Here is a 227,719-nt window from a genome sequence, read left to right as displayed (position 1 = left end):
TTTTTAATAGCTGAGTAGTATTCCATTAGTGTAAATGTACCACAGTTTCTTTATCCATTCTTTGACTGAAGGACATCTAGGTTGTTTCCAGATTCTGGCTATTTGAATAAGGCAGCTATGAACATGGTCCTATCTTTCTAATAGGCCCATGATGTTTGTTCAATCCTATGGACTGGTGGAGAGCTCCAACACATCTGCAGGTCAGTAGTCACAGTAGATGACTCAATACAGCCAGAGCATGCATTGGAGGTCTCCGCTCAGCTTGGTAGCTATAGTCCGCTTACAATTTGGTTATGTTAATGGGGGTCCACAATCAATTTCCGGAGTCTGGTTTCTGTACTGTCTAGATTTGGTGGAGAGACAACAGAAGTAAACTGACTTCTGCCCTCTAAATTTGTGTTTGATGGTGTTCCCTCTGAGATGTGGCAATGCTTCTGATTTGCCCTCTTGGCTTGCTGTTGGCTGTGGAGCAGGCCAGGTTTCCACTTGACCTTTTCCATAATAAAGCTATAACTTCTCAGGTCAGGGAGCCAGAGTGAAGGTTCTGATTCTGCTAAATGCATACCCACCAATTCTTCTCTCAGGAACTGGAGGCCTAGCTGTAGGGTGCGTCCTGAATGCTTTCTTCCTCTCAGTCAACTCAGTCTTGAGCTTCAGGATCTCCTGCCTCCACTTCCCAAGTGTTGGGCTTTAAGGCATGTATCACCCTGCCCACTTTATTCAGTGCCAGGGGTTGAACCCAGGGCTTCCAGAATGTTAGGTAGGCATGCTGCCAACTGAGCTAAATCCCCAACATTTTGTTTTGGTTCTTCGAGACAGTGTTTCTCTGTGTAGCCTTGGCTGTCCTGGACTCACTTTGTAGACCAGGCTGGCCTAGAGCTCACAGTGGTCCACCTGCCTCTACCTCCCGAGTACTGGGATTAAAGGCGTGCGCCACCACCACCCAGCTCCCAACATTTTTAAAATTAGACTTTTGCTCTGTTTTCCAATATAAAGTATGTTATTTTATTACCATGTTGTTAATAGATCTCCACATGTATTCTTGACAGCAGTGCCCTTTGAGCAGTGTCTCTCAGTTCCTGTTCCTTTGCCAGCCCAGAACCTCTTTTCTACTCTCTACTTCCATTGTTGATTGCCTTCAGATTCCATATGTGAGTCAGATTGTGCAGTATTCATGCTGCCTTGTTCCCCTTCCTGTAAAGCCTACCATGTTCATCTGTATCACAAACAACAGAGCTCCTTATGTTTAAAAGGCCAGCCAGTATTCCTTTAACGTATGTATACTGTGAACTACATTTCTGTTACCCATGATTGAGGACAATTTCATTTACATAAAGTCAACTGAATGTCGATGTTAAACACATCCACAGAATACACCAAAGGGCTTGGAGGCCCGTGTAGCATGTGTGAAGTCTGAAGTCGATCCCTGGCACTGCAAAATCAAAGTTCAAACAAACAAACTAACTAACTAACAAACACCCCGCATACCTTCCCAACACCACTTTAGTATTTCATTACAGCCCTGGCTGCTGGGGCTTAGTCTCCCTTAATACTTCACAGTTTACATTCCTCAGTTATCAGGCCGAGATACTGATCCCTACAGGGCTCATGTAAGAAAATGTGGGGGGGAAGCTGACAGGGTGCTTTCCACATGGTAGGCAGCGCAGCTTCAGCGATCTGCGCAAAGGCCTTTGCACCAGTCTAGGGAGGCAGCATTTGATTTGCAAACATTTTTTCTACTAACTTTCACAGATTTTAAATTAAAGTTTATATATATATATATATATATATATATATATATATATATATATATATATATATGCTATATATATATATAACTTCCAGTGCTTGGCAATGAATTAGGCTTTGAGTTGTAGGCCCATATAGGCCAGGCTTGAACTCATGATTCTCTGGTTTGTGCTTCTGAAGTTATGACTATAGATGCTACCTGCGTTTGCCATGGACAGTTTATGTTAACTTGATACAAACTACAGTCATTTGGGAAGAGAGACTCTCACTTGAAAAAAATAATTATGTAAGATTTTCCTGTAGGCAAGTCTGCAATACATTACCTTAATTAGTGGGCAGTGCCATCCCTGGGCATGAGGCTCTGGGGTTTATAAGAGAGCAGGCTGAGCAAGCCATGGACAGCAAGCCAGTAAGAAGTGTTGGCCTTCCTGATTGGGTGGGAAGGTGTCCAGGAAAGGGAGGGGTATCCTGAAGCACGGGAGCCCAAAAACCACACAGCTCTGAGCTGGGACAGGTCCCAAGGGTATCCTGACACAAAGGAGCCCAAGAACCACACAGCTCTGGGAGGTGGCCTCCTCAGCAGAGGCCTTGCAGCTCCCAGGGGAGGGTTGTCCCAACCCCTGGTGAGCGCAGGAGCTATGGAGCTTCAGCTCTGCTCCTTCTTCTCTTCTTCTCCCCTTGAGGGAGTCGCCCCAGGCAGTAAGTCTCTTAGAGATTTACCGGAGGGACAGGCCCAGGAGAGAAGGGACTAATCCAGGAGTGGCTGCCCCTGCACCAAGGAGGAGACAGCAGAGAACTGGGCAGACACAGCCTTTATATAGGGTTTATAGGGGGGTGGGGTGGGGTGGGGGTGGGGGTGGAGGGTGGGTGGGAGGGTTGGGCGGAGTTTTCTAGGGCAGAGATTTCCTGAGTGAGGATTGGTAGGATTTCAAGTCCTGAGCTTGGGGGAAGCTTAGGAATTGGTGGGTTTTTGTTCAGCCTTTTCATCTAAAATTAGCACAAAGATGGGAGGGGTCCTACTGCCGGGCTTTGTGACTGTTAGAGGCCTGAACTGCCAGTTTGACAGAGAGATATGGGGAACAGACATGTCAGCTCATGCCCTAAGGGTTTACATAGATTTGAACTCTAAACTAAACAAAACAACTTTCCTTAACTAAATTATGAATTTATACTATGTGGTCAGATTTCTTGTTCCGGTCCTTGGCTGGCAGTGACCAGTGACTACGTTATGTTCCCTACCTTGGAGGAATTGCTAGTTTATATATTGTTGCCACAAAGATGGTGCTGCTGGAGCTCACAGACTAGCTCCAGTTAAACACGCCTCCCTCCCCTAGAGTTCCCTGTCAGAAGCAGCTGTAACTGAAGCTTCAAGTGCTGCTGCTTTCTCTGTGACTTAAGCTCAGCATTTCTCCAGGCATCTGGTCTCAGGTCCCAGGGCTGTGGAGATTCAACTGTATTCACGCTGGAGTCCTGAGGTGTTGCTGTCCAGAGGTGTAGAGAGGTCAGCTGCACAGCCTGAAGATCCCAGCATCTTTTTCAGGGACCATAGAGTGTGGCACCCAGGGGAGCTGAAGAGCCTAAAAGGAGTATCCAGGGAAAGGTGTGATAGAGCCCAGAGGCAAAACTTGAAGGGGCCCAGCCTAGCAGCTAGAGCTCCTCAGCAGGGGTCCCGACATTTTCCTGCAAAGTATACAAAGGTTACAAAGTATGCAAAGTAAACAAAGGGAGTCTGGCAGGGAAGGCTTTCCCAGCGGTGAATAGCCAACAAGCAGCACTTTCTGTGGCCTGGGCATCAGCTCCCGCCTCCAGGTTCCTGCCCTGAGTTGCTACCCAGTCTTCCCCATGATGTACTACAAACCTTAGGGCAACTCTTTCCCAAAACAAATGGTGCTTTATCTCAGCAATAGAAACTCTACCTTAGACAGTATTCTAAAATAAATAAATAAACTGTGTGTGTATGTATGTGTTATGTGTGTGCGAACACACATGCTCCAGCACCCCTGTGAAGATTGGAGGATAATTTTATGTAGTTATCTGCACTTTTATGTGTATTTCAAAGGATTTGAGTCATCAGGCGTACAGCAAGCGTGCTTACTCACTGAGCCATCTCACTGGTCCTGTATTTTTAATATGATTCATTATAACAATGACTATTGTGTGTGTGTACATGATATGTGTATGTGTACATGTGTGCCACAGTGTGTATATAGAGCTCAGATGACAACTTTGTGGAATTACTTTTCTTCTTCCACATTTATATAGGTTCTATGGGTTGAATTTAGGTCATCAGGTTTTTGTATCAAATGCCTTTATCCTCTGAGCCATTTGTTGGCCCTTATATATTTTAAAAAATATATTTATGCTGGGAGTGGTGGCACACACCTTTAACCTCAGCACTCGGAGGCAGAGGCAGACAGATCGATGTGAGTTCGAGGCCAACCTAGTCCAGAAAGGATAGCCAGGGTTACACAGAGAAACACTGGGAAAACAAAAACAAACAAACAAATATATGTATATGTATGTATACACATATTTATATGTTTATTTATTTGTGTGTGTGTGTGTTCAAAGGAACCACTTCAGGAGTCAATCTTTGCTTTCTTTTCATGGGACTGCTAGGATCACAGTGGTATATTACTGTGTCTGGCTTTTTTTCACGTGAGCTCAGGTTGTCAGGCTTATGCAGCAAACCCTTCTACCTGCTAAGCCATTTCCCTGCACCACCCCACCCCTGTTGTTATAAAGAAAGAAAATCTCAGTCTTTGGTTTTACTAATAAAAATGTAGGAGTCAGATATTGGGGTGAAAATCTACTAGCTCAGAGAGGCAGAGAGAGCACCCAAGCTGATCATCCTACTCAGCTGATCCCAGAGGAAAAAGCCTTTCTTACTTAGCTCACATCCCAGATGGAAAAAGCCAAAAGCTAAAAAACCCAAAGGCCCTTTCTTCTTCACTATACTGTCTTAAATATACTTCTCTCAAAGTCTCACCTTTCTGTTTAGTCCCTGTCAGCTGTTGGCTCTGTTTCTTAATAATTAAACTTTATTATACAACCCAACTAGCTTACACAAGAAGGAAAAAAGGTTAAAGGACAAAAGAGTGAACCTTCTGGTATCCGTTCCACGGGATGGGTCCTTAGGTGTCTCTCTGGCCCGCATGCTGGTCCAGCCTGTCTGCTGCTCCACACACGCTCAAGCCCTGGCTGAACCTGTTGTTCTCTCCTCCCCACCTGCCTGAGTCACGTGGGAAGGGTGGTCCCCTTCTCCCGTTGAGGGTTCATTAGAAAAACAATAGCCCAAGTGGGGTTCCCAGGTCTGCTTCCTGAATTCCAGGCCCAGGATGGCTCCACTCAGTCTGTCACAAGGTATTCATGGGGTGCCCCAAGGGTAAAGCCCACCGAGAGTGCTTCCACCTGTGACAAAGCTTAATCTTTCCCACACATCCCCCTTCTCTTTAAAAAAAATTAAGAACTATATACACACATATATACATAATCATCAGGTATCAAGTACATAACCAAGTCCTCTTATACTTGTTAACCTGAGAGAAAGTATTTCACTATCCTACCAAAGAGAGTACTTTTTTTTTCATGAGAAATTGCAATTATCAATCTATAAATGTGTTTTTAATTTTTAAACTAAATCTTCTAGTAACACTGTGGCTATCTAGTCTTCAATCCCATCAGAGACTCAAGAAGGAAAATCTATCTAATAAAGGAAGTGCTGGCAGGCAACTTCCAAGTTGCATAGGACAGAGAGAGCAGACCGCTTGGACAGTCACCGGATTCTCTCCTTTATTGGGGCAATCAGTCTTCTGTCTAATCGGCCCAAAACATCTAACAAACTGCTTTTTGAAGCAGGAAATCCGACGGTCTGGTCCATCTAGTGTCTTCAAAGCTGGACAGTCAACTTTTTAGCATCACTGTTGATCATTGTAGACAGTCGGCCTGTCATCAGTAGTAGAGATAAGAGCAGTTTCTCAGTCTAGTGACCATTCTGTCACCCGCCTCTCTTGAAGTCCCCATCTTCAATGATGCAAATGGAGATGCGGCCAGGAGCAGATGTCTCTCTCTGTCAGGAAAGCCCTCATCATTAAATGCCATATTCTGTGGATCTCTGAAGAGTTTGAAGACCAACTCTATCTATTCTTACAGTTATCAATCTATTCTTTTGAAGACATATACAAGAAATTAAACAAACCTGCTCCATGACAAAGTAAGTTAGTATCTAGTAGGGTTTCTACATAACTAAATACCAACTTTTATCCTCGATCTTCCTGAACAGATTATTAATAGTTTTTCATAAGACATTAGTGGTACATGAATAATACATTAAATAAACATTGAACAAAATGAACTTAAGTTTCTAACATACAATATATAATATTTTGTCAACACACAACATATAATACATAAGGCAAAAATGAATGACAATATACAATTTAAGTTCTTATCAATGTGAAGCAAAAGCTGAAGTCTTAAATTTCCATCAATCAAAAGTCTTAAATTTTCATCAATCTACAATACCAATGTAGGATTTTTGGAGTTAGTAGATTCAATAATCTACCTTTTATTCTAAAAACCTGTATCCTCCCTGGAGCAGCGGACAGGCTGGACCAGCACGCAGGCCAGAGAGACACCTAAGGACCCGTCCCGTGGAACGGATACCAGAAGGTTCACTCTTTTGTCCCTTTAACCTTTTTTCCTTCTTGTGTAAGCTAGTTGAGTTGTATAATAAAGTTTAATTATTAAGAAACAGAGCCAACAGTCAGCTAATTACTTGCTCTGCCACTTGACCTAGGATTAACTTTATTTAGCTCTTGGGTTAAAGCTGTGTGTTAAGGCTGAGCCACTCCACAACTAGAAACAGGTTTTTTGTTTGTTTTTGTTTTTCAAGACAGGGTTTCTCTATGTAGCCTTGGCTGTCCTGGACACCTTTGCAGACCAGGCTGGCCTCAAATTCACAGAGATCCACCTGCCTCTGCCTCCCTGTGCTGGGATTAAAGGCGTGCGCCACCAAGCCCAGTTTAGAAACAGGTTTTTACAGTTCACAGTCTCAGGGTTGGGGTTCACAATGGGATCAAAGATCTTGCAACACATCCCCTAACCTGGGATGAGCTGGGGCTATTCCAAGGCACTAAAATAAATTAAATTTTAAGATAAAATTAATTCTTTTATCTATCTGTCTATCTATCTGCCTATCTGCCCATCTATCTGTGTGCATGCACAGGCATGCCAAATTGCACATAGATTCTGAGAATCGGGTATCAAGTTTGTTGGTAAATTCCCTTAGTGGCTAAACCATTTCACCACCACCAAAGAAAATTAAACAGATAAATAGTAAGTTAAAAAAAAAAAGATAAATGTGAAGAAGCCACTGAGGAAGACTCCCAGCATTGACTTCTGGCCTCCACACATGCATGCACACACAAATAGTAAGACTAATAGAGCAAACATATTTGTTCATACATCAATAATGAGAACATCTGTAAGATGAATTCTTACTAAGTGCAAGCGCTAAGGGTCTGCGCATCTGGAAAGTCAATAAACACTATGGTTCATCTTTCCAAGAGATGGCGTTGGTTTGCTGTCTGCTCATAGTGACAGTGTATGAGCGCTCACTTCACCCCCATCTCACTGCTGCTATGGCTTCAGACCTACTCATTTTCCTTCCAACTACCAAAAGAACACGTGAAACCCCCCCATCACAACATTCTTTTTTTCCCTGGGTAAGAATTACAGATTTGTTTGGGTTTTATCTTTCTGACAGTGAGGTTGAATCTTCTGTCCTATCCTTGGGTTGTACTCTGAGGGCTTGAGGCAGGTGACCTGACCACAGGACTCAACCAGAATAGCTTCAGGTCACCTGGGTAATTGAGACCCAGGCTGGTGCTCTGCCTCATAATGCAAACGCAAACAAGCCAGGTTCTATAATAGAGTACAGAGCTATTGCTGGGAAACCACAAATTGCTGACTTGCTCTGGCAAAGAATACTAAGAAGCCAAGTCCAGGAATTCTAAAGACGCCTAAAGATCTGGGCTGGGGGAGGGGGGCTTGGTTTTAGAAAGGAAGCCAGCAGCAAAGGCCTTGGGATACTTCCTAGAGAGCCCGTGAGAAGCCATGGCCCTTTGCCACTCCTGATGGTCTCAGGATACTAAAGCTAGAGTGGCTCGTACACCCAGAGAGCCTCCAGGAAGGAGCATCGGAGTGTCAAGACTCACGAGCTCAGTTCCCATGGATAGTGCAAGGGCTACACACAGGCTCAGATCCTGATTCAGTCACCCACCAGTTCCCTGACTTTGGCATATGATATATTTTAATGAATCAGTCAACGTCTCAAATCTCCCCTCTTTTTGCTTCAACTTTTTCAGCTGTGGATTGCTTCTTATAACACCTGTCTCAGAAGGTCACTGTAAGAGTCAATTGAATGCTTATGTTCATATAGAATATCGTGCTGCCTGGATCTTTACAATGGCCCAGTGAATTATTATTAGTATTAATAATAACAATAGGGCCCCAGGAAGGGACAGACAATCTGAGCTAGATCTTGAAGAAGCAGGATGATTTGACACAATGGGATGAGTGAAGTCAATGTGCAAAGGTCTTCTACTTTCCTTGGCCCGGAGGAAGCAGATAGTGCTGGGGCCTTAGGAGCAGGCCAGTGTAGAGTCAGGTGTAAAGGCAGGCACTGTCCCACTGTGAACCGTGACCAGCTAGTCCTGCCTTACGTGGCAATGACAGTGGCACTGGCCATTTATGATTACATTGAAGTGTTGGATTCTGCACAGCAACAATTTCTGTGCAATAGAAACATTTTCCTCAATATGAGTCTTCAGTACATTCTAAGGAGGAGCCATGTATTGTACTTGGTTCTAGATTTCATACTTTCTGAAGCCAGAGGAGCAAGCTCTGGCCATCTCCCATTGAGCTTGGTGATATATATATTTATTTCTTCTCCTTCTAAGTTGTCATTTTCTCACCACCATCATCATTGTCATCATTGTCATCATCATTGTTAGTGACAGGATCTCATTTTGTAGCTCGGGAGTCTCTATTGAAGAGCAGTATGGCCTCCTCCTGCCTCAGACTTTGAATGCTGGAATTTTAATGAAACTATTTTGTTGTTGTTGTTGTTTTGTTTTGTTTTGTTTTAAAGACAGGGTTTCTCTTGTAGTCCAGGCTGTCCTGGACTCAATTCATAGACCAGGCTGGCCTTGAACTCACAGAGATCCTGCCTCTGCCTCCTGAGTGCTGGGATTAAAGGCATGTGCCACCACTCCCGGAAAAGTGTCTATGTCTCCAATATACCCTATCCAGACTTCTACTGTAACCTGACACACTTTCAGGGTCCACCCCTAGCTCTTTGTTACCATGAAGCTATAGACTGAAAGTTTGTATCCTAGACCCAAATTCATGGTAAGACCTTAAGCTGCACGGTTATGGTATTTGGACATGAAGCCTTTGGGAGGTAGGTAGGTCATGAGATTGGAACCTGCATGATGAAATTAGTGGGATGGTGGTGTTTGAAAACTCAGAAGTGGGCCTCCCACATCTGTCAGCACCTGGATCTTAGACTTCTTAATCTCCAGGACTATGAGAAATATGCATGTTTTGCTTAAGTTACCCAATCCATGCTCTTTTATTATATAGCAGCCCAAATTTCTTTGTAGAAGAAAGTGTAAATGTAGACCATGGTCCAACATGCCATAATGTCACAAATACAGGTTCCTCTTCTGTTGTAGCTCATCCTCCTGAGTATGCAGTGTTCATGGTGTGGTCTCTGATGACTACTCTGCCACACACCTGACATTTCAGGTAGCAGAAGAAAGGGAGGGATAAAGAGAGTCATATTCCTTCACAGTAGGGACTTTTCCTAGAAAAGTTTGACGTCTATCTATCTATCTATCTATCTATCTATCTATCTATCTATCTATCTATCATCGTGTGTGTGTGTGTGTGTGTGTGTGTGTGTGTGTATGCTATGGCAAATGTGTGGAGATCAGAGGACAATTTGCTGGAGACAGGTCTTCTTTTCTACCCAGGTGGGTACCGGGAATAGAATTAAGGTCATCAGGCTTGGCAGCAAATTCCTTTACCTGTTGAAAGCTCCACACAAGTCTTCGGTCATATGGCCATAGTTTGCTGTAAGGAAGCAGAGAATATGATAAATATAAATACACATATGTATGTTTTTGGGAAAGTGCAGTCAACTATCTGGTTAAAACTGCTAATATTGAAAGAAATTAGGTGGGGGTAGGCTGTCATTTTCCTCAGTTGCCTCTGATAAGTTGCCCACATTCCAGTAAGTAAGCCCCATTTGTGCTCCTGGAGGCAACCATCATTAAGCTTAGTGGGTCCAAAACTACAAAAGGTATCAAAGTAGGAGGGGCTTGTTGAGAAAAAGAAGGGTTTCAGCGGAGAGGTGGGGAATGAGAGAGGGCCAACGGGGGGGGGGGGTGGGTGGGGGTGGGGATTGAAAATGCTCCTACTCAGTAGATACATGTATGCAATTGTCAAAGAATAAAAGTTTAAAAGGCAGAGAAAATGGGTTGTGGCAGTATAGCATGTATTAGCCAAAAGGACTGCATATATGAGGGTAGAAGGTAAGGCCTCTTCCTTGTGGGCAGATGAGCCTTCAATTCTGTGTGATGGTTTTGAGAGTGCAAGAGGGAACGTCATTACTGGGAAACACATGCCGGAGGCCTCTTTTTTGGGTTGAACTCTGAGTTGGGAGTTTTGATTGACAGTGGATGATGCTTCTGACACACACAAACACAGCACAGGGTATTTCAGGCCTTCCTCTGCAAATATGGTCTAGCTTGTGGCGTTCTTTCTGGTTGGTTTGACCCTCGCCCCATTTTGGAGGACGGTTCTCACTGTGTAGAGAGTCTGGTCTTGAACTTTCTATATAGTCCAGAACAGCCTTGGACTTGTCATCCTCTGGCTTCTGCCTCCCCAGGGATGGGATCACAGGCACATGTCACCATACCGGACTTCATGTGATTCTTTGTTTCCTTCCACTTGGCCATCCCTGCTCCCTAGGGGACATAGTGTGTGGATGATTGAAGTCTGGTGCCAGCTCTGTCATGTTGCATTATGAGGTGTAGAGGGCCCACCTGCTCACATTTGAGTGTGGGCTCCCTCAGGGCAGGCCTTCTTTATATTATGTGACAGCTGCATGATGAGGAAGGACAGAAGGCTGAATTCCATTACGTCTCACCTTTGCTGTCTTTCCTCACTCAGGCACGGCTTAGCAGCCTACGCAGAGGCGATTACTTAGACACAGCTTTGGTTCCAGTTTAGCAATGTGTGCCTGGTGATTGAAGTGAATTAACGTAGCATGCAAAGCTCTCCCAAATCTAGTTCTCACTGCAGTGTGCTGTGCGCATGCTCGTGTATGTGCTTGTGCGTGTACTTGTGTGTGTGTTGGGGGTTATTGAACTAGAGCCTCTCATGTGCTAAGTACACACTCTACCACTCAGCTGGTGAAGAAGAAATCAGTCACAGAGGGGAAATAACTTGCAAATCCTAGAGCCAGGAGGTCTGGAAGCAGCGGGCTGCCCAGATCCTTATCTGCCTTTGGCACTGTTTCCCCCTAACTGCTGTAAACTTGGCTTTGCTTTCAAGAGCTTTTCTCTATTTGAGTGTCTTCCCTTGATTTCTGGCTCTAGCAAACTCCATTTTCCCCTTAAAGTTCAAGTCAGGTATTTCCCCCCAGACCCCACCTAGCTCTCCAGCCAGGGAAGTGGGGGCTGATCTTCTCTCCTTTACTAGTTGCTCCCAACCTTGGTCTAAGAGTTTTCTGAAACTGACCGTATATTAGGCCCACGCCCCAGGCTCCCTAGCATTTGGCACAGTGTTTGAATGGGGAAGGTCTTGTTTATATTTCTGGATGAGTAACTGACCTCATTGCTTCCCACACACACAGAAACAAGTCCAGAGAGGCAAAGCAACCGATGCACGTTATACAGCCAGGCAGAGAAAGAGCCAAGGCCAGGCTCCGGGACCCCTGACTCCCGCCCCTACTGCCTTTCATATTAGATCACAGACACGGGGCATTTGGAGAAGCCTATAAGCATCTCTGAGCCTTTTAAATTAATCTTGGCGTTTTATCCCAAAGAGGACTTCTTGGAGCATGCTGGCGGGAGAATGAATTTTGGCCATCTTGTCTGAAGTCATGAGGCAAGAGGGAAAAACAGACAGACAATCCTGAGATGTATTTTGCTGACCCAGTCCTCAAAAATATGAGAATAAACCACTTCAAACTCAAGTTTGGGACCAGCCAGTAGGGCACTGAGTCAGCTTGGCTGGAGCTCACCACACAGGTTCTTCTTCCTCTTTCCTTTGGAGAGGAAGTCCTCCCCCCCCCCCCCCCCCCCCCGGTTTGTCTGGATTTAAAGACTATATCTAATTTTTTTCTTTTTGAGACAGAGTCTCCCTATGTAACCCTGGCCATCCTGGAGCTCACTATGTAGAACAGGCTGGCCTCACACTCAGAGGGATCCCCCTGCCTCTGCCTCCCAAGCCCAGCTAGAAAGTCCTTAAAGCAAAGCAAAAAGCACGACAGATTTCAAGGCTCTATGGTACTAACGGGAGCTCCAGGCACGCCTTCTCTTGCTCTGCCTCACTGTGTCCTAGGACCTGGGCCTGGTTTATAGCAGAGACAACTGGGGGACAAGATTTTCCCTCCCCCAGCCTCTTCCCAGCTCAGCTCTCAGCTCAAGGGGTTTCTGTGACAAAGCAATTAAGGCAGGGTTGCTTAAACAATGGCAGACATGCCAGACTCAGTGGCACACACCTGTAATCCCAGCCCTCGGGAGGCAGAGGCAGGTCTCTGTGAATTGGAGGCCAGCCTGGTCTACAAAGTGAGTCCAGGACAGCCAGGAATAAACAGAGAAAACATGTCTAGAAAAACTAAAAACAAACAAGCAGCCAAACCAAACCAAAAAACAACAGCAGAGAATTCTCTTGCTTCTCTGGAGTCTTAGAGCAGGGTTGTTTTTTTCCTGAAGGCCACTCTGCTTGGCTTCAGGTGGCCATCTTCATGGCCCAGGTGGGAGAGTGAGTGGTGACAAGGCATAGGGAGTTCAGAAGGACGTGAGCCTGAACAGCCCGGGGAAACAGTGCCCAGACTTGTAGTGACAGGGTTCGTGCTGGATTCTACTTCATCTGTGACAACTTCAAGACCCGAGTTCACAGTCCACTGGAGGAGAATGGAAGCCGACACGTAGACTAGTCATTGTTAACTTTTACCCTGATTTTACTGATTCTGGAATTGAACTATAAATGCGTATTGGATCGACGAGGGATAGTATTTCCAGCTTCCTGGCTCTAGGCAGCAAGATGTACTGAAGAAGGGTGAGGCTGGGGTATTTGGGTGGGGCCCACGATTCTGGCTAGTATTTAATATCAGGTTTCCACAAAGGAGCGGAACGGTAAAGGGCCAGGCGCACTGAGGGCAGTCACTGTGGGACTATGCAAATCCATGACTGGTAACGAAGTCCGAACACTGCGCATGCTCCACTTGAGTTTTGGTGAGTCCTGTGAAATGAACCTATGGCTTGGGGGTTTGTTTTTCTTTAATTGAAAAAAAAAAAAAGGTTTATTTATTTATTTATTTAATGTATATGAGAGCTTCATCTGCATGTACACCTGCAGGCCAGAAGAGGGCACCAGATCACACTATAGCCACCATGTGGTTGCTGGGAATTGAACTCAGGACCTGTGGTAGAGCTATCTCTCCAGCTTGGCTTTGAGTTCTTGTTTCAGAGCTACCACTCACTGACCAAGGCGTTGAAGAGAGAAAGGCTTCCAAGCAAGAAGAGGAGGTTGCATGCACAGCGTAGTGTATGCGAGAGAGGAGAGCGGGCATCAGGGGGCCCGGAGCCTGGCCTTAGCTCCTCCCTCCCTGGCTGTGGGCTGGGCAAGGGCTCATGGATTAGGCAGTGGAATTTACTCATTCAACAAATGTGAGCTGAGGGCCTCCCATAGCTGAGGGCAAGGCGCTGAGGTACAGAGATAGAGAGCTCTGTCCACTGCGGAGAGAAGAACAAGAGAGCGGTCGTGAGGCTGCCTCCCTCTCGGTGGCAGCGCAGCCTGGCCTGGGACTCATGCTCTCCCTGTTTCCGCCTCCAATGCAGGCGTTTTCATTTCCATTCTCCACACACTGTCATTGAGCCTGAGCAAGATAGCGCTGCTGGTTCAAGGTGCGTGCCAGAGCCAGGTCTAGACTTTCTCTGTTTGACTTAAAGCAGCTCTCTTTCCTGTCTATCTTAAGTGGCCTGTCACAAGTTTGGTTCTGTGCCAGAAAAACAAAAAAAACAAAAAAAACAAAAAAAAAACAAAAAAACAAAAAAACCAACCTACAAACGTCACATTCTGTTAATTCTGTCATTAGTCAAATAAGAAGGGACCCACCCTGCTCAGGAAAGAAGGGTCAAGGAGGGAGCTTTGCTTGTCTACTCTGGCTTCCTGTTAGGGTGGAAGGGGCACCATGTTCCACTAGAGCAAACCGCCCCTCACAAAAGCTTCACATAGTCCCAGGAGGATTCGTGGTGTGGCCTACCACCTGAGGGGCTCCACTTTGCCCGGCCACTTATCCCTAGCAGCCCTCAGTGCAGTCCAGTGTTTTCACTCTGGGAGAACCGGCGTAGAATGCAGTCGGTCCTAGGATGGCTCCGGCAGCATAGCATCTTGGTTACAGGTTCATGCCACAAGATGAAAAGCTGCCTGTAAACCCAGGTCAGTGAGTGGTAGCTCTGAAACAAGAACTCAAAGCCAAGCTGGAGAGATGGCTCTTCCACAGGCAGCCTTCTGCCTGAGAGCTCTGTGAAACCCAACATGGATATTTCTGGGCTCCGCTGGAATGTTTCTATGGGTAAGAAGGTGATCTTTCCATCCAGTCCTGGCTAGAAAAGACTTTCAGCTGGTGGATCAAATATCTGCTATGTTGCATTTTGCTGAGGAAGTTTTCAGGCCCTGAACAGTCAAGAGATTCAACCAAAGTCATTTGGAACTAAAGGAACAGCCTGGATCCGGGTCCTGGCACTTGGAATTCTGTTCTGTCCTTGGCCTCACAGTTGAATGGACATGACCTTGAAGGAAGAGTCAGTGTATCAGATCAATTCCCAGGAAGTTTTTTTTTTTTTTGCCCCAACTTGGCCACTTAAATTAAATGTTACTTAATTAAATTTAATCTTAGCTAAAAGCATATTATGTGCAGGGCGCTGTACTCACAATGTGACCACGGGAAGTCATTTCACCTTGCTGTACCTCAGTTTCCTCATCAATGAAATAAAGCACTTCTGGTGCAGCTTCTCTTTGGAGGTTAAATGAGGGGGAAAAGTACAGTGCTTTGTAAGCAGTGAGGTGCTATGTCCACTGAGGAGCATTGCTAGGCTGCCCATCCTATCTTTGAGGTCCATGCTGCCTGGAGACACCATAGCACTGGCCGCCAAGTTTGCTTACCTGCCTCTCTTTCCCACCAGCCCTTTCAAGAGTAGACACGTGGACTTTATCTAATGATCTCACAGAGCACTTCTCTGGGGTTGGGATGCTGTTTAAAAGAGCTTGCAAATGTTTAGATGGGGGAATATAAGAAAACCTTTTTTTTGGTCCTGAGGATAAAATCTAGGGCTTTGTGTATACTTGGTGAGTATCCTGCCTCTGAGACAGTCCCTAAAGGGTGAAAATTTATTTATCATAGTTCTGGAGGCCAATAAGTCCAAGTTAATATACATTAAGTACCCATTGAGAAACTATGCATTAAATCACCTTCCCATGACTATTAAAAGTGTCTGTTATAGGTTCTTATGAAGTAAAGAGAGATTTGATTGTGTAGTCAGGAATGTAGCTTCGTGGTAGAGTGTTTACCTAGCATGTGCAAAGCCCTGGGCTCAATCCCCAGCAATAATCAATTTCTTTAAACTGGATATGGTGGTGCAAGTGTGTTGTTCCAGTACTTAGGACACTGAGGCAGGAGGACTGTCATTTAGATGTTAGTCTAGGCTTATGTTGAATTAGAGGCCAACCTGGCTTACATAGCAAGTTCTTGTCTCAAAAAAAAAAGTTTCCAAGCTGAGCATGGTGGCACATGCCTTTAATCCCAGCACTTGTTGGGCAGAGGCAGGTGGATATTTGTGAGTTTGAGGCCAGACAGCCTTGTCTACAAAGTGAGTCCAGGACAGCCAGTTGAACAGAGAAACCCTGTCTCGAAACAACAAACAAACAAACAAATAAACAAAAAGCCACACAACAACAACAAAACCAAACAACCCCCCATAAATCCCCAAAATAAGGAAACAAGCAAACAACAACAAAGTTTCCTTTTCAGTGGGGCTTGTGGTGAGGGTATGCTATCATGGGAGGAGTGCATGTTAGAGCAAGGAGTTACATCTCAGGTCAATAAGAAAGAGAAGACAGACAGACAGACAGACAAGAGGCACAGATCCACCATTCTTTTCAGTGAACTAAGGACCTCCCACCACTCATTTCTCAAATGCTCCATCCTGGGAAGCAAGCCTTTAATTTATGGATCTTTGGGGGAACACTTATCATCCAAGGTATAACTGCTTACTGCCTGGCTCACACATGGCCATCTTTTCACTGTGCTCTCATGAGGTAGAAAAGGCAAAGGAATCCTCTACAGTCTCCTTTATTATGTAGGAGGTCAGGACAGGAACTCAAACTGCAGAAACCTGCAGGCAGGAACTGATGCAGAGGCCATGGAGGAGAGTTGCTTCCTGGCTTGCTTCACATAGCTTGCTCAACCTGCTTTTTTTTCTTTTTTTTAAGATTTATTTATTATGTATACAGTGTTCTGCCTGCATATACATCTGCAGACCAGAAGAGGGCACCAGGTCACATTATAGATGGTTGTCAAGCCACCATGTGGTTGCTGAGAATTGAATTCAGGACCTTTGGAAGAGCAGCCAGTGCTCTTAACCTCTGAGCCATCTCTCCAGCCCCTCAAGCTGCTTTCTTATAGAACCCAGGACCACCAGGCCAGGAATGGCACCACCCACCACATTCTGGGCCCTCCCTAATCAATCACTAATTAAGAAATGCCTTACAGCCTAGGTGGCAAGGGGTGGTGGCGCACACCTTTAATCCCAGCACTTGGGAGGCAGAGAGGCAGAGGCAGTGGCCATTTGCAGTGGCAGGCAGATCTCTGAGTTTGAGGCCAGCTTAGTCTACAGAGCTACACAGCTAGTTCCAGGACAGTCAAGGCTACACAAGGAAACCCTACGTCACTCCCACCCTACCCGCACAAAAAAAGAAAAGAAAAGAAAATGCCCTATAGCCTGATCTTCTGGAAGCATTTTCTCAGTTGAGGCTCCCTTCTCTCCGATAACCAGCTGTGTCAAGTTGCTGTAAGACAGTCAGCACGGGGCTAGTGACTTTGGTTTGTTTTTTTCTGTGCTACAGGGAAAAGTTTGAGCAGACTTTTATTCTAAAGAGCAAGGCAGAACATCACTTATAGGAAGAGTGACAGCAATGGGGGCATGTCACTCCAGGCTCCAGAACTTGTGTGCCTCCCTTCCCAGTGATACCACATTGGTGGCTTGAATGAACCACTTGAGCGCACTTGTGCCATGGAACCTGAAGGCTACAAACCAGAGCCCTCCCCAGCGATGTGGCTGTTGATGATTGACCACCACCACACCGTGAGTGAACAGCTGCAGATACACAGCCCCTAAGGTCCAGGGAAGCTCAAGGGGGTTGGGGCTCATCTGTCTGGTGGAGTCAAGAAAGTGGAGTGTTAGGGATGAGCAGATGTGACAACAAAGAGGGAAAGGGTTAGGTAGCCTAGACAGAAGTGTGAGATAGCACAACACGTCCCATGTTTCCGGAGGAAACTGGATTTGAAGGAGGTTGGAATTATCAAAGGGTGTTTATTACATAATTCAATACAACACGGGTTGGGGGGAGAGAGCACCATTTGTTCTTTGGCTGGATTGGTCCCCAGAGAATTTCAAATGTGGCTTTACTGGGCCTTTACCCAACTCCCAGTAAAAGGGAACCTAGACTTTGGCAGGATGGGGGGCCTGGCACAGGGAAGAGAATGGCTTGGAATACTCTAGGCTGCCAGCTAACTGGGAGATGGTAACAGAGGCTTAGAAATGCTCTGGGAATCGGGAGCAGGGACGAGGGTCAGATCCTCATGGTTCAGATTCACCACCCCTAAGATTGGTTGGCTGCATCACCCTCGAAGCCCATCTGGTTATCCTTTGGGTCAGGTGGGACCTGAGTCATGTGTGCTCAGTGATCTTTGGCTTCCACTGCCAACCTTTCTCTTCAGGCTGCGTGGGTATGTCACCAGACTAACTCTACTCCTCCGCCTGTGCTGCACTGTCCCAAAGGCTCTGAAGAAGACTGAGGGCACCTCAGCTGTCTGGGCAGATGGAGTGGTTAAAGCCAGGATCTTTAGGACCTGGAAACCGGCCTGGTCCCTCCCTTTGATAGGCCTGTTATCAAGCATGTTTTTCTCTGGGAAGTGATCACAGGGCGTCATTTTCTTGCCAACCACTGCCAACGGCCCTGTGCACCTGGGGACCTAGGCAGACACAGATGGTCATTGTGAAAGGCTGGCCACAAGCTGACCTTGGCTAATTCACCACTCACATGGCCTGTTGGGAATAATTCATAAAGGAAGCTGGAATTGGATGAATTCTAATAAATGCTATTATCCAGTCCACTTAGTGGCTAATAAAACATGGTGGGGGTGGCTGCACTGTGGAGGTGGAACACTGCTGTAAGCAAGAAAGACCCATGGGCCACTCCTGCACAGGGAGCATGGGCCCAATGGCAGAGCAGGGCCATGAAGCTTGGCCTTCTTAGAAATGGGAGGATCGGGCTCAGGGGTCCCACTCAAACTATGGCACCAGCCAAGGACAATACAGGCCGTAAACTACAAACCCCTACCCAGATCTAGCCAATGGACAGGGCATTCTCCACAGTTGAGTGGAGAGTGGGATATGATTTTCACACGTACTCTGGTGCCTCATATTTTGACCATGTCCCCTGGAGGGGACTGGGTGGCACTCAGAGGAAGGACAGCAGGCTACCAAGAAGAGACTTGATACCCTATGAGCACATACAGGGGGAGGTAATCCCCCTCAGGCACAGTCATAGGGGAGGGGAATAAGGGGAAAATGGAAGGGAGGGAAGAATGGGAGGATACAAGGGATGGGATAACCATTGAGATGTAACAAGAATAAATTAAAAAAAAAAAAAAAAAGAAATGGGAGGATCATTTGGTGGTCCTGAGGGTCGGGTGAGAATGGTTCAAGCATGCAGGGATCCAGCTGGGGCAGACCTCATGCAGTGGTCATGAGGTGCTTTGGCGTTCCCACTGGCACCCTTTCTGATGATATCCTGCATGTGTGGGAACAACCTAGGTCAGGAGCTGACAGGAATGAAGATTCAGCAGTGGTAATGCTAAATTGAGTATGGGTGAGCTCCCCCTGGAGTGAGGGGTGCAGAACGGCCCTGCCCTGCTCCCCTCTCTCATCCACTGAATGGCACCACCCACTCTGCTCTGAGCTCCTCCTTCTCACATTTTTGTTAGGCAGGTGGCTGAAGTCACCTGTCTGTGTGAGCCTGGAGTTGTTGAGTGCAGCACCTGTCGCGTCACTCCCCCTTGCAGCAGGTGTGTGGGAGGACCACCGTGCTCTCATGCCTTTTCTGCCTACCTTCAGTGTATCCTTGCATGATCTGTCAGTGGCTCACCCACTCTCCACCACCCAGGCTTTGTGGGAAGCTCATTTCCAGGCTGCCACACCCTATAGGCTTCTTATCTATACTCTGCTTGCACAGTGGTCCACTATACCTATCTGAAAGAGCATTGGCTGAGCTGTGTTCCAGGACCAGCTGGGATTCCTACCAACTCTTTTAAGGTCCCTAGGGCAGGGGTGTTAACCCAACGAGGAAACAAATCAGAGAAGCTCAGTGACATGGCCAAGGATCCAACAGTAAGCCAATGAGGTCAGCTCAAACCTGGGTCCACATGATGTAAGACTGGAGACTTCCCCATTGGAAGCAGACACAGAGTAATCGTCATTTATCATTTATTCTCACATACATTATTTTGTTTGATCCTCACAACGGTCCTGTGAGGTAGGTAGGGTTATGTATTACTATCTGCCCATTTCACAGACGAGGAAATGGAAGCGGCTCAGAGAGGCGAGTGGCTTGCAGAGCCCCATAGTGTGTTAGTGCCTTGACACGTTCTGTACTTGCTCTAAGGCCAAGCTACTGAATTAGGAAGCACCAAAAAGATGGAGAAAGCAAGGTTTTATGGGGAGGAAAAAAGGGCAGTGTCGATTTCTGAGGTTTCTTCCTTGACTTATTTGAATATGGTCACAGCTTCTGCTTGTCCTATTGGGTTCTCTGAAGAACTTTCCAGAGAGCCCCTGGTGCAGTGGCTCAAGTCAGCCACACAGACTCCCGAGTCCCACTGTAGGGAGAGAAAGGCCTTTATGGCATCAGGACCAGGTTTTGCCTAGGATGTTGAAAACTCCCCATCTACACGGTGTTAACTATGGAAGCCCTTTGCTCTGTCCACCCACGGATGCCTGCACCAGAACTCCCTGGCTGTGTCTGGAGTGCTTCTCCAGTGGGTTAGATTCTGGGACTCTCATAGCTATGGTCACTCCCGAGGTCAGTCACAATGTGCAGGTGAGAGGTCCATAAGCCTCCTCACTGGCTGGGGAGTAGTAGTCTGGAGTTTCTTGTCCTTAATGTATCCTAGGAGGCCCATAGGGACTTAGGATGGGATAGTACGACAGGGGAGGCTGCTGTCCTAGCAGAAGGGTTGGGAGCTGGACATTTGCTCAGGGCACTGTGATGGTACAGAGCAGTCCCATACTGCCCGCTGAACACTGTTTTCCAACACCCTAGATCTCCTCAGTCAGTGATTTTCCAGCCAGAAATAATCAGGTGCATGCTGAGCAGTGGCTGGTGGAGAGGGTGATGGACTGGGAGTCATGAGCAAGACAGAGCCATGTGAGAGAGGGTTGACTCAGAAGGATGGAAAGGAGCTAATTCTGCTAAAGACAAATGGCAAACGGGAATCAGCTCTGAGTAATGTGTCTTCAAAGTGTCCAGTCTAAGCAGGGACACACCTGTGTGTGTAAAGGGAGGTCTAACAAGAAGACCTAGCACAGGACAGATTTTGGGTCAATACTGAAAGAACTTTCTAACAGCCAGCACTGCTCAACCACAGCAGAAACTGCCTTGGGAATATTGAGCACCCTGTCACCACGGGGCATGCGAGCTGGCATTAAGTGTTCCCTTGGAGGAACTCAAGGGGAGGCACTCACCCCCAAGGTGCTGGGGCATCCTGGAGGAAGGGGAATAACTAAGGAGCTACTGGATTATTTTCCAACCCTGAGAGTCCATCATATACCGGTTTAAACTGACTGGTTCCAGTGATGCTTGCAGTCACGGGGAAAGGGCTGTGAGGATCGGGCAACCGCAGGGTCATGAGGTGTCCATCTTCTTCACTTCAATAGTCACATCTTTGCAGGGAAAACAATATCTGAAGCCAAGAATCCTTCAATTCAGCCTCCTCAGGAGGGGCATCCCCTCCCACTGAAGCCTGGACACTTGCTCCTCTAGGCCAAGACACAGCTCGACTCTCTCCCTGAGTGGAGCCACAAAAGGTCCTGGGGACTTATTGCATTCTAAAACACCCAAACACGGTTGCCTTTGGGCAAAGGAGTCCTGGTACCCGGGCACATCCTCCAGAGCAAAGAGCAGGTGCGATGGGATTTGATGTACATGTCATGTCCTAGGAAACTGAGAGGAGCCTCCTGTTCCAACCCTGCCTCTCAGCAGCCAGGGCTCTCTCTGGAGGTGGGTTCACGAGGCATAGACTAGTGCTGTGGTGAGAGCCAGTGAGAAAAGTGCTGCTCCTTTGTCCCAACCAGAGTCCTCCTGTGGGCTCTTCTTGCATGTTTTGGCTGACTTTTAACTTGTCATCATAAACTACTCATCACCAGCTCAAAAAGGCGATGGTCAGAGGACATGCGATTCCAGAAGGTGTACTTTATCATTGGGAATCGGGTCCAGCTACGCAGTTAATACAGATTAGTATAGTGCTCTGCCTTGTGCCACAGGCGAGACCCTCTCCTCAAAGCCTCGGCGGACACGAGCTTCCTGGGAGCTCCTTCCCCAGGGTGACTGGGGTCTTTTTACCTGTACCGTATCAACCGGATGATCTTATTGCTCATAAAGTCCAGAGCGTGTGGGTGGGAGGAGTCGATGCAGAACCCATCACTCAGTGCGATCTTCAGCACCTCCTCCACGAAGACCTGGAAGCTGTTGATCTGCTTGTTGGCAGGCACCACCCACAGCCGTTTGAGGTTCTGCTTGGTGTACTCTTCCTCGGGAAGGCCTTCCACATTGGCCACCCAGTCAAGAGTCAGGTGGTTGGGGTCCTGCAAGTGGCTGGTGATGGAGGAGAGGTTGCCGTTAGAGCAGTAGAAGAGCTTGGAGCCAAGGAGTTTGAGGAAGAGGCAGGACGTGCTAAAGATGTTGGCGTTGAACACCTCCATGCTGGAAGATGACAGGCTGTAGATCTGCGGCGCCTCCCGCACGGTGAAGTGGACTGTCTGCACGCGCTGCTTCAGCGTGATGTTGAGCATGGCGTTCTTCTCGGCCTTGGAGAGTTCCACCTCCTTCTCCTGCAAGGCCTCAATCAGGGGCTGGACCTGGTAGAAGTCAGCTTCCCTGCGGAGCAGGCCCATCTCCTGGAAGTCCTCCGGCAGGTCCAGGTGGGAGGTCCGCAGGAAGTTGAGGATATAGCGGAACACTTTGCCATCGCGGTCAATGAAGCAGTTGCCCTGGCTGTCCCTCTTGGTGGGCATCTTCCCACTGAACATGGCGCCCAGCATGGAGTCAGGGAAGCTGGTCAGTGTTGCCAGTGAGGTTGTGTAGAGCTTCCCCCCAACATTCAGTGTGATGGGGTCGGACATGGTAGGAGCCTGGGTGCCTGGAAACAGTTCTAGATGGGGAAGATGAGAAATGGCTATTAGCCAACCATCTCTGCACAGTCCCAGGCCCTAACTCCTGATTGCAGAGCATGCCTACATTGAGTGTGAAATGTACTCATGTGTAATGAATGGCTGGTAACTGCCACACTATGCAAAGCTTATTAGACTCACAAGGGAACACAGACAGACAACACACACACACACACACACACACACACACACACACACACACACGGATGTTTGAAAAGCATCTTTGGTGATTTCAAATGTTCACTGACGCTAGAGAACCATTGCTCTGTGGAAGAAAGGCAAATGCCTGGGTCAGAACTCCCTGAATTCTTTCATGAATATTAATTTCCACACATAACAGTCCTGTCATCTTTGACATAGGCAGCGTCATTATCCATCCCTGCTGCAGACGAGGACAGCTGAGGCAGGACTTATTCCTGGTTTAGAGAAGAAGTGTAAGAGAATTCAAACTCAAGTTTCTTTTTTTGTTTAAGAAAAATGTGTAAATGCTTACTATTCTTTGAAGTACTTAGCAGATGCTTTCTGATTGGGCTCAGTACTCTCACTGCATCAGTGGTGATCAAAAGTGAATTACTTTTCTCGTTCAATTTACAAATGGTTGTAACTAGTGCCATTTCCATCTGTCTACTGGAATGTACCATGGATCACTTAGTTTTTGGCCTCCAAATGACAATCTTTTTCAGACCCGCTCCCTCATCATATCACCTGGCACAGGAAGGAACATTCTGCTCTGCATGAAGATGCTCATCTCATTCCTCAGCCATCTGAAACTGCCTGCAGAGCACTGTTGCTTCCTGAAGGTACTTGTCCCCCGGCTGGAGATGGCTCAGCAGTCACAGCACTGTAGAGGACGTGTGTGTGTGTGTGTGTGTGTGTGTGTGTGTGTGTGTGTGTTTTCAATTCTCAGCTCTTATATGGTCGCTCAAAACTGCCTGTAACTCCAGTTCCGGAGGATCTAATGCCCTCTTCTGGCTTCTGAGGGCACTGCATGCATGCGGTGCACAGACATACACGCAGGCAGAATATAGAATACACACACACACACACACACACACACACACACACACACACAATAGCAATCAGCAAAATATTTTTGGAAGATAGTAAAAATGCCCCCCCCACTGCCCCCAGACTCCAGCATCTAGGGCACTGGCCTCCTTTAGCTGGATCTAGCATCTTTGTAAGGTTCTACCGAGCTACGGGACACCTGTAGAAGGGCTCAGCAGTGCTACCCTGACCGTGGAGGGAGGTAAACCAAGAGAAAGGAGCCTCAGTTCTGCCCTGCAGAAGAAGTCATGCTGTGGGGAGTGTGGGGAGGGTAGAGACAGTGGAGGTGTGCTGGCGAGACAGATGCGTGAGGCGCTGGGGCAATGAATGCTGGGACAGGAAGAAACAGCCACTCATCCACACCTACTGCCAAGGCAGGGAAACAGGTCCATGGAGGTGGGGTAGGATAGCAGAGGCAGCACACACATCTCTGTACATCTCTATGTGAAGAGGATATCTATGAGACCCTCGTTCTCTCCCGAGCTGGGCCAGGATGGATAAAGATGCTTGCAAAGGGAGTGTCCCTTTCCAGTCCCTCTCAGTCTAATGGGGAGTTTTGATATTGCAGAAAGGCATTAACCATCTGGAGTGTCTGAAGAGGAACCGACCCACGATGAAGTTACAAAACTCTTGGCAGAAACATGGAGCAGATGGGCTGTGAGACACTGGGGAGGTCTGACAGAGCTGGATGGGCAAGCAGCCGTGGAAAGGGCAGAGGCCAGCACTTGCAAACAGCAGCTGGGACGGGTGACAGGGCTCACAGCTGAGTCAGGCACAGGCAGGGCCAGGGAGTGGGTCGCCTTTACTCTGGATTCAATGAACTAATCCAGAATGTTCTTTTTCTTTCTTCTTTCCCACCCCCAAACTCTGGTCTCCTCTTCCTTTTCTTTTTAAACAACAATCTGCGTGTTTTAGTTTTTCTATCCTTGAGAAATGTCACCTGCTCCCCATTCCTGCCTTTCTAAGACACTGGACTTCAAGTGGAAGCTTTGTGAAGTGGTTCAGCTCCACAAGCTCAAGCATCACAGGGGCCGGACTGTGTTTCCAGACAGTTCTGGGTCCAAAGACTCTGCATCTCTTCAGGTGTTAGTGTGGAAGTGTCAGGTGGGGAGGGCGGTAGCCACGGAGCTTTCCTGGAGATCTATGGGTGGGGCTGAAACACCGTTTCTCAGCTTGCACAAAGTAGCAGAGTATGGTCTTAGGATTCACTAAAAGGCAGGATGTTAAAACTGAGGTGAACAAAAAGATGTTCTAGGGGAGGTGAAACATTCAATCCCACAGGGAAATAAACTATGAGGCTGGTAGAGAGAGATATCCTTTCAAACAAGCCAAGCTGCCTGGAGAAGGCTCAGACCACATGGGCCAGCTGAGATAGTTTCCAACCTATTGAACTGCCTATCAGCTGTGTGGTGTGCTCCAGCTGTTTGTTAGCACGCTTCTGGTGACTCGCACAGCTCCTGGTGACGCGCACAGCTTCTGGTGATATGTGCACAGCAATGCAGATGTCTGAGCCATTTTTCCTCCTCTAAGCAGCCCAATAAAACTCACTGGTTCACTATGTTGGATGGACTTTGGTGGTGTGCTCTCATATGGGAGCTGCTAGAAGATTCTAGTCCAGTTTGGGCTTTATAAGACTCTTGTTTCAAAACCTCCCAAATCAAAGCCCAAACCAAAGAAAAAGGCAGTAACACAAAGAAATATTAAGCACTTCTATCTGTTAGAGGCATGGAATTAAAATCACGAATAACATGGCATGTCTATGAAAATAAAAGTGCCCAGCTGGAGAGATGGCTCAGAGGTTAAGAATGTTGGCTGCTCTTCCTAAAGGTCCCGAGTTCAATTCCCAGCAACCATATGGTGGCTTACAACCATCTATAATGAGAGCTGGTGCCCTCTTTTGGTATGCAGGTGTACATGCAGGCAGAAAACTGTATAAATGAATCTTTTAAAAAGTGTTGATGAAAAAACCCAGCAATTCCAAATGCTGGTGAACACACAGTGGTGGAGAGTGGGACACTACTGATAAGAAAGCAAGAATGTGGGCTAGAGAGATGGCTTAGCAGTTAAGAGCACTGTCTGCTCTTCCAGAGGTCCTGAGTTCAGTTCCCGGCAACCATATGGTGGCTCACAACCATCTGTAATGCGATCTAATGTCCTATTCTAGCATGTAGATGTACATGTAAATAGAATAGTCATACATAAAGTAAATAAATAATCTAAAAAAAAAAAAAAAAGAAAGCAAGATTGGTTCTGCTGCCGCTGTATGATCAAGTGACTCCGCTCCTGCAGAGAGGAACCGTGTGCCCATGGAACCCTGCGTGTGACTCCTGCAGAGAGGAACCGTGTGCCCATGGAACCCTGCGTGTGACTCCTGCAGAGAGGAACCGTGTGCCCATGGAACCCTGCGTGTGACTCCTGCAGAGAGGAACCGTGTGCCCATGGAACCCTGTGTGTGAATACCTAACACAGCTATATTCATGATGGGTGAAACCCAGAAACTACTAAAAGATAAACAAATTGTGCTACAGTTATATAATGGAATAGAAATGACTCAGAAATATATATTATATATAAGCTTTACACATACACACACAGGATACACCACATAGATGAAAATCATTACCACAAGTGAAGGAAGCCAGTCTCAGAAATGTACACGAGCCTATTTGTATTATGATTTGACAAGGAAAACTAGAGAGAGATCTGCTAGTGGCCATGCTGGGGAGAAGACACGGGCTCTGAAGAGGCATAGGGGAATATTTTGGAGTGACAGAAATTCTGAACATCTTGATGTCATGGGGGCCAAAACTTATAATTTAAGAAGAATGAGTTTCATTAGCTATACATTATCTCTATAAGCTAGAACCAAGAATGGTGTGGCATATTAGTGAGTCATGAAATCAACATAGTAAGTGGGCTGTGACCAGTGACACCTACTGCAGTTAGATTTTTGCTCCAGTTATATGTATGTATACGTGATCATTAAATGTTACCCCAAAGTGAGACACTGGCATGCTGAGTGCTTTAAAGTAAAATCAAAATTACCGAATGGGTTGTGACGATAGGAAAGAGAAAGAGAAAAAGTTCCATCCTTTCAAAGTGAGACCTGAATCTGTGACATAAACTGACAGCAGATAGCTTCACAGGTGAAAAAAACAAAAACAAAAACAAAAACAAAAAAACATGGACATGCACAGTAGCTTTGCAAATAGATCGCAGAGAAGGGTCAGATTACTGAGGTCTTATATAGTGAACATGGGGGCGGGGTGCTTGCCACACAGCTGTGTGTAGGAGAAGATATCTACATGGTGATACTGGTTCTCTTGGGTAATAAGAACTGTCCTCAGAGGAAAGGGTGACAGCCTGGCCCTGGGTGTGCAGCTCCTCAGTCTGTGATTCAGTGTGTCTTCCAGGTTGAGAGCTAGGGGAGCTATTAAGACAGTTCTTAGTCTTTGGTCGGGTAAGGAATCTTCAGAGAAAGCCTTTCCTTCTCTTGGGGGAGGGTTAGGAGCTAGAAATGTAGGAGGTCAGAGATGCGCTCAGCACACTAAGTCACACTTTCACACTTTGGGGAATCATTTTCTGAGCCCCTAGTCCTTTGAGAACAATGGCAGGACTTACGTCTGCATGGTGACTGTCTAGCACACAGTAGGTCCAGGTGGATTCATGTAATAAGAACTATGCATCCCAGTTCTGTCTCCAGGCCTAGGCCAGGGTTCTAAAACACTGGTTATTTCCATGTGAAAAGGCCCTGGAAGCTCCTTTTGGTATAACTATTGATCTTGGCCCCAATTCCTGAAATACATGAGAAAGGAGCATCTTCTTACATTCCTAACAAGCACCTGCCAATAACAGTGGAGTTTATGTCAGCAGCTGCTTCTGGACAGCCCTTAAGGGCAGTGACTGGTGCCAGAAAAATCAGCCATTAGAAGGTTGAACCCTCACCTTCCAGCAGGGACCAGAGAGTGGTAAGCACTATGGCTAAATAATTTACTCAGCGATGCTCACATATTGAAGCCCCCCACAAACACCCAAAAAACAGAATTGGGAGTTGGTGAGCCCAAAGAGATACTAGGAGGATGGGGCACCTGGAGAGAATGAGGCTGCTGGCCTTTTCTCCGTACCTGGCCATATACACCTTTTCCTCTGGCCTTTTCTGACTTAGCCTTCTGCAATAAGCTACACGTCTACTAAACAGACTGTCTTCATGCATTCTCCAGAACATTCTCATAAATCATCTGGCCTGGGGAGGAGGTCATGGGGACCTCTGATACAGTCAGCTGGTCAGAAGCACACATGAGAATTTACAGTTGCAACTGGCATCGGAGGAAGGAAGTGCAGTCCTCTCTGTGCTTGTAGGGTCTCTACTAACTCTAGGAGGACAATGTCAGGGAATTATTATGTTTGCTGTTGGTGTAAGAGTAAAGGGTTCCCCCTGGGGAGGTGCTGCCTGAGAGTGACAGGACAGGCTCATCTATTTGAATGTTTAGTCACCAGGGAGTAGAGCTGTTTGGGAGGATTAGGATTAGGATTAGGAAGGAAATGTGGCCTTGCTGGAAGAAATTTGTCAGTGGGGTTAGGCTTTGAGGTTGGAAGCCTAAGCCAGGCCCAGTGTCTTTCCCTCGTGTTGTCTGTGGATCAGGAAGTAAAGGTCTCCAGTTCCAGGGCCATGCCTGCCTGTGTGCTGCCACACTCCCTGTTATCTGATGATAATGGACTAACCTTCTGAAATCGCAAGCAAGCCCCCGATTAAATGCTTTTTGATATAAATGTTATAGCTGGGTGGTCGCAGAACATGCCTTTAATCTCAGTACTCAGAAAGCAGAGGCAAGGGAATCTCTGAGTTCAAGGCCAGCCTGGTCTATGGAGCAAGTTGCTGGATGACAACTAGGGCTTTACCCTGTCTCAAAAAACCAAAATGAGTAAGTAAGTAAGTGTTGCCTTGGTCATGGTGTCGCTTCGTAACAACAGAAGAGGCACTGAGATGGGGGGTAGGAGTGTAACTCAGTGGTAGAGTACTTGCCTGACATTGAGGCCCTGGGCTCAGAAAGTAATTTGTAAGGGTTAAGTTATACAGCTCAGGAGGATCTGGTTTCCATGCCCAGCACTATAGACAGACAGACAGACAGACAGACAGACAGACAGACAGACAAAACTGACAATGAAAGCTAAAAGCAACAGAAGGTGTAACAGCCTTCGAGAGCTCTTGAAGCACCTTGTTTGAATACCACTCTTCAACTTGCTTGGCAAAGCAGTGGCTGCTACCTGTTGTTGGGCCTCACTTAACACTTGGTAACTCTTTGCTCATTTTAATTAATTCTTTTCATTTTTGGTGGTGGGGATCAGTCTAGAATCTCCTGCATTTTAGGCATGCATTCTATCACTGAGCTATATCTCTACCATTCAAACATACATACATACACACATACATCTGTGCATGTAGTGTGGGGTATAAACTCCGCGACCTTGGGGATGCTAGACAGTCTATCTACTACTGTGGAACATCCTTAGCCCTACTTTTCATAGTGATACATAGAAAAGTACAAAGAATGACTCTGTTGTGCTAAGTGCTTTGCTCCATGTCTTTATAAGCATATCTTGCAGTGGTCTAGGATACAGCACTCTCAAGTATGACCAAACGAAGCCAGAATACACCACGTCCCGTTGGCTTATTGATTATTTAGTTATTTTGAGAAAGTGCAGACACAGGAGCAGCTCTGGAAAAATGCATTCCATAGGAAGGGAACTTGCAAGTACAAAGGGCACTCATTAGGGCTGAGAAGAGAGCTACTTGGAGATGGCATTGCTCAACCTGAGAAACCGACCTACACAGTTCCTCCCCCAGCTCTCCCATAAATCCCCACCCCTGCCAGAAGCCCCAAGCTTATCTTCCTTCCTCTAGCCCAGGGTGCTATATGAACTTCAGTGACAAATCCTTTGGGCTCTTATCTGTGGAATTCTCAGATTTGCACAAACTAACCAAAACAGGCTTTCTCCTGTTCGTCTGCTTTGTGTCAGTCAAGTTAAAGTCCATCCTAGACCCATTTTTTCTTTCCTACAATACTACCCTCTCCAGTTTGCAGATGAGGAAAATTGAGGCTCGCAGTCACATATCTAGTTAGTGGAGGAGCTGAGATCTGAATCCGATATTGAATCTCATACCTCTGTTCATTTCCCTCCTGTCACAGAACCTCAGTGTGCAATGAAGGCAAGAGATGCCCACCAGCTTGGAGCTCTGCCAGGGGCCAAATGCCAAGATGACAACAGCTCCTGCACAGAACAGGTCTGTGCAGTCAAAACCGTACTACTTCAGAGGAAACCCAAGATGTCCACTGAAAAAGCAAGGCCCCCAAACCCAGGTCTTTAAAGGTCAGATTCAAAAGACGAAGGACGATGCAAACCTAGTCGGGACATAGAAGTTGTTCCAGGCAGCATCCCCGCGTGTGAATGAACGGTACTCTTAGGAAGGTTTTCCAAGAGGCAAAGCTAAAGTTCCACTTGCCTGCCCACTTAAAACGCAAGAAGAAAACCACTCTCTGCCTCTGAGGAAACCATATGCATCAAACCAGGAGATGGTAGTGCCTTGCTCCCTAAGAGCCTTTGACAGGGCAGTGGGGGCCAGAATGTCCCACCTAGCTCTGTGGGAAGGAGCAGTTGCAGTCTAGGGACTGAAAAACATCCTTTGCAATGTTTAATTATGATCTCCAAAGTAGAAATCTTTGAGAGGTTCCGTCAGATCTGTGCCCTGCAATCCTCAGCCCTTCCAGACTTGAGGAGGGTATTTGTGTGTGGCCAACCTGGCTGTAGGTGTGTTAAATATAGTGGCCCTTTAAGCTCTACAACACTATTACCTCAGGGGAAACTGAGGCTCAGGAGAGTAGATTAACTTGCCCAAAGCAGTGGCAGGCTGTGTGTCCACACTACTCTGCCAGCAGGGTGGACATGTGTTCTGCAGCCTTTGGAAGTGAGGGTCTTTGTCCTTGTTTTCATACCTGCCAACCTCAACTTGATCCGATCCATATGGCAGGGGCCAGACAGTGAATATTTCCTTTGACATGCTCAGAGCCGTGTGAGGCATCTCCCAGAAGATTATGTCATTAAAATGCCACAGCAGCAGTGTGAGGTGCTGTGATTACCATCTTGGTTCCAGAATTATAAAACCAAGGTCCAGAGTAGCAAACACAGCTACTTGAGACCACATTCTGAGAGGAGGCTGGGCTAGACTTCCAAATGAGGACTTGAGCCTGTGCCCTGGCCTGTACCACACGCAGCCGGACTTTATTAAGGTCCATAAGCAGAATTTGAATAAAGGCTTGTGAATGTTGGAGATGAAACCAGGACTCTGTTGATGCTATGCAGGTGGTGTACCACTGAGTTACTGAGCCCAAACCAAAAGATATTACGGTTGCCTAAAATAATGCTAAGGACTAGAGAGGTAGGACCTTTTATGTGCACTCAGTGAAGACCAGCTATTGTAACAATCATAAACCTACAAGCAATAGCCCCTCTGTTTCGTTCACTCTGAGGGCCCAGAAATGATCTGTAAGCTATGAGCATACCCGTGTGGGTCTTTCTAGGCATCTCCCACAGGAGAGAGCTCCTATAAAAGGAACTAGGACTTCCTGGAAAATGGATTGTTCCTGGGTTTTATTTAAAGGAAACGTTCCAGGTGGGCCCCGAACTTCTTTTGTCAGATCATAAAGAACAAAGATTACTAAGATCATGTCAGAAACACTTAGGAGCTCACCTCAAGGTCAGATTTAGCAAAATTTGAGCACTAATAATAATAACAATAATAGATTTTATCACACTGAAAATTTTAATGGGTCTATAATATTACTGCAAACAGAGAAAAGGCGGTGAGGAGGGAAGAGGGAGTGAGAAAGAAGAAAATGTTATTCTATAAATGGGACACCAGGCGGGTGGGCGGGCCTGGTGCTTGTCTTAGTTTCCTTTCCTGTTGCTGTGATAAAATATCCTGATTGAAAAATCTCAAGAGTGGAGCTTATTCTAGATCACTGTTCAAGGCACACTCCATCACAGGCAGGGAGTCACCAGTGGCGGGGGCTACGGCACAGCACATGGTAACACTGCATCCGCAATCAAGAAGCAGAGGGCAATGAGCACGCTGTTCCCTCTCCCCGTTTGTACAGTCAAGGACCGGTCCCACCCACCACTAAAATGGGCCTTGTGTCTGGATGTGGTGGCACATGCTTTTAATCCCAGCACTCAGGAGGCAGAGGTAGGCAGATCTCTGTGAGTTCGAGGCCAGCCTGCTCTACATAGTGAGTTCCAGGACTTGAAAAACAAAAACAAACAAACTAGAGAGATGGGTCTTGTGGTGGTGGGAGTGAGAATGTCCTCCACATGCTCAGGTGTTTGAATATTTGGCCTCTAGTTGGTGGTACTGTTTGGGTAGGTTTAGGAGGCGTGGCCTCGCTGGCGGAAGTATGTCACTGGGGGCGGGCTTTGAGGTTTTAAAAGTTATACACCATTCTCAGTCTGCTCTCTCTACTTCCTAGCAGTTCAAGGTGTGAGCTCTCAGCTGTTTCTACTGTCAAGGTGGACTCTTATCCTTATGGATGAGCTGAGACAAACTCTTCTACAGAAAAGTTGCCTTGGTCAAGGTGTTCTGTCACAGCAAGAGAAAAGTAACTAACACAAATCTTCCCACATCAACTAAGATAATCAAGACAATCTCCCAGGGCATGCTCAGATGCCTTTCTCCTAGGTGACCCTAGGTTCTGGCTGTGGACAACTAGCACTAACCAGCATGATGCTGTAGGCCTGTTTTCCCAGTACCTGGGAGGTAGAGGTAGGAAGACTGGGATTTCATGGCTAGCCTGGGCCAAAGGAGACCCTGCCTCAACATAACCCTTCACCCAAAACGAATACCAACTAATACATAAGGAACGTTCAACTAGAAAAACACCATTCTGCAGCCAGAATTACAGAATGGATGTGGCATGTAAGGACACTTAGTCTAGAGTGGTGGCTCTCAACTTTCTTCATGCTGTGACTCTATACTACAGTTCCTTATGTTGTGGTGACCCCAACCATAAATTTTCACTGCTACTTCCTAGCTGCGATTTTGCTACTTCTGTGAATTGTAATATAAATAATTGTTTTCCAGTGGTGTTAGGTGACCCCAAATGGGCCACGACCTACAGGTTGAGAACCACTGGCCTAGAGAATGTGCCACAACTGGGCGTGGTGGCGCATGCCTGTAATCCCAGCACTCGGGAGGCAGAGGCAGGCGTGAGTTCAAGGCCAGCCTGGTCTACAAAGTGAGTCCAGGATAGCCAAGGCTATACAGAGAAACCCTGTCTCGAAAAACAAAAACAAAAACAAAAACAAAAACAAAAACAAAAGCAGAGAGAGAGAGAGAGAGAGAGAGGAGAGAGAGAGACCGTGCTATACTTTCCCTGTTACCATGGAGATGTGTGCCATGACATTAACCACTAACCAAACGGCTTCATGAAGCCCCTGGTATCTGCCTTCTAAAGTGATGGAATGAGAAGTACACATTTCCAAAACGCTAGAGACAAAAATAGCTAGGACCCAATCATTAGTGAGCCAATCAGCTACCAACAGATCAGATGACTCTGCAGACAAATGACTTGCTCAAAGAGAGGTTAACAAATGCAGTGTGTGGCTCTAGACTGGATCTGATCATTAAAGGCAACAACTAAAGGTTTTTGGAGAAAGGCAGTCTGGAAAAAGTATAATGCCAAGAGCTTGTTTGGTAATACCAAAGGTAGGATTATAATTATGTTGGAAAACGCCACGTTTATGAAATGGACATATATTGGAGAAGTTAGGAAAAAGTTTCTTTTTTTTTTCCTAGACAAGGTTTCACTCTGTACCCAAGGCTGGCCTAGAAGCAATCATCCTGCTTAGTGTCACAAGTGCTGGGATGAGGCACGTGCCACCATCCCTGGCCAAGACACTCTCAGTCACTTCCCTTCTCAACTCACTTTTTCCGTTTCTCTCCTTTCTTTTATGTAACAGGTTTTCATAATACTGCCCTGCCCTAGCTGGTTTAGAGCTCTCAGGCCCAAGTGACCCTCTTGTCTCAGTCTCCTGAGTAGCTTGGACTGTAGGGACAAGCTAACAAGCCTGGCTTATAAGTTAAAATAGCCGGGAGATGTGTGTGTGTGCTTGTCCTGGTAAAAGCAAATGTGGTTAAGCATGAATAGGTGAATGCAGGCTGTACTTGGAATTCATTACAGGACTGGCATTTGGAGAGACTAAGATAGTCATCTAGGTCCAAAGGTTGAAGACGTTTTTGAGTGGGAGGTCCCTCCAGCTGGACTTGTGGGAGATGTCCCACAGGAACAGCCTGCCCATTCTCCACGCTGGGATCTAGGCTTTGAGATATGGCTGTCTGGGCCTTGTTTCTGCTGCTTCCTCCTGAGCCTAGAATCTGCTGCTGTTAGGCAACAGTTAGGAGATTCCTGCTGTGCATATTGAGAGCTACTTCTGCAGCCCATGTGTGTTGAACCCATGGGGCTTTGGGGTAGAGGACAGCGTATGGTCTTTGCGGTGAGTCAGTGTTTGCGGTAGGCTCTCCCAGGGAAGCCGGTGGTGATGAACCCTGCACCAGGAATTAGAAGGGTTACAGCTGACTCAGCAGTTCAAACTGGGCTAGCTACTCAGCATGCTAATTTGTACTAATCCCACAGGCCAACGGGATGTTTTCTCTCTCTCTCTTGGCTTTTGAAGACTGGGTTTCTCTGTGTAGCCCTGGCTATCCTGGAACTCACTCTGTAATCCAGGCTGGCCTCAAACTCAGCGATCGGCTTGCTTCTGCCTCCCTAGTGCTGGGAGTAAAGGAGTGCGGCGTCACTGCCTGGTGAAGCAGACACTTCACAGACCAGCGTGACAAACCCTTTCCTCTGCAACTTGGTTTCCATCATCCCGTATGCCAGGAATTCGAAGGAAAAATCTCACTGGGCTGCCAGGCCTCCATATGGAATTCACATCGCCCTCTCCTTAGATTCACACCACTTTACACTCCTTAGCACAACTACCCTACATAGGCAGGTGCCTGGCCTCCCTGCTGGGACAAGGAAGCCCCTCTGCATCCCTCCCCAGAAACAGGCTGGACAGGGAGTAGGGAAGACATATTTTGATTTTATTTAGTTAGAACTGTTTTCACCTTCCCTAACTGACTTGTTTACCAACAGGAATATTTATGTCCCCGTCTTGGAGATAAATACTTTTAAAAATGTTTCTTCATTTTGAAGTATTCTCTTGGATTTTCAATTTGGACTCAAAGGCGTTAAGACAAGGCCTAAGTGGCTGAGACACAATGAAGGCTTCCACTGTGTAGGGGACCCTGCGAATCTCTAAGATGACAATGTCTGAAGTGAGTAACATCTTTCAATCAGCCAACAGCTTCCCCGCCTTACCTAGGTAGACCACCAGGACCAAGACTTTGGCCCAGAGCCCTGCACACTTCTCTCTCTTCCCTACACACCCGATGGCTGTTATCTTTAGTTATCTTGCCCTGTCCTAGCTCAAAGAGGCCTACGGGCTGCTCCATGGGACCAACTTAGCAGTTCACATGAGGAGGCCTGGAATTTGTGGGCCTCGGTGGGAAAGGTGGGGGGGGAGAAAGAACCCACCCAGCTAGGTGCAGTCTCCCTGCTTGCAAAGTCCCAAGCCCTCACCTGCACGCAGAGCTCTCCTTAGCCTCCTTGCCTCGCTCTCCTGCTCTCCTGCTTTATCACGTGGCACCCACACCATCTTTGAAGCATTCTCTTCCTGTGGTCTTCCCACTCCTCCCAGCAGTGATCATTATAAACAAGGAGCTTTCAAACCACCCCAGCCTGAAGATCCCGTAGGAGCGTTGGTTGCCTTATAGCTTGGCACTTGGAGGAGCTGAAGCCAACTTTGGAATGGTGGGGCATCAGAGAGCTGATTTCACTGCTACACTATCCCCCCCCCCACCCCCACCAAACATGTTTCCCCTGAGGGCAGAAAAAGGTAGGGTCTTTGAAGGCATTTGGGGCAAGGCAAGTCACTCATCAACCTGTGTGCTTCAACTGGAAACTAGTAACGGTGCGGCCCTCGTAGGACGTGAGAGGAGACTGAGGTATGTGTGTGACCCGCTGAGCTCCAGGAATGGGTTCTTTATTACTAGTCGCATGGAAAGAATGGTGCTATGTACATCCACAGGCCCTGGTCCACACACAGCTCAGCTACACGCCCTGGGTTCGCCAGAGGTCCCCGTCATTCCTATGGTCCTGCCTTGCACCCCTCCACCTAACCTAGCGTCCATTCCTCAGCTCTGAAACCAGCCCCCTCTGATCAGACAAGAAGCCCCCTTCTCACCTAGAGACCCGCCCCTCTCCCCACCCACCAAAGACTCCTCCCACATCGCATCCCTTTTTCCCAGCTCCACCCCTCTGATAGCTCGGCCCACCTCCTCACCCCCCCACAAACGCGCCCCCTACAACTCCCTCCCCTGCCCCCCACCCCGCGGCCACGGGCGGGGCTAACCCCATTTCACAGATGAGAACAGCAAGGCTGAGACAGATGACGAGGACAGGTGCCCTGAGGGGCCCGTTATGTTTCCGCTGGGTCCCGAGCCTCGCCCCCCTCCCCCAGGCGCACCGCACCCACCTCCTGCCCTCGTTCGGTAGCCTCCCCTCCAGCCAGCGCAGCTTCTCTAGGGGGTGGGCCTGGCAGGGGCAGGGGCGGGCTGTCCTGGGCCGCGCGCTAGCCTCCGGGACGTGTAGTCCCTTCTGTGCGGCTCCCTGTGTTGCGCGTCCCATCCGGACTCCACTTCCCAGGAGGCAACGCGGAGAGCCAGCCCACTCCTACCCCGCCCCGCCGGCACTCGAGCCAGCTGGCCTTAAAGGGAACGCAGCCCGCCTAGCAGCTCGCGGGGTAGCCCCCGCTCTGGCTCCGCCCCGTTTCCCGCACCTCGCCCCTCCCCCTCCCCGCTCCGTCCCGCAGCCCCGCGACCGCGCAGCAGAGTTGCACTGACCCGGTCCATCTAGGGTTGTGCGGTGCGGGGTGGGTGGAGTTGGACATCACAGTGGCTGCAGCATCCCTGCGGTCTGGGACCCCTCCATAGGGGAGCGGAGGACCCGCCCTGACCTGGCCTGGCCCAGCCTTGCCCAGCCTGGCCCAAGCGCCCCGCCCTGGAGGGGGCTCTGAGGTAAGGCCCACCGAAGTCTAGAAGGTAAGGGGGCCCTGGGTGTGAGTGCTGGTGGCAGCGAGAGGGAAGCAGAGTGTCTGCACCCTGACATTTCGAGGGCCCCATACTTACCTTCAGGGCTCTGAAAGCACGAGATTGGGAGGTGGGAGGACTAAGTACTTCTGGGCCTTGCTGTGTGACCTTGGGCTACTCACTGCTCCTCTCTGAGCCTTAACCATCATCGTCATCAACTGAGTATAGAGGTGGTCCAGACCCTGTCCACCTCAGTGCTGAGAGCACACACGCCTAGTTCCAAGAAGCCTGGCAGTCTTTTTGAGGAGAAACCGCAGTCCTGGTTTGAGACACTGAGGATCCAGAGACTGTCTGGTCACCGTAGCATCTGGGGTCCTTAACAATACTTGCAGGTTGGAGAACTAAAGCTTTAGCTGGAGTCCTCCCTCCCAGAAACTCTCGGTTGGGAGTGGGGGCTGGGTCAGCAGAGGGTAGTAAGGGGCAATCCTGGAGACAGGGAAGGGGGGGGGGAGGAGTGTGGCCAATCCCTGAGGGGGAACAGTGTTCCCATCACCTTCCCTTCCTGTCTCTCTCATTCCTCTTCAGTAACAGTCATCAACAAAACCCTCAGGCCTTTCTTTTCAGGACCCAGCTTGTGGGCAGACAGGCCTCCTAGAGGGAAGGGTGCCATCCCAGGCCTTTCTTGGTTATGACACTAAGTTAAAAGAGACCTGAGGGACAAAAAGTGCTGCCAGGAAGCCCTGTTGTCCATGAGAGTCAAGGTGTGGGGGTGTGAATGTGAGGGCCCGAGAAGGGAGCAGATGAACCCCCGCCCCAATCCCTAGTGCCGGGCAGGTACAGACCCTGCCTCCTTCCCTTTGAGGAGATCTGGGAACAGCCGACCCGGGGCTAACCAGGAACAGGGTTTTCATTCAGCCTTTTCTGCCTCGCTTTGTGTGGACTGTTTCTGGAGTGGCTGAGGGCTCCTTCAGTCTACTCTAGTGGCCTCTGTGGGGTGTCTCACAGATGACCAGGCCCAGGCAGAGGAGGGGCAGAGATGGTACTCAAGGTTAAGCCTGTCTCTCGTAGCTACTTTTCCGGTCACATCCTTGATTTTTTGTCTCACATTGCTGCCACATGTCTCTCATCAGTAGCTGGGCTCACCTTCATGGCCACCTCTGTATTTGGGCACACTCCCACCATGGGCATTGTGTACAGAGCAGGATTGGATCTACTTTCTACAGAGTCAGACCCTAGCCAGGTGGGAGAGAGAGAAAAAGAGAGAGAGAGAGAGAGAGAGAGAGAGAGAGAGAGAGAGAGAGAGAGAGAGAGGGAACACGAGAGCACTGAAGCCCGGGAGACTGCAGAGGATGAAGGAGCCAGGAAGGCCTTGGAGCCAAAGCTCAGAGACTCTCTTTTTGGAGGGAGAAGGAGTGGCCCGCAGGCTGGGCATTGCAGGATGAGTCAGAATTAGCCAGGAGAGAAAAGGCAAACTCTTCCCATAGAGAGGACAACAGGAAAATAAACCAAACCAAACCCAAACCCTTCTCAGATTCCCAGCTACGCCCCGTTATCAGTGTCGTGACGCACAGACAGCCCCAGCGCCAGGCTTTGTCCGAGGGGGTTAGTGGCCTTGAGGCTCTGAGTAGCCAGGCAAGAGGGAAGTTTTCAGAAGTGAGGTTAATCTGATGGCAGTGCTGAGAGAGTTGGGGAAGGGAGGCCAAGAGGTGATGAAGGCTGAGCTCAGTCCCTGACCCCAGGGGGTGATAGGCAGGCCCCCCCCCCCCGCGCCCAAAGCAGAAGCAGGGGGCTGTCAGCACACGGCCGAAATCCCTAGGGTTATCCGTGAGGGTCAGATGAAGAAGGCTCAGGGCCCGGACACCTTGGAGCATATATACAGAATGTGCCTGGACAACCTAGGCTGGCAGGGAGGGCGAGGTCTTGGGCAGGGGTACCAGCCATGATGGGGAAAGGCCAAGAGGTAAGTGGCCAGTCATCTTCCATTTGGGCCCTAGCCCTAGTCCAGCCAGGAAGTAAAGAGGAGCTGATGTTGGGTGAGGCTGGAGCTGGGGAGGAGAGTAGGAACCGTTGAACGGAGGGAATTTCTAGAAGCAGTTGTGCAACCTCCTTCCCCTCACCGCACCTGTGTGTTCTCTCCACGACAGATGGCCAGTAAGGGACCCACAACTGCCCAGGCCTCCATCATTTTTCTTACATTGGTCCAACCTTAGGAGTGTCCTGCCCAGAACAGCTCCCATTTTCTGATGAGAAAGCCGAGATGCTAGGAGGAGCTTGCCCCAGGCAGGCTGGTGACTTCTGTGTGGAAGCCCCGGCCCCATCTCTGGGAAGGGAGGAGGACTGCTGCACTTGGTACAGAGCCGCTGGCTGGACTCATAGCTTGTGTGGACAAGCCATGCCTGCTGGGCTTCGCCTAGTGTCTTCCAGGAGGGAGAGAATACCCCGATTCTGCTGTGCCTTGGAGATGTGCCTCCCCCTACTCCCTACTCCTGCCCTCTTTCTCTGGCTGGGGCCATTGGAGTCAGGTGAAATAGAAACCTCCGAAGCTCTTTTGCATGAATGCATCCAGGATGTCGCAGACTGGGTTTACTGGTAACCATGGCGACAACTGACCTGAGTGCTTGCGTAGGCGGTGGGGCAGGTAGCAAGGCTTGTGCTTTGTGGAGAGGCCAAAGACTGAGGAAGGCTGGTTTGGAACATCAGGTGGTAATGATGGACTGGGTTTCCAGCTGCCAGGTGCAGGCCACCTGACGTAGTGTCAGGCAAAATGGCAGGTGTTTGCAGGTGTTTGATCACTGGGTTTCTATTGTTTAATCTAATGCCATTTGTCCCCCATTCTTTAAATGGGAAAAGCAGCCCGTGCATATGTTGTACTCAAGGTCACACAGTGCAGGTCTCCATTTCTACTTTGATTTTTTTTTTAATAGTCTTCTAGAACCTTCCCTGGCTCCGGACTTCCATTTGTGCCTGCCCTATGCCCTGGCTCTCTATACATGATGCCAAAATCTCATTGATTAAGTCTTCTTCTTAGCGGCATGCGTGCTGGACTTTCTTGGCAGCCTGGGTTAAAAAGCATGACCCACCCACTAGTCTACAGTGCAGGAGTTGGGGACAGCGACTGCCTAAGAAAGAAGGCCCAGTCTGACATGGGGGAGGTGTTGCTATTTTATTTCTCTCTAATTCTTTAAGTGTTGCTGGGGATCCAACCCATTACCACATAGTAGGTTCTATTAACGAGCCACACCCCCAACCTGGAGACTAGTCTTTAAAGGTCTATGTGTAGTTGGTTCCAGAACAACTCAGGTCCTGAGTCAAGTTTTCTGCCCCGTTGTCCAGGAAATGTCCACCTTCCTTCACCCAGCTGCAAGTGTTGATGTGAGCTCAGTAAATAGAGCGCCTACTATGTGTTGGGTTTTGCCTAGAGTGGGATTGTGCAGAGAAGCAAAGAAATGGCCTTGCGCTCTCTTATCCAGTCAAGAGAGAGAGAAGAAGTGAGTCAGTCAGCTATGAAAATCAGCCTAAGACTCGGGAGTCAGAATGAGGTCTCTGTGGAGGTCCTCAGAGGACAGTCCAGGTGGAGAGCTCCTATACCACAGGGCAGTAAGGACCTCATTCACCCAACACATGCCTACTGTGTGCCGGGGCCACTGCTAGGTCCTGGGGAGGCGGAGGCTGGTGCCAGCCAAGCAGCTGTAAGTAAATGCGGTAGAGGAGCCGGCAGCATGTTCAGGGTGTGTGACTCGTCTGAAGCAGGCAGGAAGGGCAGGCGGGGGGTGTTCTTGAAGTGCCATTCAAGTGTCTTAGTTACTTTTCTATTGCTGTGCTAGAATGCCACGGACTAGGCAAACTCGGAAAAGGAAGCAGCTAATTTGGGCTTGGGTGAGCCGAGGCAGGATGGTGGGAAGAGGTGAGGGCTCACATCTTGTTCAGCAAGCAGGAGGCAGAGAAAGCTAACTTTTGAAGCCTCAAAGCCCAACCCCCCGCCCAGTGACACGCCACCCCCTCTTACTTCTTCCTAAACAGGTCTTTTTAGGGGGACTGAGATTCAAATGTGAGCCTGTGGGGGCCAGTCTCATCCAGACCATCACAGCAAACAAGGAGAGGGGGGCGGGGAGCAAGGGCTGAGGCTGCAGAAGCAGGCAGGGCCCTGGGGATGAAGGGCTGTGGAACCAGGCTGCCTGCCCCCCCCCCCCGGGTCAGTAAAGGGCACTGGGACAACCCTAGCATTAAGTGGTGGCAGCTGTGAGCGGGGACCAGGTATAGCCTAGTATTTTCCAGTTGCTGTGGTAAAACATGAAAGCAGCCCAAGGGAGAAAGGGTTTCTTGTGGGCTCCCAGTCTGAGGTATAACCCCTCAGGGTGGGGCAGCCGAGGTGGCAGAACCACCTGGCGGCTGCACACAAAGGAAGATGGGCGCAGTGGATACCTGAGCTCAGATCACTTGCTCCTTAGACGGTTGATGAGCCCAACGCAGAGAAGGGTGGGTGGATGTCTCATCTCAAACCAATGAAGACAATCCCCCACAGGCGCCCAGAGACAGACATCCCTCACTGGTGTGCTCAGCGTTATGTCTCGAAGGTGATTCTAGAGCCTATCAATTGATAATACACACATCACAAGGATGTGTGTGCGTGGGTGCGTGCGTTTACAGGGCCAGGAGTGAACTTGCCTAGGACAGGTGTTTTAGGCGTTTGGGAAAAGAAGTTTGTCCAGTGACTGGTAGTAGCAGGGCCTTAGAGAAAGGATGAATCGAGCAAATGGCACAGCGCTCACCAAGAAGAGGAGTTTGCAAACAAGTTGGTGATCTGAGAAAAGGGTCTTGGGTGGGGCCCCGCCCCAGGGTGTGGCTTACCCAGGACTACTTACTGCAGCTCTTAGAGCCAACACTCAGCGATCTCAGGAGTGTTTGTGGTTAACAGTGTTTGAGAGAAACAGAACCGAGAAGGCGTCCAGCAGCCAGATCTGGGACTCCTAGGGGCTGGGCAGGTGCCACTCTGTTCTACTTGTGATAAAGATATCCGTGTTCCATTTTACAGGTAAGAAAACAGGCCCCTCGCCAGTGTCAGCACCCAGGGATCTGGGCCCGGCAGTGGGTTAGAGCGTGCCTCTACTCCCTATCCCCAGCAGCGTGCGGCCATCATGGACAAGATCCTGGAGGCCGTGGTGACTTCGTCTTACCCTGCGAGTGTGAAGCAAGGGCTGGTGCGGCGCGTGCTGGAGGCTGCGCGGCAGCCCTTGGAGAGAGAGCAGTGCCTGGCGCTGCTGGCCCTTGGCGCGCGCCTCTACGTGGGTGGCGCGGACGAGTTGCCGCGCCGCGTGGGCTGCCAGCTGCTGCACGTGGCGGGTCGCCACCATCCCGAAGTCTTCGCTGAGTTCTTCAGTGCGCGCCGAGTGCTGCGCCTGCTGCAGGGCGGAGCGGGTCCCCCGGGGGCGCGCGCGCTGGCCTGCGTTCAGCTTGGGCTGCAGCTGCTGCCCGACGGGCCGGCGGCGGACGAGGTGTTCGCGCTGCTGCGGCGCGAGGTGCTGCGAACCGTGTGCGAGCGCCCGGGGCCCGCCGCCTGCGCGCAGGTCGCCCGGTTGCTGGCGCGCCACCCGCGCTGCGTACCAGACGGCACGCACCGCTTGCTCTTCTGCCAGCAGCTGGTGCGTTGCCTCGGCCGCTTTCGCTGCCCAGCTGAGGGCGAGGAGGGCGCCGTGGAGTTCCTGGAGCAGGCCCAGCAGGTGAGCGGGCTCCTGGCGCAGCTGTGGCGGGCGCAGCCAGCTGCCATCCTGCCCTGCCTCAAGGAGCTGTTTGCTGTCATCTCCTGCACAGGTGCGTGGGCAGCCCAGGCTGGGGCGGGAATTCGGGCTGGCCTTGGGGCGGGTGGCACACTCGGCAGGCTGCGATGCTCATTTTAAGTGAGAAAATCTACCTTGGGCGTTTACTATGGGTGTCATCCTGTGGTGATGCGAGAAGTGCAGGGAGCACATCATGTAGAGCAGAGGATGCAATCAGTCTGGGAGGGTAGAGTAGTGGGTCCTGTGGTCCTTGGGTCAGATAGGATCCGTCTTTTGCCACTGGCACCTGGCAGCAGGGGAACGTGCAGGCGATGCCTGAACTTGGAATCTATCTTAAAAAATATATATTTATTTTCATTTCACATGTACAGATAGTCTGCCTGTGTGTATGTTTGTGTACTACCTGTGTGCCTGCTGCCAGGCAAAGTCAGAATAGTGCATGGATCCCTGGAACTGGAGTTAAGGATGATTGTGAGCCACCATAATGGATGCTGGGCACAGAACTCTGTCCTTTGCAAGAACAGCAACAAATGTTCTGAACCACCGACCCATCTCTCCAGCCCCCTTGAGTCTGAGTCTTGACATCTAGTTACCAGAGGTGGACCTTAGAGTCTAGTGTGGATGGCTGAGCTGAGGTCTGTGCCTTCCCTCATGGTAGGACTGTACAGGGGAAAGCAGGGGAGAGCCGAGGCCAGCCTGTGCACCAGGGCCTGCCTCCTGCACAGTGGCACAAGAGTTTGGTGTTAATTGTACCCTCTCACATCTGGAGTGGCCTTTCCTCCCGAGGCTAGCTCCAGCTTGGGCTGCTTTGAAGGGCTTCTCTTTACATGTATGTTTGGGGCTTAGTGCTTCCTCTTGTTGTCAGAGTTTATGCCGCGGGAGGGGTGTTAAATGGATGTGTTTACAATGGACTTTGATGCCGTTGCGGGGGAGAAGATGTGGCCCCACATGCTCTCTGCAGAGGCCTAGCCTAAGCAGCAGTAGCATGAGAGCTCAATCTAGCCCCATTCCAGAAGAGGAGCCACCGTCCAGCGCCTTGGCTAGTGTGGTCCAGCACCTCCCATTAGAGCTCATGGATGGTGTGGTCCGGAACCTCAGCAATGATGACAGTGTGACAGACTCCCAGATGCTGACGGCCATTAGCAGGTGGGTGCTGAGGGTCAGGGGGTGGGGGTGGGGCAAGCTCTTCCCTCCTCCCTTCTCTCTGAAGCTCTTGACTCTGGATAAGGATACAGGCTTTGAGGTTTGAAGTCAGGCTGTCGTACCTGCTTACTGTGAGTTCTACAGTCCTACCCTGCTTGGCCTTGAGTTGGATGTAAGTAACACAGAATCCTGTCCCAGTGATACTGGCAGGCTAGGTAGTAGCTGCGCGACCCTGGAAATGCTAGTGAACTCTCAGCCTCGGTTTCCCCTTCTATAAAAAGTAGAAGTGGATGGTAGTATGAGAAAGTAAAAATAGGCACTGAGGAGATGGTTCAGTGGTTGTCCCTGAGTGCTTTTCCCCGTGAACCTGGGTTCACCCGGTAGAGCCATGCATATGGGTGATTTTAGTGTTCAGGAGGCAGAGATGGGCAAATCCTTGGAGCTCACTGGCCAATCAGCTTCCAGCTCAGTACAGACCCTTTCACAGAGAATCAAGCTGCAGAGGAGTGATAGAGTAGACCACCACCTGTCCAATGGATCCTACATGTGTGTGAACACACTCACACATACACACACACACACATACACACATGCATGCGTGTGCACACACACACACAGTGCAGGTAGTTGTTGGTATGATTTATGAGTCTGGAGAAGATCATTAACAGAGTTGGGGTGTTTTTCAACTCCCCGAGTCTGTGTACACCCCCCTCATTTGAATGTTGTCACCCTGTGAACTAGCTTAACCTGCCTGCCTTGTGACCCCTGACTATGCCACCTGCACTCTTTCCTCGAAGGCCTTTGCCTGTGCAGACCCCATCTGTCTGGCATGCCCCCTCTGCTGTTGTTTCTGTACCCATGCACAGAGCACCATCTACATAGGGTCTGCCTGGATTCCCTGTCTTTAGTGGGTGAGAGTGTAGGCAGGAGGCGGCGTCCCCAAGACCCAGTCTGGCCTAATGCTACTCATCTGCATGACTTTATTTCCATTTCCTCAGTCTAAAGAGGTCATCATTGGGCCCATCAAAGAAGGTGTGGACGATTAGGTAAAAGCAAGCCACCATGTGAAGCGTAGGACAGTGCCATGGGAACCCTCATAAGTACCATTGCTCTTCCTCATTATGGCACAGTCAGTTCAGTTTTCCAGTGGTGCTGTTTTCCTGAGCACTCACACATCCCAGCCCCATGCTCAGTCCAGCACACAGGCCTGGTGCAGGTGGATAGTGCGGGGTTTAGGTGCCGTCCTCTGGTAATGTGATAGTTCTCAGGAGCCGGGCACTGCCTCAATACCAGATGACGTCCAGGCTCAGAGAGGAGAAGTGGGTTGCCCTGGTCCTTAGCAGGGCCTTGGTGGAGCCAGAGTTCTCAGACCCAGGGTGCAGCTTCTTACCTGGAAGTTCTCTGTAATGGGCTGCAGTGGGTGAGAGGGGGTCTGGAGCAATGTGAGCTGTGGCTGCTGGGTGTCTGCTGAGCTCCTCTCTGTTTTCCAGGAGTGTTTTGTTTGTCTTGTGGACCCAGATCCCCTGTGCAGGTCTGAGTCAGGACTTTATGGCCAGTCCCTGAGCTGCCCTTACTCCAGCTTTTGGGCCTCCCTTGTCCCCGTGTCACTGTCACTCCCCTCACCAGGATGATTGACTGGGTGTCCTGGCCCCTGGGGAAAAACATTGACAAGTGGATCATCGCCCTGCTGAAGGGCCTGGCTGCCGTTAAGAAGTTCAGCATCCTCATCGAGGTTTCGCTCGCCAAAATTGAGAAGGTTGGTGGCCCCTGTTTGAGCCTGGGCTTGTAGCCTTTCCCACTGGTGTCTTCTGGGAGCAGTGCAGGTGTGAGATACAAGGTACTGGGGTCCCAGTCAAGCTCACTGTGTGAGCTAATTCACTGCCCATCTCTGGGCCTCAGATTCCAGCCCCATTACTCTGATCACTCATTCCAGTGTGTGTGTCTGCCCAGCAGCCCTCGCCTAACTCACCATCCGTTGCTCCGTCCAGTTCTGAGGAGGCACCTCTGTGTTCTTGCTCCCATTGTCAGCTTGCTGTTTCCACTCTTCCGTGTCTCAGGTTCCCTTTCAGAGTCCACTGTGCTCACACTTGGCCTTGGGTCGCTCAGGTCTGACACAAACTCTTTTTCAGGTCTTCTCCAAACTCCTGTACCCCATCGTGCGGGGGGCTGCCCTGTCTGTCCTCAGATACATGCTCTTGACTTTCCAGCACTCCCATGAGGCCTTCCACCTGGTAAGGGCCCCGCCCCCACCTGCTCTGGCTGTGTGACCTAATGTAGTTTTTCTCCTGGGAGTCAGGGAGTTGGGGGCTATTGATGCAAAGCTTTGGATTTTAGCACAGGAGGCCCGAGGCCTCGACCACCCCGTCATATAGGTGGGAAACAGAAGCCAGAGGATGTGTGGCTCCCGAATGCACACTGCAGAGTGATAGAACCTGGGTTGGTGACAGACACAGTTCTAAAGTATATTTATTTATTTTTGGGTTTTCTTTCTTTTGTTTTTGTTTTTTGAGACAGGATTTCTCTGTAGCCCTGGCTGTCCTGGACTCACTTTGCAGATCAGGCTGGCCTCGAACTCACAGTGATCTGCCTGCCTCTGCCTCCCAAGTGCTGGGATTAAAGGCGTGCACCACCATGCCTGGCTTCATACACAGTTCTAAAGGGACTAGTGACTAGTGACTAGTGCCAAGAACAGTGCAAACACTCACTCACCTACTTCCCAGTCAGTCCTCCCTTCTTCAGATAAGGACACGCAGTGGGGAGAGGGGCCCAGATGGCAGTAGGTGGGCAGGGAAGGGTCCAGCCTAGTTGATGTGATTCCCAAGCCACTGTCCCTCCTTCACTTGGTTGCCACCAGGACACATTGGTCTGGCCTGCAGCTCAGGTTCCTCACTTGTGCTCAAGGCTGAACCTCAAATTTTGGAGCTTTCATTTTCATGGCCCCTAGACAGGGCAGTAATGTCACACTTTCCAGTGTCTTGTGAAAATATCAGAATCAGGCATGGGGACCAAATGTCACTGTGGGACCTTAATCTGGAGCCGGGGGGAGGGGATGGATGAAGGGAGAGCCTGCCATATATAGACAGTGGTTTGCTTCTCCCTGTCTCGTGTTCTTGGAGCCCAACTACCCATTATGACAGTGTGATGCAATACCCTAAGGCAGTGGTTCTCAAGCCGTGGGTCTCCGCCCCTTGGTGGGGGTGGGGTGTTGTACAACCCATTTTACAGGGGTCACCTAAGACCACTGGGGAAACATATTTACATTACAGTTCATAACAGTAGCAAAATAAAAGTGGTGGATGTAGCAACAAAAATAATTTTATAGTTGGGGTCACCACGTCATAGGGAACCGTGTTAAAGGGTCACAGCATTAGGACGGTTGAGACCCACTGATCTAAGGGGTTTGAAAATAACTGGGACACCCTAACATGGGGGGCTGAGTGGGCTTTGGACTCAGACAGCCCCGGTTCAGACTCTACCTTTTGTACCTCATCATGAAATCCTGACAGGTTACACAACCTAGCTGGGCCAGGGGGTGTGGCTCAGGGGCAGCACACTGGCCCTGCGTGTACAAGGCCCTATGTTCCGTCTCTAGCGCCATCAGCCCCTCCCCCAAGTTCTATCACACAGAATGGATGCTCATGCTGCTGGCCTCACCCAGAAGCGGGTAAGGCCTGAGCATCTGCTGTTCCATAGAGAAGCCCGTGGCTGCTCGGGCCTTTGGCTCAGGTGGGGAGGCTGAACAGCTGGCCTCTCCTCAGCCGTGAGGTAGGAATTATCTTGCTTTGCAGATAAAGAAACTGAGGTAAGCCGGGCGTGGTGGCGCACACCTTTAATCCCAGCACTCGGGAGGCAGAGGCAGGCGGATCGCTGTGAGTTCGAGGCCAGCCTGGTCTACAAAGTGAGTCCAGGATGGCCAAGGCTACACAGAGAAACCCTGTCTCGAAAAACCAAAAAAAAATTAAAAAAAGAAAAAAATAAACTGAGGCAGAGAGTCTTAGATCATAGGTGTTTTTAGGAAAACTGCTTTCTATAGAGCTCAGTTCCACCTGGCGGAGGGGACACTGGTCAAAAGGGTGGCCTTCAGTCCCCAGAGGTGCCCTTCAGTGCCCAGAAGTGGCCTTCGGTCCCCAGAGGCCCCCACTTTCAGCCCCAAGCTGCAGATGGGTTGCCTGGCGCTTCAACTAACCTGCTTTTTCTTTTGCAGCTTCTCCCTCACATTCCCCCCATGGTGGCCTCTCTGGTCAAGGAGGACTCGAACTCTGGGACCAGCTGCCTGGAGCAGCTGGCAGAGCTGGTGCACTGCATGGTGTTTCGGTTCCCAGGCTTCCCAGACCTGTACGAGCCTGTCATGGAAGCTATCAAGGTGAGTGGGCAGCCTCTTTGGCACAGGTGCAAGTGTGGGCCTTCTTTGAGGCTGTACTCTAGCTTGGTAGCAGCCTCCATCATCTGGACCTGTGCTGTTTCCTGTCACCTCTCTGGGCCTTTGTGTGTGTGTCAAGTACACGGAGGTCTCCACTGCTCCCACTGGGGACATCTTTTCTCATGTGTGCTCTGGGCCTCTGTGTGTGCTGGCCGCTCTGTAAACCCCTTCCTCCACATGACCCACAGCACCTGCTCTATTTTATTTGAATTTTCTTGTATTTTAGTAAGCATATGGGGTAATGAATGGGTCACAGCACCTACTTATTGTTTAGTAAGGCCCCAGGGTCTTATTAACGGATTGCCGTTAGTGAGCCGTCCGTGGCCTGTCTTCCTTCTCCAGGCTTCAGCAGGGCCTCTTGGTGCCTCCTGCGGCACCAGCACATGCTGTAACTGTGTGTTGAGACCAGGAACGACTGACTGGTAGGGCTCAGCTGGTATTCTGCTCTCAGCTGAGCTGAGGTTGGGGTCTGGGGACCTAGGCACAAAGCAAACCAAGCCGCCTTCCTGGAGAAGCTTTTGAAGCCCCTTGGGGTGACAGATGTGCTTATAGGAAGTCTGGCCTAAAACAGAAGAGGACTCATGTGGGGGTGAGGGCCCCCTTCAGAGCCTCTGATGTTCACTCCCGCAGCACAGCAGACCCCCTGCACATCTACAAAACATCTGGGCGTGTGTGGAGATATACCAGACATCGCTTAAAGGGGTTTACTTTTCTTTTCTTTTATTTATTTATTTATTTATTTATTTGTGTGTGTGTGTGTGTGCGTGTGTCTGCGTGTCAGCATACATACATGAAGAGAACAGATCCCTGGAGCTGCAGTGACAGGGGCTTGCAAACCACCTGTTGTGCGAGCAGGAACTGCCCTTCCAAGAGCAGCTAGTGCTCTTAACCAGTGAGTCGTCCCTGAGTTTGAAGTTCAGAGCTGATTTTGCAAGAGAATGAAGGGGGATCTCCAGGGACCCCAAAGGAGGAGGAAACCGACTTTCCAAATGGTGAGGGAGGCAGGGTGGGTGCCGTGGGTGCCAGTTAGGAGGGTCAGTAACTTGGCCAACCTCACACACAGAGGGGCTAGTACTGGTGTCGACAAGCCTGGATTAATCGTCTCTGTGGAGTGCCACTGTGAAGCTCCGGAGAGCCAACAAAAAAGCTCTGTTGATAAAAAGTATGGTGTAGAAAAAAACCAAGCCACATGTGGTCCAAAGTAGATATTGGAATTTTTTTTTTCCTGGCTTGATATAGACCTTGGACTAGGAAAAAGAAAAAGAAATGTGTCACCACCAGCAGGCTTAGCGGTTGAGATTCAGACGGTGGTGGTGGTGGTGGAGGTGGTGGCGGTGATGGTGGCGGTGGTGGTGGCGGCGGTGGTGGTGGTGATGGCGGCGGTGATGGTGGTGGTGATGGTGGAGGTGGTGATGGTGGTGGTGTACTGCTTTCAAGGCAAGGCATTAGTTTTGAAAGTATGGATAAACTTGTAATGCCCAAGGGCTGTCTGGTAGACACAAAACAAGCCACAAATACAGGCTTGTACCACAGATGAGTTGATCTAGAAATTGCTCCTGTAAAAATTCTTTCCCAGGAGAGTTGAAAGCTATGTCTACCCCATTTCCAAAGGTCCTGGTGGCAAACCCAGAGTCAATTCTGTGGCCGTCACTCTGGGGAGCCACTGAGTTTATAGGCTTCCTTACAGAGCATAGGGGAGCTGCTTTCAGGATATGGGTGCCCCCTTCCCCGGAAGGCCTCGCCTGGAAAGCCCTTACCCAGCAGGGATGAGGCCTTCCTTGGCAGCTACATGGGTAGAGCCCCTCCTTAACCTGTGTACTCCACCCTCCTGAAGGCCATGTGAGAGGCATGTCCAGCAGGTGGTGGCTGGAAGGGAACTTTCTGGAAAGGCTGGTAGAGTGGAGAATAGGAGTTTGCCATTGACCATTAGGGTTTGGCAGGAGGGGGGACATTTCAGATGACTCAAGGGAAGGGCACATGGGTGGGGAAGGTGAGTCCGGTTTGGTGGTGTGCAGGGGACATCAGAAAGGCCTTGACTCCAGGCAGTCACTCAGCTTTGTCCAGGAGATCTGAGTTGCCCAGGTTGGTCGGTTTTAAACTTGCAAGTATTCCTTCGGTAACTACCTAAGCGACTGGTATGACAGGTGGATCCTTTTTCTTCATCTGTGAGAAATGACTGACATATCTGATAAACAGTCCTGGGGAAGGAGGCAGCAGGAGCACCTGTGCACCTCTGCGGTAGCCTGTGTGTGTGTGTGTGTGTGTGTGTGTGTGTGTGTGTGTGTGTGTGTGTCGGGGGGTGGGGGCTCAAGGCACTAAGCTGGTATGAAGCTTGGATGCCTTTGACTAATCTAGGCCATTGTACTCAGGAACTGGAGGGATGCTGTGTGGGCTAGGTTTATGTCAGCTTGACACAAGCTATAGTCATCAGGCAGGAGGGAGCCTCAATTGAGAAAATGTTTTCAGAAGATTGGACTGTCAGCAAGCCTGTAGGGCATTTTCCTAATTAATGATTGATGGGGGAGGGCTCAGCCTACTGTGGGTAGGGTCATCCCTGGCTTGGTTCTACAAGAAAGCAGGCTGAGCAAACCATTAGGAACAAGCCAGGAAGCAGCACCCCTCCATGGCCTCTGCATCAGCTCCAGCCACACCCCCTCCCCACACCCCCGGTTCCTGCCCTGTTTGAGTTCCTGTCCTGACTTCCTTCAGTGATGGACAATAATGTGGAAATGTAAGCCAGGTAAACCCTCTCCTCCCCAACTTGCTATGGTCTTGGTGTTTCATCACAGCAATAGTGACCCTAACTAAGACAGGACTTGGTACCAGGATTGTGGAGTATTGCTGTGACAGACCTGACCATTTTGTTTGGGGGGGAGGACTTTTGGAACTTTGGGCAAGGAAAGCCATTGAGTGTTGAGGGCACAATGAGCTCTTCCGAGGGGATTTGCCAGAAGAGAGCGTTGAGAGACGTGCAGATAGTGAAGTTTAAGGACTATCAGGACCTTTGCATATTTACTATTTTGAATTAAGATTCTGTGAAATGGCCGGGTGTGGTGGCGCACTCCTTTAATCCCAGCACTCGGGAGGCTGAGGCAGGCGGATCACTGGGAGTTCAAGGCCAGCCTGGTCTACAAAGTGAGTCCAGGACAGCCAAGGCTACACAGAGAAACCCTATCTTGAAAAACAAAGAAAGAAAGAAACAAACAAACAAACAGATTCTGTGCAATGATCAGTGATTAAGAAGAGACCAGCATTGTTGAGGTGAAAATCTCCTGGGAAATGTTTCCTCAGTCAGCAAACAGATGGGTGGTGTAAGAGTCACCCAGGTGGTACTGGGTTTGAAGGCACGAAGGGGTCATGGAGAGCAGCTGATGCCTGGCAGTGTGAGGCAAGGAGAGGCCATTGGTGAAGGTGCAGCCTCAGGGGCAGCTGAAAGCCCAGGACTGAAGGGGTCGAGGTTTGGCACTATCAAGAGAGCCCAAGAGATGTTATTGATGAAAGCACAGTTCAGTTGAACAGAGACCCCAGCATTTTGGAGATGTCAGTATCTTGGGACGACCACCACCACCATCAGCAGTGGCAGAGTGGAGCCAGCTGGAGCCTGGCTGTTTGTGTTGCAGAGGGCGGAAGCAGACCTTGCCCCGAGCCCCTTGGAGAGGAGCCCTGAGGGTCATGAGTGATCCCAGATAGTGGACATTGAGTTATTTACACAGTTGGGAATTTGGTTTTGATTTGATTTGATTGTGTGACTGGTTCTTCCCTTTTGAAATAAAAAAGTATTTAGCTTATTTAAATTTTATAGGAACTCAGAGTAGATTGACTTTGGATTTTAATGGATGCTGAGTTTAAAAAGAGACTTCGGAATTTTTAAAAGAAACTTCTTTTTTTTTTTGGAAACAGGTTTTCTGTGTGTAGCCTTGGCTGTCCTGAACTTGCTTTGTAGACCAGGCTGGCCTCGAATTCAGAGCAATCCATCTGCCTCTGCCTCCCAAGTGCTGGGATTAAAGGCATGCGCCACAACACCCAGCTGAAACTGATTTTTGTTTTGTTTCGTTTTGTTTGTTTTTTGAGACAGGGTTTCTCTGTGTAGCCTTGGCTGTCCTGGATTCGCTTTGTAGACCAGGCTGGCCTTGAACTCGCAGCAATCCACCTGCCTCTGCCTCCCAAGTGCTGGGATTAAAGGCATGCTCCACCACACCCAGCATGAAACTGAATTTTAAAAGTGTTCGAATTTGTAAGACTGTGGGACTTTTAAATTTGAAAACATTTTATGCCGTGATGTCAATATTAATGTGTAATCCTGGGGGGGCGGGTCAAAAGAAAGGAAAGGTTGTGGCTTTAACAGCAATGTGTTTGTGTGTCAAGTTGGCCAGGGTCAGTTGTGCTGGCTAGTTTATGTCAGCTTCACACAAGCTAGGGCCATCAGAGAGAAGGGCCCTGAACTGAGGGCGATCTGCTTGTAGGCATGACTGTGGGGCATTTTCTTGTCCTTTTCTTTTCTCTCCTTTTTTGGCTTTTTCAAGACAAGGTTTCTCTGTGTAGAGCTGGCTGCCCTGGAACTCAGTCTGTAGACCAGGCTGGCCTCAGACTCACAGAGATCCACCTGCCTAGGCCTCTCAGTGCTGGGATTAAAGGTGTGTGTCACCACCTCATGGCAGGGCATTTCCTTAATTAGTGATTAATGTGGGAGGGCCCATCCATTGTAGGTGCAGACAGTCTTGGGCTGGAGGTCCTGGGTTCTGTAAGAATGCAGATGCCGGGTGTGGTGGCGCACGGCTTTAATCCCAGCACTCGGGAGGCAGAGGCAGGTGGATCGCTGTGAGTTTGAGGCCAGCCTGGTATACAAAGTGAGTCCAGGACAGCCAAGTCTACACAGAGAAACCCTGTCTCCAAAAAAAAAAAAAAAAAAAAAAAAAAAAGAAAGAAAGAAAAAGAAAGCAGGCCATAGGCCATGAGGAGTAAGTCAGTAAGCAGCAGCCCTCCATGGCCTCTGCGCCAGCTCCTGCCTCCAGGTTGCCACCCTGGATTGCCACGCCAGTGATGGACTCCAATGTGGAAGTGTAAGTGGAATAAATCCTTTCCTGCCCCAAGCTGCTTTTGGGCATGGTGTTTCCTTACAGCAATGGGAACCCTAACTAGGGCAGAGGACTTCACTTTGACAGCCACTCTGTAGCTTAGGTGGTTGTCTCTGATGCCGTTAGCCGAGCCAAGCAACCTCCTGATGCAACTACTCAGTGTGACAAAGGATAGCATGCTAAGCCCCGAGCCAGTGACAAAGGACTATACCTTAGACCCTCCTACCACTGTTGTAGGACCAGTGCTGGGGGTGACTAATTATTAGCTTGAAAGCTGGCTCTGTAGTCTCACACTGGGAGGCAGAGGGGGCAGGGGTTACTACTGACAGCACAGAGTGTCAGACCAGGAAGCAAGGGTGTCTTCTCTTGGCAGCTGAAGAAACTGAGGCCCAGGGAGGTCATGTGACTGAGACAGGCAGGCTTACTGAGAACCTACACGTGGTGGTGAGGCAGGAGTTAGGGCTGGTGGCCAGGAGTCACCCCTGGGCTCTGCCTAGGACAAATGTGTTTGTCACTCACTGTTCATGTGACTACACAGTTCTTTGCTCTGTCTGAATCCTAGTTCTTCCATCTCTGAGATGGGGATTGTGCTACTTCAGACATGGCACCTGAGAGACCGCATAGAAGGCCCGCATGTGAGAATGAGACCCTGGAGTGAGTTGTAAGCAGTGGCTGTGCAAACGCCCTTTTCAGACTTTTCTGAGTGTATGCTTGGGAGGGAGTGGAGGAGTGGGTTCTAGTCCAGGAGGGCTTCCTGGAGGAGGCGGTGGCTTCAGAGCTGACACTGTTATCTGCTGTCCCCTCAGGACCTCCACATTCCCAATGAGGACCGAATCAAGCAGCTGCTGGGGCAGGATGCCTGGACCTCACAGAAGAGTGAACTGGCTGGCTTCTATCCCCGGCTCATGGCCAAGTCAGATACGGGCAAGATTGGCTTAATCAACTTGGGCAACACATGCTACGTGAACAGTGTCCTTCAGGCCTTATTCATGGCGTCTGAGTAGGTGCTGTTCTGTATCGCCTCCTTAGCTTTTGAGTCAGGCTTTTACCTTGTAGCCTAGGCAAGCTTTGAACCTAGTGCTGTATTGAGGTATAGCCACCACAGGGGAAAGGAACTTTATTTGCCTATTTCAGTTGTTGTCTCAGAGGCTCACTGCCTCTGCCTGCTAACCTACGCCTAGTCCTGGCAGCTTCTAGCCTCCGTACAATCTAACCTAGGCCTAGAATGTTCTCAGCCTCTGAGACTTACTGCTGAATAAGCTCACCCTTTCTTTCTTTTTCTTTTTTCTTTTTTTTAAGATTTATTATTTATTTATTATCATGTATACGGTGCTCTGCCTGCATGTACACCTGTATGCCAGAAGAGGGCATTAGATGGTTGTGAGCTACCAGGTGGTTGCTGAGAATTGAACTCAGGACCTCTGGAGGAGCAGTCAGTGCCCTTCACCTCTGAGCCGTCTCTCCAGCCCCAGCTCACCCTTTGTTGTCTTTCTGAGCCCTGGGCTGGCTGGTTCAACTCAGCTGTTCTGGCTCAAACTCCTCTCCCAGCTGATTTCTCCAACCGGACTTCTCTCTCGGCCCCTGATTTTCTCCTCGGCCTCAAGCTAACTCCAGCAATCTGCTCTAACTTCCTGGCTCCTTCTCCTTCTCTTGCTTGTTTGGTCTTCACCTGAGTTCTCTCTTTCTCTCTGCAACCTACCTCTTTATTCCTGTCCAGGTAAAACTGTCTCCTCTCTTCTCGGAATTGCCCCTTAAGTAGCTTCCCTTTCCTCTCTCTCCTCATGTGAGTTGGGCATATCCTGTTCTGTCAAATCTTTCTGTGACTTGACACTTTTTCTGCCGCTCAATTAGACATCACTTTCAAACATGAGTGCTGTCCTTCTATAAACTATCTTTACCTTCCCTGTTTGTGATTAAAGGTGTGTACCACCACTCCGGGACCTGATACTTGCTCTATACCAGGCTGGCCTTGAACTCAGAACTGTTTACCTCTGTCTCCTGGACTAAAGGCGTATTTGTATTCCAGCTGGATCACACAGACCTGAAGGTCTTGAATGTGATCTCTTGCCAGAGCAGCCATGTTCTGAATTCATTCCTCTACAGCCCCACCTCCTTCAGCTAAGCAAACACAGTTGTCTCCTGTGGTTCCTGGTGTGCCTTGTGGCTTGTTTGAAAATCCCTCAGGGCTCTGTAAGGCAGCACTAGTTCTGGCATGCCTCTGGCTGTAAGTTGGTTTTCTCTGAGCTGCAGAAGTGCCTGCTGAGGGGTAAGCCTTGTGTCGTTCTGACTTCTGGAATGCCCAGACTGTTATAACTTCTATAGAATACAACAGAAGGATTTGCCATAAAAATCCCTTGTGCTTGTGTGGTCATGTGAAACTGAGATGCTACGGGTCCTTTGTGCAGCTCATCCTCTGCATGTAAGCTTGTCTGGGACCTGCCGTGGGGGCGGCTGGGAGCTGCCATTCTGTGCAATGGCTCTGGATGGAGCCCTGTGGGGCTGAACTGCTGCTGTGAAGGACAGTGGGGCACACTTATCCCTGAGGGCCAGTCTCCCTGCTGTGTCCTCTTGTGCCAGGGAATTCCTCAGATACAACCTGCCTGGTTTGAGGTAGGGGCTTAGCTCCAGGTGGCTTGGGGCCAGGGCCCAGAGCAGGGGCCACAGGAATGGGTTGGAGGGCCAAGGTTGGGAGCGAATGACAATCCTTGGATGTTACTGTGAAGTGCGTGTCATGCCTCTGGTGGTGACAGCAGAGATTGGCACACCAGTAGCTCCACCTTAGAAGATTGACATGTTTGAGACCTCAGAGTCATGGGGTGTCAAAGCTAGAAGAGATGGCAAGGGTCACCTTGTAGTCCCATTTGTTGTCATACCAAGGCCACCACAGAACTCATGACCCCAGCCATAGCAGTCCAAGTTGTTTGCCATCGGCTCTCTAGGCTCTGGCCTCATCCGGAGCAAATGCCAGAGGCTCTGGGTGGCCTGGTATAGAGGAATGGTGGCTCCCTTGGGTCTCAGCTTACCATGGGCTCCTGTTTCATTTGAAGCTTTCGACACTGTGTGCTCCGCCTGACTGAGAACAACTCCCAGCCCTTGATGACCAAGCTGCAGTGGCTCTTTGCCTTCCTGGAGCACAGTCAGGTACGTGCTGGGGGCCCTGGGTGGGGCAGGGAGAGCAGGAAGGCCAGGCCCTGCTCTGGTACCTTTCATGTCTCCAGGACCTGCCTACACCTAGCTCGAAGCTCCCACTGTGGCATGAGCTCCTGCCAACACCAGGCGACAGTCAAAAGCCTCTGGGGCCCTTTCTCTGTCCTAACAGCAAGGGTGCACCTCGAGCCTCTCTGTAGGTTATGCTGCCCTGGCCTCCCTTCCCGTGCACTAATGCACCCTCATCTTCTGATTGTGAGCACCTCAGTTTCTTGGGCCTCTAATCTGAATGAACAAAACGAGCATTGCCTCTGTCCTTGCAGAACCCCAAGCCTCCCAACAGGGATGTTGGGAGGTCCTGTGTGCAGCCTGTGATGGAAAGGCCTCCATCTGGTGCTTGAAAAGGGGACATAGAACAGGCTGGAGTTAGACAGCATACACAGGAAGGGACAGTTAGTGATGGAAGAGGAGGCAAGGCTTTGGGAAGGTGTCATGGAAGAGGCCTTTACCCTGGGGACTCATTTTGGCAAGAGTGAAGGGTGTCCTAGGCAGAGAGAAAATGACACACAAAGGGCTGGAGAGACTGTGGTCTGTGAGGGCAGAATCAGTTTTCAGAGAGTTATCACCAAGACGATGAAGCCCTGCTCATGGCCCGTGTGGACTTGTGGGTGGGTGTGCCTCAGGGCCATCCTGGAAGGGGAAGGTTATTGGTTAGGAGGCTGGCATGTTTGGAACATAGTCTTAGACTCTCAGGCATGCTGCCTGCTGCTGGGCACACCTGTGGCTTGATGGACTGACCCCACCCATCACCTGCCTTGTCCTAGAGGCCTGCCATCTCTCCTGAGAACTTCCTTTCTGCGTCCTGGACACCCTGGTTCAGCCCTGGCACCCAGCAGGACTGTTCAGAGTATCTGAAGTACCTGCTGGATCGGTAAGAACGGGCTGGTGGGTTAGGAAGGTGTGTGGGTCCCGAGGACATTCTGGGGGTGGTAGCTTATTCCTCTGAGCTGGATTGGGTCTTTCTGGAAATAGAAGCATCTCCTTGCTCTTCTGAGAGGCAGAGGAAGGTGTGTGCCACTGGTCTCCAAAGATGTGAACACATGTGGAGCCTGGGAGGGGCTGTCAAGGCGTGCATGCGTCCTGTGCTGCGTGAGCATGTCGATCTTCACACAGCCATAGGTCCGCCTTTGTGGAGGTGTGTGCTGGGTGAATGTGTGAACATAGAGGTGTGTTAGTATGCCGCTCTGTACGGGGGTGGGAACTGTCTTGCCAGGCTCTTATATGTAAGTACGGTGGGCAGCTTGCTGGGGGTGAGCCTGCTGGTAGGTGTGCACACCTGCTCTCCCTGCTTGTTCTAGGCTTCATGAAGAGGAGAAAACTGGGACAAGGATCTGCGAGAAGCTCAAGTGGTCCAGCGGTCGGTCCAGCTTGCTGCCCCCATCATCCCCACCATCAGAGCTTCCGAGCTCCAGTGCAACATCCGTGGAGAAAATGTTCGGAGGCAAGATTGTGACTCGGATATGCTGTCTCCAATGCCTCAATGTTTCCTCTCGGGAGGAAGCCTTCATAGACCTCTCGCTGGCCTTCCCTCCTCCCGAGAGAAGTCGCCATCGCCGCGTGGGCTCGGTGATGCTCCCCGCGGAGGACGCGCGAGCCCAGGAGCTGGCACTGGCTCCCAGAGCCCCAGGGGCACAGAGGCAGAGGAAGCACTGCATCACGGGGGACGCTCCCCGCACGGGGCTGGACATAGAAGGTGTGGGCGCCATAAGCCGTGGCGAACAGAGTGGGCAGGAAGAGATGGTGGAGAGGGGCCACGCCGCGAAGGAGGAGGAGGAGGTGGCACAGGAGGAGGAAGGAACAAGGGAAGAGGAGAGTGAAGATGGGGAACGGAAAGAGAAAGAGAAGGAAGATGAAAAGGAAAAGGAAGCTGAGAGCAGCAAGGAGAAGGAAGGGGACAACTTGGGACTAGGGACCCACAGGGATGCTGCAACCCCACCCAGGGAGCAAGCATGTGGCCCCGAGGGTTCCCGTTCTGTACTGGACTTGGTCAATTACTTCTTGTCCCCTGAGAGGCTGACAGCTGAGAACCGCTACTACTGTGAGTCCTGCGCCTCCTTGCAGGATGCAGAAAAGGTGGTGGAGCTGAGCCAGGGTCCACGCTACCTCATCCTCACGCTACTGCGCTTCTCCTTTGACCTGCGTACCATGCGGCGGCGCAAGATCCTGGACGATGTCACCATCCCCCTCCTGCTGCGCCTGCCACTGGCTGGGGGTCAGGGCCAGGCCTATGACCTCTGTAGTGTGGTGGTGCACTCTGGAGTGTCCTCAGAGAGTGGTCACTATTACTGCTATGCTCGTGAGGGTGCTGCCCGGCCGGCCCCTGTCCTGGGATCCACAGACAGGCCTGAGCCCGAGAACCAGTGGTACCTGTTTAATGACACCCGGGTGTCTTTCTCATCCTTCGAGTCTGTCAGCAACGTCACATCCTTTTTCCCTAAGGACACTGCCTATGTGCTCTTCTACCGCCAGCGGCCCAGGGAGGGGCCTGAGGCCGAGTCTGGCTCTCCCCGAGTCCGAGCAGAGCCTACCCTCCACAAGGACCTGATGGAGGCCATTTCCAAAGACAATGTTCTCTACCTGCAGGTGAGTTCTCTGCTGAGGGTCACCCTCTCGCACCTGATGCCACTCTTGGGTGAGGACCTGGCCCAGCACAGCCACCTACGTAGGACAGTGATCTGTTCTCCTCTTGAGTCTGCCTTAGTTTTAAATCTGTCTACTCACTCATCACTTAGTAAGGGGTATGTTGATGCCTGGAAAAAGCATAACCCTTGACCTCAGAGCAAGGGACACTGAATAATAACACAAGACTGATGCTGCTGAAAGAGAGTGGTGGGGTTACTGGGCACAGAATGCTCCTGGGGCTCCCAGAGCGGCCACTTGCTCAGTGGCCTTGTCCCAATGCCCTCCTTTGTCATAGCCTCAGGCTCCTCTATCAGAGTCTAGTAGTATCAAAATACTCAGCCATGAGGTGGCCACACTAGGGCCACAACTGCATCTAGAGTTGGCATTTCATGTGAGGAACGTGAGGGCATGGGGACACCAGGTGTGCCTCTACATTTCTCAGGCCACCCAGCCAAGATGTGGCTTGGTGAAGTCTGAGAGGGGCTGATCAGGGAAGAACTTGCTCATGAGCAGAAGATGGGACCTATGCCTCAAGAGAGGCAGTGAGTGAGCTGCACAGTGGAGGCCAGGAAGCCGGGGGGGGGGGGTTTCTTGAGACCCCAGCACTTGTCAGCCAGTCACTATTTAGTATGATCAAGTCATCCAAGGCACTTGATTTATCTTTGGGAGGAATGGGTAGACTTTGAATCTGAGACCTGAAGCCCTCCAGCTTTCTTCTCAGCGGGGCCAGGTCCTTGGGGGATCCAGAGATGTTGGTGGTGTTGTGCGGGGTGAGTAGGAGACCCGAATGCTAAGCCTACTTCCTGTCTGCTTCCATTCCAGGAGCAGGAGAAGGAGGCCCGGAGCAGGGCAGCTTATATCTCCACACTTCCTGCCCCTCCACACTGGGGCAGGGGCTTTGATGAAGACAAAGATGAGGATGAAGGCTCTCCAGGGGGCTGCAACCCTGCAGGTGGCAATGGTGACTTCCACAGACTGGTCTTCTAATGGGAATTCCCACTTGTGGGGGTGTCACAGCTAATCTCAAGAGTGGGTCAGGTGGGGCCCAGGGCCCAGGGCCCAGGGCCCAGGTGAAGTACTCTGTCATCTGGGATCTTCGGAGGCAAGCCCAAGGTGAAGCAGGTCTTTCTGAGGGCAAGGAGGATGGAGAGGAACCTTCTGGGATGTCAGTCTGTAGCTTGAAGGGCACAGAGAAGGTGACCCCAAGGCTCCTTAGGCATCCATCCTATTGAGACGTTACAGTCAAGTGTCCTGACTAACTGGGAGCATTGTGGATGAGCCCACTCTGGGCTTTGCCTCCCTATGGGCCCAATCCTGGAAGGGTCAGCCAGCTCAGCAGCCAGGGCGGTGTCAGCTTGGGGTCCTGCCTCCAGTAGCACTTCTATCTAGTTCCTTCACCCAGCTCTTCCTCCATAGGAGAAAAAGCACAGCTGAAGTCAAGGCCTTGCACCAAGAAGGGTGCTGTGTCCCCTCTGCCTGCCCTCATGTTTCTTGAGGGGGGTTCCTAAGACAAGGTATATGGGTGCCAGCACCTGCTGTGTGTTTTTGAGGCATGTGAGCAGAAGACAGAGTAGCACAGGATCAGCGATAAGAGCCTCCCCTCCTGCCGTCCCCCACCCTCCTAGCCTGCCTCAGTGCCTGAGATGCTGCGTTGCATCCCTGTCCAGTTAAGGTCCAGAGTCCTTATTTTATCGACGACATTAGTCAGTCTGTAAGAAAGCCATTGTTGTTTGAGGAAGCTAGCTGGCTTGGCTCCTCTGGTGGGATGTGAGGGCTCGGTAGGTACAAAGTGTGTAATGAACCTGACCTCATCGTGCCCTGAGCCTACTGTAGCCCCTTCTCAGTGGAGAGAAGACACCTGAATAGGAATAAACTCGCTTCTCCGAAGGCTGTGCAGGAGGCTGTTCTTCCAGCTGAGCTGTGGCGCCTGCTGCTCTCTGGGATGCTCACTTGTGTCTAAGCAGTCTTGGCAGTGACTTGGGCTCCTGGTGGGTAAGGAGGGGATGTTCCCCTGTCCTGGGGACCTTAGGCATAGCAAGGAGGTGCTTGGTGATAGGCCTTGGAGGCCCAGGGCTGGCAGCCTCCTGGGGCAGGGCAAAGAGGGAGGGGGATCGTGGAGGTGTGGAGGGGGAGAAAGGGAGGCAGATGGCTGGGGATGCTTCTTGGGATACATTGGGGCAGAGTGGTTTGCCAAGTAAATACAGAAACCCAACAGTGAGCTGCCTTGAAACATCTGCCATCACTGCCCTCCACTTTCCCTCCTCTGAGAAGGGGCCATAGCCTTTTCCTGGCTAGACAAGGCGTATGCTGGGACAGGCTGGGAGGCAGTTCTCCAGCACTCCGGAGTCAACATGTAGCTCTGTAACAAACATTTATTTTTATTGTATGAATGTGTATCTTTGAGTTTCTGTGTACCATGCATGTGTGCAGGCCAGTAGAGGGCATCAGATCCCCTGGAACTGAAGTTACAGGCTGTTGCGAGCCGCCTAATATGGGTGCTGGGAAGCAAGCAGCTGAGCCATCTCTTCAGCTCCAACATTCAACTCTTCCCTTAGGTCACAGTCCCAATCTTGAAGCAGAAGTGGGACACGGGCAGCTGGGTATGAGGGGAGGTCTGGGACTGGCCTGCACCCAAGATGATCCTCTTAAGAACAAAGCAGCTGGAAGGCCAAAACGGTGCTGTGACAGGGGTAGAGGTTTTGGTCCAAGTGCCAGACACTGGAGCTGTCAGGGACTCAGCTTCCAGAGTGCTGGGATTCCAGGTCTGCACACTGCACATGCCGACTGCTGGTCTGAGTAAAGAGGTCTCCCTCCTGCTCCGGCCCAGTAAGAAGAGCAGAACTGGGCACACCAGCTCCTGGGCTTATTCATGAAATGACCCTGAACCGAGTTTGTCAGAGAAGGTGTGTATGTGTGACAGCATCAGTCCCAGGGCTGCCCAGCATGGGACAAGAGTAAGTTTCCACACCTCTAAAGACAGTCTCCAGCAGCCCACTCTGGGTTGCAGTTCTAAAGGACTTTATTGTCCTGCTTCTACATAATAAAAAGGGACCTGCAAGCTCCAGGCCTGTACCATTTGTCACCAGTGTGAAAGAAAACACGACTCACTTGAACACATTTCCCGTCCCACCCCTAGACCTCACAAGATAAATACATGTTACAGTTTTTTTTGAAAACAGAATAAATTAATAACTTAAGTGATTAGGCACCAACAATGACTTGAAAAATTAAAGGTCAATCTTAAATGGTAACAAGACATGATGATGTAAGACTAGGCTGCTTCTACTTCATTTTCTTTTCACAACAAATAGTGACAGTCCTGTGTGAAAGGATTCTAAGTTTCAAGACACACAGATTACAGAAGAACTCACACCACCAGGTACCATGACAGTACAAATCACCAGCAGGGGTGCCCTTGGCGAATCTGGATGATCCTGCTGGTCCCAGGCCCCAGATATGGCAAGTCCCAGAAAGATGGCTGCTCTAAGGTCAGCCTGCTTCCCCACAACTTTCAGCCAAAGGGTCAAAAGGAAAGAAGAGCTACTTCTGCTCACAGCTTGCAAACCTCTGCTGCCGGGAGAGGAGGGGAGGGGCTGAACCTGAGCCCATGCCCCAGGGACTTCAGAACAGCTGTGCTCTTGTTCTGGGAATGTGGCTTGGTTTCATTGAGTCAAAGGTAGTATCGCAAAACCCACAGAGGGAGGGAGGGAGGCAATTAACAAGCTACTGTTTGTGTGCTGCCCCTCCCCAGTGACCCAGACCTTCGAAGGATCACCCAGGCTCTTACAGCAACAGTATCGGCTGTGACCATCCCATGTCAGACTGGCAAGTCTCATGGAGATGCCGTCTCCTTTCTTCACTGTTCCTACTAAACAGGTGGAGCAGGAGTCGCCCCTGCAGGACAGGTACTTGTGGGAGCTATGGTAGCTGAGAGACAATGAGTACTCACGGGTCTCAGTCCTTGGCAGTCTAGGGGAGGTGAACTTTCACCTATGGGTAAGCCAAAAGATTTTTTAAAAAATGGAATTGGCTTTTTCTATTGGCTAGCAATCTGGGAATTGTGAGCCAGAGGTCAACTTTCCACAGGCTGGAACCAGAGCAAGGCAGAGGCCTTGAGACTAACTAGACCCGATATGTGGCATGCTCGCCTCAGAGCATGCATCCTGGGGTCTGTGGGGTGGCTGCTGAGGCCAGTGATATCTGGACCTGCTATAAGCTCCAGCAGTACCAGGGCAAAGCTTAGCCATATAGGAGTCTACTGAAAGTTGAAGGGCACCATGAAGATGGGCAGAGCCAGACAAGTACCCTGTAACCCTACTCAGTGTAACCGACCACAGCCCTGCGTGTGACAGTGCACGCTTCTGAGGCTGCTGGCTTCATACCTTTAAGGACCTTCTGTTCCCAACACTGAGGCATCCCTGTCCCTCATCTCTCCTGTCCCTCATCTCTCCTGTCTCCCCCATGGACCCAGTCCTGCCTACCCCTTCTGCATACAGCTCACTCTGCTCTCCCTTTGGCCCAGGCTCCCTTAGTGCCTTCCCTTTCTATGTACTTGCTGGCCATCTTTATCTTTTACTTTTCTTACTGTGACCTCCAGTTAGGGACAAGGTATGGCTCATCTGTAATGCAGAGTGTGGCAAACATTACTAAATGGTGTGTCCTGATGTGAGAACAGGGGCTCCTGCGAGGAACTCCTAGACAGGGCTCTCTAGCGGGGAGAGGCGAGGTGTACCCCAAGTTGCCGGAAAGTCCTAGTCTTTAGGTGACAATAGCCTCTTCATCTAGGACAAAATGAGAAATGCTGGTTTGCCCTGTAGTTTTTGCTTTCTGAAATGTTTGAAAATTTGGTCAACAACTTTCAACACAAACACATTGAGATCTCCCTGTCCTATCTTAGGAGCCTAAGGTGATGTCTGCTGCTCATCTCTTCCCTGGTGACCTCTGAAGCCATGGGAAGAGACGGTTAGTTTCTGCCATCCCTGCGGCTGAGGACAACAGATGCGAAGAGCTTGAGCAAAATACCTGGCACTAGATCAGAGGTGCTTCTCCCTGGCATAAGCCACCACCCAGCCCCTCATGTGGTGCCTAGATTTCCTTGGTCAAAGTGTGGTTCACCATTCTGCCCCCTGCTGCACTCCTGCACGTGGCCTTGGGCTCTCCGTCAGGCCTGTGGACACACCTCTCCACATGCTCTATGTCCTGCTTGGCTCCAGCCCCTAAGTCATCTTCTGCACCCCACTCCTACTAGAGACTTCCTGTGCCATCCCCGTTGCTGCAATGTCCCTGCACTGCTCTGTACCTACTGCCTCCCATCCCCTGCGTCACCCCTTACTGTCTTCCCCATTCTGCCTTCTCTCTCAATCAGGGTCCAGGGAAGAGGACTGCCTGTCACGGAGTGGCAGTTCTTTAGTTCCAGGCTTTGTCACCCCAAACCCAGTTCCTTGTTCCTCGTGGTTGCTTGTCGTGATTAATTCTCCTTCCTTTGCTTTTCCCAGTCTACAGCATCATGACTTGATATTGGGTACCACCCTGCAGATTATCAGCTACCCTCCTGTGCCTGGGGACTTATTTCTTCATCACTCAAGGCAACTCTGACTTCCATTATTAACCATTTCTTCTTGTGGCACCTTGCCTTAGCAGGGATATGAAAGCCCATGTGTACTTTGGTCTGCTGGTCCTTGACTCCCTGGGATATCATCCTCCTATGGGGATGGAGAAGCAGCCCTGAGGTAGAGAGTAGAGAGCGGTGAGCAGGCATGAGCCTTGCTCAGCGCCTCAGCCCTCCCTCCAAGCATCCAAGCAGCAGACAGATGGGTCCAAAGCAGTAGGCCTTTTTTTGTTTTGTTTTGTTTTTTGGCAACAGCCCCTAACTAAGGTGGTGGAGGCACAGCTAGTATTGACAGAAGTCATAGGTGGACCCCAGGTGGCAGAGAGAGTGTCTCCATCAGGCTCTTGCCTCTAATGGGTCAGGGTCCCTGATGTTGAGTGCTTTAAAGGCTGAAAGTGGTACAGAGGAGAGGAGGTGTGGAAAAGTAGGTGTGGAAAAGTAGGGATGGAGAAGGAGGTGACAAAGAAGAGCCAGCTCTGAGCAGCTGCCTTATGGCCCTTAAGCTCAGCGGCCCCCTTATCACAGCTTGGCACCCTTGGAAGGTTCTGAGGACTGCCGCACATCTGTCCACTCCTGCATGGTGTTCTGCAGGGCCTGGGTCTTCTCTTTATCCACTTGGACATAGTCTACCTTCTCATCCGATGTGACAGATGATGTGGATGGCTGAGGGGACAGAAGGAATGACTGTGAGTTACATAGAAGGCTATTCTTTGAAAGGCCTCAAGGTCCTGTCTGTGTTAAGTGAACTAGTCATCTGCTGGTGCCACCAAGCCTGCTGACACCTGCTTTTCAGCTCTCAAGGTAACCCACCATTCCTGGACCCTGCTACTGGGCCCGGGCTTCACTAATGCTGCCACCCATCTTTCTTTGTCCACACTTCCACGGAGAGCTGTGTTGGATGACAATAAGCAGCAGGCCTTACAGAGCCCTTACAACATGCTAAGGGGAAGTTGAAGTGGACTTCCTTCTTGGTGCCTGGGCTGAGAGTGGTTCTTGGTGAAGCTTTCCCAGGCCCTGACGTCCCTTCCAAGGGATACTGTGTCTCCATCAGGGCTCTGGGCCTTATCCAGACAGTCACAGTGTCTGTCTGTGTCTCTCTCAAAAAGGGTAGGGAGACAGGATCTCTGTGTCTTAGATAGTTCACTGAACCCATTTGTAATTGTGAGTAATCCCTGGGGGTGTGTTCCATGGCAAGGAGATGGGGTTAGATTGATGGTATAGACAGAGGGGACTGGTGCTCTGCAACCCAATTAAAGAGCAATAAGTCACATATAAAATATCTCTGGAAAGGGGCTGCTGGGACGAGTTCTCTAGTCCCCAACCTCCAGGTACCTTGCGGTGAGGGCTTGGGGAGCCCGGCTGGAAGTCCAGGGCTAGGTAATCCACACTGCCAGTGCTCTTCTTTGGAGCTGGGCTGTTAGTGCCGCTGGGAACAGGTGATGCAGATACTGGGTTTTGCTATGACAGAGAGTAAAATTAAGTAAGCTTAACAGCCCAAACCATCACTTGGAAAACCTCTGAGAGCAAGAGCTTGTCTACTATGTCCCGCACTGAGCCAATAAACAGTGACTTTTCATATTCTCATTTAAGTTTTCACAGAAGTCCTGAAAGGTCGTTATTACTACTGTTGACATTGCTGAAGGCTAAGAAACTAGGATCAGGAAGTAGAGTGAGTCACCTGTCCTTGCACTGCTGGTGTGTGATAGGATCCTGGGATATGTTCTGACTACCAAACCTGGGCTAATCATCCATGTACCTGGCTGTCCCCTGCTTTAGAGAGGCTCAGGGCAAGTCTTAGGTACTGTCTCTCCTTCATACTCAGCCTCAGTTCAAAGGTCTCTGATAAACAACATTGTCCCACGCTTAGAGATTTAGAGCTTCCTGTCACACCTGGCCACAAGCAGCTGGTCCCCTTTGCCCTTCTCCATAGTGACTGGAACAGTCAGTCAGCTTGTTTCTGGGTGACAAGCCTTCATTTCTTCAGCCATTCTTGGTGTGAGAGGCTCTAAGGCCCTGTCTTCAGGGGTTTCTTGGTTTTTTTTTGAGACAGTTTCTCCATGTAGCCCTGGCTGTCCTAGACTCTGTAGACTAGGCTGGTTTCGAACTCACAGCGATCTGCCTGCGCCTCCTGAGTGCAGAGATCAAAGGCATGTGCCACCACACTCAGCCCTGTCAAAAACATGGCCAAGGTCTGACTGTCGTAAGAGGTGATACCATTTGAATGATTGATCTGTTCTCTGAATCTCTGCAACCTTAGCAGCTGTGCCCCTTTCAGTGACCTCAGAGAGGAACTGTAGCATGCATGCTCTGTGTGTATTTCTACTACTGCTGTCACCACCAGAGGGAGTTAAGTATCTGTGTGTGTCTCCAGGGACTCCCATCATGATGTCACCTGAATTACAGTAGTGAGAATGACAGACCCCCCCCCCCAGGGGGGGGGGCGGCAAGGCTGTGTGTCTCTAACAGCTGACAAGCGCTGTGGTTTGACATTCGTGTGTCCGGGAAGGGTGGGCAGCAGGATGATGACTCCCATACAGTACAAGGCAGCCATGATCTGAAATGGAGGCAGTCCAGTGAATGCTTGAGAGCTCACCATAGGGACGTAGTTCTCCTCACTGTCTCCTGAGTCTGTGCTGGTGATGCTTTGTGTGGAGATGGGACGGCAGTACTGGGAGGAGCTGGAGTTAAAGGTGTGGCTGTTGGACAGAGAAAAGAGTGAACCGTGAGGAGACACAGGCCACCAGAGCTTCACACTTCCATTATCAGACTGACATCTAATATAGGGACCTTTTAATTATTTTCCCCTCACAGATGAGGAAGACAGTTCCCAAGAGTAAGAGACAGAGTAATAAAACACGGAAGATGGCTGGCATGTGGTACAGCAACAGATGTGTTGCTGCATGTGTGCAGTAGTAGGCAGGGGCTGGAACAAGAGGCAGCAGGACAGGCCTGTTCTCGCCACCTCAAACCATGAGCCAAGTGACCACAGCCTGAAACCATGAACCAAAGCGTTTATGCCATATATTTTGTAACAAAGACTGGAAACTGAAAAAACATTCTGATAGCATTAGCATCAAGGCAGCTATCGCTCCACTCAATTCTGATGCCAAGTTCCTGATTATAGACACTCACTTGACCCTGGACCAAGACTTGGTGACAGGTGACTTGAAGGGGAGCTCATCGATGACAGTGTTGTTTCTCAGGTCAAGGGGTGTTGGCTTTGCTACAGCAAGAACAGAGTTCAGGAATCAGTCACTACACTAGGTAGACACATATGCAGCACACAAGCAACATGCATTTACAAAGGCCATCAGTTTTACACAGAGGCTGAGTGAGGCCACACAGATAACTTGGTTTCAGGACTCCCACAGGTATCAAACTCTGTGTGATAATCAAGACTTCCAGCATCCAAAATGGGACTCAGGGTCTGACAATAGAGATTGTCCCCAGGTCTGTGACTTCTAATAAAAACAGGTTGTAGTCAGAATAAAGATGGATGGTGATTGTGACTACTGCTATTGACAGTGTTATACAAATCACAGTGAAGGAAAGTAAATGGTACATGACCCTGTTAGCCTCAATTTCACATGTTCAGAGTCCCTGTTGGTAAGACCCACAGTACCATCTCTGTCCAACTTGCCTATTCTTCCTTTGAATCTCAGCCAAGGCCAGCAGAAACCTAGTTTGGACTCTAGCACTTTTCCCTGATCTTCACGCAGGTCATAGATGTACTACTGCACACCTGCGGCGGACTACGTGAAGCATCTCAGGTGCTTTCCTTATAAACAAATCTGAAGTCTGAATTTACATTATCTGCACCCCCCCCCCCCAATCTCTAAGCAAATGCTTTCCAGAGACGAGACTGGGGAAAGAGGGGACTTACCTTTTCGGTCAGGCTTGAGGTTGCGGTTGACCGGGGGTGGCTGGATCTCACTTCCTCGGCTAGGGCCTCTATGAATAGGAAGGGCTGTGGATGGGTAGCCAAGTGGGTCAAAGTGATGGGGCCCTGGGCTCATTGGGATGTAGACACTCTGGGAATTGTCCCCTGCTCGTTCCATCGCCAGAAGGGTAGAAGAACCTGGGTTCATGGGCACGTAGTTGTCATCAGAGCTGGCACTGTCTGATCGACCCACAACAGACTTTCCTGGCTGAAAAAATAAAGTACAAAAACCCTGTAACTAGTGAAGAGAAATAGTGAGACTGTACACGTTGTCCCAGTTGGCTAGCTACACTTAGAAGCTACGAGGGAAACCTTGAGAAGACCAAATAAGGAAGTAGGGTAGGGAAATGAGCTCTGCAAGTTACTTCTTGTTTACATGATCTCTTGGGAGCTGCGTATAATCTGTGATAAGACTTAAGTACAAAACTCTGGATATTCTAGTCAATGGCTTGTGGCTAGGAATATTCATGTTCCAGATGCCTGGCTAAGGCAGAAGGCAGGCCAGGCCAGGCACAGCTGAGGATTCACCACTGGTAAGTCAGTCTAGACCCTGACCAGGGCTCTGAAAGGTGAGTTTGCCAGCTGCACTTCCCTGTCCAGCAGCCAGTGGACCTGGGCTCATCCCAGGCACAAAGGTCTCATGGCAAGTTGATGGTAGAGCAGTCACAGACCCGCATAGTGGTGCAGCGGCCCTAACCACGGCCATTCAACTTTCACTTATTGCACAGCACATCTGTCTGCCTATGCTGCTGCTTCACTGTCTTTGCAGTGGGCTTGTACTGAAGCCTGATCAGCTTGCCTTCAACTTGGACAACTGTGGTCAACCAATTCTAGAGGCAGCCTCAGATCCTCATGTAAGCTGTCATCTGCCACCATTTTTGCTATGTTCCAACTCCATATGATACCTGGTGAGCAGGCCTATTGCCCCAGAGGAACCTTTACTGGAGTGTGTCTGCTTCATTTTATTGTAGTTTGTCACAGGACCCGATGAGGGTATCATTTTTACTTTCCAAAAATACCACCCTAGGACTTTGGGCTGGGACGAGTAGGCAGGTCCTGAGGGAAATGCCATCATTCTTTGGATGATGCACTTTTAGTTACATGGGGTGTGGCTTCTTCCCTACCCTGTCTGACCCAAGGGGCCCTGATTAAACCCCACTTCCCAGGAAAGGACTAACGTTCTCACTCACAGATTCAGCACACCAGCTGGCACTCTCTCCACCACCTCGTGTTGGGTACTCATAGGTCTCACAAGAAGAAGCTGTGATGAAGGAAGGAAGATGATTTAAACTCATGCTTTCCTGTCCCTGCCATTCTCCTGATATTCCCAAAGGTACTGGCGTGCCCTTGAAGAACAGGGTATTGCTTGCTGTTCACACCCCTGATCATGAGCTCTACATGGGTTTCATGTCTGTTCTGCGTAGGCGGCATCTGCGAGGGGCCTCCTGACCTCAGCCTGGGCTCTTCTAACACCTCCCACTTGGCCCACTTTCACCTCTGGGAACACTTTGGGAATGGCGTTTACACTAGTTACGTATGTTGGCTTTCTTTTTCCAGTATGAGGTGAGCTTTGAAGGACAGGGACATGTCGTGTATGTGTTACATGGTTCCAAAGCACCGGTGACTGCTCAGAGAGCTGACTGGCTGTAGAGCTCTAAGCTGGGTGCCTGGCCTCGTAGGCCTTCGACTCATCTCTGCTGCTGTCATAGCAGGAAGGAGAAGGCTTTGTGAGCTCTAGAGCTCACTGAACAGAGAATATGTGCAGCATTGGAATTCATCTGTGATAAGTGAGGGTAGAACTCAGGGGTTCAAGTCCAAGGTCAGACTTTAACCAGAGATTTTGCTGACATGAAAATATCCTGAAGATCCCATTTTATATTTTAAGTTTGCTGATCTTCTAAATTTGTTTTTTACATTTTTGGTTTTAGTTTTTAAATAAATAAGACACTATGATTTAAACCTCCAACTCCAACTCCAAAATATCAACATCTCCAAGACAGAGTCTACTACACTTCTGCCAGGGAGGGTGTCACATTGACAGCTGGGCGGAGGACTAACTGTTATGGAAACTGCACAGAAGATGCCTCAGCTTGCATCACAGAACTGAGCAATCCTTAGCTTACCTTGGCCTGGGGTGACCAAGGGCTAGCAATACACTGAGAATACCTGGGCCACTTCCTGGCCCCCTAGTCTCAGCTAGAGATTACACTGACCTCGGTGGAGTCGGCTGTTGTCCATTGCAGGGAGGGTATTGCGCCTGGGGATAGTGGCAGCTACAGATCTGCTGTTTTCACTAATTGGAGGTCTTTGCTGAGGGCTGCCCCATCGAGGTGTTTCTGCCTGAACTGGCTTGGGGGGGCGAGGTGGGGGAGCTATGGCTGAGTCTCCAGGAGTGGCCATTGTCATGGCATTGTGGTTCTTGTCCAGTGTGAATGTTCTGGGGATCTGGTAGGCTGAGAGAGGGGTGGTTGGAACATCCATATTGTCCATTAGGAGGTCTCCAAACTCCCGACACAGGGTGTTGCTGGGTGTCTTGAATGTATAGACATCCTCATTATCAGTCTCAGACCCTGTGAGGCTGCCCTTGGTGTGGCCATGTGAAGCCAGGCTCCGGGGGAGGTCATAAGTACTGTCTTTGAATTCTGTATTGTGTCGGCTTGGCTTGGGAAGGCTATAGAAACCATGGACTTGACCGCTGACTCCGTTGATACAGTGTCCATTGCCCTGGGCAAGTTTCTGCACTGCTGTATCACTCTTCTGCCGGGTGCCCTGAGAGAAGCTGGCACTCCTAAAAGAGAGAAGAGAAGGGGAGGCAGTGAGAAGAGGACAGAAGATGTTTAAAGCATTATGCAGGTAGTTGGTGTGGGAACACTGAGGTGCCAGGCAGACCTCAGGTCTACCTAGCTCCTGCCACATATTAACTGTGATCTTGGGACATCTACTTTAGGTATTTCCAGAACAATTATTAAAACCATACTTTGAAGATTCTTTAGGAAGTCAACTCTGGTGTGTCTAGCTTATACATGTCCAGTAATGTTAACCTTTGTTAACTCTTGACACCTATGGATGTCCTTATCAGAGAACAAGATTATTTCTGGGCCCCAGAGATATAAATAAACTAGTCACATTGATGACCTACTCACTGTTTGAACTACCACAGGACACACACGTGTGTAAAAGCTATGAGACAGTCACAAGTTGTGGGAGAAAATAAGTCATTTTCTCTCTGAGTTAGTTTTTCTCTTTAAAGTAAAGGCAGCTTATGGGCATTGATGCTTGCACTTTTAAAGAACTGGTTTAAACTTAAGCTATAGGCGTATCTTCTACCAGGGATCATGGCTTGAGAGGATCTGGTTCTTTCCAGAAATCTAAAAATAAGTAGGTAAAATGACTTCCATTTGGGAACTATATTCAGGATAGAAAGTGGTATTATCTTTATGATTCTAAATGGCAGTTGTGGGAAGTAAGGCAGGCATTAAAGAGGGCAGCTTATGTCTGGCCCTAGCACTGTGACTGACACACTTGTGAGCAGCATCACGCTGTTCTCCCAGATGTGACCTAGTAAGTCTCAATAACATCCAGGGGTCCACCTGGATCATAGGCTCTATAAACTGCTCGTTTCACAAGTCTGGGTACTTGGGTAAACTGGAGTGTGAGGTTAGAGCAGCAGGGAGCCAGGTTTGCTCTTCTCTCTCTATGATGACCCTTTAGAGGATTTCATCTGAGGGGGCAGAACAGGGAATCGACCCTTTCAGCAGTAATGCTCTCTTTTGTAGACCAGAGTATCCTCAAAAACAAAGAAACAAGCTCTTGGATCTCTTACCAGAATAAGGTGCAGGTTCACACTCAGGCTTGTGTGTTCTGCTGGGTGGTGTTTGAACTGAGGGTCCCTTAGCACCCTCACTGTGAACTTGTTATTTATAGATGTGGCCACCAGGTGGTGGTAGAAAACAGCGCCCAGAAGTTTAGACAGATGTAGGGAACCATGTATGCTGGCCAGGTTCCCCTTAATTTGGGCCATTGATGGCTAAAGGTACTGTTTTAGTCCCCAAATATTTATCAGACCTGGTCCCTAGGTTTTTGTGCTCTCTCTCTCTCTCCATTTCCAATCAATTCCATACACGTAACCATGCCCACAGCTATGGCCCAGGATACATGAACAACAGAGCTGAGGCAGGAGAATCAATGGCAGGTACAGAATATTCATATTTGTCTTTGGTACTTTTTATTTATTATTGCTTTTGAATTTTCAACCCTCTGCCAGATGCCCTTATCTGATTCGTTCATTTGACAAACACTTGCTGATGTCCTCTTTTCCATCTAGGCCAGACACAATGGACACAGAGGTACTGCCTGCTTTGTGCTTGGGAATCACAGGAGGTGCCATCCCTGCAAATCCCTACAGTCAAGTATGAGTCTGTCAGTGGCCACATATTAGCCCTGCCTGATGGGGTGGAGTCCACAGACATCACATCTGAGTGAGTCTGGAAAGAAGGGCAGCAAGACAAAATAAAGGCATTCCAGTTTGTGGCCAAAGACGTCTAATACAACTTGGCAAGCTTACGTTGCCAAGGCTCAGGCTGGAGGCAGCATGCTAGAAGGGAAGGTGCACAGAATGGCAGACACTGCATAATCTCCCTCCTGTGGAATCCAAATCACTTATCTCATAGAAGCAGGGTGCAACTGTGGTTACCAGAAGCTGGTATTGTAGTAACAATCACACAATGGTATCTGTCCATTTAAAAAGTTAAGTTAGCTTGGGGCTTAGCTGTATAAAAAAGCTGGCAGTCAGGGAGACTCTGGAGCAGTGGCAGAACATCGCAGGTGTCCTGCAGTAACAATGAACGCAGTCCAGAATGGACTCGGTGCCTTCCTTCTTCCGTCCATGTCTATCTTGTCTGCAGTCTCGGGGAACCACAAGGAATGAGTTACCCAGACTCATTTCTCAGGACTTGTTTGGGTCTTCCAGAATCCACTCCAACTCACTTCCTGCTGGCTTTTCTTATGGATCAATGAGAGGACTAATGACTCATCTCCAATCTATTGTCTGCCTCCTGCTGATACTTACTTTCCCAGACTTCCCATCCAGATGTTATCAGTATAGTCTCAATGCCTTAGGACTGTACCCAAACCTCTAGGTTTATTTCAGTGGTTCTCTCTGATACACCAGAATTCACTCATCAAATTTACTATGTACACTAGACCTCTGCCTGCCTCTGCCTCCCAAGTGCTGGGGTTATAGGCGTGTGCCACCATGCCTTGCTGACCTTTTCTTCTTAGGAGACAGGGTCTTACTGTGTAGTCTGTGATAGCCTCTAATTCATGATATTCTTGCTTCAGCTTTCTGGGTAATGTGATTACATACATATCACCACACCAGACTGGAAGCTTCTAACTTAAACCTGGCAAGGTAAAGATTCCCCACAATTGGCACAGATGGTTTACTCCTTAAAGTAATTTCCACACCTCTGAGCATAACCATTACTTGCTTAGTTCTGTTCTGGGAGCAAATATCAATTGTTATTGGTACTATGCCTTTTGTTGCTTGTCTGTACCAGACTTTGACTTCCTTGAGAAAAGAAACTATGTCATAATCACCCCCTTTGTACCCAGATTAGTATTTGTCACACAGTAACTAATGAATGTAGGTGGGATGAAGAGCAGGTGCATGATTACATCAATCTGTGAGTAAAGAAACTGTGATGTTGCCATCCTTTCCCCTGAACTTGGCCCAAACACTTTGGTCTAGTATATTGAAGTCTTGGCGCCTTAGTTTTGTTTTTGGTGTTGAAGATTAAACCAGGGCTTGTACATGTTAGGCCAATGTTCTATCTTGAGGCATATTCCTGGTCAAAACCCTTCTCTTTAGAATACATTAAGTTGTGCTCCAGATCTCCTCTGCCCCAGAATCCCCCGCTGTAGAGCGACATGCGCATTCACAAACATAGCCTTCTTGTCTATGCTCCAGCACCTGTATCACTCACTTTTCTTGGGAATGGGATCTAATGTCACAAAAGCTTTCTCTTTACAAAGGTGCAGCTGGTTCCTGCTCCCACTTTCACTAGGATCCCATCTCCATCTGCTTCCACAGTGCTCTGGGATTCTGTTATAACACTTAACTTACACTGTCATGTGCCCATTATCTGTTCCTCTGTTTTCCACTTCTGACAAACCATGCACTATTGAAGGCATTGGCCTGGAAGACTGCAGATCACACTGAAGCAGAGTGGGGCGGGGAATTGATCATTGCTTCACCAGGCAAAGTAGTGGAATAAAGTAATCACCTTGTTCTATATATTTCTACTCAAATGGCGAGTGCTCTTTTTGGGTAAGAATCAACAGAATGAAATATAAGTACTCATAACCCCTATAGCTTTACCTAATTTCATGTAACTCTTAACTGAGGACTGCTACCATGACATCTTGAGATGCTTCTGTGGATGGATGCCTGGAACTGATAGGCTGGTGAGAGCCTCTCTTGCCATTCCTGGCTGCTGACTGCTGCAGGGGCTACATGGCAGATGGGGCTACCACACTCTTTGTGCTTCCGTATTAATATCTCTTTGACTTTTAGAAACAGTTTATTTTTTTCTAGCCACATAATTTCACTTTTCTTTTTTTATACATTTTCATATACTCTTATGACTCACACTGTACTATGATTTTGATTTTTCCCCTGCTAGACTCTAAATATGATAGAAGGACCAGTTTGATTTTTAAATGAGTCTCCTCTGTCCTGGAACTTGCTATGTATCCCAGGCCAGATCCTCCTACCTTTACCTCCTGAGTGCTGGGATTAAAGGCATGCAAGATTTATTTATTTTTATGTATACAAATAGTTGCCTGCATGTACACCTGCACACCAGAAGAAGAGGGCATCATATTATATTATTGATGGTTGTAAGCCACCATGTGGCTGCTGGGAATTGAACTCAGGACCTCCGGAAGAGCAGTCAGTGCTCTTAACACCTGAGCCATCTCTCTAGCCCATGATATTGGAATCTTATTACTTGAAATTTGCCCTGTCAGCTTTCAACAGAATTATGGCTTCTTTGGGCATGTGACCTGCCTCAGTGTATCACCTCTAACAGGTTTAATAGCATCTTTGAAACAGAAGACAGACACAATCTAGGATCTATAGTGTTGCCCCAAAGACTAGTGGGCAAAAATAAATCCAGTGAAACTAATCTGTCTACAAAGACAAAAGAGTTCTGTCTTAACACAACAGTTCAAAACTATTTTCTTGGCAGTAGATGCTGTTCTGAACAGTTACTTATTTTAGCTGAGTGGAAGACTTGGATTTTGAAAACTTGTTATTTCAACAGAAATATGTATTACCTCGTAATTGAAGGAAGAATAGAAGCTATTACTATAGTAAATAGTGATAAATAGTACATATGTTTATTTCCAGGAGATGCCAAATTTACTTTTGCTTTATGCTAGGGTACCTTACAAATAAAAAGGAGGGGCATAGATATAAAGCTACTAATCTTAGTAATTTATTTATTATTCTCTCTCTGTCTCTCTCTTTGTCTCTCTCTCAGTTCTTTTGGAGACAGGGTTTCTCTGTTTAGCCATGGCTGCCCTGGAACTGGTTCTGTAGACCAGGCTGGGCTTGAACTCATAGAGATCTGCCTGCCTCTGCCTCCCAAGTGCTGGGATTATCTTTTCATAGCCCTGACTCAAAAATAACTTTAAGGATAAGAATTTGGTGATCATGTGAACCAAGTAATGTGAAAGTGCATTTAAAATGGCAAATGCCCCTTTTTCTGGAGCAGGTACTATGTCATACCATACTGGTATAGTAGTATGGCAAGATGAAAGCCTGTCCACATTCTGACCACACTACACAATTAGACATCTGGAGATCATGCAGAACTGATTTCCCCCCTTGGAGACAGAGTTTTGTTATGTAGCTTAAGCTGGCCATGAATTTTTTATCTTCATGCCTCAGGTGAATGCAAATATATAGACAATCAGTAGCAAGCATCACTGAGAGACTCAACCACGCAGAAGAGAGAAGTCAGAGATGGAGAACATGATCAAAGAAATACAACACTCATAATTAATATAGGGTAAATAAATACATAAATGAGTAATGCAAGAACTCTGAGATGTGATCAACAGACCAAATCTAAGACCCCACAGGGGAAAAACTAAGGTACAGAAAATCTATTCAGTGAAATTATAGCTTAAAATTTGCAAATTTGTGGAAAGAAATGGACATCTAAGCCTTAAGAGCCATCCAGAGTTCTTGGTCTTCCCAGAGAAGACACCCCCTCACTGCATCATAGCCATGATACGAAATATTCAAAACAAAGAGCACCATTAAAAGGTGAGTGAGACCAACTCAGAAAAGCAAACACATTAGAAATAACATACTTTATGACAGAAACGCTATAACAGCCAGGAAAACATGTAATGGTGTATTTCAAGCCTTGAAAGTGAATAACTATCAACCAAAATTGCTGTATTTTAATTTTAAAATCCACAGAGAAATTAAGACATTCACGACAGCCAGAGACTAAAGCAATTCATGATCACTGAGCCAGTACTGCAGAAGATAACTGAAAGGGCCTTACACAAAAGAGGGAGGAGGACAGCCTCACTTATGAGACCATATGAAGCAGCAAGGTTCATGAGAAGGATAGAGGAACAAAGGCAAGCTAGGGAAGAGCCACGTCCCACCCAGTCAACCAGTCAAACCCTAACACATGTGGGAGAAAGAAAAGAACAAGCGCCAGCCTCCAACCAATTAGAAAAACAAGGAACAAAACTGTAGAGCCCCTCTAAATAAGAATGTAAATGACCTTCACTCCACAGTCAGAAGCACATTCTAGCCGGCTAGGTTAACACAACATCCAGGGCTAGGGAGATGGCTCAGTGGGGGGAAGTTCTTGCTGCACAAATATAAGAACTTGAGTTTGGATCCCCAGTAACATGAATCTCTAACCCCAACTCTCCTACAGTGTGATGGGAGGTGAAGGCCAGAGAACGCCCAGGAGCTTCTGGGCCAACACAAGTAGTATATAGAGTAGTAAGCAATGACAGACCAACAGGGTGGAAGGAGAAATCTGTATCTGAAGTTGTCCTGTGATCCCTGCCCCCAACTCACACACAAGATAAAGAGTGAAGAACAAGATACAACTTTGTATTGTCTCCAGGAAACACAACTTACTGTCAAAGACAGAACTGAGTGAAAGAATTCTGTTAAAGCAAACAGAAGCTGAAAACAAGCCAGTTGGCTCTTCTGATACATGAGTGGAGTTCAAGCCAAAATTAATCAGAAGACATAAAGAAGGTAATCATGTATTAACAAAGGGAATAATCTTTCACAAAGATGTCACAACTGTAGATACATAGGCAATGCCTCATTGTAGTGCTCAGCATCATAAACAAATAAAACTGGACCTAAAAGGACACACAGGTCATGACATGTTAATAGAGGACAGATTCAATTCCCAATTCTAATCAATGGATAGGTTATTCAGACGAAATGTCAACAAAAAAAATTTCAGAAGTAGTTTGTATCATATATTAAATGGCTTTAATGGATACTTACTGAGTATTCCACTTAAGGGCTACGGAATACACATTCTTCTTAGCAGCCATAGAGCTTTATAATAGACCACTTTTAGGCTACAAAGCAAGTATTAACAACACAAAAGAATTCAAGCAATTTCTGTGACTTTTCATATAATGGTAGAATAAAACTAGAAATTAACATCAAAAGAAACTACAAAAACTATGAAAACATATAAAGATTCAATAATATACTTGTAAATGATAGTGAGCTGGTAAAAAAAAAAAAAAAAAAACCAGGGAGGAAATTTAAAAGTTACTAGAATCAAATAGAAATAAAACATAACTTATCAGAGCCCAAGGTCACAGCAAAATCAGTTCTAAGAAGAAAGCCTAGCTATGAGTGTTTTGTGAGAGAATTTAAAAGGTCTCAAATAAATAATCTAGCATTGCACTTCATGGTCCTAAACATGTAAGAACAATAGAAACTCAAAAGCAGTAGACATGAAGAGATAATAAAAATCAGGGCAGGACTTATCAAAAGAGCAACACAAAGAATTAATGAAACAAAAGTTAGTTCTTTGAAAACAAAACAAAATATTGACACACTTTTAGCTATACCAACCAAAAGAAATAGAAAGGCTCCAATTTAATAAAATCAGAGGCAAGAAAGGAGACATTTAAACAAGATACTAACAAAATTCAGAGGTTCATCAGGGACAGTTTGAAAATCTATACTCTAGGAAGCAGAGGCAGAGGTGGGCAGATTTCTAAGAGTTTAAGACCAGTTGGTCTACGTAGTGAGCGCCATGCCAGCCCAGGCTATCTAGTGAGGTCCTGTCTCTAAACAAAAAACAAAGACAGTAAAAGAATGTGTGTGTATATATATATATATATATATATCTCAGAGGCAGAGGCAGGAGGTTTGGAGTTTAAGGTCTGTTTTGGCTACATAGAAAGGTTGAGGTCTGCCTGGCCTACATGAGACACTGATTTCTGAAAATAAATAAATAAATAAATAAATAAAATCTATATCCCTAACTGGGAAAATCTTCAAGAGATGGACAGGAGTTTAGTGACTTACCAACATAAAACAAAGAGGATATAGATACTTTAAACCAATCTGTAACAAGCAATCAGAGTGGAGCAGCGATAGTCTCCCAAACAAAGCAATGCCAATTCTACCAGCTCTTTAAAGAAGAGCTAACACAGTGTTCCTTGAGGTATTTTATGGAACAGAAGGGGAAAGGGCACAACCAAGCTCATTCTGTGAAGCCTGTATCAACCTGATACTAAAGCCAGAAAAGAACACAACAAAAACCGACTGGTTGTTTTCTCTGATGAACATAGATGCAAACATTCACAATAAAGTACTCGCACATCAAAGTCATCACTGTATTAAAATGATTATGACCAAGTTGGTTTCATTTCAGAGATGCAAGGATGGCTCAACATATCCAAATCAATAAATTTCATACAGCACATATAAATCACAAGATAATCTCAATAGATGCAGGAATGTCCTTAGACAAAGCTCAGCATCCCTTCATGATAAAGCCCTGAAGACACTAAGAATAAAATGAACATACCAACATAATAAAGATGGTGGTGTTGTTTTGGAAGAGCATGGTTCCTAACTGGAGGAAGTAGATTAGTGGGGAGGGAGCAGGCCTTGAGTGTTGTAAAATCTGCGTCTGGTTCCATCAACTTGCTTCCTGATCCACTGAGATGTAAACAAGTTTTGCCATACACACTCACAGCTAAGGCAGAGCTGCCCACTGCCGTGCCTTCCCTGCCATCATGGGTTATATCCTTAGAACTTTTCAGAGATTTGGGGTTTTATATTTTATATTGGCGACTTTGTTAGACGTACTCATAGAGACATAGTTCAACAAAGTTTGTGCTCTCAGTGGAACTGGAAATCCCAAAATGCCTTTTAAAGTTTCTACATTGCTTTTAAAACTCACCATTACTTCCTCTAGTATACATTGAAAAAAAAAATGACGAAAACATTTAAAGCCTTTTTAGGCTGGTTCCCAAATCTACATTTATTTTGGTCTATTCCTATATACTGAATTTTCTTAGCTATGGGCCAACACTTTTATAACTTCTTCCCAAGTTTACATGGTGAACATCTTAGATCACATGGTCTAAGAACTCCATAGGTAGAGTCAGAGACATTGAATCTCTTTTTTTCAGTTTAATATTCTTTAAAATTTCTTCTTATTGCTATTAATATTAGATGATCTGCAACAGGGTTTTGCTATGTAGTGCAGACTGACCTTGAATTTGCAACAAAACACACTGGCCTTGATCATCCTGTCTCAGCCTCCTAAATGTTGGTATTACAGGCAGTGTTACCATGAATAGCTTGTTCAAGTGTTTATTTTCCATATATGATTTGCTCTATAACCTCAAAGAGCACTAACATGTTAATTAAAAAATGCATAGTCCAAGACAAAAAATTCCAAATTCTATTAGAGAGAAATTAAAAAAAAAAAAAAAAAAAAAAAGACCCCGGTAATAACCATGAAAGAAATGAATCTGGCCAGGAAGACCAACAGGCTTCCAGAGAGCCAGTGGGTGGGACAGGCGTACTGTAACTGCTAATTCCAGCAGAGTTATTTGTGCATTTGTTCTCGAATGCTTTAGCAGTTCATGGGCATGGAAGTCTGGGGAAGTGTTAATATTTTATAAAGTCTTCTACTTAAAGTGTGATCTGCAGACAAGCTGCACTGGGCAGTATCTAGTGTTTATTAAAAAGGTAGGCTCTCAGGACCGAGCATAGGCATGCTGAACCAGAACGATCATTTCAAGAAGATCTACAGGTATTTAAAGATGCTACTAGTAGGTACTTACGTCTCCACTGGAATTATCAATTTGTGATCTCTCATTCTGGGCTCCCAAATAATCATAACATGCCCTAGAAGAGGACACATTCTACAGACAACTGAGTATCTAAGTACTAGATAATATGCATTTTATGACTATTAGTGAGCTCTGCATTAGCTATTCTCATCCTCCAGATAAGGGAGTTAAATAGGTGGCCTTAGATCACAAAGGAGGCAGCAGAATCTGAATTTAAGCTGCATATGGCTGATTCGGAAGCCCTACAGTTATGCTTTTCAGTTTATCGCCCTGTCTGTCTCTCACCTGTGAGTCAGGAGAAGCAAGTGCTACTTATAGGTCCATTGCTCAGTTCAGTGGTCTGGGCTACTTAACTCTATCTTTTTAGAATTCAGCCTTCATCTTTAGGTTGGTAAAGGACAAATTTACAAATCTGTAAAGTTCATAAATGGTGGTGACTTAGGAAAACAACAGCTGAGTGTTATGGTATAGAGAAGATTACAGAACTGAGTCAATCAGAGTCTAGCCCTAACCTGCTATATATTAATTGCATGCCTCTGTTTTTATCACATTAAGACAGAGGTAAGTCATCCACATTTGCTGTCTCTCAGTGTGTTCTACTGGTTCAAGTGACATCATTAAAACATTTCCACACATAAGAAGTGGTATATTAATACTTTTGTTTGGATGCATGTGTTTTCTTGCTGTTCTTTTGCTGTGAAGAGATACCATGACCAAGGCAACTCTTATAAAAAAAAAGAATTAACTGGGGGCTTGCTTATAGTTTTAGAGGGTTGGTCCATGATCACCATGGCAGGAAACAAATAAGCATGGTGCTGGAACAGTAGCTGAGAAGAGCTTTATATCCTAATCTACAGGCAGAGGGCGGAAGGAGAGAGAGACCACCTGGCATGAGCTTTTAAAAACTGCCTACCCACAGTGACATACCTACTCCAGCAAGGCCACACCCAATAATCCTTCCCAAACAGCTCCACTAACTGGAAACCAAACATTCAAACATATGAGCATATCGTAGTCATTTTCATTCAAACCACCACAGTGTGTGTGTGTGTGTGTGTGTGTGTGTGTGTGTGTGTGTGTGTGTAAACATGCGCCATAGCACATATATAAAGTAGAGAACAACTCTTGGAAGTTGGTTCTCCCCTGCCACCTTGTGGAATCTGGGGATTGAAATCAGGCCGTTAAACCTGTCTGTAAGTGACTCTATCCACTGAACCATCTTCCTGGTCCTTTGCCTAAGTTTTTAAAATAGGAAATACATATTACTAAATTAATTTAGAAACATGATTTGTAATCTGGCTATGGTATTAGTTGAAAATTTATTCTGGCAAAGCTCTGTTCTTCTTTCTTCTAACAATGAGAATAAAGCTAATAAATACAAGTGTAGCTTCTGTACCTAGAATGTCCTAAGATAATAGATACAGTTTCTATCTCTGCTGTCTAGTCTTAGCCACAGGCCACACCGGAGTGGTGGGCTCTTGAAGCATGCTGGCTGTGATGGGTAATCTTGATTGCCAACTTGACTACATCTAGAATCACCATGCACTTCTTATAGTGCCTTTGAGGGGGTTTCTAGAAAGGTTACACTAGAGAAGACCTGGTCTGTGTGTAAGGGGAATGATCCTATAGGATGGGGTCCTGAAGTGAATCAAAAGGAGAAAACAGGCATCATTATTTATCTCTGCATCGTGATATGGATACAATAAAGCCAGCTGCCACAGGCTCCTGTCACTGTGTCTTTTTTGCTGTGATACTGTATCCCTTTTTAAACTAGGAGCCAGAATAGACCCTTCCTCCCATAAGTTGCTTCTTCTCAGGTAGGAGAAACGTAATTCATACACTGACATAACAGAGGAATTGAATTTAAAAATGTTTCTCATCTAATTTAAGGTTACATGGATACATTTAAGGTTACATTCACACATACATACACATATGAATGGTAGCTGTTATGAGGAACAGAACAGCCCTAGAGATGAGAGACAAGGAGTCGCTAGCTAGTGCTAAGGGTTTTTAGCTGAACTCTCAAAGCCAGAAAGAAATAGACTGTTCTGCTGTAGTTCTGAAACTTTATCCTCCAATGCTTCTCGTCCCCAAGCCAAACAAAAATTTTATAACATGATTGCTGATAATGAGACAATAATTTCCCTGGAATTCAATGATGATTTTGTAGCAACACAGATTGAAACAAAAATTATGTTATCTTTTGTGTTTCTTTCCCTAAAAAAGGTAAGCCTTTTTACTCCCTTGTCTTTAAAGCTGAAATTCAGGGACTGAATAGCAATAGGCCCTGAGTAATCACTTTCTCACGTGGTGGCCATGTGGTCTCTTACCTTGCATTTTCTGTCCTTCGGCTTATGCACTGGTGTAAGTAAAGATACTCCTGAGGTGCACTGGTAGACAAGGCCGGCTGTATGTGGCTTGACACAGGGGGCTCAAATGTGAATAAAGTGGGCTGGCTAGAGTGTGAGGGGGCTGAGGACTTCCGCTCTCGGAGCAGGTGATGACTAGAGCTGCTGAACTCAGCTGGAGAAGAGCGGGGACCATGACTGGCTGCAGAAAGGTTTCTCAGGGAGTCTGTGGGAAGAAGAAAGAGGTCTGTGAGTGAACATAAGGAAGGGAAGGCATTCTTATCCTAAAGACAGTTGTCAGAAGAAAGTATTTTGATGAGCGATAGTAATGTGGTTGCTGCATTCTCTCCTTTATACACTCATTCTCTCTGTCTTCCCAGCGAGGCAGGTTGGGCCTCATGACCATCTTGGTTGAATGGGGGATGAGCTGAACCTCTGAAAAGCTCAGGAGTAGCCTGAAGGCCAGACTATCATGACCCAGACCTGCTCTGCCCCACCCCAGGGGGTTTGCCTATCCACCTCCAGGAGAGCGACCCTGCCGTAGACAAGACTAGACTCTGGATGGGTGAGTGCCACGCTTCCTTCCTGTTGGTGGCTTCTGTGGGGAGCAGATGAAGTCCGGAGTGAATGTGTACTGTAGACATGGCTTTGGTGAGACTTCCTGTGTGAGGCTCAGAGGCATGGCAAAGCCTCCTCTGGTCTAGGTAACCGTGTTTATGAATAAGGGACCAGTGTGTGAGAAACTGGCCAGGGTGTGGAAACAAACTGGCAACCTCAGCCTCTTCCTCCTGAACGACTGCAACCTAAGGCTGTTTGCCTTACAGAGACCTCCTACCCAGACTAGCTAACTTCTGCTCCTGCACTGTACACGACACACAGGGCTGACCTTCTGGTTTGCAGGTGTCTATTAGGATGAGCACAGCCCATCAGATCCTGGCTTTTCTGTATGACCACATGCTGCTTCTCGTTGGCCTGGACCTCATATGTAGACAGGTTAGTCTCTAACTTCTAGATATCATAGGCCTGCCTCTGTCTCCGGAACGCTGGGGTTAAAGTTGTGTACCACCATGCCTGGCTGGCTGTCCTCTCTTCATTCTCCTGTCACTCTAGTCAAGGCTTCCAGGACCAAGCCTTGTAGTGCATGTCAGGTTCATGCTATTATTACCTCCATCAAAGCTTCTGGCTTTGCTGAATGAGACATTGCTTATTGAAGACTCACTAGCTAAGGCTAAGGACCACCTTTCTGCGATGGTGATAAAAGCACAAATGAATGCAGAGCTGTCTCTTCAGCCCAGACCCTTGCTCGTGCTGGTGTTCTTACATGTCTTCCAAGGACAGCTTTTTCTTCTGTTCCCCACTTTTCTCTTTCCACTGGTCCTTCTTTGTTTTTTCTTATCCCAAACTCCCCTCTGTTGTGTTAGAAAGGAAGTGGGGGATTTAAGGGCAGATAAAGGCGAGAGTACTACAGCCCAAGCCCAGAGCATTATTCATTTGGCTGGCTCTCTAAGCCTAGTCCACATTTCTTTAGTCTGACCTACTTCCTGCTTTCTCTCCACACATAAGCAAAGCAGATGGAAGCATCATCAGCCCCTGAGCACAGCAGCCTTTCTGTGATTCTTTGTTTTCCTGTATGTTGTTCCTTCATCCTGGGTTTCATCTCTATTCTTCTAGCAAGCTCATATGAAAACTTCAAGATCCAGTGCAGATATTACATTCCCACAAAAGCCTTCCTGAGTGCTTTTTTTTTTTTCCTTTCCGGGCACGGACAGGTTTTGGCTTACTCTTTGTTTGGATCTATGGTCACTCTGCTCTCTCATTCTTGGTCTCTGAGAACCGTGTCAGGGAGGTTATTGCATACACACTCCCAGCATTGCCTAATAAAGTTCTACAGAGAAAGTTCTTAGACCATGACTATATAAGAAAAACATATGGTACCTAAAAAATTAAAACAGTGAACAAGAAGTAAAGGTTTAAAGCTATAAGTTCAGGTAGTGTGCTAGGCAGGAGGGAGGTTTGGGGATGATGGCTTTCTAGGGTCATTCAGATCTCATCAGAAGAGACAAAGCTCTTTAGCTTCTCTGTTTTCTGACCTATTTCAGGCTGCACCATCCACATGGCCTAAGGCAGGATCACCAGCTCATTAATGCTCTACAGCACTAATTACTCTCTAGTCACTCCTAATACTGGAAAGGGCATTCTGTCAGGGCAGAAGAGAGAAAACCAATGAGCCTCTGGGGAAAAGCTGATCCATGATAGCTGTATTGATCTCCAAAATGAATTCCTATAACAGGGTCTCCTAGTGACCTGGATGTTTGTTAACGGGACCAATGCATTTATTATTCGATTAGGCTTGCAAAATGAACTCTCTAATGGTGGATAAGAGAGGGTTTATACTAGGGACAGAGAAGCCATGGCACCAAGGGAAGAACACACGATGTTTTGCCTGAGAAGACGCCTTTGATAAGGTTCTATACTCCCAGTTGACTTTTTGGCTTTATCTTGCTTTGTGTACCTCTTCATTCTCAGAATATAGTTCTAGACCTTCCTCTAACTTCCCCCAATCTTTAAGCCTTTCTCTGGAGGAATATTGCCTACTACCAAGCTTTAAATGCCACCCAAGTGATGACAACTCTCAAACTTCAATCTCTAGTTCAGTTCTTCCAGGGTTTACTAGTATACATCAGTCATCCCTTACCTGCTGGGCTCTTCCTTTAGATGTCCTATCAGCTGGCTAAGCTCAGCAACCAGAGCCAAATTCCTTAGTCCATCACTTTCTGTGTCAGGACCTTTTCCTAACAGTTGTCCAAGCCAGAAACCTAGTCACTACCTGTGACTCTGCCCTGCTTCTCAACATCTATGTCATTCTGCCACTGCCCCACTTAGCAATGCTTCCTGTTCTCCTTAAGGTGACTTACAGAGCTCTGTCACTTTTGAAAACTATCATCCTCGACAGTATTTCTTACCAATTCCCCTTGCACTTCAGAGGATTTCCAGGAACATACCAGTCTGTCCCTCATCACTCAGCTCCTTAGGCATTAGATTGCAAATGCAGTGAAGGCAGAGATTCTAACACTTTCATAATAGCCATGGCCTTGTGTCATGCCTACCTCATCATACAACTTAATATTTGTTGACCATACAAATAAAACACGCAAGACAATGAAGTACTACTTCTTCAGTAACAGCCACTGATTTCTCATTGCCTTCAGAATAAAGGTTCCTCAGGTTGACAATGGAAGGCATTTTATCATAACCTGTATATTTTGTCTTGTCACTTGATGCTTCCCTCATTTCTTACAGTGAATTATTAAGCTGTGTATACAGTAAAAGGGATGATTATCTTTTCCTTCGCAGTCCTCCCCTTAGGTATAGACTGGAGTCAGTTCTGTGACCCAGTATATTTACTTGCAGAGTCTCTCTGCCTCTCAGAATCTCAGTTTCCTTACTTATAACTCCACACTGGGACTTGGAAGACACCGGCAGTCTCTATTATTTGTTTACTTATGTTTATATTGGGGGCTGGATATGTATACCACAGTACACACGAGGAGGTTAGAGGCACCTATCTACATATAGAGGATCTCTACAGAGTGACACTCTACATAGTGAGATAAAAACAAAACAGAACACCAATAATATGCTCTGTCTGAATTTCTGTGATTATCTTCTGCTGCCTGACTTTGGGAGTTGTCTCTTTTTCCACCATGTGGGTCTGGGGTCGGGTAGGGGTGTGTGTGGAATCAGGCTGTCAAGCTTAGCATCAAGTACCTTTGCCTGCTGAGCCTTCTCACAGCCCTCAGAGAGACAATCTTGACAAGCAGGGTATACATGATCTTACATGTTATAGGATGACACACGTTCCAATCGTCTGTATTCCTAGGACTTGTAATTAGCACATTTAATACATATTTGTTGAGTGAGCATACTGAATAAATAAAAGATTTCCCCTAGCACAAAAATCCAAATGTGTAGACTCCTGTGGCCAAGATCTGTATTTTATGTATTCCTAAGATGAGGCAGAGAACTGGGATGAGTTGGCCCCTCTACTGTGCCCGTGCCCAGGAAACAAGCTAATTCCATGTAAGGGTCTGTAGCTCTAGGAAAGCTCTGTCAAAGCTGGCTTACACCAACCCTTGCTGAAATCACATTTCTGTTTGCAACTTCAAAAAAGCTCTGCTTTGCCTGATAAGGTAGCTCATACCTATAACAGCACTTCGGAGCCTGAGGCAGGAGAACTACTCCAAGTTTGAGGCCAGCCTAGACTACAATGTAGCGTTCCCACGCTTGCCTGCTTTACAAAGTAAGATTGTATCAAAACCAAAACAAAACATCAGTAAGAGATCTCTACCTTGGGGGTAGAGAGATGGCTCAGGGGTTAAGAGCACTTGCTGTTCTTGCAGAGGACTGGGATTTGGTTCTCAGTATCACACAGTATCTCACAACTGTCTTTATCTCTAGTTCCAAGGAATCTGATATCTTTTTATGATCTCCTTGGGCATCAGGCACCCACATAGTGCACATATGTATGTTCTTAACTACATTATATTTTTCCTTACACTCATGGATAAGTGTAGTCAGTCCTCATCCCTCATCAAGGAAAACTCTCTTTGCAACAGATGGTGACTATTATTAAAAAAAACCCACAACCAATCATAATGCAGAGTTGTGGGGTCCAGTCCCCAGTGCTCTATCTATAATACAACTTCGGCACCTAAAGCTGAGGGATCATTGCAGAAGAGAGGGCAGAAAGACTATAAGAGCCAAAGGAACAGGGAGTTTGTTGTGAAATCCTGTCTCCTACGAAAGTCTGAAGCTATATTCATGAAGTCTCACCAACAAGACTGTCTAAACAGGAGATGAACAAGAAAAACAATAGTTATGCAAACACGGATGGGGGTGGGAAGAGCCCAGAAGGTCTCAAACCTACACAAAGAACTACAGGCAACTAAGGAATGCTGAGAGCTGAGGAAATAGTCTTCCCCAGGGAAGAGCACACAAATTGGTTATCCAGCACTAAACGGGCAGCTCTGAAAACATACATAAATGTGTCATTCAGACTGAGGAGATTGTATTTAGGAATCAATATAAACACATGAGTATATATGTATGCAACAACAATTAATGAAAAAAGAGGCCATGAATTTGAAAGACAGCAAGAAGGGTGGTATGGAAGGATTTGGAGGAAGGAAAGAGAAGGGAGAAATGATATAACTATATTAAGATCTCAGAAAATAAAAGACGTTTAACAACAAAATCTGCACACAATAACAACACCCCCCTCAAAAAACTCTAGAACAATCAATGAAATAAATCCTATGATTCATACAAGGTCTTCTTGCTTATTTTAGGAATATTAACGATAATGATATGATGATGATGATGATGATAATAATTCAATTTACTAGAATAAGGTCTTCTTACTCTGGACACAGAAGGCACAGTATCCCTATAGGCCTTTTGCCTTACTGGGAACAGCCTGTGTATCATACTAAGGAGATCTGGGGAGGTGCTGCATTCCCAGCCAGCTTGGGTTTAGCGCTGTTCTGTTTTGTTCACTATGTAGAGCTATTTCTTTCAGCTAGCAATTGCCTTTGGTAAGTATGTTTTACAAGTATGTTCTGGATAGGGGCTGATTCCTTGGCTTAGTTGTGCTATGTCTTAAGAGTTCACTAGACTATAATAAAAAACTCAAAATTATATCTAAATATTTTACAGAACAAAATATCTAAGGTATGATACATATAATAAGAAAGAATGTATATGTATCAAGCGAACAGCTAAGAGATGGGATTCCTTTTGTAACTCATCTTCTAGCTTGTTACAGAACTCTGAGTAAGTTAAGGCCTTTGGTGGATCTTATCCACCTCAACTGTGAAGATCACTAGTACCACACACCCTACTGTTAATTATAGAGTTCCGCTGAAAGGATAAAGCTAAAAACACATACAGCAAAAACCTCACACATGAAGGTTTCTAATAACACTATTTATGAAAGCCAAAAAGATGAAATGGACCCAATTGGAGCTGGAGTGACTTAAGTGGTTAAGAGCACTTGTTACTCCAGTCCCAGGGGATCTAGCTACCTTCTGGTCCACATAGGCACCAGGTACACATATGGTGCAAATAAATAAATAAATAAATAAATAAATAAATAAATAAATAAATACTCCCAAATTTTCCACTAACTAATGAGTGGCTAAATAAAATATGACAGCTCACAAAGTGGAATATTAGACATACAAATGAATGAAATACTGATATACTATTTTGATGAACCTTCAAAACAATATACTATGTAAAGGACGCCAATTATAAAAGATGGGGACTATACAGTATAATCTATGTGAAGTGTTTGGAGCAGACAAATACACAGAGAAAGCAGATGCAATGAATGTCTAAGACTGAGCATGGTGTGTGTGTGTGTGGGGTGCAGGCAACAGGGAGAGTGACTGCTAATGACTGTGAGGCTGCTTTTCGGAACAGAGAAACAGTTTTAAAATGAAGACTGTGGAGGTGGCTACATGACTGTATAAATCTACCAAACCCACTGAACTGTATACTTAGGTGAATTTGATAGTATGTGAAATATATCTCCTTAAAGCTTTAAACATACAGGTTGATAATTTCTCAACAAGCTAAATATACCCATCCCTTCCAAAAAAGTTAAATCCAAATGACCCAGCAGTCTCACGTAAAGGTGTCTGTCCTAGAGAAATGTAAAATTATGTCTATAAGATAAGCATGTACAGAAACGTTCAGGGCCAGTGAGATAGCTCAGCGTGTAAAGTGCCTGTTGCCAAGGCTGACCACAACCTGAGTTTCATCCCCAGGATCAAACTTTACCTACTGTTATCAAACTAGGCCAAAATATCAGATATTAGATTGTCCTAACAATTGCATAACCAATATACTTCAAATGGAACCACAGGAGTGCAAGGTCATGCTTAGCTAAACCATAAGCTTGAGGCCAGTCTGGGATATATAATGAGATTGTGTCTCAAACATCAGAACATAATAATAGAAAACAAAACAAGACCACACACACATACAAATCCCTACCAAACTATTAAGTGTGGACACGAGATTAATAGCAGTCTAATAACATACCTGCCAGGCACAGTAGCTCATATCTATAATCCCAGCTCTTGGGAGGCTGAGGCAGGAAATAACTGTGAGCCCAAGGCTAGCCTTGTATGTATGTATGTAGTGGGTTCTAGGTCAGCCATGGATATATAATGAGACCCTGTTGCAAAATGAATGAGGAGGAGGAAGCGGAGAAGGAAGAAGAGGAAGAAAAGGTGGCGGCCAGTCATGGTGGCACACCCTTTTAACTCAGGCTTAACTAAGCAGAAAGACCACTGTGCTGATGCCAATCTGGTCTGCACAGCAAGTTCCAGGCCAGCTAGGACTGCATAGTGAGAACTTGCATCAAAATAACATACAAAGCTCACCTGACCTGAACACTTAGTAAACACTTAGGCCTCACTAATGTGTATTTCTTTTGCCCCATAATCACAATATGACTTATTGATCCAAGTGGGTGAAAATCCTTTCCAGACAAAGACCTTCATGTCTAAACAGGAGTCAGTTCACCCAGACCCCAAGTTTGGTTCTGCCATCATCTGACTGAGATCACGTTCAGTCTAGAGTTTTAGGTAATGCCTTTGGAGTTCAGAGGTTAATACCTAGCCTATATTCAGATCTTATGTGGCTGGGATATTTTTGGTATGAGATGGACATGCTGTTGCAATGATGTGTCTTGGGTCATTAGGAAGGTCAGTAACACAGCAAGAAGTAAAGGGAGGTTTCCAGACTCCTGGCCTGGCTTCTATCTCTAAGTCTAGACTAAAGATAACAGCCACAAATGTCTGAGTCAATTTGTTTTCTTTTCATCAGGGTTGTATTTTTTCCTTTTCTTCCTGGCTTCTTTTTAGGGCTCTACAAAGTCACCCCTTTTCCTTTCCACAACTGCCCCTGGGAAGCCTGCCCAGTGCAAGTACTCCTCCCACCTCCTTGCAAAACTGCAGTGTAGAAAAGCTCAGGGTGTTTTGGTAGAGGAGCCCTGCCCAGGCCAGGCCAGCCATCAACAAGCTAGTGATAACAAGGGAAGGAAAGGAGAGTTGGCAGGGGTTTTTGGAAAAGATGATTGCCCAAATAATGACTAGTTCCCTCATCTGAATGCCCTTTTTAATCTTTATCTGTCCTCTCCAAATTATCCTCATCCCAAAAAGTCTCAGTGGGTCTAAGAACCCAGACACAGGGAGACCAAGAATCTAGAGCCTAGGCTGGACCCAGAGTCTGCTTCTTCTAACTCTGAGCTCCGTGGCTTGGACAAGGAAGGATTAGAGATTGTTCTGTAGCTAGCATTTAGCACAGTACTCAGCCACTCTTACTGTGACACTTTGAGAAGACGACTGAGTTGGATGCATGGACAGCAAGACAGTAACTAGCACTGTTCTAGTCATCTACTCTAGATGCTACACAGGGGACGAATAAGAATAGAAAGGACAACAGCGACCATACATTACAGCTATTACTTATTAGGCACTCACTAAGTCTTTCTATCTATCCTGTGAAGAAGAGCTCTTACTGCTTCTGCAGAGGACATGAGTTTGGTTCCCAGTACGACACTGAGCAGCTTACAACCACATATAATTTCATTTCCAGAGTGATTGACACCTTTGGCCTAAATAAGCACCTGTAGTCATGCCTACACACACATATCCACAGAGTTCAGAGTAGAGACAGGTTTTTGGGTCCAGCCTAGGCTTCAGCTTCTTGGTCTCCCACAGAGACTTTTCAGGGTGAGGATTATTTGGAGGAAAGGGATGAAAATAAAAAAGGGTGTCGGGCACAGTGGCACACACCTGTAATCCCAGCACTCAGGAGGCAGAGGCAGGCGGATTTCTGTGAGTTCAAGACAGCCTGGTCTACAAAGTGAGTTAACCCAGAAGCAGAAAGAGTCAAATGATATATACTCACTTATATCTGGACACTAGCCCAAGGGGCATGTCCTATGGAAGTCTTCACTTACCAGGAAAGTGGGACAGAGGGGAGGACATCATATTGGGACTTTAGGTGAGAGAAGAATGGGAGAATGGGGAAATAGAAGAATCCAGAGGGTCCTAGAAACCTACAAGAAGAACATTATGATGGGCAGATCTGGGCCCAGGGGTCCTGCTCAAACTATGGCACCAGCTAAGGACTATACATGCAGTAAACTTCGAACCTCTACCCAGATCTAGCCAATGGACAGGACATCCTCCACAGATGAGTAGAGAGTGGAGACTGACTTTCATACGAACTCTGGTGCCCCATATTTGACCACGTCCCCTGGATGGGGAGGCCTGGTGGCACTCAGAGGAAGGATAGCAGCCTACCAAGAAGAGGCTTTATCCCTTATGAGCAGGTATATAGGGGGAGGAGGTCCCACTCAATCACAGTCATAGGGGAGGGGAGTAGGGGGAAAGCAGGAGGGAGAGAGGAATGGGAGGATACAAGGGATAGAATAACAATTGAGATGTAATATGAATAAATTAATAAAAAATATATTTTAAGAAGGAAAAAACCAAAACCAAAAAAATATAAATAAATAAATAAATGGTATTCAGATAAGGGAAATAGTCATTATTTGGCCAATATTTACACAATCTATATATATCCATGAATGTGTACATATGTATATATATTATTAAAAATAAATCATAACAAAAAATAAGATTAAAAAATTATTTTAATAAAAAATTAGATTCCTACAGCTAGAAAAGCCATAGACTAGACCTGCAAAAGCTCTATTTTCAAATCTCATTCTTACTTGCGTGGGTGAATGAGTTCCATGAGATCACAGTAGATAAATAGCATTAGCCTGGTGGGAAGCAGAGTCAAGGAACAGAGTGAGAGTCTGTTCATCTACCTGAGGCACATCTTCCTATATTAAAGGAAGGGTTGGATTAGATCAAGGGTTCACACTGAGGACAGAAAACTGATCCTACTGCAGACCCAATGAACCACCTCCCCCAGAAATGCAGGTTATTACCCTCTTATTTGGTTTTTGCAACTAATGGCTAGGACCCTCTGGAAACTCAAGGGTAAAGCAGCCTCTGAAAGTTAATTGAAGGAACAAATACTTCCAAACCTTTTCTTTGTATCACCAAAATTAGAAACTGAAAGCCATCCACGTCCCGACTGTCACTCACAGCTAACTCCCAAGCAACAGTGTGTGACAGAAAGAACACGTAGACAGGCCCTCTACAAACATGGATCCTAGTTCTAAAACCACTTCACCATTGCTCTGCCCAGAACTTCTAATGACATCATATGCCTCATTTCCCACGCTGTCACACCCAGTGCCAAGGAGAACAGTGGCTCTCCAGAGTTCTTTGAAGGATTCAGTGGGAGGAAATATAGGCAAACAAGCATTTTGTTTTGTTTTGCATTGCTTTATTTTGCAGGGCTGAGGCTCAAACCCAGGGCCTCATGAGTGTTAGGTGAGTGCTCTACCACTCAGCTATACACCCAGTCAATAAAAAGCAATTGTTTACTCTTCAATACATTGTTTGGCTTTTATTCTAAGAAGTGAGAATGGTAGAGGGGAACTTAAAAGTCTAACTAGAGAAAGTGGTTGATGGAAGAACACTGAAAACAGAATGGTATGGAATCATAAGTGGTGAGTAGCCCTATTATAAAGGGAGCTAGAAGCCCAGATGGATAGAGAACAAAAAAGACGCAGAACGACCGACGAGTGTGAAGGGCAAGACTGGGCGACAGTTCAAGTCATTTGAACTCATGATCACAAGTTTGAACTGATTTACAAAGGCATAATTCTCACAGTTTTAAAAAGGCATATGATGCTTAGAGAAGTAATTCCTAACAATAAGGACAAACAAATGTAAGGACCCCACTGAATATATACCCTTATCAAGTGGCAAACAGAATCATCTCTGGATTCCAACTCCACACTCACCACTGCTAGTCCTTCCCAAATCTTCCACCTACAATTCAGGGAAAAGTCCAGAGAAGGGAGACTATTTTTCTAAGGCTGTACACTGAGTCAGAAATGCACTGTGGAATCAGAATTCAAATCTCTTGGTCCCAAAGAATGTTGTGTCGCCATGAATGAAGAGGTATTCTCTACAGTGTGTCTGTCTGTAGCAAGTCGTAAGATCTGGTCACCAGAACACTGGCTCCTGGAGCGCTGCTCTATGTTATGACATTCCTCATAGTTGTACAGTAAGTAAGCATCTGTTAGATCAAACTTAAACACTACTATAAATAATTTCCCAAGTTCAAAAATATGTTTTCTAGTGTTTATAATCACCATAAAGCAGAGGAAGTTGAAAGAGGTGGTGGAGACAGGAAGCAACATGAGATCCCAGGAGACCTGTCTGTGACTACAATTCTCCAACCCCCTCCATGAGAGAATCTGAGAAAGAAGATCTCAGTGCTTAGGACAGCCAACTCTGACCATCCTGACCTTGCTGCATATGATCCTGACCTATGCATTAGCTTCGGATTGATTCTTAAAATGCACGGGAGAAACACAGGGTACAGGAGTGAGTGGCTGGAGCTTGGTGCTGTGGCTCTTGGTTATATATCCTTAGAGGACTCCCTTTGCTCCAGAGCACCCCATCTAGAGACACAAATGCTTTGCATCAGGCCTCTGGTCGGAATTACTCATGCTGTTCTTTCCATCTTTCACAGTACTTAGTTTCACCACATATTTCAGTTGGGAATTCACAAATACGTCATATAAAACAAGACTACAAGCTTTAGAAGTCAGGATATAGATTCTGGTTCTCTGAAGCATCTCTGAAGATGCTTACTTACCACAGTGCTCCAGACCCAACAAAAACCTGGATTTGGATAAGAAGTCAGTTAAATCAGAATTTTTTTTTCTCCTTGCATCAGTACAATGAATGGCCATCTAGGCTCCAAATTCTCTTTGGCTGGAAGAAACTGTTCTCACTTTGTGAAGTTTTCTGGGTTGTGTATGTTTCTGGCTTTGGAGTAAGTTTATATTTAACCAGTCACTGACCTGCTCATTTGAGAGGGATCAGGTTAACAAGCTTTGTTCTCAGCTTATTGGCACACCCACCTTTCTCCTGTTCCTTTGCATGGGGCTTGGGTTGGTTAGGGGTCCCTGTTGAAAGCACATTCATACTTGAAATAAACCTTTTTTTGAGGGAAAGGGCAGGAAGATAGTGCTGGGCATGGAACACAAATCCACATATGTTTGCAGCCACTAGAATGAAACACTCTTGTCACTTTCTGAGAGTCATGAGCATTTACTGTAGGCACTCTGCTGGAAATCTCAGGCCATTGTGAAAGGGTGGATCTTGTCCTTGATGTATGAGCTCATACCACAGAAGCAAAGAGCTAATTTATATTCACAGGAGTACTTCTATCTACCCCCTAAGGAACTCTGGGAACCCATTAGTATTCCCGAGGGAATCAATCCATCTAGTGGGTACCACAAGTTCAGATTTTAGCAATGCTTTTAGAACCTGAAAAACTCTCTATAAAAATATTTTAAAACATTAACAATATTTAAAGCTAATCAGCTTTCTAAGAGGGCATTTTTGTTCCTTTCACAGTGTCTCTCACTGAGACAGTTGGCAACTGGTATAAACTCCAGTGTCAGACATAATTGTGGGAGCTTACTGAGAATCATTAGCAGTGGGGTAATTGAACAATAGCTTTAAACTGACCAGCTTGGATGTGAGTCTGGGAGTCTAAGAGCTCTAGCTTCCCCTAGGGAACTAGGAGGCATGCAAACGTATCTAAAGGGAGACACTGGCTTCAGGAAAGTCAGTGTGATGGTGGGGAAGGAACCTGAGATTTGGAGCCTGAATCTTGGTGTACTTGCTATGAAACTGAGTGAGTCCAAAAGCCCTTAATTTGTAAAGTTTGTAAAGACTACTAAAGGTTTCTAGGAAGAAACATCTGTGGTCCCTGCACACAAGTGCTCTGAAACTTCCCTTAATACCTCATTATAGGAGCAGATCTTGAATTCCTTGTTCCCAAACTTTCAGGAGCTGTTACCGGGTGTGAATGTAGTCAACTGGCCTTTGTGGGGGAAGTCAAGGACTCTAGGCACAAGGGTTTGGTAGGACCCAGCTCGCAGCTGGAAGCTCTTCCTCAGCCACTACCTCTGTTCTACATCCATACTAATCTTCTGTTGTTACTGCTGTAGCTTCCCACACACCCTTCACCTCTGCTCTTGATGGTCTAGCATATCTAGTTCTTTGTACTAGTGCCCCAAAGAGGAGAGCTATTCTTTTAATATGACTGAGAGGGCAAACATTCATATCATATGTATTACAAAGGCCTGCCATGACTTGTGGAGAGCTAACTCCATTACATAGCTAGACATGAGACAGGGAGGAGAGCTGAGAAGAATGTGCTGTATAAATCACCAAGGATTGTAGATACCCAGTAGAATAAAAAACACAACTATTCTCATCTGACTAATCAAGTCACGGCAAAGAGGCCTTTCCTCCCCACTAGACCCAACCAGCTTTCAACTCTCTCCTTATCACATTAACAGGTCTCATTCACCAAAGTATTTATTGCTATCATTTACTTGCTTTGTTTTTATTTGCTTTTCTACTTGAGTATAAGCTATTTTAGAGGTTTGAACCTTACATGTCCTGTTTACTTCTGATGCCCTTGATAGTCATAAAAACACACCTCTAAGTTGGCACATGCCTTTAATTCCAGAAGACACAGGCAGGTCTCTTGAGTTGGAAGGTAGCCTGGTCTATCTATATATTGAGTTCCAGACTAGCTAGGGATATACAATGAAACCCTGTCTTTAAGACACAAAACAAGGAAAACAAACAACCCCAACAAACCCAAGCACAAATCATGCCTCTGAGATCTCCTAATGCGGGCAGAGTAACTGATGGACAATCTGGGCAGCTAGCCTTCTGCATCCTTTCCTCCCCATGTTCACATGGAGCCTGCACTTGTGAGCTGTCCTCACCAGTCCCAGAGTACTAGCATAGGCCTATTAATATGAGACATGAAACTTCAGTAACAGATGCCTTTGGCTGGAGAGCCTTCACTGACTGGCTTAGCCTGTCTTAGTCCTGTGTTGTGGGCTAGTCCTTTTTCTTGCTTTCTTTTCGTTACATGTGTTAGGACAGCATTGTACTCTTGGATGTTACTTCTTCCTCTTGCTCTCTTCCTAAGCCCCTCACATGAATTCAGCCAATAATCCTTCAGGCTATCTAAGCTTTTCTAAACACTGGGTAAACAAAACAGTGCTTGCTTGATGAACAAATGATTGTCTCTCGATGAACAAATGATTGCTTCTTATCTACCCATGGCCAAATTTCCCAGCTAGACGCTAAACTATGTTGATAACAATATGAACTCTTGGAGGAACAAAGACATCTGTCCTGAGCCTGAAGAAGCTGGAGGTACTGTTTAGGTCAAAGGCAAAAGCTAGCTCAGGTTGAAATCATAGGTAACAAGAATTCTTTGGGATGTCTTGAAGGGATAAAGGAAAATTAGCTCTCACTAAAGGATGGAGATAGTAATAACTCTCTGTTTGCTGAAGCCTCCAGATAGGCACTGTGACACATGAGTCAAGGACCTGAATCTAGAATTTAGAAGTATGGCTTAAGAGTTAAGATGACAGGTTCTAGGGTCAAATAGTTTGGTGTGAATTTCAGCTCCCTTGTTCTCTAGTTATGTGAACTAGAGAAAATAATTTAACATTTCTGTGCTGGTTTCCTTATTTATAAAACAGGAGTGACAGCAATAAAAAGTATCTATTTTAACTATTGTAAAAATTACAATCTGGAAGATGCTGAGAACATTGACTTTTATATAGTAAACTCTAGCAATTGGTTGTTCACTATTAGTAGTAATTCATTTAAAAAGACACTTGCCTAGGATGGGGAAAGCCCTGGGTTTGATCCCAAGGACTGGTAAAACATAACAGACACCTTGGTTTTTGAGCACTCCAGTAACTCAAAAGTATAATGCACTTCAAATCAAGAATGTCAGTAGTCTTTATTTAGTAAACAAACTAATCATGGGCAGCAAAAATTATTTCAAGTTTGAACAAAAGAGAGACAAGGGTTATTTAGGTTACTACAGATTTTAAAAGCAGCATGGTACTCAAAGGGCTGCTGTTGAGCCAGGCAGTTGGTGGGCACCTGTAGACCTAGCTCCTTGGAATATGCTGAGGCTGTAGGATTGCTTACAACCAGGAGTTTGGAGACCAGCCTGGGCAACATAGTGAGACCCTGTCTCAAAAACAAATAGACAAAACAACTACAAGAACAACAAAGAAACCAGAATAAAATCAAATGGATGACAATAGCAATGAAACCCATGAAGGCTGTATGACGATCATAGAGAAGGCAGCAGCAATTTACTAGCCATACATACACCAGATATTTAACATAGATGCTTATTGTGTGTTAGTACTATCTCTACTATAGTTTTAAGGCATTCTTGGTCTTCATAATAATCTTGCAAAGAATTATTTTTTAAGTTTTACCAATTAAGATCAAAAGTGAGGGAAAGAAGTAAGCCAACTTAACTGACAGTTAAATTAGTAGATAGGTCGTAGTAACATGATTCTACAATACTGTGCTTTCTGAGTGTTGGAGATGTAGCTCAGAGATAGAGTACTTGCCTAGCGCATAACAGTACCTTATGCTTGACGGCCAGAACCATATGTATACATGCGTATGTATAGCAGTGCCCTTTGTTTTTGAGACAGGGCTAGCCTATGTAGCCCAGGTTGCCTAAGACTAGGATCCTCTTGTGCCACTATGTCTATGTTACATGTGAGTATTTTTAAAAATGGAAGATGCTGTTACCATCAGCATTATTTGAAATGCTGGCTGAAAGTAAGACCCCTGTATTTTCATTCTAGCTTTGCTAGCCAGCAGTATGATCTTGAACAAACTCACTCCCCTGTCTTGACCTCTGGATGCAGTGGCATTTAAGATTCGGAACTAAGGACTCTCCAAGGACCTTTCAGGATCTCATATTCCAAAATCTCCTACCCCATTCTTTTCATTCCCTTTTGTCTTGGCTGATTGTTCTGAGTAATGATATTTACCAGCCATGAAGAACTATGCCCATTTTCTGCATTCAGAAAAGAGGCGAGGGGGTGGTAAATAAGAGAGAAAGAAATGGTACATACATTAAATAAAATAAAGGAGTTTCTGTTTTTATACTTTATATTTATTTTTATATATTGTTGTTATATTTGTTTTAATATTTAGAATTTATGATATTTTGGTCTAATTCCTATGAATAAAGTTAGAATTTCTTTTTAAAAAATGCATACATGAGTGTTTTGCCTGCATGTTTCTACATGCACTGCACACATGCCTTATACCTGTGGAGGCCAGAAGAGGGAGTCAGATGCCCTGCAACTGGAGTTACAGATAGCTGTGAGCTGTGATGTAGATTCTGGGGATTGAACCCAGGTCCTCTGGAAAAACAGCCAGGGCTCTTGACTGCTGAGCCATCTTTCCAGCCCTAAAGTTGGAATTTTTTTTCCTATCCCAACAGTGCATTTCTCTAAACAGTTGGAAATGAGTTAGAAGTTTAAAACAAAATAGTTATACAATAATTTTCAAAGTAATTGCCAAACACTGCAACTAAACAGTTTAAGTGAACTGTATCACAATCCCTATTTCTATTAGAGGCCATACATGGGGCTTGATGGTGAAGCTAAATTCAGAAACATTAACTTAAAAATTTTAAATTTCAATTTGATATTAACCTAGTTAAAAGAAAAAGCAACTGGTAGATATGATTTGGCATAGAGTGTGCCATCATTCAATTAATAGTATGTATCTTGCTAACAAGGAGGCAGAGCCACCAAGAGTCGTACAAGCCAAGGGCAGACTACAGTCCCAGCACTTGAAAGGCTGAGGCAATCAATCTAAATTCAAGACCAGTCTCAGGCACATGTCTGAAACCCAAACAAAGACAAGGTTACAAAGGAAGTTTGGCTGAAAGAACAAAAAAGGAGGTACTTCATGGCATAGACTGCACAGCACATAAACAGCACAGATACTGAGGCATCACTTAAAACTGTGGGCTGTGGAGTCCAAGAGGAAGAGGAAACATGTTTAGGCGAAGCAGAAGCAGACTTTCTTCGGAAATTCAGGTGGACAGACCACTGGAAACCCAGACATGTTCCAGTGGGCAGTGAGGCCTTGGGCAATGACTTAATGTCTGGAAAGACTCTGATACGTCAGAATAACTAAATTAAAAACAGGACAGGTCAGCCAGGCAGTGGTGATGCACGCCTGTAATCCCAGCACTCTGGGAGGCAGAGGCAGATGGATTGCTGTGACTTCGAGGACAGCCTGGTCTACAAAGGGAGTCCAGGACAGCCAAGGCTACACAGAGAAACTCTGTCTTGAAAAAACAAAACAAACAAAAACCAGAATAGGTCCATCCTAGATGAGATTGAAGAGGCAAAATCTCCGGGTTGATCCTAACTAGAAAAGTCAAGAGGATGGAGGCTCCTCTAGAGCATGGACACCATGCTGGAGTGGTGTGTGCAGAGGCTGAATTCGACGGTGGATTTCAGAGGTCTGGGGCATGATTGTAAAAGCAGAGTTGGGAACCAGGTGATTTTGACAGTTGGCAGCACCTCTGAACCACTGTTTCCAAATGCTTCAGTTCTACTGATGGGTTAAAAGCATAACCTCTGTCATCTATGTATCTTTTGAAATGGCTATTTAAAAATGGGGTTGCCAGTTTTTTAAATGGTGTCAACTATAGGAAAAGTATCACTTAATAGGACTGTCATTTTATACACACTAAAGAACATGTTATACACATGTACATACACAGAGAGTCTCTGAACAAAGTGAAGTTCTAAAATTTAGTCACAGTTTTACAAAATTAACTATATTTTCCTCCTCATGTTTTTCATTTTGTTGTTGACTGGTAAAATTTTTTCTTAACTTAATACTAGCCCAGAGGTCCATGTTTTGAGGTATTTACCTTAGCCAGTATATTCACCTTGTGTTCCAGCCTTTATAGGAAAGCATGGGAGAGGAGCATTTAGATTTTGCTCAACTTGTAGACTTTGACCCTCTCCCCTGTAATACTCAAACTGATTCCTACTCTCCCCTTTCAGGTACTGTATTGTGGTTTAAAACAATGCTTAAAATAATATTTAAATTTATTCCTAATTCATTGTTGAATGTGAAATCTACACATTGAACCAGTAGCAAAGTTGAAATCTAAAATTGAGACTTTAACTCCCAGCTTAGATGTTGGGGAATTGACCATTATCTATGGTGTTGTAGCATTTAGAATCCTAAGAGTAACTTCTTTAACTGGATATTTAATCAGACTCAAGATTTTCAGGGATCCAAGATGACCATGTAATACAAATGCCACTTACTATGTAATACAAAAATCTAGTTCTACCTCTAGTGCAAAACAAAGTTAGAATTTTGGAATCTACTCTGGTAATTCATTATTGGCTTCCTTGACTATGGACAATTAGAAGTCGTCCATGAAAAAAAAAAAAAAAAAAAAAAGAGGGGGCAGGGCAGGGAGTCTCAAATCACAGCTGGGAGCTATCCAAAGCTGAGAACTTGGGACCAGACTGCTCCTACTTTCAGCCTGCGGGTTTTGGCAGGTAACATTAGACTTAATCTATGCTGGCTGGCTCAGGAGGCGAGGAGGAGTGAGTGTCTTGTATAAATAGAGCAGGAAGAATGGAGAAAGGTGTCATGTTTTTCCCAGTCACCTTTTCCTCCTCCAGAGTCTGGACTTCCCTGAAGGTCAAGGCTGGGGCCTGTTCCAGAACAATGCAGAAAGTTCTGTGAAGATTTATGGAGCTTGTGTTCCATTCAAGACCTGTTCTTTGGGTGACCAGACCAAGTTGTAAACAAAACAAAAAAGCAAAAGACTCACGAAGGAGATCTGATACTTTAGAACTACTTAGAATAACACTTTTTAAAAAGGCACAGGGATTTCAGATCTGGCTGGAAACTGGTCTGGATGTTTATTTTCCCCATTGTCTCAGTGGAAAAAAGGGTGTGTGATGCCAACAGTAGCCTCCGCCTCTGGGCTGGGGCTTGGGTCAGCCTTCACCCTGTGCTGTGCTTCTCCACAGCTGGGTTGCAGTCTGGGGAGATGCTGCTTCTCACCTCCCACACTGGCTCTCTGCTTCCAAGGAGGGTCCCAGGAGAAGCTGGGCGTCTAAGCTCTGAGAAACAACACCAAAAGGGTGGGGGAGGGAACGGGGAAGAAAAGGCCTCCCAGGGGTAAGAGAAGAGAAATACTTCTTTCCTCCTGACCATATTCTATTCCCAGCTCTCCACTCTCCCATCCACTTTCAGCATAAGGCAGCAGGGGAGGACAAGGTTGTCAAAAGACATCTGTGTGGACAGTAGCTCTCCCATAGATCTCTCTGCTGTCCCACAGAAATAGGGGCTCTAGAGAGGAATGAGCTCTTTGAGGACCCTTCAGTGACATTCTTCCACAGGATCTAAATATTTTCCTAAAGCATTCCTGTGAGTGTTGTCTGACCCCAGATGGAACCCAAGACTTGAAATATTCTGCCGAGGAGTTAGCTGGGAAACTCAAGGATTACTAGAAGTTTAAATATTTATAAAACATTTGGGGGGCAGCTTTATCAGCTTTTTTAGTAGAGAAAAGGTGGGGGAAGAGAGTATCTAGAACTCTGGGAATTTCATTCCACAGAATTAGGCTAACTGCTGCCACGAAACTCTTGCTAAGGAGTAAAGGAGAAGGGGAAACCTAATTCCATGGAGAGGATATGGAAGAGACTTTGGCCTTATTTCAAAATCTTTACCAGTTATAAAATGGGGCTTTGGTGAGCTAAACTCCCAGAGCTCAAATTCATTCATAGTGGCTTGCCGGTTACTCTGAGGCAGACCATGTTAGTCTGCTAATTGAGTTGTCAGAGGCCACTGTTAATGTATAATAGCACTGCACTTGCAAAATAATCAGCTCTCAGTGATTTAGGAACGCCCTGCTGCTCTTCCTTCTGGCTGTCTGCTTTGTGACTTAGAAGCAGCTATGCCAGACTTGTCTGTGAAGAGTTTAGAACAAATGAGAAAGAGAAGGAATTAGGAAACAGCCTGAGGATGCATAAAAGCCCCGGAGCTTAGCTGCAGCACCTCTGCTTTCAGGCCAGGCCATTCAGTGCTCCGAAAGCTCCCTGGCCTTCCGTGTACAACAGGAGTAGTGTCATTTGCCCCATCTACCAGGTGCCCAGTCTACCACACTGTGTTTCAAGTGAGACTACAGAAGGGTTTGCTGACAGGAGAGCTCTCTGAAAATGGTAGATACTCTGTTTATCTTGTTCGATAAATACAAAGAACATTTTTATCATCATCGTCCTCACTATATGGAAAGCAGTGCTGGGCAGCTACTGTTCCTACATGTTTTCCTGATGTTTCCTATGTGTTCTGGTATAACCTTCCCAACAACTCCGTGATGCATCATTTCCATTTTCCAGATGATAAAACCATAGGAGGTAAAAAAAAATTACTTATTTGATGTTCAAACAGCAAATAAACAGAAGCCTTGGGTTAGGGTTAGGGTTAGGGTCAGATACCATAGTGGCTCTGTGGGTGCCGGACAGCAACTGAGGAGTGAAGGAGGGAGGCGACACAGGAAGGCAGTCCTCAGCTTTCAGGATTCAAAGGGGCGATGGCTTTCCTAGCACTGGCTGACTCCTCAGCACATGAATAATTCATCAAAGCTTTCTTCTGAAAGCTGGTTCTTTTTCTATGTGGTACATCTGGCCGGGGACAGCTGCCCATGGCAGGCCCCAGTGTGAGGACACAGACATGTCTACTGGTAAACACAGCTCTCAGTAGTTATCTGCTTCCTTCTGTTAAGTTTTGAAAGTGATTTTGATTCCTGGAGGGAGAGTTTTAATTTTGTATACACACACAAAACAGAAGTGGGCTCTACACACACGATACAGGATCTTTTTGGCATTTGTTCTCCTTCTAGAGCATTAGCCTGGGTTACCGTTTGGAAGGGGCTCTTTGTCAGGAGGCCGATGTCTTCTCCAACCTATGTGAATATTCAGACTCAGGATCACTCCTGCTTTGGCTTGGTCTTTTAGGTTTTAAACTAGACATTTGGCTAAAATATGTGAGGAATCGCAGGGTAGCTGTAGAATAAGGATCTGGGGGTGTTGAGAAAGTTTAGAGAGAGAGAAAAAAAAAAAAAAAAAAGACAAGACACACTCCATCTGCTACAGAAACTCTTCCAGATGAAAGTAAAGAACAGAAGTGTTCAGTGGATGCTATGGAAACCCTTAAGGGAAGGAAGGCTGCTTGAAGGAGGCTCCTCATGTGGAGGAATCTCTACAGGGTCAGGAAGTAATCAAGTGGCCCAGACATGGAAAACAGTGTGCAGAGTCCTGGGGGACATGCAGCCAAGACCTGTGGTTTGCCTGATGGACCACAGAGAAGAGACGTGCTGGATGACCAGGGCCCCGTTCTACAGGAGACTGAGACGGGGGCGAATGACGTTGCTCACAAAGCTGAAACAGACATTCTCACCGCAGCTACAGACACACCAATGGGAGTCTGATCACAGGACTGAAGCCGTGCATGTCATTATATGAACAGTATTCTAGCCCCCAGGCTGGAACAATCTGAGGTGGTGAGGGACACCTGAGCCAGCTGTGGGACTTCATGCAGGGGGCCTGGAGTGCCTGGTGTGTCTTACCAGCCAAATGAGGGAAACTGTTTAGCTCTGCCGGATATTCCTATTCCAGGAGTTCAGGGACAAAGAGATAGAATATATCATTTATAATGTGGAGTCAACCCTAATTTAAACTTGAATCCTATATAGGTCATTTTCTAGCTGTGTGACCATGGGTTGAAATCAGTGCTACCTAAAAGGATTACTACTAATTGTTAGTAGGGATATATTTAAAGTTTATATTCAGGCAATATATGGCAGCTGTTATTTCTTATAATTGGCTAGTACAGGTTAGGCTGAGGCGGTTCAGGGTGCTCTACATCTGAGGTAGGTGCTGATGCAGGGCCCCAGGCCCCAGCAGGAGAGCTACACCAGGAAGAAAGAAGAGTTTCAGGGTTTGATGCTAGTTTGGCAGCTCACTGAGTCCAGGTCAAGAGTGGGTGGACAGAGAAAATCTTTAAGTGCTGTTAATCTGAAAGTGCTACACAGGGAGGAAAAAATTACTCATTGTCTTTATTTAAAAATGGAGCTAGGTGTGGTGGTACACATCTATGATACTACCACTTGGGAGGCTGAGGCAGGAAGGACTGTGAGTTCAAGGCCAGTCTGGGTTACAAAGCAAGATTATGATAGACAAAGACAGGAAGAGGGGGAAGAAGGAAATAAGGTAGGGAGGAGGGAGGAAAAATGAAAGAAAGTGAGGGGAAAAAGACAAGAGAGGTAAGCAGGGAGGAAAAGAAGAAAATAGAAATAAAATGACTAATGATACAGGCTCTTGAGCACAAATGGGTAATCAAATGATAACTTCTGCTTCCCTTTAGTCCCTAAGCTCTTATCTAAGGACACTCTTGGGCTTTATAGATAGAATCCACTTTTATTAAAACTATTGAAATGTTGGTGAAATGGCTTAGCAGGTAAAAGTGCTTGTTACGCATGGCCAGTGATATGAGTTAGATTCCCAGACTCCTCTTAGAGGTGGAAGGAGAGAACCAAATTCACAAAGCTGACATGTGTTCTCCCCCACAAAAAGAGTAAATTGAACAGAAAAAAATCTCCTGAATTAAAACATAACTCACTATAACTTGATCTTGTAAGCATGCTAGAGTCCTGGTGAGAAGGAAGAGAAACCTTTTGCTCTCATAGAACTATCTCATGAAGAACCTCACCTTTATCAGAGACTACTAAGATCCTGTTCTGGTGATGGAGCCACTAGACATCTAATGAAATAACTTCCCCTCAAAAAGAAGCTAAATAAAGGTGTGGTGGCACATTCTGCCATCCCAGCACTTGGGAGGCTGAGGCTAGCCAGGGTAATAGAGTAAGTATGTGTATCAAAATAATAAAAATGACAATGGTGGCACCTGCCTACTCCTAACACTTGAGAGTTGAGGCAGGAAGATCTGAGAAGTGGAGGCCAGTCTGAGCTATATAATGAATTTAAGGCCACATCTTGTGGTCCTGTTCAGACAGAACAGAACTTAAGGTTTAAGGGAATATACCTTTTATTTTACGTCTTTTTATTTTTTAGTTTCCTTTTGAGACAGTCTTGCTACATAGTCTATCAGAACTTGAATTAATATATAGCCCAGGCTGGCTTTTAACTCAATCTTCTTTTCTCTGCCTCCCAGGTGGTAAGATTACAGTCTGTACCATTCTGCCTGGTGTTAAAGGAATTTATTATTATTAATAAACAAACGCTTAGAAAATTAGAAGTTGTTGACAATATAGGCACTCATCTGTCACTCTCTAAACATTGCCCATTCTCATCCCTTACTCACTGACCAAACTTGGGTACTTAATACTTATCATTGTTTTATATTTAGAACCTTTAAATATCCCTCCTCCTAATTATTTGTAAAGTATATAGCATGCTATTATGAATTAAGGCTACTCCAATGTGCTATAAAACCCCCAGAGTTTATTATTTCTACTTGAGTGTTTCATGTGTGGAGGTCAGAAAACAAATTCAGGTGTTTTCTACCTTTTGTCAGATACAGAAACTCTCAGTGGCCTGGAGCTTTTCCAAGCAGGCCAGATGACCTGGACAACAGACTCCAGCGACCCTCATGACTCCAGCTCTTTAGGCATTGCTGGAATTATAGGCATGCCCCACCACACATGGCTTTTTAAATGTAGGCTCTGGAGACCTAAACATGGGTTTTTATACTTGCAAAGTAAGCATTTTACCAAGTGAGATATCTTCTCAGCCCAGAAATCCATAACATTTTCACACACCAATAACAAACTACTACTAATCATCTCATTGAGAAAGAAACTATAAAAGAAATCTCATTCATGATCACTACAAATCCTACAAAACAGCACCAAAGATTAAAAAAACAAAAACAAAAACAAAAACGTAGGACATCTTAAATGAAAATTAACACCAATGAAGAACTAAAGAGGACACACAAAAATACAAGTACTCCCATGGTCAAACTTGGAAGAATTAATAGTTAAAATATTCCCATCAAAACACCAATGGTATTCTTTACAGAACTAGAAAAAACATTCTTAGTCAAAGCCATCCTGGAAAAATAAAAGAACAAATGGAGACATTATACTTTTCTTTCTTTCTTTCATACACACACACACACACACACACACACACACACACACACACACACACACACCACACACACATATATTCATATACATGCATACATACAGTATTCTGCCTGAATATGTGCCTGCAGGCCAGAAGAGGGCACCAGATCTTATTATAGGTGGTTGTGAGCCACCATGTGGTTGCTGGAAATTGAACTCAAAACCTTTGGAAGAACAGCCAGTGCTCTTAATCTCTGAGCCATGTCTTCAGCCTTCCCTCCCACCCCCACCCCCACCAAGACAGGATTTCTCTGTAGTCTTGGCTGTCCTGAAACTAGCTCTGTAGACCAGGGTGGCCCTGAACTTACAGAGACCTGCCTGCCTCTGCCTCCCGAGTGCTATGATTAAAGGAATGTGCCACCACCGCCTGGCCTCAATACCAGATTTTAAGCCACACTACATAGTCATTGTAACCAAGACAACATGATAATGGCATAAAAACAGATATATAGATCAATGGAATACACCAGAGACCCCAGAACCAAACCCACAGCTTTATCTACCTAATTGGCAGCAAAGATAGACAACGTACAGTAGAGAGAGGATAGCCTCTCCAGTAACTGGTGCTAGGAAAACTGATGTCCAGGCACAGAGGCCGAGATTGGCTCTTACTTCAAATGTAATCACAGCAAACTAAAAAGCTGCTGTACAGCAGCAGGAAAAGTGAGCAGAACGAGCAACCTGAGAAGAGGGAAAACATGGCCAGGGAGATGGCTCACTCAGTGAAGTGCTCGTATGCGGCGTGAGCAGGAAGACCCGGGTTTGGGTTGACTCGACCCATCTACAGAGCTGGGTGTGGCGGTGCATGTCTGTAACCTCAGCACAGACGGCTGTTTTGTCTGCACCTATGTCTGTGCACCATGAAATGCCTGTGGAGACCAGAAGAGGGTCTGGACTTAAAGACTGTTGGTTAACAGCCATGTGGGTGCTTCAGATGAAACCCAAGGTCTCTGGAGGAGCAGTTAGTGCTCTTAACTGCTGAGCCATGTTTCTGAAAGTCCCGAGAATCATATTATGTTTACCTAAAATTACATATAAGATATATGTGTGTGTTATGTGTGAAGTTATGCCACTTGGTGTGATACTGCTTCTCCCACAAGAGCCACAGCCTATTTAATAAAAACCTTAATACCAACCGTAGGAAACCTTGTCTCTAGTTGTTGGTCAGGGGAGTCCAAGAGACTCATAAAACAATACAGGCTATTGCCATTGCCCCTGGTTACCTCACAGAATTTGAAAGTAAGCCCTTATTTCTAAAGACATCACACTTAGAATACCTGAGCTAGAGCAGACCTGGAAGCTCCCTACCAGAAGATGCTATGAGCATTGCCAAGAGGAAAAAGAGTTAATAGTTCTACCCAGATGTGATGGTAAGATATCCCCCTAAAAGTTTAATAGTGGCACTTATATCTTAATCAGTTAACTGCCCCATTAGGAGGGAATTCATGCCTGATACTGTGAACCTAGCTAACTAAATGGCTGCTGAGGTCATAGAACTTAGAGGAGAACTTAATAAGGCCTCTTTCCCAAACTAGAATAATTTTAACTGTATTCTAAGTACTTATTCTTTTATCCACAGGTAAGTGACACATCCCCACTGCTCTGGAAAAAGCTACCACTTGTCTAAATAACGAGAACAATTGACTGATAGTACCTGGATCCAGTAAATCCATCATTTCCCCTTTCCTCCCTCCAATTCTTTCTATGTCACTCTCTACCTACTTCTCTTAAGTTTACGGTCCCATTTTCTTTAATTATTGTTACATGTTTGTGTGCACAAATATATAAATACAACCTGTTGAGTCCATTTAGTGTTGCTCATATGTATATATTTTAGTACTGGACGACTACTTAGGGGCTCATCCCTGGAGAAGATTGACTCTCCTTTCCTCAGCAGTCATTATTTACCTGTAGTTTTCATTTAGGGTTGGTGCACTGTGAGATTTCCCCCATCTGTGTTGGCAGGCCAACTATGTGTTATAATTATGCAGGTCTTATTTAGGTGACCATATTGTTGAGATTTCATAAGACACTGTTTTGAAGTAGATGCTCTGGTTTCTGGCTCTTATAAGTTTTCTACCCCACCTATTCTGTGATGTTCTCTGAGCCTTGGGTGTAGGGATTGTTTTTTGAGGCAAAACTTGTTTTGAGTGTGTGTGTGCGTGTGTGTGTCTTCCCCTAACTGCCACTTTACAGGCTCATAGGTTAGCATAGCTACCTGTTAGCTTCCAGATGATTCTCTAGTCTCTAAATCCTATTTCCTGTTGGTTGTGCTTTGATTACAGATACTCACTGCCACATCATGCTTGGGTTCTGGGGATTGGACTCAGGTCATTAGGATTGACTCACTGAGCTTTGTCCATGGCCCTTTTTTGATTGACTCAGGTCTAACTCTTGTCACCCAGGCTGGCCTCAAACTCATGTAATCCTACTGCTTTAACTTCTTGAGTGCTGGGATTACAGACATAAGCCACCACACCCAAATATAGTTGCTTTGTGTGCATGCATGCATGCATGCATGTGTGCCTGTGTATGTGCAAATGGATGTGGAGACCAGAGGTTACTGTTAGGTGTTGTCCTGATTTTTTGAGATAGGGCCTCTCACTGATTTGCCTGGGCTAGTTAGTTTGCAAGCTCCAGGGATCTTCCTGTTTCTCTCTCCAGCATTGCTGTACAGCTTCTTATGTGGGTGTGGTGAACTCAGGTGCTCACACTTGTGTACAAATAAATACTTTACTGACTGAACTATGTTCTGATCACCCTAGACCTGTGAGCTGTTTTCCAGACTTCTGAACAAGGACATCACTATACTGTAACTATCCAGTCATACATTTCTAACTTCTGGCTGTTATTTCACCTTTCCAAATTATCAATTAACATCAACAATAGTGTGATCCTCAACATTATTTTTGTGTTTCCATGAGAGGACCTGGTATGATATTTTACACTTAATTATTTGGTGTGAGCAGTCAGTCTTTTTTTATAATCATGCATGTTTTTCTTTTTTTTCAAAATAATTTTTTATTAATTTATTCTTGTTACATCTCAATGGTTATCCCATCCCTTGTATCCTCCCATTCTTCCCTCCCTCCCATTTTCCCCTTACTCCCCTCCCCTATAACTGTGCCTGAGGGGGACTTCCTCCCCCTTTATATGCTCATAGGGCATCAAGTCTCTTTTTAGTAACCTGCTATCCTTCCTCTGAGTGCCACCAGGTCTCCCCCTCCAGAGGACAAGGTCAAATATGAGGCACCAGAGTACATGTGAAAGTCATATCCCACTCTCCACTCAACTGTGGAGAATGCCCTGTCCATTGGCTAGATCTGGGTAGGGGTTTGAAGTTTACGGCCTGTATTGTCCTTGGCTTGTGCCATAGTTTGAGCAGGACCCCTGGGCCCAAATCTGCCATGCATGTTTTTCTTACACTGCTAACAGGAGTTTGATATTTAGACATTTAAATATCTAACATTTCAAATTACATGGCATTGGTTTGCAACAATAAAATACACCAGTGAAATGTTCATTACTAGCCAGCTCAAGTGATGTAAATATAACCTCATGCCATCTTAAATGGATTATAGTAAAGAATGAATAAAGTTGTCTTTCAGTGATTTATGAGTTATAAAAACTTGAATTATCACACATGTATCATTTACCTAGAGAATATCTTGTCATTTTGGAGTCTTTGCTTGCTTCCACATGAAGACTCAGAACCTTTGAATTCTTCCTAGTGAGTCTGAGGTCAGAGGACAACTTTTATGAACTATTTCTTTCTTACCATGAGTCTTGGAGATAGAGCTCAGGTTCTCAGGTCTATGTAGCAAATAGTTTACTTGCTGAACTATTTTATCAGCCTAGTGCACTACTTTTGACAAGAAATTGAGTCTGTCTTAATTTCCTAGATGGTAAGTCATTCAGGTTGATTTGGGTCACTCTTCTTTTATATTTTGCTATTGAGGCAGTCATATCTTTTAATACTAAAAATATTTCATAGATGAAGATGCTTGCTTCATTTTACTAAGATACTGTGCTTAGGGAGTATCTTGTTATAGTGGTCACAAAAGTGTACTTAAAAAAGTCACAGAATGACTACAAATATGAGCTACTAGCAAGTTCTAAAATTACTGGGAAGATTTTTAAGAAGAAAAGATATTTATATGTCAGTAAGGTAGAGAGCCATGGAAGAAGATGCCCAATGTCCACCTGTGGCTGCTGCATGCACATGAATGGGTTTTCATACCCCTCCCACACATAAAACATAGATACACACACGTTGAGGTACTTTTTTCATACCCCTCCCACACATAAAACATAGATACACACACACACGTTGAGGTACTTTTCTTTTAAAAGGGGGGGGGGGAGCTATCAAAACTCAAGCACAATGTCAGCATTTCATCCTTTTATCTGCCCTCAAGTAGATATATAGGAACACAAGACTATGTATCAATAACCGAAAAGGATGCCTAAGAAACAAGCAAGCAAACTGTGAGATGGTCTGGAATAGATGGACTATAGCACAGAGAAATGAACCAGAGGTGTGATCAAAGGGAGCGCTTCCCTACGGCATGGCTGGCAAGTGACAAGGCACAGTGTACAAAACAGGAAGTGGGAGAAGCGGTTAAGAGCTGACAAATGGTGGGAGCATCAAAGGACCTGAACTATCATTAGCATCATCATGACCTTAGCCTTTTTTGCTTCTCCATTTGAGCATTATTAGAACTAGGAAATCTGTCTATATCAAGCTAACTTGGTTATACATTCCCTATTTGCTGGTCACTTGTGCCAAAAATAAATCTTAACTTGAGCCAGTTTTACTGACTAGAGGAACCTGAGGTCTCAGCAGAGTGCCCTGGGAAAGAGTTGTGCTTGCTCTCATACCTGTGCTCTCCTCAGCCTGATTGAAGCCGCAGATCTGACAGATGCTCTGGACCCACTTATTCATGTCAGCCTCTGTCTCAGCTACCAGGTAAAAAGTGCGCTCGCTGGTCTTGATATCAAACACAAAACTATCCTGAAGCTCTTTCTTGTTGAAGGTGAGGCCTGCATCCACCTGCTCACAGAAGTTCAGGTTGATGATCCGCAGGGGTTTCTTGGAATGCTCATTCTTGTAGTATTCCAGAACATCTGGGTCGCCACTCATCCGGCCGCTCCGCAATATAAACCAGCGTTTCTTCCAGGCCTAAATCACCAGAGAGGCAGTAGGAAGAAGGAGAAAAAGCCATTAGTTATTTTAAAGCCTTTATCAGATTCTTACATATCATTGATTAAAGATGGGTGTGACAGGAGGGCAGGGCTTGGAGAGAAAGGCTGCATGGCATACAAGGGATCCAACAGATAGGTCAGTGGATAGGCCAAAAAGCTTAATGATCTGAGCTCAACCTCTGAAACACACAAGGTATGAAAGTTATCATCTGAGCTCCACATGTGCATCATAGCATCTGTGCTCCACCAAATAAATGCATAATTAAATCATTAAGATTACCATACAAAAGAAGCCAGTTAGCAGAGGAAGAGAAGAAACTCTGGCCATTGGCTACATGTAATAAAACAACAGCATTCCCCAACAAGAAACAGAACAAAAACAAAACACCCTCATATTCAAGCTCTCTGAATGAGGGAGAAGGAGAGTGTTATATAAATTTCCTATAAAGGATCCAAAATGTCAAGGCCAGAGGGCTTGGGGCCTGTGCCAGCTTGCTAGCCCACTTCATTCTCAGGAGTGCCCTCTTTTCTTAACAAACGGTCTCTATTTCTATTACTATCCTTGTGTCCTTAGCCCAGTTCTTTATTCTGGGACACAAGAACCTGGAATTCTCAGCAGGTTCCCTCTGGACTCATGCCTATTAACATAGGGAGTGTTGGATCCTTCAGGCACTCATAACCTATATTTCCTTTTCAGATTCCTCAGTTAAAAAATAGAGGATGGTTTTAGAATTTATTACAGGATTAGTGCAACTATTCCTTTAGACCTGAAACATACTCATAAAATGTCAAGCTAGAGAGCACTTGCAAAGCCATAAAAATCTGTTTATAGGTGGGAACTGGCTGCGGCACTGCAAATTAAAACAACTATGTCATACCAAATATAGCAGAAAAATAAGTTTCCTAACTTCCTACAGTATGCTTCTCACCAAACCATGATGCCTTTGAAGAATCATTGCTGATAAATCTGTGTGGGAACTCTCTGAGACCCACCTTTAGGCCCTTCCTTTTTTTTCTTCAGTCCAGTTTACTGGCATATGCTTCCCCAGGACCTGTGGCAGTTCTCTGTGCGTGCTGAGCACTCCATCTGTCTTACTGAATGGATAAATGTATCCCATATCGTAGATTTAAAACTTGGCTACGTATGCTCACATGCTGTCTTCTACATTGCATCTCTTCAACAAGACTGAGTCAACTCAGAGCTGAACTGATAGACCACGGTCGAAAAGACGAAGTCTCAAACAATCAAAAACCTAAATATAGCTACAGAGCTTTGGGGATTTTGCACTCTGCTACTATTTACTTCTTTGGATCTTTCCTTATCTAGGTAATGAGAATCACAACCACCACCATCATTATCTACCCTAGTTAAGACATAGTTTTCTTTCATGAAAATGAGCTCAGAGTACTATAAATGTCAAGAATTTATTGTTGTTGTTGTTGTTGTTATTATTATTTACTATTACTATTATTATCATTATCACAAGTTTTCAATCTCTAGGGTGTTATATTAATTCTACCAACATTTCGAACTCACCTTTCACCCCCTGTCCTCCATTTCTTCTGTAATCAAATCTCTTTACTTTTCCTTATAATCATTTCCTTGCTTCTTTTTCCATTTCTCTTGTTTACATGGCAAAGTCACAACGTCCAGCCAGGTCTAATGTTCTGCCTGCTCTACTTGTTCTAGGGAAGGAGGTAGGGGAAAAAGTAAACTAGCTCGTTGCAGATTGGCTTCCCTGGGCTTTCACATGGGCCCCTTACAATGGCCAACAATCCTATTGACCCAGTCCAGGACTTCCTTGTGCTCTTTGGCAACAATCTCTGATCTTCTCTCTTTAAATCTCCAGAACTTTACTTCTTTCTCATTTAACGAGAAAATGTAATGATAAGAGATGTGATGCCAAGTCGGGCGTGGTGGCGCACACCTTTAATCCCAGCAGTTGGGAGGTAGAGGCAGGCGGATTGCTGTGAGTTCGAGGCCAGCCTGGTCTACAAAGCGAGTCCAGGACAGCCGAGGGTACACAGAGAGACCCTGTCTTGAAAAACCAACCAACCAAACAATAAAACCAAAAAACTGATGCCATTGTTACCAATGGACCAGCCTCCACAGTCACGTTCTCTGGTACCAGAGAGTACAAGCAGCTCTCCTAATAGTTTATATCAGCCTTCTTCCTGAAACACACACCCTTTCACCCACCTAGACCATGGCTTCAACAACTGCCTCTTTCCAGAGTTGTGGTTTCATCCTTCCCTGATAGAATCATTTCTACTATCTCAGAAAAAAGGTAGAAGTGTCTGGAATCTACATTCATCTCTGACTATGGCGCAGCTTTTCAACTCCTCTTCAGTGAAGCTTCAAGCAGTTTCTATAGTACTATGTTTATTTGTTTCCTCTCCTCCTATATGAAGGCACCTTCAGCAGGCTGCTCCCCCCGCCCCGTACCTCTGGTATAACATATCAAAGGTCTTGAAGACTCCACTGCTGCTAATTCTTGGACCTTATTGTGATCAGGAACATTTTTGCAGTGGTCTATTATTCTTCATTTGACATGCTTTATTCACTAGGCTTTAGTGTCCACCCTCGATTTATTTCCCAATTGGTATTGTTTTTTCAGATGCCAGTGCAGGTTTTCTTTTCTTCTCCTTACTCTCTAAGCTCTAGAGTGTTTCAATGCTTAGTTCTCAGTTTCTACACCCACCATTGGTTCAAAAGCCATCTAATTGCTGCAGCTTCCAAACAACAAACTCTAATCTAGCTCCATCTGCTGAACATGAGTCTTATATCCAACTCTTCATCATTAAGCATTCCAAAATTAGTGCAGGGAAGAAATAAAGAAATTAAAATCCTTATAGAATTCAATGAAAAGGAAGACACACATACCCAAACTTATGGGACACAATGAAAACAGTGCTAAGAGGAAAGTTCATAACACTAAATGCCTTCATACAAAAATTAGAGACCTCATACTAGCAATTTAACAGCACACCTGAAAGCTCTAGAGCAAAAGGAATAAAACACCAAAGAGGAGTAGATGACAGGAAATCATCAAACTCAGGGATAAAATTAAGAAATTAGAAACAAAGAGAACAACAAAGAATCAATAAAACTAAGAGCTAGTTCTTTGAGAAAATCAGTAAGACAGACAAACCCTTAGCTAAAGTAACTAATAGGCAGAGAGAAAATATCCAAAGTAACAAAATCAGAAGTGAAAAGGGGGACATAACAACAGACACTGAGAAGAAGAAATCCAAAGACTCATTAGAACTTACTTCAAAAGCCTATACTCCACAAAATTGGAAAATCTAAACAAAATGGACAATTTTCTTGATAGATACCACTTACCAAAGTTAAACCAAGATCACATTAACAATTTAAATAGACCTATAACCCTAAGGAAATAGAAGTACTCACTAAAAGTCTCACAACAACAGCAACAACAACAACAACAACAAGTAGTTCAGGGCCAGATGGTTTTAGCACGGAATTCTACCCAACAGTCAAAAGAGCTAACACTAATACTCCTCAACCTATCCCACAAAATAGAACCAGAGGGAACCGTGCCTACCTCATGCTATGAAGCTAGAGTTATCCTGATCCTACACCACACAAAGACTCAACAATTTCCCTTATGAACACATTTTCCCTTATGAACATTGATACAAAAATACTCAATAAAATACTTGTAAATGGAATCCAAGAACACATCAAAAACATCATCCACCATGATCAAGTAGGCTTCATCCCGAGGATACAGGGATGATTCAACATATGAAAATACATCAATGTAGCTGGGCATGGTGGTGCATGCTTTTAATCCCAGTACTTGAGGGGCAGAGGCAGGCAGATCTCTGTGAGTTCAGAGGCAGACTGGTCTACAGAGTGAGTCCAGGGCAGTCAAGGGTACACAGAGAAATCCGGTCTCAAAACGGAAAAAAAAAAAAATGAATGAAAGAAAGAAAGAATACCTCATATAAACAAACCAACAGAAGAAAAAGCGTGATCATCTTACTAAATGCTAAAAAAGCCATTGACAAAATCTGACACCCCTTCACATTAAAAGTCTTGGAGAAGTCAAGGACACAAGGCCCATCCCTAAACACAATAAAGGCAATATACAGCAAGGTGATAGCTAAGATCAAATTAAATGGAGAGAAAATTAAAGCAATTCACTAGCATCAGGGACAAGGCTGCCCACTCTCTCTGTATCTATTCAATATAGTTCATGAAGTTCTAGCTAGAGCAATAAGACAACTAAAGATGATCAAGGGGTATACAAATTGGAAAGGAAGAAGCCAAAGCATCACTATTTGCAGATGATATGATTGTATACATAAGTGACCTCAAAAAGTCTACCAGAGAACTCCACAAATAATATAAAATATCTTGGTGTAACTCTAACCAAGCAAGTCAAAGACCTGTATGACAAGAACTTCGAGTTGCTGAAGAAAGAACTTGAAGAAACTATCAGAAGATGGAAAGATCTCTCATGCTCATGGGTTGGTAGGATTAACATATTAAAATGGCCATCTTACCAAAAGCAACCTATAGATTCAATGAAATTCTCATCAAAATTCCAACATAATTCTCTATAGACTTAGAAAGAGGAATTCTCAACTTCATATGGAAAAAACAAAAAACCCAGGATAGCTAAAACAATCCACTGGTCTTATAACTAATAGGTCATATGAAGTAAAGGATACTCATTCCTTATACACACTCAGAAAATAAGAATATAGTTAAACTTTCTGAATCTTATTAAAAGAGACCCACATCTTATGTTACAGAGAATTCTGAAAGACTGACAAAATTGGAAGCAAGACAAAGAGGATTACATCTCAACACAGTGCCGGAAGTTCTAGTTATGCAACAAAATAAGAAACAGATATAAGAAACATACAGATCCAAAAAAAGAGGACAAAGACAAAAGAAAAAAACTGTTCCTATTTTCAGATGACACAATTATGCTGAAAATCCGAAAAGCTTACTAGAGCATAGTAGCCACAGGATGCAACATAAGTACATAAAAATCTATTAACTTCTTTATTCTAAAAATGATTTGTTAGCATAGGCAATAAAAAACACACATCATATCTGGGTGGGTATCTCAGTGGTAGAGTGCTTTGTCTACAATGAATAAAACCTGGATTCTACCTTCTGCAGTGAAAACAAGTGAAAAAAGAAGACAAAAAAGCCAACATTATTTAAAATCACCTTTTTAAATTAAAAAGTATAAACCTAACAAAATGTGTATGCAGGGCATATAAATTATAAACCATACAATGTTGATAAAATAAGTCAAAGTAGTCCTAAATGTTTAAACCATGTCCATAGATAAGAATCAATACAATACATCTTCCAAAATTTATGTATAGATATACTTCAATACTTATAAAAACTCCAATGAAAATTTTTGTTGATGTAGATAGGCTTATTCTACAATGTATATGGAAAGAAAGAAGGATGAAAACAGATACAACAGTTTTGAGAAAGAAGATTAAAATGGATGGAATCAGTGCACCATATATGCATATATATGTATATATATATATGTATATATATATATATATAATTTTACGTGTATGTCTGTGTACCGTGTGTGTGTGTATACAGATAGTACTCTGAACCACTGAGTCATCTCTCCAGCTCCAGTGTATGTATGTATTTGTAATGTTTTGTAGCTCCAGCAATCAAGATTATGTATATTGGAGCAGAGCTACAAACCTACAGAACAAGGTAACAGAACAAAGAACCCAGAACTAGATCCACACACTACACCCACTGATCTATTTTAGTTGTTTGTTTGTTTTTGCATTTATTTCTTTGGGAGGCATGTGTACCACACTGCAAGTGCAGAAGTCAGAGGACAACTTTCAGGAGTTGATTCTCTTCTTCTACCGTTTAGGGCCTGTAAATAAAATTTGGGTTGTCAGAAAACATCTTTACCCACTGAAACATCTTGCTGTCCAAACTGATTTTTGATAAAGGTACAAAAGAAATTCAGTGGAGGACAGCCTTTTCAACAAATGGTGCTGAAAAAACTGGGCACCTATCTAGAAAAGGCTTGGGGAGGGAGTGGTGGCCCATGCCTATAATACCAACTGCTTGTGAGGCTGAAGTAGTAGAATTAAGAGTTCTGGGCCCGGGGGGTTCTGCTCAAACTACTGCACTAACCAAGGACAATACAATAGTAAACATCGAACCCCTACTCTGATCTAGCCAATGGACAGGACATTCTCCACAGTTATGTGGAGAGTGGGGACTGACTCTGACATGAACTCTGGTGCCCCATATTTGATCACCTCCCCTTAGTGGGGAGGCCTGATGGCACTCAAAGAAAGAATAAGCAGGCTACCAAGATGAGACTTGATAGCCTATGATCATATAGTGGGGGAGGAGGTTCCCCTCAGTCTTAGACCTAGGGGAGGGGAATAGGGTGAAAGTGGAAGGGAGGGAGGGAGAATGGAAGGATACAAGTGATGGGATAACAACTGAGTTGTAATCTGAATAAATTAATAAAATTAAAATTAAAAAAAGAAATAATGAAACGGAAAAAAAAAAAAAAGAGAGAGAGAGTTCTGGGCCAACTTGGTCTATACAAAGAACTCCCTCTGAAAATCAAATAGGCTAACAAAACAGTCAGAAAAGATGAGCCATGGATCTAAAGGCAAAATGTCAAAGCTGTGAAATATTTAAAAAGTAAATAAAGAACTGGATGGGTGGCTCAGCAGCTAGGGTGCTTGCCACTGTTCCAGAGGACAAGAGTTAGGTTCTCAGAACACACATTAGGGGGCACACTGTCCCGTATAACTCCAGCTCCAGGGGAGCTGACACCTTCTTCTGTCCCCAATGGGCACTTTTGTGCACATGTGCACTCATGCATACACAGATTCTCCCCTCCAAATAAAAACTAAATCTTTTCTTAAACAGGCAAATAAGTGGAAATTAACAAGTATTTTTTTAAGTATTCAGTCAAAATAAAGATGAACTGTGCTTTATGCTATGTGGGATAAAGAGAGGCAAGACACAAACACTCCTTTTAAGTAACTTAAAATATTTATAAAGTTGTAGGAAGACATTAATATATAGTCCTAAAAGATGAAGCAGAGTTTTAAAAGTATCATAAAAAGAGTCATAATAATCTTGCTTATCACTGAAACAGGAACTAAGGTTTTTAGGAACAGAGACAGAGAGGAAGGGAAAGGGATGGAGAAAGATGAGAAATTAATGACTATAAACAAGCAAAGTTGTAAAGAAAGGAGAAAGACTTTTATTTAAAAAAGATCACACAGTATGAAAAGGCCTAAACATGGAAAAAAAAAAAAGACAAGACAGGTTTGGAAAATTTGGTAAGGAGGAAAGGGAGAGCTTGGAGGTCCTGTAAGGCCTTCAGAGCCACGTAAGCGCCTGTATCTTTATTGGGAATGGGAGTGGTTGCAAAGTGCACAGCAGTAGAGAAATGGAAAACAGTGCTCTGTGTCTACTTGCTATAATGTTAAGCAGTGCTTATCTAGCAATGAGAAAAATGAACTAGAAAAAGAAAATGAGACAAAAACAACACCAAACAAACAAACAAACAACCCCAAAAACAACAACCCTAAAAACAACAATTTAAAAACAAAACAAAAACCAACCAACCAATTGAAGGGAGCTGCTGCCATAGCTTTCTATGGTCAGTGCACGCCTTTAATCTCAGCACTCGGGAGGCAGAGGCAGATGGATCGCTGTGAGTTTGAGGCCAGCCTGGTCTATAAAGTGAGTCCAGAACAGCCAAGGCTCACATGGAGAAAGCCTGTTTTGAAAAACAAAACAAAACAAAAAGCGAAAACAAAAACAAACAAACTAAAGGAGAATAATGTGGCAGTAGAATCATTAGCAGCGAGGCCTTGCCTCAACAAAACAAAACAAATAGCATAGTGATAATCAAGACAGAGGACAAGGCAGTGCCCCGCACTTACTTAAAATGGGGCATAAAGAAGCACACACCAGAGTATACTGTCAAAAAGTCAAAACAAAGTTAGAATTTGTGCCAAGAATCAAGTAGGTATCACCACTCGCTCAGATGAAACAGAAGTGACTGTTTTCCTTTGTACCCAAATCTAGTCAGGAAACAAACCATTTCACAATTACCCAGACCACAGAGACACAAACCTGGGCACATATGACCTGGAAGTTGCGTCACTCCTGCCGTTGAGCAGAGTGTATGTCACGTGACCCTGTCTGTCCTTTAGGCTAGGTCTGTAAGTGTGCACAGAACAAAGTCACGGCTTCCTCTTACTGCTCTTTGGCAATAAGTAAATAGGCCTCAGTTGAGACTTAGGATAACTAGATCAAATTATAAATATTCTGATCTAGGCACGGTGGTGCACGCCTGTAATCTCAGCACTCTGGGAGGCAGAGGCAGATGGATCTCTGTGAGTTTGGAGCCAGTCTGGTCTACAAAGAGAGTCCAGGACAGCAAAGGCCACACAGAGAAACCATGTCTTAAAAAACAAAAACCAAAACAAAAAGCACTCTGTTGGTGGTGAAGAGGTCCAGTGAACTTGCCTGTGGTCATGAATGAGTGCTCTAAGTATAAAGGCCGCGTTACACATGGAGCAAGAACTCGGTTTTGTTCAGGTTATTTCACATACTAAGGTTGAACTAAGCTAGTTCCTGCAGGGGATCTGTCTTCTGTTTTAAGGAAGAAGGAACTTCTTGAAGACACTTTCAGCTTCAGTCCTGAAAACTGAAAGTCCTTGTAAAATCTAGATTTTCATAGAAACTCTATGGAAACTAGATAATGTTTAATACTAACACCTCTGGAAAAGAGGGAGCCTAGGGCAGTAGCCACATTTTGGGGGCACAGAGCCTTTCTTATAACTGTCAAATCTACAGTAGCATGAACATAACAATTAACAAGCACACAGACTAGCTTATATTCACAAAGCTGTTCCCAAAGAGTGTGGTGCAGGTTATTTGCTAAGCCCTGGATTAGGATAAAATAGAAGGCCGAGGGAAACAGATCGAGGGTGCTGTAGGAGGGGGGGTGTGTAACAAATGGGTGACAGACCAAAGTCAATATCAACTTGGACAGCCTCACATGGTGTTCGCTAAACAATCTGATACCATGATGCCTTACGTAACCAGATTACTTAGATTCTTGGAAGCAAGAGACATGCTCTTCTAAATAACCAAACTAGGCAGAACTTTTATTGCTTTCTTCCTGGCAGTTGAAAACAACTCTAAAACTCCACAATCTCTTGCCTTGCCTTAGGTACTGTATCACAGCTAACAGAATTCTTCTTTGATGGCTAAAAATTTCTCAGTGCCTCCAATCATCTTTCTCCAGATCCTGTGGCTAAAGTTGTAGAAGGGGCAAGGCATTTCTTGGAAAAGAGCTTGCATAACTTCTAGAAATGGGTGTGTCCTTTTAACTTCCCTCTTTCTGAAGAAGGTAAAACCAGAAACTGCCAATAAGCCAGGAGATGCATGTGAAGTGGGGATTACAGCTCATCACGCCCTGAGGCTACTCCATATTAACACACCAACTCTATCAGGTATAACACAAACAAAATACTTACCTTTTAAAAGTTCCTTGCATTCTTTAAAAAAAATTACCATAACCAACTCCAAATCTACTCTCAACCCCCAGACTTCCAACTAACTACAGGGCTGGAATTCTACTTTTTAGCAATCATAGACACAGAAGATTTTATTTGACTTCTGAATATAATTATATCCTAATCTATTTCTGTGTGAAGTACAGTAGGCCACTCTTCTGTCCCATCATACCCAGTACAAGCACAGAGTGCATTCCAGGAGGAATTCTCTTTTTATTATTAATTTATTCATATTACATCTCAATTGTTAGCCCATCCCTTGTATCCTCCCATTCTTCCCTCCCTCCCGCTTCCCCCCTACTCCCCTCCCCTATGTCTGTGACTGAGGGGGACCTCCCCCCCATATATGCTCTTAGGGTATTGAGTCTCTTCTTCGTAACTTGCTATCCTTCCTCTGAGTGCCACCAGGCCTCCCCATCCAGGGGACGTGGTCAGAGATGGGGCACCAGAGTTCGTGTGAAAGTCAGATCTTCCAGGAGGAATTCTTATGAGCAAGGAAGGGCTCTGTCGCTATGCTTCTAGGAATCTGCTCTGGACAGCAGGGACTTCATACTCTGAGGAAATCAATGTAATTATTTCCTGAGCTCCTGCAAAACGCCATGTGCTTTCTGTTCCTTATCACATTTAATTCTTAAACCAGTGAGGCAAGGTAAATATACCCCCCTTTTACAGATGGAAGAAAAGTCTCACAGGGTATACATCTAGAAAATACCATGGCCTCAGATCTTCTTGTCCCAGAGGTCTAATGAGAGCTCAGGAAAGGGCTTGAGTAGATAGAGAAGAATGGCTGCCTAAACTGTGAGAAACTCTGGCCATAGAGTTCATGGGGAACATTCAAGTTTATTGTTAGTTGACGATGGCAGAAGACAACAGCAACACTAGAATTCAGGCTTTAGGTCTTTGTACAAAGTTAAATGACACATGAAATGTGAATTCTCCAAGAGAAGGCAGTATAATTACTTGCTCTTCACGTATTTGTTATGAGGATTCTTTCAGCCTCCAGATGTACACAGAATGAGCTTTATCTAAGCACAAGACTGTTACATTGAGGTCCAGGGCTCTTTTTATCTCAGCATTTGGCCCAGTACTTAGAACTCATAGTGTGTTAGATAACTCTTCAGTGATAGTCATAATAAAGGTGCAAAAGGAAAGAATATGCATTTGCTTTTCTTTTGGTAAAAACAGGAAAAGTGAGTAAAGCCAAAGCTCTCAGACAGATGACCTGCCAATGTAATAGCATACCTTCCCTCAGTGAGATAGTACTGCACAGACACCAGAAACGCAACGGACTTCAGGAAAGCTCACATTCTATATTTGGTACACTAATTACAGGTTGTAATGGGTGGAGCATAAAGCGTAAGAAGAACTCCCAATGAGCCACACTGGTTGGCTCAGCAGTGAGCACAGATCCAAGCAAGGTCACTGGTATTCAGATCCAACTCTAGCACCATCTTACATCTTAACTAAAGCTCTTTCAGCTCACAGGGAGTTGTCATTATTTGGGCCTGGAATTCAAGGATTGCTGTTTGGAATCTAGGCATATTCAATCCAGAGAAAGCAGAGTTCAAAGATGAAGTCTGTGCCAGGTGTGGTGAAGAAGTAGGAAAAGAGGATAGTTAGAAGTTTAGTTAGTCTAAGCTACATAGAGGATGGAGGAGGAGATGGTGGGCCAGTGGGACAGAAATGACTCATGATGAAATGTGAATTCTAAACCAAGTCCACTCTTGAGATTGTCTCTCCTTAGGTTAGGTAGCTATATTATCATTTAAACTTTGTTCTCATTGGTTTCTTCTCACCTCCAAAAATCTTCTTCCTTTCTTTTAACGGTTTACTGTATCTATCAAAATCAACTAGCGCCAGGCTCTTTAAGATCTTATGGTCTCAGAAAAGATAGACAGGTGTAATATATTCTCTAACTCATATATACAGGTTAGTGCTGAATTAGTTATGTAAACAAAATTTGTGAGTTCTCAGAGCCCGATTTTTCCTGGCAAGAGTCAAGGAAACTTATAGCAGAGACACTATTTGGGATGGATTTTAAGGGATGGAGCAGTCTACCAGTTGAAAAAATTTTTTACAGGGAGAACTTTTCAAGCAAAGAGAATGAGTCACCTAGATCTAGGAAGTTATGGTTAGTAAAATCAGTGTGTTGAACTAGTGGCTATTCAATCATTCTTGTAGGGGGAATACAGGATTATGCTTCTGTGAGCCTGTAGTTACATGTTTGTTTGTTTGTTTGTTTATTTGTTTTTGATACAGTGATTCACTATGAAGCTTTGATTGTCCTGGGCTTCCTATGTAGACCAGGCTGGCCTGACACTCAAGATATTTGCATGGCTATGCTTCCCAGTGCTAGTACCACCATGCCCAGATCTAGTTACCTTTTCAAAAAAAAAAAAAAATCAACCTTGTTTCAGTGTTTCTGTTCATAGACACTTTATTCACTATACATTATTGATTTATTAGCATAAAACTCAGGGTCAACAGCCTGAACAAAGCTTATCTAACATACTCCTTTTCTCTGTAAAACAAAACAAAACAAAAAACAAAACATCTTAGTCTTCTTTTGCTTAGACACACAAGATATAACACCTCGGCATTGGAAGCACTTAGTGGAATTGCTAACAAAAACAATGTAAGACTATGAAAGAAACATGCAATTGAAGTATGAGAGTTAAATAAGAAATCAGAGTATTGTTTTGTTCCACATCAGCATGGAAAAGATATATCAATTAGCTGCAGTTTTCCACTTCTCTATATGTATGCACAGAGTCTAGGACTGACTGTGAAAGCAGTATTTTAGTCCACTGGAACTGACATAAGATAATACCTGTGACTAGTATTACCAACAACATAACTGCATTGCTCACAGTTCTGCAGGTGTGGAAGCCCAAAATCAAGGCATCAATAGGCTGGGTGTTAAGAACCTTGTCCATAACAGATATTATTTTCAATGTAAAAGAAGTCCAGTAAGTCCTTTCAAGTCATTTTATATTGGCACGGATCTAATTCATGACTGCTCTGCCTTCCAGACCTACTCTATCACTGTCCAAAAGCCCATCTCTCAATACTAACATTGATGATTAGATTTCAAGATATGAATTTTCAAGGGACACAAAAGTCAGAGAGATTAAAAAATTTTAGTGAGTAGGGTACTTACTTAGTAAATACAGAACCTAAAATATATGAATATGAAAGCGAGTGTATATTTAAAAGTCTGGTCTGCTCAAAGTATAAGACCAGGTTTGATGAAATTGGTGGAAAAAAGAAATTACTAAAAGTAAGGCTGGAAAAATAGTTTGTGGCAATTTTCAGAAGAGTCTATTCAATTGTTCTCAGTGTCAAATATTACTGAGAAGTAAAATATGAGATTTCTTCTACAATATACTTTTTAGTGTTTGCTAATAACTAAGAAAAGCTACTGTAAGCCTAGTAACTCAATTATTTTATTAGTCACAATAATCACATATTTTATGGGGAAAAGGAGTACAAATTCATGGAAAACAGTCCATAAAATGCTTGGTATGGTAATTTTCTTGTCCATACCAAGCTTACAGAGGAATATCAAATGGCTGAGAAACACTTAAAGAAATGCTCAGCATCATTAGTCATCAGAGAAATGCAAATCCAAATGACACTGAGATTTCATCTTACACCCTTCAGAATGGCTAAGATCAAAAATTCAAGTGACACCACATGCTGGTGAGGATATGGAGAAAGGAACACTCCTTCATTGCTGGTGGGAATGCAAACTGGTACAACCATTTTGGAAATCTATCTGGCGCTATCTCAGAAAAATGGGAATAGGGCTTCCTCAAGACCCAGCTATTCCACTCCTTGGATATACCCAGAAAATGCTCCAGCACACAACAAGGACATATGCTCAACCATATTCATAGCGGCCTTATTCATAATAGCCAGAACATGGAAACAGCCTAAGTGTCCCTCAGTAGAAGAATGGATAAAGAAACTGTGGTACATTTACCCTATGGAATACTACTCAGCTATTAAAAACAAGGAAATCCAGAAATCTGTGGACAAATGGATTGAACTAGAAATGATCATAATGAGTGAGTTAACCCAGAAGCAGAAAGAGTCAAATGGTACTCACTTATATCTGGATACTAGCCCAAGGGGCATGTCCCATGAAAGTCTTCACTTACCAGGAAAGTGGCTTAGAGGGGAGGACATCCTACTGGGACTTTAGGTGAGAGAAGCATGGGATAATGGGGAAATGGAAGGATCTAGAGAGTCCTAGAAACCTACAAGAAGAACATTATGATGTCCCGATCCAGGCCCAGGGGTCCTGCTCAAACTATGGCACCAGCCAAGGACAATATGGGCAGTAAGCTTTGAACCCCTACTCAGATGGACAGGACATTCTCCACAGTTGAGTGGAGAGTGGGGACTGACTTCCACACGAACTCTGGTGCCCCATATTTGACCACGTCCCTTTGATGGGGAGGCCTGGTGGCACTCAGAGGAAGGATAAGCAGGCTACCAAGAAGAGACTTGATACCCTATGAGCATATACAAGGGGAGGAGGTCCCTCTCAGACACAGACATAGGGGAAGGGAGTAGGGGGAAAGTGGGAGGGAGGGAGGACTGAGAGGATACAAGGGATGGGATAACAATTGATATGTAATATAAATAAATTTAATAAAATATTTAAAAATGCTTGGTATGGTAGAGTATGTGTGTTTTGAAGGACCCAGGACAGTTCTGCACAGTCATGTAGCTTAGGGAACAGCCTAGGTATAAGGGAATAACATGTGCAAAGGCACTGAAGAAAAAGAAAGCTTGGCTCATGGAGAAACAGACTGAAGGGCATGGCTGGAATACAGGTGAGTAAGCAAAGGGCTGTATGAGGAAGAGAAGAGGAAGGTGCAGAGGCCCTCTATGCCATTTATAAAGTTTGGATTTTAATCTTAAATAGACCACAACCCCTCACTAGGGGCATAATTAATACATTGATATGTTGGCAATTTAAGGTGCCTGCTTTAGAGTGATGCAGTATAATTGCTGTTTATATTAAATACCTTATGTTTCCATAAACACATATGTATGTGTTATAACATATATACATGCTTTACAAAATAGTACTCCAAAATAGAACTAATAGCTTCCATTGAGTGGAATGAATATGTAAGACAAAAGCTATGGGGGAATTTTCACATTTTAATACATATACTTAGAAATTTATACAATGTGAGGCCATAATAATTTTCCTATCTACAATTGTGAATGGTCACCCTGGCTGTAGCAACTGAAGTAGGGACAGAATGTAGGTATTCTTAGATAAACTACTAATGGGGAAATAACAGCAATTTGGACCAGTAGTGGCAGTATGTACATAAATCCAAGATAGATTTCAGAGACTGCTATGCCTAATTCTGGGAGTGAACTGAATATGGGGGATACAGAAGAAGGATATAGAAAACTCCAGTTTCCACCTTGAACAACTTGGTGGGCTGTTACCACTTTAAACCAGGAAGAGAGCCCTAGCTGTCTTCTGAGACATCATGCTATCATGGTGCATCCTATCCATTTTTGCCCCTACCATATCAAAAAGCCAAGATGAATGTGACATGTGAGGGGAGAGTAGATCACATCTGGGAAAACAAAGAGCCTTCTATCAGTAATTACACTGCATTCTAGGTCATTGATTCCTGACAGACAGGTCAATCTTCCTGCAGAGGACTCAAATCCATTAATGGAATTAACTCTCCCATTGACAAAGCAACACATGAGCCAGTTGTTTGAGTTTTTGGAGAAACAAAGGTCATTCTGTTCAGAGACACTTTTTCATGCCCTTGAATGATCTGATTTAAGTCATATTTTAAAAACTGAATTAAGTAAAGCTTACCAGGAAAACGTGGGCAAAGTAAAATAAAGGCAGACAAATTATGTCCATAAAAACAGCTAAATAGAATGGGGGGAAACAGCGGAAGGGCTAACAATCGAGATGTAATATGAATAAATTAATAAAAAAGTAAAATAAATAAATAACTAAATAAATAAATTAAAAAAAAACAGCTAAATAGTTCTTTTCTTTCTCTTCAGCTCAGGAACTGTAGCCATCATGAACGACACAGCGATGACCTGGACCAGGAAGTTCACGATGAACCCTCTGCTTCAGAGGAAACAGATGGCCATCGATGTCCTTCACCCTGGGAAGGCAACAGTACCAAAGACAGAAACTCGGGAAAAGCTGACCGAAATGCACAGAACCACACCAGATGTCATCTTTGTATTTGGATACAGAACTTACTTTGGTGGTGGCAAGATGACCAGCTTTGGCATGACCTATGATTCTTTAGATTATGCGAAGAAGGTAAGCCTAAACACAGACCTACAAGACATGGCCTTTATGAGAAGAAAATGACCCCCTGAAAACAGCCCAAAACCCGCAAAAACAGAATGAAGAAGGTCAGAGGGACTGCAAAGGCCAATGTTGGTGCGGGCAAAAAGCCAAAGGAGTAAATCTGTCATGACTTGATCTGCTGCGATGTGCACATTTCTAAGAGGACAAATAAACTAAAAAAACAAACAAACAAACAAACAAACAAAAAACCAAACAGCTAAATAGTTCCTTTGGGAACAAAGACTTCTTGTATCAAAGCCTCACAAATCAGGCTCCATATTTTCTTAAGTACTATGTGATTATGTTCTAGCCTTGTCGCAATACTTTCATTAGTGCAGTGTCTTCAATAGCGGTATTTCAAATTTGGTGTGAATCAGAATCAATGAAGAGACCTACTCAAAATGCAAGTAGGCATGCTAGGTTCTCAGTCCCAGTATAGATTCAGACTCAGTAGCTCTAGAGTCCTTAAATTATCTAGTACAGAATATTTAACAACTGTTGTCAGAAACCTTACACTTGTTAGCAATGACTGCTGGAATGTGGTCCTGAGAATAAGTGGATCAGAGTTTGGAGGTTTAGGTTACCTTTAGCTCTGTTTCTAGAATATGAACCTGGGAAGAAAAGTAGTTTCCTGCTCAGGCTTTGCTTGCTTATCTATGTGAAACCCAAGGTTGGCCTGTTTAACTTCTGACACTCTAAGACTACAGGGAAAGATGAGGGTTGAATTATGCAAGGAAGAGCTTCTGGACGGACTCTTAAAAACTATTTATTTACATCCCAATCCCAGCTTCCCATCCCTCATCTACTCCTAGTCCTTCCCTCTCCCCTTCTCTACCCGCAACCTCCCTTTCCTTCTTCCTCTGAGAAAGGGAGACCTCCCAAGGATATCAACGCACTTTGGCACTTCAAGTCTCTGTAAGGCAGAGGACACTATCAATAGAATGAAACAGCTGTTTACAGATTGGGAAAAGATCTTTCCCAATTCTACATCCAACAAAGAGCTAATATCTAAAATATATAAAGAACTCAATAAATTGAACATCAACAAACCAAATAATCCAATCAAAAATGGAGTATAGCGCTAAACAGAGAAGTCTCAGCAGAGGATTCTTGAATGCCTGACAAGCATTTAAAGAAATGCTCAGCATCCTCAGGGAAATGCAATCAAAATGACTCTGAGATTCCATCTTACACCCTTCAGAATGGCTAAGATAAAAAACTCAAGTGATAGCATATGTTGGCGAGAATGTAGAGAAAGAGGAACACTCCACTGTTGGTGAGAGTGCAAATTTGTACAACCACTTTGGAAACCAATCTGGAGCTTTCTCAGAAAATTGGGAATAGCTCCACCTCAAGACCCAGCTATACCACTCCTGGGCACAAACCCAAAAGATGCTCTACCGTACAACAAGGACAATTGCTCAACTATAGTCACAGAAGATTTATTCATAATAGCCAGAATCTGGAAACAACCTAGATGTCCCTCAACTGAAGAATGGATAAAGAAACTCTGGTACATTTACACAATGGGATACTACTCAATTGTTAAAAACAATGAAATCATAAAATTTACAGGAAAATGGATGGAACTAGAAATGATCATCCTGAATATGTTAACCCAGACCCAAAAAAGACACACATTGTATATACTCCCTCATAAGCAGAGTTTAGTCATATATTACAGGATAAACATACTACAATTCACAGACCCAAAGAAGATATAACAAGGAGGACACAAAAGAGGATGCTTAAATCTCATTCAGAAGGGGAAACAGAATAGATAGTGGAAGCAGTTGAAGAGAGGGAACAAGGTAGGAGAGAGAGTGCAAAGAGAAAAGAGGGTGATCAGATCTGGGGAGAGTGGGGACCAGAGAACAGAAGGTCCGTAGAGGGAAAAGAAACTGTGGGCAGAGGCATCTTTGCGACAAGCTGGAGACCTAAGACAAAGTAGGCTTCTGGGAGGATATGGGGGAGACTCCTAGTAGCAGAGGTCCTGGAGACTGAAGAGGACATCTTCTAACTAGATATGACTCCAGTGGAGGGAAGGGAACACCCACCTACCCACAAGAACTTCGACCCAAAATTTACCCTGCCTATGAGATATGCAGGGATAAAGATGGAGCAGAGATTGAGGGAATGCCCAACCAATGCCTGGTCCAATCTGAGACCCACCCCATGGGAGAGAGCCAACCCTGACACTTAACGATACTCTGCTAGGCTTGCATACAGGACTAGCATAGCTGTTCCCTGAGAGGTTCCACCCAGCAATGGATCAAAACAGATGCTAAGACTAACAGGCAAACATTGGATAGTGTAGGGAATCTGGCGCAAGTGGGGGTTAGAGGGGAGGATAAAAGGACCTGGAGGTGACAGGAGCTTCACAACAAGACCAACAGAGCCAACTAACCAGAGCCCAGAGGGGCTTGAGGAAGTTGAAGTACCAAGCAAGGACCCTGCATAGACTAGACCTAGGCCCCCTACATAGATATAGCACAGAGGTACCTCAGGTTTTATGTGGGCTCTCTAGCAAGGGGAGCAGGAACTGTCTCTGACATGGACTCTGTTCCCTGCTTTTTGATCACTTCTTCCTGGTGGGGCTGCCTCACCAGGCACAGGGGAAGAGGACATGCTCAGTCCTGATGTAACTTGATGAGGTGGGGTGGGTTTGTGGGAGAGCTTCCCTTCTCTGAGGAACAGGAGAGGGGGGATGGTGGATGAGGGAGGGAAGGTAAGATGGGGAGGAAGCTACAATCAGAATGTAAAGTGAATAAATAAATTAATTAAAAAATAATTTTCTGTTTAGCTCTGTGCCCCATTTTATAATTGGGTTATTTCGTTTATTGGTCTCTAATTCCTTGTGTTCTTTATATATTTTGGATATCAGCCCTCTGTCAGAAGTAGGGTTGGTGAAGATCTTTTCTCATTCTGAAGGCTGCCACTTTGTCCAATTGACGGTGTCCTTTTTTGCAGAAGTTTTTCAGTTTTATGAAGTCCCATTTATTAATTGTTGATCTAAGTGCCTGAGTTGTTGGTGTTCTATTCAGGAAGTTGTCTCCTATGCCAATATGTTCAAGGCTGATTCCCAATTTCTTTTCTATTAGATTGAATGTATGCAGTTTTATGTTTAGGTCTTTGATCCACTTGGAATTGAGTTTTGTGCAGGGTGATAAATATAAATCTATTTGCATTTCGACATGTAGATATCCAGTTAGACCAGCACCATTTGCTGAAGATATTTGCTTTTTTTCATTGAATATTTTTGGCTTCATTGTCAAAAATTAAGTGTTCATAGGTGTGTGGGTTTACTTTTGGGTCTTCAATTTGATTCCATTGATCAACCTGTCTGTTTTTATGCCAAATATCATGTGGTTTTTATTACTATTACTTTGAAGTACAACTTGAAATCAGGGATGGTGATACTTCCTGAAATTCTTTTATTATACAGGATTATTTGAGCTATCCTGGGCGTTTTATTTTTCCAAATGAAGTTCAGGATTGTTCTTTCACGGTCTGTAAAGAATTGTATTGGGATTCTGATGAGAATTGTTTTGAATCTGTAGATTGCTTTTGGTAAGATGGCTAATTTTTACTATGTTAATCCTACCTATCCACAAATATGAGAGATCTTTCCATCTTCTGTTATCTTCTTCAATTTTTCTTCAGAGACTTGAAGTTCTTGTCATACACATCTTTGACTTGCTTGGTAAGAGTTATACCAAGATATTTTACTGTTTGTGGTTTTATGTGTCTTACTTGTCTTATCTAAGAATCTCTCTGCCTCAAAGATTTTCTGCTTTATATTTTTAATATGTCTTACAACTTTACCCTTATGCTTATCTGATGTGGATTTGTGGAGAATGTAAAGGATCATGTTCTTTGTCCTCCCACTTCTGTATCCAGCTGTTCCAGCAGCATTTGTTAAAAAGAAATATTCCTTCCTTATAGAATTACCTTTATACTTTTATTAAAATTAACTGATCAAATGTATGTACATCTATTTCTAGACTTCACTGTTCAACTGGTCTTTCTCTCTATGTATACTTAAGTCAGTACCACAATGTCTTGCTTACTTAAGTTTTATAGCAAGTTTTACAACTCAGTAGGGTTGGGCTTCCAGCCTTCTTGTTTTTAAAAAAGCTGCTTGGTTATTCTGGATCCTTTGCATTCGTTTCCATTATTTTGGGAATGATTTCTTTCTTAAGTGTTGATTAGAATTCAGAGAAGCTATACATGCCTGGAGATGTCTTTATGGAAGTTTTAAAACTTCCATTAATTTCACTTAAATAGTGCTATTTAGATTTTAAATAAGGCTATTCAGAGTTTTACTCTCTTTTGATATTTTTTATTGTTTAACATTAAAAATTATATTTTGTGTTTATGTGCCCACAATGGGGGGCATGTGTGCCACAGTGCATATGCAGAAGTCACAGGGCAACATACGACAGTCAGTTCTCTCCTACCATGAGGGTCCTAGAAATAGAACGCTGTTCATTAGTCTTGGTGGCAGGTGCTTTCTTTTCCAGTTAGTCTTCTTGCTAACTTCTTAAGACAGTTTCTCTCTATATATCCCAAACTGGTGTTAAACTTTAATCCTCTAGATAGATATGTGTTTCCATACATGATTTAATATGTCCTTCATAGAATGTATTCACTTTGTATGTTACCAAACTTATTTAAGTAAAGTTATAAATAACATTTTCCTATTATTTATAAAATGAAATGTAATTCATATATATACCATAAAATTTACTTCATGTACCATAAAAATAAAGTGTATAATTCACAATTTTGTTGATTATCCACAAATATACAAGTATCTCTATTACTTAACTCCAGAACATTTCATCACTGCTCACCCAAAGAAAACCCATGAATAACTAATCACTCTCCAATTCTCCTTCTCCTAGTCACTGGAAACTACTTATCCATTATCTTTTTAGTGTCTATATAACATGTGGTGAGAGGCTGACCCATTCTGCAACTCTCAGTGCAGAATCCAAAGGGTTAAACTCACATCAGACATACACAGAGGCTCTGGAGAGAAGAAAGGAAAAACTTCAAGTTTGTTAACCCTGCTGCCTCACAGCACTTTTCACTGACAATGTGCCAAGCTATTAAATGCTTTTTATTCCTTTAGCCCTGTGGGTCAGTCACCTCTGGCCACCTGGTACCTGCCGCTGACATTACAATATTATTTTCCTGGTGTGGTGTGATGCAAAGTTTGGGAAATAACAGCCTACAGCACCAAACCTCAGCTGCTGAGAAAAGCACTCTAGGTGCTTTTCACTTGGCTCCAAAATGCTTCCTGGGGTTGTTTTCTGTCTTTTCTCACTGTTTTTAAACATCGAAGACTACAGGCAAAACAAATAGCTTTGTGAAAACAAGCCCTGCATCTTTATTTCTTTGTGAGGATCTCTGTCAGAATCCTATGAATCCTCCAAGAGGCTACTCAAATGTCTGGCAGCTTTCCTTCTTCTCAGAGGAAAGGTGGGTACTGAGTCTTTCTTTCCCCACATGAAGCACATGAAGCAAGAGCTAAGATAGTACAAATGGAGTGCTTAGCTCTGATGTCCTTTCCGAATAGCACCCTTGTTTGTATTTTCAAATTTTCTTTATGTTAGAGACAAGAAGGGGAATATCTTCATCCTCTTGCAGACCACAGACTAGAAAATATTATGAAAGTGTATGGTAGAGCTGAGGCAAGAACGCAAGAGCTTTCTTTTACCAGACCATGTTTCACTGAGTGAGAGCGAGAGCAATAAAGAGATAGATAGATAGATAGATAGATAGAGCGAGAGAGATAGATAGATAGGTAGATAGACAGAGAGAGAGAGAGAGAGAGAGAGAGAGAGAGAGAGAGAGAGAGAGAGAGAGAGAGAGAAAATGAGAGCAAGAACTCTGCCCCATGTTCTCCAACCCTCCATGCTACTTTTGAGACATGCTCTAATTTTGTATCCCAGGTTGCTGTCAACTCACAACAATCCTCCTGTCTCAACCTTCTACATGCTGATTACAGATGTGAGCCATCACAGCCAGCCAGACATGCCACTTAAACTGCAAAAATTCCTAGCAGTGTTCTATCCAATGTATACAGACTGTAAGTCATAAGATTGATAGCAGATCAAGATTTTAGATAGGAGTGAATTCTGAATTTTTAGGCAGGGGAAGAGGGTGTTCCAGTGAAGAGGGAAAAATTCTGTTTGCTCTGAAGCCTTTGTTGTCTCTTTTTAAATTTTGTGTGTGTTTTGCCTCCCTGTATGTCTGTCTACCATTTGCATACAATGCTTGAAGAGTTTAGCAGAGGCCATGGATATCCTTGTAACTGAACTTACGGATGGCTGCTAGCTGCTGTGTGGGTGCTGGGAAGCCATTCTGCTCTGGAAGAGCAGTCAGTGCTCTTAGTTGTTGAGCTACATGTTTAGCTCAACGGAAACATTCTTTATAACTTCGCAGTCTACTGTTGGCTGCTTCACTGATGCAGAGTTGTCTGTACACAGAGGAAGATGCTGATAACTTCAGGAAGTACAACACTGGGGCATTTTCATGTCAAGAAAGCTTTATTTCAAGCTTTCTTTGGTTATATGTGACTGCAGGCTGTGGCTGAATAATTATCAGAGTCTAAATTCAGTTTTTAGACAATATTTCATTTCTAGGCATTCCAGTTCTGAGACATAGGGTTCCCTCTGTGCCCTTGGACATTGTAACTATGACTAAACTAAGTATCTGTTTCCCTAGTTCTCCATACTATAGATAACATGTCATGGGACATCTTAACGTGCATAACTGTATGAGTCAGTTCCTAAAGTTAGTTCTGTTTTACCTCTCCACCTCATCTAGTTATCCATCCTATTAGTTCATTTCTCTCAAGAATCCATATTAATGCAAATAACAGGTAATGTTTTCAATTGATTTTTATGAGAACATGAGCCAATATGCTGGGTATTTTCTCCTAGTAAGCAACATAGCTGATAAACAATATGGAGATGTACCTATTTCTATCTGTATATGCAGAGACAGAATCAATAAAGGGGAAATACGTAAGGACAAAATATGTGTTAGTACTAAGGATCACACATAAGAGGCAATAAAACAGCAATAAAAAACCACTGGCATTCAGGTACACTAGCCTCTACACTAAGTTCAAAAGTGTGCTTCAGGGTAACATGTTAGCTTGGAAGGTAGGCTAAACTAATGAACCATTCTTTCATTTCCTAGATATATTTATTACATTTTAGCATGGATCAGAATTACCTACACTTCTTTCTACAACACAGATTTCTGGGCCCCATTCCCAGCATTTCTGATTTAGAAGGTCTGGTATTTAGAAGAATCTGATAATTTATGCTCATCTTTTTAAAATTAAATTTTTACATTTTAATTTATTTTATGTAAATGTATGTGTGCCCATATCACATGTGTGGAAGCCAGAGTATCAGCTGCAGGAGTCAATTCTCTTTTCCCACTTGGGGATTGAATTTATGTCCTTAGGCTTGGTAGCATGTACCTTTCCTATTAAGCCATCTCACCAGCCCAGACTCTTCATTTTCTAGTAAGTTCTAGATCATATTTTGATATTTCTGTCTTTCTTGTTTTGAGGCACAGTAATTTCTGAGTAACATTAACATTCAGGTCATGATACTACCATGACTAGACAGTGTTTTATGACTCTGGCCAAGTAAAAGACTAAAGGAGTTTTTCATTTGCAGGTAAGAAACTAAAGTACAGACGAAGCACAGGAACCAGATTAATATAACAAGAAGCTTACCCAGAGAAGAAGCTCAGTGTCATAAGCAATACCACAGGCTTCAATCATCTCAAGAAAGAAACCAAGCTCCATGCCCCTACCAAAGATTGATCAGCTTACTATCTGACCCCATGGCTTTGCTAATTTGAGAAAAAACTCCTTTCACTTTTTATTCAACTAAAGCTATCCTCTGGTCATATATTTGGGAAACTCAAATTCACACAACTTAAATCTTGGGAAAATGTCACAATAAATGTAACTACCCTAAGAGAACATAGGAAGAAGAAATAATGCAGGTGTAGATATTTTAGAATGAGATTAAGCATAAAACACAAACAGATCATCAATCATTGTGTTTGCATATTTATTATTTAAGACTTCTGGATTATTCAAGGGAATTAGACAAACTGCAATTATGCTGTTTAACAAAATTTAGGCAAATTTTTAGTAATATTTGACTGTGCAATAAAAATCAATTTTCAAAGGTTTGAAATGAAACATGAAACAAAGTATAAGCAGACAATATTTTTCTACAGGAGAAAAGCCCTTTAGAAACACCAAACACCTGATAGACTGCTCATGTCAGCCAGAAACGTGACCAAGACAGGTTTTAGAAAGACTGTGTATGCTGACAAAGTAGTCTGCATCCTTTACACTGATGCTTTAAAGATAGTATGCCACCATTAAAGACTTCACCAATAGGGCTGAGTATCTGTTATGCTAAGTGAGAAAGAAAGAAAGAAAGAAAGAAAGAAAGAAAGAAAGAAAGAAAGAAAGAAAGAAAGAAAGAAACATGTATAAATAGAACTTCTACTTAGTATTTATCTAGTCTCAAATCTGGTTTGCCAAGCTCAATAAACAACTTGTTATTCTAGTATAAAACATCCTGTGAAGGTTAAGGAGAGAACAAAAAACAACATAAAAAGACAGAAATAAATTTAAAAACTAAAATACTAAAAACAACCAAACAAAAACCAAAGGGATTGATGATATGGCTCAAGAGGAGCTTGCTACCAAGACTGAATACTTATTTTGATCCTGGGATCCAAACAGCAAGAAGGAACTGACTTTCAGTAAGTTGTCCTATGACCTCTGCATGCATATATGTCAAATATATAAAGTGCAAAGTAAAATAACTAAGGAGAGAATGGGCTCAAAGAACTATCAAAGATATAACAGAGACTTAAGTATATTATCTTGAGAAGAGAGTCAAGAAAATGCTAAGATGAAAGAAAAGAAGAAAGTATATACTTTAGGCACTAAGGAAAAAGAACATGTGGCTTCTTTGGAAGTGGCAAGTTTTTTTGATGTATTATAGGAAAGAATGTGATAGAGATGCCATAGCAATTAAGTAAGAATAAAATAAGGTCACTTAGTGTCTTGAATAGTGCCACATTAACGAGTTTTGAACTTAGCATCTTCATGACTAGAAGAAACAGCTAAGATCTTGGTTTTTAAAAAGTGAACAAAGTTACTCACAAAAGAGACAGTGAATATCAAAACTATGAAGTCAAGATTGAAAAATATGACTTATAAAAAAAAAGAAAAAAAAGAAAAAAAAAAGAAAAATATGACTTATTTTAAACATAGTCCAAAAACAAAATTAACAATATTGCTAAAAATGTATTTATTGTAAAAACTATAAATAAGACCAAGAAGGTGACTACAAAAATCATGACAATTGAATGGAAGAAGAAAGTTGGTACAGTAAGACTGAACTGAGAAAAATTTCTTGGCTGCTAGTGACAATTATGGGTCTTTTATGGCATATTATATTTTACACAATCTTCATATATATACTATATTTTACAGTAAAATGTTGTGGACATAATTGAAAATATGATGGGGGTTGGGAGACACTGGGAATAGAGAGAAATTAAGAGTGGGTCATATAAGTATTGGGCAAGGGGATGGCACTTCAGTAAAGTAGTGGGCAGCGATGAAGAAAGGAGGATTTGAGAATTCCTGAGGAATTAGGTCTTAGTGATACATCAGAAATGGAATCTGAGGGAAAGAACCTGCAAGCAACTGAGCTCTTGTAAGTTTTAAGCTTGGAAAACTGAAAATGAGAAATGGGAAAAATACTAAAAATAGCCAATTTTTGTAATTTAGAAGAAATTACTATCTGATTCACTTCACCCTTTTTGAAGTGTGGCTCAGCTGGTAAGGACACTTGCCACCAAGGCTGAAATCAGTCTCCAGAAATGACATGATAGAAGGAGTGAACCAACTTCTACAGGTTCTCTTTTGACCATGTGCGTGCGTGCACACGCGCACGCACGCACACATGCGCACGCACACATGCGCACGCACGCGCACACACACACACACGTTAGTAGTAAAACAAGTACAAACTAGAGTATACATCCATGGCTTTTAGCATTCTTATAAGGGTGTGTAACCATCACGACTATCAAATTCCACAGTATCTTTTATTATTCCCAAAGAAACCTTACTCTCATTTACAATCAGCCCCCCTCACATCCTGCCTCCAATCTCAGTCCTCATGTAATGTAAAGAGAGTAAAACCTTATGATTAAAACCTGCCTTGACAGAGCAATAGAAAATTTCAATCGGTGTCATCAGTCCAATCCTCAAAGATATATTATTTCAGAGCCTTAATTGCTTCTTGGTTTTACAAAGGTAGGAGCATTATTGCAGCTGAAAAGTACCTTTTCTCAAGATGTACCTAGTTTCAATTTAGAGAGTCAAATTATCAGATTATAGTGGCTTTCAACAGCAGCCATACTGCCCAGGGTGGCGGGAAATATGTACTGTGTTTGGGGGTAACATTATAGGCACTAGTGGTCAGGGGACAGGTATATTAAAACCCTGTAAGGAATAAATAGTCTATCATAATGAATAATTGTCAGTTGGCTGTCTCAAATACCAGTGGAGCCCATCCCTCTTTGGAGAAATGAAAAAAGGCCAAGATTCTATTATTCCTCCAAGTGCAAATACCAAAATGGAAGTTATGATCTCTTAACCAGAACCAGGCCTGAGCCCAAGAATGTGTTGTTAAAAATAGCTGAGAGTTAAATTAGCTCACAGTGAAAAGGGAGTATTAATAGAAACCTAAGATATTTTTAGTAACAAATCTCAGTCAGCTATGGAGGTTGGTAGCCTGAAGCCTGCAGTGCTCTGCCTTCACTGCTTTGGGAAACTGTGTGTTGGAGTTGCAACTTCAAAGATGTAGGAAAGGCAAAGGCTGTACCCAATGGTACAAACCTGGACTTCACATACGCCTGCAGAAAGAGGACCCACAGAGCTATGTCCTACAGTGCAACTTAAGAACAAGTGTTAGGGAGCTCTCTACATAAGATTTGTGTACAATCTCTCTCTTTTTCTTCTCTCTCTCCCCTGCTCCCCCCTCTCTCTTCAACTCCTTTTATGGAATTCTACCATTGACCATTTCTTCAATTTTAGCATGGAATACTAAATTTGGTGATTCTTTTTCAGTATTTATTGTAAGTGATACTCTAGGAAGAGTGTACAATAGTAGGAGATTGTTCTCAGATAAAAAGGGCTTTTTTTCTTGTTGGGGAAATCAAAACCTGGACACAACTGAAGAAAGTAAGCATTCATATATATAACATATTGACTAAAAATTTTTAACAGCTGTCTTAGTTACAGTTTTACTCCTATGAAGAGATACCATGACCATGGCAAATCTTATAAAGGAAACATTTCATTGGGGCTCCTATAAGGGGCTTCTGTCTCCTAAGTGACTACACTCCATGAGACTATGGCCAAAGGCTTAAGTGCATAGTAGCTCCTCTGACAAACATATTATGGAAGTAATGTGAAAGCAGTTCACTGAGCAATACTAATGCCAATGCCTGGCCCAAGGCCTGGCACAATGCACAGTGAAATTTTGTTGAATAAATTATTATTTTAGATGTAATACATTGAAATTTAACCTTTTATTTATTCTTTATGAATTTCACATCATGCACTCCAATCCCTATGTATCCACCCTCCTCTCTTGCAAACTCCCCCCAAAAGAAAACAAATGAAACAAAACAAGAAACAAAAAACCAAAGCAAAACATCTCTCTGTGGGAGCTGCTTTGTGTCACAGTGTGTCACATACTGTACATTTTTGTTTACACATCTTTACTTGCAAATGTTCACTGTAATGGGGTCTGGTTCAAGGCATCTGGTTTCTGCTATACTATCAGTTCTGGATCTTCACTGGGACTCGTCTCAGACATCCTGTTGTTGCCCTGTGTCATGGAGACTCTGCAGCGTTGGGTCTGCAGGACTGGCCCCTTCACACACTACAGCAGTTTTTAGATAAGGTAGATATTGGGGGGGGGGGGGCAACTCAAAGCCCTGGATTTGGGCCAGGGTGGTAGCTGAGTTGGTCAGGCTCCCAGCTCTCCCGCACCCACACCACCAGGGCCAGCTCTCTGGCACTATCCTGCATAGTTCACCCAATGCTGCAGCTGGCAAGGGGCAGGGCTGTCTCTCCAGCTCTCACACCCTTGGGGCTAGTTCACCTGAGAGTCTTCATCACCAGGGCCAGTTCTACTGTCCTGCCATGCAAGGTGCCCTTACCCAAGTGCTGCAACCAGCAAGGTGTGGGGCCAGCTGTCCTGAGTGCAGCAGCCAGTGAGGAGTGGGGCCATCCCTTTCCAGCTGTTAGACATAAATATGGCCCCAGGTGGCAGCCAAGACCAGGAACATTAACATGGCCTTGGGTGGTAACATGGACCACAAACATTGGCACAGACCCCTGATGCGTATGGCCATGAACTCAGAGCATGGCCCTTGGTGGTAGCATGGGCTGGGACCTCACTAAGGCCTCACGTGGCAGTGCAGGCTACTCACAACAGGCTGATCCTCAGCACCCTTGTGTCTCCAGTTCCACCTCACTTCATAGTGCTCAAACCATTCTGCTTCTCTTTTTCTCCCATCTATCTACCATTTACTTGCACATGCCAGTGGTGCCTGCAGTATGTGGGCGACCCACACATGGAGGCCTCTGGGTATCTGCAGCTCACCTGCACTGTGTGGCTGCAGGTGGGCCATACTACATTTACTATCCTAAGCATGAATTTGAAGCCCAGTTCAAATGCTTTTTACTTTGTTGAACTGTTCTTATATCAAATATTAATCTTACATGTTATATATATTATCAACACCTTAACATATTACTGTATATTATTATCTATAGCAACATATAACAAATATAACATAAATTCTATAGATGTATAAAGCTTAATATGCTTTATATATATATATATAACAATCTATATATAGCATTTAAGTTTCTGTTATAGTCTTCATATAGACAAAGAAATAAAAACAACCTTTCATTTCTATTACATGAATATCATAATTGCCCTGTCAAGATTATCATCTTCATGTTATAATTTTAGAAACTGAGTCTTAGGTATATGAAAAAGCCTACATTAAAAAAAGAAAGAAAGAAAAAGCCTACATTTAGACAATTCTTAAGCACCAAATTAGCTCCAAAACTTACTTTTGGCTGTTGTGGTTTGAATAAGTATGGCCCCATAGACTCATGTGTTTGAATGTTTTGCCCATAGGGAATAGCACTATTAGAAGCTGTAGCCTTGTTGGAGGAAGTATGCCATTGTAAGGGTAGGCTTTGAGGTCTCCTATGCTCAAGCCACACCCAGTGTGACACACAGTCTCCGTTTGCTACTTGTGGATCAAGATGTAGAACTCTCAGCTCCATCTCCAGAACCCTGCTCATTGGGCCTGGCTTACAGTTCAGAGGTTTAGTCTATTGTTATCAGAGCTGGAAGCATGGCAGCATGCTGGTACACATGGTACTGGAGAGTTAGCTCGGTCAGATAGAGGCCCAAGCTCTGCAATGAATGGGATATAGCAGAAGGCAGACATGGGAGAGTCTTCTAACAGTATCACCTATTGAACAATGCTATCCGATACTGGATTTATTGATAGGAAATCAATTTCATGCTTGACTGTAATGATTGAGAGCACTAACTTTCCCCTGTCAGCTGTAGACTTGGAAACAATTTGGGAAGGAAAGAATTACATAATAAAGCCCAATATCACACAAGATGCCCTGAGCTGAGGCCAGAGCAAGCTGGATGCCTGCTGGTGTTTACAGATAATTTTAAGTCAGGCTGACCTGAGAAAAAACAACATCATCATCATCAACAGATCAGTCCAAAATGATATGCTATTTCCCTATAGTTCTTCACTAAGAAAGCACTAATGGAGAAGCAGGGGGAGATTTTGGAGATTCCTGAGCTGTGGGGTCTTTACCTTGGCAATATCAATGGACACACATTTATTCTGCACCAGGATCTATACTAACTACTCTATAATATTTGCTCATTTTATCTCTACAACTACACTAACAGTAGTTACTGTTACCCCGTTTGAACGGTAGCTATATAAAGCTATGAGTTATCATAATAGTGACTTCTTTCTCCTTCTTACATGCTTTTTTGGCTAAGACCCATCTCTGACGAACTCAGCCCTGTTTCAGACCCACCATTCATCTCTCAAAATATGCAAATTTCCAAATCTGACATCCTAGTCCCAAAAAGAATAGAAGAAGAAGGAGCTAAAAATATGTTACACTGATAAATAGTTTCATGCTAAATCTTTTGATTCAAGCACTGTTTTGGGGTTCAGTCTGTAGCCCATGATTTATTGGATGACTCCCCAACCCTTGCAGATTCTTTAACCTAAAGCTCATGAAAAAATGAGCTCTGTTTATTTTAAAAGGTTGTCTTTAGAATGAAATCTGTATACCTTGGTTTATCTATAAGCTTTAGAATCACTGTGAAATTTTATTGCCCCTCCCCCTTTTATGTTCTTTAAAATAGTTTGGATAAATGCAAATGTGAGATAGACAGTGTTACCAAAATAAAGCACATGGTTCACTGAAGCAGAATCCTAGGCTGCTGTAAATACTAATAGCCAGGTCTGCTTTATATTTTGTCTCATATCAAGTGCCTCATGTGATGCTGGCCTGACTCAGATGCCAAGTGAATGGCTCCTTTATTTCTCCTCCTGGCTTGGCACTTTTGTGAGAGAGTGACATAGATGGAATTTGATACTCCTGTCAGGAGGCAAAAGAATAATCCTGCTAGAAACAGAACACAGAATTCTCTGGTATTCCCCATCTGAGAATCACTAGGATCATGAGATTTACAGCTTTCCAGTGATTCACTTTCCCCAAACCCCAAATAGGCTGATTTATTTATTCAGGGTATACCATGGAACCCTGCCAAATGCAAATGTGGAGCATGTGCCAAGCTTTTTTGGGAGCCAGATCATTACTGCCATAGTCACTACAACAAATAACAACAAAAGCCTCTAGGTACAAATTATCGCACATAATAAACTTAATTTAAGAAACACTGAAGAGATCTTTAGTTGCATTTTAATTTACACAACACCATTTACCACACAAGTGCCGTGGAGCCACTACAAAGTGAAAACAAGGCATCTGTATAGAAGAGGTTCTGATGTCTCATTGAGCTCACCAATATAAATCCACTTACCAAAAAAAAAAAAAAAAAAAAAAAAAAATGTGACTGAAAACACAGGGAAGACTGTAAAAAAGCATGGACCAACATACTGTAGAGTTAAAATTCTATTCCTAGCTAGATCAATGGTAATGGTTTGGATCTGCAATGTCCCTGAAAAGTACGTTTTGGGAATGTTCTCATAGCTTAATGAGCTGTTAAGAACCGGTAGAAAGTTTAGAAGGTGGGACCTAGTTGGAAGGAGTAAGTCTCTCAGGCTGTATACCTAAAGAGTTTTATTTTGTCTCCATCCTTTCCTTCCCTTTAGCTTCCTGGCCACCAGGGTGTGAACAGCTCCGCTCTACCACAAACTTCATGCTGTGATGCTCTGTCTCACTACAAGGCCCAGAGCCAGCAGTGATCATGAACTAAAATCCCTGAAACTGTGAGCTGAAACAAATCCTTTATCCTTTGAGTTTTATCTTGGGTATTTTCTAACTCACATAGCTTCAAGAGTTAAGTAGATGAAGTTCAATGTAGTTCACCTGCAAAAGCACAAAGCTTGGGGTAGAGCTGTTGAAAAGGACCATTTCAGAATCGGGCTGGTATCACATGAGGCACTTGGAAGTGAGGCAAGCCAGTCACTATTATCACAACACTCCAGGGCAGAAGCACAAGGATGGCACTTGCTAGACTTTCCTTCACAGTAATAATACCCAGAACAGTGTGTTACAGCAGCAATAAAACATGACATATAAGGATAACTACTAGCATCTGAGAACCTCCATGATGTGTCAATGCTATACTACACTCCCCGATATTGGTTTTTTACACTCGGAAGCAAGCACTGTTACCTTTATTTCACAAACGAACCAATTCATTTGATGATGTGGTTAACCATCTGAAGTCAGTTACTCTGATCTCAGGTTAGCTATGTGGGGCAAGTGTTCTTACAGCTAAGCCATCTTGCCAACCTAAAAGCTGTATTCTTCAAAATGTGACATTATGTCTACATGCTGCCAGGCCTTTTGTCATGAGTACGTACTAGTAGACATGATATTCTCAGTGTCCTACTCTGCTTATTTAGGAGAGGCTCCCTTTGGCAATAGCCTTCACATAAGTTTTATTCCAACAGTAAGGACTAACTGGTGTTTGTTCTTGGGAAGAGTTCAACCGACTCGGGTCTGGTCTCTACTCACAAGGGAGATAGATGATAATTTCAGACAGCACTATACTACAAGTGGACCAATGACAAATTTAAATATCAGGAAATCATAAGATTAAATGTTTATATTTTACTCAGAATATTAAGTACATTTGATTAGAGGAGAGAAGCAGACGAAGAGGAAGCGTCAGGAAAGTATAACGAAGATGAAGGAGTTGGAGAGAACGCAATGCCCACTTTTTCATCTGTATGGGAAAGGCAACAGACACAAGCCAACACAATTCTCCCACCTTGGTAATGTAAAATAGTATAGTCGTCAAGTGACATGCTGGGGTAAGTGCTAGCATAGTTGTTTATGTTCATTATATAGGCAAGATTTCTCATCCCCCTTTCCTAGACAGTATAACTAAGGCCCATGGAAGTAGCATAATTTACCAAAGTCTCATAAGAAAAAAGTACTTCCACAGTTGAAAGGTTGTACAAGATCAAAATTACATTCCTGGAAATAATTACTAGAATAATGGTCTTTTTTACTTTAACCTCTGGATGTAGCCTGTTTAATCCAAATTTTATGATAGGCCAGATTACCTTCTCTTGCCCTATGAAAACTGCTTGCTAAATTTTCAAGATTTTTGTAACCCAGAGGACTTCATAATGATAGTATGAATCAGCTGCAGTGGGAATACTGACACCACAGAAATTAGTAAATGCTGCAAATCAGAGCTGCTGCTGCTGCTATTTCCTTCTAAGAACCTATTGCTAAATATATACCATCACAAAACTGTTTGAGAACCTTCGAGATGCAGAGGAATGACTCCCATCTTCTTTGTCAGGCTCTACCTATTGGTCTTAATTGTGAGGAAGATTGTTGAGAAAGATTCTGAGACTTCATTTGTGGTTATATTTCTTAAAGAACCCACCAAACGGTTGTTGTGACATATGCGCATAATTCCAGTACTTAGAGGGAAGAGTCAGGAGTTCAAGGCCAGCATAGGAAACTAAGTGAGACCCTTTTTAAAAAAAATCTTTCAAAATGAAGAAGTGATGAGGGAAACGTTATCAGTTATGCCATGTGCTTACTTTCTCTAATATATCCTGATTTTAGAGATGAGGAGGAGAAGTAACTTCTCTGAAGCCACAGAGTTAACTAGTGGTAGGGCTTCAGTGAAATGGACTTCTAGTCCAATGATCTTGCTGGGGGAGCAGAGACATGGAGTTGAATCTCTCCTTGATATAGCTAGCATCCCTATTAACATTTAACAACAACAAGCACTACTAGAGTGATACTAATCACTAAGCAACAATGCCACAGAGGGAATACAAATACAGTGCAGGGGAAATAGGATGAGTTTTTGGCTGTTGGCCCAGAGTGTTTTTATCTCTGCTCTGATATGCCTTCCTTCTGACTGCAGAAACAACTATGGACCCAAAGTGTGAAATTTCTAAGAATCTTACACAACTTAGCAACGCCCTGAAAACAATTACATTGTAAATGATTAAATCACAAGATACAGAGATTATACTGTAAGGCTGATTTAATCAGAAAACAGTGTTAATAACACCATAACAATTCATTCACAACGAAAATTTGAGAACATTTCTTAAAAATAAACCATCCCCAAACCATGTTTTGTTTACTTGGAAGACATTTTATTATATTTTTTAAAATGCCAGCATGCGGGGGGCTGTGTATACGCGGCACACGTGACTGCAGGGACGTCAGTAGACAACTTATAGAAGTTACTTCTCTCCTACCCTATGTTGGGTCCCAGGAATCAAATTCAGGCTGTCACTTTGGTGGCAAATGCCTTTGTCCATTGACCCAGCTTGCCAGCCTTATTTTTCTTTTTAAAATTTACTATTATTTTTATTTAAACATGTATGTGTGTGCATGCGTGCCTCTGTGTGTGTGTGCCTGTGTACATTCATATGCGCAGGTATGCCTGCAGAAGCCAGAAGAGGGTGATGGACTTGGAGCTACAGATGGCTGTGAGTCACCCAGTGTGAGTGCTAGAGATTGAACTAGGAGCCCCTGGAAGAAGAGCACTTTTTTTTTTTAATAGAGTCTCACTATGTTGTTCAGGCTGACCTCAACTGCTGGACTAAAGCAGTGCTCTTGCCTTAGCCTCCTGAGTAACTGAGACTAATGGAGTGTGCTACACTTAAAAAAAAATAAAAACACAGCTTCTTATAGCAGAGGACGACTGAGGTTTTGATCTTCCTGACTTCCTCCATAGTGCTAAGACTATAACAAGCTAGGCAAATGCACCATCAACTGAGCCACATACTCACTCTTAAATACTGCTTTATAAGGAAATAATTTGAAAAATCAACAGTGGAGGATGGTGGAGGAGAGATAGCCTAGCAGTTAAAAGTGCATACTCTTCTTGCAGAGAATCTGAGCTCAGTTTCTAGCACCCATGTCAGGCAGTTCACAGCTGCCTGTAATTCCCACCCTAGTGGCACCAATGCTTCCATCTGTGTGTGCATGCACAAGCGCGTGCACGCACGCACGCACACACACACACACACACACACTTAAAAAATAAAAAATAAATCTTTAAAAAATGAATCAATAGAAGTAAGCAACAGGATAGGGGCACGCATGTTTGTGATCTCAGAACTAAGGAGGATGAGACAGGAAGAATTTGGATCCAAGGCTAGCCTAGGTTATATAGTAAGATCTTAGCTCAAAAGCAGCAACAACAACAACAAAAAGGAAGAAGCAAAGAAAGGAAGGAAAGAGGTGTATAGAATGGCAAAGATTAACAAGTTTTTCCAACCTTAACCCCAGAACTCTTTTCTGTTTTGTAGAGATAATCGTGTTTCATTTTGAGATATCTTATATGTGTAACAGTAATGTATATGTTTCCCATTGTGTATTATACAGATCTTGCTTTTTTGGAGGTTATTCCATATCAGTATTCAAATGAACTTTTGCTACTTTTTATGGAAGGTGGAGTGTTACATCCTCATTGTCACATAAACGTCTCATTTAAAATTGTATCACAAATTAATACCAGTAAACATCATTCAAACAAGAGGCTAGGGTAAGCTCACGATGATAGACCTGGTATATAGTTAAGGATGATCTTGAACTTCTGATCTTCCTACTTCTAGTGCTCACGTGCTGGGATTATAGAAGTATGCTATCACCCCTAGCGAAAGAGGATTTATTTTAATATTTAGATGGATTTTCTTAAAGAGGAAAACAATAGTAGAGATCAAGTAAATAAGAGGAATAAACAAGTACATCAAATATGTGCTAAAAGAAGAGGTAATAATTCAAACTATGGTCATGAAAGCATACTAAAGGGCTTTCCTGCAGGAATAACCAACTTCAAATCATTTCTAGCTGATGATGTGGTTTTTGTATGTGTTTATGTATTGTACACATGTGTGTGCACAGAAGACATAGGTCAATGTTAGATGTCTTCTTCAACATTTCCTTAGCTCCGTCCCCCCTCAAAGACAGGCTTACCACTGAACCTGGAGCTTGTTGATTTGGCTAGAATGGCTACCCAGCAATCCCCAGGAATCCTCCTGTCTCCGCCTCCTCAAAGTTGGAATTATAAGCATGTGACACTATGCCTAGTTTTCATTTGGGTGTTAGGGATCAAATTCAGGTCTTTGCTGTACCAATATTTTACAAATTGAGCTAGCTCCCCAGTTCACCCCACCTCCTTCTTTGCCTGTCCCCATTGGATAAAGAGACAGGGTCTTCCAGTATAACCTAGCCTGAATTTGAATTTGTAATCTTCCTGTCTCCGCCTCCTCAGTGATTAGATTATACACGTGCTATTATATGTTTTTCAAAAAGATGTCACACTCTTTGCTATACTTATTTATCTGTGATGGCATCTGAATTCTGCTGTGAGCTTCTGGAAGTCATGAGCACAAGCCATTCATCTTTGTATTCCAAGTTATAAACATAAATATAAAACAGGACCTCAGTTGAGTTTATGAAACATTGTTACAGACTGTTTAAGTCATTTGACAACCACTAAATTTTATAGTTTGTTGCTCTCAAGTACAACTAAAGCAATGGCACAGTAAGACTTTCTCAGAAGCTACACTTTTGGAAAATACCTTATTGAAGGTTTGGTGGATATGGACAGCCTAGAAGTAGAAAAGGTAAGGATAAATTGGATAGAAGGGACAGAGATCAGTAGTTCAAGGTCATCTTTTGCTATATTTTTATATAATGAAGTTCAAGGCTAGACTTAACAAAAAACAAAAGGCAGAGGTTGGAGAGGTTGTTCAGTTGGGAGATGCCTGTTTATTGTATACAAAGCCCTGGGCTTCATCCATAGCACCACAGAAACCAGACATGGTGATACATTCTTGTGGTTCTAGAACTTGGAAGGTGGAGGTAAGAAGATCAGAAGTTCAAGGCCAGCCTAGGATACATGAGACCTTACCTCAAACAAACAAAAATGTTAGGGAAAAGAAAGAATATCCTGGGTTCCTATGTGTTGAGTGGGTGGGTAATTGAGGAGAAAGAGATGATAGCTTTTATATGACCAGACTTAATAAAACCCCCCCTTTTTTTTTTACATGAATATATGCAGCTCTTTCATATCCATCCTCGTTTTATTCCCCAGCTTAATTTATACACCATTCATCTGTGTTTCTGAGACCATCTTTCTCTTAGTATTTATTTTTTAAGATTTATTTATTTTCATGAATGCAAGTGATTTGCAAACATGTATGTTTGTGCACATATGCATACCTGGTTCCCAGAGAGGCCAGAATATGGCATTGGATCCTTAGAACTAGAGTTACAGAAAGCTGTCTAATTTGACCTATTCAACTTGAGGGAAATCATGACTGGTGTTGGAAGCCAGCCAACTATCTGGGGCTGGTGAGACTGTGGAGAACCTAATACCACAACTTTACTAGACCAGTATAATTTCTAATTATATCCTAAAACAATAGTCATAGATGTGCTAACATGGAAGGTGGGGATCTCAAGGATCCCACCCATAACAAAGAACCACAGGCAACTAAAGACTGCTGAGGGAGGGAGAATCAGTCTCTCACAGGGATAAGCCTCTTAATCTGTTATCCAATAGAAAGTGGTCAGCCCTGAAGTCACATACGCAAGCCACACTAAAGGGACTTGGGGTGGGGGTGGGGGGAGGGATAAGGGTGGGAGGTGGGGGTGTGCGAGTGAATGAGTGCATGCGTGCCCGTGTGTGTGTGTGTGTGTGTGTGTGTGTGTGTGTGTGTGTGTATAATAATAAAATTCAAAGAAAAAGAAGCTATCAGTTTGAGATGGAGTGGGGATGGAAAGGGTTGGAGGGAGGAAAGGGATTATAAAGCAAAATAAATAAAAAGTGATATAATTACATTTTAGTTTAAAAATTTAAAACAACACCCCACACCAAGTAAAAAGGACAGAAAGAAGTGAATTCTAGAAAAGCTAAGATTTAATTTGCTAAGTTTGCTTTTGGTCAACGTGCCAATTTTCCTGAAGCTGAAGCTCTCTCCATATCCTGAGTGCCATGAGGCGGCTTCACTGGTAGCTTCCAGTCTGAAGAACACAGCTAGGAAGTTAGCAGGATGTTATCATTCCAGCGGCGTCCTTGGAGGTCCCTCATGGGATTCTAGTCTAGAGAACACAGCTTTAGCTCTTTTGATCAATTGGTAAGCCTTGAATTTTTAGTGTTAAATCCTTGCTTGTTTAAAAGTATCTGGAGTAGTTTCCATTTCCTGCACTGGTCCTTAAGTATAAAATGATGAAGTAAGTTTGAGTGATAGAAAAGAAGGGTACACAAAAGTTTATATTTTGGAAGTAGGTAAGTAAGTAAGTGAGTTTAAGTAAGTACTGAGTCCTCCTTCTTTGTACTAAGTCTGGGATGAAGTCAAACCTCAAGATCTAGTGGTTTGCTTTGAGAGAGGATGGACAGCTATGTTAGCAAAAGGAGGGTGGTCAAAATGAGAAAGCAGCTGAACGGGCAGCTTTGAAGAGAGCAAGGGCTTGCCTTTGGAGCTTAAACCTAACAGTAACTAGTAAGCATGCTTGGCATTTTATATTCAACATATTCATTTATATCATCTCGTTTCACACTCCTTTTCCTCTCCTTTCTTTTTGGTGAACATGCGGGAGCTTTCCATATGGCAGGCACTTTGCATGTATTTTCTTTTTTAAATTTTGGAACATCGTATGAATTAAGAACTGTTATTAGGCTCATATATCTTACCTGGCATCCGAGTTCTCATAGTTGTTAAAGAGCAGGCCAGTACTCAAACATTTACTTTTCATCTACGGCATTCATTCTTAAGGGATAATAAAGTCATAATTTCAGTTCCTCAAGAAAACAGTGCCTATTTTTAAAATCAATTCATTTTTAAGCTTTTGTACATATATATTGTGTCAACATATTTATTCTCAAACCACTATCCTCTGTTTTTTCACCCCCTTTTCTCCCTTTGTTCACTCTGAACAGTTTACTTTCATGTAATATTAATATACATAATTTTATTTATCTACATAAAAATCTAATAGCTACAAATGAGAGAAAACATATGTATTTGTCTTTTTAAGATGTATTTAATTTACTTAATATGATTCTCTTCGGTTGTTCCTATGTTCCTGAAAATGACATGGATTTATTCTTCTCTGTGGCTGAAAAATTCCATTATATTTCTATATCTATATCTCACATTTTCTCTATCTATTGCTCTGTTGCTGGATGCCTAGGTTGGTTTCATAATTTAGCTATTGTGAATAATGTTACAATAAACAATGTGTTAAGTATCTCTGTGATGAAGGACAGCGTGCAATGCCACAGCCACAGGCAGGCTACACATGACCAGAAGTCCCATAAGCAAGCCAGGCTATCGACACCCACATCTTTAGACTTCAAGCTTCAGAACTTTGAGAAGGGAATTTATGCTGTTTAAACAACCAGCCTGTGGATTTCTATTGGGGCATCCAGGGCAAATATGTACACCATCTCTTCTAGAAAATCTTTCTGAATGCCTGCCACCTCCATGGAACCCTTCAAGCTTCCTTTCCCCTTACTGTTTTGCCACAAGTTGAGTTTCTGTGTCTAATAAACTAGGGGCAAGGACTCATTTCTTTTCAGATTTTGAAATCTTTAATAAATATAAAGAGGTTAAAAAAAGTATCTCTGTGATATGTTGACTTGGATAATAGGGTGATACGCTGAGCTTGAATAAATATGGGTCGTTGGATCCTATGGTGGATCTAGCTGCTGCTGCTGCTTCTTCTTCTTCTTCTTCTTCTTCTTCTTCTTCTTCTTCTTCTTCTTCTTCTTTTTGATGAATTTCCATTCTGACTTTTCTAATAGCTAGACTAGTTTGTGTCCTCACCAGCAATGTATAAAGGCTCCTTTTGAGTCAAAGCATGTTTAAATGTCATGCCAACATGTGGAGCTGCTGTGCTTGTCATAGAAAACCTCTCTCTTCTATGTGTCAAGTCCTCAAGGTAAGAAGGGAGTGTCTGTGCAGTTTGAAAGGGACTAAGCTACTTTAAAGCAGACCAGACTCACAATGGACAAAAGGGTGGGGGCAGTGGCAAAGAGGGAAATCTAATGGCTGCCACCATAGCCTCACTGAGACAGCTCTGTATTTCCACATCATTGTTTATAGCTCCGAGGACACCATCCGGACCTAATAAATGAAAGTGTCCATTGGGAAAGGGAAAACACATACACATGTCCCCTCCACACACAAAAGCACATTTGTGTCAGAGAGCCTCAGAGGCTGACACACTGAGGACTCGCCTCCCCCTTCTCCCCTAGGAAGGCAGCTTTTCTGGTATTCCACAAAGAAGAGAGGCTGTGGCAGAGAAGAGAACAAGCCTTCTCCAGAACTGCTGACTTGATTCATCCCCAAACTGACACAATGTGGAGAGGAAAACTTCAGGAAATGGGTAGATTATGTCCAAGAAAAGATTTCCTGCAAGCAGTTAACAGGAAGCTAACATGAAAAGCAGCACTAAAAATACACAGGCTATTGGAAACAAGCGGCAGGGGTCTGACATTTCGAGACGGGGCTCAGGAAGTTACCAGGCCTTCCTGCACTCTCATCTCGTGAGGTCAACTTAACATGGCTTACTCACCTAGATTAGCCTATTGGGGCCCTAGTGTGCCTTAAACTCCACCTGAGGCTTTACCAACTCTCAGTGCGCTTTCGGCTATTCATGGGAGCCATGACTGCCCAGAGAGAAGAGTCTCACTGCTTCACATGCACACACAGGTCAATGCATGTGATGGGAAACATGCTCCAGTGGAGGAGACAGTACCTGTGTCCACCTGGACGTGGGCTCTGAAGGAACAGGCCTCAGCTCTGACGCAGCTAGGACTTAAGTCAATGAGAAACCTGAAGGAAAGGACGATGAGGTACAGGGCATGTATCTGCACTGGAACATCTGTGTAAACAGGGATACTAAGTTGTGACGTTAGGAGGACAAAAAGGAGCTGTTAAGAAGTGATTAGTTGTAAACTCTGAGAAAGAACCTTCCCGTGGGTGGGTAGAGTCAGATGCTTCATGTTGGGCTCTTTCATGCCCTAGGGTCAGAGCAGAAATTTGCAGATGGAGTTGGTTTTCAGAGCTTTCCCCTTCTTATTTCTATAAAATCCAAAAATTTTGCTAAATGTTTATTGAACTCCAACACCTGTTCTTTCCTTGCAGTACTGAATACAACCTAAAAAGGAAGACAGAAGGGAGGGCAGTGTTGGGTTTTATTTCAGAGTTGGCCTGGGACTGTGGCGACTTCAGCTATCCTCAGCACCACCTATGTGCTAATCCACCCCAAAGGTACATTCCCGATCTTGCATTTGCAGTCTGTACACCCTGAAGTTCTGGTTCCCACATACAAAGGGAATCTTACTACTAAGCATCCCACGAACACACAGACACATTATGGCAAGTCCTTCTTCCGAAATTAAAATGAATAATTCGAGAACAAAGATCTTTCAGCGGCATATTTTCTATAACCAATAGGAGCCAGATGTGAAGGCGTACTGGTAAACAAAATGTTGGTGGTCCGGTGTGATTAGAGTCTAGGGAGAACACAAAGTTTTTCACAGTGGGTGATCTTTCTTTTGCTATAAATCCCATGAACACTTTTGCTGTTGTTGCTGCTCTTATCTTTGTTCATTTCTTGGCAGCATTTGAGGCAGCTGAGCACTCCTTCTTTCCTAAAGGCTTCTTTGAAATCCTTTTAATTGTGTGACATCACAACTTTCTGTGTCCTTCTGTTCATCTTCACAAGGTCCTTGTAAAGTCTACAGTCCCTGGGCTATCGTCCCAGTTTTCTCCTGTGTCGGTCTTCACACTCCTGATGATTTGATTGCTCTCCGTGTACAGAGCACGGCTGGGCTTCAACTTCATCCTGCACTTTAGAAACTGGTGAGCAATCACAAGTAAAGCTAATATCCTCACCTTCATTTGTCAGAGGGGAAGGTAGTTTAAACACCTACAGCTCTGGCAAATTGCTTTGCGATATAAATAACAGGATTTTGCATTTTGTCTGTGCATACCTGTTAGTAAGGGTTCCTATTGCTATGATAAAAAACCATGACCAAAAGCAACTTGGGGAAGAAAGGGTTCATTTCATCTTACATCTTGTAGTTTATCATCCATGGAAGTCACAGCAGGAACTTGAGGCAGTAACCAGGAGGCAGAAATGACACAGAGGCCATGGAGGAATGCTGCTTACTGGCTTGATCACCATTGCTTGCTCAGCCTGCTTTCCTTATAGCACGCAGGACCACCAGCCCAAGGATAGCATTGTGTACCATAAACTGTGGCCTTTCAAATTAATTATCTCAACTGAGGTTCTCTCTTCCAAAAAGACTCTAATTTGTACCCAGCCAACATAAAACTAACCAGCACAATGTCTGTACTGTTTATTTTAAATCTTGGAAATATGAACATCGTGAGTTGCACTTCATTTGCAACATTTAAACAGCAACTATCATCAAACAGTGAAAAATCAATAAGAATAAAAATTTGAGAAAATTAAGGAGCCAAATGTATAATGGCAGGAGCCTTAGTGTACAAGCAGATAATAAAAATGAATTAATTGGATTAATAACTTGAGACCAATATATATTAAACCAGAATATATTAGCAACTATCATATTTTATTACTTATTTATTGTTTTAGTTTTTTTAGACAGGGTTTCTCTGAGTAGTCCTGGCTGTCCTGGAACTTACTATGTAGACCAGACTGGTCCTGAACTCAGAGATCTACCTGTTTTTGCTTCCTGAGTGCTAGGATTAAAAGTGAGCACCACCATGCCTGGCCTCTTTGTTGTTGTTTTGTTTTTGTTTTTCGAGACAGGGTTTCACTGTGTAACCTTGGCTGTCATGGACTGCTTGTTTGTAGACAAGGCTGGCCTCGAACTCACAGAGATCCACCTGCCTCTGCCTCCCTAAGTGCTAGGATTACAGGTGTGTGCCACTGTGCCTGGCTTTATTTAAAAAAAACTCACAGTCATGGAAAAAAGAGAATCACTGGATTTAACTGTTCAGAAATATGGTTATGATTCCTTTGGTGTCTATACTTCACTGTGGAATTTTGATAACTAGACCTAAAAAGGAACAATGTGGAGAAAATCTGGACTGGTCCACTAGTTTTTTACTAAATGATTCTTGCTAAACATTCATCTAATATCTGTTAGTTTTTTAAATCTCTAAAACAGTCTATCCTTAATATCTGGTCTGGTTTCAGTGAAAGATTATATAATCATTTATAACTCACTGTAGGTTTAATCAATGGGTTTAATTCCCTCACCCAATATGATTTGATATTTGAGCTCTAGAAAGAAAAAGAACAGTAGTAGAGCTGCAAAAGGAAAAGGAAAAGCCACTCTTAAGGGTTTCCTTTCTGCTGCAGGCTTCGAGATGGCAGTGAAAGGTCAGGAGCTGGGTGAACTTCCCACAGCTAAGTCAGTTAAAATCTGGTTCAGAAGCAGCTGAAATACAATAAAAATGAAAAAATAAAAAGCACTTTTCTCCCTTAGGGAGAAAAGATCAAGGCAGAAGCTGGAAATAGAATGGTAGAATAATGAGCAACAACAGAAGAAGCGTCACTGTAACTACGCCCCACCTTTACTCTATGCAGCATACCCAGCTAACAGTGAGAAACAGAAACGTTCTGTCAAATGTTGAAGGGAGTTCCTACATTCTATATGGGACATCCTATTACAGTGTCTACAATTAAGGTTCTTCAAAACCTTAAGGAGGCATGTGTATTTTAAAAATATAAAGCAGTAAATAAATATATATGTCAGAAATTTAGTGGAATGAACAATTAGTTCTGGGTAGTCTAAGAAAGTTGTGTAAGAACAGACCTGGGGCCGCGCCAGAAAACATGAAGGCCTAGGCTTTGCTAGTTTTCATAATGACCTTCCTTCACAGCCATCATCAAACAGCTTTTAAACATACAACAACAACCACTACCAACAAACTACTTGCATGGGTAAACCGAAGTACTTCATGAAGTACGAAATGTAAATATGGTATCACTTCATTTTCTAAAGAACAGAATGAGGGATGCTCTCCCTCACCATCATAAAAGCACAACATTAACTGGACATTAACTGGATAACACCACCAACGCACAATCCTCTTCTACTCTACTTTCATCACAAAATTTAGGAAGGCAGAATACTTACTTTCCTATTCTCTCTGTTAACATGTCACAGTTCTGGTTAATAAGTTACCAGCAGAAATCTAGGGGGAACTTTGGCTTTCCTTGTATCATGAGGCTCTGAAAACTAGCATACTGGATGGGAGGGTGGATTAAGCATCCTTGATTATAAAGCTGGTAAACCTAGGATAGCAGCTGTTACATTTTTATAATGTTAGAAAAATGAGCTATTTGTTTAAGCTACTATCAATTGGCTTTTCTGTTACATAAACTGAAAATACTCTTGAAATAAATACTTATCATGTGTTTACTCAGGGTTATAAAGTAAGGAGGTGGCAGAAACAGATGTCAAGCCCATGTCTGACAGATCTAAAACCCTGACTTTTACTGCTGCACTAACAAGAAAACACACAAACTACCAAAGCCGTCTCTTAATGACTGGGCTGTGTGGTTGTTTTGATTAGACAGACTAGTCATCTTATCACACTACATCATCCTGGCACATTTTAATGACATCATCATCACAATAGCACTAAATCTAGTTTCATTGGCTCTCAGACAGGGGAAAAGGGACTCAACTTATTATTTATAGTTATCTCCTGATTCTTTTCTTGCCTTATGACATTCTTTTTTTTTTTTTTTTTTGGTTTTTTTGAGACAGGGTCTCTCTGTGTAGCCTTGGCTGTCATGGACTCACTTTGTAGACCAGGCTGGCCTCGAATTCACAGAGATCCACCTGCCTCTGCCTCCTGAGTGCTGGGATTCAAAGGTTTATGACTTTCTTTTTTTTTTAGTCACAATTTCCTTTACATTTGAAATTTTAGTATTGGCCTACCAGAAGTTTTCCCTTTTTTTGTGCCAATTTGGAGATTCAAGATGGATACAAATGAGTCCAAGTCCTCCTCTTATTTTCTATTAAATAGACAAGTGCCACATCAAAAGACTAAGACTCTGATAAGACACTTAGAAGATAAAAAGCAGACTGTTTCTGGAGACTGTTTCTGTTTTCCTCTTACAATAGAGCAGATTGGAAGGTTGCTTAGGAATATTACAAAGCAGAAACAACACTGGTCTGATGGTGGCAGTGATCAGCTGTGGCAGCAGTTGGGGTGTTCAGGCCTCACCCTCCAGGGAAATGTATTCTTCTTCTACACAGGAGGCTCTATAGACTTGCTTCTGGCTGCCATGGAAAGCTCAGAACTGATTCTTTATGTAGCTCCTTAAGGGCAGACAGCCCTTGTGCAATGCTGATAGGTTACCTCCCTCAAACAATTAGCTAATTGCCTGAAATCACCCCTCATAGATCAAGAAAAACTGTCTTCTAAATGAATGCAGTTCATCCAGAAAGAAAAGGCCTTTTGCTTCCTTTTGACAACCTTATTTGATCCTAAAGCCCCTCCATCTACACAAAATTCTACAAATGTGAACAATCAGCTATGATAAACAAATGCTTCTGGCTTTACAGTGAATAAATATTTTTTTTTAAAGAGGAAGTTATTTTGTTCAGGTTTCTATACTTTCTGAGCCATCTCCCTTACTACTTAGAACTCTTTCTTCAAAGGTCTTAAATCCTACAAACAATGCACATGTGAAGGACTGTATCTGCAGCACTTGGGAACACTGGGAATGCTTTATTGGGGGGTTGGTGTAAGAGCTAAATAAAGGTCAGCTAGGATTTTTAATAAGTAGACATTGGGGAAAGAGTATGTGGAAGTTTCCAGAAAGGAGAAAAGGGCACGTGACAGATACCACTCTACATACTTCCATGTACACTCACATCTATACCTTAACATAAATGCCTATAGAAAAGATAGGTATTGTTACTATTTTATGTTTAAATCTAAATTCAAATTTCTCTTCCTGTCACTCTGGTGAGGACAAGCATGAAAACAGGAAAGGACAAAGCTTGTTTAAACATTGAGAACTAAGCCTATATGGGGGAGTTTATGTGGTACACTTGTACGAATCTGAATTGGCAGAACAATATACCTTGTAAGAGACAATAATCAGACCTGGAGTTGATGACCCGAGCTGAGGACGATCACAGTTATTTCTTTTATTACATCTATTTGCCAACATAAATGAGTGGAGTCACAATACTCAAACCTCAGTGTGTCCTCATCACCAATCTTACCATTTCCAAGGCTATCCAAGGAAACTACTTGAAATCTTGTCATACCTAACATTTAATGCTATGATGATTCCTCAACTTACTGTTATGGTCACTCTCCATTTATTAACTCTTTCTCCTTTCTTCTCTTTCTACCCAGTTTCTAAATTAAGGCCTAGAACAATAGTAAGAGTTTATTGGGGGAAAAGGGGCACATAAGTATTTTTTGCATAAATAAATGAAGTATTAGACGTAGTTGAGAGGTAATAGGGTACAAATATAAAGTAAGATGGAAAATGCACTTGGAGCCTCCAGTTAGACTGAGCCATCTTAGATACCAGATATAGGGATCTAAATTCATTTTTATAAGAAATGAGAAAGAGAATTTCTTTTTTTCTTTTTTTTTTCCTTTTTTATTATTAATTTATTCATATTACATCTCAGTTGTTAGCCCATCCCTTGTATCCTCCCATTCCTCCCTCCCTCCTGCCTCCCCCCCTATTCCCCTCCCCTATGTCTGTGACTGAGGGGGACCTCCTCCCCCTGTATATGCTCATAGGGTATCGAGTCTCTTCTTGGTGACCTATTATCCTTCCTCTGAGTGCCACCAGGCGTCCCCATCCAAGGGACATGGTCAAATATGGGGCACCAGAGTTTGTGCGAAAGTCAGATCTCCTTCTCCACTTAATGGTGGAGAATGTCCTGTCCATTGGCTAATCTGGGTAGGGGTTCAAAGTTTACTGCCTATATTTTCCTTGGCTGGTGCCATAGTTTGAGGAGGACCCCAGGGCCCAGATCCGCCTGTAGTTTTCCAAGACCCTCTGGATCCTTCTATTTCCTCATTCTCCCAGGCTTCTCACTCCTAAAGTCTCAATAGAATGTCCTCCCCTCTGACCCACTTTCCTGGTAGGTAAAGTTTTTCATGGGGACGTACCCCTTGGACTAGTGTCTCGATATAAGTGAGTATATACCATTTAACTCTTTCTAAATGCTGCTAAGAAGAAAAAAAATTGGGGGGCACCGAGGAAGGAAAGGTGAATGCTAACAAACAACTACTGTGAGAGGACAAGAAATTCCCCAAAAATCGAGACAGAAAGATGGACGGAAAACAGAATTCTCATATTTCTTTCACAAACCTCTTAAGCTTCATATGACACCAAGGTTCTACCTCTCTCTACTTTTTCTTTGCCAAACTACCGTGCTTTGTGCAATCTTTCTCTTTATGGATATCCTATGTTTGAGCACTGCTCAAAATGCTGGTTCAAGTTGTCATCTGACTGGATCAGCACAATGTCAAACAGCCCTACCTTAGAACTACCTCCACCCCCGACCCCACTTCTAGTCTTGGTGAAGGGAGAAGGCCAGGTGTAACCTGTTCTTGTTCCTGTAACATTTGCCTAACACGTTCTGACTACACCTGAAAATGAAGGAAATATTTCTTCCACCTTCTCTACTGAAGCACTGCAAACATAGAGAGATTACTAGCCTCATCCGGCAGATGCAAACAACTCTACTCAAGGAGAGAAATTACAGCTTTCCTTGCCTTTGCTTATCGCTCCAGGAAATGCTCTCAGTTGACCTGCACTAATGCCATCACGCTTGGGCTCATCCTCGTACCTCATCCTCAGGGAACTCAATCCCCAGCTGTGTGACTTTTCCTTCGAGACCTACCTCAACTGCCATCCCCCTCAGTGACACACAGTCCTCGATCGTGTAAGGGAATGCGAACCCTTCTACATCTAACTCTTTCAATGCTTTGCTTACATCTCTCAGCACGTGTCACGACAGGATTGTACAGCAGCTTCTCATCTCCTAGTCCATACCATTCAGAAAAATCAGTTTGAGGCCAGGGTCTGTATCATTGAGACATCTGCCATAGTTTCTAAAGTAGTACACATGCTCTGTTCAACTAGAGGGCTCTTAAACCCTCACTGATGTGAATTACTGACAATGCTACTTTAGTGAAGTTCTTCAGGGCATCATTGTCCTAATTTTAAAAATTGGAAAATGAAAGCTCAGTGATTCAGAAAAGAGATCCTACTTTCCAAACGGAAGTTGAGTGTCCATTAATGAGTTCAGGTGTGAAGTGTTGTGGTGGTGTGAATAGGTATGGTCCCCACAGCCTCATGTGTTTGAATGCTTGGCCTATAGGGAGTGGCACTATTAGGAGGTGTGTCCTTGTTGGAGGAAGTATGTCACTGTGGGGTTGGGCTTTGAGGTCTCCTATGCTCAAGCTATGACCAATGTGGCACAGTCTCCTTCTGCTGTCTGTAGTCAAAAGGTAGACTTCTCAACTCCTTCTCCAGCACCATGTCTGCCCAGACACTGCCATGCTTCCCACCATGGTAATAATGGATTAAACCTCTGAAACTATAAGCTAGACCCAATGAAATGTTTTCCTTTGTAAGAGTTGCCTTGGTCATGGTATTTCTTCAAAGCAATAAAACTCTAACGAGGACACGTGTGTTCTTCTTTGGTAACTGTTACTATCTTTTGTTGAACAGCCCACTGAAAACAGACCAATCTCTGGGGGCAAGGGGTATAGGTGAGCAGTCTGTCAATATTTATATCAAGAGCTTAAGGAATTAATCTAGGGTTGGTGAGATGGGTCAGCAGGCAAGTTCTTGCTGCAAAGCCTGATGACCAGAGTTCAATCCTCAGAAACCACGCCATGGTGAGAACAAGCTACTGAAGGTTGTCCTCTGGCCTATGCACACTCAAATGCACACACACACACACACACATTAAAGAAAGAAAGAAAGAAAGAGGAAGGAAGAAAGCATAAAAGAAATCTGAAAAGAGAAATTATCCAATTTAATATATCTGTTTCTAGAAATATACCTTAGGAAACTATTTAGAGATATAGACAAATGTATATATGTGAGGATGACCATCATACTACTGTGCAAAATAGTGAAAAATAGTAAAATCACTCATTTCCCAGTACAGAAATTAAAAATATATTTGCCTCTAAAATTTTAAAGGGCAAAGTAAAAATAAATAAATAGAAAGAAAGAAAGAAAGAAAGAAAGAAAGAAATCAACTGTTTTGAGGTAAAATGAAGACTAAGAGAAGAAAAGAGTAGAAAGAAGGTTGAGGAAAATGAAGAAAGGCCACCTGTGTTTGGGTCTGGAAAAGTATCAGGCTAGGGAATATGGCAGCACAGATAAATAGAAGCATAACACATAGCACACATGTGATTTTAAAATTTTCCAGTAGCCACACTTAAAAAGCAAAACAGAAACAGGTGAGGTGAACTTAGATATCTTTTTTTAGCACAATATATCCAAAATATTATCATTTCAGAACCCAATCAATATAAAAATGAGGTGTTTTGTTTATGGCTCTAAGTATTCCAAATACACTGCGTGTTTTATACTTAGAGCACCTGCCAGTTTAGATGGACCAAATTTCAAATGCTCAGGAGATACATGCGGCCAGAGGTAACAGCACTGGATGAAGAAGAATTAGAGAATAAGGAGAGCAAGATAGGAAGAGGAGCAGAGATAAAGGCGAGTCCTAGAAAGAGCTGCCTTAAAACAGCTCAGTAAAATGTCTTAGATGGGCTAAGTATTCTTTCTAAAAAAAAAAAAAAAAAAAAACAAACAAAAAACAAAAAACCCACTAAGGGTGTCTATAGAACTTTTTTTTTTTAATTTAAGAAAGGAGTTTAGTGTGTAAAATGCACTTGCCACTAAGCCTAATGACCTGAGTTTGAGCTTCAGAATCCACATGGTGGAAAGAGAATCAACTCCTGAGAACTGTCTTCTGACCTCCATATACATGCTATGATGAACACACACACACCCACACACACAATGAGTGAGAGAGAGAGAGAGAGAGAGAGAGAGAGAGAGAGAGAGAGAGAGAGAGAGAGAGAGAGAGAGAGAGAGAATGGGTTGCAACTAATACGATCTAACTTAAAATGTGAAATAAATGATTACAGGTCTTGAAATTAGATGAAATCTATAAGGATTTAACAAATGTATCAAGAGAGTCTTTTTGACTTACAAATGGTATGATTAATACACTAAATGATCTTAGTCAAAGGAAAGTCACACATTTATTTCTTCAGTTATGAAAAAAAGGAAATTAGATGCTCCAAGAAAAACAAGAAGTGAATACAAGGTATGTAAATACAAGACTGAAGACCTATTTATTCTACAAATGTGAATGTAAATGTTATTTACCCATATGATTAAATACTTAGGAAACATTTCCTCATTTTACTTGTTGGAGTCAGAATTCTCAATACACAATTATGGGAGGGGCTGAAATTTAAGAGTGGAAATCTTCATAAGGCAAATCTGACTAATAATTTAACAATACTCATTTCATTTAAGAACACCAAAGTTCCAATGTCTTCATGGCATGATGAAATTCACACTGTGAGCCGGGCGTGGTGGCACACGCCTTTAATCCCAGCACTTGGGAGGCAGAGGCAGGCGGATCGCTGTGAGTTCGAGGCCAGCCTGGTCTACAAAGTGAGTCCAGGATGGCCAAGGCTACACAGAGAAACCCTGTCTCGAAAAACCAAAAAAAAAAAAAAAAAAAAAAAAAAAAGAAATTCACACTGTGACCAATAAATTGTTCTCAAAGTTTATAACAAGCATGTCTAAGTTTACAATGTTAAAAGAGACAAACTGCTTCCAAAGAAAAGTTGCTGCGAGGGAAATGAGCAGTGCTGCAGAACACTTTCTGTGTACTGAGCATCAGTCAGGTGTTTGGTGCTATGCCAGGCATTTCAGTCTAACAAACGTGATGAAGTAGTGCTATCACGCCTAGTACAGATGGAGAGATAGGATCAGAAGGCTTTAGGACCCGTAACACTTTACCCAAATACAAAGTGGCAGATTTAGATTTAGTGATAATCTAGTGCTAGAGTATATAGCTTCAAAGACAGTACTAACACCTCCTCTCCTGCTTAGGGCCTTCTCATTGCTGACAGCCTAGGACAGGAACAGAGGGCACCTCTAGATAGGAGTAGGTTATCCTCTCAAGTGTGAGGTTTCTGTAGTCTTGTTCAAAGGAGTCTTAAAGAGTGGTGAGGGGGGTACACCTCTGTTTGTGGGGCCAAGGAGTATTCTCTTGCTTGGCTCTAGCATCTCCTGGTATTTTGCTAACTCTTAGCTTCTCCAAAATACCCACCCACTGGTTTCCCAGAGTCAAAAAGCCAAAATATCTTGGCTGAATGGGTGATGGATTACAGATGACAGAGGTTCAGGAAAAGAAAGTCTGTAATGTGTTTCTTTTTTTAAAGGCCAAAACATATCACACACTTCTCATTCTTATTCTCTTTGCGTTCTGTCTTGTGAAACATTCTGTTGTCTGTATTTTCACTCACCACAGTGGAAAAAGACAAATAGGTCATGCTGAAAGCCTAAATAAATCCACTGTCTTCCGATTTCAGATCAGCTGTAGTCCATCTATCCTGAAGTCGGGCCAAAAATCAAGGAGAATATGGAGGGAGCTGCTGATGCTTGCCCTCAAAGGAGAACTCTGGGAAACAGCTCTAAGGGAGACTGACAATGAACGGAGACTGGGCTCTGGGATCTCCTTTCTACGTATCCTTGCCTCCTTTAACCTTAGAACCCATGAATGCTGGTTTTCAGTGAAATGTGCTTTTCAACTTTTCAAAAAAGACTCCATTTTTAGCCAAATATAATTTTTCTAAGCCTTCAAATTTTCATGTACTTCCTCTGTAAGAGCTGCTCTGCTGCCTGTTTATTTCTCAGCAGCCAAGCTTCACTTTCAGAAATCTGTATTATAAAAATATGCAGCTTTTCATTGTCTGATTACAAATTATAATATCAAATGAAAACAATTTTAAAGTATATACAAGCATCTGCTGAATTCTGTTATAATCTAAGTGTTATTGAGAGCCAGGGGCAAAGCCTTTTACAGCAAGTTGTGGTCATTCGGGTTGTTCCTCATTTCCATTCCTGATTTAGCCTTAGCTTCAATTTTACTAAAGCTCCTTTGCGCCCCTTTCCCATTTGGAAAGAATTCACCATGGGGTGATGTGCTCATTTGACTAACGCCTCCTCCCTGGAGTGTACTCTGCCAAACTTTCTGGTAAGCAACTTTGGACAATGAAAACTCCCTAGACATTTTGAAGAAGGGTGTGAGAGAAAGACACACAGGGACCAAGGAGCTGAAACATAGCCCTTCTGTCCTGAGAGGATGGAGGAAGGGCGCTGCAGGTTAGTTGTTAGAGGAAAGAGACTTGCTAGATTTTGGCTGCAAACAATTGGGTAGTGATATCAGCTGTTGGCTGGAAAGCTGTCAGCTCAAGAGCAGGAGGTCAGGATTCTGTCTAAAGTAGGAGCATACCACGCGGTTTCACTTGTTACAGCTTCTTCACTCTTACCCTTGAGCTCAATGCCTGTGTTGGAAGGGTTCTTAGAGATCACTTAGCCTGTTTAGGGTTTTCTGTCTCTCCCTGCCTCTCTCCTCTCTGCCTTATATTCCCCCTTTCTGTATACTAAAGTTTGCAATAGACCCACAAGCTACAAGTTAAAGCTGACCTACTTCTGGCTGGAAGGGGACACAGGCAAAAAGGTTTGCCTGCCTAGCTGTCTCACCCCTTTAATCCTACCACTGGGGAGGCAGAGGCAGGTGGACTCTGAGTTTGAGGCCAGCCTGGCCTATAAAACAAGCTCCAGGCCAGCCAGGGCTCCAGAGTGAGACACTGTATGATCAAAACAACAAAGTCTTTCTGGTCTTGATTTTGCTGATTCCCAGACTTGGCTCACAGTACCATGGAGTCTTTGGATAACACCTATGGCCAGGTCTTAAGTGTGGGTCCACAGACTCATGTAGATAGATATGCTCAACTTTATTATATATTCTCTCCTGATGATATCAATAACTCCCAATGCTTCATTAACCATTTCTACATGGAAGAGTCTCACATTAGACTTTTTAAAATTTTATCTCTCTATTTAGCAAAGAAAGAACCTAAAGTACATGGTAAGAGGAAACTAACAGGGATGCTGACAAGCAGACAGGGATCTAGAAGTCTAGCAGCAGAATCTCCAGTGCTTGGTCTGAAAATTCAGGACCCGATCTCGTAGCTCTCAGAGGACCTGAGAGAAAATTATGGACCAAAGTAGAAAATGGCATGGAATCAAAATGGCTCTAGTCAGGGACTTGGCCAAAAGGAAGCAAGTAAGAACACTTTTTAGAACCAGAAGCTCCAACAGAGAGGGACTGGCCATAAGATTCACTTGATACTGATTCCTAGGGTCCTAGATCAGGTTCCTAAATTCCACCCTCCTTCACCCTACCAGACCTCTCTCATACTACTAGAATGGCTTTACAGAATTCACTGTAAGGTAGAAAGGTAAAGCCCTGCAGGAGTCACAGTACAATATGTCTAGGCTCTACTTGCCTAGCATGATGAAAGCAAGGCTGTTCCTAAATGATGCAGACAGACGTTCTGTTTTTGTTTCATTTACTGAGAGACCCAAAGCCATTTTCTTTCCTGTTATAGAATATAGATATAAAGCCAGGCATGGGTGCATTCATGGAGGTGCAGGAGGATCAGGAGATCAAGAGAAGCCTCAGTTATACATCAAGCTAGAGGCTTGCCTGAGCCACATGAGACCCTGCCTCAAAAAGCTAAAGCCAAAACCAAAGCCAAAAAAGGTTACCAATTTGTTCTTTTCTTCAAGGGAAGGTAGTCCCTTACAGTTTCAGGGGTTGAAACACAACTAGACTAAAGCAATTATGTAAATTTTTTAATTAAAATTTTTATTTATTTATTTACTTTACATCCCAATTACAATCCCCTCCCTTCTCTCCTCAGGTTCCACCCTCTCTTATCCTCCTCCCCTATTCCTTAGAAAAAGGGAGGCCCCTCCTACCTACCCACCCTAGCTCATCAGGTTGAATCAGGACTGAGCTCTGTCCTCTAACTCTATGGCCTGGCAAGGCAGCACCCCCAGGGGGAGTGATCAAAAAGCAGGCAGCAGAGTTCACATCAGAGACAGTCCCCTCTCCCCTGAGTTGTCCATCTGCTACATCTTTGTGGGGGCCTAGGTGCAGTCTATGCATGGTCTTTGGTTGGTACTTCAGACTCCACAAGCCCCTTTGGGCCCTGGTTAGTTGGTTCTTTTGGTCTTCTTGTGGAGCTCCTGTCACCTCCAGGTCCTTCTATTCATCCTCCCACTATTCCACCTTCTAGACTCCCTATACTTCACTCAGTGTTTGGCTATGAGTCTTAGCACCTGTTTCCAAGCGCTGCTGGGTGGAGCCTCTCAGAGGACAGCTTTTGTCTGCAAGCATAGCAGAGTATCGTCAACAGTGTCAGGGGTTGGCTCTCTCCCATGGGATGGGTCTTAGTTTGGGCCAGGCATTGGTTAGACATTCCCTCAATCTCTGTTCTATCTTTATCCCTGCACATCTTCTATTCCCCTTAGCTAGGACTGACCTAGAGAAGAACATGTTAATAAAAAGGAAAAAAGAAAAAGAGAGAGAGAGAGAGAGAGAGAAAAGAGAAAAGAAAAAGGGAAAAAAGAGAGAAAAGAAAGGAAAGATTCTCAAAACTATACATAAGGGTTTTTCTGAAAGATACAAAGTACATAGTTTTCTTAGCAACATGTTTGAACCACAAAACAAACAAACACCTTGATACTTGCTACCTTTTAGTACATTTAACGAGTGTCAGTGTCCTTATGATTTAAGTCACTACTGGTCAAATTTTGTTAACTGCATCTGTGTTTTTCTAACCTGCTGAAATGCTTAATAAATAAATTAAAATCATAGGCATTATGTCCTGTAGCCCACAGAGGTATGTATTATTTGGTATTCAGATTTGAGAGGTCCACAAACTTCAGATCAAGAGTCTTTAAGCTGGGCATGTTGGTGCACACCTTAAATCCCAGTACTTGGGAGGCAGGTCTCTGTGACTTCTAGGCCAGCCTGGTCTACACAGTGAGTTCTAGAACAACCAGAGCTACACAGTGAGAGCTATATAGTCTCAAAAACAACAACAGCAACAACAACAATAACAGCAAAAAGAGTCTTTACTTCCAACCAATGGTTCTTAGTACATGGTCCCAGATCATCATCATGAATACCACTTAAAGGCTAGGTCTCTAGCCCTATGTTGTACCAACTGAATTAGAAACACCAGGAATGGGGCCCAGCAATGTTTTTGTTTGTTTGTTTGTTTAAAATCAAGTCATCTAGCTGAACCAATTCATGCTAAAGTTTAAAGACAATTGCTTCAAACTCAGCTTTATTCAACTGAACTTTCTTCAGAAATAAAAATGTTTTTTATTGGGGATAATATAATATAGTTGTAACTAGGCACATATGTCTACATAGCACTTGGAACATAGCTAGTCCAATTGAAAAAGGGGCTTTTTAATTTTATTTAGTTTTCATTTATTAAAATTTAAATAAGTGTTCATGGCCAGTGGCCTATGTATTAAAGAGTCTAGGTCTGAATTAAAATAAGGAATCTCCCAAATCAAACAGCTCCTGGTAGTAAAGTAGGAAAACATTGGTATGCGATTGATTCCTTAGAGAGAAAAGTAAAACACACACTGAAGGCTCCCATTCCTGAAGTTTTATGACCCAGCAGGCCCGGCTTAGCCTGAGACGCTGCATTTCTAACACATTTCTATGTGACCTGAATGCGTCTAATCTCAAGCTAGTGCTGTGAGAAGCACTGAGATAAGTAAAGCTTGCGTGTGTTCTCCTATAGCCAGTGCCTTAGGCCCTACAATGGCTTGATATTACTGAGAGAACGACAGCTAGTCTCTAACAAGAGAAATAATTTGGAAGGTCTGCTGTGGTTCAGGGACCATTAATATTTCCTCATAATATCAAGTGGCAGGTGCCATGATTTCAAGAAGTTTACAGGAAGGTTACATGATTTGCACAAGGTACCCCATCTTACTCCTTTTATTTCATAATTCTAATCATGCCTGTGGAGGGTTTTGTGTGTGTGTGTGTGTGTGTGTGTGTGTGTGTGTGTGTGTGTGTGTTTTGCTGGAAACTAAAATATTCAAGAGTGTGAAGGCTTGACACTAGAATAGAGTCAGGAAAGACAACTGGACTGGTGATGTGGATGGGGGCTACGCCTTCTTGAATAACACTACAGAGGAAACCATCTACGCCAAAGACTGGTTTTGGCCAGCAATACAGCTTTCAAGTATTAATGGGAAAGGCAAAAATCAAGGACAAACACACAAGGGACTTTTCTGAAGGTCAAAAAGGCAATAATAAATGCCAAGCCCAGAAAAGCTTTTAAATCTGACCTTTTCCTCTGCTGAAGCCATTCTCCTTCCAGCATCTTCAATCTAATAGACTGAAGTGGGCTCTTAGGAAAGAACTGGGCTAGTCTTTTCTTTAATGCTGCCTCTCTACCACTACTCAAGCAGAAGCAGTATTACTGGTAATTACATCATTATACCGTAATGGAACACATGTGGTGCAAGTGAAATAGCCCAGCAGCTCCTTAGTTGAGGAGAGGAGAAAAGGACTACCCGTTCACTGTTTCACTTCTGTTAACCCTCTAGGTTCTGGCTTATTTCAAAGACAAAACATCCTTGGGATATTTCACAATCACAAAATAGAGACCATGGAGGTGAAGCTTCCTCAAAGACCAGGAGTGAACCTAATACTTTAGAGTAAGGGCAATTCCCCCTGGAATTGGTAATGTCTGTGTCTAGTTCAGTCTTTGCTGTGAGTATGTGACAATGCGGAAATAATCTGCAGCTCACAAGTTTCAATTTCTTCAATCCATAAAGAACAGCAATGCTCCAGTGCAGGAGATTCTAAAATGTCACTGGAAGCAACTGAGATCGGATCAAATGATCTCAGGAACTTGCTCCTCCCACTCTCAGCCCTACTATTCTATTATGTAAAAAGACTCCAATAGAGAGACAGAGTGAATGGAAGGAAGGCTCACGCTGTTGGGTTCTTGCTTCTGTTCTAGCCATACATTAGCATCACACCATTGTCTGCAATATCCTCAACATTTTCTTTGTTTTTTATTAAATATTTTACATATACATTTATATTATTATACATATATACATTAAACTACCTATAGCAAGAAGAACTATGAAACAATCAGGAATTATATACATGTTAATTCTTAGTGTTTTGGCTATTTGTATTTGGCAGCTTTGAAGAAAACATCTTTCCTATCTTGGTGCATCTAAAATTCTGAAAGCAAATCAATTATCTATCATATCTTGTCATTATCAACTTAAAACATCTATCTAGACCTAAAAACATCTTAACCCCTAAACAACTAAAGTTCATTGTAAAACTAAACTATCTGGTCTTCAACCCCATCAGAGACTTGAGAAGGAATAAAATTGATTACCTGAGGCTAGAGGGAGTGCAGGTTAGTAGCTTTCCAAATGAGAAGATGATAGAGACTGTTTGCTCACTGAACAGTCATCAGAAACTCTCTATAACGTTGGAGCATCTCATCTTCAGACTTCTGGCCCAGTATATCTGACAGACATATTTGTGAGGCAGGAACTATTGAGGATTTGCTTACCCTGTCTTGGCAGAGTTTGATCATCAACTCTGCCTGCATCCAAGCTTGCCTTTTTTAGGCAGAATTCTTTCTGTTGTAGAAACAAGGACATTTTGCCCAGTGGCTTGTTTGCCACATTTAAGCCATCTCCATAAGGAGGTTCTTTGATGCACATCATTCTCTTTGAGGTAGGCTGGGTGTTGCCAGGAGTTAGCCTGCCTCATTGTTAATGAATCTTTAAAATAATAAAAAACATTTTAAAATGCCATAATCTGTATATCTCTGAAGTTTTTGAAGACCTTATCTATTTTACCTTATCTTTATATAGAATCATATCTACTACCTGCCATCTCCTCAATATTTTCAAAGGGCCAGGTTCAGAACATACGAATTACAAAGTCTCTTCCGAGAGAGAGAGTAGTGAAGCAAGTTTCAAATGCTTCTACAGGGACTTGAAAGTAGGTGGGAATTAGCATAAATGACATGTCAACAATGCCAAATACAAAAGAGAGCTGTTTTGGGGTATGATTTTTAAAGGTTTTCTTATATGTAAGGGAAAATTATATATTAGAGCTCAAAAAGAATAAAAAACTACACATCAACTGTTCTATACCTTATAACCTTAGACTCTTCCCTTCTAGTGCAAAAAAAACCAATTTAATAAATGAAACAAAATAGTCCTAAATATTAACTTTTAAAATATTATCTGCTGATTTTTCAAGGACATAAGATATTGGTAGAGAACAAAAATTATATGAAAGTAGGTGGAAACAGCCTAAAAGTCAATTAATAATGATGGACAGCCATAAATTAAAACAATGTAGTAGGAGTTATGAGTAACATTCTCTCTCTTTCTTTTATATTACTTAGCCACCAAAAGAAATTAACTTCTGACACAAATGATTAAGAAAATATGCTAAGTGAAACAATCCAAGTCACAAAAGGAAAAATACTGTATGACTTCACTAATGTGGCAAATCTAAGAGTAGTCAAATTCTGAGAGGCAGAGTGAAGATTTGGAAACAAGCTTTGAGGCCAATGGGGCAATATGTAGCTACTGTTCAGTGGGCACACAGTTTCAGTTTTTGCAATATGAGAAGAAATTCTGAAAGAGAATGGTAGCACTGTTGCTCAACAGAGGGAATGTTAATGCTACTGAAGTGTTCATGTAAAAATGTTGAAGATGGTATAAATTATGAATTTTTACATAGTAACAACATGTAGTGAGAACAGAAATCCTGAAAAGGAGAAAAAGCACTAAAACGATCTTTTGCATTGAGGTTACCTAAGAGACACTAATGACAACTACTATAACCATTTGGAGTCTGGGAAATAAAATCACGAACCTAGGATTCACTTTAAGGGATTGACTTACAAAGAACTGTTTGGGAGTTTGGGGAAGTACGGCCTTGTTGGAGAAAATTGTTAATGAAGGTGAGTTTTGAGAATTTTTAAAGGCTCCTGACATTTTGAGTTAGCTCCCTCTCCTTTGTGCTTTTGGTTCAAGATATGAGCCCTCAGCTTTGTCTCCGGTTGCCTGCAGCCTCCTGCTGCCTCTGCTCTGCTGTCATGGACTCCAGCCCTCTGGAGTTGTAAGCCCAAATAAACTCTTCCTCCTACATCTTGCCTTAATTATGGTGTTTTGTCACAACAAAAGAAGATAACTAATATACTTCCTAAGAGAGTTTATTAATGTTACACATAAACATTAGAAAGCAATTTTAAAGTTCACAGACGAAAATAAACATGAATATTAGTAAGGGGAAACCACTGAAAACACATGATAAGAATACATTATGAAGTCTTATTAATGAAAACAAAGTAGATTGCCATATAGAGGTATAAACCAATGAAATTTAATATTTAATAACTCTATAAATGGTTAGTAATACATCAACTACTTAGACTATAATAGAGGTAGACTCTCGAATTCATGGATAAAAGATTTGAGGTAGCATTTAAATTTAAATGCATTGAAAAATAATAAGAGACTGGCAGAGCTGTGTAAGCTGGTTCACATTTGGGATCTAAGGCAAAAGGACCGAGAGTTCTATGTCTGCTGGGTAACGCAGGAGAGAAGAGGGAGAAATAAAGGGAGGGGACAGAGAAGGGGGAGGAAGGGAAGGAAAGAGAAGACATACAGAATACAGTATGGCTCATTTCTTTTCTGAGCACAAAATGGGAAAATATTTCTTATATATCTGATATCTAGAGCTGTTAAAATGCTCATTATAGTGATTACAAAAATTTACAAATCTTGTATGGTAAAACACATCTACACACAATATAGAACCCTCAAAAGATAAACAAATTATAAACTGTGGTAAAAAAAAAAGTCACATTTGTCATAATCCCTGTTATAAAAGCTTCATCTTATTAAAGAGCACGTACTATCAATGAGACCAGCAAACTTGTAAAAAATGAGCAAAAATGTAAACAGATATTTAAACATTGTGAAAAGATAACCAGTTCTGACTTACAAAAGTAATGCAAACTAAAAGTACTCTGAAATACTGTTTTGCTAGTACATTGGCAAAACCCAGAAATTCAATAATGTTGGCAAGACTGTGGGCAAACAGGTATTCTTTGCCAGAAGGGCATTCTGTTATCTCTTCGGAGGGTAAGATTGCAAAATAACATAAACCAATCAAAATTATAATAGTATATATATTCTCTAACCAGACAAATATGTATATTTTAGCCAGCCAATTCCTTCTTAGAACTTTATCTTAGAAAACTCCACATATATAAAATGACATACATATACTTTACAGTTTGTTTTTAAAATAAGATAGAAAACAATGTAAATGTCTATAAACAACTTTAAGTGGGATGGGTATCATGCCATGGGCTCACACTCCCAGTTTCTCAGTAGGCTGCTGTATAAAACTTCTCGAGTCCAGGAGTTCTGAATGACCCTGTCAGGGTGGGGAGAGGAAGAGGGAGATAAGAAGATACTGAGATTTTGTTATGGCTCCACTAATTTCTGTAATAACACTCAAGTATTTAAATGAAAAGTATGAGGAAGGAAAAACTTAACATATTAATATGTAAAGATTATCAAGCTGTGTCAAGTGTAAAGTATATTTTCACTCTGTGCTTCATAGAATCACTTAGATAAAGTAAGTAACCAAAATATGTATATATTTGTATTTATAGCTATGATCTGCATTAGAGCATATAGGTTAATATATATTATAGAGATTTGTTTACCAAAGGATTAGAACTGAGCAGACTGAGTCAGAAAGATCAAAGGAAGACTCTTCACATGTATTTCTTAAACAATTTGTGCTTAAGCCATGTGCTTGTATTTCTATTAAAAAATTAAAAAGTAGTAAATATTTTCTTAGATGTCAGGCTGCAATAACAATGCTGAGATGGGTAATTTATAAAAGAATAAAGTTGTTGTTTTTTAGGCAAGTAAAGTTCAAGGTCAAGGGGCTCACATCTGGCAAAGGTCTTCTTGATATATCATCCTCTAACAGAAGGCAGAAGAGCAAGATGAGCAGAAACAAGCTAAGAGGAGCTGAACTCACACATGTAACAAATATAGATCATGGTAACATTGATCCATTCAGGAAAGCAGGGCACAAATGACTTAATTATCTCTTAAAAGTCCCACTTCCCAACACTGTTAAATTACTAATTAAGTTTCCAACACAAGGGCTGGAGAGATGGCTCAGTGGTTAAGAGCGCCGACTGCTCTTCCAGAGGTCCTGAGTTCAATTCCCAGCAACCACATGGTGGCTCACAACCATCTATAATGTGATCTGATACCCTCTTCTGAAGATAAAGCACTCATATGCAATAAATAAAATAAATAAATCTTTAAAAAAACAAAAAAGTTTCCAACAGAAGAATCTTTGGGATACACTTTCAAACCATAACAAATATGTATAGTAAAATATCTAGGAAACTAATAAAATACATAAAATACAATGTTCAAATTAGTAGAGCAAAAACAAAGTGAGAAAAGGCAAAATATTCAGTCCAAGGATTAAAAGAAGAAATAGAAAACTCAGTACAACAAAAGGTATAACACTAGATGATTCTGATAAGTCTAAATATTTTCTTAATCACAATAAATATAAATCAGACTCAACAGTTAAGAGCCAATTACCTTACTGTTGTAACCTCAGTAAGTATGAACTAGGAGAATTCACAAGTTAAAAGAGAGCCTAAAACTAAATAAAAACACAACCTTGTAACTAGCAAACTGTTTTTAAAAGGTACCACTAAATTTAACAGTGTGGGAATGCTAAAAGCCAAGAAATGGAAAAACTTACACATGATCTATTTCTCAAAAAAAAAAAAAAAAAAAAGAAAGAAAGAAAGAAAGAAAGAAAGAAAGAAAAAGAAAAATGCTGGTATACTTATGGAAAGAGTCAGGAAAAAGGCTAATGCTAAAAGGTAAAGAGATTTACTTTCATAGATAGAAGGTTCAAAGTCCGGGCACATAAATTACTCTAAAAGTATGTGCACTTAAAAAGCACAGCCACAAAATATATTAAAGCAACAACTGCTGTCTCTGCAAGTAGAAACCAACAGCCACATTACTATTATGGGAGAGATTAGGAAAGCTCTTACTACTTGATATAAAAAGGGTGAACTCTCTTATGCCCTCCAATTAAACTTTCTTAGAACAGCTTGGTCATCTTATCAGAAAAAAAGATTTGCTCCTATATTCCTGAGAAAAGTAATTGAGATGGACAGACATGCTTCTTGTCTGGCTCTTATGACAGAAAAGGGAACTTACGCATTAGCTACATAAACAAGCAGGCAACCACACGTGAACACGATGTCTATGTCAGCAATCCCGTGTGCTTATGGTTCCACTTCTTAATGCTCTCACAAGATCACACTGCTTTCTTAGATGCATCTGTACCTATCCCCACACAAACCACAATGCCTGATATACAGTAAGTGTTCATCAAGTGTCTTATTGACTAATTCATTATGTACTTTTCCTAAAGATATTCATGCTAAAATTTCCGAAGCACCTATCTTGTAAAATACTGAGAATATACAGATGAATAAGGTGTTTGCCCTCCAGAACCTTATAATCTGGAAGTAAAACAGAAATGTATTTTTTAAGTAGAAAAATAACCAACATCCCCCCCCCAAAACCCAAAATGCCAAAACCAGATAATACAAACTATCAACAGAGCAGAAGGTAAAATGCTCAACAAAAGATCTGAATGTTTGAAGGAAAAGTTCTGAAGTATATGGTGTGTGTGTGTGTGTGTGTGTGTGTGTGTGTGAAATAAGCACCATTGATGCCAAAATCAGAGAGTGTGAAAGAAAGGGTATTTAAGTTAGCCTTGAGAAGCAAATGTATAAAGTCCAAAGGGAAGATGCAGGGCCATGAGAAAGAAGAACGTAAGGCATAGAGAAAATGTCACTGCTCAAAGCCAAAAGGCTTGGACACAGAACACAACCTTTACTCTAGCATCTTTTCCACACTGCCTGTTTAACACCATTTTCTCCTATAACTCTCTTTATTCCAATACTATCCCTGTTTAGCTCAAGGGATATTGACTACAAGCTAATCAAATGCCATTTAAATTGTAGCACAATATTTAAAATGCACTGAACTTTAAAGTTTTGGGGTTTTTGTTTGTTTTTTGTTTTTTTTGTTTGGTTTTGTTTTGTTTTTTCTGAGACAAAGTTTCTTTGTGTAGCCTTGACTGTGCAGTACTTGTTTTGTAGACCAGGCTGGCCTCGAACTCACAGAGATCTACCTGCTTCTCCCTCCCTGAGTGCTGGGATTAAAGGTGTGGGCCACCATTCCTGGCTTATTTATTTTTTGGCCTTTTGAGACAGGATCTCTCTATGTAGCCCTATCTGTGCCAGAACTCACTTTGTAGGTCAAGCTGGTTTCAAATTCACAGACATCCACCTGCCTCTGCTTCCCAAGTGCTGGAATTTAAGACTTGTACCCCTAAGTCCAGCTTGAACTTTCAAAGTTATAATACCCTTGTTGAATACAATACATGCTACTTTAAATTTTTTTATTTATTTTATGTGCACTGGTGTTTTGTATGAATATGTATCTATGTGAGGGTATTGAATCTCCTGGAACTAGAGTTTCAGACAGTTGTGAGCTGCCATGAGATTGAACCTGCGTCTCTTGAAGAGCAGTCAGTGCTCTTAATTGCTGAGCCATCTCTCCACTCCCCTACATGTCACTTCTAAAACCTATTTCATTTTTTTAAAAATTGACAGAGCAAACCAGGGGTGGTGGTGCTTTAATCCTAGCACTACAGAGACAGAGGCAGGTGGATCCCTGTGAGTTTGAGGCCAGCCTGGTCTATAGAGTGAGTTCCAGGACATTGAAGGCTACACAGAGAAACCCTGTCTCAAAACAAAACAAACAAAAACCAAAATAGGCAGAGCAATAGCAAAGGCCCACTAAGGGAAAACTAATTCCTTCTGGGCAAGAGGATGAAATCTCTAAACTGGGGGAGACCTGAAAGTTTAAGCTACCTAAATCATTAATGAATTATTCCATAATTAATCTAGTTGGACTGGTTAATCACTTGGCCAAGGAACCACTCCTCTAGAAGATGAGACCACTCATAGAAAGGTCATGTAACCCATGCTGAGGAGAGAGGCAGAATAGCTATACCTTTAATGAGATACTGTATTTTTCCTTCCCAGGATTTTTGCCACTATGTACAGTCTCTTACAGAGAGCGGATATGCAGCTTCATAAGTGATAACTGTTCTTTCTCTTTTTAAAAAAGTATTTAGTTTTATTGTATGTACATTGATGTTTTCTATATCTGTGTGAAGGTGTTGGAACTCCTGGGGCTGGAGTTACAGACAGTGGTGAACTGCTATATAGGTACTGGGAATTGAACCTGGGTCCTCTGAAGAGCAAACAGTACTTTTAACTGCTGAGCCATCTCTCCAGCCCCATAACTGTTCCTTTTATCTTTTTTCTAAGCATGTTTTCCCTAATAGTTTGGGCTTCATTCTTTTTCTAAAACCACTCTCCACCATGTGGCTGTCTGTCATTACATAGCTGACCTCCATAATGGATTAATTCCAACAGCACAGGTTTTCTCCTTCTCTCCTCCCGGTAGCTGCTAGTTACCTGCTTACAACTTAACTGTCTGGGGCCTTTTCTTTTATACTCTAATAATATTGCCTTCTTTGAATAGATGTTGGTTTTGCTTTATCCTCAAGCTTTTCTTGCCTTTTAATTCTTTAATCAACAGAAAAAGGGAACCCACTCTACATTCCTAGATGGCATCAAAACAATGGTAGAACCTACTACCATTAAGTTAACTACTCATTAATAGATCTCAAGCCCTGCTTTATAAAATGCTCATTGTGTGATCATTAAATCAGCTAGAATTTCCTTTAATAAATTTACTTATTGTGTATGTGTATACATATTTTGGCTAAGTGTTTATCTGTGTATCAGTGCATGTCTAATGACTGAGGCCAGAAGAGGGCATCAGATCCCCTAGGGCTGGAGTTACAGATGATTGTGAGCTTCCCTGTGGGTGCTATGAATCAAACCTGGGTCTCTGCAGGACCAGCCAGTGCTTTTAACCACTGAGCCATCTCTCCAGCCCCGCTAGGTCCTTTCTTGATTTACGAAAAGACCACACACATACACTGGACAATCATAATAGTTAGAACAAACATGGTGATAGGCTTTATAGAGATCTCTATAAACAAGCTTTTAAAAGTACAAACTGAGACTTTCATAAAAAAATTCACAGTTATTCTTTCCCTAAGAACATATTTACAACTAAGATAACGATAAATCTTATGATTGAGGCAGGTGCAAAGTGTGATTCGGACATGGGGATGTTGGGAAACGCTTACCAGGTGATAGTGCCTGGATGATTTGAGGCCCCTTTTCCCTCTTAACAAAACAAATATTTAGGAAGTGGGGCCAAGCAAAGGCCTAGACACAGACAAGAAAAGAATGGAATCTTAATAGTACAGATGGCCTTTACTTGTAATCAGTGAGCCAGAGCAGAGTCTAGAAGCCAGCTCATCTGATTCCCAGACCCTTTCAGGAAGTTCCCACTATGAAAAAAATGAAGTCTTTCTATCAGTGTTCCTTCTTTTGCACTGACCTTTTATTTTAAATCAGAAATTCCCCCAAGGGACCTTGGCATACTGAATGCCAATTAGATTTCCTCCACCTGCTCTGGGGTTTAGAGGGCAGTGCTAATTCAGTGCCCTCCTAGCTAACAAAGCCACTGGCATTCCTGGTATGCAGAGGCTGGGCCCCAATTTTTTTTTTAAAGTCTAGAGCAATTAAAGGGCTCCTGTCCAAGGCCCTAACGAGGAAGTGGAGAGAGGAGGGTTATTAGTTGGTCCAAAAGAAATGGAAGTACAGCCACAGATTGATTGTTGTTGCAGAGATGGGTGGGAACAAGGAAATTCTGGGAGGTAGGAATGGAATCAGGGTGAGGCACTCACAATCTTTACTCCCCTTAGGAATGCTATTGTCCTCCAGACTGAAGGGATGAAGGCTTGGACGACAAAAAAGAAAAACCTCATCCAAAAATAATTTCATCAAAAAACATTTCCCTTTCTCTTCTTGCTTTCATATATACAAATCTAAATTGCCCAGCCAAAATGACAAGCCTTCACTCTATACAGGTAGCATTACTCTATGAAGTTCAGTCTGTATATTCAATCATTTGCACTTTCTCTGTACTTTGACCTCATTGTAGCTTTCAGAGTTGACTTCAAGATCAAGTCAACAATAACTATACAGATGTTTATTTATTTATTTAACACAACTCCAAACACAAATTTGTTTTCTGAGAATCCAGAAGCGTGCTTACACTAAGTTGCCATAAAATGTAACATAAACAAAAAGCAAACCATATACAATTCTAACTAATGTGACAATCATAGCCTTGTTTGGGAGATAAGATTACAAAATAATATAATTAGCACTGAAATAGAGTTGCTAATCTACTCTGCTACTGAAGAGCAAAGGTGAGGGTTACTAATAACCTTCTGTGGCCCTGATTGTGAGCAAATATGATTAGAGTGTGTACACAAGGAAAATACTACCAAGGATACAACTGAACTAGCCATCTCATGGTTTCCCACCACAACATATACATTTATATTTCCTGTCTTCGCTTACAAGGGCTTTTGTTGTTGTTGTTTTAGGTTTATTTTATGTATATGAGTATTTTGCCTGCATGCCTGGTGCCCACAGAAGTCAGAAGAGGGGGATTGGATCCCATGAAACTAGAACTATGGATGGTTGTAAGCCTCCATGTGGATCCTGGGAACAGAACCCAGGTCTTCTGGAAGAGTAGCAAGTTCTCTTAACTGTCAAGCTTTCTCTCTAGCCCCAGCTTTTAAGTTTTTCTCATGAGAAATCAAGAAAGATTTCAGCATCTCTTATATACAAGGTATTCTTTTTTAAAATATATTTTATTAATTTATTCATATTACATCTCAATTGTTATCCCATCCCTTGTATCCTCCCATTCCTCCCTCCCTCCCATTTTCCCCTTACTCCCCTCCCCTATGACTGTGACTGAAGGGGACCTCCTCCCTCTGTATATGCTCATAGGGCATATGCTCTTCTTGGTAGCCTGCTATCCTTCCTCTGAGTGCCACCAGGCTTCCTCATCCAGGGGACATGGTCAAATATGGGGCACTAGAGTTCGTGTGAAAGTCAGACCCCACTCTCCACTTAACTGTGGAGAGTGTCCTATCCATTGGCTAGATCTGGGTAGGGGTTCGAAGTTTACTGCACGCATTGTCCTTGGCTGGTACCATAGTTTGCGCCGGACACCTGGGCCCAGATTTGCCCATCTTAATGTTCTTCTTATAGGTTCCTAGGACCCTCTGGATCCTTCTGTTTCCCCATTCTCCCATGCTTCTCTCACCTAGAGACCCAAATAGGATGTCCTCCCCTCTGACCCACTTTCCTGGTGAGTGAATACTTTCATGGGGCATGCCCCATTGGGCTAGTTGTACAAGGTATTTTTAAGCATACAAAATATTACAAAGCAGACCCTTGAGGGATGGGGAGATGGCTCATGGGTAAAGCGCTTGCTACATAGACAAAAGGACCTGAGTTTGGACCCTTAGCATCCACATAAAGGCTGGGTACATTTCTGTAACCCCAGAACAAAACAGATAAAAAGTCTTGCTTTAAGGGACATATGTTCTATAGGTATACATATATATATATATATGAGAGATGAGAAGGAGGGAGGGAGGGGGCGCAGAAAGAAGTCAAGCAAACAGGAAAGCCTAAGTTATAGCCCAAACAGACAGCTGCCACGCAGTTCCAGTTAACTTTTGCTATGCAAAAATTTGTGTCCCGTGCTCTCAGATCTGGAAGCTAGAAATTTTATCCCAATACCTCAGCTTTTAATACTTGACAATGAATTAAAACTTTAAAAAATTCTGCAGGCCAAGCAAAAATACTTCATGGAATTCTGGCTAAAGATGTTTATTTATGACATATGAGAATACATTTCAAGCCATTGTGGTTTAGGCACTACAAAGAGAGGTCCTTGGTAACTACAGTGCTGTAAACTAAGTACTCCTAGATTTGAGGAGGCAGCACTTTACATAGACTTTAAAAAATCCTAAGTAAAGAAAGCCAGTTAAGATCATCCTCAACTACATATGAAGTTCTAAGGCTGAACTATATAAGACTCTTTTGAAAACAAAATAATATACAAAACATAATGGAATATCTCAAAATGTACTTCTGACCAGCTATGTGGCCTATGGCTTCTTTTGGTTACTAAACTCTAGGATGTGAAACTTGCATCTCTGCTGTATTTTCTGTTTCTGTTCTACTCTGATAGAGGAGTCCTGTCAGGGCAGATCATTTTGTTTGAGTTTTGCCTTGGTCCAGAGCCTTCCATCTGCCAAACAGTTGTATCTGACGCATACCTATATAACAATTTTCAAAGCAAGACACATACCATATTTTTAGCTAATTGCAGAAATACAAAAGCATTTATAAGGGCAGTCACTTAAGCATTAAAAAATAATACAAAGAAAATATTGTGAAGGCTTAATATTATGATTTAGGCTCAGCTCAGAGTTTACATATTGGGAAGCTTAATACCCAAACTTGTATGCTGATGATATTTGAAAGTGAGATTTTAATTTTTTGGAGGCAATTACCATAAGGTTAAATGAAGGAATAAGGGTGGGCCCAAAATGCAATTAGTGGCTTTATGAGAGACCCTCTCCCACCCTGCTGATGCCTTTTACCATGAAGGACATAACAAGGCTTCACCAGAAGCAGGTATGTGACCTTGGATCTCTCAGTCTCCAGAATTATAAGAAATAAATTAGTTTTCTTCAAGAGTTACACAGTATATGGTATTATATTATAGAAACACTGAAATCATACCAAGACAATTATCAACTAAGTACAGGTTAAATCAAATTATTTACACATTACTAAAGAGGTACTGAAAAAACTTAAGAGCCCCACGAAGCTGATGGGAATGTTGTTTGTGACTAACCATGCACAGACATTTCTAGATGATAAAATGTAGAACAAGGGGCTAGAGAGATGGCTTTGGTTAAGAGTCTTTGTTTTTGCAGAAGACCTGAGTTCAGTTCCCGGCATCAGTGCAAGAAGGCTCACAGCTACTGTTAACTCCTGCTCCAGGGGACCAAACACATTATTCTACAGGTACCTGCACATGTACACACACGCACGCACGCACGCACATACAGGAGAGAAAGAGAGAGGGATAAGGTGGGGTGAGTTTTTGTTTTCTTGGATTTTCAGCATGTTGATTTACAGTAAACATATATCATTTTAATAAGAGTGAAAATCACTCTTCTCAAACAAACAGCTGACCTATATATACATCACGGAACTATCATCATGGTTTGTCTTATCTCACAGGGTTTTGGTGCACATTAATTAGCAGGACAGCTAGGCAAGGTAGTTCACACTGGTAATGTTGAACCTGAAGGCCTGAAATGGGGTACAGAGTGCGAATCTGCCAAAAACAAACAAACATCCCCCAAACCAAGGAACAAACAAAAAACATCAAGCAAACAATAAAACTGTAAAGACTTAGAGCAGTGACACACAAACACTCTAAATTAACTATTAATATGCTGTCAGAGAAAAAATAATGCACATTAGGGTAAGTTTGTAGTTCAAAAGAGATTGTTTTTCACTGAATATTACCTCTCTAGGCTCCATAAAAAACAGCTTGGGGCAAAGTTTACTTGCTTTATCAGATATTCCCATCTCAAAGGAGTAGAGGGAAAGATTAATGAGGCAGAGTCAGAAGGAATTCAAGCAGAAGGGTATACTCTTTAACTGCCTACAGTTAATGTTAATGAAGATACAAACAACAGGATGTTTAGGATAGGCTGTATCTAAAGGGGAGAGAGGGAGGGGTAGCTAGCTAGATACAGGGAGTTTATGAATGAGCAGGAAGACAAAGGCAGAGAGCAGCTTTTCTGGTAGCTTCTCTTCTTCGGCCTCTTACTGTACTCAGGCCCTAGAGGCTGTCAGTTGGACCTGGAAGTGGTGGGAGAAACTAGGACTTGGCTAGCTGAGGCATACAAAGGCATCAGATTCTGTAGTTGTCCACAATGGGTACAGAGACTACAGAAGAGCTCAGGCTTTACCCCAGAGAGGTGATGAGAGCCTGCAATACTAGGGAATGCATCAAAAGCAGCAGACAACCCAAGACTCATCTTTGAGTAAGCAGGCTAGGGTCTGGAAGGCAGAGGGAACCAAGGGGATTGGTAGATAGGTTAAGCCTCACTCGACACAAACACTTGTTATCACAGTGGAATTTTATTGTAACGTATGTGCTATTTCTTAAAACATAAGGGGGAAGAGAAGAAATATCTATACTTAGTCTTTAGGTAGTACTCTAATTAAACAGCACTTGTATCCAGACAGTTCTAACTCTAAAAAAAACCTGTGAAATGTTGGTTACATTGCTCATCTCCACAATCCAAATGCATGGTGACTACTGTGAAGCCTGAATGAGCTAAGGTGGCTTAGCTCTGTCTCCTCCATGAGAAATGCCGTCCCTTCCCTCACTCAATCTTAACTCCTTGTTCTTCCAGAACAACTGGTAACGTTATTCTGCCCAAGATTATTTATACTTATGAGTATTCTCTACAAAGGGAGGTCTACGTGTAGAGGACTATTATTTCATTCTTTGGTGCCTGCTACAGCTCACACACATGGCTCGGGCTGAATGCAATAACAACTTCAAACAATATTCAGGAGACAACTTGTCACATGATCATTAGTAGTCACTCAAGGGACTCATGAGACTTCAATTTGAGATAGCACTCTGTAGTGCTCTCTGGCTTGGAACTCATTATGTAGAGCAGATAGGCCTCAATTTTATGGCAAACCCTCCAGTCTAAAGGCCCCCTGAGTGCTGGGATTACAAGTTTGAGCCACTGTCTGCCCTTCATGAGATGTCTTAAATATGGTATGACAGCCATGTTTCATAGGTTTTTAAGTCAGACAGACTTGTAGGTCGATTCCAGTAACAATTGGTCAAGTGACATAAACTCTAAAACATTAATAAAGAACTTTAAACATAAATAGGAATAGTGCTGTATTTTATAGCACTGCTTTAGGGACTAGAATTGAACAATAAAAACTATAAGCTGACAATAATAATCTTAGCACTTAGGAAGCAAAGACAGAAGAATCGCTATGAGTTAAAGGCCGGTCTGGGCTGCATAATGATGTCTAGAACTGGTAGGGCCCTGACAGGCCTAGCCCTGCCTCTCGCCATTATCCCGTCCATGCTTCAGGGCACTAAAACAAGGCTACATCTACATTCTGACTGGAACTGACAAAAGCGGCCCCCTCCCCGCCACCACGAACGTTTTGTTATGGAGATACTATGCATGGTCTTGAAATTTATACTTTTACTTTATTTAGCCCATCGGACAAAAGTAGAGTCCTAGAAATGAACAAGAAACAAGAATCATTCCACTTTAGAAGCCAGGGTTGAAAACCAGGGGGAAACTGTTAATACGAATTATATTATAATATAAATGATATTTCTGAATTTATGAATATGAACATATATAAATTATAACACAAATATATGAATATATACACACAAATATATAGTAGTTATATATAACTATTAGATGAATTAACTTTTTCTGTTATTGCTTTTAATATCTATTTTTGTTTTGTGTGTCTAAGTGTTCTGTCTGCAGACATATATGTATACTATGTGTATGCTTGGTGCTTGCGGATGTCAGAAGAGGACCCTGCCTCCCTGGAAATGGAATTACAGATGGTTGTAAGGTGACATGTAGGCTCTGGAAGCTGAACTTGGGTCCTCTGAACGAGCAGCAGAATTCTTAATCACTAAGCCATCTCGCCAGCCCCACATTCTGTATTATATACACATATAAATCGCCAGCTCTAAAGCCAGGTGATTATAGTGATTTTTATTAATCAAACATGAGAAAAGCCACAAACAGAAGATCAAGGTTCTAGATATAAAGCTAAAACTTCTTGATTATATTAAAGGGACTTAGGATAGGAAAAAGTATAGGCAAATATTTCATATCAAATACTTATCCATTCTTAGCCTCTGTGTAACCACAGAAGATATCATAATATGGAACAATTAATCCTATTGTGTCACTCAAATTTTGGGAGAAAAGTTCACCTAATAACTTCTATGAAGCAGAACTTTGAAAAAAATTTTTTTTTGTTCCAGCTTGCCCTGAGGAGCACTGTAGAGCTGGATAGAGGACGAGAGCTTGTTGAAGAAACAAACCAGTCCCCTCCCCCAGGTCTGGTCTGAAGGCCTGAGACTTCTGCATTTAAAAGAATTCAAGTCCCAGTTAACCCTCTGTAAGATCCACTTTTAGTGGGGGTATGATAAATCAGAAGATTTGCCTGACCTACATCATACACACAATAAACAGACAGACCAGTCACATCTTCCAATAAGTGGCTTAAAAAAATCAAGTTGACAACATTTTATTTTTGTACTCTAAAATACCACTTCCTCAATAAACATTTCCCATACAGTTGACTACTTATATGTGTTTCTCCAATCTTATGACTTCCTAGTCAACTCTCAAAGAAAAAGCAGAACTTTAAAACACCCAGGCTGCAGCCAGAGAGATGGCTTAGGCAAAACTGCTTGTTGAACAAGGATGAAGACCCAAGTTTGGGTCCCTAGCACCCATATAAAAAGCCAAGCACAGTGGGGCACACCTGTAATCCAAGCACTAGGAAGGTGGAGACAGAAACATCCATCCACGTTCAGTGAACAACTATCTCAAAATATAAGGTAGAGAGAAATTGAGGAAGACATCCAGTGTTGGTTTACATGTGAAGGCAGACAATAGCCTCAGGCACTGTCTAGTGTTTTGCTTTTGAGACAGGATCTCTCACTGGCCTTGAATGAGCACCAAGAAGGCTAAACTGGCTGTCTAGTGAGTCCCATGATTCCCTTTTCTCTGTTTCCTTGGTGCTAGGATTGTAGCTGGGCCTTTTGGCTGCTTTATTTGGGTTCCTCTCTCTACCACCATTCTCCACCCCAATCCCTTCTAACTCCACAATACTAGGTGGGTAAGAAAGAAGGTTAGAGGGGAAAGGGAGCATAAACCTCTTTAGACTGCTTCCTGCTGATTAGGGGCACTGAGTTCCTTGGGACAAGTCCAATCTTCATAGTCAGAATATCTCCAACCAGCAATCCAGCAATAGCAAAAGCAGCAGCAGCAGGGGGAGGAGGGGGAGTAGACACTATAGGATCTCTTGTGGCTCTCGCATTTATACCCTCTCAAGGGTCCCCAGAATTCTGAATGAAAACTATTTTCAGATGGCAAAATCATGTTCCTGCTAGAGTCAAATCGAGTCAAATTATAGTTAGTGGCCCCACATCCCACACCTAGGATTGAAACAAAAACATATTCACATAACATAACTGGGATTTTTAAAGGTTTTTGAGACAGGGTTTCTCTCTGTAACAGTCATGACTGTCCTGGACTCACTTTGTAGACCAGGCTGGCCTCGAACTCACAGCGATCCCATGTCTCTGCCTCTCAAGTGCTGGGATTAAAGGCATGTGCCACTGGGATTTTCAAGAAACCAAAATTCTCAACACAGTATACATGTCTGTTTGTTTTTGTTTTGTTTTGTTTTGTTTTAAATGGGTCTTTGAGGTTGAACTCAGGTCTTCAAACTTGGGTGGCAAGTACTAATCATCAATTTCTTAATGTATTGATGATTCACTCAAATATTTGTATAAAGTAGTGTAGAAGGCACTACATTGAATGTTAAAAATGCAGAGGTCAATAAGACTATCCCTATCCTGCTGGGGGTTGGGGGTGGTGGTAGTGCAGGACTTTAATCCCAGCACATGGAAGGCAGAGGCAGGAGGATCTCTGTGAGTTTGAGGTCAAGCTGGCCTATAGAGTGAATTCTAGGATAGCTAGGGAGACATAGAGAAACCCTGTCTCAAAACCAACCACTTGGTTGTCAAATTGACTATATCTGGAATTAACCAAAACCCATGATGGGTATATCCATAAGGTGTTTTTCTTGACTGGATAATTCAAGGCAGGAAGACCCACTTTAAAATAGGTCACACCTTCTGGCAGTATCCTATATAAGGATGGAAGAAGGAAGCTCTGTTTGTGTTTTTGTCCTTACTTGCTGGCGATTCATCTTTCACTGACATTAGAGACTACTCCTTCAGGATTCTGGTATATACTGAAGACCTTCTGAGATATCCAGCCTTGTAGACCAAAATGTTATTGAATTCTTGGTCTTTCTGTTGGTAGAGCCATTGTTGTCATAGTCAGACCACTGTAAACCACTCTAATAAATTCCGTGTGTGTGTGTGTGTTCATTCTATTGGTTCTGTTTCTCTTAGAGAACCCTGACTAGTATACTCATCAAACTTACAGAGTAACAAATCTCCCATCTCCCTCTGTACACCTCACCAGCTAGTGTGTCATACAGTATGCTCAGGTTCTCTGCAGGAGCTCTGCAACCCCAAAATTAGGCCACAGTGTCCCAGACCCTTACCAAAGAAACTATATTCCATGTGATTTAAGAGCTACAATTGTGGAATCTCCGTGGCTTCTGGCCTCTGTCATTAAGCTTAGATCATCCTATTCCTTATACCATCCTTTTGCCAAATCACCCTTAGTACCTGGAAAGCAGTAATTCTGCGTGTGAGATTCACACACATCCCATAGGCTGACAGAGGAAGTTTAGTGTTTAAACTGTTATGTTTAAAGCTTGGAGTGTAAAAGCCAGCCATAGTGGCACATGCCTTTAGTCCCAGCACTCGGGAGGCAGAGCTAGGCAGATCGCTGTGAGTTTGAGGCCAGTCTGGTCTACAAAGCAAGTCCAGGACAGCTAAGGCTACACAGAGAAAACCTGTCTGGAAAAACAAAAAACAAAAAATAAAACAACAACAAAAAGATTGGTGTGTAAGTAAAATAAAGGAATACAGATGGGAATTGTATATGTGTATATAGGACAAGAAGGCATGGAAATGATTTTCCTTTAATACTGGTCACTCCAGATCACAAGCAGTAGTTTATTTCTGCCTTGATTGTGGTGAGACAGGTTTGTTCCTTTGTGAGATAAGCACATATATCCCAGGCATGGACTGAAATAGCAAAATAATAATTCCTTAAGCAAAGGTCTGTCTACTTTACATTAAGCAGAGGAGGGCATTATGGTAAATAACAATGATACTCCCAATAAAGACAGCTGATTACACTTGTGCACAGACACTGTTCTCAGCATTTTATATACTGACTCATCCAAATTTCACAATAAGCCTAATGAGCTAAGTTCACAAGCCTCACTTTAAAGATGAGTAAACCAAGACACAGAATATAGTGCCTACTAAGCAGTAGACTCAAATTCAGAAATCCTGCTCATGCTAGACTTTCCTTTTTAGTTTTACACTTATTTATTTAGGTTTTTTTGAGACAGGGTTTCTCTGTGTATAGCTTTGGCTGTATATTTATTTATTTATTTTGTTTTTTTGAGACAGGTTTTCCCTGTGTATCCCTGACTGTAGACAAGGCTGGCCTTGAATTCACAGAGATCTGCCTGCTCCTGTCTCCTGAGTGCTGGGATTAAAGGCATCATGCTACAGTTTTTAAACATTATTTAAAATGAAAGACCATGTTCAGAAACGTGTTTCCAAGGTTTAGGTCAATCACAGTACTGAAGATTTAAAAAAATGTTTTGAGATTATAATTTCTTCCTCTCTTTTGCTCTCTCCAAACACTATCATACCCCTCCTCGCTCTCTTTCAATTTCATGGCCTTTAAAAATATTTTTAATTTTAATTTTTATGATTACAATATAAAGTACTCCTGCGTTTAACATTTGTTTTGTTTTAATTTAATTTTGTTGCAGTACTGGAGAGTGAACTAGAGGCCTTGTGCATGACAGACAAGCACTCTAGCATTGAGCAATATCCCCATTCTAGTACACTTGTTTAAATAACACTTCCTTTATCTACTGTGGGAAGGAATAAAAATGACCTTATAAGTCTGGAAAGTGTAGTATCTGATTTATTTCTATTAATTAATGTAGCTTTTTATGTTGGTGTTGGGGATACAAACTCAAGTCCTCATGGCAAGGACTTTCCACTGATTCATCTCCACAGCCTTCATTTCAAGTTCTTTAAATTTTTTATAATTTTATTTTTATTTTATGTGTATGTGGTTTGCTTATATGTATGTCTTTACACAACATGCATGCAGTGCCCTCAGAGGCCAGGAGATGACATTAGATCCCTTGGAACTGGAGGAAGAGCTGGTTCTGAGTTTCCCATGTGAGTCTACAGCATTGAACCTAGTCTTCCAATAGAGGAAGCAATGTTGCTAACCAGCAAGCCATCTCTCCAACGCCTCATTTCAAATTCTAATCAGGGCTTGAGATTAGGGAGAGATGGTAGGGCATGTCAAACTCACTTTATTTAAAAGAACACAGCATAAAAATGCCCACTAAGCTTTGGCGATAAGTGGATCCAATGTTTTAGGCTTTATCACTTATACGGCCCTGGGATAAATTTCTTAGTTTAGCTGGTTTCTCGGTAAAGTGAATTATAATAAAATCATAGAATTATAATAAAAATTAAATGAAATATAATAAAACACACATGGAATTTACTTACTTCATATAAACACACAATAACATACTTTATTCTCCCTTACTTCTTAACTTTTACTTCTCCCTATCTATTAGAAAGATAAAACATACTTAGGACAAAAAGCAAAACTGTAGACAAACTCTTTGTCATTATCAATAATTCCATTTCCTTTGGGGGAACTACTCTGTGTGCAAACATAACACATCCATCATGGCAACCAGGTAGAATACATGCAGTGCTGGGCTGAGAAACTCACTTCTCTAATCCCTGGCCACAGTTATTAGTCAAGAGGTAGAAATATGAACTAGGCTATTTCCAGGCTTTTCAATTTGGAGTTCTAAGAACAGAGACCTTGTTATATGAGTCACAGACATAGGATAACTCGGGGCTGGGCTGGGGGTGGGGGTGGGAAGAAGGTGGTACGAGCTGATAACAAACTTCTTTCCTATCATCTGGAGAAAGCTTGTCTAAAGGGAAAAAGCAAACCAACCATAGCCAAACAGTAAGAAAGCAGTAAGAGCTTTGAACGCACTAAGTATGATTGTGTGCTGAAGGCCACCTGAGTTGTCCTGGTATCTGAAACACTTCTTCCAGTTTTATGAGCTTCCTTACTAACATTCAAAGGCATTCATATTTATTTTTTGTTTGTCTGAGCTGGGTTTTGTCATTATTAATTTAAAAATATTTAAAACTCAAATTTATATTTTGTGTTAGGCTTTCTGTAAGGTGCTTTGTTATCAGTGTCCCATTCAGTCCTCACAGCAGGCCTAATGGGAAAGGCATTGCTGCATATCACAGTAATGCGGACGCCTCTGTAAGCCCAGAGTCAGGACTGCCACTTATGGAAACAAAATTTGTAGCAGAATGAAGGCTTCGCACACACCTATCCCACCAAGTAAAATACATTCAGACTGTACCATTTAGAGCACAATTAGTTAAATAATCACGGAGGCCTGGGGATGGAATGTACTGTCTAACCACAATGACACCCAGGGTAGACGAAGCCAGTTTATCAAGAAGGACACAGACAGCTGAATAGAAATTAGGTGCTCCTAGGAGAAAGCAAGAGATGACTTCATGGGGAGCAATCAGTAAGTGTTCACTGCATATTCAACAAGAAAAATTAGAATGAACATTTTTCAGACTGTCTAGATTTCTGAAGCATTTGATCAATAACTCCTCCTGTTCACATGGCGTCCTGCTGTAAGATAGCATGTCTTTAGTCTAATTTAAGACTATTCCAGGGATTATATATCTCCTCAGGGAAGTCAGCTAGGTTATCACTGACTCTCGAAGCACTCATTCTGGGTACCAAATTGAAGTGCTGATATGGCAAGAGCAAGAGATCTAAAGATACTTCTTAGACACTCCAACTATGAAGAGCTGATTAAAAACAAGTCCCTCTTGACTTAATTAAAATGTCCCTGGCTGTTTCTTTGTCTTGGCTTCCTCCTTACTACATGTAAGCACAAGATCACAAGAAAATAATGCAAAGCTTGGTTGAACTGTTAACAGTGAGCAAGTGAGTTTTCTTTTTTAAAAAACAGAAATTTCTGTTAATGCAATGAGTAGATGATATCATCGCCCAGCACTGGATTGGGATGTAAGAGACCTTGGCTTGTCAACTTATCAGCTGCCTCTTGTTTACCTTCAGAGTAAGTGATGGATCACCTCTCATCTTGACTAGTACCAGGCTTTCTATGAGCATTATTTCCTGATTGTAAAAATAAAGGTGTTACAACCTACCTTATTTGACTTATATGAAGATTAAACAGGACTGGCAAGGTTGCTCAGTGGGTAAAGGTACTTGTCACCAAATCTGATGACCTGAGTTCAATCTCGAACATCCACATGGTAAGAGAGAACTGAGTCCCGCAAATTGTCCTCTGACTGCCACATGTATACTATAGCATGAATGTACACCCCCACGTAGGTAGACACAGTGTGTGTGTGTGTGTGTGTGTGTGTGTGTGAGAGAGAGAGAGAGAGAGACAGAGAGACAGAGAGAGAGACAGAAACATGTGCAGACACAGAAGTATAGGGAGAAAAAGAGAGAAGGGGAAGTAAATAAAACAAACTTTTAAAAATACTGAATGCAGGAAAGCTATGATTCACATATATTATTTAAGAACAAAGCGGCAACCTACAGACTGGGAAAATATCTTCACCAACCCTACATCTGACAAAGGTCTAATATTCAAAATATATAAAGAACACAAGAAATTAAACACTCCCAAACCAAATAACCCAATTTAGAAATGGGGCTTAGAACTAAACAGAGAATTCTCAACAGAGGAATATCGAATGGCTGAGAAACACTTAAAGAAATGCTCAACATCCTTAGTCATCAGGGAAATGCAAATCAAAACAACTCTGAGATTCCATCTTACACCCATCAGAATGGCTAAGATCAAAAATTCAAGCGATACCACATGCTGGCGAGGATATGGAGAAAGAGGAACACTCCTTCATTGCTGGTGGGAATGCAAACTAGTACAGCCACTTTGGAAATTTATCTGGTGCTATCTCAGAAAACTGGGAATAGGGCTTCCTCAAGACCCAGCTATCCCACTCCCTGGAATATACCCAGAAGATGCTCCAGCACACAAGAACATATGCCCAACCATGCTCATAGCGGCCTTATTCATAATAGTCAGAACCTTGAACCAGCCTAAGTGTCCCTCAGTAGAAGAATGGATAAAGAAACTGTGGTACATTTACACTATGGAATACTACTCAGCTATTAAAAACAAGGAAATCCAGAAATTTGTGGACAAATGGATTGAATTAGAAATGATTATAATGAGTGAGTTAACCCAGAAGCAGAAAGAGTCAAATGGTATATACTCACTTATATCTGGACACTAGCCCAAGAGATATGTCCCATGAAAGTATTCTCTCACCAGGAAAGTGGGACAGAGAGGAAGACTTTCTATTGGGACTCTAGGGGAGAGAAGCAAGGGAGAATGGGGAAATAGAAGGATCCAGAGGGTTCTAGAAACCTACAGGTAGAACATTATGACGGGCAGATCTGGGCCCAGGGGTCCTGCTCAAACTATGGTACCAGCCAAGGACAATACAGGAAGTAAGCTTCGAACCCCTACTCAGATCTAGCCAATGGACAGGACATTCTCCACAGTTGAGTGGAGAGTGGGGACTGACTTTCACACGAACTCTGGTGCCCCATATTTGACCACGTCCCCTAGATGGGGAGGTCTGGTGGCACTCAGAGGAAGGATAGCAGGCTACCAAGAAGAGACTTGATACCCTATGAGCTGAGGGGGAGGAGGTCCCCCTCAGTCACAGTCATAGGGGAGGGGAGTAAGGGAAAAATGAGAGGGAGGGAGGAATGGGAGGATACAAGGGATCGGATAACAATTGAGATGTAATATGAATAAATTAATAAAATATATTTTTAAAAAGTTGAGGTACACTTACTGTTTGATAAAAGGCTTTATATGAAAGTGCTTAGCTAGAAGCATTCTAAGAACCATGTATATACACGTTATCACTATTCATAAAAATAAACTATTCCTACGGCCTTCCTTGCTTCTTTTCCTACCTTCTTCACCCTTACTTCTTTTTAATACCATTTACTCTGGTTAGAACCTCTAGTGATTCCAACATTATATAGAAGCACACAGACTAGGGAAGTACAGACCAGGGAAGTTAGCCACTGCTGACCTCATACCCACAAGCTGAGACCTTTGACCCATACCATGTCTTCCCCCTCAAAAAAGCAGAAGAATCTGTCTGGTTCATCAGAGGGCTGCACCCCACCAACATTCCAGTGATAGGAAAAACAAGGATGACAAGGGTGAGATGTAGACACCATCCCAGACAAATCCCAACTGAGCAAGCTTATCAAGAGAATTAGAAGAGATTGTACATGGTGAAGGAGTGCCATGTCCACACTCACATCCAAGGTATACTAGAGAGTGAGATGAGGATGGACTACCGCACATGGTAAGTACCTCCCAGGCTCAGAATGAAACTGTTGGAGATTAGACCGCTACACCTGATGTTTCTAAAGCCCTTACCAAGGGGGAAAATGAACTTTACTAGCTGAGATGGATAGCAGTTCATCAACTCATAGAGCAGAACGGCAATCTTTCCAGTTAGGAATTATAGGACTGATTTTGTATTTTAGACTGGAAATCTGAGCTCCAAATGAGTATAATAAGATTTGGGAAAATGATATCATTTAACCTAAACTATCCTGCTTTTACATTTTAAAATGCTAAAAATAAAGTACTTTGAATTATTTAAAAAGTACAGCCAACTCTGCATTGCTCTTGATCTTAGAGCAACACATTTAACACTTTGTGAGTGAGAGTAATGTTAGCTGTAGGCATTTATAGATTACAAGAGGGAGGATATGTCCCGCTACCACTATAGCTAGGATTCTAAGACTTTTGTTTTTTAGATAAAGGTTCATGTAGCCCAAGTTAGCTTCAAATTTGCTGTGTTGCTGAGGACGACCTTAGACTTCCGATCTTCATCGCCTTTACCTCTCCAGTACTGGAATTAGAGTTCAAAGATATTTTTTAAAAATTCAAATGCTTTTTTTTTTGTTGTTAATCCAATCTTGCATTCCTTGTACAAATGCCTTACTCACAGTGTGGCAGAGCCAGACTCTGACCCTCCCAATAATGCCACATATAGACAATATGCCACATATTTGGGCCACATGAATGATGAGCAGGTTGACAGTGGATCAGAGGGAACAATGCTAAGGTGACCCTAGGATGACAGAAATGTGTAGAAAATAGAATATAATTTCCTAACCTGCTACAGTCTTCATCCTCCAAAATATGCTCTTAAATTACTGCATCGTTTCTTGCAGCAGCTCTTTTTTTGTTTTGTTTTGCTTATTTTGTACAAGGTCTCACAGTGTAGACCAGACTGGCCTCAGACACACAGAGATCCACTTTCCACTACCTCTTGAGTGCTGGAATTAAGGGTGTGCATCACTGCGCTTGACTGAGTAGCTCTGTATCCACACATCTGCATCTATACCCTGCTTTAGTATTCACTTTATCATTTTTTTATACTGAGGATTTTCTGTAATGATTTCTCTCAGCTTCAAAAATTAAAGTTGAAAATTTTAATTCCATATATTTGCTTTTAGTTTTTGTTCTCCAAGACAAGGTTTCTCTGTATATCCTTAGCTGTCTTGGAATTCTCTCTGTAGCCCAGGCTGACCTTGAAATCATAGGGATTCATCTGCCTCTGCCTTCCATGTGCTGGGATTAAAGGCATGTGCCATACCTGCCTGGCTTGTTTTTAGTATTTTAAAAAGAAAGTTTCACTAGACATAGAGTCTAGACTGATGGCACCACTTGCTGTGTCATAGTCTATGTACTCTAAACTTTTATTTTGTCAACTGAGCAATGAGACACTAACATGCCTATGCTATTAAGATGCCCTGAGGACATGAAATAACTCAAATAAAAGTTTTGATACCATGTCTTACCTCTAGCAAGTATGCAAGGAACACTAAAAGAAAAACAAGTGCAAGCCTATATATTATTTTTCTAGGCACAAAAGACAAAAGCCACAGAGCCCAGACTCAAGGACCCTGAAGTGTTTCTTATATACTGAGGCATCTGAAAGTACAATTCTCTCCTGCTAATGGGTAGGATTACACTGTGCTAAGGTTGTAGGGAAAGTAAGGAAGATTGAAGGAAGAAAGTGGGGAATAGGAGGGAAGAGGAGAAGAGAAACAGATATTAAATACAATTGCCTAACACACACTAGTAGAACAACCAAATTCAAACCAGGTGGGTCTGACTCCAAAAGCTTTGGATTCAGCTACAGAAGATGTCCAGTCAAGCTAAATATAATCATTTGTCCAAAAATAGTTCCGTCATCTTCTCAGTGAAGCATCTGGCTATAAATAGAAAATTCACTGATGAGTCTAAGATTTTGCTGAAGAAAGCAGCTTGGAGAGAAATGTTTAACGCTATGGGATCTCAAAGCAGGACTACCTTGTCTCTGCGGCTGGCTTTGTCCCAACAAAGCCAGAGTGTCTGGTTTACTTCTTGTATTTGTCTAGCCCTTAAACTCTGAAACTGAATCTTTATTTTAGATTCATGTCTATGTGTTCTATGTGTTCTCTGTGGAAGTCTATGTATCTTGCTTTTCCGGGGCAGTTTGTCTCGACTCTTCCATCTTTCCCTCTCTGCTTACAGGGGAGGAGACACGCAGAAATATTAGTAGCTAACCAGAGGCATATCCGGAGAAAGGTAACGTAGAAGCTTTGACAAGCTTGACAGGGAGAACGCTGTAGTAGCTTTTTCAGAGAGGGGATAGGCCCTGTCATGCCTCAAACTTCAGCTCACAGTGTCCACCCAAGTCTGATATGGAATATCTGATACAACTTCCATACTATATTTAAAAATGAGTGAGTAAAAAATCCCCATCAGGTGAATACTGCCTGTGAATTAAGCTCAGTTCGAAAACCAGTGGTTGTCAAAAAACATAAATCAGGTCCAATTTTTGGTAGATACTATTAGAGATAGAATAATTTCAGTACCCTTCAGTGTGGAGACACACCGAAAATGAAAATACCAGTATTTATTCTAACTGGAGGCTAGCACTAGAAAACAGTAGCCGCAATTCTCTGTCCATGTTCCTGATATAAGTAGAAGAAGTGGAGACAACATAAAACAATAGAAAGAGCCAGAAGCCCCAAGTTCCAGGTCTGCTGTGAAGCAACTATGATGCTCTTTATGCTCCAAGTTACTACCTAATAAATAGGTCTGAGGATATACTGAAATGCTCTACAGATGGCAATTTTATATAGACAGATGTAGACATATACAGATAAGTAAGGGGGAGACACATCATAGGCATCAGACACTGTTCTAAGTACTTTGTTGTTATTATTCTCAACAACTCGGTAACATAAATATTCTTATCCAAATTTTCCAGATGAGGAACTAGAGGTGAAGGAACTTCCCAAAGTCACAAAACTTATAAATGAAAGGGTTGGGCATACAAAGTACACAGATTGGTTCCAGAATCTACATTCCTTACTTCTAAGTCTGGTTCTGAGAATCCCACCACTGTGAGGTTTCCAATGGGTACTTTATTTCATTAATTAAAAAAAAAAAAAAGTACCAAAATTAGAATGTTTCTTCTTGCCAATAGTATCTTGTAAGCTGCAGTCAGCGCAAGCTGTCTACACATGGACATAATTGGTTGCCATTTCCGGTAATGCAGCTACCCACATACAACTCTGAAAAAAATTTTTATGGGCATTTCAGAGAAGATGATGAATCTCTATAGATGTTAAGATCTTCTATTAAGATCAAGAAAGTACAACTAGGGACCTGGAGAGATGGCTCAGAGGTTAAGAGCTCTGTCTGCTCTTTCAAAGGTCCTGAGTTCAATTCCCAGCAACCACATGGTGGCTCACAACCATCTATAGTGAGATATGGTGTCCTCTTCTGCTGTCAAGGTGTACATGCAAGCAGAACACTGTATACATAATAATAAATAAATCTTCATTTAAAAGTACAATTAAATGTATGGAATATGTGATTAACATAAAGAAACCTTTGAAGACTATGAACACTACAATGAGCCACCTTTCCTGGAGTCAAATTTATCAACAGCTTTACATCAGAACACTAATCATATATCTTTAGGGAAGAGAAAACTTGAGGTGCAAGGATTTATTCCCTAAAGTGAGAAACAAGAAGAAAGCACTTTTAAAGAGTTCTTATGATGCCACTACATCTTCCTGTACATGTCTGTCAAGTTCCTGCATGGTGCTGGGGCCTTGAAAATATGGTCTGATGGAAGGAAGTTTGTCTATAACCTTGATAGAATGGAGAATTGTTATAACATTTTTGAAAGGGTTCCTAACTTGAGTCTTTGTGTCAAGATAGTGTCTCTCTATGTATTCCATTCCTCAAGTATCTCCCTACTTGCAGGTGTGTTTGAGTTAGAAAAGGGTATATGACCTAGAAGCCCTGGCTATACAAGAAGGAGAAGGAAGCAAGGGTATATGATCTAGAAACCATAAAGAAGGGAAAGCCAGAGTGAAGCCTGGCCCTTCTAACTCTGTGAGGGAATGAAGAGACCAGAACCAAAGAACAAAGAAACGGTCCTATTCACACACCCACTTCTCACCAGAGCAATGGAGTAAATATTGGGAATCCATTTCCCCCAGATATATATGGAAGCAGGCTTCTGGTGGCTACAACACACAGCATGGGAGCAAGTACATGGATATAGTAGAAGGAAGAGGCCAAAGATGAGCTTTGTGTATCACCACACACTCTACATACAGTCCAAGGGCATATGAATGGATCAGTATAGGTCTCAAGTGGAGCAAAGAGTTCCTTAAACAAATACCAGTACCTCTTCCACTGTGGGTTCCTACACAGCATGCCCAAAGACAGAAAGCATTTTGATGGCAATTCAGCAGATAACTCCAGGGCACATTCCAGATTAGACAAAAAAGTAGAGAACGTCACATATGAGTATCATACACATATCACATAGACACTTTCTTCTCTCACTCACAAAAAGAAATCAGCAAGCAAACTCTTCCAGAAGTCAGAGATATATACTAAGCAGTAATATTACAAAGCCAGGCATTGTTCTCACCTGATGAGATCTGGAGACAGATAATAAAAACTGATGTTCAAACCAAGGAAGACTATGGATGGAGAGGGAAGCAGATATAACTCTCAAAGATGAAGTTTTTACTCAAAGAATTATGAAGTTTGAAACTTTGAAAATAGTCAAAGGAGACCACCCTTAACAATAACTGTCATTGTGGGAGGTTTTTCTTTTCTTTAAAGGCCACAAATTTAGGGACTAGAGAAATGGCTCATCGGCTAAAGAGCACATGCTGCTTTTTCTAGAGAACACAAGTTTTGTTTCCATGCCAGGTAGCTCACACCACCTGTAACTCCAGCTCCATGAGATCTAATGCCCTCTTCTGGTCTCTGCAGGCACCCACATGTGTGGTGTGCATGTATGTGTATTCATAAAAAATATAGGTTATAAAGTATGTCTACAAAATGGTTCAACAGGTAAAGGCATTTGCTGTCAAGCCAGATAATGAGTTTAATCTTTGGGACCCTCATGATGAAAAGAGAGATCTGACTGCTGAAAGTTGTCCTTTGACACCTACATGTACACCATGGCACGTGCACGGTCTACCACCAATATAAAATAAATAAAAATTTCACAAAACCTAATAAACAAGTTAAATATCATAATCTCTTTACATTCCATCTATCAAGAAATTAAAAGACTGTGTTCCATTTCCTCAAATCAAAAGGGATTTGTGAATCCTTTAACCAGTAAATGGTGGCAAAAGTAACACACAACTTCTAAGGCTGGGTCATTTTAAAATGAAGTCTTGGCCTAAAGATGCTTGCTCTTGAAGTTTTGAGCCACCATGTAATGAAATCTGTCTATTTTGAGTGTTTTGAGGAAGCCCAGGCTGCACGTAGAAGACATGTGCAAGCGTATGAGTCAATAGCCCCTGCTTAGCAGCACTTTTGAGTCACTGTAAGCCTGGTAATAGGTATGTGACTGAAGATACTTTAAGATGATTCTATCACCTAGCTGTTAAGTCATTCCAAGCCACTCACTGTCCTAGCTTAGGCCCTGGATGCTGGCAAACACAGTAAGTTCTTGCTGTATTGTCTGAATTCCTAACCCACAGAATCTATGTGCAAAATAAAAATGTTTTATGCCACTGAGTTTCAAACACACTTTTGTACGACCAAAGATTTATTGGTAGCTAGGATAATTGATAGAACAACAATTTAAAAAACTGAATTTTCTTCTTCCTGTTCTGTAAAATGGAAACAAGCTAACTTTAGTTGCGTAACTATAGCTCAAAGTGAGATGTGAATGATACTGCTTTATTTTTTTAGAAATGGAAAAATCAAGGGCACTCTGGGTCCTGCTTCTTCATTCTATAAAGAAGTCTCTGCATGACATGGAGGGGGCTAGACGTTTAAGGTGATTGATTAGCCTTACTGAACTGACCTCATACATCTTGGAAATAACCATCTGCAAAGGTTATTTAATAGATGCAACTACCACTACAGAATGTCTTCATACCTTTTGCAAAAGCTGCATTGTAAGACATTTTTACTATAGCAACAGATGCCCAAAATGCAACATAGTTGCCATCTCTTTATAATATAAGGTTGGACTAACAATTACAAGACAGTATACAAATTAGTGATCAATCTAGAGAAAATCTGTGTTTTATTATTTTTTAAGAGAAAGAAAAAGCAAATTCATTGTTTCTATAAAGAAAGAGGCCTAGGAGTACCTAAACCTGCTATTCCACAGCTAGCCCCTTCAAGCAAAGGAAGAACTAAGAAAGTCCTAGAGTCAGTGTTTTGTATTCCACTTGAGCTTGATACATCGTTAGCACTTGCATTCATTGGTGCTAATGAAGATGCAGGACCTTTTAAGCCACTGGAAAAGACATTTGTGTATGTTTCAGGAAAAGCAACTGCTGGGTATGTGGAAAAATTTCTTAGAAGAAAAATGAGCCTTGATCCACCTTATCAGGTAGCTATCATCTGCCGTGATCACTTATTGGAACAGTACCAAACTCTTTGGTAAATCTGACATGCAATAGGTGATGCTACAATGCAGGATGGTCTTCTTGTTCTTCATTACAGTCTTGTGGTTTCTCCTTTGAAAATAACTTGAAGATGCAAGGGTATATGAGGAAGGAACACAGTACAGAGGCTTCTGCAGGTCTGCATCACACTAAAGATTCTCACGAAACATGAAGCCACCACTACTTTATGTTGTTACAAGCTAGCTTCTGTTTTCAGCAGCAGAACCGTAGCATTTTTGTACGATGTGTAGCAATAGAATGTATCTGCTACACTAGAGACTATGTAAAAACACTTGAAACTCAGAGGGAAAGACTGAAAACACCGAATTTTAACATTCCTTGTGATTCCAAATATGAAGAAGTTTCTGGTCACTTCCCATTTTTGAGGTAGGTTGGCCTTTTTGGAAGCTAGGTGTCTACCCTCCAGGTTGGGCAGGTGTCCTTGCAGAACAGCTTGGCTTTGAATTCAAAGCCAGTCTGCTAAACTGCAGGATTCAGAACCAAGGCTACTGGCAACTTACATGCTCCTATCCTATTCTGAACTTGATACTGCTAAAGCAATGTTACCCAACTCTGTGACTGGAGACACTCTCTCTTGTTAAGATATGGCTCTTATTAATGTCCTTTCTTTGTGATGGGTTATTTGTGTATATCAGTGCCACTGGGACAGGTGTCACAAGGTACTCTCGCTGTGACTGTTGATAACAGTAGCAAAAAAAAAAAAAAAAAAAAAAAAATCAGGTGAACTGGGGAATGACTTTGATGTGAACTCTGGTGGTCCATATTTGACCACCTCCCCTTGGTGGGGAGCCTTGGTGGCACTCAAAGAAAGAATAAGCAGGCTACCAAGATGAGGCTTGATAGCTTATGACCATATAGTGGGGGAGGAGGTCCTCCTCGGTCATAGACCTAGGGGAGGGGAATAGAGTGAAAGCGGGAGGGCGAGAGAAATGGAAGGATACAAATGATGGGATAACAATTCAGTTGTAATTTGAGTAAATTAATAAAATTAAAATAAAAATTTAAAAAATTCAAGTGAATTACTAGCAGTTTACAGAATCCTTATTGTTTCCTCAGTTACTCAGCTTTACTGGTTCTGTGTTTAATATTTGTTTTCTCATCACTGGGATAAAAAAAAAAATCAGTCTTTGAGAACTTTGCTCTTATGAAGGCTTAATTTTAAGCATCATTTTGCCTAAAATTAGCATTCTGATGCTTTCTAAAAAGTATTTTGTAGACTCTTATTTCACAGCAAAATCCCAAATCTGTACAGAAACATATAAAATTTGACATATATTGGTACCTGTTTTTGTAAAGAATTTTTGAATTGTGCACAACTCTCTTCTGACATTTAATAAAAATTTGTTTTAGCCAAAAAAGAGAAAGAAATGGCAAAATCTCCCTGGTCCCCCATGATACCTTGTGCACAAGTCCACACAACTTTTTGGCCATGATGGATTATTCAAAATCCACCATGGAAATCTGGCTACTCTAGTGGTTCTACAGATAGAAGGGTAGATTTGCATTGTTTCATTTATTTTTTCCTACTCCTCTGCCCTACTTCTCACTTTGGAGAAAGTGAACAGTCTCTCTGATATTCCTTCCCATGCCCGTCTGGATTCGAGTGGTTCCGGCACGAGGTATGCGGATGAGGGTAAGGAGCAATGAGCAACAGCGGCTGGCTGCTTTGGAATACCCTGAACAGAGTTCCCATGTGCCAACCAGAATTGCCTAGATGTTGGAGAATGAGCTTCTTCACTGTGTTGTCTTCAGACCTGAAGAACAATACTCAGCTCTTTTTATCTGTCAGACCATTTTCTAGTCTCCTCTAGTAGCCCTGAGCCCTCTTGGGTGGAAAACTGTCATGAGAGTTTAACACCAGAAATTCCCAAGATCACTAGACCCATCAGGCTCTTTCTATACCAATGGTGGGATAATAGCATTCCTGCCCCTACTTGCTCCATTTTGTTCAGATTGGAGTAGGCAGATCTGTGAGTTGCCCACATAAACACATTATTTACCAGGCATTGGTCCTCTCCCTTTCTTGACTAACATAAATATTATGATCCTTAAAAAAAATTTCTCTAGTTAAGATTAATTACTATAAATGAAATTTGTAATTCACAGGGTAATAAGGCCTTTGATGCATTGTAACAAATAGACTTATTCAGAAAAAGTAGGTAGAGTTTTGGTTTCCATGATTTCTCTTCAATGCTAGACATAATTAAAAAATACTTTGAAATTTCATTGATTGCTGCTGAGCTTGAACATATTTTCATGTATTGTTAACTTATGCTTTTAAAGGAATTGCTTGTTTAAATGTTAGATACTCTGTGAAACAAATAGATAATGATGTTAGGGAGCAATTTGGGTGCTATGGACAAGAAAACTTGAAATAACCCGAAGTTGGTATGATAGCACATGCTCATAATCCTAGCACTCAGGTAGTTGATACAAGGGGGATCAGGAGTTCAAAGCCATCCTCATACACTCATCGAGTTCAAAACTATCTGGAAAACACATGACCCTGTATCCAAAAGAGAAAATAAAAATAACTTGAACAGAGACACTCCTGCAGTTCAGAAGGAATGTGTGAGTAATCTGACCAGATGTGCCTATTAATTTAGTGGCTTTCTTTTGAGTGTTTTCAATTGTGATTCCGTAGATTTCCCTCATGTGGCATTTTGATTGATTCAGTTTGGAGTCCTACCTCAAATGTCACCAACTTCTGATTTTTTTTCCCTGGAGAGATGCCTTCCCACTAGACCTGGCTTCCCTGTGTGCAGCTCTTAGGAAACTACAAAGTGACTGTGGTTTTAGATGTCTTTTCCTTTACACAGACTCCCCAAGGCTAGTCATATTTTCTTTCTGGCCCAGTCAGAATAGGAAATTAAAGTTCAGAAATGCAAAAACAAAATTTACTCACTCCCACACAACAATGGGAGGTTTGGATTCCAATATAGGACTAACTTCAGAGGCCATGTTTTTGTTTTGGTTTTTGTTTTTTTACAGTTATTTGAGGATTTCTCCAAATAGAATTTGATAACATGTATCTTTAGCATTTGAAAATTCACTTGGATTTTTTCATATTCAGCAATAAAGAATAATGAAATCATTTTTGCTGAAAAATGAAGGAAACTGGAGATTAACTTGCAAGTGAAAAGGACTCAGAAAAACAAAGGCCACATTTTTCTTTAAGGGTCCTAGTATTTTTTTAATAGATATACAAAACCATGTATATATGTTTATATAGTAAAAGTATAATGGAGGCTATGAGAGGGAGGAAACAAATGGGGAACTGGGAAAGAGAATGGGGAACTAACATGAAGGAATAGGAGGGAATGACTACTCTCAACACCTAAGAAACTGTCTACATGAGGCTCAACACTGAAGAATATAGACTAATAAATGGATTTTGGTCTTGAAGCTTTATCTCAAGAGTGATTTTAAAAATATATAAGCATAGGCTTGAGTGTGTGAATGATCAGCTTAGCGGTGAATGCTGCTTCTTGCTAGCCAGCACTGCATTTTAAAACTTGCAGATATGAAGTGCTAAGTTCTTTACTTTTCATATAGTAATAACCTAGTAAGAAAGAGCAAAAAGGGACAGTATGTAATCAATATGATCACAGCAATTAAAAGCCAATGTATCAACATATCAGATCCTCCTGTCTGATTTTGGGATTGAATCTCACCATGTTGTCTAGGCTCCAACCCAGTCTGCCAAGTAGCTAGGACTAGAAGGCATATGCCACCATGTGTGTCATAAAAAAACCAAACAAACTAATTTTTAATAGCTCATCCTGTGAAAGCTTACAGAACCTGTAGCTATTACAATTTTGCTTTCAATTCAGTTCCTGTTCCACTTGTTTCTTTAAAATTAATTAATTGCCTGCACACAAGGGGGACAAGGACATGTGCATGCCACAGCACTTGGACAACCTGAGGGAGGCCGTTCTTTCCATTTACCATGTGGGTTCTGGAGATCAAACTCAAGTCATCAGGCTTAGTAGCAAGCTTTTACCCACTGAGCCATCTCACCAGCTCCCCGGCCCCAGTTCTTTCTTATTCAAGGAAATGTCATTAACCCTAATGTTTGCTCAAAACTTTACAGAATAAAGAACTTGGCTGTGCAAACTACCATAGCTCCAACTAAATACTTCAATACATCTCTGTGCTAGACATAGTGCTCAGATTTCTTTTGCACAGTATCCTGGTAAATTCTCAAATTCAATGGAATAAGAAGCATCAGCCTCAAAAAAAAAAAAAAAAAAAAAAAGAAGAAGAAGAAGAAGAAGAAGAAGCATCAGCCTCATTCCAGTTGCACATGCAATAAAGTAGGAAGCAGAGAAGGAAATAATCCAACAATTCAAAGACCTTTGAGACACTGCAGCAGATCTTCTGAAGACAAACACTGCCAACATACACTGGCATTTCATCCTGAAAAAGTGGCGATCTGTGAGGCCACTGACTAAGAGGGACGTTCTTCACCATCTAGGCCTTCTATAGAGCATCCCTCCTTAGTTCGCCATTTACCTTTTAAAGCTTTTTCTGCTTTCCTCTTTAATGCATATATTATGCTAGAGAAAAAGTCTCAAGTTAGTAATTTAAAGCTCCCACATTAAAAAGAAACTTAGAAAATAAATAATAAAATAAAAGAGAAACTTTAGAGAAGTAATATATATCAAATGCTACCAAGAAAAAGGGTTATAATAAGTAACAGAAACCAATGAAATTGGTAAACATAAAAGCAATAGATAAAATGAGTGAGATAAGCAGCTGGTCCTTTAAAAATGTCCATAAGGTAGGCAATGGTAGTACCCCTTGATCCCTTGTGGGTTGATCATGCTCCAGTGCCAGGCTACACATCCAAGATTATATGGTTAACATAAATTAGACTTGATGAGACTGGGGTGAGAGCGGGACACAATGTTGGGTTGGGTAGGGAAGCGGTTGGAGTCTGGGAAGAGTTGGGGGACGGGTAAATGTGGCCAAAATCATTGTACAAATTTCTCCAAGAACTAATTAAAAAATTACCAAAACTGGAAATAATTGTCTATGTAGTACCAAATGGAGATTTAAAAAAAATAATTTTGTTATTATCTTATAATAGATGTTTTTGTTTGCATGTATGTCTGATTACTATGTATATACCTGGTGAGCACAGAGGCCGTAAGAGGGTATCAGACCACTTGGAATTGGAATTACAGATAGTTCTGAGGGTGCTGGAAATCGAACCCAGAAGTATGTGTTTTGGTTTTTTTCAAGACAGGTTTCTCTGTGGCCTTGGCTGTCCTGAACTCACTTTGAAGACCACACTGACCTCCCACTCACAGAGATCAGCCTGCCTCTACCTCTCTGAGTGCTAGGATTACATGCTTGTACCACCATGCCCAGCTGAAGTTGTGTTTTTTAAACTGTGGTAAAGTACACAGAATATAAAATCTTGGCCATCCTGACCATTTTAAGCGGTTAGGTAGTAAATGAAATACCTTGAGCTGGCCTTAGGGAAATTCACATTGTGTGTCACCATTACTACCATCCTCCATATACAACATTCTTTCAACTTTTATCGCTGAACTTCGAATCCACTGCACAATAGTTCCTTATAGTCTCTATCCTCAGCCCTTCCTAATCACCTTCTTTCCATCACCAATATAGATAAGTTATGAAAATGGTCATGTAATATTTGTCCTTTGTGAGCAGCTTATTTATAATATCATCAAAGTTTATGCATTTTGTAGCATAGCCATGTTTCAATACTTTAAGGCTACTATTCTTTTGTATGCAAAAAATTACTTTTTTTGTTTTTGGTTTTTCAAGACAGGGTTCCTCTGTGCAGCCTTGGCTGTCCTGGACTCACTTTTTAGACCAGGCTGGCCTTGAACTCACAGTGATCCGCCTGCCTCTGCCTCCCAAGTGCTGGGATTAAAGATGTGCGCCACCATGCCTGGCCTAAAAATTACATTTTTAAAAATCTACTCATTCACTGATTAACCTGTGGATTACTTGAGAGAATATGACAGAATGTTAGTGACAACAAGATCAGAAGATTCAAGGGCAACATGGACTACCTACATTTAAGACTATCATGGGCTACATGAACTCCTATCTCTAAAATAAAATATAATAAAGCCCAGGGGCCAGAGTGATGGCTTGGCAGTTAAGAGCACTTGCTACTCTTCCACAGGACCTGGGTTCAGCTTCCAGTTCTCATGGTGGTTTACAACCATCTAGAACTCCAGTTCCAGGGAACCCAATACTCAAGGCCTCCACAGGCACCAGGACATGTAATACACATACAAACATTATACAAAACAGTTATATATGTGAAGCTCAGGAGACTGTCCCAAGTTAAAGTCACACACACACACACACACACACACACACACACTTTTTTTTTGAGAAAGTGTTTTGCTATGTAGCTCTAGGCTGGCCTTAAACTCCCCATGTAACTTTAGCTATCCTCAAACTCATAATGCTTCCACTTTACCACCCAAAGTGCTATGTTTATACACATGTCCCACCATGCCTGGTCTAATTGACATTTGTAGACCACTGTACTTCTGGAGATCAAACTCACGTCATCGGCTTAGTAGCAAGCTTTTACCCACTGAGCCATCTCACCAGATCCCCGGCCCCAGTTCTTTCTTATTCAAGGCAATGTCATTAACCCTAATGTTTGCTCAAAACTTTACAGAATAAAGAACTTGGCTGTGCAAACTACCATAGCTCCAACTAAATACTTCAATACATCTCTGTGCTAGACATAGTGCTCAGATTTCTTTGCACAGCTATCCTGGTAAATTCTCCAAATTCAATGGAATAAGAAGCATCAGCCTCAAAAAAAAAAAAAAAAAAAAAAAGAAGAAGAAGAAGAAGAAGAAGAAGCATCAGCCTCATTCCAGTTGCACATGCAATAAAGTAGGAAGCAGAGAAGGAAATAATCCAACAATTCAAGACCTTTGAGACACTGCAGCAGATCTTCTGAAGACAAACACTGCCAACATACACTGGCATTTCATCCTGAAAAAGTGGCGATCTGTGAGCCACTGACTAAGAGGGACGTCTTAAAGCTACACAGAGAAATCCTGTCTCAAAAAACCAAATAAACAAATAAGTAAACTAATACAACCCTCAAAGGGAATTTATAGCACTAAATGCATATATTAATGCTAGAGAAAAAGTCTCAAGTTAGTAATTTAAGCTCCCACATTAAAAGAGAAACTTAGAAAAATAAAATAATAAAATAAAAGAGAAACTTAGAGAAGTAATATATATCAAATGCTACCAGAAAAAGGGTTATAATAAGTAACAGAAACCAATGAAATTGTAAACATAAAAGCAATAGATAAAATGAGTGAGATAAGCAGCTGGTCCTTTAAAAATGTCCATAAGGTAGGCATGGTAGTACCCTTGATCCCTTGGTGGGTTGATCATGCTCCAGTGCCAGGCTACACATCCAAGATTATATGGTTAACATAAATTAGACTTGATGAGACTGGGGGTGAGAGCGGGACACAATGTTGGGTGGGTAGGGAAGCGGTTGGATCTGGGAAGAGTTGGGGGAAGGGTAAATGTGCCAAAATACATTGTACAAATTTCTCCAAGAACTAATTAAAAAATTACCAAAACTGGAAATAATTGTCTATGTAGGTAGGACAGAATTTGTGCCAAAGTATCGGTAGTAGAATTAGCTCTGACAGTGGGGCACCTTATCTACTCTGAGAAGAGGAGAACAGAAAGAAATTGTAAACACTGAGTAAGTCTGGAAATTTGACTGTGATTTGTGCACATGCTCACACTCTGATCACTTTTCTTTATGACAAGAAGGGAGGTCATCAGCAAACACTGAAGGGATGGGCCAGTTAAGTAATCCAAAGCCAGGAATTCACATATTTAATAATGATAATGAAAGAAGAACAAACAGTTACTGTTTGCTTCCTGCAGCTGTTCATTAGAACCAACACAACTTTCTTCATATAAACCACCAGGGGGCAGTGTTGTAACCAATCTTCTTTTCCCTCATATCTTGTAACACTAAGAAATTATAATAAACTATAATGCATTGTATGCTGTAAATCTTCCGTCCACAGAAGTACTACTTAATATTTAAATACCTGTATTCCCATGTTCTCCTGCATGTGTAAACTCACATACATACATGGGGATGATGCTGTTTCTTTTGTCTACCTCTCAGTGTAACCAGATGCTACACCAAGGGTAATACTCAGTATATCCCTTTCCTCTCCAATTTCTTTAGGACACACAACAAATACTTTATAGATAATTTGTTCTTTCTTATGCTTAAATCCAATGGAAAAATTTTTTTTAAAAAAATCCTAAGAACAAAACCCTGGTGCCCGATGGGTTGATATACACCTTCAACACCAGCACTTGGGAGGCAAAACCAAAAGCTTACCGCAAATTCAAGGCTAGCCTGGGTTACACAGTGAGCTTATCCCAAACTCAAGGCTAGCCTGGGTTACACAGTGAGTTCTAGGCCAGCTGGAGAGCCCCATCACAAAACAAAACAACACAACAATACTTCCCTGACAACATAGCGTCTTCCAAGTTATGTGTTTCCCTATTGCTTACATTTCTCTATAAATTAGTTATGCTTTCAAAGTAGCCTTAAATTGCCATGTATTGAACACGCTCTTTCTCCCTTATATCTGATTCTTGATGCATCTTTAAAATGAAAAAAAAAATGTCAATCTATAATACCACATGACTATTATGTATACCAGTCACAACAGCTACTTAGGGGTTATGTATGGGGCAGCCAGGCTGGGAAATTCCTCTAAATTTGAGTCTAATTAATTTGGGCTTTAAACAGTTGCGGCGATTTCCAAAGGAAAAGTAAATGTAGGGCTGGGGCTTCCAGTGATAGACCTTCACCCCCCACCCATCAAGAATCAGCAAGACCTTGAGTTCATAGACAGGGCCTTGAGTTCGATGCCTAGTATGCGTGTGTGTGTGTGTGTGTGTGTGTGTGTGTGTAAAAGCCAACTGTTTCCTCCAGAAATGCAGTGGATATAGAAGAAGGCTGTACTCTGGGAGCATAGGTGATTCGGATTGGCTGTTTCAAGCAGGAGGACTGAACTTCTACAAATGGGACAGGCTTCCAGTCACACCAAGCTTGTTGTGTCAGATGCCTTAGGGGTTAGAGCCAAAGGGAATGTGTGAAAGAGGGAGACTGAGAACATCAGAGGACCCAAGAGTGTTAAGCAGTTTAAATGGGTAAAATCTGCGTTTGACAACAAGCCTCCAAACTTGGGTATTTTGAGCTAAAGCTGTTCTAAAAAATATTCAAGCCCTAGGTCAGAGAGAGAATCTATATAGATGCCATCATGGGTCAAAGTAGCAACAGTATCAACTCTTTTGCTAGTTGTTTCAAAAACAAAGTTTCAAAGCTGTCTAAATTGATTTTGTTTTTTTCAGATTCAAGGATGACCTGAACTTCTAATACTCCCTTTTCCTCCTCCTGGGAGTTCTGGGATTACAGACTTGTGCCACCCAGCACTGTTTACGAAGTGCTTGGATAAAACCCAGGATATCTTGTATGCTAAGCAAGAATTCTACCAACTATGCTACATTCCCTTCTAATATGAAATTGCAATAAAAAAAAACTGGACACTATTTCACTGGTTGATCCTGTAGTCTGTGGTGGCCTTGAGCTCACAAAGTTGCCAAGGATGCTCTTGAACTCTTGATACTCCTGCCTCCGCCTTTCAGGTGTTGGGATTACAGGCAGGAGCACCCCACCACCACCACCACCATCCACACAAAGCTTCCCCAACCCCCATCTCTTTGGTTTGTTTTTTGTTTTTTCGAGACAGGGTTTCTACAAGTAACAGTCCTGGCTGTCCTGGAAACTCTTTCTGTAGACCAGGCCTGCCTCTACCGCCCTAGTACTGGGATTAAAAGTCATGCACCACCACGTCCAGTTTCCCCTAATTTTCTTAACTATTATTATTGTGTATGTGAGAGAGACGGTGTGGCAAACATACATGGACACCACAGCATGTATGTGAAAGTCAGAACTTTTCTTCCATCTTTATGTGGGTTCTAGGGGATCAAATTAAGTCTTCAGGCTCGAGGGACAAGCACTTTTACCCACTGAGCCATCTTGGAGTTGTGCACATGCATGAGCGTGTGCGTGCGTGTGTGTGCGCTGTTTGGTATGCAAAAGGGAGACAGGGTCTCATGTAGCTTAAGCTAGCCTAGAAAATGGCTGGCTTTGAACCTGCGATCCTCCTGTCTCTGTCTCCAAAACGCAAGTGCGGGCATTGCAGGCCTAAGCCACAGCAACAGGCAAACAAAACAAAAGCCCTCTTTGTAATTAAAATCTTTTACCCACATCAAAATCCCAAAATGAGCTTTAAAGTTTAAAGACCCCTACTATATTACTGTATGCCAAATCTCTGTCACTTTCAAAAGCGATGCACTAAATCCTTAGATTCCCCCTACCCCCACGCAAATGACCTAAGTCAGAGCCTGATTTCATTGACACACTTGCGCTCCCAACAACAACACTTCCTTTGAAAAACAGAATGTCACTTCCTCAGTCCAGAGGCCAGAAGTCCCTTGATTCTGATCTGGGGAGCAGAAACAGGAAACTCTGGTAAGCTTCTGTCCCCCATGGCCAGCCACTATGCAGCTGACAGAGAGAGAGGGCAGGGTCTGTTGGGAGCTCCCTTGATGCACTGCAGCTGGAAGCAACCGCTCACTTCCAGGCTGTGGGAGTGATTTCTCAGAGTCCAGCACTCCCAGTCAGCATAACAAGGACGTTTCTTGGCAAGTGAAGAGGGAGAAGATGCGAGAACCTTCTCACTCCTTTAACGGACTTTCCATTTCTAAACTCCTCAGACTACCCCAATCTCAGATCCTGGCACCACTTTGTTCTTCTCTGATCTCGCTAGGGAAGGAGGGGGTGTCCCCCCTCAATTACCAGCTTCTCACCTAAAAGGGACAGCCTGTCCCAACAATTTCAGTAAACACTGTCAGTTAGCACCACCGAACAATTCAGAACGGTGATCTTTTCAGACCCCAGACACCAAAGGCTACACAACACAAAACTCTGCCCAGTTATAGCGGACCAAACTGCAGTGTCACTCCATGGGGCGGCGGACCGCGCGCGGCGGCGGTGGTGGTGATGGTGGGGATGTGAGAGACGGTCGGAATAATGGGAAAGAAGGGGGGACAAACAAATGAGTCACTTAATACAAGCGCTGCACATGCCGCTGACGCTGCCCGTGATGCAGCGGCGGTGGACTGGAAGGAAGCCGGCAGCCACCGAGGAGGGGCGGGCGAGAAAGGGATCCGGAGAGGGGCGCGGCGCCTCGCCCTTTGTGGGCCCGGGGCCGCGCGGCCCCTCCGCCTATCCTCCTGCTCGGGGTGACTCGGCCCCTTCGGCCCCGGGCGTCAACTCTCCGGGTCGCCCAGAACAATCGCTACAAACTTCGGCACGGCGGGCGCGGAGTTCCCGGGGAGGCCGGCGACTAGCGGCGGAGCAGCAGCCCCGACCTGCGCCCCGCCCCTCGGCGGCGCACCTGTGACAGGTGTGCGGCGCCCCACTCGCGCCCAGCCGCTCTTGCCCTTCGGAGGCCGCGGGGACCCGGCCCGCCGCGCCCAGCCTCTCTCAGCGCCCCCCACCTCAGAGGCCGCGGGACGCCCCACCCCACCCCACCCCGTCCGTCCGTCCGTCCGTCCGTCCGCCCGCCCGCCCGCCCGCCGGGCCGCGCCCGCTCGCCTCACTCACATAGCGCCTCAACTTCTTTTCGGGAGGCGATTTCCTCAGCCAGCCGGTGCACACCACGTCGTCTCCGCCGCCGCCGCCGCCGCCGCTCATGTCGCCGGCTGACTGGAGCCCGCCGCCGGCTCGCGCGGACAAGGGCGCGGGCGCGGGCTGCTGGGTCAGCCGGCAGCCCGTGCGCAGCTCGCGCGGGAGGGGAGGGGCCGGGCAGCCCAGGGCGAGGACGAGGCTGCGCGCGGGCCCGGCTGCTGCGCGCGCTCGAGTCCACCCCTCCCTCCCTCCGCCCCCCCGCCCCGCCGATCGCCCCCCCACCGGCCCGCGCGCGCGCCCCCGCGAACACACGGCCCAGCCCCACCAGGGCGCCTCGGCAGGCGGGCGCTCGCCACGCCCACAGCCCCGCGCGGTCCCTGAGGGCAGCCGGCGCCGAGGCCAGCTACCCAGGCTTCCGACCCGACAGGCCTGGCTGGAGGCCGTGAGTCGAGAGGAGAGCTGCGGCCGGTCAGCGCGCCCTCAGGGGCTTGGTTGGTGTTGTTGTTCCCTCAGCCTCGAGCTGCAGGCGGGGTCGTGAAGACCTGCGGGCTGGCGCTGGTGCTAGGGCGAGTGAAGGAGAGAGGCTGTCCACCCTAGATCAAACGTCGACCCTGTCCTCTCCCCCCAACGCCACCCCCCCACACACCCCGGCTAGGGTCGTGTGGGAAGGAGATCCAAGGGCTGCTCCAGTTTCCTGTCCATTCCCACAGTTTCAGGTTTCAGTAAGTCTGATTCTGACTGAAATGGGTGTCCTGCTTCACTGCAAGTTAACTCTCAAAGCTCTAGGACGGAGAAGAAGGGAACAAGGCCTACTGTGTGCCGGGGCGGGAGGGGTGGGGGGCTTTTGCATTCGTTGTTCACGGTGATTATCTCCACTAACCTACAAATTGGGTAGGCTGTGATTATACCCATTTCACAGATAGCCCGAAGTCTCACAGCTGATACAGCGCAGGCCTTTCTAGCCAGGTGTGTTGGGAGGAGGGGAGGAGAGCTTTTCACCTGGCTTTTTTTCCCCCCCTCTTCAGAAAGGCAGATTGCTGTAAGCTCTGCAGATCAAATGGGGGTGGAGGGAGGGGACCTTATTGCTGGGAAACAAAGTCCAGCTGGCTCTCTCCCCTGTTGCCTCTGGAGAAACCGAATCCAGTAAAAGGAAATTGTAAGGTCTGCAGAATGGAGGAAGCAAAAATTAGGCAATGTATTTCATAGTGAATTGGAAAACAAGGTGTAGAAGAACAAGAAATTGAAAAAATAAAATCTTTTCCCCAGAGTTTCCACTCAGTGACTTGCAATGGGATCTCTCATATATAAATGTGAATATAGAGCTCTCTTTCTCACTGCCTGGTGTTGAGAGGACTGAGATAAAGTACCAGGAAGCATACACCTCATACCAGTGCTCCAGGGGGAAGGTGGAGAAAAAGGAAAACCAAAACCTCTGGTAAGAGTTCTTTTTAAACTCAGAAATCACCTTCACAAACAGCATTAAAAGGCGGGTTCCCTTCTAGTTTCGCTGGGAAGTTGCTTAGTAACCCACTTTATCACCAGGGACTCATGCAGTGGACCAAGCGCCAGGGAGCCAGGCAGCATCTTGCAATGCCTCCGCACAACCTTAGTTTCTGGAGAGTTTGTTCTTTTTTTCTGTTTCGGTGCTGCAAAGCTGTTTTAGATAGTTGGACATCCTTTAGTCCAACAGATTTGGATTGGATTGGAGAATCTTCAACCATTTCAACCTTAAAAGCCAATTCCTACTATGGGTTTAGCTTTCCTAGGCAGCCTGGGAGGTGAAGAGCCCACTTGCCCTTATATTTCACTGACCAAGTAGCCAGTGTGCTGCTGGATGGAATGTGAAGCCAGAATGCTTAGGCTGTATCTGGGACCATAATCACCCTTGGCTTTTTAATTTAGGGATTTTTTTTTTAAGCCACCACTAGAATTATGGCCATTTTAAACTTCTGGCTCCCAGGACCTTAAACCCTTTGTGAGACATAAATATCAAAATACTTAGTCTGCCAAATCAATCAGGAGGCAGGGACTCCCAGTCAAAATAAAGCAACCCTGACTCCATTCACGTTTAAGTCATGGTGCCAAGTCTCCAGGATCGCAGCCTGAGAAACCTGCAAGGATTGGCTGCCTTGAGGGTCTGTGATGAAAGGCAAGCAGAAATTAGCCGTGCCCATTCCAAAGAGAGTAGGAGCACTTCTCTGAGAATTATATGACAGAGGCTGGGAGACTCTTCAACTGTTAGTTTGGGCTGGTTTTGTTTAGCTAAGACCTGGGCTGTGTTTATGAGTCCACATAGAAACTGAAGCCTGGTGTTTTGTGATCAAAGACAGAAAAGGGTCTTGAAACACAGCAGTTTTAGAGTATGGATTTTGGGGAGTCCTCTGAATACCCTGATACTTCTCCAAAACTTAGACAAAGGGGCTCTGCTTGGTGCTGTTGCTTGCCTGACTTCCACCCTCCCTTTCTTGCCACTAGTTGTCCGGGATGAGCTGTGCACAGGAAGCAGGACAGTAGCTGGGGTCCCTGGCTCTGTCTTCAGAGTCTCAGGAGTGTGTTAGGCCTGCAAACAGCCCTTGGACAGAATGTTCCTGTCTGGACCTTTACTAGGTCCTCCCTACTCACTGTTGTGTCCCCAACCCCCCACCCCCCTCACACTCCCTGGCCCTATCTCGGGGGCGGAAGGGGAGAATGACGACAACAAATTATTTGAGTGATTTATTTACATGCAGGTGGGCGCCATCTATTGGAAATAGCTGGCGTGACAGTGCCCCCTAAGCCCTGGGAGGGCATGCTTCACTAGCTTGTAATTTACGCAATTTTGATTAAAGGCCACTGGTATTTCCTAAGGGGAATTAATAGCCAGCCCCAAGAGTTCTTTGGGACATTAATCCTATATCCCAATTAAGTTCACAGGAAATGACCATTTTAGGGAGGTTGCCATGCAGAGATTAAAGACATGCACAACTTGGGGTGGCGGGCACCCAGGCACCACCTATGCCTTGTTGCTGTTCTCCTCCACAAAGCCTGGGCTCTAAAGGGTGCAGTGTGGTTTTGAATGTTATTGGTGGCAGCCTGCATCCGTGCCTGTCTCATAGCTGAGGATTTGTGGCCAGCAGCAGGTGCATGGCTGGTGGAAGGATCCCAGGAATGGGTTGAGAGAGCTGGAAAGAGCTGTCCTCCATTGCGCACCAGGCTGGAGTGATTAATACTGTCCTCACCAGGTTTGACGTCAGTGACTGGCCTGCTAGTGGGATTGGATATTTGTGTCCTGGCCTTTCTGCCTTTTCTCCTCTTCAATTTAGATGACAGGTTAATTTCAGAGCTGAGTGCTGCTTGTGAGGAAGTCAGTGTGACCACATGAACCGCATCAGCTGGTGACTTTCAGGACATTCACCTCTGGGGGATATTGTGTGCCTGCTGATTACCTTGAACCTGCTCTATCACCCTCATCAAATTACCAAGACTTATCCACGGCTGAGGATGGTGGGCTTACGGTGTGATTAAGACCTAACGGCTTCCTCTCTATGAGTTGTTTGATAAACTTCTTTGAAAAGTTTAGCTATCCAGTTTTTCAACTTCACCTATGTCAATAACCAGAACCAGCCCCATAGCATAGTGGCACAAACCTTTAATCCTAGCACTCTGGGAGGCAGGACAGGTGGATCTCTGTGAGTTCGTAGCCAGCTTGGACTACACAGTGAATTACAGGATAGCCAGAAATACATAGTGAGCTCTTGTCTCAAACATCAGACCAGTGCTACTTGTTCTATGGTAGTTAGCCAGTTAGCCTCCTAGGACAGGGCGTCAACAGTGGTGGAGGGTGACGACATTACTAGAGTCATTAGCTGAAAATCTAGTCTCTGGCAACCTCAGCAAGCTACCTGTCCTTGTATACCAATAAAGAGACAATTAATAGTGGAAAGCTGAGAAAGGATATTTACTCAGTGTGGCCACATTGAGAAATAAAAAAGCTTCAGTTTGTCTTGTGAGGAGCACTGACTTGAGGCTTAGAGAGACATATATAACTAAGCAATTCTGTGGACTACTGGAACATCCAGAGTATCAGAGAGGGAATTGTCTTACCACAGCTCTTGCCTAGCTGGAAAGGCTGAGGAGATGCAAGGAATCCTGAGGTTGCCCCTGACCCCACCCAAGGTGGGCATAGAGATTGGAGTGCAGTTTACAGCTGTGGAGCTTGCCTAGTTAACAGCTGTAACTCCCAGGGAGTTTCAAAACCTATGGTTCCTCTGACCTTTTGGTCCCTACCCTCAGGCTCCAGAGAGCTAGCTCTGTTAACCTTTGGTTTCCACATCCCGCCACGGTAGTAGATGCCTGATTTCCTCCTCTCTGTGTCTTAAGTACTGAACCGTTCTGGTGCTCCTGACACCTGGCTTTATGGATGGTCCTGCAGTTGTAGCACTAAATGTCACTACTCACACAGAAGAAGGAAAGCGGGAGAAATCACACCCCCTGGTTCAAGGTAGTCTCATCACCATGAGCAGACATGATTTTGGGGGGCACTTGGTTCATGACGCCTGTAATCCCAGCATTTATGAAACAAAGGGAAGAGGACTGCCATGGCTGGAGGCCCAAGCTGAGCAGAAATTCTGGGTATGCCTAGACTATGGAGCCCCCTGCCCAAAGGAAACCCCACTTGCCCCTGCATTCACCAGTTGCACTGCATACTATGTGAGTCTGCAGGCTGTAGATCTGTGCTTTGTTTCTGTAGGGGGATCCAAAAGGCCTCCGGTGATTACCTGACCCGATTCTGTATTTCCTCCGAGGTCCTCAAGATGACTGGCCCAAAGCGTATGGGATAGATGTTGAATGCTTTAAAAACTGGCTCTTTGGGAGGGAAGAGGTTGCTTTATAGTATCTGCCAGTGAATACTCATCCATCCCCCACCCCAGGGCCCATTTAAGGCTATCAGTTTAATGCCCTTGAACACAGAGTCAAGAGATGGACACAAACACACCAGAATTTACTATTTCCAGCATGAAGATATGCGACATAAAACACTAAGAGGCATAATAGCGTAAAGAATAGTCAAATAAATGATAGAGCAAATGATAGTTTGGGGAGTATGTATCCACTGCCACTTTTTAAAATACAGGGTGTCACATTCCAAGGGTTTGAACCCTAGTTAGGATGGCCTTCATCTCCGGCTCCTCCAGACCCCACTACTGGAATTACAGATGTGTATACCTATTGGAATATTCCATTTGCTATTAAAATTATTTAACTGCAGACTTCTATGACTCAGTATGTTGAGATATCATTTCTTAAAAAGACAATTTTCATTTTGAGACAGGGTCTCACTATGTAGCCCTTGCTCTGTAACTATTGCCTTGAACTCAAGGATGTTTGCCTGCCTCCGCTACCTGAGTGCTGGAATTAAAAGCATTTGCTACCATGCCTGACCACTTTTTATGTTTTCAAGGCACGTTCACTGTAGTACTTTTCAGAATTTTGTTTTTAAAGCAGATGAACTATATTCCACAAAGTAGATAGACCACATTGTACTTACCTGTTCATCAACTGATAATTTAGTTGCTTGTAGTTTTAGGCTACTATGAAAGCTTTGATGAACATTATTTCACACCATGACCTTGGAAAGGGCTGCCCAGTCTACCACCCTGTTAGTGGCCCTCGCAGTGCAGCCTGGAGAAGGCACAATACTCTCCAGCTTCACTGTTACTGCTAAGACGTGTAATGACTGTGAAATTTACACCCAGGAAACAATTTATGACAGTCAAAAGGCGGGGAGTTGGGGATGAGAAAAAGACAGGGTCTCACTGTGTAGCCCTGGCTGGTGTCTTGAATTCCTAAGAGCTCTGCCTGCCTCTGCCTCCCATCTGCTGAATGAAAGGTATGCATCACCACATCTGGCTTGAAATTCAAGCTTTTATGTAAACACGTGGTTTCAAGTCTCTGGTTACTTTTTTTTTTTTTTTTTTTTGATAGGATCTCACTAGGTAGCTGTACTAGTTACTTTGCCCATGGTCACATAGTGCCTGATAGCCACAACTTTAGAGAAGAAAGATTTAATTTGGTTACTGGTTTCAGGGCATCATAGTGCAGAAAGCACAGCAGATTAGCATAATTGGTGGCAGTGAGAGCATGTGGCAGAAACTCCCCAGGTGCAGAACCAGGAAGAGACTGGACCTAAAATGGGGTGGAGATTCAGGGCAGGTGTAATCTTCAAATCCTAGCACTAGTGACCTACTTTTGTCAACTAGGCCCCACCTCTTAAAGGTTCCACAGCTTTCCAAACAAAAAAACAAACAAAACAAAACCAAAAACCTAGGGAACAAGCATTCAGAACCGGAGCCTGTAAGGGGCATTTCAAATCCAAACCATAACAGTAGCCCAGCTGGGTCTGGTGTGTTCAACATTTAAAAAAAATTTTTTTAATGTTATTTTGTATGTATGACCATTTGTTTGAATGAGTGTGTGTGCACCATGTATGTGTAGGAGCCTACAGAGGCCAGGAGATGGTATCAGAACCCTTGAAGTGAATTCCAGGCATTTGTGAGCCACCATGTGGGTGCTGGGAACCAGACCCCAAGCTCTACAAGAACAGTAAACACTCTGAATTGCTAAGCTCTCTCCATCCCTCTGTTCACTACTTAAGTACTGCTGGATTATTTTCCATAGCAGCCATACCTTCTTGCAATGTCTGAGCAGGTTTCCAATCTGTCCACATCTTCTCCGATTCTTATTTTTCATTTTTTGTTACAATTTAAATATTACTTAACAACTAACTTGTGATACATTACAACAGAACAATGAGCCAGCTCTAGCATACCACTGCACACAGCCTAATGGAAAGCCCACCTTTTTTCTAGTCAACAGATCCTTATACCTTTTCCCCCTTACAGAACATTTCACAGAAGGTCCTGGGAATGGAGATAATTTTTGACTGAAGGTGGATAGTCACAAAGTGTTCAGTTCCCACCAAGCATTGGAGGGAGAAGAGGGTGTTTCCCTTGTACAGTCATATTGTGGAACAAAAATAAACCCCAAGCATATCTCTCTGACACCCAGATGCAGCTTCTGGATGAGCCCTCAGGCAGTTGCTGCAACAGGACAAACAGCTGTGGTCTGTTTCAACATAATCTGATGTAATCAGGGTTAATTTTGATGATGTAGTAACTCTGAAGACTTTTTTTTTTTTTAAACTGGATTAATGTTGGGTCAACAATCATGTGCTATTACATTTAGTGGCTGAAACAAAAGCCAGAATTAAAACAGCTTCCGGCTCAGCCCCCTTCTAAATGACAGCTCCGCTGGGATTAGAAGTTATAAACCATATTAAACACAATTAACTAAAAAAGGAAAGCAGTTGCAGTCAAATGACATGCAAGCAAATCCAGGGTCCAGTGTATCTCAAGAGCTGGAAATTCATTTGTTGTTTTCTTTTCCTAGAGTGGTTAGAAATATGTTGGCAGCAATAGTAATTTAATATTTTCATAATAGTCTAGGAAAAAAGCCTTAAAGATTCTCCTCTGAAATTTCTCTGATCAATCAATGAATTTAGCAGCTGTGAGGTCCTGGTGACTGAAACAGGAACAGTAGTGCATGCTAGGCAAGTGCTCCACAATTGAGCCACATCCCCAGGCCTGCATTTTTTCCCTGTCTGTCTGTCTGTCTGTCTGTCTGTCTGTCTGTCTCTTTTTTGAGATGGAGTCTTGGTATATAGGCTCTCCTCAACGTGTGGCCAACCTTCCTGGCTCAGGGTTCGGAATATCAAGATTACAAGAATGTACTACCATGTCAGGCCTGTAAAGTGTAATAGGTAGGAAAGGCAACCATTTTATTTTTCAGTGTGCATCTACTAATCTACCACTTGAACTTCAAAGACACTTAGAAAAGCACGTGTTTCTTTCAAATACAGAATATCATGCTTATATCCAAATACACGTTACTTAGCAATGGTTACTTGCGCAGACGGTATTTGATTCTCAGGAAGGGTCTGCTGAGAAACTACCACCTCAAGTGCAACAGCACAATACTGAGACGGCAGAGTGGTCTCTCAGGAACTGCCACATTCTCGAGCAAAGAGGTGGGCAGGTCCCTGCAGCAGCGCTGGGTATGGTTTCAGGAGGTGTGTTCAGATGAAATCACAAGTTACTCACCACCACTGTGGGGTCTGAAGAAACAGGGACTTACATTTCAACTCGCTTTTGGGTCATCAACATGGACAGGCAGCGTAGGCAACGGACATTTGTTGAATTAGAGGATATAAGTAGTTACTACTTTAAATTGGCGGCAAGAAGCCTGTCTAGAATCAGAATAAGCTTGAAGAAAATCATGAACTGAAAAATCTCAGCAGTTTCAGCCCAATCCACCTGAGCCTGCTTCTGGATTTTTTTTTTTTCAGCTGGATATAATCACTGAATAATATTACCTGAATACCATATACACGGTGCATTGGTAGGCCCTGGGCTTACAACGGCAAATAATCGGATCCGGTCTTGAGAAGTCGCCTGCTGAGTAACTGTATTCAAGAAGCAATACCAGGAGAGATGCCACAGAAATCACATTTAGAAACACAAATCCTAGAGACAATTAGTTGAACCTTCAGATTGTTTTTGTATGTTTTGAGATAGCATCTCACTATGCAACTCAGCTTAGCCTCAAACTTACTACTGTTCTCTTATCTCAGCTTCCTGCATGCTGGGATTTCAGGCATATACCACCAGATCTGACCTATTAATTTTTAAAATAGGAGAGCCTCATGCAGTCCAGGCTGGACTTGAACTCATTATGTAGCTGAAGATGACCTAGAACGTCTCCTTCTTCTGTATCTACCTCTTAAATGCCGGGACTACAGGCATGCACTGTTATACTTGGTTATGCACAACTGGAGATCTAGCATTCTAGGCAAGTACTCTATCAACTGAGCAACAAACACTTTGAGACTCCAATATTTCTTTTGATTGCTGCTTTTGATTCTATGGATTTTTTTCTGGTGGTCATTAATCAGCAAATGGCCCACTCTGATTTTTTTAAAATACTAACTGGCACATGTTGATGTCTAGACAAATGATAGAAGTTGTTTTCAATTGGAATGTCTAGGGGTGCTGGTGTGGAAAAAGGAAGGGGAAGCACCTGGACACTGATATATTGCTAGTATAAAAGTAGCCAGAGCGGGAGAAAAAACACATAGAGAGGAGGAAATATGGGAGAAGTGTTGGGGGAAAAGCAATGTGGGGGTGAGTGCTATGGCAGGCTCTGATGCATGGGTTCCTAGGGGGTATCATTCGGCTTCATATGGAGGCATAAAAACTAGCTTAAAAGCACTGGGAACAAACAAGCATGGCCACATATACCTCTAATCCCAGCACTTGGGAAGCTGAGGCAGGTTGCCCCAAGTTTGAAGCAGACCTGGACTATATGTCCCAGCTGACATGGTGAGAACAAGTCTCAAACAACAGCAACAACACAGAATGCAGAGGGCAAACCCACTGTGTTCTCTGAGTAGGACATTTGTACAATTAAGTATCCTTTATTATATACATAAAGAATTAAAACCCGTCTGAACTTCCCTCAGTGCGGAAGCTCTTACATCAAGTTACTTGACATGTAAGAAAATGACAATTATGGACTGTTCTATTCAAGATATACTCAATCAGTATAAGCAATAAGCTATGACAAAGACTGCATGAACTGGGAGTCCCTAAGACGAGTGGGCATGCCATAGTTACCACTATCCAGAGAGTGCATTACTGGGTATGGCATGGTGAGTGGTCAATAAAAGCTTAGAGACCTGAACTGTATACTTAGAAAGTCTTTAAAGGAAAAGCCACACAATGCCATTGCCCTGTAATAACTGATTTATCTCCTTTATGTATACAGCATTTATCCACAGTTTAAAACTCAACTGGGGCTGGAGAGATGGCTCTGCTCTTCCAGAGGCCCTGAGTTCAATTCCCAGCCACCATGTGGTGGCTCACAAGCATCTATAATGTGATTTGATGCTCTCTTCTGACACGCAGGTGTTCATGCAGATAGAACATTCATATACGTAAAATAAATAAATTTGGAAAAAAAAACTTAACTGTTCAAAATTATCAGCATATTTTCTCATTACTTTACTAACTATAAAATACTTCATATGACATGAACATATGTTAATTTAGGTATGCTTTTATTTTTTAATTTTGAAAGTTTCCCTTAAGAGAGTTTACATTTGGACAGTGCTTTCAACTTATGAAACCCTGTCATATAACCTCATAGCTTCTTCCAACACCATCGGAGCTTTAGTCTCAGTTTGTAGGTGTTGAGTGTAACACAGCCAGGACCTAGAGCATCAGACCTAAGCGAGGGCCCTTCTATGACTAGTATCACTTCCTTGTCACCAAATACTCAGGAAATGTTCTGGCAGGAAATTTAACTCATCATTTTTCCCCAGTGCAGAATCCTGTAATGGAGAATACGACTGGTGGGAATTACATTTACAGAGATCACTATATGGAAACCAGGTCTTGCCTTTTGTGGTACTGCCAAAAAAAAAAGCAAACAAACAAAAAAAAAAAAAAAAAAAAAAAAAAAAACCAATGTTATATATTAGTGCTGATCCTCAGTGAAGAATGCAGTATGCTTCCGTTGTCTTGTGCTGTGGTAAATGACCTATGCCTGTCTCTGTAATCCAAAAGTGAAGGAGGCTGGGATTGCTTCAGAATTCTCTCAAAGTGGAGTTAAGAGCCTTTAGTAGTGTGTATAGGAGGTATAGCAACCACCCCAGGCTGTGAGGTGGACAGTGATGTGTAGGTGACTTCAAAGTTCTCATATCAAGAATGTCTTCCCACACACACACGGGAGCTGCTGGGTGAACAGTAGAGGGAAGCTCTCTGCTGCCAACAAGCCATGTTTGAAGGACACACTTCTGAGGTGTGACCTGGAGGGGGACACCACCCCAGGAAAAGAGAGTTATCCAGCTGAGTTATGTACTGGAGAAGAGAAGGCCTGGGAAGCAAACGTGTCGTTGCATTCCTCACTTAGCACTGAGCTACACATCAGTTTAGTTACTATTAGGCAGGGGTTTCTAATGGTAACTCTGAGGACAGAAAAAGTTCTTCCTTGAGGCAGTGCGTCTAGGCTAGTGGAGTAAGTGGGAGAGCATGTGTGAGGTCCTGGGTTCAACTGCCAGGACTGCAATCAACCAGTTAAATAAACAAACAGGAAGCACCCACCAAACCTCCTTTCTGTTGGAATAAAACCAAGGCGGTGAGTTGCTATTTACTGTTTACAAGGAGAGTTGGCAAATAACCCAGAATGGGGAAATAGTTTTTATATATGAGGGCTGGGAAGTGGGATATCTACTAAGAAATAAAAAAAAACAAAAACAAAAACAAAACAAAACAACAACAACAACTAGGATTGTAACAAAAACAGAAAAGCCAGCATTTCTTGTCTAGTCAGCATATGCAGAAGGTTGTGTCAGCCACAGTTGTAAATAGCCCAGGTTCTGCCAAATACATTGAACTGTGTACTTATAGTAGAAAAATAAAATAAAAATAAAAAGCTAAACTAAACCAACAACCAAAGAAATTAAACAAAATGCCAAAACTTTTACTAGACAGGTATTCTAAGTTTCTATAATCAGAGGAATATTTTTGTTTGTTGTTTGAGACAGGGTTTCCCTACATAGTTTTGACTGTCCTGGACTCACTTTGTAGACCAGGCTGGCTTTGAACTCACAGAGATTTGTCTGCCTCTGCCTCCCCAAGTGCTAGGATTACAGCTGTGTGCCACCCCAGAGGAGTATTTTAAAACAACAAAAGCCCGTTACTTTGGGAGAATATCAGCAGTTCTCATCCAAATTATTCCATCTTTCTATGTACATTCTAAGATAATCAAAGAGGAAAATAGGATTATAAATTCATTTAAGAAACTGAGGATGGTTAGAGATGACCTTTAGTTAGTTGAGTACTTGTCTAGCATGGATTTGATTCCCAGTACCACATAAACCTAGAGTGATGGTGTGGACCAGTAATCCTGGCACTTGGGAAGAAGATAGAAAGCTTAGGAGTTCAAGGTCATTTTAAGCTACATATTGAGTACCAGGCCATCCTGGGCTACATAGGATCCGATCAGGAGGGAAGGAAACAAAGGTAAGGCAAAAAGCATAGTGGCACGTGCCTGTAATCCCAGCACTTGGGAGGGTGAAGGAAGCGGATCACAGGTTTGAAGCCTGTCTAGGCTACATAATGTGACCCTGTATCCATCCTCCATCCATCCCAAGGTTAACTGAAGCACAATAAACTGAAATAAACTGCTTGACCTAGTGCCCTTTGCCCCATTTTCAGTTTCTTTTTACTAGAATATATTTAAGCTCGTGTGTGTGTGTGTGTGTGTGTGTGTGTGTGTGTGTGTGTGTGTGTGTTTCCTTTCCACTTTAATTCCCTTCTCCCTCGGTAGAACAAAGAAACGAGAGGCCAGAGGTGTACTTTACAACATGCTGGGGTTTAAGATGTAACATTCTTTGGTTACTAGGAAGTTCTGGTTTTAGTTTCTTTGGAGGCTGAGGGCAGTGAACTTTATCTGTAGTCATTCTCTTTGTCTCTCTTAATTAAGCTATCTTTTATTTAACCCAATGAATTCCAAGATCACGCCAATAAAAGGGAGCAAGGCCTACAATATACTGTTTTATGAATTAGGCAAATAAGACATGTGAAAACATTTTAGAAACTGTAAAGTGATGTCCAAATGATAGTCATAAGGCTAACAGCAACCACAGAAACTGAAGGCTTTAGGAAAAAGTTACTGACAGAGCTGCCTGATGTCAATTTAGGAAGCACCTGGCAGCTTTTTTTTTTTTTTTAAAAAAAACAAAGGCCAACAGAAACTACCCATGTGCTAATAAAAGCTGTAAATTCACTCCAAACGGAACTCTGAATAAGAGCTCTCTGGAGCCACAACTGATAAGAGAATCCAGGGTTCCTGGCTACCACAGAATGTCCAGGTTCCAGGAGGCATTGTTTGTCATAACCGGGTAAAATGTTACCTATGGAAGTTTGAACGAGTAAGGCTGGCTTTTGTTCATTTCTTAGTGCTTTCCTAACTCTTAACTTGCCATCTAAGTTGGGAAGAAGTTACAGGTGGATACTAATCTCACTGATTTCTTTGTTAATTACACATAGCTTAGATTGTAGACTGAATACAAATATTGATCAGAAGCCAAAATACCCCACACATTTACCAATTCAATCCGTCTTTCAACTGTGTTTTTATGTTCTTACTTCATCCACTTACTTAAAACAAATACATGGATAAACAGCTATGAAATCTAAATGAGAACTACCTGAAGCACGACATTTAGAACGGGTAGAGCTACTCCATTTTGCCAAGTGCGTCTTCAATGCCTGTTCAGTCATGCTTAAATGTCTAATGCAAGACACTGGACTTGAAGAGGGAAGCGTTTGACAGATCCTGTTTGAGAAGGGCACAGGGCAAACAGCTCCTTGCAGATCTGTGACAGTTCAGCAGTCTCTGGGATGGATCAGACAGTAAGAGCACAGATCTGGAGTGGATTACTCACACGACTATGCTCTCCCCAGATCATGACAACTGCCACCAGCTAAGAGGACAGTCAGATGGAAATTTCAAAAATTGAAATACAATGGGAACTAAGGATCAAGAAAATATATACATTTTAGAACATGCTTTTAATTATACTCTTGAATTGCTGCGGTTACCATTTGAAAGTGATATTTGAAAAAGTTGGGTAAATAGAATTTTATTTTTTCTCTCATTGGAAATTAGTATTCCCAAGAAAAACATAACTCAGATCAACATTTTAATATATAAAACATTACAACAATATTATTATGGGGCTACAGAGATGGCTCAGCAGCTAAGAGTGTTTGTTGCCCAATCACAAAGACCTGGGGTCCCACAGGATAAACAACTCCCTGTAACTCCCACTCTGATAATCTAACATCCTCCTTCAGCTCCCAGGAATCTATGCACCTGTGTGCATGTGCATGCACACAAACATGCGTGTGCACACACAAACACAATACTGTATAGTATTATTATATAATTCTATACTATTAAATTATGCTTTTTCCCTAAAAAATTATCAGTGTAGTGCTAGTGTGGCTTTAGGTACATGCTGTAAATACCAGCACTCAGAAGGCTAAGGCAGGGGACAGTATTTTTAGGCCAACCTTGGTATAACATAATGAGACTTTGTTTTAGTTACTTTTCTATTGCTGTGGAGAGACATCACGGCCTAGGCAACTTATTAAAAACATTAAATTGGGGGTGTTGCTTATAGTTTTAGAGGGTAAGGCCATGACCATCATGGTTGGGAGTATGGCAGCAGGTAGGCAAGCATGGCATTGGAGCGGTAGCTCTGAACTTAACATTTTATCTGCAAGTTGGAGGCAGAAAGAGGTGACCTGGAGTGGGCTTTTGCACCTCAAAGCCCACCCTCAGTGACACACCTCCTCTATTAGGGCTACACTTCCTTCTCCATCCTTCCCAAAACAGTTCCGCCAACTGCCAACAAAGCACTCAAATATATGAGCGTACAGGGGCCATTCTCACTCAAGCTACCACAGACCCTTTATACACACACACTCATATTAACTGAGGCACGGTGAGCTTTTAAATTGCTGGGCTTCACATTTTCATACACGTGCTTAGATCACATCCATACCCCTTGTCACCCTCTTTTCTCTGTTCCTTCCCATTGGTCCCATTTCTCTTAAATAGACCTCCTTCTACTGTCATATCTCAACAACAACAACATTCTAACTGGGCATGGTGGTGCATGTTTTCAATCCCAGAGCTAGGAAGGTTGAGGTTCAAGGCCAGCCTAGTCTACAAATTGAGTTATAGGCTAGCCAGGGTCCCACAGTGAGACCCTGTTTCAAAACAAAAAGCTAGCTTCTACGTGAGAAAACATGTGCTATTTTTCTGAGTTTGGCTTGTTTTGCTTAACATGATCTCAAGTCCTATCCATTTTCCTGCAAATAACATAATTCCATTTAAGGTGGCTGGAATGCTCCCCCGTGCAACATGCCATATTTCCCTTGTTCACAGACATGCAGGCTGCTTCTATCTTGGCCACTGTGAACAGTGCAACAGTAAGCATGGGTGTGATGTATCTCTGTGGTATGCTGCTTCTGATTCCTTTTGGTATATATCCAAGAATGGTACAGCAGGATCATATGGTGGTTTTATTTTTAGTTGCCTTTAAGATTTAAAAAAAAAAAAAAAAAAAAAAAGGAATTCCCAAAATGATTTCCATAGTGGCGGAATTTATATTCCTCCCTGCAGTATATAAAGAATTCTTTTCTCTACATCCTCAACAGCATTTGTTATTTTCTTAATGACAGCCATGCTGACAGGGGTAAAATGGATTCTCAATGCAGTTTTGATTTTAATTTCCTTTGTAGCTAAGGATGTTGAGCATTTATGTGTGTGTACTTATTGGTCCTTTGTATTTCTTTTTTAAAATGTGTGCTTCTTTTGAGAACTGTCTGTTTAATAAATTTGCTCACTGATTGATGAGACTATTTGTTCTAT

The 227,719-nt window shown here is 43.5% G+C and overlaps 3 protein-coding genes and 2 pseudogenes across 5 annotated transcripts; 3 read left to right on the top strand and 2 right to left on the bottom strand.

The window, feature by feature from the left end:
- Positions 1-21,938: 21,938 nt before the first annotated feature.
- Positions 21,939-36,565, bottom strand: Kctd21 (potassium channel tetramerization domain containing 21). The gene is made up of 2 exons (XM_051148965.1): positions 36,450-36,565; positions 21,939-22,753 (listed from the first exon to the last, which is right to left on the bottom strand). The coding sequence occupies exon 2, from the start codon at positions 22,722-22,724 to the stop codon at positions 21,942-21,944; it is 783 nt and encodes a 260-aa protein (XP_051004922.1). The 5' UTR covers positions 22,725-22,753; positions 36,450-36,565; the 3' UTR covers positions 21,939-21,941.
- A 114-nt stretch (positions 36,566-36,679) lies between these two features.
- On the top strand, positions 36,680-60,297 carry Usp35 (ubiquitin specific peptidase 35). 3 transcript variants are annotated; one of them, XM_051148964.1, is made up of 11 exons: positions 36,680-36,990; positions 42,126-42,810; positions 43,790-43,922; positions 45,546-45,675; positions 46,049-46,150; positions 48,124-48,282; positions 54,221-54,414; positions 56,462-56,555; positions 57,386-57,492; positions 57,920-59,204; positions 60,066-60,297. In XM_051148964.1, the coding sequence occupies exons 2-11, from the start codon at positions 42,138-42,140 to the stop codon at positions 60,228-60,230; spliced, it is 3,042 nt and encodes a 1,013-aa protein (XP_051004921.1). In that variant the 5' UTR covers positions 36,680-36,990; positions 42,126-42,137; the 3' UTR covers positions 60,231-60,297. The 3 variants fall into 3 exon arrangements, with proteins under 3 accessions (XP_051004921.1, XP_051004918.1, XP_051004919.1); XM_051148961.1 differs by having other exon boundaries at positions 42,123-42,810; XM_051148962.1 differs by lacking the exon at positions 36,680-36,990 and having other exon boundaries at positions 42,057-42,810.
- A 4,983-nt stretch (positions 60,298-65,280) lies between these two features.
- Positions 65,281-212,285, bottom strand: Gab2 (GRB2 associated binding protein 2). Its single transcript, XM_051148958.1, has 10 exons — positions 212,153-212,285; positions 112,717-113,017; positions 83,515-83,758; positions 71,005-71,579; positions 69,982-70,052; positions 68,735-68,999; positions 67,984-68,074; positions 67,445-67,547; positions 66,184-66,309; positions 65,281-65,514 (listed from the first exon to the last, which is right to left on the bottom strand). Exons 1-10 carry the CDS (start codon positions 212,240-212,242, stop codon positions 65,371-65,373), a joined length of 2,010 nt encoding a protein of 669 aa, XP_051004915.1. The 5' UTR covers positions 212,243-212,285; the 3' UTR covers positions 65,281-65,370.
- Positions 128,726-129,181, top strand: LOC127191698 (40S ribosomal protein S24-like; annotated as a pseudogene).
- Positions 199,780-200,477, top strand: LOC127191699 (polycomb group RING finger protein 6-like; annotated as a pseudogene).
- Positions 212,286-227,719: the final 15,434 nt, after the last annotated feature.

Source organism: Acomys russatus, chromosome 7 (genome assembly GCF_903995435.1).
Source record: "Acomys russatus chromosome 7, mAcoRus1.1, whole genome shotgun sequence".
Taxonomy (NCBI): Eukaryota; Metazoa; Chordata; class Mammalia; order Rodentia; family Muridae; genus Acomys; species Acomys russatus.
This window is presented reverse-complemented; position numbering and strand designations above follow the sequence as displayed.

What these genes read in the sequence shown, in the direction of transcription:
- Kctd21 (XM_051148965.1), bottom strand. Translation starts at nt 22,724, where the DNA reads ATGTCCGACCCCATCACACTGAATGTTGGGGGGAAGCTCTACACAACC.
- Usp35 (XM_051148964.1), top strand. Translation starts at nt 42,138, where the DNA reads ATGGACAAGATCCTGGAGGCCGTGGTGACTTCGTCTTACCCTGCGAGT. An exon ending in CGCTCGCCAAAATTGAGAAG is followed by an intron (nt 45,676 to 46,048) that starts GTTGGTGGCCCC and finishes ACTCTTTTTCAG; the next exon opens with GTCTTCTCCAAACTCCTGTA. An exon ending in CCTTCCTGGAGCACAGTCAG is followed by an intron (nt 56,556 to 57,385) that starts GTACGTGCTGGG and finishes GCCTTGTCCTAG; the next exon opens with AGGCCTGCCATCTCTCCTGA.
- Gab2 (XM_051148958.1), bottom strand. Translation starts at nt 212,242, where the DNA reads ATGAGCGGCGGCGGCGGCGGCGGCGGAGACGACGTGGTGTGCACCGGC. An exon ending in CCTCAAGCCTGACCGAAAAG is followed by an intron (nt 68,075 to 68,734) that starts GTAAGTCCCCTC and finishes TTCTTGCTGTAG; the next exon opens with CAAAGCCAACACCCCTTGAC. An exon ending in CCCCAAGCCCTCACCGCAAG is followed by an intron (nt 65,515 to 66,183) that starts GTACCTGGAGGT and finishes CTGTCCCCTCAG; the next exon opens with CCATCCACATCATCTGTCAC.